At 37.6% G+C, this 260,058-nt stretch overlaps 1 protein-coding gene and 1 non-coding gene across 2 annotated transcripts; one reads left to right on the top strand and one right to left on the bottom strand.

Moving 5' to 3' along the window:
• Positions 1-94,451: 94,451 nt before the first annotated feature.
• LOC150088793 (uncharacterized) lies at positions 94,452-247,288 on the top strand. Its single transcript, XM_090370327.1, has 7 exons — positions 94,452-95,692; positions 111,624-112,171; positions 230,371-230,544; positions 232,082-235,590; positions 239,836-240,139; positions 241,650-241,772; positions 245,688-247,288. The coding sequence occupies exons 1-7, from the start codon at positions 94,452-94,454 to the stop codon at positions 245,855-245,857; spliced, it is 6,069 nt and encodes a 2,022-aa protein (XP_090226453.1). The 3' UTR covers positions 245,858-247,288.
• TRNAI-UAU (transfer RNA isoleucine (anticodon UAU)) lies at positions 181,643-181,714 on the bottom strand. The gene has a single exon. It is a non-coding gene; the product is annotated as a tRNA-Ile (tRNA).
• Positions 247,289-260,058: the final 12,770 nt, after the last annotated feature.

The following is a 260,058-nucleotide window of genomic DNA, read 5'->3' as shown; positions in this document are numbered from 1 at the left end:
TTGAATGTAACATTATTTTATCACATGAACAATGGGTGGGTTTTTTTTTTTTTTTTTTCTGCCTTCCTCTCCTGGATAATATTACTTTAAAATTTCTGTTGCAGATCATGGTTACCAATTATATAAACCATGCTATGCCATAAGGGATTTTAGGCAACTAACCAGTTATGTTTAATTCATTTTTATACGTGTACATATGTGGTTTGTATTCTGTGGCCAGTATAAGCAATGATACACAGTGGAACTGTCATATTTATGTTTTTATGATGATTATAAGAAAAGAAATGAATAAATATGACAAAGATTGTATCTTTGCTGGGTGATCTGTAAGAAGAAATCAGATGAAAAAGTTTAACTTCAGTAGTATTTTATTGAATAGGTAAGAACAGCATACTTTAAAATTGCCATTGTGGGAAAAGGCATTAAAAATGAGATTCAAAGAACTGTATTTGGGCCCATAATCAGAATCTCATTGGAATATAGCTATTACATTATCCCACCATTTAATAAAATAAAAGGAATAATTATATTAAAAATAAATAAGAAAGCTAACTGTGTTTTTTGTAACATAAATTTATAAATTATCGCATAATTACGAAAAAAAAATGCAATTTGTGATGCATTTATAAGATCGTTCATTTGTTTGATTTTGTTAACATGTTGGCATAAAATTAGAATTTCTGCATGATTTTATTAGATGAAATAATTTGGCTAAAACAGCTCATTAAGAGGCTGAGAAAAACCTGCAAAAGTTGATAAGGTGGTGTCATCACTAATAAATAGAAAATTATTTTTGATTACTAAAAACACTATTTAATGTAAGGCTTCATTTATCATAAATATAAATCTGTTCGACTACAACAAAGGCCTTGCCATACTTGAGATTTCCACAAGTTTTTCTGAATTATCCAGTTTTAATGTTCTGGCCAGCCAGTAGGCTGTTATGAACTGCATTCATATACAGTTGGTTTACTGGGTAACATGCTTGACTTGAATGTGGTGCTAACATGATGAATCCAAATTATGTATAAACATTTTACTTTTGATTGTAAGAGTGATAAAGCTCAATATGTCCTACTAAAGTTATTATTAAAAACTATAAGAGGAAACCTCATACCTTTTATGTAGGACTGGAATTCTCTCAACTCTCACAGTTGAAGGATTATATGATTATACAAATAAATGTTCTGTGTTTAATTAAAAACTACATTAAAATTATATAAACAGATACATATTAAAAGATTATCATGTGTTCAATTCTCATCCCCAACATAATGCATCAAGAAAAGCCAGGGTAAGCTGACAGCCACCAACACCCCCCAAAAAGTAGTATTTACTTCTTGTGAACACGGAATCTACCTGAATAAGTTTGGTCCCTTATAAGAAGTTTAGACAATTTTATGTTTTTAGATATTTTAATTCGGTGTACATTTATCTTATGTTTCTTAAGGATTAATTTGACAATTGTTTTCAGTTCTCATGTTAGCATGCGGCATTGGTTGGGTTTTTGGGGGTGTTGATGGCTGTCGGCTTCCCCTGGCTTTTCTTGATACTTTATGTTGGGGATGAGAATTGAATACATGACAATCTTTTAATATGTATCTATTTATATAATTTTAATGTAGTTTTTAATTAAACATGGGACATTTATTCCTATAATCTTAACTCCTCTGACCGTTTGGTCGTCCCAGAGTATAAATGGAAAATTTATTTAAATTTATTTTTATAATCACATAATCCTTCGACTGTAAGGGTTGAGAGAATTCCGGTCCTAGCTAAAGGTATGAGGTTTCCTCTTATAGTTTTTAATAAACATTTTAACATGCTGTATCACAAGTTTATTAAGTAAACATCAACCAAAAAAAGGTTTCAAATATGTTAGATACACAGAAATTGGATGCATTAGAGAAGTTATATCATATGTTCGGTATTGTCCATCACCAATGCACATAATGAATGGAATTGTTTCTTGACAGCCTGACATACAGTGGTGCACTGTCAGCTGTAACTTTGCTTCCTTCCTGTTATAAAACCATCAGCAAATCCTGCAATATTTGTGTTTTATGAGTGTACATTTTAACTTTCAGGTATCATCCCCATTCAAAAAATAGTGTACAGAGTAAGATCTGAAGAATGTGGGAGATATTCAATACCATTACCCCCTATGACTTATCCATCATTTTGTAAATTCTTTATTCAGATAGTTAATTTGAATATGCACAATTCTGTTGGAAGTACCTGCAATAAGAAACCTGATTCCTTGATGCAATTCCATGAATGATGCAAATCCTGCAAGGAATTTGTTCATTCATTAACATTTCAGTGCGATTTTTCTGAGTAACAGTATTGTTGAATCTCTAAGGTCCAACTATTTCACAAGAGGAGAGTCCCATGCACTGATCCTGGAAGGGTAATATTTTCTGTAGAGTGAGGCGAGGATTGTTGTTGGTCCAATAAACACAGTTTTGGCAATTCAAATTGCTATTTAATTTGAGTAACTTCCTGAAAATCACCAGCTTTACTGTTCTTCTGACCTACCACTCACAAAATAATATGAATTGCAGGATCATCTTCTTTTTATCTTTATCCTTATCAATAGCCAAGGTACAAAAGGTTTAAACCTTTTCCTTTAAAATTTTTGTAATACTCAGCTGACTCAAATACAGATCTCAGGAATGTATTCTTGTTAACTTCTTTGATGTGATATTCACATCAAAGAAGTTAACAAGAATCAAAAGTTTGGGTAGTTTTGTCACTTTTTGATTTTCTTTTCCTTCTGTAGCTTTCCTTGTTAATGTTGTGGTGCCTTTTTGTCCCTTATTGACGTTCCCATATACACTGAACCTTTTAAACATTTTCATACTTCTAGTGCCATTTCAGAATGCACCCCTCTTCAAAAGTTAGTCGATTATTCTCCATAATCAGTGGGTTAACTGTTAATCTGTTGTTTGGTTTTTAGGAGTTAACAACTAAGACCATATTGCTCCGGGGATATGCGGTGGTCATTCCCTGACCTTTCTGCATCCTCCGTATTTGGTGGTCACGGGCTCGAATCCAGTCTAATCAAGAAGTAGTGTGCTATGCATTGCTGCTCCTGCCCACCTGGCTACAGAGGCACCACCAGTTAATCTGCAATATATAAAGAAAACTTGTGAAAAATTCAATTGAAGTAGAATTAAAAGTTATTTTAGCTTTAAAATAAACAACTTTTAATTCTACAAAATATAGCTATTTAAAGTGTTTATACATAATTCTGAATTATCCTGTATAGTTTTATGAAAGAAAAATTATTCTGTACAATATTTTACAAGTTTATAAAATTTGATAATTCATAGAATTTTCAGTGCTAATTCAAATAAAGAATTTTTACAATATATGCATCTGTTTTTGAAACTTTTTAATAAAAAGATATTTCTTTGGAGATTATAAAATAAAAAAAAAACTGAAAAGGTTGGTGTTTAACTTGCTTTCGTTGCAGTAATTGAAGCAAGCATTTGAGCCCAAATTATTTGTATTTCATCGAAAAAGTTTACATTCATCATGCTTTCCAGGTGTAAACTCATGTTGAATGTGCATTTATGTGGCATGTGACATTTTAGAATATTGCAGTGTTCTTGCATTTGTTATGAAGAAAAGGTTTAATAGTTACCACTGATGGTTACCACCATCAGCATGTTTAAAATTATTTGAAATCTGTATATATATCTTAATGGGCAGCTGGTCAGTTTCCAAGAATTGTCTGTACCACCTTTATACCCTACATCAATTTTTTTTCCAGAAGACAGTTTTTTAGTGAACTTTTCATTTTGGTTTAGTGCATACAATGCAAAAGAAGTAAAAATGACTACTCAAGAAACTTTAGCATATGTTAATTTTTGTATTTTTTGTACTTATATATACAATCATTTTCCGACCATAGCACACTTTCATTTATGTAATCTAAAGTGAATTTAGATTTTTGTCTAGTCTTGTTTGTGTTGCTGCTTCTCTTATGCTGAAATATGTGAAGCAGGCAAAAATAACAAACATTCATATAAAATGCTCACTTGTCACCATTTAAGCTGATTAAGAAGTATGTATATAGAACCTATTAAAAAATGCATTTTTATTTCTTCAGTATAACTTTGGCATACAAGTTTTTATGCTCAGAATTGTTTTGTACTTTTGTATTGTCATCTTAATTGTTTTGTACCACAGTGACTAATAAAACAGGGTACCAGATCCTTGCATTTTGGCATTATTTTTGTGAATAGAAAAGGTTTTATTATATATTTTTTTAACTTATACATGCATATTCTCGTGAATGTATTTTCGGGATTGTATCACAGTGGACACATTTTTGAGAAATACCATATTTAACAAAGCTGCAGTTTACGAGACTAAATCCCATAAAAAATAAGGGGCTAGGGGAAAAACAAAATGTTAATAAAATATATGGACAAGAACATTAACTTACACTTTTGATTTATGCAACATAAAAATGAAGTCTGTCAAATACTTTCATTATCTGTTCTGGTTATAACTTTCTTGCTCTTTTCACACATTCATTTGCAACACTTAATTTAGAGGCCATGATAAAAGATAAAATAAATGTTAAATATAACAAACATGGTAACCTTCAAAATGTTGTGAAAACAGGTCAAAAACATGAAAATTTGCAGATGCAGCATTGACAACATGTCCATACGTGCAACACATTATACAGTCGAAGCTCTTCATAGCAACCTTCTTTTTAATGTCTCACACGTTGTGTCCTATGTGGTTGGTCCCAGCCAATTTCTCATTAACCTAATGCTATTTTATGAACAAATCACATAATGTCCTAATATAATGACCATTTTCTCATTCCTCTTGGGGGATAATTATAGAACTTTGACTGTATGTGATACTAGTGAGTGTGTTATTCAGATGGAGATTTCATAAATAAATTCTATCCAATTGCACTAGATTACTTACTAGATGCTCCCCTACAATCTGTGGGAGGCAGGAGCAATAATGTTTGTGTTATTTTATTTAAGGAGGTGAAACTAAACTGATTGTAAAATTTCAGCATACAAATACAATTTAAGATAAAACTTCTTAAATCAGTGGTTGGTGAAGGATATAAATATATAAATGAAGTAGACTGATGTACGAGTCACTTGAGTTCTGAATCAATTCCCATTGGAGTCTTGTAGAATTATTGAGGGCCTCTTCAGCTTTGGGATTTAGTTAGCTGGTCTCTGGTGAAGAGAGTAGACCATCACCAGTAACCATGGCTAAAACTCTTAGAAGTCTGAGTAAATGTTACACTTGTTCAGATATACAACAAACCATATAAACTAGTTTACCTTTATAAATGGCACACTGTGACCCAAGTAATGGGTGTTATAATTCCCAAAAAAAAAAGTGTAATGCTTTTACTATCAGCCTGTCTTTTTCACATTATATAAATATTAATGGTTGTCTAAACCGGTGCCGGTCCGTGAACTGCTTTTTTATCAGTCTGCAAAAAATTGGAAATTTGTTGCAGACATTGGTGGTCAGTGACAATTGTATTTTACAAAAGTACCAGTCTGTGGCAGATTGGAAATAAAAGGAACTGGTCATTCACCACAGATAGTTTGAGAAGCACTGGTCTAAACCATTTGAGGAGTAGTTATGTTCATATACATTTTTCATGTATGTTCTGGAGTATGTATATAGATATAAGTTAATTTCAGTGTTGAGTGTCTGTGGATGAATTATCTTGAAACTACAAATACATGCAGCCATGTGCTATCTGTGTTTTCAAGTAATAGTAAACAGTTAACAGATTGCACCACAAAAAAATAACTTTGGAAACTGGGAGTAGGAGTGCACAACTCATTGTTTCATTATCTGATGTGGCCTTATACAACTAAAATTGAAGAAATTGTCTGAAATTCAGATCTAGAATTTGATGAAATTGAATAAGTGATACACAAATAGATGGAGACACTATTCCTTGCATCAAAAAAAAAAAAAAAAAAAAAAAGATGATAGTGAACAATTAAAAAAAAGATAGTGTTATTTTCACTTTTTATAAAACTTCAAAAAATTCCATGAAAAAAACTTTCTCTTCAGGACACACAGCATCAGAAAAGAAATTCATTCCTTGAAGGGGCAATGTCAATATTGCATATATCTAATGAAAGTAACAACTGTGGCTGGCTATAAAAGTGTCTTTAAGCCACACTGGTAGCACTAAAAAAATAAAAGTGAACACCTTTTTGTATTATAGCAGATATATAATGTAATTATATTTTTACGTAAACAGATTAAAAATGTGCTGCTTTGAAACTGGCTCACATTGCTCATACAGTAGATAACTAGATAATTTGCATGTACATAGTGAAGCTTTGGAGCTCTTTTCTTACAGGCCAAAAGATAACTAAGTTTTGGCAGAGCAAAATTTGGTCCAGTTTCTAGCCTTACATGCTTTTGTTAGAATTTATTAATTTATTTTAAAAAACTTTTCAGTACTATAATACAAAGAACTTGAAATGAAAGAGACTGCTATTTCCTTTAGATAGTGTGAAAAGGCAATGTTCTAATGAAAAAATTATTTTCAGTTAATCACCAGTGGCTGCTCCTGGAAATGAGTAGTAACAGAATTAGAATTATTATTGAATTATAATTGGTTCACTGTCAGCTAATGTCTAAATGATTGAAGAATATTAGGCAATGGTTACATTATGTATTGAAAAATATGGAACTTTGCAGATGGTACAGACTGGCAATGGCAACCTGCACAGGAAATGCAGCCATTCATAAATAATTTTTCCTCAAAGTATTTTTTATTGTTTTTTTGTAGTCTGTCAGCCACATCTAGTGGTAAAAACCATGTCAAGCCTGGTGTAGTAGAGTGGTCAATGATAAAATACAGTAGTGTCAGCAATTATGTTTCAAGCTTGTGTGATAATGGTTTTGTGTTTATCATAGATGAAAGTATCTTTGCCAGGAGCTCCTCAGGGAGAATTGGTGTATGACTACTGATATGTCAAGACATCAGTCGTCAGTTGGATTTCAGTCACGGATTGGCTTATGTCAAATATTTTTTATATATTTGGAAAACATCTGGTAGGATGGGAAGTTTTAGGCAGGTTGGATTGTTCAGAATTTATGGCAGTTTGTCAGTTGAGGCCACAAGGTATTGGTGTACTATGCTTAAATTTTGTGATTGCTTTACTTGTTTACTGGTATGAAAACCTAGGAAAAAAATGCTATGCAATGCTTTTTTAAGACTGACCGAACAGCCATGGTGTATGGGGAAAAATTTGTTCGCTAAAGTTCCTTCAGTCAAGAAGGGGTTTAATTTGGGCCTCAGCCTTTTCCATTTCAACACAACATAGAAGGATAGTGATTATAACTTCTGTACTAACTGGAAGGACGTTAAAGTGATAAAACAAAATAAATATAGCTTTTGAAAATTAGTCTGTTTTCTAGCCTGATTAACATAGGTTATACACAACATATAAAAAAGGATCTAGTATAAATATGTCCAGGGGGTACATATCAGACTTCAACATGCGAATTTTGGTAAGTGTAGTACTTAGTACTCACAAGTAACTGGTTACAATCACTATCCTTCTCCCACAAGATGAAATAGGCACAAGTTTGAATCCAATTGGTGATGCAAGGAACTGTTATGGGTTTTTTTTCACTCTGTGACTGAGTTTAGCATTAGGATTAGCAGAGGCATACGATGCAAGAAAGCAAGCTTATGCAGCATCAGCCAAAAAAATAAAAAATAACCCTCCATTTGTTCCAAATGCCTATCCAGCTCAGCTTTAATTTATTTAGGCTAACCACTTCCACAGCAAAAGATGGCAGTCTGTTCCACCAATCAACTACCCGCTGATTGGTGCGAATTGGTGCTAAAGGCAAATTTACGCACATCTATTCTACAACTGTCTTTCCTCCAATTTGAAACTGTGGCCCCTCAGCTTCTTAATCTGAGCAAGAGGAAGAATCCCATAAGCATTCAGCTTGCTCAACCCATTCAAGGCCTTATACACCTCAATTAGATCACCTTGCAGGTGCCTGCTCTCCAAGCACTGCAATTTTCAGAACTTAAGACTTTCTTGGTAAGAGCACCCCTTTGTTCCCCTCACCAATCTTGTTTCCCTTCTTTGTACTCCTTCTAGCAACTCTACATCCTTCCTAAAATGAGGCCTCCAGACCTGTACACAGTACTCTAGGTGTGGCCTAACCATTGCCTTGTATAACAGGATAATCACCTCCATGTCCCTGCTAGCAAAATACCTATATATCATTGACAAGACCATGACCTGCCCTGGCAGCCCATCTGCACTGCTCAGCGAACTTCATATTTGACTGCACAATTACCCTCAGGTCTTTTCCACTTCCCTAAGTGTAGTACCACACAGATGGTACGTTTCTCTTCGGTTATTGCTACCCATATGCAGTACTTTACATTTAGGCGCCTCCGTAGCCAGTTGGGAAGGAGCAGCAGTGCGTAGAACAAGCTTCTTGATTAGACTGGGGTTGGAACCCGTCACCACCAAATACGGAGGATGCGGAAAGGTCAGGGAGTGACCACCGCATATTCCTGGAGCAATATGGCCTTAGTTGCTAATGCTCCTAAAAACCAAATAACAAATAACAATAACTTTACATTGTCGATGTTAAACTTCAGTTTCCACTTCTCAGCCCATTTGCCCAACTTATCTAGATCCAGTTGGAGCAGCATACTGTCTTTACTGTCGTTAACAACACTGCCAACCTTTGTATCATCTGCAAACTTGGACATTAAATCTGATATACCTTCATCAATATCATTGATAAATATAGAAAACAACAATGGGCCCAACACTGAACCCTGGGGAACTCCACTAATAACATTTGTCCAAGAAGAGCAGTGTCCATTGATTACCATTCTGTCCTCTCCCACTCATCATCCCTTTATCCATTGTAGCAACTTACCCTTAAAGCTATACCTCTCCAATTTGTACAGCAGTCTTCATGTGCAACAGTATCAAAAGCCCTCCTGAAATTCAAGTATATGATATCAAAATTATTTTTGGCATTCAGTTCCTTTGTGACCACTTCATAGTATCCAATCAAATTGGTCAGACAAGAGCTCCCTTTAACAAACCCATGCTGTGTCTTAACTATTACTGCAGTCTTGTGTAGATGATCCTGCAATGCTTCTTTAACCAGTAATTCCATTATTTTCCCTGGAACACAAGTTAAACTAACAGGTCTATAGTTACTTGTGTCACCTTTGAACCCCCTTTATGAATTGGTGATACATTTGCACACCTCCAATCCATGGGGACCTCCCCTGAGTCCAAGGAAACTCTCATAATTATGGCTAAGGGTTTGCTTACTCCCTTTGCTGTCTTCTTTAATATAACTGGATAGATCCCGTCCACCCCAGGTGCCTTCCTTATGTTTAAATTCAACAATTTCTTCTCCAATTTGCTCTCAGTTATTACAAAATCACTTAGCTCTGTTAGAGTTTGATAAACGTCTGGCATTCCCCTCATTGAATAACTCCTCGTGTGTGAATGTAGATGCAAAATACTCATTCAGTTTATCAGCTACTTGACCAGGATCATCAATAGTCAAACCATCTATGTTAAGTAGACCAATCTGATTCATTTCCTTCCTTCTAGAGTTTACATAAGTAAAGAACTCTTTGCTGTTTTTCTTTGCCAAAGATTTCTCGTAATGCCTAACCTCCTTTGTGACTTGGTTACAGACCAGCTTATATCTATCGTAGGCTTCCATTTCAACCATTAATTGATATGTATCCCATGCATTTTTCTTCTCTGCCACACGTCTCATTAGTTCATCTGACATCCATTTAGGCCTAAACCTTGAACAATATTTCTTAGTTGGTATGTAAAGCCTAGTAGCTCCCAAGATTAATTCTTTAATGAGTGCATTAAATGAGTGCAGTTCAATTTTACATAGTTAAATTTAGACGTGTGGGGCATACACTGGTGTATAGGTAGAGTAAGGGGGAACTGAAGACTGGGGGAATGACAAAAATATGGGGTTGATAGAGAAGACAACCCCAAGTGATCAGTGTGTACCTGTACCTGCCATCTCCCTTTCTTCGTCTGGTGGGACATGAGTGGTACAGGTTGTCCCCTCTCCCTGGTGGGCGAGGGGAAAAGATAGGACCACACAAGGGAGTGTGGTTTGGAGCCAATGGCCACCGCATAACTATGCACATCAAAGTTGTGATGTTTCTGCTGAAATGTCCATACTGGGGGGGAAGCACAAGGGGCAGGGTCCCATCTGGTAGATAACGCTGTTGTTAGAAGTCAGGTCTCTTTTCTGGTTGTCTGAGTTGGGTTGTCAGTTTAGGTTGTCCTGTCTGGTAGATGACTGTCATGGGAAATCATACAGTTCATACATGGGGCAATTGTCCTGTCAGGTCTCTTCTCTGGTTGTCTGGGATGGGTTGACAGTTTAGTTTTGTTTAGTCACTCGCGAGATCAGCGTCTCTTTTGGTGAGATGCTGTTACTCCTTCAGATTTCCAGTCGGGTCAGTGCAGTCATTTATATTTGTCCCGTCAGGTCTCTTTCTGGTTGTCTGAGTGGGCTGTCAGTTTAGGTTGATCTAGTCGCTCAAGAGTGCAAGGGCACATCCTTTCTTCAGAAGTGTGTTGTACTCCTTCGGATTTCCAGGTACTGGCTATTAAAGTCCTCGTCCTAGTTGCGGATGTCTATTTGTGAGTACTCGTATGGTGGTTGCGGATATGTTCTTCGGGTGAAGAGATCCTGTGCATATTGGGTCAGCTATGTAGCTGTCCTCATTCTCTAAAAGATGATGTTCTTGGTTTTTTGGCATGAAGCACAATCTAGTTATTAGAAGACATTGAAGATCTTCATAAAGTTGGCAGTGATGCATGAGGTGTTCCCATGATTCTGGTTGTCCACAGTGGCATAAGGGTGTGTTGCTCAGTCCGAGGACGGAGAGTTTTACTCTGATTGCTCCATGCCCCATTAGCAGGTATGAAGTTAGAAGACCAGGAGAGAACCAGTTTGAACTTTTGGGGAAACCCTGTGGATATCCAGGATGAAAAACCGGGTGACGGCTCCTTTGGTCGAGTTTGTCAAGTCCATTGAAAATAGGCGAGGAGTAGTTTCTTCTCCAGGTTGTGGTCGTTCACTGGATTAGTGGTGAAGTCTGGGCAGGTGGAAGTCCTGCCCTTGGAGAGCTGGTAAAAGTAGCCCACAGCAGATAATTTACAGGTCCTATCTACTGGATGTGTATATGTAAGGGCAGCACCTAGAACATTTGTTCAATTCCTCCTCGTATCTCTGTGAAGAACAGTATCACTACAAATGGGCCAGATATGTGTGTGATATAGGTTTGTGTGTATTATGTGTGTTCTGTTGTGTCTGGCTGCTTGGCTACCGAGTAGCATCAGTCACCTGGACAAATGATTCTGGGTACTCGTCCACACCACAGGAAAGTGGGCCAGTCCCAGTAAAATACGTACCATCTCGAAAGAGACTGATCCACCTGGTGTTGTCAACAGGTGGGCCAGGAACCTCTGGGGGCCCATTCCAGAGGGAAGAGAGGAGAGGAAAAAAAACTACTCATGGTGCAGGTTGTAAAAAAAATAAATAAAAATAATAATTAATATAAAAAATAATAATTAATAAATAAATATATAATAATAATAATTAATATAAAAATAATAATAAATAAATAAAAATAATAATTAATATAAAAATAATATTAAATAAATAAAAATAATAATTAATATAAAAATAATAATAAATATAAAAATAACAATAAATAAATAATAATAATTAATATAAAATAATAATAAATAATAAATAAATAAAAATAATAATAAATAAATAATAATAATAATTAATATAAAAATAATAATAAATAAATAATAATAATAATTAATATAAAAATAATAATAAATAAAAATAATAATTATTAAAAATAAAAAATAATAAATAAATAAAAATAATAATTTAAAAAATTAAATAAATAAAATAATAAAAAAGATAGTGGTGCAGGTAAAAATAAGGTAATATATTTATATATGAAAAATTAAAATAAAATAAAAATTGATAAGTATGGCAAATTTAGCAAAAAAACCGAACTAAAAAATAAATAAAAATATAAAAATAAAATTAAAATTAAAAAAATAATAATAATAAAAAAAATTGAATTTAGGCTTCCCCTTCACAAGTGTGAAATCTAGGCTGTAGAATTGTTTATCATTGGCAAATTTTGGTATTGGCATACAAGGTCATACTGGGTAAAAATGCCAGATGCAAAGGCCTGCAGGACAGAAAGATCGTCTGGAGTCTGGATTAGTTGATCCACATGGTTTGGGGAGAAGTTCTGAATGTTTCTCCGAAGTTGATCTCTGAGATCCTCGTACAAGTAACAGTCAAAAAGAAGGTGGTACCAGTTTTCCTAGGCTCCACAAAAGAATAGGTCGGTACCGAGAAGCCCCAGTTGGTACAGCTTTTCATTCAGGGAGCCGTGGCAGGTCACCAGGAAGGATATCTCAAGGCTGAGAGAGAACCAGGATCTTGCAGTTTTCGTCATTGCAAACTTTACCTAGGGGCGGAATCTTTTGGTTACTGTGTCTTGTGGCGACGTATTCCACATGGTTAACCAGATGTTGACCAGTTCATTGTAACATCGTGATTTTTCACGCTTATCATCTGCAGTAAGATTAAGCTCATTCAGGATACAGGTTGGTATTTTCTTTTTGATTCTGAAGCAGAGCCTACGGAAGATTGTAAACACATCAAGCGGGAGAGTTCCCGCAATTACCTGAATAGCTGCCGTGGAAACAGTCCTGCATATACGGTGGGTGGCCAGGATCATTCCTCTTTGAATGGAATTCAGTTTGTTTCTCATTTTTATAATAACTGCATGGTGGAACCACACACTGGCGGCATAAGTTCCAATGAGTAGGAATACTGCTTTGTAGTATAGCGATAATGTTCTCTTCGACAAACCTCAATCACTTCGAGAGACTCTGAGGATGGAGACGGAAAAACCTTTAACTTTGGTGTGAGGTGTTAGCATTAGCAGAAGCATATGATACAAGAAAGCCAGCTTATGCAGAATCAGCCTAAAAAAAAAAAAAAACTTCCATTTCAGCCCAACTCGGATGTTTTTGACAACAAAGGGTACAGAGAAGCATACCGCCAGAGCTCTGTGGCATCAGAAGAACATCAGAACAGTATAATCAACGTTCCGATTAGCGACAGGAAACAGATCCGTTACGATCCGCTACATTTTCAACGTTGTAACATCATCCCTATCAGTGCCTGTATCTGGAAGTACAATTTGCAGATGACAGCGAGAAGTAGGACTGCGCTGTCTCTGTCTGTTGCTTCGTATGCCTCTGACTCCATTACGTTGCCTCGTATGCCTCTGGCTCCATTACGTTGCCTCTTTTGCCTCTGATTCCATTACGAGCACGTAAGCTTTTGCAGTGGTGCAGAGAGAGGGTTTCTTAGGGACAAGACTAGTATCTTGTCCTTTTGTCAATTGATGAGTAAACACTGTACTGCTGAATTATATACACATATGGAGGAGCGAATTGAGAAATTTTCCCCTATCGGGCTTTGGTACAGCTGGCCCCATGCATTTGTGTAATTCTCCCGTATGTTACAAGAAAGCCAGCTTAACCTGTAAACCGACCCCAATATACACTGGCCCATCGGGCTTCACCAGGTGAACCTTATGGCCAATCCACCCCTGCACAAATATAATCATTTCCTGTCTATATTGATATATTTAACTCAACTTATTTTGAGCTTAAAGCATGCGCATCTTTTAGATGGGACAATTTCAATGATGTGCAGTGTATTTTATCTGTAAATTGCATATATTCTATCATCATTTTGGCTGTTTTTTTCGACCCTCCTTTTCAGTTTTATTTTATAAATCTAACTCGTTTTTCAATGTAGTCATTGATTTTGATATTAAAATCGGTTGCGCGTTTGAATTACACCATGTATACAACTCCTCCCAGAAATCTAACCACATTACACCTTATCTAAAAGGAAACAAGGCCACTAATACGAACATAAAAATGCTAAAAGGACAATAAACACCCCAATCGACTTATGTCTGCTACCCTGTAAGAGTAAGCAACATCAAATGTAATATTACGATAAAACGGCGTCACACTGACTGGATTTAGGACAACCTTTAAAAATTTCACAACTACCACTACATAAGAGATTTTGCACACTTGTTATCCGGATAATAAAATTTTAGGGCCTTCCAACACTAATAGGTGAGCTGTTATTTACTTTTATTTCTATGTGGGGACTAAATAAAGAGAATAAATGCCGAACAGAAACCACCCCTCATAAATAAAATCTCTTACGACTTTTATAGACCATGACCCATTACTTTATATCCAATTGTCGTTCATAATTAGTGTGTTAAATTTATGATTGCGACATCTCGTTTCAGTTTAAATAGAAAAGTGTGGATGACAGTTTCTCGAAATTGTTAGGAAGATCACTTTTTAATGGAAGGTTAGCCAATGAGAAAGTAGTCTGTCTCATGAAACTAGGCCATGTCAAAGACTGGAAGCAGAGGGTGAAAGAATCACTTTTAAGGAAGGAAGCGTTAGATGCAGCACAGTTTGGAATTTTTCCTAGGAAATATCCGTTTAATGGGCCGATGTTTAAGAATTCTGTACTAAAATTTTCGTTAACTACATTCACCTTCAAAAGTTCAGGAACAAAAGTCATAGGAGTCCTTCCTGAAAAACTTGGAACTTTTTCTACAAAGATATAAATAAATAAATAAACTTTTTATTAGATTGTGACAAAATGTTAGTGAGACATTCGTTTTTGTGTCTTAATAATGTACAAAGACTGGACAAATTTCATTCTGAAATTCGAATGCAAATGAGTTCATGACCGGACAAAAATGGTGCTTTGATAACGTCTGGAAATTGTTATTGTTGTACGGTTTTAAGAGCATTAGCAACTAAGACCATGATCCGTGTGTACTGTGTAAATTGCGTGTGTTCCTGAGGTCGACTTTCTGTTTGCTGGACGAAAAACCCGAGTTTTCGGGAGAAAAAACCATATTACCCTCGTCTGAGACCGACAACTCAGCCACGTTGTGAAAAAGGCCCATAAAAATTCCTTCCGTTATGGACTCGAACTCAGGTCTTTTCCACCCGGTGTTGGAAGGACGGCGATCCTACTGACTCTGCTACTCATGAGGGTATGTTAGAAATATCCTAGAAAGTCGTGGGATTTCTGTGGGTAATAGTAATACAAGATATAGACCTATATCTTGTATTACTATTCGCTGAACGCTGATAATAAAAGCGAAAAAGCTTAATGTTTTAACGAGCTGATAAATGTCTGGAAAACAAGGTGGGATAATTCAACTGTGCATACTGTAACTAGAAATTTCCTACCGAATATCTCCTTTGTGATGTCAAAGAAGGTTAGCTCATGGTTTACGATTAGTCTGGAAACACCATATCTTATTACTGCGCGTGGGTCACGCACTGTGCACGAATGGTTCAAGGAACACGGCGAAGATATCACCCATCATCTTGATTGGTATCCAAATTCGCCTGAACTCAATCTAATTGAATACCTGTGGGGTGCTTTGAAATGGGAAGTGAAAAATATGGACACGCAACCATCATCTATTTCGACACTGTGGTAAGCCTTGGAGGCAGCCCGGCTGGAGATCCCTTCGGACGTCTTTAGACATCTAGTGGAGTCAATGCCTAGGCGAATAGCGGCTGTTATTCGTGCGAACTGTGGCCCAAAACGATATTAGTTGTTGTTGTTGTACTAGGGTTTTAAGAGCATCAGCGACTAGGCCATCAGCGATTGGTCCGTATATATTGCCTGTAAATTGCGTATGTTCTGAGGTCGATTTTCTGTTTTCTGGAGGAAAAACCTGATTTTCCGTGAGTAACGATCCTACCGACTGCGCTACTCTCGATGACCACGGTATTAGGTAGGTGGTCATGATTCAGTGATCGCTCAGTTTATGTCCAAACAAAAAATGGCAGGCTAACAGTCCCTAATAAAACAGTCGAGGAAATACACTAAGCTATTAAAGAAATTGCTTCGACACAGGTTTAGGTATCTGCAGTGCCAATGGTGTCTCTGGATGCCTGGACAAACCGCAGAGAACCGTTGTAAAAGCCATGTGGCATACAGTAAGGCAATACAGTATTTGTTTTTTTATTTATTCAGTTTTAACCTCTTGTTCAGTGTTTGATCTAGTAGGACTAATATCCAACAAAGATAAAATCATTCAATGGATAGTTCCAAATGATAACGTGAGTAGAATGAATATTGCTAACATTTGTTTATCAAGATAAAAACTGACATCAGAGTTAATCCAAAGTACAACAGCTACCGTTGCCGAGTGGTCAACCGGAGGGTACAGTAGTATCCTCGGGCTTGACCACTCGTTTGAGTTAACCATTGTGCAAACCCAAATTCTGCTAAATACAGCGATGTTCTTGTATACGTTCTATCTAGTGATCTTCTCTGACCTTATGTAGTCGTACCAGAGTATAAAATTTCTCATATTAGATTTGCTTATTATTATTACATGAAAAACGATTTTCCCCAGTACGCTGGAGGACTCAAAGAGTTATTGAAACACCCCCCTATTGAATACGTGAATTGACGCTAACAATACTTGTTTCCAAATATAACTGTGATGATTACTTACTGTATTTGTTTCAGTTTTGTAATTTTTAAGGAAATCAATTCATATGTTAAAGTCAACCTAACAACATGTTACCCTTTTGAATTAAAATTGTAACCTTTGCATAGCTTCACTCCCCGATAAATCCCTGGCCTTGGCACTAATTGAGTGTTTTGCATTTGTTTTTCTAAATACCAACAAAGATTTAAAAGTTTCTTTTTTATACTCTGGTACAGTCACCGAATGGAAAGTGGAGTTTGCTACTTACTTCAGTGTATTATGGCAACTGACATAACGGGTTCAGTTAACAATGGGTCATGCATTATTGTATGCGAATCAGTGATTGCCTGCGTTCCTCCAAATACCACAGTCAGCTCTGCATGCCCTATTTTTAAAGAAGGATAGGTAGCTATCAGTAAAGTACATCTACCTTCCAGTATTTGAGAAAATTTGCCTTATTAGCAATTAACCAATTGTTTTTGAAAATAAACGTGTCTTGTACGTTAGCATTGATCTGCACCCTTGAAGCGTTATTTTAACGCTTCAAGGGTGCAGATCAATGCTGTTTTAAGATAAACGGACCTTAGAACTCCATAAACTGTTTCAAGCAATATAAGATTTTAAGATAGGGAAAAAGAAGTCAATTATCGCTAAATAAGGTTAAAATTCGAGGTTACTTTCAGAAATCATTCCAATGGAGAGACCAGTTACGAAATGGGTCAGTTCAGCGGTAAGACTTCCTTCTAATAAGAAATTTAATATTCTTTGTCAGAAATCAAATCCAACTCATTGACATTAATATCAGATATAAGGATATTAACAAATATAAGGATAAATCAACCCTCAGTGTGAAAACCAGCTCCAACGTAAACTAATGCTGTTCCCTGTTATCTCCTTTAGATGAGGTTTGCGACATAATTTCAATAAGATAGGTTGACCTACAATATTTATGATTCCTAAACTCCAAGTTCGTTGATCCTCTTCCATATCTACGCTGACCTACCTGCAAATTCAGCGCTGTAATAGCTGATGTGTAGCGGGCCAAGACCGGCTTTGCAATCAATGTTCGTTTTACGTCTAAAAGATGCCATGCTAACAAATAAGCTTGAAGAATAATGTTCGACGAAGCCGACTTAAGAGAATAACATTATTTTTTTTCTAAAAATGAGACTGAAATATTCCTCATAAAATGGAGGATGTATAACTACTTTTCTGTTTGCTGTTCAATAAGATTCCTCGAATGATTTTAAATCCACGCTAAAAGGAGGAGAAATTGTGGAAGCTAAAAGTAAATAAGGCAACTGGGACTGATGCGGTTTGTGCAATTATATTACAAGAAGCAGCAAAAGAGGTAAGCAAATCTTTAACCATGATTATGAGAGCATCCTTCGATTCAGAGAAGGCTACTACAGATATGCAAATGTCTCTCATATTCATAAAGGGGAATCAAAGGGCAAAGAGTAATTACAGATAAATAATGCGGTTAGCGATTAAAGAAGGCAGATCCATCTTGACAGAAATGCAGTTATATGGCAATCACAGCACGTATTTGTTAAGGGAGATCTTCTCTGACCAATCCGATTAGATACTGTGATGCAGTAACAAAGGAACTGGATGCAAAAAATAAGTTTTACATCATGACGTTAATATGTTAGGCGATGCCTGTTCTCAAGTGCGTCCTCGTGGGTAGCACAGTGATTATAATCACGTCGACCCCAAACCAGGTGGAAAAGGCCCGGTTCAAATCCTGCCAATGAGAACACATGCAATTTATGGACATAGGGACATTACGGGCACATGATTGGATGAAGTTGAGTAATCCTATTAGTGTATGACTGGTTTTTTTTTTTACCCTCAAGTGAACATATTCTAATTTTCTCACAGAATTCAAGGTATATATGTCAGAGGTATCTCTGTGTCTCTTTAGCTGTTCAAAACAGAGTTCATTGCGAATGAGGAACTGTAGCCATTCGCACAAGGTTTTCCCTGTTTCTTATCCTTAATGAATTTACTAGATATTCATCGCTGCTTGCACAGTGGAGAGAGCATCTGAGGGATAATTCGCAAATAAATGACAATTCAGTCTCATCAACTGGGCAATGATCATATATTACATAATGCCAACGGATGACAGTTATTTCAAAGATATAGAATTAATTGAATAGGTTACTCCAGTGACGTTGTTGCCGCGGTGACGTTTTCAGCAACCACTGTTTATAATGGAAAGAGAAAGAAAATCAGTTTACTTCCCATTTAGGGAATCAACAATGGGTCGTGCGTTATCAACCGATCAAGTCAGAGTTGTCAGTGTGTTAAGGATGTCTGAAAAAATCACGTGCTTGAAAGTTTCCACTGGAAAGCTATTGGATGATCTGGGCCTAGTCAGTGTCGAGCAGTTGTACCAGTTGGCTGTGTTAATTGGATAGTTATCCACGACTTCTGAGAAGGTATCAAGATCGAGGGACAATACCAGAAGGCATACTGAAGGAAAACCTAGGGGGAAACAGTCCTGGATCTTCTTACAAAATAATGTTTATTACGTTCGGGCCTCATCACTAGCCCAGTAATGTGTGTATCATATGAAGGAGATTACGTAAAAATACCCTATAAACAAGATGAGCCATAGTGTGTGTGTTTTCGAATTACTGGGCAGAGTGATTCGAGATCTAGCTTCATGTGGAAGGAGTCAGGACATGGTATTTCCTTGATGACAAAATTTAAAGTAAAGCTGGCTGAGTAGTGTTCTGATATGAACAGGCATCTCTTTGGTTAGATGAACCAACTTGTGTGTGCTAACAGGAGGCACACAATGACTGCACAGTGATGACACTTTGGACCTTATGTGAGACCTTATGAAAGTGCAATAAGTAACAATTTCGTTTTACAGGATGATAATGTTCAATCACATTGTTCTCTTGATAGAGGTTCTCTCGATGACAATACGGCATCATAGTGATATAGATTTCTTGGTGTATGTTTATACAATGCCCAATCATTAACAGCTTTCAATCATTAATATTTGTGCTGCAACCTTTTGCTTTTATGACGGCCTTCAATCTTCGCAGCATACTCTCAACCAGATTTTTATAAATGTCATGTGATATGTTCCTCCACTCGACCTTTAACACAGCCACCAGTTCAGACTTGTTCTCTGGACGATCTCGGCGTGTACGTACCCGACGATCCAGTACATCCCAAAGATGCTCGATGGGGTTCACATCAGCACTATGGGCTGGCCAATCCAACTTTTCTATACCTATGTCCTCCAACCACTCTGTTACGAACCGAGCAATATGACATGGCGGGTTGTCTTGCTGATATAGGTATGGGCCCTCTACGAAATATTGTCATAATAATGGAAGTGCATAATTGTCCAGGTTGTCCTGGTATTGCACAGCATTCATGGTTTTGTCGATAACGACTAATGGGCCCAAGCCAAAACATGAAAAACAGCCCCATACCATGCACTGCCTTCACCAAACATCATTGTTGGGAGGATACAATCAGGAAGGAACTATTCCCCTGGCATTCGCCACACCCAGGAACGGCACTTAGACAGGTAGAGTGCGAACCTGGACACTCGTCTGTCCATAGATCGCCCTGTGTTCCACTGCTCTACACACCATGTTAATCCGCGTCCAGCATTTGTTGAGGTGATCAATGGTTTGTGAGCAACTGCATGATCATTGTAATCCATATCGTGGAGTGTCCTTCGTATTGTACTAGTGCTGACATTAGTCCCAATACTCTCACAGAGGGTTTGTGTGACTTGAGACAATGGCAAATTACGATTTGGCACACAGTTCTTCGTAGAATTCTCTTGTCCCGCTCTGATAGTTTTCAGGGTTTACCAGGCCGTTTCTCGGCAGATTCAGTCCAATTCCTCTTGCATTTGTAGAACGTCACTAACCGTTGATCTAGGGATCCTCAGAGTGACTGCGCTGTCTCGTACAGAATGTTTGCTTATGTGGCATCCTGCTATTGTTCCATACTGGAAGTCTGTTAATTCTGTTGAACGTGTCATATTACAAGCTCACTTTTGCAATTGTCTCTTCGAAGCCCAGGGTGCATATTTATAGCAGGTTCTGTGACGTGTTGCATTTTTGGACCTGTTTACCCATCCATGGTGGGGTGTCCGGATATTAATGGTTGGGCAGTTTATAAGCGATGACAACTACACCTAACTAACACTGTCGTATTTCATAAATTCATTACATATATTTATTTATTTTTTATTATTTTAAGAATAATAAATAAGTAAATAATAAATAATTTCATAAATAATTAATAAATATAATAATATAAAAAGGTTAATGAATAATTTTATGTATTCAGAAAGATATTTCTTGGCTAAATGCCTAAGAATATGAAGGAGTTTACTTATGCATGCATAATGCACACACATTATTTCTACTACCAAGGTAGTTTTAATCCATCGTTTTAATTATATTTCATATTGTGAATACCTTCACAACGAGTTGCCACAGTATCGCACTACCTCGAATAAGTAACGCTTCACCTCTGGAGAAGACTATTGTTACTTATTCTCGGCGTATACCATCAGGCATCGCTCATATTGTGGAGTAGTTGCAATACAACTATTGCACTATTGCAATAGTTGTCACTATTAGAACACTATTGAAACGGTCACCAGGGGGAGCCTGATGCTGCCCGAAGTTTCCGAGAATGGGTAACAACAGTCTTCTCCTACTGGGGAAGTGTTGCCTATTCGAGGAGTACATGAGTTTATGAGTGGTGTGAGTTGAAGGAGTTACTGTCCCTTTCATTCCTCTACACCGTTTCTTTTCTTCTTCCTCTCCTACTATTACTTTCCTCGACTTTATGCTTTCCAAGTCTAATAGGGACAAGTGGATAACAGAGCTATTATCCCACACAAATATTTTAATTATATTGTGAAGGTATTCACAATATGGAAGGTATTCACAATATAATTAAAACGATGCATTAAAACTACCTTTGTAGCAGAAACAATGTGTGCGCATTACTCATGCATCAGTAAACTCCTTCAATTTTATATATTATTTTAAGAATTAATATTTTTATTTTTGAAATAGTGCTTGTTAGTTCTATGTTGTGTTCATAGAGGGCTTCAGAGAACTGTACAGATTGATACTCTCAGGAAGAATGGATGCTAAGCACTAAATATTCTTTAGTGACATTTTGTTTCTCAGCTAGCTGTTTATTCTATTTCAACAGTTTTATGTCTTTTTTTGTTTGTTTGTTTAAAATATTATCATATATTTATGTTGAGCTCTTTTAAAATAGCTGCACTTTTGACTGCAATTGTTTCCGCTTCGCTCTTGAGCTTACAAGTGTCATTATAAATATTTATTTCCAAGATGCGTAAATTTTGTACACCATTCACGCAACATATGAGCTCAGCGCACTCTAACGGATATTTAATGAAACATAAAAATATGTTACGCTTTGTTTTATCTAGGAAGCAGTTGATTCATTTGACAGAGTCTCTTTATGTCGTTTAATGTTAGCGGATTTTAAAACAATTACGTTTAGGAATGTAATTATTTTTGCTTTGAGATTCAACAGACTGTTTATAAAACATCAGAGGTCAATGGACTTCATGGCTTAGGACACGCTGAGATCGGAAGTGCCAACAACACAGATATGCTTTACACTTCAAGTAGTACGCACAGTTACGAAACAAATTTTTGCATTAATTCAGTCAATCGAAGATATGTTACGAATGGATTGCTAGAACTTCTTGATTTCAGTGTCTATTTTTTAAAATAAAATTCTGTTAAATAAAATCGTTAAAATTTCTACTTAAAAAGGTTTACATAAAAGTATATGAAGATACAAAGATTGCACATAAACAAATAAATAAATAGAAAAATAACACACAAGTACAATGATAGTTCTATTCAGACGAAAAAGTCCAATTGTAGGAAATCAAAGGAATTCATGTCACCATCATGTCCAGTATCCTGAAGTAGTCCTCTGTAAGTTTATAAAATGATTAATAATAATAATAAATAAAAGTAAAGTAGAAAATTATAAAAACATGATAAGAAAAGAAATTTTAAATTAATTAGAAAAATAAAAGGAATAAACTACTTGAAAGCAAAACAAAGAAAAATAAATAAATAATAAAAGAAAGTAAGAGAGAAAAAAAATAAAGAAATAAACAACTTGAAAACAAAAGATTGCACTAAAAATTAGAAAATTAAACAAAATTTAAAAAAAAATATATATATATAAATTATAGGGAAAAGGAGAGAGAAAAGAAGTGGCAACTGTAACCTATAATGATCATACTGGGACATTAAGCAATCAATTTGTTTAATGGTATATAAATTATAATTTATTTTAAAATCTAGAAGTTATAATTTATTTTGAAATTTAGAAATCATATAGAAATTATTTAAGTAAAATAAAGAAATAAATAAAAATTAAGAAGAAAGGTTAGAAAATAGATGAAAATTTATAATTCCAAATAAATCATGACCAGATGATGAAAATTATTGTAATCTGATTACTTTATTATAAATAAACATGATCTTGAAGGAGTTTACTTATGCATTGATTAATGCACACACATCAACCCATGCATAAGTAAACTTCTTCATACTCTAAGGCTTTAGCCCAAGAAATGTCTTTTAGTTTAAACACGATCTTGATTAATTATAATTTTTTTTTTTTTTTTTTACTAAATTTTGTAAAGTGTCAATTTGTAAACAAACATTTATCTTTGTCAGGTGAGCATTTATTATAATTTATAATACTATATATTGCAATAATCGAAAAATAATTGATTTATAACACGAAGTCCTGAAAGCCTGCTCAACAAATTTGGATGCCGCTAAGTTAAGGTATTTGATTTTCAACATTCTTTTTAAAAGGATAAAAAAATATATGTTTGATATTAGGATATCGATGTCCTCTACAAGGACACAGAGTTCTCTCCCAAGGTCGTAGACCCGGGTCAAGATCACGAATGTTGAACTAACAATATATCACCAGTCATTGACAGGTAAGCGAACCTTGAGTATGCTGCTACTTCGTTTCCTCGTGCCAACCCGATGAACAAAATGTGCCTTTTTTTCCCTCCATCCCCGCTTCCCCATTAGATCTTTCTCCATCCACACGAGAGCCGCCCCTAGCCACGGAACCTGTCTCCGAGGTCACTTGCCTAGCTGACATGACAGGAACTCAAGGCGAAAGTTACACACCAACCGTACTTTGTCCAGGTTGTCGTAACCTGCCGTAATCATCGCTACGGAGGTCGTTGTAACGCTTGAGGCCAAGAGTAGAGAACAGCCGCAGCAGTTTTTGCCGGATGAACGGTCACAATCAGAGTAAACCGTTTTCGGTGTGGTGTGATCAGCTGGACTGAGTTTTTGGACTACCGTGAAGGAACTAGTGGCTAGTGGGTTGTGTGTGCGTGCGTACGGGTCGTACGAAGTGGTTGCGATTGCATAATCAACCCCTCGATGTTGTGTTACAGCAATGACCCTGGTTCCGTTAGATAACAGTCCTGTGGAGCACGAGCGAAGGAGGGTGTTTTTTTATTGGCAATTTTTACCGGTGTTGGTCTACTAACATTAGTCATTTGGTGTTCATTTGTTGTGTGTGTTGTGAAACTCAACTTGTGGTAAAAACGGTGGAAATTTTCAAATTACTTCGAGGAAAAGAAGCTGACCTCAAACAAAAGATTCGCATTGTTGTTGTTATGCTAAGGAACTGAAAGGTAAAGATTTTATTGTGTTTTATGTTGAAGTAATTGACTGATAGGGTACCTTTTATCGTAGTTCGTTGAGTTAATTTACGGTTTCCTGGTCTTTATCATAAAATGTGATGAGTGAAGATTACTTTGGATGCAATATATTATGTTCAATAAGATGGATGGAACAGAAAAATTTTTCTAGGATTAGGCTAAGATAATTTGTAGAGTTTTAAAGCTAAGTTGTGAAAGACAGATCTGTCCACTCAACAGGAGGTAAAAAATGAACGAAATAATGTAAAAAAAAGATAGATAGAAAGAAAGCGAGTAAGAGGGTATATGCTATAGATTGAACTTGATTAAAAAATCAAAATAGACTGGCTGGATAGACAGATTGAAATAGAGGAAAGAGGAAATCCTTTTGATTAAAAACTAGAGAAGAGCAAGAGTCCTTTTTAAGAAATTGTATTCTTTTTTACTTTTTTAAACGTCTTCCTCTCTCTTCGTCCTTTGCAATGCAGATATGCGCATCAGAACATGTGCTCTTAGTAACAGTTTTGCCATTTTTGATTTCTTTTCTGAGCTCTTCAGTGATGGCTTAGCTGCTTCAGCAGAAATGATCATTTTCTACATCAGCAGTCCAAAGTAAAAGTGTAAGCAGATGCTATTGCTGTCTCTATGGTTTAATGTAAATCATTAAACACAAGTCTTATTGCGAATAATAATATGAGTAATAAGTAATAATTTATTTATTTCTCATCTACTCTGCGTGTAGGTGATGGAGAAGTAGTTAACTATCATAACCCAGTGTGGAAACTCCAGAAATAGAAGTTGAACTTCTGAGATGTTAATAAGCGAATGCTTTTTCGATGCATTTATCATCTGCAGTATTAGTGGCGTTTTGTAGGGAAAAGTTTGACTCGTTTTCCGCAATGTTAAATGCATAGTACATCCATCATGTCCACTGCTGGCTGTTCCAACGATTTTTGATTTTTATTGATGACGCTTTTTTTTTCTTTTTTGAAATGCTTAAAACTTTTAAGTATCACGTCTATAAATGCCATGGTAACTGCATTGTTTGGAAAGATATGGATTAAAATCCTGTCGAAATAATAGAGAAATTTTAACGACCAGTTCGTTCGGGGATGTAATTAGCTAGTCTGACGTTGGAGTGACAGTTCCACAACCTGCGGAATTCCATTTTGGACCTATATTGGAGCATACATTGCTTTATGTTTGTTTGTGCATTTAATAATAAATCTCTCCTCAAAATTATTCTTCAACCACTTCCATGATAGTGAGGTCACTAGTCAAAATATATTAGTAGTGGCCGGTATCAGTCATAATAAGGCGCTCAAAGAGATAGGATTGTCGGTTACCATAGCAATAATTTATTAGTGCGTGCAGCATTGGATCGTTTCAGCAACTCGAAGTCAACAATGACCGATGGATGTAAAAAGATGGAAGAACAAGTATGATACAACGCTCTCACAGACTGTTTCCGCCCAACATATCTTTTGAAGCAAGGCCGGAATTGGGTTGATTACGTGAGAGCGTGTGTTATCATGAGGCAAGATGGTTTCTTCTGTCACTTCTCCCCGTAGTTTGATGCTGAGACGTTGACGTTCAAAGTTTCAGTATAAAATTCCGAGTTAAGTTGGCATCAAGTTCTTTAAAGTATAACAACAAAAGACCATGGTAGTCGAATAAAATGGTCAAAATAACTTTTTCTGCTGAAATCCAGGATCAGTATTTTTCATGACGTGTCTATTGTCTCCTTTCTCAAAACTTTTGACTACGATGCATACCCAGCCATACATGAATGAAAATTATATCTCAAACCTCATTTCTCTTCGGTATGTTCCACGTTATAAGCGACGAACTTAAGCAGCTGTATGACCAACCAATCCATATCAGGTCACTTATTCCTATTCTTCTAAGATATCCGTAAACAGGGCTCGGCAAACCTAAGAAATCCTTCTTATGGATTTACGTGGAAATGGGAAATTTTTATGAAACTGCTTTTGGAAGCGATTAACCCTTGTTTGCTATTAAAAATCTGTTATTCGGAGTTCAAAGTAGTTGTATATAATGATTCTTGATTACCAGGAAATCTTGAACATAAAGTTATTCAGCGATGAGTTTATGCTAAGGCGGACTGTGAGAATTTTTTGACAAGGCGGGCAAAGAAGAGCGGTAATAAATTCTTTGCATTCCTGAATATTTGAGGAAAAAGGTTGAACCATATTAATACACAACAGGATAGGAGCGGTAATATTCATGAACCTAACCGGATTGCTGATAAGATGAATAACTATTTTGCATCCACATTCACATGAGAACAAGTTTTTAAACTGGAAGGTACTAGTAGCCTAGCAAATTCTAACTTAAAATTGAATGATTTTATGATATTGAAAAGGGACCGGAAGAGTTTAAAAACAACCGGAATCGGGTTTAAAAGTGAGTAAGGCATCAGTAGCTGACGGAATCTTTGAAGTAGTATTAAAGCAATAAGAGTGGTCACCATTACTGACTAAAATAATGAGAGCATCTTGGACGTAGGCGAAGTCTATATAGATTTGGATATGTTCTTTAACAGCAATGTAAAACCACCGGTCCTGGTCCCTTGCGATAATCGACTTGGAAGTATGGTACTTTCTCCACTGCTTACAAGCCACATTTTAATAAGGATATTGACCTTCTAAAAGAAGTGTCGAGAAACGCAAAAACTACGTATGGATACAAACGGTTATCCTTACATTAAGCGATTTCACTTTGTGTAGCAATGTTTGGAAACCGGGCGTTTGCTTGGTTATGTGATTGAAGTATTGAGGCATTAAAAGGGTTAAGTAAACTAAACTCTAAGATATATTTTATCTTTCAAAGACAAAATACACACGAAGATATAGACTAAAATCCAGAAAAGATAACTGCAAATTAGATTTCAGAAAATTGCTTTTAAGCCAAGAGAATAATTGAGTTTTGGAATAACGACCCATGTCTTATGCAACTGGAAAGCTAACGTAAATTTAAAGAGAGGATTGAGAGGAGAAAAAACAAAACAAAAACCAAGGCTGATGCTACATAAGTTCTGCCTCCTTCAGTCACTTTGCCAATACTAACGCCAATATAATGTGTTCTACTAGAATTTAGTTATTCAGATCGCATAGTGGGAGGAGTAATTCAAATTTCTTTATTTAAAATAAAGAAATTCGAAGTATTAGCTTTTTATTGCAGAACAAAATTACAATATTATAGAACAGATCGATAAAATCTGATTATTGACATTTCCGATGGTCTCTTTTGCCCACGATTGTCTACAGAATAAAAGAAAAATTTATTTATTTGGAAAAGAAAACATTCATGAAGATGCTGAATAATCGATGGTACTCTACTCGGATGATAATTCCCCGTTAATGGTCAGTCAAGCCGATATATTCCTTTCCATACTAAAATATAGTTCAACGTTAAAAGAAAAGAAAGAGAGAAATAGTTTAGGAGTTAAAATCCGAAACGTAATTTGCACTCTAAGGCTTTTTACTTTGTAGTAATTTTGAACTGAAGAAGGACTGTATCATCCGATCTGAAATCTATGCAAATAATCTTTATATATAGAATAAAGTATTTGTTTAAAACATGGAGTGTTTTTCTGCTTCGTTTAGTTCAATGGGCAAAGCCTTATAAAATTTATTTTCCTAGAAATAGGGTCAAATGTTCGCTAGAGCTATTAAAAAACTCCTGGTCGGGTCAAGGCTTTGAACCATTTAGCCTCAAGTCTTTCACACAACGCGTGAACATTTTATTTCTGCCCAACAACTCTTTCATGGATCTTTTATTTCATTCTCTAAGCATGTTCACTTTTCTATAAAAAGCTTACTAAATCTCTCCCACAGTGTTGTTTAACACGAAAGATAAGGATAAGACTAACACGATTCGATAGTAACACTTGAAGGACAGTGGCTAACTGTAATGTGGCAAAGGTCATTGCCCTAATAGCAACCAGCATAGTTGGCATTCCTGTATCGCGGTACTTACGAGTACATCCTTAGGCAGGTGAACCAGTAGAAGTGTCAGATCTCAGAAAAAAAAGCAACTTGTAATCAGTCTAAGCAAGCCAGTTGACATAATTTGTTCCACAGGGGTTAAAAATATTAAATTTACATGGAAATTTAATTTTTATATAATTTTCTCAATAAATAAATAATATATTTCATAACAAAATGTAATGTAATATTTAATATGAAAGCGCAAAGGAAATGCAAATACGTCAAACTTTATCACGAGAACTATTATAGATATTGAATCATTATCCCTAGGTCTTTCTATTTTTCATTTTATTTCTGGCCAACAACTCTCTAATGGATTTTTAATTTCTTTTATATGATAAAGTCCTAAACTGGAAATTAAAAATCTATACAAGATTTGCAATTTCTATCTATGTAGAACATTTAACAGTTGATTTTTGCTACAAAATAATCTTAGAAATGTAATTTTCAAATGAAAAAATTTCAGGAATGCCTTCACTGCCTCCTTGTCCTCCAAATCATATTCGAATTCAGATATTTTTTTTAAAAAATTGGCAACTATGATCTCCTAGTCTGTAAATTACTCTTGGGTTTCTGTTCTCCGGGGGACAGTACATTTAGAAGCATTAAATCTTAGTTACAATTTTTCAGATTTATAACTGGTTTAAATTATTTTGAAAGAATATACCTAGTTCTAGTGATTAATCACCCTTCCAACCTTCGAATCATCAGGAGACTCTATCATTCAGCCAGCCTCTGATCTTCCCTGTAACTCCAGTTCCCACAATACTTATTTGGGAATCATACCACCACAGAAGTCAAACTCACACCTCTTCAGGTCTTCTCTTATGAATTGGGGAAGCATTAGCACTTTTCGAGTCATTGGAACTCATCGTGGAGTCTAATGACGATCTCGTTAACATTACCAACGGTATGATACACTTATATGCTGCTTTTTAAGTATAATTGGACGTACTCCTGCCACCCCCAATTCCACAATCTATATTCTTTCTCCCTCGTAGAGGGTGATTATACCAACTGTGTCATAGTACAGTTGGTATAATCACCGTCCTTCTCCAAGCGGGGTGGAAAAGACCTGAGTTCGAATCCCATTAATGACGCGAGGGATTTTTGTGGCTCTTTTTCACGATGTGGCTGGGTTAGTCAGTCTCTGGCGAGGGTAGCATGGTTTTTACTCCCCGAAACTCCAGTTTTTTTTGTCCAGAAAAAAAGAAAATCGACCACAGAACAATTTTACATATATTATGTCTGCAATTTTACAGACATAATATATACAGAGCAATATGACCTAAGTTGCTGATGCGCCCATAACCCTACAACATCAACTATATTCGTTCCGATAGATACTTCCCTGATGATGTGATGTCCCTGATTTTATAACAGACTGAATTTTCATCACTGTACCGGTTCAAAGGTGCTTATATTCGTAAAAATTATGGGTAAGTATCTCTTCAACTCATTTCCCTCTTCGTCTGGTTGCTTATGCATTCCATCTTGTAAGTGGCCTGTCTCATTTACTTTATTTTTTCTTGTATTTATATGCAAATAGAACTCATTTTCATCATTCTTAGCTCTCCTTGCCAGTGATTTTTCGTATTCAGCTTTCTCTTATGTTACACTATCAGTGGTTTATTAAAAATATGCTTATACTTGTCAGTAATCGAGTTAATGTAAAATTCTCTCAACATATGAATTGTCCTGAAACATTTCGCAAAAGCAACCATTTCAGAAACAAAACTAGAACTGCTTGTGTAATTTGAAGTTGTTATTATTTATGCTGAAAAACGCCGAATAACTCACGGAAATCCCTACTCCCTCCACCTGAGATTGGTTGAGACTAGCCGAGACTAGCTCCGGTTGGAGAGAATTTAAGAACTTCTCGAAGAATGCCCAGCTGGAAGTGATGCAGTTTTTGAGCACATAGGGTGAACAGTAAGTTCGAATTTAGAGCCTCACGGTTGTTGGGTATAGAGCCAACTATTCCAAATATTACATGATCTTCTAATGGTATAAGAAGGCCATTAACGAAACAGCTATTGACCAAATGGATGAGATGGTTCAGATTGAAGCCACATACAACCCTTGTCATCCAGGTTTAGTGGAACAGGTGCTGCGATACTCTGCCTACATCTCTGAGCTGTTACCCTGCGACTATCGTTTAATCCATGAAAAATGCGCTTAAAGTGTTCAATTTCAGTCGGATGATGACGTGGAGAAGACAGACACAGAATGGTTTCGATAGCTACCAGTGGAGTTCTATGCTGATCCATCAGATAAAACCGGTTTCTCAACACTATGGATGCTTATTTTTTAACTAGATGTGTCCATGAACTCTTTATTCCAGTAGACTGTGTTGTATTGGAACGATCCTTATATAAATTTAATTTTTTGTTACAGTTTCGATTAGAATAGAGTTTATGGACTTTTTGAATAAAGAAACTGTAAAATTTTATTGTATCTGCTCGAAGTTATACGTTTCTTCTTTGTAGACAAAAAATGTAATGTTAAGTTGTGTTTTTTTTTAATTTTCCACATTTTAGCTCTTGATAGCTCATGCGTTTAATTTCACTTTGGTGTAGTTATCAGAAGCAGGCTATTAGCCACAATGAATCAAGGACTGTAACCCTTGCCTAATTTTAAAATTTTATCTTGCAACTGCTGTAATTGGAATCTCAATTTTAATTACACTCACACCAAGGTTGTAGAGTAATTTATGGAATTGTATATACTGTGATATTCCTACAATGTCGCAAGCCCAATTTGAAAGAGGTCACAGGAGGTTTACTATCGCTGAGGAAATATTTCATTGTAATACAACTATGTGTAAATTCCGGTCCGTTTGTCCTTCATGCTTTCTCTCTATTTTGGTTTTCTAATCTGTTAGTAACATTGATCATACAGTTCAAAGATAGCCATTCAGGCTGCAGGACTTTTCTGAATTGTTTACAATAGATGTACAGAAAGTAAGACCATCAATGCGTTGTTCCTGTAAATTCTTGCTTGAATTTACTGGTTATAATAGCACGAATGAGATATACGCTGCCCAGTTGATGAGTATGTGATTAAAATATTGTTTTTATCGTAGGTTGCCAATGGCAAGAAAAGGCTAGCGTAGGCGTTGGTAGTTCTTAGAAAGCAGAAGTATAAAAGAACAAACGGTCCACCTCATTTCGAAATCTTTGTCAAAAGATGTTACGCGCATGTGCAGTATCGACATTGTGGTTATTTCGACTAGCTTTAACAGATATGCATTTGCTATAGTCAGTGCAAAATAGTGACTTCGTGAAAACTGTGCTTCTGGCCCAAATATGAAGAAATTTTTAGAAGCTCTTTGGGGTGAATTGTGGTTATACTCTCCAGAGAATATCGAGTACAGCAAATGCTTCCCTGAGAGAAAATAGTGAAATGGGTTAGTAGTTCCACTGCGATAAGGAGAAATGAATACACACGGATAGATGGGTTCATATAGTCAGGAAAGGTTTCCTTCTGCGCTGTTGGAACATATAAATTCTAAACAACGTATTGAGACAGAAATGACACTGATGATATTTATTTATTTATTTCATTGTTACATTTCGTAGCTATACATTACTACTACCAAAAAGTATTCACACACCTCTCCCAATACCGTAAACAGGCTTAAAAGTTTACAGAAAATAGAATAAGTCCTGGTAAGACGCTTATGGTGTTTCAAAAGGTTTAATCGTCTGATGTTATATCAACAATTGGTCATCGTGTGCTACAGCCACACGTTTGAACCTCGCAAACGCACCTCAGGGAGGACTATGGGTGCGTTTGACGGTAGAGTGGTTTCGCCACTTGTCACCAGTGGTCTGGGTTCGATTCCCGTCTCTGAACCTTCATGGGTAGCATAGTTGGTAGGATCACCATTCTCCCCACACCGGATGGAAAAGACCTGAGTTCAAATCTCGTCGATAACGGGAGAAATTTTTATGGGTCTTTTTTACAAAGTGGCTAAGTTAGCTGGTCTCAAGCGAGGGTAGCATGGCTTTTTCTCCCGAAAACTCGGGTTTTTCGTACAGCAAAACAGAAAATCTACCTCAGAATACACACAATTTACAGACAGTATATACGGAGCAATATGGCCTTTGTTGCCGATGCTCCTAAAATCCAACAATAACAGCAGACTGGAGAAATATCTAAAGTCCGCTTCAATCAAAGATAGCTTCAGTTCACGGGCAAATCAGCTCGCGGATGCACACTTGTACAAACATAATCCGCAATGCATAATAGGCCTAAGTTGCTGATGCACCTAAAACCCAACAACAGAACAGTCAATCCAGCCAATATAATGAAAAGATTTCTTGGTTCGGAAAAATGAGGGCAAAGTACGTGCGCGAAATCGGTCAGATATGCCGGAAAAAAAATGACTAGCAGATGACTTCTTACAAGCTTCACATCACATCAACGGACGCTAGACGTCATTTTCAGTGACTACCCATTGTTCTCGGACCATGGATTGTTGTTGCTGTTGTTATTGGGTTTAAGGAGTATCGGCGACTAAGGCCATGTTGCTATATGTATATTGTCTGTAAATTGCGTGTGTTCTGAGGTCGATTTTCTGTTTGCCTGACGAAAAACCCGAGTTTCCTAGAGAAAAAACCATGCAACCCTCGCCTGAGACCGACTAACTCAGCCACGTTGTGAAAATACCCATAAAAATTACTCCCGTCATCGACAGGATTCGAACTCAAGTCTTTACCACCCGGTGTGGGGAGGACGGCTATCTTACCAACTGTTCTACCCACAAGGGCCGCACCATGGTACAAAAGAACAGGTCCTATGGAGAGACAAGTGGCCTCATACAGTCTTCAGCTTGATTGAGTGTGGGGATGGAGAATGTCATCTATCGCAGTGTACTGCTGCTCACAGAAAATTTCGGTGGATGAGGCGGGGTCATGGCGTTGAACCGTTTTTCATGGTTCGGAAGCGGACCTTTGGTTATAGTGCCGAAAACTGTCATTGTCGAGTCATTCGTTAACATCTTGGACAATTCCGTTGTCCTCACACTATGGCAGTTCTATGGAAATGGGCTCCATGTGCAGCATAATAATACTCCATTTCATAGAGCAAGCAGTGTAAAATTCTGGTTTAAGGCAAATAAAGTCTAATGGTTTGTCTGGCCGGCCTAAAGAGTAGACTTCAATCCTTTTGAACGAATTCATATGCACAGGACTCTGCCAATGCGCCCCTCTTATTCAAATAAACGGGTGACTACAATGAAGAAAGAATGGACACAAATTCCTGCTGCCTGCTACAAGAAATTGGTTCTAAAGTGTCCCACAACGGATCGATGCTGTCATTGGATTGAAAAGCGGGCCTAAATATTATTAATTTGTCCATCAGAGCTCGTGGTTTTCTAAATGCGATAGCTCCCATATATTTTTGTTTGGATTGCATATAGGCACAACTATAATCTTTTCACCAAATATTAGTTGTACACAGAATCGAAATGGACTTAGCTTCTCCTGAGCTAAGCTAAAAGCTTAAATTCTCTTACTAAGAATTCCAAAATTAGTTTCTATGAGATATCATTCCACTGTAGAAAATCCCTGTGTTAGAATCTCGTCTGGATAGAAGGAACCTTTTTGAATTTTTTCACATCATGGACTCACCTGGGAACGTTTGTTTGCAACCGTGTTTTTACTTGGGCACCGACTTTTCCTTTTTATATCTATGATTTCGTATTTAATTTAATATTTATTATCGTAAAAATTTATCCATTATTAATGCTGAACGTATTTAAATTCTGTAAGTGGCTTTCCAATTATTACTTTTGCATTTCCTATTTTAAAGGCTTTTGCGTCTAATACTCTGAGTTACTAGTGTACCTATGTATATTACAGGGCAATGTCTTCTCTCGAAGTTCCACAGACAGCTAAATTTAGTCCAGTGTCCGTGTTTCTGCATTTGGTGCTTTGTTCGATGAAACATTCCTGTACCCAACTCTACGATTCCAATTACGTGGGAACGGATTCATGGGATCATGAGAATTTCGCTGTACTTTGAGGCCTTGGTTGCTGAGCAACATCCCAGTTTCTTCTTCTTCTAACGCTTACAGCTAAGTTCCTAATCACTTGCGGTCACATGGGTGGAACGCGTTGCGCGTGACTGAGCAGAACGCTTGGGGTCTGTACACCTTTCTATCTTGGCTGTTTTCTGAGCCACTCCGTTAACTGAATGGATGAACTTCAACGGGATAGTCTGTCACGCAGAGTTCAATTTTCTACACCAAACAGGCAATCGGTCTCAGGAAGATGCTAAAAAAAAATGCCTAACATTTATCGAAGGATGCCAAATATGTAGTTTCCTGGATGATCTTTGTTTTGATGGAACGTGGGAGTGTATACTAAAGTTGGACATTAAAGTGACCATCGATGTTTCTTTAGAGTAATTATATTTATTAAGTGAATAAGTTGATGGATATCTTAGGAAAATTCGAGAAAGATGAGACCATGTGATAGATGGTAAGGCTCTTATCGGATTGGTAGTTATGTTTACTAGACTATTGTTATTACCTCAAGACCCAATGTTTAAAAACGATAGAAATCTAGTTATGTTAATTATAGTTACTCGGAGTTTTAAGTTTTAAAACAACTTTATCAAAGAGTAAAATAAAATTATATTTTTACAATTATCAAGTAAGGTTTAACTTCTTAGTTTATTAATAGTTAAAAGCGAAATATATTAAGTAAAATTATTCAAGATTAATATAATATTACAAAAGTGTTTTGCGCATAAGAATCAATAAAAGATTTTAGATCTGGAAAGGGATCAAGGTCTAAAACAATAAAATTAAAGTACTTAATCTTCCACATTTAGTTTTGAAATTTATGAAAAAAATAGATTTTATTTTGATTAATCTGTTGGATAGTCAGCCATTTTGCATACCCTCCAAGTATTGCGTGAATACAAGATCTACGTGAATACAAGTCCCTAAGCCTAAGCGCCATGTTATATCTAGTATAGTCAATGGCTTTTTCTCACATAAAAATAGAAATTGCTTATATTCTTTGGGTTATCTTATTTAGGTCGGTTTGCATCTTAGATTTATGATGATATATTTCCTCTTGCAATAACCCAATTTTTTTAATGCCTTAGTTACAGCTGCACAAAATTCCATAATATATTTTTCCCACATCAAAAGATGTAAACAGAATTTTAGAATAATTAGGTCACCACTTAGCATATTATGACTTTCAAAAGCGATTGACTTGTCTACTTATTTCCTCACAAAGTCGGGAGCTTTTACCTCACTTAGGTCATCCACTATCCTAACTGGTTTCAGCACTAGTGCCTCATCAGCATAGAGCGACCCTTTGATCATCAATATACAACTGATTACATGTATTCAGCAAGCAATTTCACTGTCCCTGCAGCTTATTTATTTTGTAATAAATGCCATAATTGAAATAGTTTTTTATAATTCAACTTAGAGGATGAATCTCATATTTCTACAGACAGTAGCGGAGTGATCCATAAGCACCCTGTTTTATTTTATTCATTGTAACTGTTGTTGTAGATAATGTTTACTTGAACTATTGATCATCAAACATTACCATCAAGGTGCCTTAGGATTATAATCTGTGGTGTAGTGTTAAAAAAAAAAACTACATCATAGAGTGAACATAAAATAATTTCCTATGAAACATTTCAATTTACGTTGATGTCAGCTGAAAATTATGCAAAAATTCATGATGTGTACATTTTACAAAGCGGACGATTACAAATAAAGAAATCTGGGTGATAGCGTGTATGAACGCTGTGTTTGCTATTTAATATTCGAAGAACTTGTATAAAATGGTTTTATGCTCTGGAATGCCTTCAAGCCCATAGAAGAGAGAGAATCCTAATCCATGCGCCACTAAAGCACCCTTCCTCCGCATGATGTCCCAGAAGCGGTATAGGCCAACACCCCTGATGAGATGAGCAGAGGAAACATCCCAAATTCTTCAAGAAACTGCCTTAATATGAAGTTTGTGTGTAGTTAGTATATTATGTCTATAATTAGTTGTATTCTTTGGCCGGTTTGCCTCTTTGCTGGATGAAAAATCCAAATTTCTTGAGATATTAGAAGTATAAACTCTCGTCTGATTGCGATTAACTCGATCACATTGAGAAAAAGAGCCATAATAGTTCCTACCGTCGAAACAAGATTTGAGCTCCTCGGTCCTTTACCACGCGGTTTGGACTGTTCGGTGTTGCGCTTTGCTGGACGAAAAACTCCAGCTTCGGGAGATAAAACTATTCCCCAACCCTCGCCTGAGACCGACTAACACAACCACGTTATGGGAAAACCCATAATAAACTCAGACGAAAATCCACAGTGATTGCAATCACTTTACTTTCGAACCACTTGGAAATGGCCCGGTTTCGAACCTCATCTCTGTATAGAGAACATTTTATGTGTATTATCCCAGCTCTTATACTAAAACAATCGAAACCGGTATTGTCAGAAACACACAGAAGTTTTCTTGACCCTTTCTTTACATCCATATGTGATATCACGAAGAGGGAATGGATAAGGAATAGCTTCCGTTTCCGCAGTGGGATATGCAGTAATTTTCCTTTCTTTTTACAATACAGTAGTTCCATCTGGTTGCACTTATTCACTTTACTTTTTATTTTTATTTGTTACTGCTATTTTAAGAACACACCACTTTGACTAAGTCGACAAGGAAATAAGTACAATTTAAGATTTGTTTGTTTTTTTTTTTTTTTTTTTTGGATAGAAAACCAAGCATAGGAAGAGCTTATCGGAAGAGGAGTGGTCAGGAGCCATTCAACACCAGACACTATTTTCCAGAATAATAAATTCGCAGAAGCTATTGTTTTACTGTCATGGTAGAAAACAAAAGTTTCCATATATGAGAGAAAAAAAAGACAAAAAGAAGACTTTTGTGTAGCGTTGATCTCCAAGATGGCAAGGATGACACTAATTGCCTCTGGGACACACAAGCCGAAAATAAGCAGTGTTTCTTTAAAAATAGAACTATAATGTTACTTCTTTGTAATTGCGCTCCCCCACCACACTGATGTGACCATAATGCGTTAATCTAGATCCTGACACACCCGAAAACAGATTCGACTGTCATACTTTCACACAAGTCTTGCTGATTTTCATACAGTTCTCTATTGTGCTTACGGGAATGGATTTCTGCTGGCCGATGTTAAAGGTGTTGTTGATTGTCCACAATGTTTCCCAAACTTTTTAAATTTGTATTTGAGTAGAGGACAAGGACCACGAAAATATTAAATTATGCATACAAGTATATTAATATCTATTTAATTGTATTTTCTAAATACAATGATATGTACTTATACTTAACATACACTGCCTTACCATTAATATCCAGACACCTGCCCCTTAGAAAAAAAAAGAGCTTTTATTGTGTCATTTAATATTTTGTGCTGAAACGTTTTGCTTTTATGACAGCCTTCAATCCTCGCGTCATACTCTTAACCAGTTTTTTATAAATGTCATGTGATATGTTCCTCCACTCGACCTTTAACGCAGCCACCAGTTCGGCCTTGTTCTTTGGGCGATCTCGACGTGCACGCACCTGACGATCCAATACATCCCAAAGATGCTCGATAGGGTTCAGATCAGCACTCTGGTCTGGCCAATCCTACTTTTCCACATCCATGTCCTCAGACCACTCTTTTACGACCCGAGAAGTATGGCATGGGCCTTCCCCGAAGTATTGCCATAACGTTAGAAATTCATAATTGTCCAGGTTGTCCTGGTATTGCACAGCATTCATAGTTTTGTCGATAACGACTAATGGACCAAAGCCAAACCATGAAAGGAGCCCCATACCATGACACTGTCTCCCCTCCCCCAAACTTCATTATTGGGAGGACACAATCAGGAAGGGACTGTTCCCCTGGCATTCGCCACATCTAGGAACGTCCATCAGACTCTACCAGTCTGATGGCCGTGCGAACCTCGACTCGTCTGTCCACAGGACTGTTTTCCACTACTCTACAGTCCAGGATTCGCTCTCCTTACACCATGTTAATCGGCGTCTAGCATTTGTCGAGGTGATGAATTCTATTGAATGTGTCATCTTGCATGCCCACTTTTGCAATTTTCTGTTCGAAGTCCAGTGTGCATATTTATAGTAGGTTCTGTGACGTGTTGCATGCATAGGACCTGTTTCCCCATTCATAGAGGGGTGTCCGCATATTAATGGTAGGGCAGTGTATGTAGTATACCTTAGATTGTTATAAGGCATACCTGTATTTTCCATCACTGTTAATGGGATTGCTGTCTACCACTAAAAAGCTCAGTGTAATTGTCAAGTCCAGGAAACCATTTTCATGAGTTACGCGGATCACAGGTTGAGAAACATTAGCTTATGATATTAGTTTGGAAATTTTATTTACATGGTAGTCCAGACCTCTACAGTTCCGATTAACACAATCTCCCTGTTGTTGGCTTTGATCTACAGTGGCGGCTATTTGAAGATCCATTGATGCCCGTAATAATGCTTCCACTGAACACAGGGCCTTCTTTATCTCTTCGCTGGGGTCCCGGCACTCGAAACCTTTAAGGGATCCCCCTTTTTTTAAATTAATTATTGTAACATCTAAAGAATCCTCTACGATATTAAAGTGTACATATTTTTAAAATTTCCAGCAGAGTATTATTATTCTAATTACTTTTATAAAAGATTTCAACGATCTCCAGAACCAAGTGGGATCCGGACAGGCATAATTTTTTTATAAACATAATTTCTTATCTTTAATTTTTGAAGCATTAAAATAAAATGTATATTTTCCGGCCAAGTGTCCCCTCAAAATACTTATCTTTACTATGATCGTTAGACTAGGTATCTCTCTGAACTGTAAACTACGATATCTACTTTGGGGCCTCCCCCTGTAACAGGAGGAGGGGTTTGAACAGGTGGTTTCATCAAGCCCGTGTAGGACTGCTCCAGCTGAACGAGAACTTTTGATCATGTCCCGCTGTTTTCTCTTAGACACAGTACCTTTATGGGCTACATCGAAACAGTGCAGCTCTTATATAGGTCTGTCGTACCACTTGATCCAGCACGTCACGGGCTATTTCATTTGTCTAAGACTAGAAACATGCGGATATTGGAACCGAAGCCTATCTATAATATATTTATAGAGCAGTGTATAAACTTCGATTTACAGTTTCCTTCATTCGTAATACGAATAATTCACCAATCAATTTGGCATTGTGCTGTCAGTAATTTGAAGCAATATTTAATTACATTGCACGCAGCAATAAAGTCATTACGGATAATAGTCGGGTTTAATTAAGGGTAATGTCTTCGTCCTGCTTTTCGGGAAATTATTTTCAATATGGTGATACTTTATAGGGATAGGAAGTTGGTTTGTTGAAATTTTCAGTGTTCTCTTCAAAACTTTGGTTCATAGACTAAACATGCTTGTTTACACTTGTATGACGTTTTACATTGTCCAAAGGATCAAATGGCCAGATTAAATATCTTGAATGTTCGGACTCTTTCTCTCCCTTATTGGAACTACTAATCAGCAAGACAGACAGTGACGACATCCACTGCCTATCGAACTGGCCAATTTGTTTCAGTTTTTTGCTTCTGGCAACCTCTTTCTGAGGAGACCAAAATTTAGATTGATCGTAACAAGACTTAATTTTCCTTTTCATTTGAGACTGTTTTGCGACACACTCATTGAGACCATCGGAACAGGTTAGGCTCAGTTGTACAAATAGTAGACTGCCTAGCCATCCTTGACTGGAATCCAACTTTTGAAAACCGACCGGTTATTTATGAGGTACTGCAAGCGCAAACTTGTAATTTGCTGAACTTCGTACTTCTTGGAACTATGAAATCATTGCTATTGTCCTCTATTCTTCATAGATATTAGCCATGGACAATACATAAGGGTGGACCAAAACCTAGTAAAGAGTTATTGTAAAAACGGCGTTCCTCTGTGACTAATTCTTCTGTTAACTAAGTGTTACCGTTTAGATTATACGATTTCTATAGTTAAACTTTGCCTAACCAATTGCCTTTTTCCTTAATGGGAAAATTGTTCCCCGTATTCGGTTTCACCAAAAACATCATCATGTACATCGTGAACATAAACCATTTTATTTGAATCAAAAATTAAAACAGCCACAACAGATGTGTGTAATGTTTGCTCTTTAGTACGCGTTTATCTGTGTAGAACTGTTATCTATACTCATACTACAATTCACGTTTTTGTTTTTTTTGATTCAATAAATTCGGTTTACTTTTGTAAATTGAGAGCGATGAGCAACTCGTCTAATTTTAACATCAACGCTGTACAGGGGTTAAAACTGAATAAATAAATAAAATTATAAAAGACACCCAAACGTACAAGTTAACCTAACCCAGCGTACAGTCCGATACGATTTAATACCTTGTGTACTCCTATCTTTAATTTGGTTAATAAAAGCTTACCATTGAGATACGGATTTTAAGCAATACAGGAATGATGATTTAATTTGGTAAAATTTAAAAAAAATCAACTGTTTTTCAAAGATACTTGAAAATACGTATAGTAAATGTTGAGTGTACTGTGAGTACATATTTAGTATATGAGTACTACAATATACACTGCCCTACCATTAATATCTGGACACCCATCCATGGATGGGGAAACGGGTCCTATGGAACACGTCACAGAACTTGCTATAAATATGCACACTGGGCTTAGAACAGACAATTGCAAATGTGGGCATGCAAGATGACACGTTCAACAGAATTAACATACTTCCAACGTGGAATGATAGTAGGATGCCACATAAGCAAGCGTTCTGTACCGGACATCACAGTCACTGTGGGGACCCCTAGGTCAACAGTTAGTGATGTCATATGAAAATGGAATAGAAATGAGACTGAATCTGCCAAAAAACGGCCTGATAAACCCCCAAAACTAACAGAACGGGACGGGAGAATTCTACGAACTGTCCGCCAAATCGTAATTTACCATTGTCTCAAGTCACACAAACCCTCTGTGAGAGTATTGGGACTAATGTCAGCACTAGTACAATACGAAGGACACTCCATGATATGGGTTACAATGGTTGTGCAGCTGCTCACAAGCCATTTATCACCTCAACAAATGCTAGACGCTAATTAACATGGTGTAACAAGCGTGAATTCTGGACTGTAGAGCAGTGGAAAACAGTCCTATGGACAGACGAGTCGAGGTTCGCAAGGCCATTAGACCGGTCGAGTCTGATGGTCGTTCCTGGGTGTGGCGAATGCTAGGGGAACAGTTCCTTCCTGATTGTATCCTCCCAACAATGAAGTTTGATGGAGGCAGTGTCATGGAATTTGGCTCCTTTCAAGGTTTGGCTTGGGCCCATTAATCGTTATCGACAAAACCGTGAATGTTGTGCAATACCAGGACAACCTGGACAATTATGCACTTCCAAAATTATAGCAATACTTCGGGGAAGGCTCATACCTGTATCAACTAGACAATGCGCCATGCCATACTGCTCGGGTCCTAATAGAGTGGTTTGAGGACATGGGTATGGAAAAGTTGGATTGGCCAGCCCAGAATACTGATCTGAACCCTATCGAGCATTTTTGGAATGTATTGGATCGTCGGGTATGTGCACGTCGAGATCGCTCAACGTACAAGGCCGAATTGGTGGCTTAGTTAAAGGCCGAGGAACGTATCACCTGACATTTATAAAAAGCTGGTTGAGAGTATGCTGCGAAGATTGAAGGCGTCATAAAGGCAAAAGGTTTCAGCACAAAACATTAAATGACACAATAAAAGCTTATTTTATTATTATTTTTTTTTATCTAAAGGCAGGTGTCCGTATAGTAATGGTATGGCAGTGTATATAGAATGTGGCTATTTTACCTTACCGGGAGATGTGCAGAATTCTGTGACCGACTTGTTTGTGATATTTTTGATCCAAATGAATTGCAGAATGCGTGGAAGTTGATTATAAAGTTCAAAAAAAATAAGCTTCCAATTTAATGTTTAGTAGTTCGATTATTTATCTGCAAATTCCATTTTCAGCGAATTTGTTTTATTTATTTTTAAAATGTATTCACTTCGTTTAAAATGTATTCACTTTGTCAAAAGAAACAAGCAATAGTTAAGAGAAAATATATTTGGATTAATCACGTATAACCATTGTAATGTTCCCTAAAATATGGGAACCCTTCTTTTTTACTAGATGAGAATTGTTTTTAAATTGAAAAATTGTGCTGTAGCCCAGTTGCACCTCTAATATTAGTTTTTAGATCACATTTCAAGGGTTGTTGTTGTGCTTATAATATCCTGATTTACCATATCAGTTAGTCATTTCCGCAAACATATCAATTAACTTTATTTAATATTCAAAAATCAATTCGTTAAATTCTGGTAATTATCATAAATTTTATTGTAGGTTGACACTTTCTCTTTTGTATAATTTATCTTTATAGATGCAAAACTTTAGGCCAATATCGTAAACAAACATACATTCAAGAACGGGTTGATAATGCATAATAGATTAGTGTATTATGTTGGTGTTAAACAGTGGCGTATGCATTGAACTGCAAAATTCCATGAGATGTTTTTACAAAGAGATCCCTAAAATATGGGAACCCTTCTTTTTTACTAGATATGAATTGTTTTTAAATTGAAATATTGTGCGGTGGCCCAGAAATTAAAATTATACCTCTAATATTAGTTATTAGATAAAATTTCCGATAGATATTTTACAAACTTTGAAAAACGGAGTTCATCACATTGAATGAGAGCATAAAGAATCTAATTACATCTGTTAATGCTTCACACACCAATTGCTAAAGCCTCATATCCTTAGTTTCTTTGGCGTTTAACACACACATAACCTAACCTTCAAAATAACATCCATGGAGTAGCAAATTAACACGTTGTATAAGATATCATGTTTATCGCTCCTGCCAGAGATCCCATTTACTAACGCTGAAAAGCTAACTTTAGAGAGCAGCATGGCTCTTAGTTGAGCGGCAGGAGGTTAACCTGTGGCCCGAACGTCTCTAAAATGCCGTCATCTTAAAAAAGTACCGGTTTTGCTGGTGATGGAATGAGGAACTTATCCATTGCACCAAGGCCAAGGTGCTGATGTGGCTGGTAGGCGACACACAGCTTACTCAACTTGGGGTTGTTGGCCATTTATCCCACCCGCTGTCTTCCCCTTCATTCACTGCACCATTTCACGTGTTGTTGTGATATGCAAATGTTAATTTTACTGATCGAGATTACGCTGCGAAAGTTCTGATAATTGTAGTACGTGAAGTGAGACTTATTGGCTTTACAAACCTAATCTGAGTTGACGGATAAACAGGGAAGTAATTCTACGTAGCTAACATCCATTGTTTTTCCTTTGTATATCTGTTTCACGCTTATGAATCAGGACACAAGGAAAGTAGAATAATCTGTCTGGAACATTGTCCGGTTTCTGATTTTTGCTGATGCTATCGTTCAACATAAATAACTTTTGATATTATCGTCAAATCGCTTTGTTTAATGGACAGTTCTCCGTTATGGAGAGTACGTTTTTGACGGAAGATACCATAAAAGAATTGTTTTTTGTCTTTTAAATTGAAACAGAAGAACCGGCCGGCTTTACGATTCTTTATAGAAAGCTACTTTGTTTTAAGAAGAAGGAAGTATAAGCAGTGGTTATTTATATCTTTCACTATAAGCGAGAAATGCCGACTGGAAGTCCAAAAGGAACACTAGAATGCTAGGATTTCGGTCAGCAACCTGGTTTAGGAGACATCGCAATTGGTTATTTGCATGTTAAATTAAACTTCTGTACCATTCGCTGTTCCTTCCTTAGTATCTTCTACGAGACTTTTTCTTAAGGTGAACGCTCTTTTCAAATTCGTGAAAGAAAAGAAAAGTGAATATTTTGCTGTTCATGAATAAGTAGAGTTTGTACTTTGTTAAATGTAAAGGCTTAAAAAGATAAGGCGTAGTAACTCCATCGGTGGTCATTGTCTATACAAGTGGTTAAATCCTATTATGAAGAAAGCAAAACACCCTTCTCTTTTGAAAAGTCCAAGATGGGTGGAGCTTTTAACAAACTTGTTTCAGAGTACAGACTTTCTCACATACCCAAACTATTAGAACTGTTTAGAAAGTAGTAGTATCAAGGTTGCAACAAAGAAAAAACTTTATGTACAAGTATTTGAAGGTACATTATCCTCAAAGTAATTAATCTGTGAACATCATGTGCAATTCAATCGCAAACGTTAAAGAGACCGTTGTTGTTGTTGTAGGGTCTTAGGAGCATCAGAAACTAAGGCCTTATTGCTCTGTATATACTGTCTGTAAATTGCGTGTATTTTCAGGTTGGTTTTCTGTTTGTTGGACGCAGTGGTGTAGCCAGGATTTTTTGTCAGCAGGTACATTCACAAAAAAGGCGTCAATCGCCTAATGCTAACCTACCTGTTATTGTTGGTTTTAAGGGGTAAAATATCCGCTGATTCTACTTTCGCTATGCCACTGGCTGGACGAAAAACCCGAGGTTCCGGGAGGAAAACCCATGCTACTCTCGCCTGAGACCACTAACTCAGCCACGTTGTGAAAAAGGCCCACAAATATTCCTCATGTCATCGACGGGACTCGAACTTAGGTCTTTTCCACCCGGTGTGGGAAGGACGGCGATTATACCAACTGTGCTACCCACGAGAACATTCAAGAGATATCTGATACTACCAGCAGCCTTGTTTTGTTAAAGAGTGGAGAGCAATCTAATGCTCAAGCCTGTCTTGTGTTGTCTGAAAGCTCTGACTTCTGAGTGGCTTCTTTACTTGTACGAAAAATCGATCATAAGGATTAATGTCGAAAGAATAGAGAAGGGGAGAAAATTTATAAATAGATAATAATATAAAAGGTCTTATTTTAAAACACTGACGAATTCTCAAAGTAAATCATGAACTGCTTCCGAATTCATAAATAGTAATCGTATGAAATGCATTTTAATTTATTAAAAACTTCTTGCATTAATTCCGAAAGCCGAATTCCAAAACCAATGATGATAGCAATTTCTTCTATTTTTTATTTCAAAGGAAATATTCTTTCTATTTTTAAACCTTATTTCGTATTCTACTCTTCTTTAATAAATTTTTATTACTTTTTGTATTCTTTAAATCAGTTTTTATGTCAGAATTTTTGCAATTTATTTGTAGGTGTCGCTGATTGGGTAATAGCCATGTTTGTTCTTGTAAATGCTTTGTCATTATCGTTTCGTTGTTTTTCTATGTAATCAGCTCTCATCCGAGACGAAAATATTTTTGTGTGTGTACGTGTGTTAAAGAACAAGGTAACGACAGTTATGGAGTACAACAGTATATGAAGTTTACTCTCTGGTGGGAGAAATTTCGATTTTAAAGAAGTTTATTTATTAGAAATGGCAAGCAGTCTTCCCTATTACTAAGCGTTCAAGAACATAAGCCATTTGGCAAGTATCCAATTTCGTTATAAATGTGAATTTATAAATTATTATAAAATTGAAAAATAATATATTTATAAATATTTAATTGTTTAGTAAAATGCAATGTAGTTTTAAATGGTAAAGTGAATTAAATTCAGTTAATTATTAAATAAAATTAGATTTTATTATTATTATTTTTTTACTTTTTTTTAACCGGAACTATTTAAAATAAACGTGCAGTTAACATTTAACTAAATGTATAATTGCAGAAAAATTAAATGATTTTTTCCCCTGGCTTCTAGTTATCCCCACCCCGAGTTATGATAACTTGAAACATTTAGCCTTAATTTTTCAGCTATACGTTTGCGCTGATTTGAATATTTCCTTCAAAGCAAGCTTTATCTTTTATAAACTTTTATAACAGGGGAATATCTCTTATAATGGCAGAAATGAAATTGTGATAATTGTTTTTCACTTGTGTAAATTTTATATTTATACCTATATCATTTATAATTTCATGATTAAAAATAACCGTTATATACTGCTAATTCTCATATCAGTCGAGTGTGGGCTATAGATTCTTACCCCCCCCCCCGAGTCAAATTACATGGAACAAATATTGTGTTTTATGATATTTATTTAATTACTGTCAATCATATATCATAATGATTGTATCGCTTCCCCCCTCCAATCCTGTAGCTGTTCAACATAAGCTTGAGCTTACAAAACAAGATGTAAGAGTCGAAATAGAAGACAAAGGAGTTAAAAGTAAAATGTTACAGAAATTTCAAACACTAATTATTTAAACTTGTCAAACGTTAATTATTTAAGCTTTCCAAACATTGATTGCTTAAACTTTAATTTACTTGCAATTTTTGAAATTATCACTAAATAAAAGGTCCAATTTCAATTATAATACAGTAAACATAATATTTTTACATTAAAAATTATTTTCTTGCCTAATTATTATTTAATTAGAAATTTAAGTAGAAATTTCACCTCCCAAATAATAGCCAATGGAATATCATACGTTGAAGGCGAACAGCATTTTTTTACATATTATTTAAATTGGAATTTGAATTAATTTTCAAAATGAAGTTGTTTAACATCAAAAGATGGCGCCACATGTTTAATTCAAGATGTCATCTGTTTTGAATGCATTTAGAACACTCGAAGTGCTGACAGGAAGTCTAGGGGAGGGGAGTTCAGTATGGGAAACACCCTGTCCTTTCAAATGCATATTATGTGTGTGAGGATGCTTTAACAAAGATGTGAGGGTATTTCTAGGGGAAAGGGGACCTATTTCCTCTCCGGATGACTGAAATAATGCAGAAATACCTTTTCAGCGGTGCTTAGAAGTGCAAAAATTATATTTATCAAAAACTAGCATAAAGAAAATGTATTAAACTATTTTTGTATAATGCACAACTGTCAAAAAAAATGTTGAGTTTATCTTAAAGAAACGCATCCTATTTATTTATTTTATTCAGTCATATGGCATGATAAGGCGGAAACTCCGTGTAAATCACTTTGCTTTGTGTATTTGCTGAGAATTCTTCGAAATTTCTTATAAATTTCATTCCAACCTTAATGTTACTTTCAATTATTTAATTATTTTCAAAAATAGTTTTAAAAATCTAAAAATGTCTTCAGGTATTTTAATACATTTCTTACATTTATTTATTGTTAATGAAATTAATATAAATTTTCTGATGAAGTTACAGTATATGTGTAAAGCACAGTTTGGCTAAACGCAATGGAGCAATTTCTTAATGCTGATTATGGATGGTTTGATCGATTTAAATGCTGGTTACAAAGAGAAAGAAAACAATCGTAAATAATTTTTTTTTTTAAGTAAAATGAGGTCTCAGTACGTTTTTTTGGTTATTTATAGCTTACATTACATGAAGTTTATACTTTGGAGAAAAACAGTTGGCGACTCGAGAATACGAGTTATGTAGAAGAGAGGGAGTTGAGTCGCCAATTGTTTTTCTATAATATTTTTATACGTTATTAAAAATGCTAAATGTGATCTTAAACAACATCTGTGCTTTTTTTCTTTTGAATACGGTTGTAGCCGAGTGGTCAAGCGCGAGGGTGCATAAGTACACATGCTTTGAATGCCCAGGGTTCAACCCGTGACTGCTAAATACGGTGCTGTTTCTCGTATTCTCTGTATATCTTGTGAGGCATATAGGGGAAACCCTGGAGACCACAATTAAAACAAGCACACCTTGACACCATTGTATATCTTGTGAACTCCTCTGACCATGTGGGCGTCCCGGAGTATAACAGAAAATTTATTTTTATTTAAAATATCTTTCATCCAATATAGAGGTTTATTGGCCCCGTTGATTCGTGGCAGTTTTAGAAACGCAACTAAGACAAACATCAAGGACTTCCTGTATAATAAAATCATAATCATTAATAAAAAAATCGTTTGATCAACAGTCGTAATTTGAAAAAAAACTAATCATCTACGATCCCCCATGAGCTCTATGACATCAGTAACTCTCTGAGGGGGGTGAAAGAGCTTTCTGGAAGACTGGATCTTGCTCCTCTCTTCCCGTATGATTGTGGTTTGATTAACGCCCCTTGTTTTGGCTCTCATTTGGTCCAAAACATCCAGAATTTTCCAAAGTGTTTTGAATCATCTGCAGTGATTCAAATCTGTAGCTAAGCTGGAAATGACTGGTTAACCACATGATTCTTCTAAAACCACTGTTGTACTTACCATTATTTGTGTGGAGTGTTGTCACTCTGATGCAAATACGATCCCTATCCGAAGAATTGCTCAGAATGTCACAGGCCGATGCATTTATAGTTTCATCGATGACAACCAGCCGACCTAGTCGAAACTAATACAGACCTACCATCGTACTATCACCTGATTCACCGTTGTACGTCACGTTCTACTATTGCTGCAATGCCCAGTGCTTCTGTTCTCTTTACCTGGCTAGGCTGTGTGCATTTCTGGGAGACAGCTTCGACTTACAAGCAGCTGTGTGACCAGAGTAATCCATTCTTCGAAGTGTTTCTGATGGTTAGTTCTACACTTATCCGAGTAATGTCTCTTAAGTCAGTTTATTAAAGGTGCCGTTGCGATTTTTTAAACTAACTGTTGACCTGTTCTGGAGGTCTGCCCATCTTGGAATGAATGGTAATATTGCCTCCTGTCTTCCAGTGGCGTGCGATGTTTTCAATAGTTGATTTTGGGTGTCCTACGGTTGGGTCTCTCGTCTCATTCTGTTTTGTCAACCAATCTCGGAGTGTGAATGTCTTTTTATTTTTAACTATTACTACCATCTGCTTGTCATACTACAGCCTATGGATGGTTACATTCAACACCATAACACAGTTATTCAGTTTCTTACATCAGATAGGCCTTCGTGGGTAGCACAGTTGGTAATATTATCGTCATCCCCACACCGGGTGGAAAAGACCTGAGTTCCAATTCAGTCAATAATACGAGGAATTTTTATGGCTCTTTTTCACAACTTAGCTGAGTTAGTCGGTCTCGGGCGAGGGTAGCATAGCAAGGTTTTTTTCTCTGGGTAAATGGGATTTTTCGCCCAGAAAACACAAATCGACCATAGAACATAAGCAATTTACGAATGTACTGTATTATATATTGCACAATATGACCTAAGTCATTGATGAGCCTAAAATCCTACAACAGCAAACCACAGCAGATAGTTGGCACATTATGATCTAAGCTGTCGGTGTACCATAAAAGATCAAATGAAGCCAAACAGAGGAGGGTGTTTCCTCATCTATGGAAAAGTGCACATCGATAACTGTATGTCACACCTATGAGTGTACAGTTGGATAAATTGTTACCGTGAAGGAAAAAATACTTTGCAGATAACTCTCTCGAAGGGACAGCCACCTACAATTGTGAGGTCTTATGTAGCCGAATAGCTAACGTGGGAGTGCAGTAGTACACGCTTTGGAGCTTACCGTTGTTCCAGCCCACGCGACTGCTAAATGCGGCAGTGATTGCATTCTTGTGAAAATTGTAAACTCCCCTCACTGTGAGGTCATGCCGGAATATAAACAGAAGAAAATGTTTTCTAGGCAAACAATGTCCTCAGGGCGGCTCTCTGCTGATTGTAATATGGTTTATTCCTCCGGAAACTCTGGTTTTTCATCCAATAAAGAGCAAAACGACCAGAACACGCAATTTACAGACATATTATACAGAGCGCAATAAGGCCTAAGTTGCTGATGCGCCTTAAAAACTCTACAACAACCGGTCAGACGATTTGAAGTTCTGCGGGCTGAAAAATGTAGAATAACTGACGTGGACAATCCTACTCCCTTTTAATTAATGTGATTTTAAAGATATACATGGTTTCTGTTATATTGGATTTTATTATACTTGTAACAATAGTTTGCAAAATTAATACAAAAACATTAACTAGAGTGTAGGTTTGTTACAGTTTATCTGAGTGCCGTGATTTTGCATTAGCTACGTGTCGGTTACCTTTGATGCCCTATTATTCAGTTTGTTTCCTACTTGTTATCTCACATTAAATTTACTGGTCTACAAGTTTTGGCGTTGGCCCACCACTACCTTGTTACAACATGTAATTAACTATACAGTATTGCCCTTTAATATCTTAACTGTAATGTCAGCGTCACGTGCTACGTGACTATGCATGCCCATGGAGTGGTTTTGGGTGTTCCGTGTCTATGACCTTTATGTGTTGTTACATGCGGGGCCGCCTCTTATACCCTTGAGATTCGTTTAGATTACAACACAGAACATTCAGTTGCTGGAAATACATACGTTCAGATATTTTCTCAATGGAGTCCTTATGATAACGAAACATAGTAAGGATTTATACAGAATAAGATCTAAGCCCCCTTTAACTAGGCTGGCATCTATAATTGTGTGTATTGGCCTGTACAGACAAGTTTTGGAATGTTTTAATCGGATTAGTCAACTTCTTAGCTACCGTGGAAGGTTTTTGTCTCTTTTGGATTTGTTTCATAAAAATGATGATCGTTTTATACAAAGAATTAATATAAGATTTTACAAGAAATAAGATTTTAAAAGAAAAGCTCTCACTGGACAGAAATTTATAAACCTTTATTCAGCATTTAGTAGGGCCACTTTTTCCTGCAATGCTTTTCCTGCGTGGTGTTAATTGTGAAACCTTAGTCATTGGAGTAGCACAAAATACTGGGCTCTTGGCGTATGCATTGTATTTATACTGCTGCTAGGGTGATGCAATCATGCATGGCACGTGACATCATCTAAGAGAGCTTACTAGAGATGGATGATGCAGTAGGGTAATGCTATTACGCAAAATACAGTGGCGGACAAAACAACTGCATCACTTGTGAATTTTGCAAATGTGTTTTGCGCTGCATTGTGAGTTGCAGAATTTTCGAAATGCACTTGTTAAATGGGATATATATATATCTCTTTGAATGAAATCCAATAAAAAGACTCCACCTGATATACCTAATTGCCATTAATATCTTCCCAAAGGGTAAAATGCGTAATTAATGGAATTTGAGAAATCATGCAAATGGCAATCATGAGAACCAAACACATTTTATTGCATTTACGTGTAAAAACCGAAATGACAAGTTAACACAATAGTACTGTTGCCGGGCCAGTCCAATACTGTAATGCCAGCATTTCTCAGATATGACTGCACCTTCAGGGGGAAAACATTGGTGTAAGTATGTTTTAAGCCTTGTGAGACAAGAAGACAAAACTCATCACTGAATCTAAATAGCACAAAACCTACCAATTTTGCTGTGTGGCAAGGTGCTGAGTCCTGTTGAAAAATGCAGTTTTGGACGTTTGTGTGGTGATTCCTAATAACTGGTTTCAGGCACTCCTCCAAGATAGCAGTGTATGTTTCGGCATTCACCATTCTGTTAATAAACTTAATTCCCCCACGTGGCCCTTTGCTTGTTATGCATCCCCAGACCATCTGACTGCCGGGGGACTTTACAGTCGGTGTTATGCTGTCAAGATGGTATGCCTCCGATTTTCGTCTTTTGATATATCGCTTCCCATTCGAGCCATGCAGGTTGAATTTCGATTCGTCAGAAAAGATGGCGGTGTCCCATTGCTCTTTTGTGCATGAAACATGCGTTTTAGATCAAGCAAGTCGCTTCTTCCTCATTTGTTGGGTGAACAAAGGCTTCTTCTTGGGCCGATAGGGATGCAGACCACATTCCGTAAGCCGTCTTTGGATAGTTCGTGCACTTGTTTCAACACCAGAGGCCATCTCAAAGTCCAGTTTTAGATCAGGAGTCCTAGCTTGGCGATTACGAAGGCATAGCCGTTTCAAATATCGACCTTCGAAAGACGTAGTCACTCTCTTACGGCCTGATCCTGGCCTTCTGTTCATATCACCGGTTTCACGCTTTAATTTCAGCACCCGGGATACTGTTGACTGGTGGCAGCCTATTTTATCAGCGATAACATGCTTTAGAAACCCCTTCCTGGGATAGAGCATCAGCTACACTTTTTTTCTTTGTTGTCAACTGAACATATGGAACCATGCTTAACCTCCGAAAAACAGGATACTAATGAGCGTGTATACCAATGTACGCTTCCAACGCCGTATTTATGGAAAGGGCTAATGCAATACCTTGCAATTACTGTCTGATACAATAGAAGCGTTATCTGACGCAATACAAAATGACTGTAATCAAACAATATCTTATACATTTCACTACAAACGTTACTTTTTTTTAAGGTGATGCAGTTTTTTTGTCCGCCACTGTACACTGCCTTACCAGTAATATTCGGACACCTGCCTTTACACACAAAAATAGAGCTTTTATTGTGTCATTTAATATTTGTGCTGAAACCTTTTGCTTTTATGGCGGCCTTCAGTCTTCGCAGCATACTCTCAACCAGCATTTTTATAAATATCATGTGATACGTTTCTCCACTCGGCCTTTAACGCAGCCACCAGTTCGGCCTTGTTCTTTCGGTGATCTCGACGTGCACGTACCCGACGATCCAGTACATCCCAAAGATGCTCGATAGGGTTCAGATCATCACTCTGGGCTAGCCAATCCAACTTTTCCACACCCATGTCCTCAAACCACTCTGTTACGACCCGAGCAGTATGGCATGGCACGTTTTCTTGCTGATACAGGTAGTATCAGCAAGGCCTTCTCCGAAGTATTGCTAGAATGTGGGAAGTGCATAATTGTCTAGATTGTCCTGGTATTGCACAGCATTCATGGTTTTGTCGATAACAATTAATGGGCCAAGCCAAACCTTGAAAGGAGCCCCATATCATGACATTGCCTCCACCAAACTTCGTTGTTGGGATGATACAATCAGGAAGCAACTGTTCTCCTGTTATTCACCACACCCAGGTACGGCCATCAGACTGGTAGAGTACGAACCTCGACTCGTCTGTCCATAGGACTGTTTTTCACTGCTCTACAGTCCAGGATTCGCGCTTCTTACATCATGTTAATCGGCGTCTAGCATTTGTTGAGGTGATCAGTGGCTTGTGAACAGGTGCACGACCATTGTAATCCATATCATGGAGTGTCCTTCGTATTGTACTAGTGCTGACATTAGTCCCAATGCTCTCACAAAGGGTTTGTGTCACTTGAGACAAGGGCAAATTACGATTTGTGCCCCCAGTTCTTCGCAGAAGTCTCTTGTCCCATTCTGTTAGTTTTCGGGGTTTACCCGGCCGGTTTTTTGGCAGCTTCAGTCCCATTTCTATTCCATTTTCATATGACGTCACTAACCGTTGACCCAGGGATCCCCAGAGTGACTGCGATGTCTCGTACAGAACGCTTGCTTATGAGGCATCCTACTGTCATTCCACGTTGGACTTCTGTTGATTGTGTCATCTTGCATGCCCACTTTTGCAAATGTCTGTTCGAAGCCCAGTGTGCATATTTATAGCAGGTTCTGTGACGTGTTGCATGCATAGGACCTGTTTCCCCATCCATGGAGGGGTGTCTGGGCAGTGTATATGATATATATATTGCAAATATCACAGAAATTCCGTGAATTTTGCAAGTGATGCGCACTCAAGGATTAAAAACTGGACTAGTGTTTATCATGTGATGTTTATGTATTAGGTAGTCGTGAGGTACGATATATGTAGCAGTATTTCGATAATGGTGAGACAAGTACATAGGAGAAATAGGCTAATCTGTCTACATGAAATGTGGTAGAAAGGGCTATAAGAATATTCTAAATATGTCCTGAAATTTTCTAGATGTGATATTGTCGAGAATTACTATTCAGGCTTAACCTTACTCTATTCTTGCGATGTGTAGAATATAACAATTAAGTCTTTTCAAAACGGAATTTATTCTTCGTTTACAAATTTTGAATTTAAAAATTGGGGGATGAGGTGCTAGGGAAAAGTTGTGAGGAAGCTGACTCTACTAAAAGGTTTAGAACTTTTGGTTTATGGGCCGCAAATTGCTGGTTTCCTAACATATAATCCGCTTTTTTTTTTTTTAAGCCTGCGAGACACTTTGTACCTTGATATAACAAGACATGCAGGTCGATGAGAGGGCCAATGTATGTTATCTTGCAGGCATTTTTCTGTAGAGTTTGGCTGTTAAGGCCAAATATCGGTCGTCTTTGTAAGCTATTATCCGCGGACAGCCTTCACATTTCAGTTACTCCTGTGTCCTAGAATTGTTTGGACAGCCTCATCACATGCGGCCAAGCCATATCCTTCCTTGAAACGGATCTATCACTAACAGTCATCCGGTGGTATCTTCTTGTCATATTGTGCAACTCTATATCCTCGAGGATGGCACAGTGGTTATATTCACCTTGTAGAAATGACTTAGGTTCGAATCTCGTCAAGGAACTCGTATGATCTTTTTCAACAACTTTGTGGAGTTAGTCGGTCTCGGACGAGAAGTGCTCGATTTTTTCCCCTACGGGAAAGTCTGATTTTTTTTTGTCCAGAAAAATAGGCAAACTGACCAGAGAACACACGCAACTTAAAGACATTATATTAGTATCTAACAAATGATTCGAGGAAGCAAGCTTATGTAACAGTAGCAAAAATAAAATAAAATTCAGTTTAAATTCAGTTAAAAAATGAAGCATCTAATATCACATGCCCTCATTTCATTTACTATTTCTTTCAGATGTAGTATTCATCCAGAACCTCCTTAAATTAAGATAAACTTCCAACCTCCACACAACCTCACTCTGTAAAATTTTCGAATATCTCTTCTACAATTATCTGCTGTCGATTTAAATTTGTTACATAAACTAAGCGTAAAATTTCCTTCAAAACTTTCAAGCCCCTAAACACCCGATTAGACCAAGATTCAAGCTAACCATATATAATGGAATGAACACCTTTATTTCTACTGGCAGAGTTCCTATATACGAGGATCATTGAAAAAAAACTCCATGAGCTGTCTTAGCAGCTTTTCTGTATTGTTCAGAAAACTTCATATTCCAAGTCCTTTTTCATTATCTACAATATTGAAATTGGTGGTACACAAGTGGCACCGTTATTCTGAGATTATTTCTACCTAGATGCAAGACCTTTTGCTATTTTCTATTAAAACTGAGCTGCCATTTCCTATATACATGGAGGTATGAGCTACTTGCTCGGGTAACCCGAAATTGAAAATGTTTTTAGTGCGGTCCTGTAAAAGAAAACTTAGATACGTTCCCTTGCCTTTCGGGAATAGAAATGAAAAATATCATTTATAAGGTGTGGTGGCTATTAAATAACGAGACTGCGCGTGCAGCGACTACAGACTAAGCGCCACATGTGAAACAAAGGCTCAGTCATTGACCTTGAACCTTTCCATAGTTGTATGCCAAGTCACATTCCGACACGCTTATTCGCTTTGCAGTAAGACAGGTTTTCATTACCTTGTGTTTTTGCAGTTTGCCGGAAAAATGAGACAAAAGAATCAAACAAGGAATCAACCTCAAATTTTTATCAAAACTAAAGAAAACACTCAACTGAAAGTTATGAGTTGTTACGTCCAGTTTATGGGGAAGATACTATCAAGAGCTCTCATGCTTTAATGGCATAAAAGATTTTTAGAAGGAACAGAGAATGTGTAGAAGACGGTAAACGACTAGGCCATCCGGTATCCATGAAAGCTGATAAAAATGTGGACCGGGTAAGGACATTGATTAGAAGTTGAACGTCGTTTAAGTATTAGAATGTTGCATCAGAACTCAATATGGACAAAGAAACAGTTAGATAAACTTTTACTGAACATTTAGGCATGACAAAAGTTGTCCCAAGATGGTACTAAGAATTTAAATGAAGGTCAAAGAATGAGAAGACTCAGAGTCTGTGAAGATTTTTGAAAAAAAATTAAGAGGATTCAGACGAGTAGTTTTTGAGTTTCTAGTACAACCCAGAAACTAAAAGACGGTCGGTGCAATGGAAGACAAAATAATCCTTCAGACCAAAAAAAAGACATGAAGGTCAAAATCAAAAATGAAAACCGCGCTCCTTGTTTTCTTTGATTTAAAGGAATTATTATGGCTGAATACGTCCCACCAAATCAGACTGTCAATTAACGTACTACATCGAAGTTCTGACAAGGCTGTGTAAAAATATTCGAAGAAAGAGACCTGAATTATGGAATAATGGTTGGATGCTCCATCAAGACAATGTTCCAGCACACAGTGTACTCTGTTCGTTAGTTTCTGGCAAAAAAAAATCCCTGTGTGTGAACATGATCCTAATCGCCAGACCTTAGTCTCTTGTGATTTTCTCTTACTTGAACTGAAAAGTATAACTGAAAAAAAAAAAAAAAAAAAAAACGCCCGAAGTGTTTTAAAAGGGCTTACAGAAGATGACTTCCACCAATGTTTCTGTGCTTGGAAGAAATATGTGTGCAAGCTCAAGGCAATATTTTGAGAAGGACAACTTGTAAGGTTCGAAATATATCATTACATATATTTTATTACAACAGTCTTGTTATTTTATAGCCTCACCTCTTAAGCTTATTTGTAGAATTAGGTATTCCAATTTGCAGCAAGCCTTTCATTAGAATTTTATGTAATATCTTGAAAAAACACTTGATATTTTATATATGGCATCCATTTACACAGTTTTACACATACGTTTTATCTGAAACAGTGGAAAATGTATAATTTAAATTTTGCGTATGTTGGGATGAACAGGGAAGAAAATTAGAAAATAGAATAGCAAAACCTTGAGAGGCGCGACCATAACTGAATGATTAGCGACCATAACTGAATGATTATTTTAAGACCAAGAAAACTAGAAAAACTCGGAAATAGGAGAAGACGCATATATTTAAAAATAAATAAATAAATACCGAAGCAATTTCAGAATCACAGACCATGGGAGCGAAATAACAAAAGGAAGAAGAAAGAAGCAGTCAACTTGAGGATAATAATAAAAACAGATTTGAAACTGGCCTGACCAATGAGAAACAAAATCACTAAAATGATGTTACTCTCATAAGTATTGTTATCCCTTATGAACATTTATAAAAACACGATATTAAGCTCTCTGGAGGAGAATAGAAATTTTATGATACACAATTAGCCCCTAGAACAGCCTGGATTGGTCACGGCATGGACTCATTATCCTGTTGGAAGAACCCATTCTCCGATGGGCGCACTTCAGCCATGAAGGAATGCGCCTGGTCGGAAGCACTTTTCCAGATAATCTGTAGCATTAAAATGTTGCTCCCACTATCAAGGGATACTGCACCACGAGGGGTCCCATAGGGCTTGCCTTCCAAAACCCTTAAGTGGCAGAATGTAGCATAGACCGTGTGAATGGTCCTCCTCCCGTGGCAGTGACAGGAACTAGCCAGCAGTTCTTCCGGTGGCACTGTTCTGAACTGATTTCTATAATCTCCTCCCCCCTGTCTCTTACAAACCAGTCAACATCCATTTACCGTCCTGCTTCAAACTCACGGAACCATCTTTTCTTCTTCCTAATTTATCCCTCCCACTTCCGTATTTCGGAACAACATCCCTTCATACGTATTTCCTGAATATTGCAATCTACAGAAATTCAAGTCTAATGTCAACAAATATCTTCTTTCATCTTCTCAACCTTTAACCCACAAACGGCACTAAGTACTATAGGTTCTAATACCTTTGATGTTTCGGGAGTTTCATTAAAATTCACTTAGATTTATCTTTCTAAGTGTATTTTTCAAGATACATTCTTAATGTGTACTCTAACTTTTGGTTCATCCTGTATATGAGGATGTATAACTTATGCATCCTCAGCAAAGCCGGCATCGGTTCAATATTCTTTAATTGACGCCGGAGATTTACTGTCAAAATTTATAATGACTTATCTCCAAAGAAAACTGCTACAATATTACCACACGCACTCCATCACCTAATGGATCACCAAACATGAGAAAACGAAAAGATCGATGCAAGGAGGCGTTGCATCGATGAGCTTGCTAGTAAAGGTTACTTTTATGTAGCAACGCAAATGAATTCTTTGACCGGATGGCTACTCCAGAACTGTGAGATTAAACCAAATAAACTCCAGCCTAGATGACGGATTAGTGGACTTTGATATTGATCGATAGTTTCATAAAACTGTCTACGCCATTGGTTGCCCCCTTCCTCTTGCAGGGGGCACTTTCTAATCGGCTAAAAGTTAATAATGCCTTGCGTCCTTCTAATTAGTTTCAGCTTAATGCCTCGTGCATGTTAATGTGCTATCATTAGGGTTAGCGTTCGCTTGCTCAGCCAGACCCACATAAATATCTGCCATAATCATCCATGAATCCTGCATTCTTTTCTTAATGGAAGCTACGAATTATATGCAGATTTGACGAGACTGTCCATGATGGCCGAAGGTTGTAAACCTTGACATCCTTCGATCTCTCACCCAGACCCACATCGATCGTTGAGAAAGTACAGGTAGAGGTGTCATAACGTTGGCGGGAACAGACTACGTGCAATCAGCGTTCTTATAGCGTGACATGCAGCTGTTATCTTAAAAAAAAAAAAGAAATTTTTTTTCATCTCCTGTAAACACAGGGTGTCAAAGAAAACTGTGACGAATTTATAGATGTAATTACCCAACACGTGTGGCAGCAGAGAATCTCTTCAGCGCACTGGTCATGATGCTCTCTTGAAACAGCAGATGAGTCACGTGATTGGAAAACAGGCCGACTCTTTGCATCCTGTTGAATTACTACGAAATAATTCTACCCATTAAAATTATGCTCCGTTTCGTTTTTGTATATATTCTTAAAACACATTTATTCCTCCACGTCTACCAGACATTCCAGCTTATTAAACACCAATATATCTTCCTTGTGTCGACCTTAATGTTTAGAACCCAATGACGCCAGTATGATTTTTTTTCCCCCTTTTTAATGAAGTAAACCAATAATGCAGCCCTATCTGTGTTGGAACCGATTAAGGGCATTAACCAGAACTGGATTTTTTTTATAAAATTCACTATTTTAACCTCTATCGCGGTCGATCACATGGATGCCACTCTGTCTGAAATGTTCAGTTCACCAGGAAATGTTTAAGTGCCCTGGCATGGCCTCTACCGAATTGGGGGGAAACAAAAAGTCTGGGGTCGCGATCTTTCTCTAGGATTGGATGCGATCCGAATTTTAAACGTTGCGTGTAATATACAAATCTGTAACGAGACTGAATTTATAACAAATGTGTAGCTCTTAATGGTATAAATTAATAAACTTAACCAATACTGTCTAGTTAGTGCTACTACTACTTTTTTTTCTGAAGTATCCTACGGAACATTGTTTCGTTCTCTTAAATATAATCGGTTCTTCTAAAAAAATGTTTTCCTTTGATTTATTTTCAACTTAGGGAAGAAAAAAGTCATTTTGAGCTGGGGCATGGTCGTGGTGGAGAATTCATTCAGTAAATTGTCCTTTAGGGTTTGAAAAAATCCACTGAATCCTTTGGAATTTCCAAATAATATTTTTGATTAGCTTTTTACCTATTAGAGAGGAATTCCAATTTAAACATTCTGTCGTTATCAAAGAAACAAATGAAGATTGTTTTCAGTTGACATTTATACTTTCATGATTTTCTGGGTCATATTGAAACGCCCTTACTTAATTTTCAATTATAGTTTAAAGCAGATGATTGTCTTTTTGAGCTCTCCTCAAACGATTAGAACAAATTTAAGTTCGCTATTTTGGACTCAAAATTTATTGAGTCCAGTCTTGGAGAAAACACGTTAAGATGCCCCGTCAAAATGATCTGGGCTGTTTCTTTAGCTAAATTTTAAGTCTTAAAGAATCAAGTGGTATATCTAAAATGTTAAATTACTTTCAGAGAGGTGAGATTGTCTTCGAACAGGAGATTTTTACTGATTGGTAGAGATGTCCAATAATGAGTAATGCCAATTAATAAACCCGATGTATTTTTTATTTTATGGTTGAATCACATATCAGTATGTGTATTGATATTTCCTAATAAACCCTTAAATTCCATGAGTGAATATAATCTAAAATAAAATTTTCCTTTTGTAAAATGTTATTTTAGAGTATCTGGATCAGGTTAATGACATCCATTTGTACAAGGCCATGGTCAGGCTACATCTTGAGTATTGCATAGAGGTCTGGATGTAGATCCAGACCTGTATACAATACACTTTAGGCAGGATGTAGATCTACTGGAACTAAGAAGGGTAACCAGATAGGTGAAGGTAACAAAAGGGTGCCCTTACCTAGAAAGGCTTCAATTCTGCAAATTGCAGCTTCCGGAGAGAGTGACTAGGCACCTGCAGAGTGATCTGATTGAGATTGTCGTTGTAATAGGGTTTTAGGAGCATTAGCGACCAAGGCCATATTGCTCCCTGTATACTGTCTGTAAATTGCATGTGTTTAGAGGTAGATTTTCTGTTTGCTGGACGAAAAAACCATGCTACCCTCGCCTGAGACCGACTAACTCAGCCACATTGTGAAAAAGGTCCCTAAAAATCCTCTCATATCGACTGGACTCGAACCCAAGTCTTTTCCACCCGATGTGGGGAGGACGGCTAGCCAACCACCTGTGCTACCCACGAGGGCCTGACAGGTGTTTAAGGCCTTGAATGGATTGGGTAAGCTGATTGTGAATGGCATTCTTCCTCTTGCTGAAACTACACACATGAGGGGGCATAAATTTAAGTTGAAGGATGGTTGCAGGATAGATGTGCGAAAGCTTTCCTACAGCCAGCTGATGGTTGCATGTTGGAGCAGACTTCCATCTGTCTTTGTGGAAGTAGATGGTTTGAACCATCAATTCAAGGAAGAACTAGACAATTCGTGGAGGATATGAATGGGAGAAGTGTGTAGTTTTTTTTTTTTTTTTTTTTTTTTGTTTTGGCTGATGCTATACACCGATGAGCTGAGCCAAAACATAACTACCTACCTAATATGATGTTGGTCCTCCACGTGCAGCCAAAACAGCTCGTACCCGGCGAGGAATGGACGCTACAAGATTTCTAAATGTGTCTTGTGGTATCTGGTACCAACATGTAACCAGCAGATCCTTTAACTCCTGTAAGGTCCGTGGTTGAGACGCCGCAGATGGGAGTTGCTGTTCCAACACAAACCACAGATGCTCGATTGGATTGATGTTTAAGGAATTTGGAGGCCAGGGCAATACCTTGTAGTCTTCCTCATGTTCCGCGAACCAGTCTCGAACGATCCGGGCGGTGTGGCATGGCGCATTAACCTGCTGAAAGACGACATCGCCAGAGGGGAAGACCGTTGCCATGAAAGGATGTACCCGGTCAGCATTGATGTTTAGGTAAAAAAAATTATGATATTAGGGTCCCCCGTAAATGATTACATCTACCCATATATTTATTTGTCTGTAAATTGTGTGTGTTCTCTGGTCGATTTGTCTGTTTGCTTGACTAAAAAAAAACCACAATTTCTGGGGGTAAAAACCTTGCTATCCATGCCTGAGACCGACTAACTCAGCCACGGAGTGAAAAAAGCCCACTGAAGTTCCTCCCGTCATCGACGGGATTCGAACCCGGGCCTTTTCCACCCGGTGTGGGGAGGACAGTGATGATACTACTGTGCTACCGCGCAGACAATGATGTTTAGGTAAGTGGTAGACGTCAGGTGCCTGGCACATGGATGACTGGATCCAGCAGAACATCGCCCAAAGCATGACACCGCCGGCACCGGCTTGTTTTCGTCCCACGGTGCATCCAGGCGCCACCACTTCCCCAGGTAAACGACGCACACGTACCCGACCGTCCACCTGGCGCAAAAGGAAACGTGATTCATCGGACCAGAGGACCTTCTTCCAATCACTCAAGGTCCAGTTTCGATGCTCGCGTGCCCATTATAGGCGCTGTCGCTGGTGAACCGTAGTTAGCATGGGCACTTGGAGCGGCATGCGGCAATGCAGCCCCATTTTCAGTAGGGTTCGATGTACTGTGTGTTGTGACACATTACTCCCGTCACCAGCATTCCAATTACCGGCGATTTGCGCCACAGTCGCCCTTCTGTTGCCACGTACCATCCGGGAGAGCCTTTGCTCACCTCGAGCATCGATGAGCCGTGGTCGTTCAACACCTTGCCGGCGGTTCGTGGGTTTCCCCCATCCTCGGACCACTTTCAGTAGGTACTAACCACGGCTGACCGTGAGCATCCCACCAGCCGTGCCGTTTCATATATGCTCTGACCCAGTCGTCTGACCATTACAATTTGGCCTTTGTCAAACTCGCTTAAGTCCGCTGCCTTTCCCATCTGAAGAACAAGAGTAATGCTGATTAACGGAGCTCAGTATCAGGTGTTTTTTTACCGTGTAGTGACCCGCGCACGCGCCGTAGTTCATCTGCAGTTACTTCGATTTGCATAACGACTCGCTGATCATAATGTTTTGGCTCATCGGTATATAAGCTTACTTTCTTTCAGATCCTGCTTACTATATTCTTTTAAAGACTAAAAACCTGAAGTGGTCATGGACTAGTTCGCATTGTAAGCAGGACCTGAAAACATATATATACTATGTCATATATATCAATAAATGAATAATTAATTAAAAATATAATTCGTTTTAAGGGACTGTCGCAATTACGAGTATTTAGATACACAATATTTTTACCCTTAAACAATATTTAAAAAAGAATATGCCGATATTTAGTTTGAATTGGCAGTTTCAATATTGGGTCGCAGTCCGGAGGAATTCTCTTGCCTTCCGTTTGGTGTGAATTAGCCAAACTCAACAGGAGGTGAAATTTTTTGTTTTTTGATATTTTTCCGGGTTTTCCATCTTCCAAACAGATGAATAAACTCCAGAAAACACGCAATTCGAATTACTCACTCAACGTAGGTTGGAGATTAGTATTAAAGAAAAACTAGCCGCTTTCCTGCTACTATTAGTAATTTAGGACTCTACTACCAATCAGATCACTTTGCCACCTGGCGTATTATAATTCTCGAAAACACCAATATTCTTGTCACTCTTGTTTGGTGTTTGCATTATTCAATAGGCATAGTGCCATCGCCTATTAATTATATATACGCGGAGAAATTATACGCATGTAATTATACACACGTGAGGACACAACGATTTATAGTTCCGATTTTTATTTTTTATTTTTAAAAACTATATGAAGTGAATGAGTGATAGATTTTTCTTTTGAATCTCATACCTGATGCAAAGTAGCGCTCTTTCCTGTTTTGCAAAGTATTAAATTATCAGATATGTCTAAAAATAGTTATAATATACTGTATAGGAGTTATTTAATTATTACATTAGGCTATTTCAGAAATTCACTAAAAGGATTTATTTTTAACATTAATAGAAAAGTAGAAGTAAGTTATTTTGACCATTTAAAAAAAAAAAACTTGCAAAATTCGTGTCGGCAGCAAAAAATAAAAGAAAGAAAAGAAAAGACGCCAAATGGGAAACTAGCCAAGCCTCTTACGCAAGCATTTAAAGAATGTGATATGACGTAGTGCACTTTTTTTCTAGACAAATCAAAAACTTGAATTCCGAGAATCACTGAAAATGAATTACATTTGAAAGAAGCATTTCTTAAACAATTAGAAGCGGCTCCTCTTGGCAGCTTATTAATTGCATTTTTATTAGAAATTATTTAATTAAAAGAGTATTTTACATTTCAATATTCTAATCACGAATAAAATTTTATAAATTGTAGAATTGAGATTGTATTGTTTGTACTGACTCAGTTTGTATTGTAAAAGGAACCGAAAATGACTTTTCGGTTCCCTTTACTGAGAATATATATTTTTTTGCCTCCTTCTTCTTCTATTTTTGGCGCCCTGGTAGGAGCTCTGCTAGCCCGTGCCTTAATCCGGCACTGGTATAATCATAATATTTAGAAATTATGTTTATTGTAGAACTGAGTTACAGTCTGAACTGTAACTCAGTTCTACAATAAACAAAGTAAAACAGTTATCAAAATATTTTGATAACTGTTTTGTTTCTTTAGTTACGTTTTCGTTTCCGTGTATGTATCAAAACTGCTATGATCAGGGGCATTCCTAGGGAATGTGGCGCCGGGTGCCACAATTTAGCGCCCCCTTCAAAAATATTTATATATTTTGTTGTATTTTTATTTATATAATGATAATTAATAATAAAAGTAATACAGTTATATTTATTGACAACGGAATTTACATAATTACAACTAATAAAAAGTATAAATTAAAAATTAATTAGGAAATAAACAATGAAATAAAGGTTTTACGTACAAAAGTATTATGTTTATACATATAAATTATATAACAAAGAAGAATACAATAATATAGTAAAAAACTAAATGTGTATTCTTCTTGATTAATCGTTGACATTTGGAAAAATTCATTTTCTCGATATTCACTATCGAATAACTTTAATTCAGCGAGCAAAAAACCACAATGGGTAGCAACTCAATGGTCATCGCCACAGGCCGTGCGAGTTCTACGCAGGTAGAAATCTCTCATAACTTAGCTTGTCTTATAAAGACCCAGGGCAAGAACGAGCTGCGCTGTCTTCCTAAGCGGATTAGCTCCTCCTCGAAATTCAATTCATAAATAGAATAAACGAATGAGTCCTACACAATTTACTAGAAAAGGTACTGTGAACAATGTTTCTGGAAATATTTTGAGCAAGAAAGTACAGCTATGTAAAAAAAAGCTGGTGTCCACATGGACCTCGCGCGAGTATTGTAGAGTTAATTTATACAGCATATTTTAGAGCAGACAAGCATTATGCACACATCAACGAAAGTTCAGTAACATGTTTATATTCCGAAAAATATAACATATTTAAAATTTTCTTCATATGTGTATGTAAGTTTCAGGTTTTCAATCGCGCCCCTTGAACGTTTGCGCCCGGGTGCAGTGCACCCCTGGTACTCTCGGAATGCCCCGTCCCTATTTATGTCACCTTGGCACAAAAGATGTTAATCAGCTTTGTTATTCTCAGTTAGTTTATTAATCGTTAAAATATGGAACTTTAGTTTCCATACTTTAACGATTTTTAGGAGAAAATGTAAAGGAAGCAGTGAATATAATTGTCATTTCATCAAATCAAAGTCCGTTCACCAAGCCTTGTTTGAGATTTGTAATTCGGAACTCTTACTTTCTTCAGTGCTGCCATCTTTTGAGCTGAATATAAACTATAATAGGGAAAGGAGAACATTTTCTAATGTCAAGTATCCAGTAAACGTTAATAATAATATTGTTACAAAACAAAGATGGAAACTTGTTGTAGTGATTTCATATCATTTCCTTGGCTTTTTTTTTCTAAATATAAATAAAATTGTAGTATATTTTGTGTGTGTGTGTGTGTGTGTGTGTGTGTGTGTGTGTGTGTGTGTGTGTGTGTGTGTGTGTGTGTGTGTGTGTGTGTTTTTGATGGAGCTGGTGTTAGGTGTGTGCAACCGATGCAACTCCCTAAGGCCTCTTGGGTAGCCCACAGTTGATCATACCAACTGTGCTACCCACACTGGGTGGAAAAGACCCGAGTTCGAGTGTCCTCAATGACGCGAGTAATTTTTAGATCTTTTTCACAACGTGGTTGAGTTAATTGTCATCTTTTTTCTTTAAAGATATTTCTATAGCAACAATGTTCAGAATACATCCTTCGTGTAAATGACACAAAATGCTCAGTGCACATCTGAAAAGTAATGAGACAAAAATTCACAAAATAAAGCGCTGATAATCAGAAAAAGAATTTATTATGAAAATCATTTAAAATAGTCCTAATTTATACATTTGCTTTACTTCTCTTTTAATCATTGAAAGTTAAAAGCATTCTTGAAATTAGTCCAAATTTTTGGAGTAATTTCAAGAAATTGCTCCAAAGTTATCCTTGAGATGCTCGATTACATTTTGGGTGTTTTGGATGACCTGAAATCGTTTTCATCTTCATTTTTTTAAATTTCGGAAATAGAAAGGAGTCTGGTAGTGCCAAATCGGGTGAAAGGAGAGGGGATTGATCTCAGTAACCTTTCTGCGAGAGAAAAAAAAAATCTTTGAACAATTAACGCGAAAGGCGCAGGTGCATTGTCATGCAACAAAAACCAATTTCTGTTTTTACGACTGTGGTCTGACCCACTCATTTCTTTTCAGCAAACTTATTTAGAAGCAATAGACCGATTGCTGCAAACAATAAATCAGATCACACTTTCAAGAAAACAAGAAAATTATTAACTGTTAAAATGTTCGAAGATTTTTTTTAACAAAAAGGGGTTACTAAGGTCTACCGCTCCCCATTACCAAATTCGGCTCCGGCTGACGTCTTTCTTTTTCCGAAGTTAAAGATGAAAGGAAAAACGATTTCGTGCCATCCAAAAGAATGTTACTGACCATCTCAATGGGATAACTTTGGAGAAATTTCAAGGATGCTTTCAGTGATTAAAAGAAAGAGGTGTAACAGGAGTATAGTGTATCACGGGGACTATTTTGAATGATTTTCGTAATAAATACATTTGCGCTTTTTTTTCTTTTTTTTTTTAGTGTAAGCCACAGAATTAGATTTTCTTAATCTGAAACTATAAATTGACAACCGTTGGTATTAATTATATATAATGCCTAATCACAGATTCTTGTTTATAACACACATACTTTACTATCATCCATTCACAAAGTTCCACTATTTGGTCTCCATTTCGTCTTCATTCTTGAAAGAGCAGATCGTACGTTTTCCAAGGAGCTTTGATCAGGGTACGGTGCAAGGCTGAATTACTCTTCTTTTCCTAGGCATACTAGAACGGCGGTATGTGGATTTCTTTGATGAAAAGAGCCCCCAAACAGTCTTTTCCAAATCGCGATTTGGGAAAGATTCTCTTAGTTGGATTCCCGTCTGAACAGGATGGATTTTTATGGGCTTTTCTATACTCCGTTTGGGTGTAGAATTCTTTTAGTACCTTTCCCGGCTATGTCCGTCCACAATCTTATCCTTGAGCTTGCATTTGACGAGGTATCATGAAGAGGAATGAAAATTATGATATTTTCATTCTTTGATCAGGGTACGGTGCAAGGCTGAATTACTCTTCTTTTCCTAGGCATACTAGAACGGCGGTATGTGGATTTCTTTGATGAAAAGAGCCCCCAAACAGTCTTTTCCAAATCGCGATTTGGGAAAGATTCTCTTAGTTGGATTCCCGTCTGAACAGGATGGATTTTTATGGGCTTTTCTATACTCCGTTTGGGTGTAGAATTCTTTTAGTACCTTTCCCGGCTATGTCCGTCCACAATCTTATCCTTGAGCTTGCATTTGACGAGGTATCATGAAGAGGAATGAAAATTATGATATTAACCAGGATTAAATAAATTAATTTAATTATGTAACTGAATTTGTTATCAAGTGCACAGTTTGGACTATTGTAACTTGTTGGTAGGTTTCAATAAGGGTATTATTGAATTTAGCGACTGATGGTGTAGTGTGGCACGATGGGTAAATGGGTTTATGTTTTGTTGGTCTGGCCGTACATCCGCCCGCATATGATAATTGGACTTCCAATGGAAGGAGTTCATAAAATTTTATATTTGGCTCTTTTAGAACGATTTTTTGTTTGGTTCTTTTAGAGCAATTTTGCTATCCATATACCGTATATTTTAGCCTGAAGTATATCCAATATACTGACGTATATCCAAGAATATCCAATATTAGGTTTGTTGCAGGGTGCTGATTGGAGGGATGAAAGGCAATACGGCAGATACAAAGTAGTGAACGTTCTTAGTTCGCTCATAAAAGTGGCTGCCTTATGCTCTTTTTTTGTTATCAGTTTACTAAATACATTAATCACAGCAGAAACATTAAATACGCGTTATATTTCAGTTGTTACGAAAACGTTAGCAGTATATTACGATTACTTCATTTATTAAATTAAGCCTGAAATACGTGTTCTATTTCACGCTCTGTTGATGACAAAGTATAAAAAAACGTGGAGTGAATATTGTGAGGTATGTGCACTTTTATATATTATTAGTTAATCAATCAGTAATTAATTGGCAACAAGATAATTATTTACCTTTCGCTTCTTTTCATCATAGAAAAAGAAAAAACAAATTACTTTAAGAAAATCCAATGCGTCTGAACTGTAACGTCGTACTGTGTACATTAACGAACATGTTAATATAAGTGATCAAATAAATTAAATAAATCCCAGCAGCGAACAGAATGTTAATATTATTAGCAACAGCCCATTAGCATCACCAGTAGTCTTCCAATAAGCATGTTGAAAAACACAAGGGAATTTGGAAGAGATTTTTACATAGTTAAAGTCGATAAGACCACTCCTTCGTTCATTAGTCTGTTTATATACACTCAGTGATCACTGAATTATGACCACCCAGTTATTAATGGACTATGCCGCATAGCTCGCAGTAAAAGTAAAAGTAACAGTAAAAAGGCAAATTTCCGCACATCCGTTTTATAACTCAACCCTTTCAAGGCCTTATACACCTCAATCAGATCACCTCACAGGTGCCTAGTCTCTAGACGCTGCAATTTGCATAACTTAAGCCTTTCTTGGTAAGACCACTCCTTCGTTCCCCTCACCAATCTTGTTGCCGTTCTCTGTACTCGCTCAAGCAACTCTACATCATTCCTAAAATGAGGCCTCCAGACCTGTATACAGTACTCAAGGCGTGGCCTGACCGTTGCCTTATACAAAAGGATAATTACCTCCTTTTCCCTACTAGCAGCAAAATTCCTGTATATCATTGACAAGATCCCATGACCTGTTCTGGCAGCCTGTCTGCACTGCTCAGAAAATTTCATGTCTGACTGCACAAATTACTCCCAGATCTTTTTTCATTTTCTACCACCCAAAGTGTAGTACGACACAGTTGGTACGGTTCCCGGGTTACTTCTACCCATATGCAGTACTTGGTATTTGTCAATGTTAAACTTCAGTTGCCATTTCTCAGCCCAACTTTTCTAGATCGTGTTGCAGTAGTACACTACCATTCCTGTCATTAACAACCCTGCCAACCTTCGTATCATCTACTTTGTGCACGAGTAATTCGAGGAACACAGTGAGGATATCACCCATCTTCATTGGCCTCCCATATTCGCCTGACTTCATTCCAATTGAACACCTGTAGGCGTCTTGAGACATCTAGTGTAGTCAATACCTAGGCGAACAGCGGCTGTTATCCGTGTGAATGGTAGCCCAACATGGTATTTGGTAGGTGGTCATAATTCAGTGATTACTTAGTGTATAGGTGGTAATCGAAAATAAAATCTACCTCGAGTTAATCAAGGTACCCATTTCGAACATTACTGATATAATCACTCATAGTTTGACAAAATGCAGACAAGTCCGTGTGAGATTTATAAAGAGTTTATTTTATTACTATTATTTTTAATTTTCAAGTTCTCTGAACCTTGTTATCACTTTCAAAATCCAACTGACAGTTGCTAGATTTTTAAGTTTTATTTCCTGCCATAGCTGTCGTGGATGCTTAACACGAACTAATTAATGGTTTCAGGAAGTACGCCAGTTTAACTCACGAGTATTTCCGTCCTTCGTGTCATTAATAATTATCGTTGTAGAGAAATAAATCCCTACAGTTTTTGTTAGATAATTGGTGCACGGAACTTAAATCCTATTATCACTGCGTTATTGAATCTTATTTTTAATCAGAATTTTATTTTGGAGGGATCATACAGACGCCATTCGACACAGATGCCGATAATGATTTAGTTTTGTAGATAAATTCCATAATCTAAAAACGAAAACAGGCATTAAGATGGACTACCACCACATATTTACTACTACTTGTTAATTGATCATTCTCATAACTTTTGGTAACATTATGTATATGCACTATATTGCTGAAAGTAACCGGACACCCCCTGTGATTTGGAGAAAATTAACCGTACTCGGCATCTATGTATCAGGAATAGGTATAAAAGTAACTTGGTTCATGCTGGAAGTTAGCAGACCAACGAAATACATTAGATATGTCGAAACGTTGAGCTTAGCTACTTCATCGGAGAGTCATTATGGAATGTCGTGTTAGTAATCGACCTCTTTGTGCCATTGCAGAAAAACTGCAACAGCCTAGATCAGAACTTTCCAAAGTGAATATCGCTATTTCAGGACACTTCTGACCATTGAATTTACCATCGTATGGATTATGGTAGCAAATCCTCGATTACAGTCCCCAATTCTGTGCTAGTTGTAGCTTTTTCGACTGCACGTAATTAGCAGTAGTATTATATAATTTTTATCCTTTACCAGGGATTATGACAATACAGGTGACGCCACTGCACCCATTTCTCTAATCCACTACTGTTTCCAATATTCTTAAGTTTTCTTGAAGGACTTTCCTAGTTCCAACACAGATGCGAGGGCACCTTGCTCGGTTTTAGTAGATGACAGCTTCTTCCATCATCAAAGCAGTGTACGCTTCTAAGTATTCGCGCCTAAAATGAACTTTCCACAATCTCACTGCCCCAGCTCCGGACCACAGCCATGGCAAACATTATCAATATTCCGAGGCTCCCATGGCTTAATGAAGAGAGGAAACTCCAAATAACAGTTGAACTTGCCGGTATCGTTTCCTCTTCCTCCTTCTGGGATAGCTTTGGCTGGAACATAGGCGATCCTGAGCAAATTTCGTCGGGTTGAAATTCAGATCCTGGATGCGCGAAAGCATCTGCTACGGAGGGAAATAGGTCAATCAGGTGAAGGCTTGTGTGAAGAGGAAAGATAAGAAGTGTACTAAACTGCACTAATAATACTACCCAAAGATGAAATCACAGACTAAATAACTATGTGAAACGACCACATTCCACTTTATTATAATCAATAGAATAAAGAATGTAACTGAAAGCAATGGCTGTCTTTATAACAGACGTACTTTTGTTTTTAACTGACTATGTTCGGATGCAGTCTGGGTTTCTCCTGTCGTCTCCTTTAGAACACGACGTTACCCCTTGGGTGTCGTGTCCTGCCTTTGGGACACGACACCCAAGGAGCAGCGTCGTATTCCATATACTGTATTCCTATATGCAGTGAAGGGAGGTGCCATTTCTGTTTCAGTTTGACAGCATCACATAGCACCACTGCACAGCTTGTAGTAACTTTGTTTGAAGATATGGGCGTGAGGAAGCTTCAGTGACCTGTCCAGAGCTCGACCTTAACCCCCTTGAACACCTTTGGAGTGAACTGAAACTTTAGTTTCGGGTAAGGCCAACATGTCCTTAAGCAGTAGCTGAATTAGAAACTGTGTTGAAGGAGGAATAAACCAGAATGCCACCTTTCTCTTATCAGGAATTGGTTCTGCATACAATGAATGTGTCGGCCGAAAACATTGTACATCCTTGCTAATTAAGGTGAAAGTTCGACCCACACGTTATTAAATATTGTATCAATAAACGGTTCTTTGAAAGCATTCATGTATCCGCATACTTTTGGCAATATAGTGCATATAAATATATATTTAAAAATTGCTAAATTTTAACGTTCCACTACAACATTAAATAAATAATAAAAAAGGAACATTGACATTTGGGCTTGAATTCGATGCCAAGAATGCAAGAAATACAGTTTGGCATGAAAGAAATTATGCTGAATTGGATATTTCTTTTTAGCGGTTTTCCCTTAAATTCATTATCACTGAGTTCCTATTAAAGGCATCACCAAGATTTAGCTTACCACATTAATATACAGATGATAGTTTTAATTTCTAAATACAGTATTTGATTTTTGAAGGGGGGGGTTGCTCAGAATGCGATGTATGCATTCATTCTGCGCATCGCCCATTATCTTCATCTAAAATCGGTATTGGTTCTTTTGTTTATCCAGTTATGCATTATAAAAATGCTTCCTTAGCTTGACTATTGACTCTTTTCCTTTGACTATTGGATAATTTAATCAAGCCAAACCCCGTTCATTGGCTTGAATCTAATTGCGTTGATTTATGAGAAATATTTCTAACCTGGCTATTTTAGTATTTAAAAAAAATTTCATTTCCTACCAGCCCACAGTTAGACCTGTCACCATGAAATTCGTCACATTCTCGAGATTGAACATACCTCTTGGTAGTCTTAATAGGATAAACCAGTCAACTGGATAAGAAAAACTTGGAACACAATTTTTTAAGCCTTTTTTATGTGATCTCTTGCTGTTTGAGCGAAAAGAAATTTGTCATTGGCTCTTGTACGGCTGCTGGAATGCTACCCATAATTCCATTGTTGTTTTCCTTCCTTATGCGCGTGGAATTGAAATTCGTCTAATCTTCAGGCGAGCTTTTATGCCTTTTTTGTTGTCATTCTCTCTATTTTTTGTTGTCTTCCCCCCCCCCCCTTTTTTTTTTCTTGTCTGCAGTCTCTCACTCACGTTTTCATCAATTAATCTTCCATTTCACACTTCGCAGAACTTACTTTTCTATTCTCAGCTTAAATCTCCATTTAATTTTGGTTCCACCGGCCATCCAATGACAGATACCTTAAGTAATATTCCGACGCACGTTTCAATTTAAAAAGTTAACCTTGAGTTGACAAGATTGTCCGAGGTGAGGAGTATTAGAAAGGTGCAACGATTAAAGAGAAGTTGGAAGAAGTTGGTAATTGATGTTGCTTGTCATTCACGGCTGAACTCTAGAAAATCAATTATAGCAGTTTTAAACATCAGAAAACAATTTCATTAGCGTCACTGCGTTAGCTTAAATGAACTCCTTATTACTCGTCATGCTTATACGTAATCGCTCGCCATCTGCTGACCCTATCACGTAATATTATTCATTTTGTTAAATAAAAAAAAAGAGAGAGAAAAAACTTAAAGGAAAACAATGCTATCAAATGTTACGATCTCTAAAGTTTTTCGCGTTTTTTTTTTCCTACTGCAATCTGCATGAAAAATGTGTTCATGCATGAAATTTACATACTTAATCTGAAGCGACCTCTACAGTTTTGAATTGCAAAATATATTGCATAAAATAAATATAAAATACGATAAATGGCTAGAACTGTATAAGTTTGTGATTCTTATAGCAGTTTGACCAATGGATTAAAAACATTTGCTAGAAGTAGCCGAAAATAAAATTTTACAGCCCGTCTTCTATCGGTATAGTAGTAACAGTATTCGCCATATAACGCAAGGAAGCCACAGGCTTTTTCTGCACTGGCAAAAAAAAAAAAAAAAAAAAAAAAATCAAGTAGATGAGAAAATCCAAATTATATGCTTCACTAGTCACACAGGTAACTATCCGTTTGATCTTTGAATTTATTCAAACTGTCAGCTTCGACTGCCTTGCGAGGGCAACTTGTTCAAGTAATCAACGATTCTTTGGCTAAAAAAAAAAAACTTCCTGTAATCTAATCTAAACCTCAAGCTCTGTAATTTGAATTTACGACCCCTAGTTCTGGAATTCTGTATAACAGTGAGAATTCCACCTTCATTCATTTTACTAATCCCTCTCAGAGCCTTGTAAACCTCAAACTACATATTCCTCTGAGGTTACTGGTTGCCAAGCTCTGATGCCCACATAAAGCGTCCATGGACCCTTTCAAGAAGCCCAATGCTTTTTTCCAAATGTGGTCTTACAATTGCCTTATACAGTGGGATTGTAAGCTCCCTATCTTTACAGGATGACGTTCGATAAATCATCGATAGGACACCATGGGCTTTCCTGGCTGCCTGTTTACACCGTTCAGAAAACTTAATATCTGCCCGTATTGGGACTTCTAGATTCCTATCCTCCTCCTCCACTGTTTTTAATTCAGCACCACCAAGTTTATAATTTATTTGTGGTTGCTATTTCCCAAGTGTTAAGACCTTGCATTCAGCAGCATTAAAATATAGTTGCCACTTCTCTGATCATCTGTGAAGTCTGCTCAAGTGGTCTGGAGCGCTGCTTGGCAAAGTGATGGTAATTTTGAGAAAAGATATTGATCAAGTATTTCAGTTTGGTAAACGATTGTATGTTGTGCCAAATAATATGCAAATTCTAAATACTTTTTATACTTTAAATCATTTCGTGCATAACTTTCAATGATAATCACTTCTAGTCAGTTCTTCATTGAAGCATAATTTGTTCTTAAGTCATATTTTTCTTCTTTCAGTACTTAATTTTTCGGGAGTGAAAAAAAACGTTTTATTTACATAAGTTAAAATTATACTTTCCCTGAAATTTTTAAATTTAAATTTATTCCTTACATCGTTTATCGCACATTGTACAAAAAAAAAAAAAAGCCTAGATAATTATATGCTTGCAACTTTTACGAAAAAAAAAATAGTTTAATAAAATTAAAATGATCCATAAAAATATAATTTATTCAACCAGTTATTAATAAAATCAAATATCAAATTATGCAATGACCAGTTAATAATAATTAATATTAATTAAATGATTGAATAAATTAATATGCTTAATCATTAGAAATTATGATTAATTTTAATCATAATTTCTAATTATGATTAAAATCTAATTTCATGATTAATTTTAATTAATGAAGTTCTGATAAATCAGGATATTTTAAAAATATTATTTGCATAAGTTGTTAATTCAGATGAGTTTAAAGTTAAACTATAGCTGTCTGAAACTGAACTGAAACAGGCTTGGGCGCCTAGTTTCACAACTAAGCATTACTCCAAACACTTCGTTCAAAGTTCTGTCTGAAACTGAACTGAAACAGGCTTGGGCGCCTAGTTTCACTACTAAGCATTACTCCAAACACTTCGTTCAAAGTTCCGACACCAGGTTTAGTCTTAGCTAACTTATATTTACGTAGGTAGCAACTGTGATTTAAATCGGTATTTCTTCATTACCATTTTCTCTTATCTTTTTCAACGGATATGCATTCCTCCACCCACTTCTGTAAAGAATGTCGGTTGGCCTTCTGTTGAGGGACCAACAAAATGACATCTGAAGTAGTTAAAATGGACCTAGCTTCTAATTTTCCTTTCTGCCTCCTTTGGTAACATGGTGGTACAGAGTCAAGGTTAGTCCATGTTTATGACAACTTGTCATATGATTATCCAGTCCTGTCAGGTCGTGTCTTTCCAGTGATTGATCACGATACTCGTCTTGCCCCTGTAGCCGTTAAACACAAATGGCGGCTCCAACTCCACCCCTTCATACACGAACGTCGAAATACAGCATTTCAGAAATGTAGGTCAAGGCACAAACTACAGTGCATCCCACCTTTTCCTGTAACAATTCCAGCCGTCTGTTTGCATATTATCTCTGTTAAATCCACAATAAATAGAGAACCTCAACTGTTTTTGCGATGCCAACTGATGAAAAATAAAGTAACGGATGAACCTTGGGTTAATTTAAGTAAACATGAGATATTACACATGACTTAATTGACCAGTTTCCCTGATAGAAATACTTTCCTTGTCCTTGAATTCATTCGGTTCTCACCCAACAAGCACGTAATGAGGTGGCATTTATAATTAGTGTGTTATACCTTCTATATGATGCGGTCCTTCCTCTTAATTGAAACCCAGTTTTGTAAATTAGATGATAACTACCATCCAGTTATTCGTCTGGATATGGCATTGATTTAAATATTATTAAAATAATAATGAATAATAATAATCAGATAAAAGATCAGTTTAATAAAAAAAATTAATAGGAAATTAATAAACTTGTTAATAAATTGTTTTATGATTACCTAGTATACAACTAGATTGTACTGTCTGTATATAATTTTTTTGTAGTTTATTTGAAATGAAACCGTTTGATTTATAAATATGATTATGATTTTCAAATATTATTTATATTTGTTAGATTAAATAATTATTAAATATTATTAAATAATTATTAAATATTATTATATAGTTTTTTTTTTTTTTAATTTTTAAAGGCCAATGGAAAGAACTGAGGGGAAATTTTACAACTTCAAATTACTAATTCTTAATTTATTGATATATATACACGAATAAAATTAATCTTAATATTGCGCATAACGTATAAAAAGTTATCGAATAAAAGGTACTTAAAATTATCGAATATTAAATAAATATATTTCAGTAATGTGTAATAATTTTTCCCGCTGATAGCAGCAATCGTATTACGTATATGACCCTTTTAATTCATGAATTTTATCGAGTACCTGGGCAAATGCTCAGGTCTTCATACAACCAACTATGTGTATGTTAAATTATATATATATTATATATAATTTAACGTGCTCTCTCTCTCTCTCTCTCCCCATATATATATATATATATATATATATATATATATATATATATATATATATATATATATATATAGAGAGAGAGAGAGAGAGAGAGGAATATTGAACGATTCTCCATGGAGGAACGTTTCAAACTCCTCGAGTGATGAAGGTGAGGAAATCTGCTTCTCACTCTCTCTCTCCAAATATGCCCACAGTGGCTCAATAACATTTAAGTCTGGTGAATGTGCAAGCCATGGGAGATGCTTTTATGCTCCTTAAACCAAGATTAGACGCATCTGGCTGTGTATTGGTGCATTGTCATCTCGAAACATGGCATCGTTTGTGGAAAACAATGGTTGTACCAAAGAATGAACTTGGTCACTCAGAATATCAAAGTAATCAATGGCAGTAATTCGCCCGTTCAGAATGATGAAAGGACCTAAAGAATACCAAGATTTTGCTGCCGAAACCATTGTTCCTCCTCCATGACTGACGGTTGTCACAAGGCAGTCATGATGATGCCCTTCCTTTGGCATTTGCCAAACGTAAACTCTCCCTAATTGTAAAATTGGAAAAGTGTGAATGATAATTCGTCTGAAAATATGAAATGTTTATAATCATCAAGTGTCAAGTTTTTATGCTCCTTGCATCCTCATTCTAGCATTACCACCAGTAACAAGTGGTTTAGCAACAGCGGCTCAGCCGTAAATTTCAGCTTTATGAAGTTCTTGCCGAATTTCAGCGTTATGAAGTTCTTGCTATAAACTGGATTGCTGAGATGCACATTAATTCTGCAGTTATTTTTGAAGCAGTAGTTTTCGGACTATAATCTTCAGTGTCTGGCGGTCTCTTTTGGTCATCTTCCATTTTCTGCCACAGTTCGTCCTATCAGATTTTGTTTTTCCTTGGTGAATGCAGACATCACTTTCGATACAGTTGCTCTGGGCTACATTAAACAAATCAACAGTTTTTAGTCATCGATGCCCCTACTAAACGTGTACCAACAATTTGACCTCTTTGGAATTCAACAGATCGAGGATTTTTTTCATGTACCTTTTATATCACCTCTAAATAAACATCAGTTTTTATCGTCTTTCCTTCACAGTACTACCGCAAGAAACAAAAAATATCATTCACTATATGTTCATAAATACCTCATACAGCCATTACAAAAACTACTACTTTCATATCAGGTGTTTTCATTATTTTGTCCATCTCCCATATTATGCCCTCGTGGGTAGCACAGTTGGTAGGAACGCCGTCCTCCCCAACTACGGGCGGAAAATGCCTGTTCGAGACCCGTCGATGACACGAGGAATTTTTATGGACCTTTTTCATAAAGTGGCCGAGTTAGTCGGTCTCAGTCGAGGATAGCATGGTTTTTTTTTCTCCTGGAAACTAGGATTTTTCGTCCAGCAAACAGAAAATGGACCTCAGAACGCACGCAATTTACAGACAATGTACACGGAGCAATATGGCCTTGTCGCTGATGCTTCTAAAACCCTACAACAACCCTGTATTATAAAATGTTTTGGTGAGCGTGTGTACATTTCAACATCTGGAATTTAAAGTGACAGTGGATTGTTTATTAACTTTACATTTAATACATTCTAAGATTTTTAATCTCTTTCGTTCGAGCGCTATTAAGAATGATGCCAGTATGTACCGTTCACTTATTAAAAAATATTAAAAGACTTAATAATTAAATATTAATAATAAATAATAATTAAGCTAAATGTCCTGGAACTGTGAAACAATGGAAATGTTATTCTGAAAACAGTTCAGGTTTTGTCTAAACAATTCAAACACAATACATGTATTGCATGTATTTGAAACTAACTGAAACACGGTGAATACCCATCTGCTATTCTAGGAACAAGAATAGCAGATAGACAGAATAATAACACTGGAACAGGGATAGCTAATAGACAGAATAATAATATTGGAACAGGAACAGCTGATAGATAGAATAATAATATTGGAATAAGAATGGCCTGACAGACAGAACAGCTTGGAACCAGAATAGCAAATAGACAGCTTGGTACAAGAATAGTACATCGTACCAGTTAGATGGGTACCAAAAGAAAATTTAATTAAAGTGAATTCTTAAAGACCGTGACCTAAGTATTACAGTTTAACGTCCATTGATTGTTTTTAAAACTAGGTCAACGTTGGCAGTTTAACTTGCGACATCCTTTGGTCTAACCCCTTGAACAAAAAATAGGTCAACTTCGCAGTGTTGTGCCCTTAACCTTCGACCTTTTACCTTCTCTAATGAAGTCAAACTTCCTACACCTGTCCAGTATCATACACAAAGAATAATGATCAAAAAACATTTGCAGGCTATCTTGAATTAGATCTGACAAACTCGTGTTTCTCGCTATTTTAAGATATTGAAATATGAAAGAATTGCTAGACAGTCGATAATTTATCTAGTAATTCCCAAGTTGTCATGATTCCGTGTGGAACTTTCAATTTCCATCCCTTAAAAGCAAACATAAATAAATAAAATAAAAATAACGTTCCGCATTAAAAGAACAAATCAGTTTATACAAGATGTCCACTTAAAGGAAATATGAAATACGTATAATCTATATGGCTAGAATAAAAATAACAGTGAAGAATAAAAGGAGACAGAACAGTGTTTTAAAATGGATTAAATAAGCAGCGTTGTTTGAATAATAATTTGTTGAAAGTACAAGGTGCGGCTAAAAAGAAACGACAAATATTTTTTAAGTCATTTATTATTTTAAATACAATTTCAATGGTCATCCTCTTCAAAGTACTCTCCAGCCGCGCCAATGCAGCGCTCCATTCGCGATTTTCCAAGACCTTAAACACCAACGGAAGTCCTTGGAAGATACCGCCTTTAATTGCTGCGTTGTGTTCTGAATGTCTGCTTATCTCTTCTCTCTGGATGAAGTAAATCAAAATTTACTTCATCCAGAGAGCTATGTGAGATGGGATATTGTCATATGCAAAATCCACTCGTTCAAACAAAAGTTCGATCTTTTTCTGCGAATGCACTGCCGTAAACGTTGCAAAACTTGAAAGATAGAATTCTTGGCTCACTATTCCTTTGCTTCGAAAATTATTATGGTTTTTAGAACAATGTGACGTCACTAAAAGGATCAGAAAGTGATTTTAAGCAATGCTTCCAAATAAGGCAGAAATGAGGGAATGTGTAAACCTAGAAGGAAAGTTTTTTTTTTTTCCTTCTAGGTTTATACCACACCTATTTTCTTCACAGAATTAGTCTGGTTACTTTGTCAGACATCGTGGATGTATTTTTGGATGTTTCTGGATATTTGTTAGTTTATTGAGAATGTTTTGTTCATTACTGAAACTGTACTGAATACTGTCCCTGTATTTTTCAGCTTGTTTCTATTGCACGATGAGATTCTTTTGATGGATGTATATGTTCTTAGCTTTTGTTTCGATCTCAGAGTTTCTGCCTTTTCAAAATCTCTGATCCGGAGATGATTGGAGATGGAGAGGAGTAGTGAAAGCAATCCTGAAAGGTTTCCTTGTAGAATATGCACACTTTTTTTAGATTATTTTCTAAATAAAAATTTTTCTTAAATGTTATTTATTAGAACATTATAAAAAATTGCTTAAAAGAGGGCTTTGTGATTTTCACCAGTGGTCACGATCGTTCCACGTTTACGTTTTTTTTTTTTTTTTTTTAAACATTGATTTTATTTCCGGGCTTCTTCCGGGTTGAAAAAGACGAATTCGACTCTCGTCACGCTAGAGGAACTTTTACAGTATTTTTTTTTTTTTTTTTTTCCTTCTCCCACAGCATGGCCGAGTTAGTAGTCGGTTTCTGGCGAGTGTTTTCATGGGTTTTTCATCCAGACTTTTTCCCGTCAAAACCGACCGAAGAAAGTTCGCCATTACAGCTACATCATTACTTGCGCCTCATAGCCTAACTTGCTTTGGCGGGTTAATAAATATTTTTCGTTAATGACTACACGTCTCATGCCATGGAGATTGGGGCTCGTAAATTAATAGCCAGTCATCTGGAACATCAAAAGAAATAAGTGATGGCTCCTCGACTCCCAAACATTTTTCTTCCTCTCCACGAAGCGTTGCAGAACTAGTAGATTAACACACACAACCATTACCACTTAAAAGACTTGCGATAACTATTTACTTATATAGATTTCTCATTTCCAGTTTAGAACTTGACCAATGCCATAGTTTAAAACAGGAGTCAAAAAATTGGCAATCATCTGCTTAAATCCTAAGGCTCTAGGGTCCTGAGCAGTGCAACTTTAATACTGACATCATAAAAGTTTTGTAGATAAAATTGAATCGATAAAACTGTATTTATTAAAAGGAAAAAAATTCAGAAAGGACTACTGATGTACTTCCATTTTATTACTTGTACAGGTCAAGAAACCTTAACTTTTTTTTTTTTTTTTTTTAATTTCTGTTTCAATTCCATCCTTGGAATCAACACCTTTAAAAGGTCATATCGATAAAAGCAATGATTGAATTGCATCGTATTCCATCTACGTCACAAGTTGTTTAGAGAAGTATTTGTCCCGCTCTAATGTTATATATATTAATGTGTTTTGTTTTTATTACTCTCAGATACAATTAGATTTAGAGTCGCATCTAGCCTCTTTAAATCACAACGCAAATCCAGTATCTCCTTATGGGATGACAGTTAAATATTGGAAGAATTTTTTTACCCATTCGTTTAATGTCACTCAATGAATTCCTGCTCATGATTCGATACCCATTTGTTATAGACGAAAGTTAAGCCACATAGCACTTATTTTGGAAAGACAGTCTTAATTAACTGGGGAAGTTTATAATTAATCAACCAAGCACAGTTTAGGGAGAGGAACCTGCCAGATCTGGGCTGCATGCACAAGCAAACTGGGGTTGCAGCTAGTTCGTTAACTGTGCTTGGCCAAGGACATTTTTCCCCTCGGGATGTAACGTCAGGATGGACAAAGAAAACGAGAGAGAGAATACGTAAGAGGTAGAACTAGATACCTATCTGAGGCCGATTGTTATCTCTCTACCTCACGAACCTCGCATCACTTTTGCTCCGTACGTTACTTGGTAGAGCTGAAAGGTTTTTTCTTTTGTGGCCCACAAATACGGGCTACACCGTCTCATGCCAAGGAGATTGGTGGCTTGTAAATTAACAACCAGTCATGTGGCACACCAAAAGAAATAAGTGATGGCTCCTCAACTACCAAACATTCTTCTTCCTGTCCATGAAGCGTTGCAGAACTAGTAGATTTGCAACACGAACTGCTACATGTAGCACATCTGAAAAATAGGTTCGTGCGCTTTTATACGCCGAACTATAAAGGAAGTTTATTTAAAAAACAAATATCTGAAATACTCCCTTAGCAAAGTGATGGGAATATTGAGTTTATGCTTCATTAATTAAGAAAAACATTAATCGATAATTGATTATGGTGGGGAAAAACGGATGCTGATCAAGGTGAATTTCTGAACACTACGCGAAAATTGATCGGCCAAAGAAAAATCTTAAAATTCATGGACATTTAAAGTGTATGGCACAAATAGAAAGGGTTTATATACATATATTTGCTCAATATGTGATAAAAATACACTTGTGACTTACATTTAAGATGTTTTTTGAATAGACTAAACAGTTTCAAATAATAATATCATAAGCACAGTTCCCTTAAACGGATTCTGCACAAATTCCAGCTGGTATTGAGAATGTTTTTTCTTTATGTGTAACCAGTACATTTGTAATTATAATAACATTATTGGTCTGTATATGAGATGAAAACGTGTATTTATTTCACTTAAAATTTTGTCAACCTGTTTTGTTTATTGTAATCCTGAGTTTCGGAAGATCGAAGTTCGGTTTATCGGGTCAACGTTAACTTTTATTAAATTAATTTATATCAGACACTTTTAGAATATTGTTATACAGGATCATTCAGAAATATTCTGCCAAATTTGGGGAGTCAGTAGTTATTATTATCGAGGGTCAGAAAAACGCCTTGCTAAGTTAAAGCGTCTAGAAATTTTGTTTGCGACCTTAACAGTACTCCGAATTTTCTATTTATTTCTCTATTTATATTTCTTAAATTCATTTTTTACAGAAAAATATCATGAATGGTAGCAAAATTTTTAGAGCTTCAACTCAGCAAGAGGAATTTTTATCCAGAAAACATGCAAACCGACCACACACGCAATTTATAGACATAATGGGCATGGGTGACACAGTGATTGCAAAATAAGGGGTTAGACTTATACGGTGAATATATTAAGCATGAATTAACAAGACAAAAAAAATTCAAATCGACTTAAACGCCGAAATATGTGTTAAGATAAATTATGTAATGACCATAAATTAAGGACCAAGATCTAGAAGAAACTTACCCAGCAGTAGCATCATATGACTTGCGAGTGAGGACAGGATTTTCTCAGATTACGGTCCATTGTACATCAGCCGCATTACCTCGTGGCTGTTGGGGGTTTACATGAGATAATTGACTTTTCTGAGACCTGGGAAGTCTTACAAAATCACTGAGAACTGGTTTCCGCTAACTAGAGTTTAATCTGGTACTCCTCGTACTATTCTTAAATATAATCTGCCAGATAGTAAACAACAAGACACCGTAAACAAGATTTAAATAGATCTTAAGTGATACATTACAGATTATCGATACGACGTATGCTGATGTAATAGATATTCTAATAAGTAGATCCTTGTTATGCTAATCACTACCGGATGGCCTGCTTATCTATGTAGAAATTACTTCTGTTATTTATTAAATTATGCAGTGTGGTATCACCAGATTATATAATACTCTGCCTAGCTACTTTATGAGACCCATGAAGGTAGACTATGTATAACAATCAGTGAAAAATATGTGGATTAAAGAGGTCAGTTGTATGTGTGATATGTTCAGAAAAACTATAAAACCGTGTGACCCACAGACATGCGGTTTGATATGCTGACGGACAGGATCTCACGTACTTCCAGTGATGTTTCGCAGATTCTGGCTAAACCAACCCTGGAATCTCATTTTAGGGATGAAATGGAAAGCTGTGTTCGTCTACACTCGACTTCCCACGTTAGTCCAAGAATTGAGGACAGCTTTGTTACCTGATTGATCCAATATTCTTCTTGTTACCTTTTAACACTTGGTTTGATTCCTTGTCATACCATGTCGGAGTTATCCCGTGGTTGCTTTTTATTCAGTTTCTTGTGGCTCTTTCTCAAAAGAACCTGAACAAATAAATAATAGTTTGTATTTAATGGGACAGTTAGGCTTGCCTGTCTTCAGAGATCGTCTGGAATACAGTATATTCAAAACGTGCAACGATGTCCTTGTTTATTTTTACTTTGTGTTTGTTTATTAGTGTTATGGTCAGCTTAGACTTAGAGGAATGTCACTTCAGTTGCTTGTTTGGAGAATACGTAATAGTGGCGGCTCTCAGCTTTTAGAAAAACGTTTGCGAGGACCACTTGAAATAATCCCGCAGGCGACTGGTTGGAGACTATGATTTACTGACCAAATGAGATTTTAATATGGAAAAATAAGAAAGTCTAGAAGAAGGGGAAAGCGAATTATCAAGAGTGAAATCAAATTGAAGGTTTGAAGAAAATTCTGCTGAAATATTATTCTTTTTTTTTTTTTTTTTATCCTTTCATTAATTCAAAGGTGGTCTTAAAGTGATATTTACACTTCTAGACCAGGAATTTTCGATAAACGTTGGATAATAATTAATATGCATAGCTACCTTGATGCAATTAATTAATACTTGATCTTGAACCGTGGGAAGCTGAAATTCGCACATATAATTTATGATTTAGTACACGGACTACAATTTCTTTATTTTTCGATGTCCACACGCTGCACCTGGGTGTGGTAAATGTGACCTACGACCCTACGAACTCATTCCTTTTGAGTAATCCCCACAACTCCTAATGATTTCTATAACTTTTCATTGTTGAATTTCATCAAGCAGAGAATGGTTTTAAAGTGGTAGCTAGCTACGAAATAAGAACAAACAGCCAATTATGTCGTGTTTCTGTAGGAAGTTTGTGCATTCATTCGCCTCTAGTCCAACTGGTTACTCCTTGTTGCAATGCGCTGGAAAAAAAATGTCAACGTGACTGGAAAAGAGTCATCAATCATGGTGTCATAAGCCGGAGTTTGTTGGGTGGGTATTAAGGTGGCGTCGACATTCATTTATGATACAGAGATCCGCAATTTTGTGGTCGAATTAATGCGTGTCCTCCATCGTCCCCTTTGCTTTGTGTTGTTACTTGGGTACTCGTAAGGTATTTCATTAAGCTTTCTTCTCTCTTCGTGTTTTTTAACAGAAGACGAAAAGGTCATTCTCGTGGGGCATTGCATGCTAATGATGGTATAGCACACTTCCTGCTATACCATCATTCCTATTGCTTGTTCTTCGCAGCAGATTCCTGTTTGATTATGTATTCATCGAGAGGGAGATGCAGTAGAGTTTTTAGCATTTGTTTACAATGGTAATCCTCACTTGCTAATGACAGTCTTGGCATGGCGGTAATGTCTGCAATATCACTTGCATGTTGTTAATGGTTATTTGATAACAGTTTGCTTATCTGCGTGGCCTTTCATTCTCTGTTTGTCAACGACGAAAATTTTACTTTGAGCAGAACAGGTCTATCAAATTGGTCTGCCGTCTGATACACACATGTATCAGACGGCTTGTACGAGTATACTGGTGGACAAAAAAATTCCCCCCACTTATAAAAAAGATTAACATTGTTCGGTGAGCATTCCAAGTCAAGTTAATCTCATAGTTTTGGACAGTTCCAAGAGGTTAGTGAATTATGATATTGCCCCGCTGAACCCTATATACACTGGCTGACCGAAATATTAGAAACCCTACCTAAAAATTGAGTTCATTGGTCAAACAGAATTGGTTCAATATGTTGATTAATTACTACGTGTATGTTATAAGTCCCTTCAGATATGTCAGGGTGGTTCAGTACCTTCATGAAACCGATGCCATACCGCAATTTCTGCAACATCGTATAGCTCGTGCTTTTGGTAGAATTCGCATATCTATGTTAAGTTATCCATAGTCGCTGAAGAAGCAGTTTAATCCCAGCCATTTTTAGCAATGGTTATCTGCCACATTCATTTCTTTTGAAAGTGAATGCTGGAATTCTTAGTCAGCTTCCTATAATCTTGATTACATCGGATAATCCACTGATGTTCATAGTTTTTATTATGAATATCTGAATCTGTCTAGCATTTGGGAGAAATTAATACTCTCGTAACGATTTGTAAACTTTGAATTTGACACGAACGTAACGCAGACATATTTTGACCAGGCAGTGATGGCGAATATCTGCAGTGTATCCAAGAAAGCAACTGAAGATATTATAAACCATAAAAAGCCCTTTGTGAGGAAATGTAACCTGAAAAAAATTTAACAAAATTTTAAGAAGATAAATAAAGGCTGTCTGATATAAAGTGAATGAAGTGATTAGGAAAAAAGAAAAACTACAAAATGTCAGCGAGACGGCAAGTCTCCTTTCAGACATAATTTTTTTTCTATAAAAATTATATAACGGACTTGAAGAGAATTTTCAGAAGTTAAAAAGAAAACTCCATGAAAGGATGGCAAAAATTTACCTGAGAATAATCTAGGAGAGATTCGGCCGCTGAAGTCTCATCTCTTCAGGGACAGCCACAAGGCACTCTATCGGGCGAAGGAAGAACGTAGTGTTTCAATAATTCCTCGACCCAGAAATGCCTGGGATGAACTGTTGTAGCCCCTACACTACGGCTATTGAGTAACACCAACAGAAGTGTAAAATTAACTAAGAACATGTAGATATGAATATAAATACCCACGTACTGCGCCCCAAGTGGGGATAGAGACCTAATAGTTTTATTTCAAACCTCAAATATAAGATTGTCTATATCAACTAAAATATAAATTAACGGAAACGATATTATAATTTTGAAAGAAACTGTTTCGCTGGTTTTTACCGGAGTTTTCACTTCTGAAAATTGTCGTCCAGTATGTTATATAATTTATTTAGGATAAATCTATGTCTGAAAGGCGATTTACTGATATTTTAAAGTTTTCCTTCTTTTCCTAATCACTTCACTAAAATATCGTTAATTTTTTTACATAGTATATGTAGAGAATATTACAGTAGGTTGTACTTTTCTAATAAACTCCAAGGCAGAGAAGACCATGCATCATTTTTCCATATTGTGTGTATTCTCTGATCGATTTCTCTGTTTGATGAACCCAACTTTCCTGAAGAAAAACCCTAACCTCCATCCTCCCCTTTTTTGGGTAAATTGACTACTCCCCCCGCCCTCCTTACTATTTTGTCTGTATCCTTCCCAGACGTTTTCTCTACTCGTTTCCTTATACTTTTCGACATTACGTGTGGAAGTGGGCTGATTTCAAATCTGTCCATAACGTTAGGAATTTTTGTGAACTTTTATCACAACGTTAACTAACGGGTCTCAGGTAAGTAGTGCATGATTTTTTTTTCTCCCGGAAACTCCAGTTTTTGTCCACAAACGGAAAAAAGAATACATGAAATTACAGACACAATATACCGACTCTGGCAACCCCATCGTCGGCCGCTGCAGCCGAGTGGTCAGCGAGAGGGTGTATAAGTATACGAGCCTTTGAATGACCGTAATTCAAGCTCGCGTGACTGCTAAATGCGATACTGTTTCTTGTACTGTCTAAACGGAAAATTTATTTATTGATATGGAAGGAAGTCCAAAATGGAGTTTTCTTACAGTAGATGGCTTGAATTCTTATGGCGGAGGTTGAAGGAGTGCTGCCATAATAAATCTGCCATAGGTGAGATGGGAGGAGGTTCTGTTATATGCTGTTTTCATTAGATGGAAAGTGGTAGTACGATGGAGACCTCGCCGGAAGCAGTTATGGGTCTGGGTTCTGTGAATTCGAGTCCCATCTAACGAAAGGAGCTTTCGACTTTTTTTTTTTTTTTTTTCTTCTCCACATCATGGCCGAGTTGAGCGCTGTGTGGAGAGGCCTGCAAGGTTTTTTGCCCTCCAGGAAAGCTGAATTTTCATGACGACAATACATTGTCGTCATGATCTCTGCGTAAAATCGACCAATTAATCAAACCCGCAGAACATATTCTGTAGTAAGGAAATTGCCAAAATCATGGTAATATGAGCGTCCTGAATTCGGAACCATCACCAAAAAAAATGAGATTTATCCAATGTATTCATTAGAAAGCTGAACATGTATTATGACATGGTGTTCGATCTTGCGTCTTCAGACGAAATAAGTACTAGCTCTTTAATTACGATGGCAGGAATAATCCTTTCGTGATTACTCTCTGTGCTGCTGAAGACAATTTTTTTTTTTTGCAGTCCTTAAACCTAACAGAAAGTAGTCTACTCGTACTTCAGAAAAGAGTGTTTTGCATTCTTTTCTTGTTTCTATGTTTTCCTGTAGTCGGCCTACAACGGCCTTTATGAAAATGACACCTTGAACTGTCCCACATAATGTTAGTTGTTTTGGAAGCACCATTTCATGGTATCTCGTGGATCTTGTAATATATGTCCTCTCTACACCCCACTGCAGATAAACAAAAACTAATAATTCTGCTAACGTCGCCGACTGTATAGTCCACACTCTGGTATGTTCTTTCTAGAAAACATTTCACTCTTTAAGAAAACAGAGCATTACACTGTGGTTCATTGAAATTCAAAGTTCAACGTTTGACCTACATTGAGGTGGACATTTTGAGATAAGTGAGGGAGGAAATGAGGTCTGTCACCAGAAACAGGATCTTCAGTCATGTCCCCGTGACATTTATTTGAAAATTAATGACCTCTGGCTGTAGAGAAATTTACAGTTTTAGCCACCCAGTAACTTACTCTTTCTCTAACAACTTTAAAATGCATTAAGGTTTTTAAAAATTGATATTCTATTGAGGGTTTTATTGTGTCCGTGGGAGGAGGCGAGGGGGTTTGAAACAGAAGCATGCTTATTATTAAAGTCATGCCTTCAAAAGTTATCAAAATTTTAATTTTTATTTCATGACATAAATATGTTTCCTGTTTTGGTATGTGACTTGCCTGTGCATCAGATTACACTTCAGTTTATTTATTTACATCAGAATAGTGCATTAATCTGCACTCGAAGTCTTCATATTGGTATGGCCCATACCGTATTTGTATGGGCCATACTAGTTCATAGAAGCCGGAGACTTTTGATGCACCAGCAAATAAATAAATGATTATATCATAATAAAATAATATGTTAATGTACGCAGTGCATTTCAGGCGCATTAATATATAGTAATAATACATGATTTATTAAAAAAAAACATCCATTCATTAGGAGTCGACTTATTACATGTGGACGGACATAGCAAAAACAATAGGCACTCTACACATATATGCGAACGGGCAATCAGGTGGCAATTTATTCCAATGATTTACAATTTGCTGGTTAAAGGAAAATTTTTTATAATCCTTCATTAGTTGGAATTTACTCCCCTCGGATACCAATCTCTAATCCACATATTCCGGGTCTCTCCTCATGTGAGGTCCCTTAACTTATTTCACTGCGCATTCCTCAGCTTTGAAGCTTTTAAAGAAGCCCAGTAATCTTATTTTGTATGTTTTAATTGTAGTCTCCGTATTTCAATACTGAATTCGAAGTGCAGCTTCACTGAATACCTTATACAGTGGAATTGTATGAGGACAAATCATTGGCTAGTAGTTCCTGTTTTTATAGAAAAGATGCCAGCCGAACGAACTACTTGTGTAAATATCGGTTATGTGTATCATCGCATAATATACTACCCTACCAAAATATTAGAGAAATTACCTATGGGCACGTCCTTAGCTCAGTAGTCAGTATACAAAGAGATTTACTCGCACTGCCAATTCGAATCGAGGTGACCTCTTTCTGTTTTGTAAACATCTCTACATCCAGATGTTTTGTAAACATCTGGAAATCAGCAAGTGTTTTGCATATGAGAGACTAGCTGATTGCCATATGATCGTAAGCTCCTTGCTTACTGTACTGTACTGCTGGAAATTGGGTTCTACCATCCAGTGCTGAAATTTCAGTGATTGTGTGTAATATTTTCTTCTCATTTCTTCGTAATCGCGAGCCAAATACTTCTTATTGTAGGGGGCTGTGTTTTGGGCATTCAGTCATCAATGACCATTATGTTTTTTTTCTTTCATTAGCCACTGATTAAGAACCATAAACGCTGTCTGCGTCGATACATGGATGTATTTTCTACTACGCGTTACATTACTCCCATGCACGAGCACTGTAGAACATGCCTCTGGTCGATGATGTCACCTGCCTTTCTCATAGTACACTTTTAATGACTCCATTACTTCACCGAAGCACTTAAACTCCGATAAGTTTGCGATATCATGTGACCCCATATGTCACGGTGGCGTGTCACGTGACTCCTCGATAAACTAGAGCAGTGGTCTCCAAAGTTGGGTGCGCGAGATGATCCATGGGGTGCATGAGATAATCTGAATTAAATCAATATTTATTAATTATGAAAACTTTTTAGTTTTTCGAAACATAATTGAAAATAAAAATTATAAATAAATGTTATTTTAATACAGTACTTCAATATGTGGCTTTGTTTGATCACGCGGCTTTATTCGATCCTGCGCGTTCAGTTACATGCATTGTGTACTTGAACTTCAATTAATTTTGTTTTGTATTTTTTAATTTGTGATCTTTTAAAATTATATGTGATTTAGATGTAATGCCTTCCATGTAAATGATTTATAAATTAAAAAAATATTAAACTTATATATTTATTTTTTTATTCCGGGGTGCGCGCTAGTTCTTTTAAGTAAAATAAGGGTTCGAGACCAAAAAAGTTGGAGACTACTGAACTAGAGAATACATTTTTACATAACCCGAATATGCTGATATGCCCCGATACATTATTTGGCACAAGAAAGTATTGAACCAGTAGCGGCCCCTGGCGATTTTAACCAGTGCTAAAATAAAATAAAATACTTTTTTTTTTTTCTTTTTTTTAATAAAAGCACCCGAGACTGGAATCTTATTCTGGCACATTAATTTCCTCTTCGGGCCAGGAGAAGAGATGTGACGTGTTGTTGTGCACATGCATGGTCGATTTGTTATATGTACGCAATGAGAGCCACTTTTAGAGGTGCCATGTCGCTTCATTCTGTTAACGTACAAATGCGACTATATTATATAACATTTAATATTTATAACATCAGCTATAAATCAAAAAATAAATACAAATTCATGATAAACTAAACTATAAATCAGCAATAAATACAGAAAGGTATTTACTTTTTATTTTTTAATTTTACTCTTTCAGTGCCATGGATCAATGGCGCTTTAGAGCTAGCCCCTAGGTTTACAGTGCAGCATAACTTCATAAACTGCTGTTTATGAAGGCATAAACACAGTGACAAAAACCTGAAAAGTTGAACATAACCATTCATTATGTACAGGATCATAAAATATAGATTTTCTAGTTGGAATTACCTATCACGTTAAGTACTTAAATAAATCCTAAAAAACTTTTAAGTACTTAAGTATATTTATTTAAGTACTTAAACTCTGTACTTAACTAACTGTACAGAAAGCGATGTTATTCTATAATAAACTATATTAAAATAATAATTATGAATTTAATAAAATAATACATGTTTTAACCACTCCTTCTGTATGTAAGTTAAATGTGATTGCTTGCAAGTGGAATGTATGCCTGGGCTACTTTTACTGTTTGATGGAAATTTTAGAGGTGCTTGTTTAATTTGGGAAAGATAATTTTCAAAGTTTTACACCAACACAGCTTAGATTAATGATTGCTCCTTCAGATATAAATCTTTCGGTTTCATTATTTTCCGTGTTTATCCATAACGTCTTATTCACCTTAGGGAAGTGATGTCTAAGAATATTTACTCGTTCTTAGACATATCCTAAAGAACAAGTACTTATTTGCTGATTAAAACAAGATTTATCACAAGAGACCATGTTAGGAAATGGTATTGAATCAAACTAATTTTTTTTTTTAACCTTTTCTGGTTTTGAACTTTTCTTCAAAAATATTCAAAAAATATTACTTTTCGGTAGTTTCAGTCACGTGCGATTATACCACCTACGTGCAATCACACTAACTCGTGATTCACGGTCTGTGCAATTGCTGCATGTCCTGAAATGGTTATTTCATTATCACATTTTCCTTCGTGTAGTCAAGTTTCCGTAAGTTGAAGTAGGTCATGTTGGTTAATACCGAAAGAATTTCTGAGATGACACAGCGCATTTTCCAGTTGAAGTACTAATGAGGAAAATTATGATATCAGTGGAAGAGTATTTAACGCACTACTGAATTTATAATGGGGATTTAGCTAGATCCGCAACAGCTGATTGCAGTTCAGGAGCATAGCACATGAGGAAAGGCGCTATGCTCTTGTCTAACGTTAGAGGCTATGCCTGATGTTCTTTCACACCATGTGGAAGAACTCTGGATTCGATTTCTGTAGGGGAGAGGAAGAATTTTTATGGCTTTTTTCACACCTTGATCGAATTAGTCGTCTTCGGCTATTTGCGTAGTTTCAGAAATTTAGGTTTTCATCCCGAAAAAATATAAATCATCCCTAAAATATAACGAAATTTATAGACACTATAATCCTCTAAGCCTTAGCTACCTTGGTAGTAATAAAGAATGTGTGTGGAGTTTCTCATGTTATTTTTTCTTTCTGTTATCTCTCTTTCTATCCATCTCGCATACGTGGTGTAAAGCAATGAATATAAATTCTATCCCTCACTGTCGAAGGCACAGAAATGAAATCCTGCTCACGGATACCTACGAGCAGAAAATAATAACAGTAATGTTAGAGACCTGCACAGAACGCACTGTAGGTTTTTTTGTGTTTATGACCATGTGATTAATGATTAGAGGAATGTGTAGAGTGCCGAAGCGTCCATCGATCACATTGGAATCCGAAACAGTATTAGTTCCTTGTATTTTACGAACAGGATGAGGTGCAGAGGGCAAAGTCGGTTGGAATGGAGAATCAGAGATTTGTGTAGCCCGAAATCATTTTCGGAGGTTGCCCAAAGATTGCTCACATCGTATAGTTTAACCGATTAGAGAGACACATTACATTTTTCTCCAGGTGAGCTGAAGGCTGTTAGTACATCGCACTGTACCTTCATCGCTCTTAAGATTGATGACTTCAGAAAAATAACAGAAAAGCAAAAGTGAATCATTTAACACAGCCAATGTCATGACCTGTAGTATAGTGGCTTTATGAAATGAAATATTGACCTTAGTTCCGATGTAAAAGAAATCTTCTCTGTGTACTATCTTGTAGAAAGTTATACCTACGAGTATGAACACATTTTCTTTTATAGATTTAAGATTTGGGTGATTATAAGTTCATGATGCACTCCCATGTCGATGTGATTATAGAGACATGGTCCGAGTTACTTTCAAAGGAAATGTAAAAATTATAATGCCTTGGGCTTTTCTTAATTGTGACAAGTAGAATTTTCTCATCTTCTCGTGTGTTTTTTGTAGCCGGCAGTATTTAAACTACCTTGTACAAGTAAATCCAATGGTTTTAATGCTCACAGCAGAACGAACTTTGCCTTTACCACGAGTTGTCATGATATTGCACTACTTTTAAAAAAGTCATCGCCAAATCCGCCATTTATTTTCAAGCTGCGACGTTGCTGTAACAACTTGTTTTGGACCTTGGTGCCTCATCAATTAGCAGGACATCTCTAGACATTTGTCGTATCAAGAAGTAGAATGCCAACTGTTTAATTTAGTTTTAATCGTATCAGTCATAAAAACATTAATGTAATAACTTCATGAATCAAACATATATATTAATATTTATATCAAAAATATGTAAATTAAGTTTTTCCCAATTAAATGTAGAGAAAAGGACTAAGTTTTTAAAACCCAAGCATCAAAAATCACATATGGCATTTTGAATATAACTGTCTCGTACTGGGTTGTCACATTTTTAGCTAACGATAACTGCTTACCCACCGATGAGGCATAAAATAGGCGCCGAATGGTCATGTGATTAATAGCGCGCATTTAAAATAAATAGGAGCATACTTCTCCGTCTGGGAGCAACTTATTTATAGCTACAAGTACAATACTGAGTTAACTCTTGATGGATTTCCTCCATAATATGGGGTTACTTCGCTACGAGTTACCTCGATTTCACTCGCGATTGACGCATTTCGTAGCAAAATAAGTTTGCTCATAACTCGTACTTACAAACTGAGGCAATTTGTCCTACCTGAATAATTTTTTTGTCATTAGAAGAAAAACTTTAAACATTTAACATTGAAAGATATTTTAAAGTATATTTTTAATCTTACAGTGTGTTATTTTAATAAAAAAAATACCCTTTTATCATTCCTTATAACCCTTAGTTGGTTGATTTGCCTATGATGTTGCAGAATTTAAATAAATCCGTATTTGTTCTGGTGGAGAATGTAAATTTAATATAAATTTTAATTAAAATTATCTAAATTAAATTTGTTTCATACAAAGTTTACTCTATTATATTACTGCAGAAGTCATATAGTTGGTACATAAACTAATTATTTTATGTTTTGTTTTAGAGGAACGTTCTGATCTTTGTCAGCATGCTTGAGTATCTAGGTGGCATAATTTAATTATAGAAACAATGGACTTCAATTCAATTCTGACTACTGTTTCAAAGTCTTGCGAAAGTCCTACTGAAACAGAAGTTGATAATCAGGAATCCTTGTTAATTAATTCTAATTTGGAGAAGTCTTCTGGGATTCCAGATGTCAGTGTTGCAAATGGCGATGAGCAATATATTGCAAACGAATACCTTCAGTCTTTTGTCTCACAGCAGTGCAGTACCTCACAGCCCATGACTGAACTTAGAACGAGTGAACTTCCAGATTCGCAAGACTTAATTCAGTGGAATGATGAAGACCATCCATCTCAGTTCCATCCTTCTAAAGACACCACGAAAACGATGTATAATTCTGTGATATCGTCGGATTTTAAAAGGCTCCATGATTTCTGTAGTCATCATCACCAAACCTTGGACGGAACCTTGGCTCTTTCCCAAAGACACTTGATTCACTCCACAGCTTCCCCTTTTCTACCATTGGTGATACAGCAAAAACTTCAAGAGACTCTTCCATCTGAACAATGCAGTATTCTTCCTTGGGAAACACAGTTTTCCAGTTCTTCCGTTACTGAGGATTACCTATGTATGGAGCCTTTTTTCCACATGGATGTGATCCCGGAAGAGGAGTCTACAGTGGAATCCGATACCGAGGATACAGCAGGGTCCGTTGCAGAAAATAACTTGAAATCATCCAGAACTGTGCCAGAAACAACGAAAATAAAAGAAATTGTAGCCGAAGTACGTAAAACACCAGCTATTAACTTCGACTTAAATAAAGTCCTTGGACCTTTTGAAGAACTAGAAAGAGAATTAGATAGCGAAAAGTGTAAGACGAAACCTGACTTATCTCTAAATGGCGAAATTAAATTCTCTACAGAGTTAATTAGTCTGCCGTGCCCAAAGCTATCAGTTGAAGAAGATGTATCGAATTCTTTTAATTCAAGACAAGTTCAAGATATTCCCATAGAGCCTCCAGTGTCATTTCAAGATTTCACTAAAGAGCAACAAGATGAGATAAATCGAACCATAATTTCTGACCTTACTTTGACTTACAACCCTCTGAAGGAGAACCCAAACACAGAATCGATTACACAGAATTCTGATCCTTCGACGTTATTGGCTAGAGATACTACGCCTCGCAGCAGTTACCAGGGGCACCCCAAAACATCTACATCTGAAAATCGAAAAAATTCTAAACCTTTGCATGCTCGAAGAACTAGAAGCGATCCTGGATGCGAGGTTAGTAAGCGTTCAAGAATTCCTCGACCAACCTTTCTTACAAGGTCAAATACCTTCACTGCAACTTCCAGAGAAACTTCAAAAGGTATAAATGCGAACAGGTCATGTCTAAGGTCAAATTCTCTCAGAATTTGTCCTTCCATAGATACTGTGAAAAGAGACACTAATGACAGCTCACTTGAACTAGGAACAGTTCCCCACGAAAGTGTGGATAAAAACGTCGACTCTGTTGTAAAGGAATCAGAAAGAACTATTTCAGAAATCACCGAAAGAGATACTCATGTATCTGACACTGGTTTCTCTAGTCACGGCAGTGAAAATAATACTGAGAAACTACCTGTGAGGTAAGAATTACCTTCATTTTTAAAAATTTTTGTCAGTGAATAAATAAAGTGTATTAGCATCTTAACTTTGGCATCTTATCACACGAAAGCAGAAGATTCAGCCGTGTATGCGTAGTTCATTAAAATTACATTAAAAAAATGAAAAGTAGAGATAAGATGCCAACGTTCGAGACGCTATCGTTGTTAGTATTTCTTGTGTCTAAAAGGTGTCACTGAAGGAAGAAGATGTTATGCAGTCTTCCTGCCTTCATGGTTAGCACAGTTGGTAGGATCGCCGTCCTCCCCAACATCGTGTAGAAAAAACCTGAGTTCTAGTCCGTCGATGACGATAAGAATTTTTATGGGTCTTTTCACAACGTGGTTGAGTTAGCCGGTCTCAGGCGAAGGTAGTATGGTTTTTTCTCCCGGAAACTCTGGTTTTTCGTCCAGCAAACAGAAAATTGACCTCTGAGCACAGCAATTTACAAACAGTATATGTGGAGCAATATGGTCTTAGTCGCTGATGCTCCTAAAACCCAACAGCAAACAAACAAAACAAGCAGTCTTCCTTTATATTTGACAAAATCTATTAAAACTACGGTAGAATAATAAGGACTTAGTTTTAGGAAACTAAGTAAGAAAAGGAGGGTCTAAGAAACCCAAAGCAGAGTTTCTTAGATCTCTATGGTGCCATCGAGATCTAAAAAACTCTGCTTTGGGTTTCTTAGATTAGCACCATGGTAACTTATTATTATTTATTTTATTTGATTTGTTTATTTTTTATTTTTTTGGCTGGTGCAACATAGTGAAGTGGGACATTACCGGCCTGTCGGTGAGTAGGGAAAATCATGGAGACAATAATCAGGGTGGAATTTAGGATCATTTAGATAGAAATGGAATTCTGAAGGATACTCAGCAGGGTTTTGTAAAGGGAAAATCATGTTTAACTAATATAGTTAGGTTTTTTGACAGGGTTACCCAAAAGCTGGATTTAGGGAATGATTTCGATATTGTTTATTTGGATTTCAGCAAAGCCTTTGGCTCAGTCTCACATGAGCTGTTACTTTATAAGCCGGAACAGGGTTGGAATCACAGGGAAAATCCTTAGATGGATGGCTTCAGGGCAGGAGGCAGAGGGTTATGATAAATGGTTATTCCTCAGATCGGGTTGATGCAAGAAGTGGGGTTCCCCAAGGATCAGTATTAGGACTACTGTTTTTTTTTTTTTTTTTTATAAATTACATCGATGAAGGGATAGAGGGCGTGACGTCTAAATTTGCAGATGATGTAAAGATTGGTAGAGTAGTTAATAATCACCGCCAAGCAGAGCTTCTTCAGAGCACCTAGATAGACTTCAGGAATGGTCAGAAAAATGGCAGCTATGCTTTAATCCAACAAAATGTAAGGTATTACACCTGGGGAAAAGTAACCTCAAAATAACTTATACACTTGGAGTTGAACTAAAGCAAGTAGTGGAGGAAAGGGACTTGGGTGGTACGATACGGTCTGACATGAAGTTCTCCGAGCATTGTAGACAGGTTTCAAGGAAGTCCCACGGTGTCCTATCGATGATTTATCAAACAATTGCTAGTAGAGATAAGGACGTCATAATCCCATTATATAAAGCTGTTGCTAGACCACACTTGGAATACTGTGTTCAAGTATGGAGACTTCACCTAAAGAAAGACATTGTGCTTCTTGAAAGGGTCCAAAGACGGGTAACTCTCCTGTGAGATCGGCAAAAGGGCGTCCGTATGAGGAAAGAATATGTGGGTTACAGAGCTTGGAGACTTGATTGAGGTGTTTAAGGCCCTGAGAGACATAAGTAAAATGAATGAGGACGAAATTTTCACGCTTATAAATGATTCTAGAACTAGGGGGCCATAATTTCAAGTTACGTGGGGGGGGGGAAGATGTTTAGTTTGGATTGCAGGAAGTTTTATTTTAGCCAGCGAGTTATAAATTACTGAAATTACCTACATTCGTAGTAAAGGCTGACAGTTTAGGGAAATTCAAAGGTCAGCTGGATAATTACCTACGGTAGGAGGGAGACGCATAGGTTGTCTATTTCCTTTTCTTCTTATTATTTTATTATTATTATTTTATTTTGTTTATTTATTATTTTTACTTATTTATTATTATTATTTTTGGCTGGTGCAGCATAAACCATAGGCTTCCTTGCACCGTGTGAATTGCTAATACTAATACTAACTGTGACCATGAAACGTTAGTGTGAAGTCTGTAAATAATGTGTCCTAAGGCCAGTTTGTCTTTTCCCAATATGAAAAAAATTAATGAGAATCCTGGATTCAAGAGATCAGATAACAGCCTCACTCGAAAAGATCTCAATTTGCTTTTCCCATCATCAATGAGTTTTGAATCCAAATTACCCTCATTACATAAAACCCCCAAACTCGAAATTTAATTGGAACCTATAGTACTCTATTACCGTAAATATGCAAGGCCTGGTTTCGAATCTCGTTAATAACGCGAGCAATTTTTAAGGGCTTTTTTCACATGACTGAGTTAGTCGGTCTGAAGTGAGGGCTGCATGGTTTTTCTTCCAGTAAATCGGCCACAGAACACACGCAATTTTCAGGCATTCTATGTATAATATAAATCTTTTCTTGCTGGAGATAAGGGAGGATTTTTAAAAACTATTCTCCATGTAACCGAAAGTGGAGATAAAAGTACGATCAATTGAAACATGATCTGATTCGAATCCAAAAAACTGTCTAGTTTTACAACGCCGTGATTTTCAGACAATACCTCATTCAAAACGACGCTGAGAATACACTTTGTGTGTGTTTTATACTGTGCTTAAAATGCTTAATAAAAAACGAGACTTTCAGGTGTTCTAAGTGGAACTTCGGGGTATTCTGAAGAGTAATAAATCAAGACGTTAAAGTAGTATTAGATATGTTAAACATGGAATTCAACCCACGATGAAGATAAGAAGTCCATTTAAATGCATCAAGAGGTATCAAAATGTGGTTTTTAGAAGAGTTGCCTAAGGTGGAAGCGATGTATTTAGGATTCAACGATCGTAATAAGTTAAGCCCACGCGACAAGATACAATTTTTGCTAAATATTTAGAATGCTTATCAAACACTCTATTAACGGACCATGTATGTGGGTTACCATGGTAACCCAAACACTAATGCAGATGTCTCCGGAATCTATACCCATCCATAGCAGAATGCTTGTCAAAGGGATAAGGTTGCTCCCACGTTTTTACTTGAAAAAGATTTATCTATAGATAGAAGAAAAAAAAAAAAAAAAAGAAAGAAAATGAAAGACGTTCCACAGATGTTCAAGTTGTCTAGACAGCGTCTTCTTCTTCCACCCGTTTTACGCATATATTACTTTCCAGTGATCGCTTCTAGTTTTTCCACTCTTTCCTGTGTGACACAGAAAATACTTTATGCAGGACAACGACATTCACATCCGAGCTAGGAGCGCTGCATTTTTATTTTGTTTTATTTATTATTTATTTATTACTTTTTTTTTTTTTTTCGTGATGTATAAATGTCCTAATCTAGCAACGTTTTTCCTTATCATTCTCTTGAACATGCATCGAAACCAGAATATCGAGTTTGCTGGTTCAGGTGCTTTATAAGAAGCATCCAATTCTGACGACTAGATGGCGCTGCAAGACATGTCAGACTGAAAATTGTTCACATGTTTTAAGACACAAATATGTCTTATTTTGTTGTTAATTTTCAGGGATCAGACTGGTAAATGAAACCAGTAGACAAATGAAATATGAGGTTCGTCGACCCAGACAGATTTCAAATTATTCATAAAAGCATAAAAATATGCAGTATCGTGTGTGTATATATATATTTATTATTATTATTTTTTTTTCATTAATTCTTTCCAAACGGTTTTCTGCCTCATAGAAATATGCACCGAACTTGGGAAAATCAAATTTGATTTTTCTGTCATATAACTAAAAAAAAAAAAAAAAATATATATATATATATATATGCACTTCATTTCTTTTATTTACATTGAATAGGGGTTGCCTATTTTTTTTACTTTTACGTAGTAAAGATTTTGAAATGTTATTAATTTTTAATAAATTTAAAATGAAAAGCAAAGCAAAGCGATACTTAGCACTCAATTTGCCCTCGTTCCATTAAAATTAACAGAATTTTATAAGCTTAATGAAATAAAATATTATAAAAATTGTAATTTAATTTGATCAAAAAACCTTGAAATAAAATAGCAGTGCATAAAATTATTCAAACTTTCAAAACTTTTATGAACAATCTGAAGGAATAGGAATGCGCAGAAGCATATATTTAGGACTGCTTTCTGGTATTACAGTGGCTGACAAAAAAACTGCATCACCCGTGAATTCTGCAAATAATGTATTTTGCGCTGCATTGTGGGTTGCAGAAATGTTCGAAATGCATTTGTTAGATGGGATATCTATCTATCTATCTATATATATATATATATATATATCTGTGAATGAAATCCAATAAAAAGACTCCACCTGATATACCTAACTGCCATAAATATCTTCCCAAAGGGTAAAATGCGTAATTAATGGAAATATGAGAAATCATGCAAATGGCAATCATGAGAACCGAACATACATTTTATTGCATTTAGGTGTAAAAACTGAAATAACAAGTTAACGTAATAGTATTATGTACTGTAAATCAGCAAAATAAGTCCTCAATATTTTGTTGTTCCTCCTCGAGCTACAATTATACCCTTGCAACGATCTGGCATAGAGTTAATCAACTTCTGGATATACGGTTGCCCAATTTCGTGGTACCACACTCTTACAATGCTCTGCTGCAGCTGAATCTTACTTGTTGGCTTCTTCTGAACAATTTTAGACGACATTATGTACCAACAATTTTCAATAGAGTTCAAATCTTGACTGTTGCCGGACCAGTCCAACACTAATGCCAGCATTTCTGAAGTATGACTGCACCTTAAGGGAGGCGCCTCTGTAGCCAGGTGGGAAGGAGCAGCAGTGCGTAGCACACGCTTCTTGATTAGACCGGGGTTCGAGCCTGTCACCACCAAATACGGAGGATGCGGAAAGGTCAGGGAATGACCATCGCATTTCCCGGAGCAATATGGCCTTAGTTGCTAATGCTCCTAAAAAAAAAAAAAAAAAAAAAACCAAACCAAAGCACCTTAAGGGGGAAAAACATGGTGCAAGTATGTTTTAAGCCTTGTGAGACAAGAAGACAAACGCATCATTAAATCTAAATATCATAAAACTTACCAATTTTGCTGTGTGACAAGGTGCTGAGTCCTGTTCAAAAATGCAGTTTTGGACGTCTGTGTGGTGATCCCTAATAACGGGTTTCAGGCACTCCACCAAGATAGCAAGTGTAGGTTTCTGCATTCATCGTTCTGTTAATAAACTTAATTCGCCCCACGTGGCCCTTTGCTTGTTATGCATCCCCAGACCATCTGACCGCTGGGAACTTTACAGTCGGTGTTATGCAGTCAAGATGGTATGCCTCCGATTTTCGTCTTCTGACATATCGCTTCCCATCCGAGCCATGCAGGTTGAATTTCGATTCGTCAGAAAAGATGGCGGTGTCCCATTGCTCTTTTGTCCATGAAACGTGCGTTTTAGCCCAAGCAAGTCGCTTCTTCCTCATTTATTGGGTCAACAAAGGCTTCTTCTTGGGCCGATAGGCATGCAGACCACATTCCGAAAGCTATCTTTGGGATAGTTCGTGCACTTGTTTCAACGATTACGAAGGCATAGCCGTTTCAAATATCGATCTTGGGAAGGCGTAGCCACTCTCCTGCGGCCTGATCCAGGTCTTCTCTTCACATTACCGGTTTCACGCTTTAATTTCAGCTCCCGGGATACTGGTGGCAGCCTATTTTATCAGCGATAGCACGCGTAGAAAGCCCTTCCTGGGACAGAGCAACAGTTACACTTTTTTTCTTGGTGTCAACTGAACATATGGAGCCATGCTTACATCTCTGTAAAACAGGATACCAATGAGCATTTATACCCATCCAACGCCGTATTTATAGAAACGGCTGATGCAATACCTTGCAATTAGTGTCTGATTCAATAGAAGCGTTATCTGACGCAATACCGTTGCTTTGCGACAAACAAAATGACTGTAATCAAACAATATCTTATACATTTCACTACAAATGTTAATTTTTTTAAGGTGATGTTGTTTTTTTTTCCGCCACTATATTGTAGCCCAGGCATAAAAAAATATATTTAAAGGAAAATTGACTTTTTGTGTGAAATTTTTTGCGGTAATGGATAGGCATTCAATTTTAATATATTAAATAAATTAACACTATAATTTATAATATAAGAATATTAAAAGAAACGAATCAAGTGTTTATTCACCGTAGTCACTTTTAAGGATTAGACTCTTTATGCAGTGCTCCCTTATTTTTTCTAGCGCCTTACATTGAATTCACTGCGTTGGTTCTTTAAAAACCCTGGGCAGCATTATTTGTCTCAATGTGTCGGCCTTACGGGTACTAAATAAAATAAAAATAAAAAAGTGCAAAATACGGGTATTGAGAACTAACTCATCTCCCCATGTATGATATAGCCATAAATTGGATGTGTTCTCTGGTCGATTCTCTGTTTTACTGGAAATAAAACCCAAGTTTCCCAAAGGATTCTAGCTGTCCACGCCTGAGACCGACTAATTGAGCCACTGAGTAAAAATGCCTACAGTTCCTCGCGTCATTGACGGATTCGATCACGGATCTTTTTCACTCGGTATATGGAGGATGGTAATTATAACCACTGTGCTATCCGCGCGGACAAATGATTACGGGTAGTAATCCGAAGGAGCAATATCTGTGGAATGGATTGGATGGGTGTGTTCATAACCTAAGTGATCAATTGTCTCCGTGGCTACCTGAGCATTTCGACTGGAAGCATTGTCATGCAGGAAGGGGGTTCTCTTTGGAGAGCTTCGCAATGTTTGACTTTTAGTTTGAATATTACCCTTTCTTTGTCCCAAAAAATTGATGCCCTCACATTAGTACCTGATGGCGCCCTTCACAATTTCTGTGGCGAAGTGGTTCTTCATGATGCCACTCTATGGCCTGTTGTACAGGCTCTGGATCATAGTAATGAGTTAAAATTTCGTCAACGGTCACTAGTTATCTGACATTTCTTTTAATCTGTTGGATTCAGCAATCTAATTCATGATGGTAGTGTATAATGGGGAATTATGACTTCCCAGATATTGACTGGAACTTGTGGGTTGGTCACTTGCACACTAGCAAGGCTTTTGTGGATTTATTGAATGATTGTTTTCTACAGCAGCATATTACAGAGGCAACCAGAGGGAGTAACACTCTTGATCTGATTATCAGCAGGGATTATTCATGCATTAAGAATTTACAGATAAAGGAACCACTAGGTGGCAGTGATCACAGTGTACTGATGTGGGATTTACTTACAGATGTAACTAAAATTTGGGGTAACGGGAAGGGTTTTAGCTTTCGTAAAGGTGACTGCAGTGGTCTCAAAGATTTTTTTTTTTTAATTATATACAATGGGACCAACTGATGATGTTAGCAGCAGCAAATTCTAAATGGGAAGCATTCAAGGAAGTAATCTTGGGAGCTACTAGGCTTTTTGTTCCTACTAAGAAATACTGTTTTAGGTTTAGGCCCAAATGGAAGTCAGGTGAACTAATGAGACTCGTGGCAGAGAAGAAAAATATATGGGATACATATAAATTATCAGGAGACACAGAAGCCGATGGTAGCTATAAGCTAATCTGTAATCAAGTCACGAAGGAGGTTAGTCAAGTGAAGGCAGATTATGAGAAATCTTTGGCAAAGGATGTAAAGAAAATCAGCAAAGACTTCTTTACTTATATAAAGATGTGCAAATGATGTCCAGTTCACAAAGGGGATCAAAGGGTGACACGAGTAATTACAGACCTGTTAGTTTGACTTCTTTTCCAGGGAAGATAATGGAGTCACTGGTTAAAGAGGTGATACAGGATCATCTAGACAAGACTGCAGTAATAATTTAGACACAGCATGGGTTTGTTAAGTGGAAGTCTTGTATGACAAATTTGATTGGATACTATGACGTGGTCATATAGGAACTGGATGCAAAAAATAATTTTGATATCATATACTTGGATTTCAGGAAAGTTTTTGATACTGTTGCACATGGAAGACTATTGTACAAATTGGAGCAGTATGGCATTAAGGGCAAGTTGCTACAATGGATAAAATGATCGTTGAGTGGGAAAAGACAGAGTGATAATCAATGGACACTGCTCTTCGTGGACTAATGTTATTAGTGGAGTCCCCCATGGTTCGGTGTTGGGCCCATTGTTGTTTTGTATATTTATATCAATGATATTGATGAAGATATATCAAGCTTAATGTCAAAGTTTGCAAATGATACAAATGTTGGAAGGGTTGTTAATAACAGTAATGGCAGTATGCTGCTGGAACAGGATCTGGAAAAGTTGGGCAGATGGGCTGAGAAGTGGCAACTGAAGTTTAACAAATGCAAAGTACTGCACTGCATATGATGAGAAGTAACCCCACAGAAATGTACCAACTGGGTCGTGTTACACTCAAGGTAGTGGAGAATGAAAGAGCCCTGGGGGTAATTGTGCAGTCAGATATGAAGTTTTCTAAGCAGTGCAGACAGACAGGAGTAGGTTATAGAGTCTTGTCAATGATATGCAGGAATTTTGCTAGTAGGGATAAGGATGTGATTATCCCCTTGTATAAGGTAATGGTCAGGCCACACCTTGAGTACTGCATAGTGGTCTGGAAGCATCATATTAGGAAGGATGTAGAGTTGCTAGAACGGGTACAGAGAAGGGCAACGAGATTGGTGAGTGGAAGAAAGGGTTGCTGTTACCAAGATAGGCTTAAATTCTGCAAATTGCAGCTTCTGGAGACTAGGCACCTGCGAGGTGATCTAATTGAGGTGTATAAGGCCTTGAACGGTTTGAGCAAGCTCAGTGCTCGTGGGATTCTTTCTCTTGCTCAGATTACTCACCTGAGGGGACATAAATTCAAATTAAGGAAAGACAATTGTAGAATAGATGTGCGGAATTTTTTTGATTTTAGGCAGTGGGTGGTTGATTGCTGGAACAAACTTCCATCTGTCGTTGTGGAAGTGGATAGCTTAAATACATTCAAGGAAGAAGTGAACAAACTTTTAGAGCAAATGGATGGGTGAAATGGAAAGGTGTTTTTTCCCCTGATGTTGTATAAGCTTACTTTCTTGCATCATATGCGTCTACTAATGGTAAATGCTAATAATAGTCAGCCCATCGTGTCATGTGTTCAAATATTTTCGTGGATATTTTGCACACAGTTCTCTCAAAAAAATGTTTTTCAGTGCAGGCAATATGGCGCTTTTCTTTTGTTAAATCAGTGCATAATTTCTATAGATATGACTTTTCTAGACCTAAAATAAAATAATATATACAACACTCCAAATGCTGATTCTACATGCATTATAGAGCCCTCAGAGGAGACGCGCAAAAAATCAGTACACGGATGGCTAAAACAACCAACCGAATGTGAAAAGTAGAAAAGGTAAATCTAGCACAAGATTTAAAAAGATCCCCAAGAATGCTGAATTTGAAAGAAGAAAATTGTTGTTTTTCAATTGTACAGACAAGGTCAAACGGACAATTACTACTGTCCCAGTATTTAATGAGTACCGTAAGGTCTATAAACTGAATATGATGATTGTTACTGCTTCACCTTTACTCTCTGGTATGTCTAGTATGTGGGAAATTACATAATGCAAATAGGTCATAAGCACAAGTGCTATTCAGATAAGAAGTTATATGGTGTCAATTAAATTTATTGCTCGTACCATATGGGTAAATTGATTTCTAGTAAGCATTAAAGACCTCTTTTGGAGTTTCAAAAGATCAATATAGATAACTTAAGGTTTTGCTGTAGCAGAATTATGGATATGGAAGAATAGAAAACATGCTTTCTCGGAATAGATTAAAGTCCTTAAAAGTATGCTTTATCACGACCAATTTTCGAAAATACTTCAGTTTTTGAAGAGGGACTGATCATTTTGTACTCTCGTAATCGATTCATGACATGAAAACAGTGGGGAAAAAAAAAAAAAAAAAAAAAGGTTTTTATAAACCAGTAGCAGTCGCTGGTAATTTCAACTGGTAGTGCCTAAATAAAAGAAATATATATCAGTGTTCTCTGGTCAATTTGCCTCTTATGCTGAATAATGAACCCCAATCTCTGGGGAAAAACCTTGCTATCTACGCCTGAGACCGACTAACTCGGCCACGGAGTGGGAAAAAAAAACCATAAGTTCCTCGCGTCATTGGCGGGTTTTGAACTCGGGCCTTTTCCACCCACTGCGGGTGGACGGTGACGTTACCATTGTGCTACACGCGGAAATGTCAAAAAAGGACAGGTATCTGTAGAGAGCCGAACATTGTTAATAAGGGAAACAACTGACATGTATCTGCACATTTTCACAGCTGCGATAGTGTCAATGTTCTGTGGAAAATGTCCCAGTTCGTTTACTATCACAGAATAAAGTCCAAAAGCGAACAAAAAATACTTCCCATGGGTCGGAGAACTTTTATGGGATTTTTTTTTTTTTTTTTTTTTTTAGCACCGTTGCAGTGCCAGTCGGTTTTGGGCAACAGTCACTAGTTTTTTCATCCCTAAAATAGGAAAATGTACGATAGAATGCAAGCAATTTACGTGCATATACTGACGCTCATGGTCTTAGTTACATCTGAGAAAATTATAAAAAAACCAACTCTGCCTTCTGTTGAAGTTGGTAGAGGGTCGCCTGGTTTTTCATCCCTCTAAGCAGGAAAGTCGATCATAGAACACGCACAACTTACACACGCGTATATTGACCGGGATTCGCTTGTTACATGCAGATGGAAAGACAGCGGATAATAGGCACTTTACTCATGTGTGAACGTGCCCAAAATTGTTCGTACCTTTTGGGCGCCTCCGTAGCCAGGTGGGCAGGAGCAGCAGTGCGTAGCACACACTTCTTGATTAGACCGGGGTTCGTTGTGACCACCAAAATACGGAGGATGCGGAAAGGTCAGGGAACGGCCACTGCATATCCCCGGAGCAATATGGCCTTAGTTGCTAATCCTCCTAAAAACCAAATAACAACAACATCGTACCTTTTGGCTTCACTATTGCAGCGCAGGACTTTGCACTTCAGATGGATTAGTAGGACAGTACTTGTTGATGAGGAAATTGGCGTCTCATTCACTCAACAGTGCTTTCGCCATTATCGAGGAAATGGTCTAGGTTTGAATCTCATCGTCTGCCGAAACTGAGAAAAATTTTCAATCGGGACAGGAGAACATTTATTTAATTTTTTTCACATCATAGCCGAGATATCTGGATAGGATTGTATTGTTTTGGTTTTTTCCCTCCCCAAAACTGTGCTTTTTTTCTGCAAAACAAGAAAACAGACATTAGAATACAAGCAGTTTACAGACAAAATATACTGATGCCTCATATTGCCTTAGTTTCTTCGGCCCAAATTTTATCCAGGGCCGTTCACAGCTCTGCGATATATGGCTTGTTAAGCCTTCGATAGTGTTAAAATCCATTGAACATTTTGTGCTCTAAGAAAACATATTTCCGCTTCTGTGATATGACGGACTTTTGGGAATATGAAACAAAGCACATCCACAGAAGGTTAAATAAATTGAAAAGTTAAAATTCGCGTAAAAGTATCTTTCACGATTATCAGATCATTTAAAAATGTTTCCAGAAAGCCATTGAACAAGTAATTTTAGTTTATCCACGATAAGGTAACCCACCTCTATCTCATATCAACACATCTATTACCGATGACTGTGTCGAAGTGTCTGTCCGAACTTTCCCAATTCTTAGTCTCTTCGCTTACTTCATCTGAAACTCCCTGGTTAATTTTTCGTTTGAGTTATTTAAGTTGTTCAAATCGATTTCCGCTCTTACTAGGCTAGAAAGTTGTGATAACGCAGTTAGACTGTACCTTATAGTACCAATATTTTAATCGTTTTAATTACAGTTACCTCTCATTAGAATAGGAGTGTCTTACTATATCCTAAGGATCCTGAGGTACACTATCACTGTTCGCTATTTGTTCATTCGTTAGCAGTCTGCGCTCAACCCAGTCTTATGGTCACAAGTGCCCTCTGCTCACTCATTGCCAACATGGTAAATGCTCCATCAGCTGTGGAAGTACTCTTTAAAGCCGGAAGCCATAGTGCCTGCGGGCTCATTGTTAAGGCGCTTGTATAAATCGGAAAATAATCATGACGTGAACACAAGGAAGCAGTAACGAATAGAATAGCGAAAAATCTCTGTTTGCAAAACTGAAATAAAGGACACGAGGCGTGAAAACTGTGGCAACTAAGTGTGAATCCTGTTAACTTATTTCCATCTATTCACACGCTTATCACATCAGTTAAATTTTCTAAAGCATGCATAGGAAAAGCGATCTCCAACACACATACAGAGTGTACTGGTTCACGCAGACTGATAAATAGCAGTTTTCGTTGGTATTGACTATACGGCCCACATTTTTCGCAGACCTTCTTTGGCGTGCTTTCATTCCATTCTTTCATTGCTTGAGGGTGTACACTAGCATGGACAATTGACAACCGGCTAGACCTGTTTTATAGACTCAGAAACGCTGATTAAATTTTATAATACTCAATATCTGACAGGAAACGCGATAATTTTGCAAAATTATAAATTTTCAAATCGATGATTTAAGAATCACTTCGGATTTTAGAACACCGGATTATCGAGACTATCCCCGTTTGGTTCATACATGTAAATTTGTGATACCGCTGTAGATTCGAAACTTTCCCAAACGTGGCAAACTCTGTGCATGTTGTTGAACCAATAAGGTAGGGAGTCCTTCACAAATTGCGGACCTATCCAATGTCTGTGTTCATAATATGTAAGGTTTTATCAAAAGTCAGCGGCGCTTACAATGTCTTTTGAGAATGCGCATACCAAGTTTTAACTTGGTATTGAACATTTGTGTTCTTATTTGTTTCTTTTTCCTGAAAATTACGAAATTTGTTGTTGTTAATCCTGCATTCTTAACAAAAATTTAAACAGGTAATGAGTCTTGGATATGACCCAGAGACGAAGGCTCAAAGCTCCTAGTAGAAAGCAATTTAACGCTAAGACCAAAAAAAGTTACAGACTCAAAATCACATAAGGCCATGCTGATTACAATTTTTTGACAATGAGGGAATGGTGTTATTAGTACAGTATTCGTTTCGCGAAGTGTTTCTGTTAACGTTGCCTATTACTAATAAGTTTTAAAACAGTTGAAAGATTCAATACGCCGTAAACCGCATAAAAATGGTCAATCCATCATACGACAACGTACCGTACGATGCATCACTCGCAGTCTGGCAATTTTTGACGGACGAAAACATTCATGTCGTGTTTCACCCACCTTATTATTCAGATTTGGCACCATGTGATCTTTGGCTATTCTCAAAATTTAAACAGGACTTGAAAGGGAAACAGTTTGAGTCGATTCAAGAAATCCAATCAAACACAAAAGACCGCCTAAAAGCATCTACTACAAATGACTTCCAAAATTTTTTTGATTAGTGGCAGGAAGGAACGGTGGAACATATTTGTGATTGCTGAAGATTATATTGAAGAATATTCGCATTTATCATGAATAAAATTCATTTTTTTTTTGCAACGTCCACCGAACTTTTTTTTAATCAAATCTTGTATATAGTAATCTTTTTTATTGTTCATGCGTTGATAAACTCTTATCTTTCGTAGACACCACTGAACACTGATGAGGCTACTTCCCCTCGATCTGTAATGTCCTATTTTCTGTCTCTCTCTCTCGACTATAAACAGCTCTTTCACAAACACGGCATGTTCCTGTGTGCCTCACATCCAGCATCTCCCATCTCTTGGAACAACTGACAGTCCAATCTGAGTATCGGTTACAGTTATCATACGGGCGGCCAACTTTGGCCTCACAATCGAAGCCTTTCCAACCTTAGATAATCTCTCGAATATTCAAGCCACCGAAATAACCAATTGACTAAGAACATCACGTTTATCTTGAGAACACGTGAGTTTTTGCCCACCTACCCGGAGTGTTATCCCGAATGTGGAATGTGGTTGAGAGTGCGATAAACTGAGGGCGTCTGTGGTGAAAGTATTAATGCCCTGCGCGTTAGTACGTGCTCTGGGATGGCCCCCCGATCTACTCCACTCTGCCATACTGATAACTCCTTGCTCTGGCAGGGTTGAGACAAGTTTGTTCCGATAGCGATGTGGAGATACCTGGCGAACGCTTTATGCACTGCTTGCGCCATAAAACGTGCCACAGTGACCTTTATTTGACCTACATGCCGTAGCCCTGTGACTGAACTTCTCGGGCGAAGGGAAGAGAGCGTTCTGGTTGTAGCCGTGCGGGTCTTGTGCACTTTCTGTCATCATTGGCTACGCTTTATACATGTTTTAAGCCGATCATTGCAATGCTGCAGGGAGGTCGGCATTTTAGACAGAGAAAGTCGATGACAGCATTAACAAAGAAGCAGCAAAAATACAAGCCCTAACCCCAGACATGGGAGTGTGCTACGTATCATTCAGCACTTTACATGTTAACCAGTATCTACAGGACTATCAAGTAACAAAGAGAACCAATAAATCCATTTAAGGTATTTGTTAAGTCCATGAAAGAGGTTCAGCTGGAGTGTAAGAGATCTGAACTAGAAAACCCTGTTTCTTCACAGCGTGAAATAAAATGAATGAAACTTGGCCATGACCGCGGGTGTTTTACAATGTTCCATTCAGCAATTTAGGTTTCTTCCTAACGTCACCACAAATATGATTTCAGTCACCTTCAAATCGAAACTATTATTAATTTAAAAGACCCACTGATATTCAATCAATAAACAGATAAAATATTCAATCAATAGACATACGATAAAATGAAAAGCCTTTTCATTCTTCATCCGCACTGTAAGCCGTAGTGGAAATCAAATTCACTAATTACGACCTTTTACAAAGTAGTAGTATATGAATTATCCTAATTATTAGTGCCTGCCCAGACACTGATGCAAGAAAGCAAAGTGTATTTAGAAGAAGTTGAAAACAATGCAGCCATGTGTCACTAGTTACTGGCTCACAGGCTCCAGTTTAAATCTATCCTTGACATTCTTAGGCCTACCATCCACAGCCACAAACTGTAAAGGAAATGATGGTAGGCCTAAGAATAAGTGGTCTGAAGAAATATTGAAGAATTTATCACCACTGTCTTGTGCTAGCGATAGAAAAAGCAGACCTAGAAAAAGAAAATCCTCCAAAAAAAGTGAAATCCTGGCTTTCGATCCTTGCAAAGAAATCATTATGGAAAAGTAATAACTCAATAGATCTTATTCTGACTCGAAGGAAACGGTACTGAACTTGAAAAAAATCTGCGGATCTCGAAAGTCACTTTACATCTAATCAAGCAGAAGAAATATTAGATTTAGAAAAGCAGGAGTAGGCTCATTCCCTTGCTCTGTATCCCCAACAGTTACAGCGAATGAGACAGAATGTATCATTTGTAGAGAAATATTTTCTGATAACTGGATCCTGTGGTGCACTTGAAAATTCTGGACATATGAAAAATGTGCTGATTTTGAATCAGCTGATCTTTATAACCATTGCGATTATTGTATTGCCAAAAGAAAGATTTAAAATAACAAAACCTAGATTGTCGGGGCTACCCTGCACGCTTTGCCAATCAATAAAATGTTGCTGTTAGTATTTTATCAGTCAATTTATTATGTTCTGTTTAACTTTTATAATCAAAATTAGAATAAAGTCTTGAAATCTTAATAAACCATTGCTTGCAAACGATACATCAACCTTTCTTTAATTTTGTATGCTGTGATTCTCGTCTTGAATTTGTTGTCTTTTTTTTTTTTTTTTTTAATTTCAGCCGCCATCCTGAGAGTTTAGATGAAGCATCCAGCCTTTGTCGAATGTCGAAATCCCATCCACCGTTGTTCAAGATGCCGAAAGAATTTGAGAAGTCTATCCTTGACATCAGCAGTTCCGATCCAAGGAATCAGGTATTTAATGGACATGAACAGACAGAAGGCACGAGCAGCAGGGAGTTCACAGGCTCCAGTTTAACTGATTTTTTAATAACCCACTTTGACAAAGAAACGAAAGTTTATGAAGAAAACCAAATAATAGAAGAAAATATTGGAAGTGGTTCGAATATGTCGACAGCAGGACTGATACCTGATAGAACTTTATGGAATAATGACTTGAAAATTGGTAATCAGTTAGAGCAGAGTACTGAATTTGAATCTGAAGTGCTTTCATCTAAGGAAATGTCGAACGAGGAAGAAAAAGTCGTTTGTACATTAGAAAGCTTATCAACGATGAAGGACATGTCACTAGTGACACAGAACGAACAGTCGATTTCTAAAGAGAAATCTTTTAGAGAAGACCCAGATAACCCTGCTGAGACCAACACAGGTAAGAAACATTTATTTTGTATTCGTGTTTTACTTTTGGAAAAGAACTTTGTGGTTATGATAAGAATTTCATGGAAAAATGAAGTCATACGTGGTGTAATCAACTGAAGATCATCAGTTGCAGCTAACACTTTCTATAGATAATTTAATTTTTAATTTAATTTCTGGATAAGTTCATATATCTTCGTTGCATATAAGCCTAACCTGTAACCTTTCTTAGCGTATGACAAATATTACTTTCTCTGAACTATTCTTTCCCCTTCGCTCTCACCATATCTTCTAAACAGCTCCTGGATTCTGTATGAATCACAGATATACCGTACTGCGAAACATTGTTTCCACATTTCGGGCAAGACCCCAAAACTTCTCTTGACCTCCTAGATTCTGTCCAAAAGAGATTAATCAGGTTAATTAATTATTTATCAATAACAACCTCACCCCACTTCCACTCGCACAGACGTTCATTTTCTGCTGCATTTCCTTTATCCATCCATGGGCTCCTTATTGGCATCTGCAGTTCGATCTTTATCTTCTGAATATATGCATCAAGTGATCAACATTTATTCACAGTTCAACTTCAAAGTCGCCGAACTGACTTTTTTTCGTCGTCCTCGTTTATCCATTTACTTCTATTCCATCAGAACAAACTCCATTCATGTGTATTTTCTGAGAATTGAAATCTAAAGAATTTAAGTCCAATGTCAATCAACGAATGTCTTCTGTGTTCCCATTTCTAGAGTAATATAATTTCCAATACGTTTTGTGTTTGGAGGTACCATAAAAATGTCTTAAAAGGCTTTAAAAATTAAGTTTTGTTTAGTTTGTTTTGAATTTTCGCAAAGGCCATGAAGTATGGTTTAACCACACTCAAAGTTACTACGATAAATTGTTCCTTTTGCGGCGTAAATGTATCACTGTCTCTTAAACAAAAAGAGTTGTTCAAGAATGTCTTTCTCTGATTTATTCACTCTGATCTTAATCTCACATTTGACGACATCTGAAATGAATGACTGTTTCTATCTTAAGGATTATCAAAAGTCATTGACGCCATGAAGATTTTGTAATCTTGAAAATGCAAAGCATGCAGTTAATAATACACTTGGAGAGGCGAAACGCTATTCAAAACACCAGTAATGAGAGTCAACCTTATTAAACAGGTCATGAGTTGGATGTGCTTCAATCTGATTTTTCATTTTAAAACATCCGAGAGAAATTGTGAATAATTGGATTTGATGATATGCGTGCGAAATTGCAGACAAGCCACACCATTATTCCATGTTGCATGTCCAGAGATAGGCTTCAATCTAAGGAAACGTAAGTGGCAAACATCACGGCTGCGTGCACCCTATAGAAACTTCATTAACGTGCCTGTTATCTTGGTGATTTGTGGCTGTTAGATGTTTTTGTGAAGAAATGTTTGGTCTAATAGAAAGGCATGTCAGTAATTGTACAGAGGTTTATGTAATACGCGATCTGGTCTAACTCGTCCAACTGCATACACACACGTGCCCTTTTCATCTTAAAGCGTTTTTAAAAAAGAAAAATCGACAACTATTTCTCCTTTTCGTGTATGCAGCAATTATTTATTTTTCCCTCTATGGTAATTAATTATGACTAAAGAGATTGGCCATTTTTTTTTTTTTTTTTTTTTCGTTTCAGAAACACACAAAGGCAACAATTAAGATTTGATTTATCTTTTTACATAAATAGATACTTTAATTTTGGTTCGAGGTTTTTTTTTTAATTTATTTATTTTTTATTTGTGTGTGTGTGTGTGTGTGTGTGTGTGTGTGTGTGTGTGTGTGTGTGTGTGTGTGTGTGTGTGTGTGCACGAGAAAAGAAATTTATTATTTAAATGGTACGAGATTAAGGCCGAAGAACTGAGGCTATTCGGTTTAGTGAATATGAGCCATAACTTAAACAAACCTTTTTGTTGTTTGGACTATTCAGACTTGGAATAGACATCCAATTTCATACATCATTAGCAATTTTTGTATTCAATATGTATGGCATATTTTGACATTGAGAAATGTTACTATCATTTCTCTTATTCCGTTCTAGCAACTGTTTCTATCAAACGTTGAATTGTTAATTAATTTAATTATGTCTTTCAGGAATAACTTGCCCTACCATTAATATCCGGACACTTGCTGTCAACAAATAACATTTATTTACAGGAAAACTAATAGCGTATGTTGAAACCTTTTAGCCTTTATTACAACCTCCGTGGAACACTCATCACCAGTTCTTTTGCGCATTGTCATTTGGGATATCGTTCTTGCATTCCCCATATTGCATTGCGATGTCAACTGTCGCACAGTGACCTGTTGTTGAGCCCGTACAACGCTCTGCACCCTTCGCTCACACGAACCTTGCGTACTCCTCTACAGTTCTGTCGGTGGAAGGTGGGTTGACCCGTTCGACACCATCCTTTTTTGCAACTTAACCACAGTGGGCCGTTAGCAACTGACAAGACGTGCCATTTCCGATATGGAAGCACCGGACGCACGAGCTCCCACAATCATGCCCTTTTGAAACTCCGTGGCATCTTTACTATGTCCCATAACCTATTTTATCACCTTGACTTGCGCTACCAGATGCAAATTACCACTGCTCCAACATACGATGCTGTTTGGCTTTCTGTACTGCAAGCAATATGGCATGTTCCATTATGGATGGGGTGGCCATATTTAAGTGATCACTGAGTGTATATATTAGATTGCTTTATTAATAAATTAAAACGCATAAACACAAATAGAAATGGTACTTCCTAAAAGAAATTTCACAGAGGTTTACAATTTATCATCCAAAATAAATAATAATAAGAGGAACTATAAATTTGCGACAACAGAGTCACCAGCACTGCAAATTTCATTTTAATGAGGATGCAATATGAAGAAAAAAAATTACGATATTAGGGTCCCCCGTAAATGATTACATCTACCCATATATTTATTTTGTCTGTAAATTGTGGGTGTTCTCTGGTCGATTTGCCTGTTTTTCTGACGAAAATAAAACCTTGCTATCTATGCCTGAGACCGACTAACTCAGCCACGGAGTGAAAAAAAACCCACTGAACTTCCTCGCGTCATCGACAGGATTCGAATCCGGGCCTTTTCCACCCAGTGCTACCCGCGCAGATACGCAATATGAAGAGTTAGAGTTCCATAAATCACCATTAAGATTTGATGATTTAAATACATAAGTGCATCATTGATAAAAAAAAATAATAAAAAATGGTCGCGCTTTCTTATTTTCAGTTGTATTCTCAAGTGAGTTTCATTTTTAGCAATTCAGATGAAAACGATAACGAATAATTTTATGACTGTTCTGTGTTGACACTAATCAAATAGACCAGTGGAACTGATCTTTCGTATGATTCCACCATTAATTTGGCCTTCACTGTTTTTAGAAAAAGCTTGAGTTTGAAGAGTTCTTAGGTTAGGGTTTTCATCAGGCAAGCCCACCGTAGAACATGCACAATTTAGAGACGCTGTACACCGACGCCTAATGGCCTCAATTGCCTCAGCAAAAATAAGTTACAATTCATATGATTTCAGTGTTTTACTCCATATTTATTGCTACTAACTAGCGTTTGCTGTTTGTCATTTAATTACATACAGTTTTCTGGGCATTCATAATTTTATAAGTAAAAATGTTCATAATTTTTTTTATGCGTCACTTGTGCAAAGTTGGTTGACACCATCTGATTATGCGTGGATGAAGAAGTTTAAAGAAATCGGAAATTTGGAGTACGAGAAAAAAGTCGGATGATGGCCCACTTCACCAGTGACAGTTGAACGTGCCGAAAATGCGCTTGGAAGTCGTCCCAAAAACCTCTTCAATGTGCTGCACGTGATCTCCACATCGGCCGCAAATGTCAAAGCTTGCTGTTGTCATGTTGGAGTACAAACAGCAACAACGAATAATTGACAAAAGGAGGAATCTGACGAAGCAAAATTTCTAAATAAGTTAAATGGACAGAAATAATGTTCACACTTAGGGTTCGTGAAAATTCCGAATTTATTATTAGTAGTGGCAAATATTGCAAGGAAGGAAGCGTACAGCATCGGCCAAGATAAAATAAACATCCACCCATTTTTGTCCATTCTCTCTAATAATTTGTGCAATCCTTCCTTAAATTTATTCAAACTACCCACTACTACCGCAATACCAGATAGAAGTTTGTTCCAACAATCAATTATTCTCTGACTGCAAGCAGATTTTTCCATATGTGTCCCGCAGCCATTCTTCCTCAGTTTAAATTTATGTCCCATCATATGTGTTGGCTGAGCAAGAGTAAGGATGCCATCAATTTAGTTTACTCAATCTATTTAAGCATTAAACACTTCAGTCAGGTCTCTTTACAGGTGCTTAGTTTCCAGACGCGGCAATTTTCCGAACAAGTATTTCTTGATAAGAGTATTCTCTTGTACCCCAGACTAATCTTGTTGCTCTTCTCTGCACCCTTTCTAAAAGATCTACATCCTTCTTGAAATGAGGCTTTCAGGCTGAATAATGTATACCGTATTAAAGTTGCTTGCCTTATACTCTTTGCCGTTGCTTGCAAAATTCCGTATATCATTGACAGAACCCCATGAGCTGTCCTAACAGCTCGTCTTCGCTGCTCAGGGAACTTTATGTCAGACTACAATTACACCTAGGTCTCTTTCGTTCTGAGATTACTCCTATACTCTCAAATCTGTAGCAACTAATATTGTAATGGGTACTTTATGGCCTTAGTAGCCCTTGCACCAATAAATCAAACAAACAAAACTCCTATATCATAGTTTTAGTATACAAGCAAGTACATGTGCTCCTGTTTTTGCTCTTAGTAACCCTAACACAGCTTATATATTTGCTTGTCCTATGAGAACCCTTTCTATTTAAGTGTATCCTATCCCTGTAAAAACAGTCTCTCCTGTTAAGAAGATAGATTATGCTGTAAAAAAAAATTTTACCCCGTGAACCTTGCACGGTCTCTCCTGGGCTGAATTGATTGACAAAACTCTGATCATATATTCCTTCTTATCATGTCTGGAAAAAAATGGAGGCACTTCTAAATTTAACCTTCACTTGTGGTTTTTCTCAACATTGTCCTAATTCCAAGAATATGACCACTGGTGTGTAGCTCGGTCTCATGCAAGACAATTGTATTAGACCGTTTTTCTATGAGGGGAAAAAGTGAGACTAGGAACATGTTCTTGGATCTTCAAAAAATTTAGTGTTTCTGCAGCCTTGGACCTTCAACCAAATATTGGTTTTCAGTAGAATGGTGCGCCACTACACTGGCTCTGTCCATTCTTACTCTGGTTAGATCAAACATTTCTAGATCTTTGTATCAGTTGCGATGGACCATCTTCATATTCCTACGAAGCTCGCAATCATCCCCATTGTATTTTTTTACGTGAGATTTTGTGAAGGAGATTGTTTATCAGAAACCCATCCGAGCCTTAAACTTCTCAAGACCAGAATAACAGATGCAATCATCTGTATTACACCCGAACATCCTAGTCAATACGCGGCATAGGATTAAATTTCAATCAGTACACCTCAAAGTACCATGCATCATTCGTGGCGCATACTAAAGTGTACTGATAAGTCTATAAAAATTTTCTCATGATGCTGATTAGTTTTATTTTGCTTTTATGCAATTTTGAAATAGCAAAGATACGTTTTAGATTCTTTATACCAGCACCACAGTTTTCCCACTGGAGTTTTCGTGTTCATAGCTCTCCGTTGCCATGGTAACGTCCAAAGTCATTCTTAGTCCTATCATCTGTTCATATTATCATAAAGTTTCAGGGAGTGCACTGAAAATCGCACCATTTATTAATTTGGAATGGTACGAGAGAAGGTCACACATCGTTCTGTGTTATGCAGAAAGCTTTCTATTAATTTCTTACAGAAATAAGTAGAAAATTGAATCTTTATATCGAGTTCACAACAGTTAAAACTTTCCATTATTTTAACAATTGTTAAACATATTCACTATCGCTTATCATGCTCTTTATGCAACATAGGTTTATAATTCACTTCCCCCCTCTTTTTCCTTACTATCCCCCCAACGTGAGTTTAGAGCACCGTACTTTACGATAGCTTACAGGTACTTAACCCCCATAAATAACGCGGATGAAGTTGATTGGACGTCGTGTGTGTGTTTCCGAATGAAACAATAAGGAAAAAAAAACAGAATGTGCTGGATTGCTTGCTTTGAAAGACTCTTAAAGGGAAACCCTGCTGTTAGGACTACGGGTAGATCTCTTGATGTTGTGTGTTTTATAGCTTCTATATAGATGCCATAATTTTTACTGAGGATGAAGATTTTTTCTTTTTTTAGCAGGGTTAACTCCGTGTCACTTTATATGGTGATTATTTATCCAAGAAAAAAATATGTATTATACCCTTGCTTTTCTTTTCTTTGGCTGGCTCTGCCTTGCTCAGAAGTAACCTTGACGAATTTCAGACTCACTCCACACAGTATTATCTACATACAAGGTGTATATCCATCCTTCTTAACAATCAAGCATTGAGGGGCAGATGTCAACCTTATTTCCTTTAGAAACCAGTTAGACTAGAGAATAGGGACCAGGACAAATGACGCGACGAGATACCACAGCGCATTAAAGTCGTGGCCTGTTGTCTTAGACAATGTAGGTGGATTCGGGCGTGAAATATTATAGAGAAAACATTTCCATCCTTCTGATTTCCTCATTTCTTGGAGAAAAAAGGGTCATTAACACATGCTGTAGGTCCTCCTTATGACGTATACTTTTACAAACTGTTGATCTGTTATTTTCTGGTCTTTTCATTAATTAACTGAAGAGATAAAGTTTTGAGGTCGCTATTTAAACCTGCTTTGGGTTTGCATTGGCGTAGAAAGTAACCAACGTTTTGGTATTGCTAATGCAAATGATACTTTTTTTAAAAGCAAAGATATGTGATAGAAATTTATGAGTGCCGCTTGGAAAAAAGTGTTCAGGAGATGCTGGAGGTTACCTTGCAAGATAGTGTACTGGATGCATTAAGTATGACATTGGCGTGGTGAAGGCATTTTTTTTTGTAATCCCTGGAAATACTTCTGAAGGAATATTGTTCGTTGTTCTAAAGAACAGAAGGAAAAGGGATAAATGAGGAAGAGGAAAAGTTTATTGAATTTGGGGTTTCAGAGGTGAATGGATGTTGATTACTTGAAGGACGTGTTCGGACTGGTTTGGAAGAGAACAGTGGAATTACAGATAACAATTCGGAAGAACAGTGCCCATGGAAATTTCTATAGAAAAGACATTATTACACTATTAGTTTATTAATCTAATAGGATTCACCCTTGAACAGCCATAGTCTGGGAGGGTGTAGGTGTGAGTAACCATACGCACATGAAGTTACATTGCAGTACTGTGGGTCCCACCTGCTGAAATATTTACATGAACAACATATATACGTCTTATTTACAAACCAATTCGGAGGTATTTTTCATAATTGGGTGAGATAAAAGCGTCCCCCAAAACTTGTCTTCGTTATGCAGCATCTTCGCAAAAGCTTTCGGCGTCAGTCTTCAGATTGACGCCGAAGACTATCAAACATGTTACGTGAGGAGGGGCGAGATACGAGTAGACCCGGACCAGTAGAGAGCCTCGCATTGTTCCGAGGACGTGAAATTATGTCGTCGATTTTTGGCGCGTCTACTCTAAGTTTGAGAAATTGGGCAAGCTTCAGAAAGTTTTTTGTGATAACTCGTAGCTTCCAAGGCTTGATGTTGAGGTTCGAATATAGCGTGGCTCGTGCAATTGTGAAGGTATTTTTAGTCAGCTTACTGTGAGTAATCTGAGAAACCAATATTCAAGCCCAAAAACAGCTTTAAGATGATAACTAGGGACGAAAGACCAAATATGTGAATCGTATAAGCATTTCATAACTATTTAGTATGGTGGTTAAGAATATTCCTACTTCTCATGCCTAGTGGCCAATAGGGCCAAATGTATGGCATGTGGGTGAAGTGCGGTAGAAAAGTTACTCATCCCACATTAGCCCTAGATCCAAAAGAGCGGTCACCTTCGAAACTGATGTCCCCTTACCGCAATTGGGACGTTAGTGTTTTTTTTTTAATTTCCTTGTTAGAGATCGTGAGCCGGGCTTGATTTACTTGGCTCAGGACATGCATCCGAAGTTGAACGTCTGTGTGATAGAAAATGGAAAGAATGAGTGAGACAGTCAGGTTAATTGATGACCATCTCTTTTGCAAGAGATGGTCATTTAATTAACCTGACTGTCCTCTTTTGAATAAGGTCTGAGTGTCTAAAAGAGGATTTAATTTCATATTAGGGGCATCCCCCCCCCTTCCGTCTTAAAACCTGATCTAGGAGAACACAAATCCGGTAGAGATATGGTAGTGAAAAAAAAAAAATAAATAATAATAAAAACCGAGCCATGCCTCGTTACCCGAGTTTCCTTGACGATAATTGAAACAACCTTGTCTTTAAAAGGGCACTTTCGTGTCTTCTTGGATTTTTACAGATAAAATCAGTAGTCCATCTTCTCTTTTGTTGCAAATTGGACAGTTACTTATTTGCTACCTTTTGTTTGGTGATAAACACCCACTTCTTGTACAAATAATGTATGTAAGACGATTATATTTTGCCTCCTCTTTGAAGAGGGGAAATATCCAATCTCTCGTTATATACTTCCCACGAAGATAAATGGCCAAAACTGCAACTGGAGATAGCTGGTACATTGTAATTTATTCACAAACTAAATTCCAAAAAAATGTTAAAGTATTAAGTGGTCCTTAATGAACACATAATAACAGTATAACAATACAGAAATTGTTCTTAGTTCACGCTTGCTGGGACTATTGAGAGAGCCACCGAAGCATGACCACCGTGCATAACAAAATAGAATTATATCTACTTTGTATCTTTTTCACATTTTTTTGCCTAAATCGTTTTTCTCTAGGTGGACTGTGCAATTATCATTTTGCCAAAACAGGTTCTTTATGATAAAATCATAGTTCATAGATAATGCTTATCATCTACCCGTTTTATCTCAGTTTCTGTACGTCACATCTAAAGAGAAATCAATAACAGCGAAACGTGACAAAATGCACTGGCGTATGGGAGGGGGCAGATTTGGTGACTTCATTATTTTTCTCGTGTAATAGGGATCTTGCAGAGCGTGCGAACTCTTCAAAATTAATGCCAGCTGCCAGTTACGTGTTTTCGACCGTTGCATTTTTAGTTAAAAGTATGCGTTCTTAACAAATACTGCTGATGATGAAGTTGATATCACTTCAGGTTTGCTTCCTCTTGCTACCGATGAACGCAGCTGTGGGATTAAATGTTGACCCTAATTCTGACTGGAGATAAGAAGGTGATATTTCAGTGTGCTATGATGGTCATTTGATTGGTTTAATCAAGAAAATCTGGTACGGATAATGGTTATCTTTCTCTGATTCCTACATTGTGCCATCCTGCGCAGCTGCTAATAATTCATCCAAGTTTCTTCCGATCCCATCACGCATGATAGTGCAGTAAAGGTAAACTGCAACCATTATCAATCCACTATGGAAACCTCCTCAACAATCCATTTTGAGGGAAATTGACCATAATCTGCCACACTGGTCCAGTGCGGATTTAGCAGTCAGAGGCTTGAACCTCGGTCTACTCAAAGAGCGCGTGCTACTGTACTCCCGCCCCTGACCCTCGGCTTCGAAAGTCTACTATAGTGCAGTAGTATTACTTAATTCTGGACACTCCTAGAAATATATATAAAATTCGCTTATAATCAATGTTTATTACCGTCTCGAATCCAAAGTTCATTTTATTCTGAATGAAAATTATCTTAGTTACAATTTTAACATTTTTTTTTAATAACTTAAACAAGACTTGAATACAAATACCTTTATTAAAAAGTAAATGTGAACTTATAAAATCTCTTAAGGTGAAATTAAGTGTAAAACTTTATTTATGTTAATGTTTTGTTGGGTTTTGCATTTAAACCAGTTCCAATTCACCTCGGCATAGAATCTACTAAATACCATAGTTCTTCAGGTGGAATGACCCTGAACTAATCCTGAATGGATTAGTTCAGGGTCATTCCAGCTGAAGGAAAAGGGCTACTAATCCTGAATGGTAGTCTCCATCAGTTCCCTTTTATTGCTGGAATTTCGGCGGGAAATAATACCCGTCAGTGTTGACAACAAATTTCCAGTCGAATTTAGGTCCGTAATATTGATACTGTTAGTACCAAAATAGTACTTTCCTTACTCCGACAGTTTTTTGGGGCCCATCGGTACAGATATACACTTCAAATTTGGTAAGCCCACCTCCAAGTTTCTTTGCTGTTCCTTCATACATACGTATGGCCTTCCACACGAAGTGAAACTGCTTAGAAAGCGACGAATCATTTCTGTTAGGGTTACATTAGTATTCTCTGTTCTTTCGACATAGCACAGTGGTAGAATTAGTACTTTCTGGTTCGAAAATGCTTTTTTTGTGTGTGTGTAAAAATTTTAGGAATTTTAATCTGACGTAATGTGTCAGTCCTCGCGGGGAGCACAGTGGTTATAATCACCATCCTTCCCACAACGTGTGACAAGGTTCTGCGTTCGAATCCCGTCAGTGACTTGAACTTTTATGGGTCTTTTACATCGTGGCTTAGTTAGCCGGTCTCATGCGAGAATAACAAGGTTTTTACTCCCAGAATCCTGAGCTCTTTTCGTCCAGCAAAACAGGCTAGTTCTTGTACCGTTTTAGGCCATATTGCGCTATGTATAATATGGCTGTAAATTGGGAGTATTCTGTGGTCCAGTTGCTGTTTGCCGGACGAAAAACCGGAGTTTCCAGGAAAAAAATATACAGGGTGTTTCAGTTAAACGTTTCAGAACTTCTAAGAGGGGTAGGGTACATCCTGACAACTCGAAATCATATAGCAATGTGGGGTCGGAAATGCTTTCCTGAAGCGGTGTTGTACACAGAAGCACCATAAAGAAAAGAGACCGTAAGTGAGAAATCGTTTTAATAATACATGAAAAGAAGCAAAAGGTACATGGATTAAAGTAAGTGTTCGAAGTTTCTTCCACGGGCTACAATGCACGCCTCACATCTCCGACGCATGGACATCCAAACATTCTGGAATACTCCAGGCGAATTTCTTCGGCAGCTACTGCGATTCTTGCAACCAGCTCCTCAGCATTGTCAACAGGGGTGTCATAAACTAGCGATTTCATATGACCCCAGAAATAAAAATCAAGACATGATAGGTTGGGTGACCGAGCAGGCCAACGCACGGGACCACCACGTCCGATCCACTGTTGACCAAATGTGACATCCAGGTAGTTACGAACATCTCCGCTATAATGGGCAGGTGCTCCATCGTGTTGGAACCACATTGTCTGTTGCGTCGATGCAGAAATCTGTTCATCTCTCAAAAGTTGTGGCAATACTTGCTGCAGAAAGATCAAGTAGATAGGTCCGGTTAGACGACACGGTAACAGGTAAGGTCCGATGAGGTGATCTCGCAGGCCAACGCACGGGACGTGGTGGTCCCGTGCGTTGGCCTGCTAGGTCACCCGACCTATCATGTCTTGATTTTTATTTCTGGGGTCATATGAAATCGCTAGTTTATGACACCCCTGTTGACAATGCTGAGGAGCTGGTTGCAAGAATCGCAGTAGCTGCCGAAGAAATTCGCCTGGAGTATTCCAGAATGTTCGGATGTCCATGCGTCGGAGATGTGAGGCGTGCATTGTAGCCCGTGGAAGAAACTTCGAACACTTACTTTAATCCATGTACCTTTTGCTTCTTTTCATGTATTATTAAAACGATTTCTCACTTAAGGTCTCTTTTCTTTATGGTGCTTCTGTGTACAACACCGCTTCAGGAAAACATTTCCGACCCCACATTGCTATATGATTTCGAGTTGTCAGGATGTACCCTACCCCTCTTAGAAGTTCTGAAACGTTTAACTGAAACACCCTGTATACTATCCTCGCCAGAGAGGATAGTACATCCTCCCTCATTTTGAAAATTTCCTCGCGTCATTGAGGGGGGTCTTCAAACTCAGATCTTTTCCACCCGGTGGTGGGGGAAGGTATTTATACAGATTGTACTACCCACAAGGGCTACTAAAACGGGCAAACCGACTAGAGACCATACGAGATAGATTTGCGGACATAATGAAGATGGTTGGATGGGTTTGTTCTCTTAGGTAAGCCTAATGTGAAATATTTCTTTTATTTTTCTATTTATTTATTTTGATATAATATGCCAATGTTTGCAGTGATAGGGAAAAGTTCCGCTCTAACCAAGGATCATTATTTCTGAATTTCATTATTTTTATTATTATTTATTATTTATTTACTTTTTATGTACACAAACGGATATTTTGCAAAAATTCATGTACAAGGGTGGCTGAAATAAACTGCCGAAGTTTTCAGGCCTTATTTTCTTCTCAAAGTACTTCTTGGATAGACTTAATTCTGTTTAGGCATGTGCTTGAGATATCCGATGTTAAGTTTGTATACTTCAAGTCTCTGCTACAGAAAGAAGGTTGACTATTACTAGGTCAAATAAACAGACTGACACAAATAAATGACAACAGGATTGGCTGTGAAGTCTGTGTCAATCTGTAGTGTGAAGGATAATTGAAAACGTTGTAAAGAATGCTTGTTAGAATAGTTGCTTAACTCAAGTGCACTAAAACATACAGAAAGTCACCAACGTTTACAGTAATGAATGACTAACCACCGATAAAACAGGTGACAAGTTTGTTATCTCTTTAATTAAAGCCGCTTTCACTTCCGATACTCTTGGGGGACCTTTGTATAAATTCTGGACTTTGGGTATTACCATACTCAGCCACAGAAATCTGTTTATGTTAAGCCCGGCCAACATGGAAGAAGCCGTGTGCACGGAAAGTTGCGGAAAATTATCCTGCTTGGAAAATGTTAATGATCTCGGCTTGTTGACCAGCGTGTTGTTCGCACTGGTCATCGTACTGCGTCTTATTGGTTGATAAGATGGTTAAACCGTCTATTTCAGAACCGTAATAACCATTTTTAAATGGTCCTTTTACTGCTTTCGACCATGGAAAATCCTAACCATAAGAAAGACTGATGCAGACGTAACGGACGTCGAATCAGTCTTTTCTTCCTGGTGGAAGAACCATAATGCTTTCATGAGCGAGATTTTCAACTCAAATACATTAAATATGCGGTATCTTCCCTAATAATATTATCAAAATGTGTAACAAATTTGAAATCGACCCTCGCAAATTCTGCTTGGATGCTAAATATACATCTCTTACTCTTGAGCAAACTTTTACTTACATATAATTGTAAACCCTTGCAACTACTTAAATTGATCGTTTCTGTGCACCATACATAACTTATTTATTTTATTTTATTTTATTTTATTTTATTTATTTATTTATTTTATTTTTTTTTTTTGAGAAGGAATATGTAATCGAGTGTTGTTAACGCAAAGGGTCATTAGCAAGTTGTACAAATTTCACTCCGTATATGCCTGGGAGTAGCACAGTTGGTATAATTACAGTCCTCCTCTCCCCCCTTAAAGGGTGGAAAAGATCTGAGTTCGAATCCTGTCAATGATGCGAGGAACTTTTATGGGAATTTTTCATAACCTGGCTGAGTTAGTCGGTCTCAGGCGAGGTAGCATGGTTTTTTCTCACGGAAACCCTGGTTTTTTTGTCCAGCATTAGCAAATCGACCGCAGAACACCAATTTACAGACATATATATGGCCTAAGTTGCTGATGCGCCTACAATAACAATAACCTCGTATACATCTAATGTCAGCTCCACATTCATTTATACTTGGAGAGGTAGTCAACAGAGGAGTAATCATAGGACAGTTTCAATTTTGAACACAGGATGCGGGTTTCATGCTCTTGATTCATTAAACCAGTATTCGATGCGTATACCTCCTCCATGAGGCTGTGCATGTGTGATTTTTTAATAGGACATTGCATTTTATTTTTCCTCTTATTTTTCCCCTTTTATATAATTCTTTACAGCGGTAGTTTTCAATCGGTGTGCTCGGCACATTGGTGTGCAGTGAATATGAGTCTTTTAACTTCAAGTGTGACTTCAGTAACAAAAGATTGAAAACTGCCGCTTTATAGTGTAGCAATTAAGAATAATTATAATAAAAAAGATAAAGTGCAGCCATTATCAACCCACTGCAGGATGGAAGCCTCCTCAACAATTCATGCTGAGGGAAATGGACAATAATCTGCCACGCTGGTCCAGTGCGGATTGGCAGATCGACCGTATTCAGCAGTGAGGGACTTGAACCCCGGTCTACTCAAAGAGCGTGTGCTACTGCACTCCCGCTCCTGACCACTCGGCTACGGAGAGTACAAGAGCTGATCAATAAGTAACGCACTATAAGGTTTAACAACTTTATTATCTAAGAGATATTGTAACCGTACTTTACATACATAAGATACAGTCTTTCAAGTTTGTGAAAATATCGCTCAATGTAAAAACCACCACAGTCGCTGCATTTTTCCAGCGTTCTTTCCAGGCAGTGAATGCACTTCGGTAAAAATCAGGAGGCTGACGTTTACACCAATGTTTAATGCCAGAAATGAGTTCCATGACACTCTTAAATATCTTACCACGCAGGTATGCCTTCAGTCTACCAAACAAAAAAAAAAAAAAAAAAATCTGATGAGGCCTGGTCAGGACTATAGGGTAGGTGAGGCATTATGCTTCACCCCAGCTGAGCGATCTTTGACAGTGTATTTTGTGCTGTGTGCGGCCTTACATTATTCTGATGAAACTTTTTGATGTCCTGCCGTTTCAGTTCGGGTCTTTTGGTTTTCAGAGCTGGATAACGTTTTCCAGGGGCAAGCAATATCTTTACTAATGGTTGTTCCACTTTCCAAGAAATCGATAAAAATTATGCCATTTTGATTCCAGAAAAAGGTGGCCATAAGTTTAGTTGATGATTTGGCGAGGCTTTGCTTTTGTTTACAGATGATGTCGGGTGTGCCCAGTTCATGGATTGTCGTTTGGTTTTTGGATCATAATAGAAGAGCCATGTTTCATCACATGTGACTACCCTTTTAAATCACTCAGGACCGCCAGCACCAAACATTTCCAGATCTTCAGAGATCTCTTTTCTCGCAGCCGTCATCTCTCGTGGAGCAGCTTAGGCACCCAAGAACAGATTTTTCTGTACCCCAGTCTCTTAATGATGGTCAAAACATTTCCCTTTGATATTTTCGCAGCCTCCATCACTTGTCTGGTGGTTATACACCTGTCATTTCGAATCAGCTGGTCAATAAGTTCTTTGTTTTCACTGTTTGTAATAGATGTTGGTCTTCCGGCTCTTGATTTGTCCTTTATATCGAAATCACCTTCTCGAAACCATTGGAGCCACCTCTGAATATTACTTCGATCAATTGGCTAATCTACCATAGATTGCCTGGAGTTTTCGATGGATAGATGTGGTTGACTGATCACTCGATTTGAACAGGAACCCCATCACACATACCGTTGCTGTAAATGGCTCTCACTTTCTCCGTCGATATCTTCAAATCTAAAAACGCCAGAAAACAGATATTATTCATTACTTATTGACTGCCCTTGTATGTTTACCACGTGCTAAATCAATAAAATATGATCCGACGTACACTGAAAGGACAGAATTCATGGGATACCTGGTTCCTGGGCAACGCGACGCTGTCATCCCTCTCGCTAGTGTACGAACCCACCGCTTGGCAGTTATATGGGTATAATGCATTCCGTAGACGGTAATTCGTTGCCAGTATGGATAAACGTCGTGAGTTAATCGACTTTGAAAGAGGGATGAGAGTGGGCGCCCGACGCGTGGGTAACTCTCACGGAGGTAGTACAGAAATTGCACAGGCCCCGTTCGCAGTATCAAAAGTGTATCGGGAGTACTCCATTTCCGGAATAACATGTCATCGTAGACAGCGCTGTGGGCAGAGAACGGTGGTGGATGGCCGTGGACGTCTGCCTCGCATTGCTTCAGCCAACTGGAGAGAGACAGTGGCACAAATCACCGCCGACTTTAACGAGGGAAGTGTCAGAAACGTCTCCTCCAAGACCATCAGTCGATCATTAGCCGCAATAGGTTATGGGAGCCGCCTACCACCAGAGTCCCAATTGTTAACACCACGACACAGGATTCTACGTCTCAACTATCAACTAGGCAAAAGAACATTGGCCCTCGACCTTGGATGATTGGAGATGGTTCTCCTGATCCGATGAGTCCCGTTTCCAGTTATTTCGAGAGGACGGGAGGGTGCGTAACTGGCGTAAACCGCACAAAGCTATGCACCCCGTCATGTCAACAAGGAACTGTTCAGACGGTCGGTAATGGTCTGGGGTGTGTTCAGCTGGCACACGTTGGGACCTCTGGTACGGCTAGACGCATCTCTAAACGGTCCAGGTTATGTGTCCATCCTTGCAGACCATCTGACATCCCTTCATGGTCATCGTGCACCCAGAGGGCAATGGATTCTTCCAGCAGGACAATGCACCTCCTCACAGAGCCATGATGACTAGAACATGGTTCGAAGAGCATTCCGCAGATTTCACCACTATGGAATAGCCTCCCCGTTCACCGGACATGAACCCTATGGAGCATCTTTGGGATGCTGTGGAAAGGTTCGTTCGAGCTTTGGATCCTCCACCCAGGAATGCGACTGAATTATGGACAGCGGTGCAGCAAGCATGAATGGAAATACCCGTGGAACGCTTTCGTGAACTAGTGGACTCAATGCCTCGCCATTTGATTGCTTGTATCCGGGCGAAAGGTGGGGTCTACCCATTACTAAGTAGGTATCCCATGATTTTTGTCCACTCAGTATATATCCTCTAGTGCTGTACGGTGATTAATTGCAATGAATGAATAAATAAGTAACATTTCTCGTCTATTAGGTTATGTATCATTTTTAGAAATGATAATAACTAGTCGTATACTAAACTGTGGTACCCGTTGTCAACAGTGGTACATGTTTGTAGTCCTTGTACCTTTAATTCTTCAAAATACGAATCAAAGATAAAACTTTGAATAGTGAACCCACCCCAAGCTCTGACTTTCACATCATGAAAGTGAGAGGGATTTGATTCCGACCATGTGACAATTTCTCGTTCACACCACCTGACATATAAAGTGTGCTTTATTCGTTCAGAGGATTGTTAGGCACTTCATTCTGTTTCAACTTGACCAGAACTTGTACTGCGAAGTAGAGATGAAATTTGTGTCTAAGATATCGTATACGAAATTCTTCCGTGTTTTACAAAGAGGTGGCATATTGCTGATATAGACACGTCCAGTTGGCGAGAAATGGCATATTGACTAGTGATACTCTTTGAATTTCTGCTTTTTTTCTTTTGATTTTCTACTGTTGCAAAGACCACAAACAGTTTCATTACAGGGTCGTCCTTTATGCAGTCTATTGCACGTGCAATATTCAGTTGCAAACTAGCTACGACAGAGATTATGCACGCTTCGATATTTCGTTAATGACGGGATTCGAACTCAGGTCTTTTCCACCCCGGTGTAGAGAGGGACGGTGATTACAACAACCGTACTGCCCACAAGGGCTATAATATGAGAAGTGATATTTATTTTTAATAGATAACTTGGTAAACGAAAGTTTTATATATATTTCGTTAGGTTATATGTGTTAAGCACCAAAGCAAATAAGACTATAATGCGTTTATATATTGTCTGTAATTGCGTGTATTCTGCAGTCAGTTTGCTGAAAAAACTATACAATTCAGAAGGAAAAAACCACACACACCTTCTTTGAGACTGACTTACTCTGCCACGCTGTGAAAAAGACCATAAAAATTCCTCGCGCCATTGGTGAGATTCAAACTCAGTCCTTTCTATCCCTTCTATGAGAAGAGTACTATTCACTATGTTGAAAGAGTGAAAAGTAGGCGCCGTTAGTTTATCCTTAGCACCGTGTGTGTGTGTGTTTATCTTTTCCATTGAAAAGTGTGTTTGCTATGTAAATCAGCAGTAGGCCTAGATTATTATCTTGAATGGGCTCCAAACAAGTTTCTTGTAGAAGAGTACATTAACTTGAAATAAAATTAATTCAGGGTCATATCGCCGGGGTAGTTTTACGAAACTAATCAGGAATTTCGATTACTGTGTTTGCAGTTTAAGTAAATGTTTGTAATCTTAATATTTGTACTGAAGCTTACACTGAGTGTCCACTTTATTGGTTACCCGTACCCTTTTCGTGAAATGGAGTGCTCCTTCAGTAACCGTATCACATGTTTATACCATACAATATAAAGCTGGTGGGCAGATAAGTAGGGATGATGATGAATGTGCCCATTTCAGTGCGAGAATGGAAAAATAAAAGATTTGGGTGAGTTTGAACGTACGTGCTCATTTCAGTGCGAGAATTGAACAAATAAACGATTTAGGTGAGTTTGAACGTGGTATTGGTAGTCGGCACCAGTATAAGTATCTCAAAAACTGCAACCTTGCTGGGGTTTTCACATACGACCTTGTCTGTCTAGGGTGTACTGATATTGGTCCAGTAACCAAATAGCATCCAGCCAGAGGCGATCTTGTGGTCGCAAAGAGCTTCGTTGAATTCTGCGTTGATGCAAAAGGCCAACGGAGGCTGACAGGACTTGTGCATGTTAACAGAAAGTCTACAGTCAGTCAAATGATAAACTACTAAAACGGTAGTAAGAAAAGACGCATATCAGAACTTGTCTTTTGTTACCACAGTCCATCATACCTTGTCATCAATACATTATTGCAGCTGACGACCGAACCGGATTCCACTCTTCTCAGCAAGAAACAAGAAGGTACGATTACTCTTGGCTCACTAACACCCGCTCTGAAGGACTGGAAAATGATTGCCTGATCTGCAGGAGCGGATTAAGGTCATTTGAGGCCCCGGGCGCAGAAGAAAATATTGGGCCCCTTAAAAAAAAGACAGGGAAAATAAAAATACATGTTAACCATTTTTTAAAATAAATAAAAAATATTATGTACTGTTAATGTTTTATTTCCGATAAAATTTGAATATAATATATGTATAATATAATTAATAATAGCATAATAATAATCACAAAGTTTTGAACTAATATGTTCAACTAATTTGTTGGGGTTTTGCGTGGCCCCTTCAGAAGTCAGGGCCCGCTCCCGGTGCGCCCGCCGTTAAATCCGCCTCTGCTGATCTGACGAATTTTGCAGTTTCACGCTGTTGCGAAGACTAGAATATGAGGAGAAAAGAGCATGAGTTCATGGACCCAACCTGCCAGGTGTCAAGACAGACAGATGGCCGTGTAATAGTGCGTGGAGTAATAGACTGTAGAGGTGCACATTGGACTTCCCTTCCCCTTGATACCACTGGAGCAACATTTATCCACAGATTATCTGGAAATTCCGACCAGAAAGCAATGTATGAATGGGTTCTTCCAAAATGATAGCACGCCATATCACAAGGCCAGAATTGTAAAAGAGTAGTTCCAGGAACATGAGAATGAATTCCGCCTACTGCAGTGACCTCTCCCCAGTCACAAGATCTGTCTCAGTTGAACACCTGTGGATGAAGCGGAACAAGCTCTCCAGAGTAGCGATCCGCAACCATCCCAACAACTGTGGAAAGCAGTTGAGTCAGTATAGACCAGCATTCCTGTGACATGCTTACAATACTTTGTTGAGTCCATGCCACGACGAATCCAGATCGTTCTGCCGACTAAAGGGGACGTGTCTCACTGTCAGAGTGTAGTTTCCATGGCAATGAAAGATGCAAAAAAAAAAGGACCATAAGATGTTTATCACCTTAACACGCCGATGTCATTGTCTTCTGCGACAGTATAGCGGGTTTTCCATTTGTTCTCACTCTTTTAGGAATTATTTGGGTTGAAATCCCGTCATATTTTAGGCTGGCCACTTTTTCATATAGGCTCAACCAGCTCATTCTGAAGCCCCTTAATGGTAATCCCTTAAAAGTCAGTTTATTTGTTTGACTTGCACATACTTTATAAAAGGGTCCTCAAGAATTCTCGGTACCGAGGAACTGTTGTCGCATAAAGACTAGAAGAATTCTGAAATGTCTCTTGAATTGACGGTGTATATTAACCGATGGCGGAAAGAAAGTGTACTAATAGAAAGTAACTTTCTATTAGTTATTCTGGGTGTTTCAGCCCGCACAACATGCAAATCGGCCCGTGACTATTTACACTTGTACAAACATAATATCTGCGCGGCTACCACAGTGATATCGTCACCGTTCTCCCCACACCGGGTGGAAAAGGCCCGAATTCGAATCCCGTCGATGACGCGAAGAACTTTAGTGGGCTTTTTTTTTCACTCCTTGGCTTAGTTAGTTGGTCTCAGGCGTAGATAGCAAGGTTTTTTCCCTAACAAAACAGGCAGATCGACCAGAGAACACACGCAATTACAGACACAAATACGGGTTTATGTATTCAATTACGAGTAACCTTAATATAATAATAATAATAATGTACAAACATAATGAACGATAAAACCGTATGAATCGGTGCACTGTCTATGTGCTAAATCTCCACAAAAGAAACCAGTGACGACATTGCCATAACGAAATTGCCAAAATATTTATTTTAGTCCTGAAGGCATACTTAAAATTCGTAATTAAAAAATAGAAAGCTCTGCAGTCCCCTACAGTTTCTATCTATTGGCTAGGCTGCTCATCCTTGATTCACTTGAAATTAGTTAACTGGTTTAATACATGTTGAAACTGTGTTGTTCATCTTGTAAAATGTGCGAAAAACAGGAGTAACAGTTGAAACAAATAAAATAATAAAATTTACCATTGTTTGTGGTACTTAAGACGAAAGAAAAGATTAAGGCAAAGAGCGTTTCCAGTGACCGCATTATTTCTCAAAACTGCCCGAGGTGATGTTGATTATATATATATATATATATATATATATATATATATATATATATATATTTTTTTTTTTTTTTTTTTCCTTTAACAGTACCAACCTGTTTTTATGGTGCATAGCAACTTCAGGAAGGATTATGTTCTCACTTTTCTTTCGGTAGAAAAGACAAGTGCTTTTTTTTTTTTTTCAGGGATAGAGAGTGAGTGTAAGAAACGGAGAGAGTTGAATTCCTTTTTATTTCTAGGCCACTGTTCATTTGTCTGTTGCAAAAGACAGGAATTTGTTCTGCACATCCGTCAAAAATACTTTTATATTCACAGTGACATCTGGTGGCCGTCTGTTTCTCGGAATCATACATCACTCAGGGCTGACACTATTATTACAAGACATTCGGACGTGCCTCATGTCAGACGCTATTTAAAAAAAAAGTTCCATTTCTATTCAACGTCCAACTGTCGGACCTCGTGCTTGCACTGGCTCAGGTGACATGTGCCCTTTTTATTCCTTTTATCATGCCTGGGCGTTCCACGTGCCACGCTTGCCCCTAGGGTCTCTTACAGCCAGGTGAGTGCACTTCATTCGTTGCTGCCTTGCATGCTTTGCCCCGGCAGTGGAACGTCCGAGTCGGCCGATCGTGTTCATCGTCAGCGCTCTATCATTGGTTACCCACCATGGCCAACCAGATCTGGTTTCAAAGGAAGATCTTGGCCGTCGCTGGTGTGTCGACATAATCCACCTTAGCCCACTTCCCGCGCGCGCACGTGCGTATAGGTGTGTGTGTGTGTGTGTGTGCGCGTGCGTGCATGCATGTTCGGCCGCACCACACAGTCAAGCAAAATATCCTCCGTCCGTTTTCTCAGCTGTTATCCTCCACATCGTTTGAGATCGCTCAAGAAAAGGCACGTACATAACTGAGGTAGGTATATTATTTTTAAATTCGCCACCTTCCGTTAACGTTCTGAAAGTTTTACTTGGTTACGATCCTCCAGAGATAGGGAGGGAATAACTTTATTGAAACTCGGCCAAACCAAATTCTTCAAAATATACCTTTGATGCTCGAGTGAACTTGTCAAGGTCACTAAAGCTTCCAGTGACCTTATAAAGAAAAAGCGATCAGCAGAAACTTCCTTTTCCCATCATTCCTTGCTGATATCTGTGTGAGTGGTATTTCATGGGCAGCCATCCGTGTGTAAAACCAAATTAGTCTACCCCATGCAATTTAGGTATTTAATTGGTCTGGAAGATATCATTATTGTGAAGGTTAAAAGCTGACCTTACCTCTGTTTATTTATCATTAAGAAATTTGAAAAAAATAATGATACTGGGGTCTGCGCGTTCAAAGCTTCTGTTTAGTGTGAAGAATGAGATTTTTAATATGTAAAGGAGAAATGGGAAGGAATTGAAAATTATGCATATAATCCATTCCGCACTACCTTCCATCAGTTGGTTTTAAATTATCTGCCAATTTCCAATAATTAATTCTCTAAGGAGTTGCTCTATTCCTGTGAACATGACGCCCCGAAAAGTTCTAGTCCGACTTAAGGAATGTAGAGAATAATCTCCCCCCCCCCCATATCCATTAAACTTTTTTGACCCCTAAATTTAACTGTAATGTCAAGCTTCTGGACCGAAGAAAATAATTGGTCCATATTTATTAAGCGGTTTAGACCTTCAAAATTTAATTTTATGTCAATCCACGTAATGGTTTCCTTGCTGCCCGAGGTATGGTGTTTGAAGACAGAAGTCTTGAGCGCTCAAGGTTGAGACCGAGGGGTCTGAACACTCGGTTCTGATAGTGGGGAAGATGTCCCACATGTTTTGTAAAATTGATATCGCCTTCCCAAAGAATTATTAGCGCGTTGGACCAGGAGAGTTGGTTGGAAAAGAAGCTTCCTATATCTAAAATGAAGGTAATCCCTGTTGTTTCATAATATAATAGAATATAGGAATTATCGAGCACTTAATAGCTCTCTATTATCAAATCTATTAAATAATTAATTCGTAGAACCATTAGGAAAAATTCGTTGATATATTCTGACCAAAAGGAGAGTTTAAATTATTACGTTGGCTAGAATTCCATTCTTAAAAATTATTTCACCTATTCCATTCTTGAAAGCATATACTGTATTAAATATAAAGTCTCAGTGCACCGAGAATCAGAGTGAACTATGAAGAAAAATCTCGGATCCATAGATCCAAACAAAAATCATTTTTTCCATCTCTGCGGAGGGGATCTGTTCTCTCCAGCCGGCCCTTAATCATGTGCGTATTTACCGAAACGTTTCATAATAATTTAAGAGTTTTGATTTAAAAATGTCCTAAACATAAATATAATATTAAAACTATGTAGTTAATTTTATATGCTTAATTCTTTCGCATGACAAGAATTTTTAAAACTTAAAAATTCTTTGTTCTTGTAAAGCGTTCTTGATCTTTAAGGCGGATTGGCATTTCCTCTTTTAATAATATTCAAAAATTAATGTCTAATGTTGTCAGTAAAAGGTTACTGTTATACACAGGCAGACAAATAAAAATGCAAGTGTATTCGCTTTATAGAGACAGAACATTTAATTCTTGTACAATATTTGAATAATTCTGATCATCATTTTGGATAATGGAGAGTCTTATTATTATTATATCCTTTATTATTCATTGATTTTGCATTACTTGCTGAAATTGAACTGTTTTTTTTTTTTTTTTTTTCTTCTTCTAATTCGTAGGTATTAGAATTAGAATGGAATTTGATATTAGTAATATACGTTTTCCTATCTTTCATCTTCTGTTTTGGATGAAAAGCTAAGCTGTAACAGCACTGACAATGTTTTGCTTTTAGCGCCCCCTAGGATGTTCGTTCTAAAATTGACAGTTATGCTGAAAATTACTTAGGTTCGTTATTATAACTGATCATAATTAATTATTTATAACATAACTTTTAACAAATAAAATGTATTGTTGAGGCAGTATTATTAATGTGAAATTAATATTAATTTGAATTATTTTTTTCATAAATTAATTTAAAAAATTTTCATTTAGTATTCAAACATTGCCATTTGTGTATAAAAATGAAAAAAAAAAGGCTTAGCGCGTATTAAAATGCATAAGTATTCAGAATGTTTATTATTATTATTACAGTATTAAAATATTATGCGTATTATTATTGTTTATTCATGTGTACACAATGTAGATACAGAAGCTTCTTTTTTAGTATTTGCTGTTGCCGTATATGGCTTTAAAAAGTTTTTTTAAAAAATGCCAAAACTTTGATTACGATACGTTTCTTCCTAGGGGACTTATTAAGATACATTTTATATCCCCCCCCCCCCCTCCGGTTTACTTAAAAAATGTTAGAAAGGCCATCGATTAAGTTCCCCATTTTTATAAATCTGTAAATTATTATAATTCGAGAGAATTGTTTAAATTACATTTCAAAGTAAATTTTATAACCATTTCTTTTTTTGGAGTGGAGGGGAGGAAATGAAAAAATAGCGACAGTTTTAGGCTAATTAGACTATAATGATCCAGGCTTTCTATAATGATCCAGTGTGATAACATTGGATCATCACCGAAAAGAATATTTGTAACCATTTTAACAAAAAGAAAATCTCTTAAGAAGTTGACACACTGCTTCATTGTCTTGTGGAAGAATTCAGTATCATCAAACATTTCTCTTTCTCTCACTTTCCCCTTCGTTCACTGATACTTTGAGCACTGTAACCGGTCGGCGCCACTGTCAGCCGCTAGCTGGTTCCGCTCAGGAATGTTTAATGGACAGTAAATAAACTTGTGGTTGTTTGAAACTAGCAACATCACCGTCGGCAAACAGGTCTGGTGGCAAGGTAGCCAGCCCGCGGTGTAGGGAACTGGATCTGCGTGTCTCGGCCAGGTCTCTCACCTAGGGGACGTCAGGAACTTGGCCACTGAGACGTGGCACGCTACGTTACTGGTGAATGGCCGACTGGAGGCCGGTTCACCTTGCCTATTGAGAAGTGGACTGCATAAGGATAAGAGACCGCCTTGTCAGGCTCGTGCCACCTACTCTGAAAGTGAAAGTAATATCATTTTATTGTGTCTGGAACCGCTAAAATATCGGTGTACTCAGCCAAGAAAGATTTCTGGACAATTAATTTGATCCTGGAAAGGAAGGTAGGGAGAAAAATGTTCGTCGCTTATTGCATCAAAGCTAGAAGTTGCTAAATATTGAAGGTCCGAACTTTCACTTTAGCCGATTTTATCAGAAATACTTTCTGGTGTTTGAAAAGGTGGTGAAGTCTGAAATGAACTGTTTCTTCTTTTATTATTATTACATTTATTATTATTTATTTATTATTATTTTTTTTAATTTCAGGTACTAATTAGACTCCGGGGTAAAAGGAGATAGTTGAATTTTGTTTTGCAAGCTATGTGCATATAAAATCTAGTGGCTGTCCATAAATTACAGGTTCTACATCTGCTTGGATGTTAGTAAACCGGAGTACCCATAGCAGAGTCTGTTTGCATGTTCTGGGGTTCACTAACTCAGTAGTAGACGGGAAAAATCTTGAGAATTTTCAAAGCCTTTGGCTGAATTCAAAATTTGGTCGGGAAGTTTGGAAAGAAGAAACGGACAATTCAAATTATTTAGCCTTCACTATTTACGTTGCTTGTTATTTTTGTTGGATTTTCTGCATATCAACATCTTATCAACAACAACCATATTGTGCCAGTATGTATGTATATATATATATAGGAGTGTGTTTACAGGCTACTGCATATTGCGGACAGAAAACTCACGATTTAAAAAACAAAACAAGAAAAGCAAGCTGAAAAAGCATGAAGTGGCCGTTGAAAAAATCTTCCACTGTCTAACGACATTCGAACCCACACTTTGCGAAGCGAATGACGTGACGAAACAACAACAAGTAGACTATCACCGAGGATCTGTTAATTAGAACTAAGTACTTGATTAACCACAATTTTGAGTGTTAATTTTATAAAACAAAACGGGAGGGATCTACCTTTTCGGTTCACATCTGTAATATTTTCATGAATTGTGTGTGTGTTTTAAGGATCAGCTTGCCTATTCCCAGGATGAACAATGGAATTCCCAGTGGCAAACCTTATCTAATACCGGGTCTGCCCTCTCGGATACTAATAGGGCCAACTTCTCTATCGTAGGGCCTCCTGTTAAGCCCGAAGCACAATGTCAGAAATTATGAATGCCTATAGAACGGAGCAGGGACCTACAAATGGTTGCTCGGGGGGAGGGGGAAAGGACATCAAATAATGCTTGTCCGACCCTGAATATAGATAACTTTTTTGTTTACACAGTTTTTTCCTTGATAATTGCCTGTTTTTTTTTTTTTTTTTTTTTTTTGTTATCTGCGAAAGTCATCAGTATGCAGATGATTTGCATTCTTATGCATTTGTTTTCAAAATATCAGTCCCCAACAATTTCGCTATAGTTACAGACGCATGAGGGAACATTTGGGTGTAACCATTTGCTGTAAAGTCCATAACTATGAAGATAAATAGAATTATTTCCCACTTTCCAGCTCAGCTCTAAGCAATGCAATGCGGGTTTCTTGAACCAATTTTTCTCCATTTCCGTATTATGTAGCTTTCTGTTTTCAGCGATACATGTCCAATCATGATATTTTCCAAGCTTGAACGAGTTTGTCTTGTTAGGAACTTTCCTTATAAAAAAAATTCTTTTTAGCCTACTTTACGAAAGAAGAGGAAACTTATAACATCATGCATCATCTAACATATCTGTTTAGAGTTCAAACCAAAACAGTTTTGTAATGGATGTGAGAGGGATAAAAAAAGTTGGAGTGGTGCGAAATAAGGCCCTAAAATATGGGTCGTGAACAAGAAAAGGTTTGCCCACTGCCTTAGAGTATCTTCACAGGGCTGTTTATTTCGATCCACTATCTTTTTTCAATATGGTGGCCATTCAGATTATAAGGACTACCTTTTTAGAACTTGCATGTTTGTACCCCTTTACCAACCAAATTTTTGTACTATGCATGAGAAGGTGATAATGCACCGAACATTTTTACATGCGTTTCACATAGGATACTGACACTCGAATGTAGTTTAGGTGATGGGTCTTTGGCAACTGTTGATGGTCGTAAAAATAAAATTATATCACTACTGATAAAAGTTTGTCTCGTTTATAGTTTATAAATATTATTGTTCCATTTTCTTACCTATGCACAAAACAAATTGAGAGATATTTTAACATTTTGTTTTCTAATCTTTTTCTATTTATATAGTGTTTTCAGAGTTATAAACAAATCAAAATAATATGCGAAAGTCTTTTAAGCAATGATATTTTAGATCAAGATTTTTCAAATCTTTTTTTTTTTTTTTTTTTTTTTTTTTGGTGCGGTAAATCTGCACCTTCCGTGGAACTCTGTTTCAAATGTGAACCTTCTGCGAAACCCAAATATCTTTAAAAACAGTAATATCTCTGACTTTTTTTCTACGTTTCTTGCTCCCCTTTCTTTAAAGAAACAAGAACAAAAACCTATGTTTTAGATAATCTTAAGATAAAAAAGGTTCTTGTTTTTATTTCAATCCGCCATCTTAAAACGAGATTGAAATAGACTCCATTATTCACTTAGTTGAAATAGAGATTACATTAGTTCCTAGAATTGTGCATAATAGGCTTTGTGCGCAAAATCGGTGAGATAATGCTGAATTTTAGGTAGCCTGGTTCCTTTCGCACATATATTTGGAGGTTCTGGGACTTCGTGACCTTATATAGTTCCATGACCTCAGAACTTTCGCGATGTTATTGGAGCTCATTAAAAGTTATGGCTACGAAGTGAAGTTTTCACACTGCTTTGGTGTGACCGGGAAATAAATTTGCTGATTCTTCTATGTTTTGCCTGATTCGCTTATTTTCCTAAACATAATGGAGCCCTCGTGGGTAGCATAGTTGGTAGGATCGCCATTCCTCCCCACACCGGGTGAAAAAGACCTGGCTCGAATTCCGTCGATGACAGGAGGAATTTTTATGGGTCTTTTTCCCAACGTCGCTAAGTTAGTCGGTCTCAGGCGAGGGTAGCATGGTTTTTTCTCCCGGAAACTCGGGGATTTCGTCAGGCAAACAAAAAATCCACCTCAGAACACACACACACACACACACACACACACACACACACAATTTACATACAATATACACGGAGCAATATGGCCTTAATCGCCGATGCTCCTAAAACCCAATAACAACATAACTGGAAAATGGGTGGTTGCCAGCTTTTGGGAAGGGTAGGCTGTACTGGACAAAATACATGCGTGAGGAATTAGAGAATATTAAATAACTTAGTGTCATTAAGCGTGAAATACTGATCTGTTAATGTCTTATTAGAAATCTAAAATTGGTTAAAAGTGAATTCCAGAGTTAACTGACAGTATGGCGATCAGATAATAACGTACCACCAGACTCTATAATTCGCCAACAGTTCTTGATCAATCGTCAAGTCAAGGTTAAAACGGTTGACAGCATCAGAGGATTCTGTTTACGAAGCTCTTTCTGAACAAGTTGGAGGGTAGTTGTTGGAATATAAAAATCAGTCTTATGGCAGCAACAGAGATATAAAGAAAGAGTTGTCGATGTCGTTGGTTTTAGCTATATGTGACATGAGTTGATATTCGTATTAGGCAGGAGCTTTAGGTAATAATAAAAGTACACCTATGGAGTATATTGACCGGGATTCCAATAATGGCATTCGGCTCCCCCGCAATTTACACATGTGTGCCATATGTGCAGATCTTCCCAGGCCGATTTGCATGTTATTTGAAAAACTTGGAATAACTCACGGGAGGAGCCTTTCTCTTTCTTGCTTAGAATGGCTACTCACAGGACTGAAAAACCAATAGCTTTTAACTTTCCGCAACAACAATAGTTTTTGTATATTTCCTTAGATCAAGTTTTTGTGTTCACAGATATCCACCGATTGCCAACCTGCAACCTGTCGATTGTGTAGGACAATGTAATTTTCTGTTGATAATGTGGCACGCTCACGTACATACCGAACTTTTGTATAAACCAAATTGACATAGACCCGGATATGCATGCATGAGAGAGAAAGAAATCTTTTTTTGTTGTTGTTGTTGTTGTTGGCGTATCGGCTTCTGTGCCATATGCACTTCCCAAGGCTTTTGCATTACTCTGATCCAAGCCCAAGGCGGGATTCGAAACCGCGACCTTTGGGTTGCCAGGCAGGCACTTTACCCATCCAGCTAGCCTAGTCGGTAAGAAATCCTTAATCAAATCTATAAACATTAGAGATGCCCGATGTAGCAGGGTGTTTGATGCAAAATTGCAGTAATGCATACGCATTTGAGTGAATCCTGGTTTGAATTCGAGTGGCTGCTATATACGGTTAACCGTATATAGCAGCCGTATATAATTGACCGCTACGGAAAGGTGCAGAGGCATAGCGATGCGAAGGGCAGTTGTTCCGGGCGCCGAGCTTCAGGGGCGCAAACTGTAGGAATTATCTATCACATTCACATTACATTATCGCACTCAGGAGCGCCAGGAAGATATGTTGCCCTCGGGCGTCGATGATCCTAGCTACGCTACTACTTTTTAGTACAGGATTCAGATATGGGAACGAGATTCCTGAACCCTATATCAGAATTTTTAGACGAGCATTAGGTCTCGAGTTAGTACTAACTGATGATTATTTCGTTCCTCACAGAAGACAACAGTGGAAAAGTTTCTTTAAAGGAAGGATATTTCTTGAATGGAGTGGTTCCCAAGGTATTCAAGCTATCTTTCCCAACTATTTTCCAAAACACTGTTCTGGTTTGTTCCAATCTGGTTGACATAGCCCTTGGGTGACCTTGGCTAGCTCTTCTTGTAATGGTTCATGTCTCGGCACTACTGCTTCCGTAGTGCCGAGACGACACTGTGTGACACATTAAGCCAACGTGCCACATGCGACTGTCCGGCTTCAAGTCGTACAACGGCCCGTCATCTCAAAGAATCATCTAAACGACGATGACTTGCCATCCTGAGTATTGGAGATGTGGCTACCCCACTGAGCAAGCCAAAAAACGGGAATGAAGTGATGTGGTCGCAATCCGTGTTTTTATAGGCATGAGTAATTTGCATAATGTACAGCTCTGTAAGGTGGTACATTGGAATCCGCATTCCAGGATGCCTATTATATCAAATATTCGCCTTCGGCGACACCGTCCACTGTAAAATATTCATGAAAAGCATTTTGTTCTCTTAATTTTATCGAGTAGTGTGTGTGTGTGTGTGTATATATATATATATATATATATATATTTTTTTTTTTTTTTTTTTTATAGTGATCAATTAATTGTAACCACCCCAACCGTAATAGATTATGCCGCTTCTTACACTAGAGCAGTTTCGGTCTATAGAGCACTGGTAATTTTTATCTGGTCGTACAAGTCAAAGTTATAAAATAGCAGTTTTGGGACGTAGTAAAGATATCACGGAGCTTCAAAAAGTGCATGATTGTAGGAGTCGTGCGTCGGGTGCTTTTTTATCGTAAACAGCACGTCTTTTCTGTTGATCACGGCCCATTGTGGTTAAGGTGTACGAAGAATGGTGTCGAATGGGTCAAACCACCTCCCGCCGACAGAATTGTAAAGGGTTACTCAAAGTGTATGTTCGTGGTGACGGAAGAGTGCAGCGCGTTGTAGGCAAAAGAACATTGCCACTGGACCTTGGATGATTGGAGATGAGCCTTCTGGTCCGATGAGTCCCGTTTCCAGTTATTTCGAGCGGACGGGAGGGTGCGTATCTGGCGGAAACCGCACGAAGCTATGCATCCCGTCATGTCAACAAGGAACTGTTCAGGCGGGTGAACGGTCGGTAATGGTCTGGGGCGCGTTCAGCTGTCACACGTTGGGATTTCTGGTACGTCTAGACGCATTTCTGAACGGTCCAGGTTACATGTCCATCCTTGCAGACGATCTGCATCCCTTCATGGTCATCGTGCACCCACAGGGCATCTTCCAGCAGGACATTGCACCTCCCCACAGAGCCGTGGTGACCAGAACATGGTTCGAAAAGCATTCCGCAATTGCCACCATGGAATGGACTCCCCGTTCACTGGACATAGACCCTGTGGAGCATCTTTGGGATGCTGTGGAAATGTCCTTTCGAGCTTTGAATCCTCCACCCAGGAATGCGACGGAATTATGGACAGCGTTGCTACAAGCATGGATGGAAATACCGGTGGAACGCTTTCGTAAACTAGTGGACTCAGTGCCTCGCCGTGTGACTGCCCTTATATCGGCGAAAGATGGTGTACATGTGCCTGAGAAAGGATTCAATGTGATCGATGAAACAATTCGTTTGCATTTGCATCGAATGACTACTCTAATTATTGAAGCCTATTAACTTTATGGATATAAACTACGCAGAAATGTTTAATGGCAGCGCGAAACAGTTTACTTTCGCGACACAATAATGATCCATATTGAGACTGGTTGTTGACATCCGACAAAAATTATTTACAGGAACAACAAAGGATTATCCTGTGAACCTATGCCGTACACTTCGTAACCCCACCCCGCGCTATAGCCATAGAAGCTGATGCGCCAGTAAAATATCCAAATTCGTAATCCCCATTTCATCAATAGAATACAAATAATCTATTTGTATTCTGCCAAAATCACCCATTATGGGCTTCTGTCCGACCAGACGATCAAAGGAAACAAGTATTTTTGTTCATCTTTTTATCCATGTTTTAATTTTATCCTGAAAATGTGGACGAACCTAGTCACTTGATAAAACAAACGCCGTAAAACAATGCACTTTCAGGGTTCAGAGTTTACCTGATGGACTCAATTGTGCCCAAATTTTCGTGTTGTTTTTATTAAATTTTAAAACTTCGCGTTACGAAAATACCAAGTGTTCATGGAGCGTTGTCCCCAAAACTGTAGCTTTATTATGGCTTTTGTCATAATCACGTGAACTGAGATGAATTGGTGGATTCCCAGTTCCAACTTCGGAAAAGTGACTTGACTCAGCTCTGTGACTTATGATATTGTTCGGACGAATGATGGTATTATCCAGTATTTCTAGTAGCTTTTCGAGAACAGCACTCCATAGCGAAGGTCATCGTTAGCTTAGTTGTTGAATTTTTTCTAGACATATATTCATGGGGACAAATCATGGTTCTTAGCCCAGTAGTTCGAATGCAAGTCTGATTCATAGTTATGTAATTATATGGTTCAGCATCAATTCCTTTCCATGTAATATCGGTGCAAGTTTAATCTCATAACGCTTTGGTTTCTGTTACTCACTAAGTGACATGACATGCACCCCTCAGCGCCCTCGCATATACTGCCACGAATATTTCATTGTGTCCAGGACAACCATTGCGATTCAAATCTGGACTCGATGTTCTGCCTTTCTTGACGAACTTATTGAACTATTGTTTTGCCATCTGAAGTTCTAGTTTCATCGCTAGCGCTTTTACCACAAAAACTCTAGCGATTTTCATTATGTAACGTGGTTTAGTGATAGGCTGACGTTTCAGTATACTGCCGCAGACGTCTTGTAGGCATGCAACCTTTGTCATCACCATTTGGAAACATGTGGTATTACGAATACTCACTCAATCATATATTACGAATTGTCCGATATTTGCGGGTTTCTTGAATAAATATGGTGTTGCCACAATTTAAAACATAATATTCTATACCAAATGACAGTTTTTCCTAATACTGTATTAGGGCCTTTTATTCAGGCATTTCTGTGAAGGATTTTGTAGTACTCGTTGACATAGAAATGTTTGTGTTAACAGAGAACAAAAAAGGGAGAGAACGGAAGGCATATTTGCTTTTGTTTCAAAAAAAACCTTAGAATTTTATCGTGGTTTAACATCACTTGAAACGTAGGGCTCATCACTTTAGCAGAACTACGAAGTAAGAAATGGAAACACTAGTATCATCTCTGATTCCACAGAGATTTCCTGTTTGTACTGTCTCTGCAGGAAACCATGCCAACAGTTCTGAGGGAGCCCCCCCCCCCCCTCGGAATTCAAGTCGATTGGGAAGATTCGAATCAAGAATGAAGAGCAAAACTCCCTCACCATCCCACAAACTATTGTCATTACTTCGTCTGCAGATCCAGTAACACGAAATTTTGTTTGTACCCGGAGATGCGTGTTTTCCACCCTTGCTTTGTCATTTGTTGTTTTTGCATTAAAGTAAACTCGTGTTTCGTACGTTGATAAACCGCCACAAAAAGTTTTTTTTAATAACTCCAAAAATGCTCCAGTTAACATTATCCACAAATGCATTAGTTTAATAACTTGGCCGAACTAATACTATGGTACTTTATATTGTACTTTAAAGAAGTTTCATTTTTCTTATTACTTTAAAACTTTACCCGTATTTTCCAAAAATTCATTTAGAGTGATAGACCCGTATTCATAAATTGTAAAATATAATTCTTCGTAGAACTGAAAATGTTATTTTAATTGTTCAACAGAATTTAATCTAGTTAAAAGGCTATTTGGCCCAGAATTGCTTAGTTAAGGTTCATCTCCAGCTGTTCCGATCGTTCCTCCTGTTTTGGTAAATGTGTGTCAACACGTCTTTGTACTTTTTTCCGCACTCATATTCACCTTTCAAAAGTCCATTGTTCTTTAGCGAGTGATGTGCATAGCTAAAAAGCTGTTTGTGACCGACACGACATTTGCTGTTCAAGGGCACATATCTGTCTGTCGTGTGTAGGTGTCTATTCTTATTTACAAAGGGGAACTAGAGGTTTTGTGCCACGCTGTGATTTGTCACAAACCGGTTAACTAGTTAGATGCGAGGGAGTAAAATTAGATGTGGTATTGGATAAAATGTACCAAAATTTGACTTAGCAAGTCTGAATGCATATCAAGCAGCAACCTCCGGACTTCAGAAATGAATTAAAGGTAAGCAGCCTTTGGTAATAGTATTTGGACACTATTTTTTAACAGAATAACGCAAGCAGTAAAGTACCGCTATGAGAATCCATTCCATTTCTTAGTTGAATTATGAGGGAAAAAAACTTACATTTATTTATTCTTACCTAACAGGTGTGATGCTCAATTACTGCGTAACTGATGCATACACTATACAATTAATACATCAAAGAGATATTTACATGAATTGCACGAAAAATTATAATGAATCAATTTACAAAATAAGTAAATCTTATTATAAATAAATCAGATTTAATAATTTAACTCCAAGAAACGCCGTCCTCCCCACACCTACTGGAAAAGGTCTGAGTTCGAGTCTCGTCGATGACCTGAGGAAATTTTATTGGCCTTTTTCACAACGTGGCTGAGTTAGTTGGTCTCAGGCGAGACTGGAATTGTTTTTTCTCCCGGAGACTCGAGTTATTCGTTCAGCAAACAGAAAACGTAGATCACACACGAAATTTACAGACTGTATATACAGAGCAATATGGCCTTAGTCTCTGATGCTCCTAAAACCCTACTACAACAACATAACAGTGCTCAACAGATAATGGCTTCGAATTATAAAAAAAATTCTGAATGTTATTGAAAAAAATATTTTTTTTAGAACTCAAATTAAAGCACTAGTTTAGAAATAAGAATAAACTGCCTTCAGTTGTTCATTCCTGTATTGTATGGGATATACTTCCTTATAATATTACTTTTTAATAGCCCTATTAAATATTTAATATTAATTTTTTAATAATTTAATATTATTTATGATTAATTTGATATACTGTTAAAATTAACCGAATTTCTAGTATTTTTGTTTAATTTATAATTAAGTAATTTTAATATTTTATTTAGCGATATTTATAATTAACTTATTTTTTAATTTTTCAAGGAAAAGTAATGATAAATAATTAATTGCGATTTTAATAAATGTTTTTTAATTAGTTGCAATAACGTACTTAACACAAATTCCATTATCTTTTGATTAATACGTTTTAATGTGTTATTAATTTTTAATGCATTCCAGACGGCGCTAGTAACCTTGTAAATAAATTTATCCTTCATATTAATATATTGTTTATACGAAATTTTAAACGCTAATATTCAGTTTTTACTGTTATTTTCTGCAATTATTTTTAACAACATTTGCATTTTCCGGTCATTAATTTTTATATTTTTGTTCGCTGGCTTAAATGGACCATATTAACCACGACTTGAAAAGCAAATCTTATTGAATCATATTGGCATTTTCTCTACCATTCTTTTAATATACAGTACTGTAATTATTTTTGTGACTATAATAGAATACTATTCGCATATTGTTTAGTGTGTTTTTCTTTCTTTTTTCTACTCGGGAAACCCCAAACATTATCTAATAATTAATACTTATTTATTGTCTTAGGTATTTATACTTTTAGTTTTCTTCTCCTTTACCATAATCTGAATTAAATTTTTTCCCCTTGAATTGCACGTTGTAGAGGGCCATTAACGCATGTCATTTATCACTAGTTGGAAATTATGTAAACAGGTTCGCCCAATCACGACGTTAGCAAGAGTTTTAAACCGAACCCGAGACCTTGGTCGGGTTGGTACGTTGTCTGACAAGTCTGCGATCATCCCAGTAAAGGAGGTGGTTCCTAATGTAAAAGATTGAACGATTATTTTGCTTCTATCGTATTTTCTTACCCCTTTTCACTTCGAGGGTCTCACATTGATGATAGATTTTCCTCTTCTTTCTCTTTACTATGACCGGTTATGATGATGATGTGAAAAATGACTTCCAAATTAGGAGTTAACTACATATTTCAAACGTTCCGGTATATCTTGCCAGGAGCATCCATGCAAGTAATTTACTTTATTGTTTCGTTCAATGTCACTTTAGTGATTATTTCTCATTGAAAGGTACAACACATAATGGTTAATAAGCCTGAAACTTTTAAACCAAGAGCTGTTGAAGGAAGGAATTAGTATTCGTGTTTGTTCTAATCCTCCTTTCATAGATAATGAACGTTAATTTGCTTCAGATATCAAATTCTGTTTTAGCTTTGTCTTCTTTTTGAGATCGATTAAATGGAATATCCATTTCATCGATATTCTATCTGCCCTCTGAGTATGGTGGATCTTATACTGAAGATGTTATTATCATTCTTGGATAATTAGATCCTGACTAAAAAAAAAAAAAAAAAAGTAAAGTGCAGCCATTATCAACCCACTGCAGGATGGAAGCCTCCTCAACAATTCATGCCGACCGGGCGAGCCGAGTGGGTTAAGTACCTGCCCGGCAACCCAAAGGTCGCGGGTTCGATTCCCGCCTCGGGCTCGGATCAAAGTACTGCAAAAACCTTGGGAGGTGCAATATGGCCACAGAAGCCGATGCGCCAACAACTACCAAATCAAAAAAAAAAAAAAAAAAAAAAATATCAACAATTCATGCTGAGGAAAATGGACCATAATCTGCCACGCTGGTCCAGTGTTGGCAGATCGACCGTATTCAGCAGTCAGGGGCTTGAACCCCGGTCTACTCAAAGAGCGTGTGCTACTCACTCCCGCTCCCAGTGGACAAATTCTCCACATAGCTCCTACGCCCTCTTTTGCTACAAACTTGAAACTCTGTTCAGTACTTTCCCAGGAGTCGACTCTTTACATCCGTCTCGCAGCTAACCAAGTGGATAAAATTTCGTTTTTTAATTCCCTATTGTGTGAAAGGTGTAGGCAAAAAAAAAAAAAAAAAAAAAAAACCTTCTGTAAACTCGATTTTTTTCCTGAGAGGGAAACCGACCATTTAATACACGGAATTCATAGATGTTGTTGTTGTAGTAGGGTTTTAGGAGTGTATCAAGGACTAAGGCCATGTGCTCTGAGGTCGATTTTCTGTTTTCTGGACGAAAAATCCAAGTGTCCGGGAGGAAAAACCATGCTACCCTACCCTGAGACCGACTAACTCAGCCACGTTGTGAAAAAGGCCCATAACAATACCTCTCGTCATCTACGGAACTCGAACTCAGGTCTTTTCCACTGGGTGTGGGGAGGACGGTGATTCTACCAACTGTGCTACCCACGAAGGATTCATAGATACTCATATACTGATACTTCGTGGCCTTAGTTATCTTTCACTTAATATAAGTAAATGTAACTTCTTCTCTTCAGTTCTGACACTATAAGTAAAATTCTTTGGATAGATGTTGCAAATACGAAGACAGGTTTCAAAGGACATTTTTGTTTTTTGAAGTGTTTAAAATTAGATATGTTTAATTCATTTGGGCAGTAGGACCCTTCCACCCTCTTCTGAGCAGAGTTTTGTGGTATGATAACTACACCACTGCCAAACACCTAAAAACAAGCAAAAAAAAAAAAAGTGTTCATCTTCTGTCAGTGGTCCGATACTTAATACTTTTCTTCCTCTTTCTTGTAATGAGAGAACGTTATTATTGATCAGTTTGCTCTATTCGCAATTTAGTGAATCGCTTTGGAAAAACAGTGCAAATCCTTCTAAGTGTTTTCTTCGCCATGCACTACCCTGGTCTCTGTACCTGATTGTACAGAGAACAGTTTCTTTAAATACGGATTAATAAGCACTTATTTTCATCCCGAAGGCGTGCAGTTAATTTCTTGTAAATGGAGGCCATTCAAAAGGAGATAGGTTTAAAAAATAGAGCTGTTACAAACACATTGTGTTGGGCTACTAACAAACCATACGACCATACTTACTACCTACGCTCTTATTTGTGAGTGCGTAGGAATTCGGATCATCCATCATGCACGTCATGAATAAGCTGCATGCCTCACATTTTTTTTTATTGCTTACCTCAAACGCCATGAAGAAACGTTTTCAAAGCGCTCAGGTTTCTGTTCTTACACATCTTTCTGCAATTTTGTCGTTCTATGCTGTCTGATAACGTCAAGCATTATTTTAACCTTGGAAAAATTATAAAAAATGGAGCACGCGATATGTTTTATGGAGCAATTATATATTATCTGTACGTTTACTTCCATTGTACTTTCTTTGGTCGAAAATTTTCCAGTTCATTAATTATTCACCAACAGCAGGAAATATAATCCACTTATCTAGATGAGAAAATTTTCTTAACTGTTTCAATCCAATCTGTCGAATCGTACTTTAATGAAAAAAACGTACATTTTTTTAAATGAAACTTAATAAAATATTTTAAGAAAATTATTATTATCGGCTAAAGAAAATAACTGGTTTAAAATGCTAGGAAAATCTCGGAAAAATTTCATTTTATTATTTATATTTCCATATTCTCCCCCTCTTCTTCCCTCCCTCAAACAAATGACTCTCAGAAGTCGTATTTAAATCAAGTGCATTTAGAATCTCTGCAGCTGTATAAGGTCAAGATACTCCACACTGTTTGAAAGGCTAACAGTTTACCACAATGGGATTGACTGTGGTTAAAGAAAGAGATACAGGAAACAAATTATCTTGTGCACATGGCGCAAAACTGAGCATCGTTTGTAAAGGTTCTAAGAGCCCGAACCACTGGCCTCTCTCAGGGTTAGTTCAACGCTTCATGCCTGCTTGGTTGTGGTTGTGAAAATATACTCAAAGACCGAGACGACTCCATCAGCTGTTTACGGTATATTACCCCACATTAGCACGTGATAAGGAACAATTACTTTTTACACGTGGTTATGCTGTACTAGATGTCACTGTATGCTTAAGGAAGATACGTTTCTTTTGATGTATATAATAAAGAGTGCTATCTGTAAAAAGTATATGAATGCCTTCCCCAATCGAATTACCCTCATAAAATGATTTCTCATTAAGAATCTGGATATTTATATACTGTAATTTAAAACTTTACACTGCATAACCAAATTACACTTCAGTACTTTAATTGGCTATTCTCTGGCGTTGTTCCATTGTACTATTCTTTACATAAAAAAGTTACTTCAGAAAATCTCATTTCTATTTTAACTGAACTGCTTCTCCATTTTTTGAGTGTCCATGAATCTGTTACGTAGAATATTATTTATTTATTCAAGGAAAGGTTACATCCACCCCTCGACAGCAAAAAATTTTTAGGAGGGTAAACATAACTATAACAGATTAACAATATATACATTAATATAACGGACACAGATCAAATAAATTACAGCAGCTAAGACAATATTCGAGATAAATGTTCTAAATAAATTCCGCATCCCTCAAAGCACTGTGCGGGAGAGCCGGAAAGTGGTAGAAAGCTGTCCGGAGCTGGAGGGAGGGAGCGCAGTTTGTCCTCACAGAAGCCTACAGAGAGCAAAGGAGTCCTGAAACATCTAAAATTCCAACATTGCATAGGTGTCCGCAAGGACTTTGGATCTGTAGATCTTGTCCACGCAAATCGCCTCGAGGTTAATATTTAGATCGTTCAGGAGACCAATCGTGTTTTCTGGAAACATATGACTGAGCGAGCTGATTTGGTTGAGGGCTGGTCGGATCTTAGACGTTTGATGATTTGTTCTGTTATCTTTGGGTAGAATGATGAGCCTATCGATGATGGGAGCATCTAGTCTACCCGAAATAAGCTTGGAGAGGGTAATTACATTGCGAGTAGTGATTATTTGTTTCCATGCAGCGAATGCAGTATAGCCCTAGAGTTAGTAAGGGGATGTCCTGAAGACCTATTGAGGGATCGCAGCAGCCAATACTCAATCCCCAAAAACTGCTGCAGGTAGGTTGGAGGAGCGAAGGACCAGATTTCCGACGCGTAGAGAGCCACGAGAATAACACAAGTTTGATTAATTTAGATATTAGCTTCTTATTGCCTTAACCAACTAGTTCCTGACGAGCAGGCTGCGTAGAATTTGTTTCTTGCTTCCTTGAAGTGCTCCAGAAAAGACAGGTTCGAATTCCACACCAAACCGAGGTCCCTGTGGGAGGTGACTTTATTTGATGTCCATTTATAGAAACGTGCATTGGGATTATCCTTTTCCTCTTTGTGAAGATCACCGGGCAGATTTTTCGGCATTTAGCTCGAGTCCAATGTAATGCATAAAGGTGTTTATCTCATTTATTTGTTTTATTGCAGCTCTTTGGAGTGAGACCGCTTGTTCTGGCTGATCCGATGAATGAAGAGTTTCAAATCATCGGCATAAGAGATCATGTTTTTGAAATTTGCCAGAAGAGGTTCCAAAGCAGCTGCAAACAGTGCTGCTGACAAAACGCCACCTTGTGGAATCCCTCTGCAGACAGTAAAGGAACGGGAGAGACCATTGTGCTCTACAAGGAGCCATCCTTCCTGCAAAATTTTATTAAGTACAGGGTAAGGAGGTTATCTGAGATCCTGAAGTAGTTCTTCAGGATGTTAAGTAAGGATGCGATGGAAATCCTGTCATATGCAGATTTAACGTCCAGAAAAATTATGTAGAGCTGAGTTCGAGAATTCAAAGTATGTGAAAGAGAGTTTGAAGGAGATTGGTTGTGGTAGATCTTCCAGGAACCACAGTGTGAAGGTGGCGAGATCTGTTGTGGAAACAGTGCTCCATAAGTTGAGTAAGGATTGCCTTTTCAAAAACTTTAGGCAGCGAAGAGCCCACTGAGATGGGACGAAAATCCTTCGCAGTTTTTGGCCTCGAATTCTTCGGAATGGGTTTGACGCAGTAGTGTATCCAAATCTGGGGCACTGTCGAGGTTCGTAAAATTTCATTAAAGATATGTAAAAGAGCATCCACAATGAAAACACAGGATATTTTAACGATAAACAAGGGAAATCCATCAGGCCCGACAGTAGCTTTGTTCGGTAACTCGTTTATTATTTTCATCAGATTCTCCTTCGTGATGTTAAGTGTAGACAGGGAAGTCAAATCACCTAATGGGATGGAGATGGGAGGATTCGATTCTTTCTTTACATGACTCTCACAAAACGTATTATCGGCCCACTCAAAGAAAAGACTTTCATCCATCTTAATATCTTTGCAATGCTTTGCAAATGGCAGCTTTGAGCAAACTAACCTTATTAGCTATGTATCTATTGTTGGCGTGTTGCTTTTGCTTCAGGAAAAATGCTCGTTTCCTTTTAAAGCTAATGAAATCGCTTGTGGATCCATTACTCTTCCATTTCCTTTATTGCAAATATCATTATTATTTTTCATACTAGTATTTTATTTCTGTCTGCCAGTGGAGTGTTTTTATTTCCGGCAATGAGAATAGTAGCCCCAATCTGAGGTAAGATAAGCAGCAAAAATTTAGAACACTGTCTACAATCCAATACAAACCGAACTTGCAGCACATGGTGGTGTGGGAACCAATAATACCCCTTTGGGATGGAGGGGAGTGTGATTTTATTTCGATCTACAGTCTTTAAACCAGAGGTTGAAAATAGGCTCCTTGATTTAACGTGTCGGTTCGTTATTCAAGAATCAGATGTTAATTTAGATTCCATTAAGTCCGTCGCAGATGCACAAAACTAAACCCGAATACTCTTTCAGTTGTTGAATGAACAGCGATACGTAAGGAGTTTTTACAAATATACTAATAGCGAACTCTTGACACATGTCATATGAAAGTCTACGAAAAACAAGTTTAGAGATATTGTCTTGTAATATACAGCTCATAAAATACCTAGAGTAGGTGGTAATTTAGTAACCAATTTTTACAAGCAGACGGACGTCTCGGTAACTTCCTACATTCAAGTCTCTATGGAACTAAAGAATGCTCAGTGACATAAAGCAGGGTTCCATCATTTATATCTTTATAACACACCCAATAATCAGTACTGTCCGTCAGCGTATCACGCTAACTGTAATCTCTCGAGAACCCCTTATGTTGGCAGTTGGTTATTAATGATCAGTGAACCACTTCCACGATTCTCTTATCTCTTTTCTTGAAAAAAAAAAAAAAAAAAAAGTGCATTGTAATTTTTAAAATTAAGTTCACTGATATTGGATCTTCCCTACTCCTTGTCGTTATCTGGCTGGTGACCTCCCAGTTCCTGTTGAAAATGCCGCCAGGGTGTTCACATATCCCATTAGCAACACCTGAACTAACTACTTATCTTTTACGACTGTTTGTCAAATACGAAAGGGTTGAAAATTTTACTTTTCATTGTTTATATGAAATTCTTTCTTCCACTTTCCGGGTTTCTCAGTAATTCTACTCAACAGACAATATTAATATCTACCTTGTTCAAGCAAAATGTACCTTAAACAAAACAACTGTTTTCTGAGAAGATGACGTAATGGACAACTCAGTGTATGCTTTTTTTTTTTTTTTTTTTTCTTATTTTTAGGAGGGAGGGGAGTTAAAAGACAGCAAAGCAGTCAAAATTCACAGGAAATAAAGGTGGATGTTGTTTGAGCCGCCATATAAATATAGCGTTTATGTGGTGTTTACAATCACCTCATAAAGACAAACAAAGGGTGATATTTTTTCCAGTCATATTTACCAACACACCCCTCGAATTTCATGAATCGAATTTCAGTTGTACTCTGAATATATATTTAAACGCTGTCGCGTAATTTATGTATATATTAGCATTAATACGGTCGGAAAGGCGCTATAATAAGCAATTATCTTGATTATAAACAGCAGTTATTCTAAAATGGAAAAACGAAATATTATTTATGTGCATAAATTTATATGTAATGGCACAACCCCTTGCATTTATCACTTTGTTTTTTAAACTTAATTCCATTCTATACATTACTGTTAAAGTAGCACTGATAAAATTCTTGACCTCTTTCTTGATGGATTTTTTTTCCCCTTTTCCATAATCGAATCGTTCAGCTTAACCATTATATTATAAAGAATATTCTTACAATTTTAATGTGTGTAAATATATTTAATATAGATTTAGAATAGTCATTGCAAATTAGCTTAGATTAGCTAATCCACAAAAATGGAATATGAATTCCATACATGGTAGACATCAGCGCCATCTAAGACGGTAGACTTCTGCAGCAGATAGAGATAAAATAAAACATCAAATTTCAGTGGAATCAGAGATACCTAATTTTGTCCAGTGATAATAATCGAATCGTTTGACTCGAGTATCATATTTATAATATAAAGACTTCTTTTCATAATTTTAATATATTATAAAAGTATTTAACATAGATTTAAATATGTTGTTAATTGGAAATCAGCGTAGGTAGGCTAGTCTACACAAAAATACAGCCCTCTTGGGTAGCACAGTTGGTAAAATTGCCTTTCTTCCCACACCATGTGGAAAAGACCTGGATCGAGTCCAGTCGATGATAAGAAGAATTTTTATGGGCCTTTTTCACAAAGTGGCTGAGTTAGTCAATCTCAGACGAGGGTACCATTGTTTTTTTCTTCCGAAAACTCGGGTTTTTCGTCCAGTAAACCGAAAATCGACCACAGAACACACAATCTACAAACAGTATATACGCAGCATTATAGCCTTAGTTGCTAATGCTCCTAAAGCCCAACAACAAAAATAAACGCAAATGCAATATACGATACATCAGCAAAAAGCCTCTGCACGAGATAAAAATAAAATGTTAAATTTCAAAGTAGAATCAAATTAAGTATAAAAATTAATAATATAAATTAATTAAATTGATAATAAAAATTAATAACACTGATTAATTATTGTAGATTCATTTAATAAAATGAATGGAATCCACGATTAGTTATAACTGAAAATTTCATTAAATCGCTTTATTAACTACGTTAATAATTGTACAACTCTGCATTTCCGTATAAATATCCTTAATAGTGCAATTCGTTTGTATTTTTTATATTTAATATAATGCTAAAAGAAGATAATCAAAGCTCCGTTTGCAAATGCAAGATAGAATAGGGTTCCTTGGCTTCCTGAAGTCAGAATTCGTTCAAGTGACAAGACAACAGAATTGTATAATGAAGGTGGGTAGGAGGGTGTAACAAACTAGTGACTATAACAAGTTAACGACCACCGAGTCATCAGCCAGACATTCTCACAACATGCATCGTTGCTACAGTTTGTCTCCGTATCGGAGGGTCACGCCCTCCAATCAGTGTCAGTTTTTGGCTGGATCGAATGTAACGCTGCTGTCAGCTAGGACAGAACTAACGCTCCGGAGGTAGAGATGGGGGGGGCTCAGATTCAAGCGGGTTTCTTCGGTGATATTCGCATGGTTACCCATGCATTTCGGTAACATCCGAATTCCTCATTGGAAACGAAACTAATTTCCAAGGTTAATCTTTATTTTGGTCTCCGTTAACAAACTCACTTTAAAGAGCAAATTTGGAGTGCAAAGGACTCTATTAATAAAGTAGAGGGCATTTCTTTGTCCTGCATAACAGACATAGCAGAAGTTGGTAGCTCATATCAGAAATTCTTTCACAACAGAACTACATTCTTTTTTTTTTTTTTTTTTTTTTTGAAAAGTAATTCAGATTTCATCATCCATCAATCCTCCAAAAATATCTTCCGCTCCACTGTTCAAAGATTTTGTTGCATTATTATAAAATCTGTTAACAAAGATTTACATATAAGGTTTAAATGATATTACATAGGAGATAACTAATCGGATTTAAGTTACACCATTCGCTGTGTTTAGGGAACTTACAGAACAGAATGTTTTTCATGAATATTTTATTGTTAACAGTGTTGCCGAAGGTGAATGTTTGATATAATCGGCATCCTGGCATGCAAATTCCGAGTATCCAATAGAAATCAATCTACCCCTTTGCAGAGGCGCACATTATGCAAATTATTCAAGTCTATAAAAACACGGGTTGCCACCAGTCACTTCATTCCTATTATTTTTGGCTAGCTCAGTGGGACAGCCACATCTCTAGTACTCATGGTGGAAAGTCATCGTCGTGTAGATGATTCTTTGAGATTGGGAGGGTCGTTCGACGACTTGAAGCCGAGAATTCGCAGAAGGAGGTTGCACGTGACTTAATGTGTCGTCTTGGCACTATGGAAGCAGTTTCAGGAGACAGGAACCATTACAAGAAGAGCTGGCCAAGGTCGCACGAGGGCTACGTCAACTAGAATAGACCGTTCTCTGGCTCTAACAGCAAGACGGAACCCAACAATGGCCTGTTATAAACGGTCTCTTGATGTTGCTGCAGCCACAGGTGAAAACATTTCCAACCGGACTGTGTTAAGAAGGCTCAATTCAAGTGGACTCTACGCAAGGAAGCTAGTGGTTTGTATCCCATTAAATTCTATTTCCTTTCCTTGAATACCTTGGGGCTCCCAGGCTTGCCTGATAGCCCCAGTAAGAGTTTACTTTTTGGTGGTTGATCCTGGCTGCCTCCACGTGGCTTGGGATGGGAGTCAGGGTGCGGGGGACCAGGTGTCCTTTGTCCCATGGCTGCGAAATGCCAGGTGCCGGCACTCAACATTCAACACAACCCACACATACACACACACTTGCCGGCATTGGCGCTATGTCTTGTCTTGTCAGATGCATCAGCAGCTTATAGGGGGAACCCTGGAGACCGCCGTGCAATACACAAATACTTTAAATCCCATTAACCCCCGATTATAGGGGGAATATTGGAGACCGCCATACAAACACAAAAGCCGACCGGGCTAGCCGAGTGGGTAAAGTACCTGCCTGGCAACCCAAAGGTCGCGGGTTCGATTCCCGCCTCGGGCTTGGATCAAAGTACTGCAAAAACCTTGGGAGGTGCAATATGGCCACAGAAGCCGATGCGCCAACAACTACCAAATCAAAAAAAAAAAAAAAAAAAAAAACACAAAAACCTAAAAATCCCATTAACCCCAAGTCCCCGCAGAGCTAGTCAAAACTGGTGCCATGAACATGTGACTTGGAGCCCTGACAAATGGGGTACAGTTCTGTTCTCTGAGTCCCGTTTTAGCCTACAAACAGATTCTAGACGTTATTTCATCTGGAGACAATGAGGAATGTGGTACCGTCCCTCCAACATCAGAGAAAGCGACCCTTACAGTGGAGGCGGTGTTCTCGTGTGGGGCGGAATAATAATCAGCGGCCGCACCTCACTTCATGTTTTTGATAGGGGTATCAAAAATGCGCAGAGGCACCGAAAACAGATCCTCAAACCCTGTATGCGACTTTTTAAGGGTTGCCTGGGTGCGGGACTTCTGGCACCTACCGGTATGCACTATCTCTGGCGGGTGCAGGATTCTTCGTGAAAATTGCAGACAGAGCAGTAGACCGAGGCCCGGCTTCATGTCCTAGGGATGGGCGCCAGGTATCAGGAACTCAGATAGTGCCTGCTCCCTGGTGGCAAAGGGGCCGATTTTTTTTTTTTTTTTTTTTTTTTACATCACACATACGCACACAACACGACTTCTGTAATGTGATCCTGCCCTCGTCGGTAGCACAGTTGGTAGGATCGTCGTCCCTCCCACTCCGGGTAGAAAAGACCTGAGTTCGAGTCCCGTTGATGACAGGAGGAATTTTTATGGATCTTTTTCATAACATGGCTGATTTAGTCGGTCTCAAGCGAGAGTAGCATGTTTTTTCCTCCCAGAAACTCGGGTATTTCGTCCAGCAAACAGAAAATCGACCATACATGCAATTTGTAGACAATATACGCGAAGCAACATGTCCTTAGTCGCCGATGCGCCTAAAACTTTGTTACTACAACAACGTGACGTTTTTGGTAATTTTTATACAACCGATATAAATGTCCCTTATACCCGTCCGAAGTTTCTCGCTGTCTCCTCATTTCATCGTTATTCTATGTTACAGGTACACCACCATATCAAAATTTGTCCCGCTTTATTGCAAGCTGCACGAGTTACGCAACGTTTTCGATGTGTTCGGTTAATTTTGTCGAACAGTGTAGCAGAAGATTTATTTCCAATCCGATTACGAGACCTCAATATGTTTATAATGAGTTTGTTATAAAATAAAAATATGAAATTTTAAATTATAAAATGTTATAATTTAGGGTTGGTTTGTTTTAAGATTTACGTCGTGGACTCTAAGACAATGAGGCTTTAGTATAACGTCTATAAATTGCTGTCGATTGTGCATTTTACAGTTTTTCATCCTGAAAAGCAGAATAGGATGAAAAACATCAAAAACCATACAACTCTCGCCAGAGACTTAACTCTGTCAACATGTAACCAAAACTCATACAAGTAACAACGGGAAGTTTCCTCAGCTTAGGGTGGTGGTAGAAATGGAGCTCAAGCCTTTTCCATATGGTGGAGTGCAGCGACGTTATCCACAGCACTGCTACAACTAAAAGTTCTAAAAGATTGTAATGTTAAGAAACCTACTTCTGTCCTGTCGGGTTGCTATCCGATAAGATACAGTTACAAGTACAGTAATTGCTATTCATCAAGAGTATACCAGATTTTAGTAAAAAAGTGTAGTGTGTTTAGGGTCTAACGGCACCAGGGGGTTCCCCCATCTCCGCGTAGTATACAGTACCTAGTCATGTGTTACAGTACACTGTAAAAGCCAGAGATTTAAAAGTGTATGAATATTGTATAGTGTAGTGTCATGTACCGCTGTTCATCTGGCCATTTACCGTTGGATGCCTATTGGGGGCCCACCGTTGCCCACACTTAGCCCCGTGAAGGCAGACCGCGTACCCAGTAATTTTATTTTATCACTCTGGCAGGCCCTGCCACCTAGTTTCCTGAGATTTCAGTGGCTAGGGCCTATGGTTGGAAAAAAAAAAAAAAAAAGCAAGGCGCGATTTTCGAGGGAGAGTTAAATTTTTGATTGTGTAGTTTAGGCAGAGTGGGAGAGAGACTGAAGACTGGGGGAAAAGACAGAAATATGGGATCAATAAGGAAGGCGACCCCAGGAATTGTCAATGGGGCATGCCTATGCCCCACCAGGAGGAAAAGTGTGGGGGGAGACAGGGGACCGTCGCCTCCCCCCGCCAGGGGAAAGGAAAGAAAGGTGGGCCAAGTAAGAGCGCCTGCCCAGATCTCCAGAGGCGTACGTGCAGTGTATCAGCAGTTTCATCAGTTCAGTAGGAGGCGTCTCCCTAGCCAGGTGGGAAGGAGCAGCAGTGCGTAGCACACGCTTCTTAATTAGGCCGGGGTTCGAGCCCGTCACCACCAAATACGGAGGATGCGGAAAGGTCAGGGAATGACCACCGCATATCCCCGGAGCAATATGGCCTTAGTTGCTAATGCTCCTAAAAACCAAATAACAAACAAAGAAACAGTTCAGTAGGTCATTCCCAAGACTGTGTCCCGTCCACGGTTTCTAAGTGTCTGGTGGTCGTTCGTGGGACAGGGTCCCATCCGAGGTTGGTCAGTCCGGTTAAACAGGTGTCCAACCGTGGCTTTTCGATTTAGTCTGTTTCATTGTTTGATCATGGGACAGCGTCCCGGCGTGGTTGGTTTGACTCCAGTAAGTTTTCTGTTTGGAGCAGGTTATTTGATCCAGGTCTTAGGTGACCAGTCGTAGTCAGTGGTAGGTCCAGTTTAGGAGTCTTTGTCATTCTTGGAAGCAGACCTCACCAAGGAGATTTCTTACCACATTTTAGTATACGATTTCATTTTTAATAGCCCAAACTGCAGCATTCCACGTTACTACGAAGTATTATTCTTCAAAGATGTCATAACTGAAGCCTCTCCCCTATGTTTCCTGTACTGATGAGGATATTATGGTATTCCACTTCAAGAGTATATTCGTAACTTACCCTCTCTCTCTGTCTGAGCACCTATTTCCCTTACCTATCTGCTTCCTTTGTATTGTAACCACACTGAGAAAGAATATGTGCAATCAACTTGAAATGTCTCTTATTACTTGTGTTTACCGGCGCAGAATAAATTTGTAGATAATACAAAGTTAAAAATAAAACAATATACGACATAACTACAGTGGTGGACTGAAATACAAATATAAGTGAGGCATCGGCATGTCCTGTCGATAAATTTCTTGTACTCCGTTATTAATGCCTGTTTTGTGGGATGGGAAGAGGGAAAATGTAACTTTCGCTCAGGTTGATTAACTTGGTAAATATCTGGAGAGTAAGGCATTTTACATTTTGAAATAGATGACTTTAAAATAATCTGGTATAGTATGCCAAGATTATGTAATTCTGTATATGGAAATTGGAACTATGTGTTAAAACAGTTATATGAGGAAATTGTCAGTAGGGAACTAGATTTACTGTTCGTAATTTAAATGACAGGCCAACGAACTGCTACCGATACTTTCGTTCAATGATTTTCTGTAACTTTCCTACTGTTAAAGTGAAACCACAACAACTCCATTTCACCAAACGTAACCCTTGACTCGCTATTGTAGTAAATCGTGAGAATGTGTCTTTACTTTTGTTTTTCCCCCATTCAACCCCCCTCACTTTTCGTTTCTGTTCGGTGAGACGTCTTCCCTGTATTGAGGCAATTATCTGTGGGCGACCGGGTTTCGCATAAAAGGCGATCGTGAGTTCCACTTTTAGTTTTTCAATTGTTTTCATTTACAGCAGGAAGGCATGCGTAGGGCCGAATTGCAACATTCTCTTTTCGATTTAGTCTGTAGCCAATTTTTCTAGTAGCATCTACTGGATCACTAACTCACAGTCACACCCGTGCGTTAACACTGGAGATGTTTAATCTCGCCCGAGTGAAACGTATTGGAAAAGGGGTGAATTCGTTTCCCACAGTCCGCACCTAATTTGTAGTCTTTTAGTCGTAAACACTTTCTATTGTTCTTAGATATTTTTAGTGTGCTGATTAATGATGCTCTAATGACGAGGAAGTGACTTGTGTGGGAATAAATCTCGAGGCCTATAGTTGTCAAGCTGTCTGTAACGAATCAAATATAGAAGAGAAATTTTTACTCACCATATCGAATGTTCGTTTGCATACTAAATGGAATTCAGTCCATTCAGTTGCTGAAAAAATAGCATTTTAATGATAGATTATAGTCTCGAGTGTGCTTTGTATTACAGTGACTGCAGTGTTTGTTCAGGATGCGAACTGCAGCTTCAAATTCAAACTACTGTACACAAAGTTGCCTGAAGCGAATATCATTCATTAGGGATTCAGAAACTTTTCAAAACAATGCAAAACAGTTAGTTTCTTATGCAAGAATGTTGTTCGAATGAGTTCATCGGAAATTCAGTTACTTACGTATTGAGAAACAGTTCAGAAACCGGTTAATAACAAAAGAACGAATACAAAGTTCATTTGTGGTTGTTGGCTGATTTGAGACTTTATGTTGGGATATATTTTATCCATGTTATAACAATAAGTATGAAAAATAAAAGCATTGCTCACTGTCCTGATTTCCATAAGTAATAATTAACCAGTTACATTTGACAGTTATTTATTTATTATCACGAAAAGTTCCCAATTACATTACATGCAATTTATGCAAATATACCTCGATGTACAGCAGGAAATACCAGAATAATTGTTAAAATAATAACGATCAAATATATAATCAAACAAAAATTAACTGATTATGTCAAGTCAGTATTTATATAGCACAATCAATAGATTCAGCTATGATTAATGCAATGTAAATTTATAAAACAAAAATAAATTGGCAGTAACAAAGAAAGTTATTAAAAAAGTAGGTGTCGCTTTTCGCTCAGAAATACGCATTTTTGAATTCTAATAAATTGAAGTGGTCGGTTTCATCGCAGCGACATCTATCATTTGTTTTATCGTTTATGTTACTGTCCCCCCCCCCCTTTTTCTGTTTTAATTTTCACCCTGAAGTACTTTTTAACATGTGGACAACTGCTCAGTAAATTTTTATGAATTTTCATTTCTTGTGTAATAACACATTTCATTCTAGAGTCAATTGACTTCAATAGAACACGTGACACTAATCCCATAATGATAATTGCCATGGTGACTACTGTAGCATTTCATTTTGACGCCGTTAACAAACCGCAGACGAAAATAAAATTCTAATCACACCATTACCGATATTTTATTCAATTATTATTGCGACGGATCGCAAACGTAATAAGCATCTAATTCAAAAGAATAAATGAACACAAGAAGAGTTAATGATCCCAGACTGCCATGGTGGCTTTACTCGTGAGTTTAAGGTGGAATTTCCAATCATTAGACTTGATGGGGAAAAGGTCAGGTGCGAAGTACGCTTTCAAGACGATGGTCAAATCACTCCTAATGAACCTAAGTGGAAGGCGTTTAATGGTGATTTTTGACTCGTCTGATACTACATTAAACTTCTGGATGGCTTATTTAATGTGACAGATTACAGTAATAGCCGATAATGAGTGGTGTTGCACGCTGAATTTCAGAGAAACTCTCTCAAACTCCTTCACGGTAAGCGAAGGACATAAAACATGAGATGGAGAATTAAAACAGTTTTCTCATTCTGTTGGGAAATGCTATCAGGAAACCGGACTATTCCATTTTTTACTGGTTTAATGTGGCATCAAACTATTTCAAAGGTTTTGTATGCACAAAAAAAGAAAAAAAAAATTACGGCACTTAGAAAGATTGTGTTTAGGCAATTAAATGAGGTCTTTGACGCCGAGAGATGTAGTGAATTTAAGTTGCTTGGTTTTCTTAAGAATTGCTTTTCTTCTCACGAGAAAAAAATAGTTTAGATCAAATAATCATCAGATTTCTACCGTAATTGACCATACAAAGACGTTATTACGATTCTAGTTTAAGAGGTCTTTACTACTACTGCAGTTTTTTATCTTTCTTTGAAATGAGCGGAGCATCAAAAGAAAATACGAGTATAAGCCTGTTTACATTGTCTCCTGAAATAAATAGACTGCAGATTTCTTTATAATTACGGCGAAAGATCCTGGTATTCTGATAATTTTTATAATTACTTATTCATCAAGCCAGTGGATCTTCTAACTACTGGAGACTCATCACCTTATTGGCAACAAAGAGTTTTTGTCGGGGTTCAAGATTGAATTCGGCTGTTGTAGAATAAAGGATGAGACAGCTAGGGTCATGCAGAATCCATATAGTAGTGCCTGCAAATTGGGTGTATTTTATCGTTAGGTGGTCGTCTGTTTTGTTGATGAAAGACCATACGATGAAAGAACATTTTACAGAAAGAACAAAGATGAAAGAACATTTTACACACCATGTAAAAAAAAAAAAAAAAAAGGCCTGTTTCGATTTCTGTCTTTGGAAAGAACTGTGGGACAGGAAGAATTTTTGTAAGCTTATGGCAGAGTTTTCAGTAGCGGATTTCTTATTTTCTCTCTCAGTCGTGCCCCCTCTTGGGTAGCACAATTGGTGGGATCGTTGTCCTCCCCACAGTGGTTGGAAAAGACCTGAGTTCGAGTCCCGTGGATGACAGGGGGAATTTTGAATAGCCCAACCTATCAGGAAATATACATAAATCTAAAGTAAAAAAGTGAAGTGGCTGAGTTAGTCGGTCTCAGACGAAGGTGGCATGGTTTTTTGTCCAGTAAACAAAAAATCGGCCTCAGAACACACACAGTTTACAGACAGTATAATGTACACGGAGCAATATGGTCTTAGTCGCTGATGGTCGTAAAACCTACTACAATAGCAACTGTCTGTCGTAACTCGGGTTTTTCATTCAACAAGACAGTTATTTTAGACATGATATACGGACTCCTCGTGGCCTTAGTTGCCTACGTACAATTTCTGAGCAACTAAACCCACTTCAATTCGGATGGGAATCGAATTTTTTTTTTTTTTTTTTCTCCACACTGAATTTGTTCAATACTGTTAGGAGGAGGAGATTTATGTATATACATACATATTTCTCACCTAGAGGACACAGGTTTAAAAACTGGTGTGAGAAAGTTGAAATGTATTTTACAGGCTTAACGAAACAGAGTGAAGTTTAATTTTTTATTCATATACAATAGATGGATTAAGTGTATGGTCAATTTGATGCTTATTTATTACTTGAAGGAAACGTAATGGAAGAGGAGACTAGCAGCTAAATGATTACAAAGGGCTCCGCAATAGTAAAGTAGTAAAATTTTACATGTAAAAAAGTCAAATTTAAGGGCTTTTGAAAACTACTAGTCGGAAGCGTTGTGTAAAATGAAATACTACAAAGTTTCCGGCAGATAAACAAGAGTTAAAAATATTTTGAGGAAAAAAAGTTTAATTGGATTTATATGAGCGCCTATTTGGAATGTCTCCCGGATAGGTTACCAGCCTTTCACAGGGTGTCTAGTGGTGGCTCTAGACAGGCTTCAGGTACAGCGTTTCCTCTGTATGTGATGGGACAATTATACCGCTGTGCCTCAGTATCACTGCCTATTGTTTATTTAACCAAATAATTCCCTTACCAAATAAATGCATGAAAATGGCTTACCTCTAGACAGATAGATTAAAATTAATTTTTTTTTTTTTTTTATAACACCAACTTTAGTGTTATAAACAACGACTTGTAAGCCTATAACTTCGTGCATTTTAAACTTCTTAAAGATATCAAGCACTGATTGAAAGACGTAGTCTTGCAAGTTTTTTTTGGTGACTAGAAATCATGAAGTTCACCAGTAGATGACACGCAAATGAACTGCAAAATAGCGACTTTCGCAACCGCATAATAAGCCAATTGTATTCTTTTATTTGAACAGTCTGCATCGAGAAAGTTCAACGTTTACGCATTTGATTTGGGAAACAGCTTCCAGTAGATGCTCTATTTATGACTGGCATAAGAACTTGGTTCATACAGGTTCTTGATTGCGTGCCTGTAAACCTGAAAGACGTGAGGACAGCTTTTATTCTTTGTTCTAGAAAATCAGCATATCACAATGATCTCCAATGTGCAATATCTGGTTGCAGTGTGTACAAATTTACCATAAAACGATTTTTAAGCTTCAAAATCGTTTTAATGTCAAAGTCATATTCATACGCATCGTCCGAAGCTCTCTTTACACTTAAAAGATAAGCATTAAAATGGCTTACCAAATCTATCATGCCAGAAAAAGTTGTGTATATTAAATCTTCTGTCACTGGAAGTTTACGAGCAATGATCTTTTAATCTGTAAACTACATTTTGCGCTACATTTCATTTTTTTGACATTGTCAGTGTAAGTTACAAGGTCAATTAGAGGTCGTTCTTGACATATTCATGCTTCTCAAGTCGCATACCAACCTTTTGATCAGATCTTTCTGGTACTGGGCTGGCGAGTTGTGGAATGCGCAACCTGTTAGGGGCTACAAAAAACTAATTTATTAAAGCTAAACCATTCAAAACACCATAAATATTGTCACAGTTATTTTTCTAACTTATTTTGTTATTCCATCAACTTTAATCCTGTTTAGCTTGAATACTGTAAATTTTATCAATTTTTTCAACCACATCTCTTTAAAAAAATAATATTTCAGTTGATTATCACTATCTAACAAAAATATTTTAGTTAAAGTACGATATCTTTTTTAAAATTTCTCTTAAGCGGTTCAAAATTGATTAATTTCGATCATTATTTCCACAGAATTTTTCATGAATAGTACTTCAGTCTTTACTTCAGAATAGTACTTTATTGTCATGGAGACTCAGTTTGCAATGAAACTTGCAATATAATAATATTGCTTATAGATCGATTAGTTAAATCCGTTGAAAGCTATAGGCGGTTAAAATTATCATACTTTCGGGTTTCTTAACAGCAGATTATAAAAAGAATAATTTGCATAATTCTCAGTAAGTCTCCACGAGGGCTTGACTAAATGATAACCAGGTTATCATTTAGTCAAGTATATTATTATATGCTAATAGGTGCTTTTTCGAAGCTTTCATGCCAGTTAAATCCGGGTACAAAAAGAACTGTATTTTCAATAATACTAAAGAAAAGGACATTTCAAATTACAATTTGAATTATTTCCTGCACCTGTAAATAACCATTCATTCCCGATAGAATTGAATGCGAAGACCCCCAAATATTAATCACTAGATGGAACTTGAAATTCAAAACTCATCTTGGAATCCAATGACAATCTCATTAACATTACCAACATTGTGATGCACATACATTTTTTAAGTATAACTAGTATGCCTCTAACCCCCTGTGCTTTACTCTTCCAAAATCTATATTCTTTCATCCTCGCCTTCGTTGGTAGCACAGTTGGTAGGATCGCCGTCCTTCCCACATTGGGTGGAAAAGACCTGAGTTCGAATCCCACAATGACGCGAGGAGTTTTTAATAGTCTTTTTCACAACTCGGCTGAGTTATTCGGTCTCAAGCGAGGATAACATGGTTTGGGTTTGTTGCCGACTGCGTTTATGTGGAGCCCATTTGCTCGGTTTGTACACCTCTCCTAGTCGATGCAAATACAGTACAAACTGGTGGTTTCATTGCTCGCATTGAATCTGTCTCAAGCACATGACATGTTTGGCTTAAATCTGATTCTGTGGCGTCCTTCAGTTCGTCATTAGCCGTCGGTTGTCCCTTACTAGGTGCGTCATCAAGTAACTCATCATCAGATTTAAGCTTTTTGAACCATTTTTGGGCTGTGAATTCGCTCACTGTATCTTCTCCGAATGCCGTGAACACGGTACGGATTGGTTTTGTAGCATTTGTGCCCAGTTTATACTCGTAAACATGCTGGAATAATGTAATTGGAGCAGCCATCTTTTCGTTACTTTTTACTAATTTAACCAACTGCATTTCACGCTAGAACACTCATCAGAAATTCAAACACCTAGTCCAGGGAAGATTCAATCTGTGTTTCAGTGGGAAACGACCTAGGAAAACTGTTCAGTTTGCAGATAACCAGAAATAGTATATTCAAAAACATGCTTTTTGGAATCATACACACACTGGCTAAAAAAAAAAAAAAAAAAAAATACGAACCTTTACTCGGTATCGAATCGGGCCGCCTTTGTTTCTAATAGCACCAAATGTTGGGGCGCGGCATGGATTCAATGAGGTGTTTTAATGCTGGTCTAATTTTATTTTATTTTTTTATTTATTTATTTTATTTTATTTTATTTATTTTTTCTTTATTTATTTATTTTATTTTTTATTTTTATTTATTTATTTTTTTTTGGCTGATGCTGCATAAGCTTGCTTTCTTGCATTAAATGCCTCTGCTAATGCTAATTGTAACCATTATTCCAGAAAAATGTCAATTAGCTGTAACAAAGTTGAAAGAAGAGGACTTTGTCGAATAGCTCTCTCTCCACCATATCCCATACACATTCTCAGCAGGACTGAGATCACGGGCGCCTCCGTAGCCAGGTGGGCAGGAGCACACGCGTCTTGATTAGACTGGGGTTCGAGCCCATGACCACCAAATACGGAGGATGCGGAAAGGTCAGGGAATGACTACCGCATATCCCCGAAGCAATATGGCCTTAGTTGCTAATGCTCCTAAAAACCAAATAACAACAACAACAACTGAGATCACGTTAATGTGGGTGCCAGGGAAGATGGTGGAAATCCATGTCATATTCTCCGAACCAATCTTTCTCGATTCGCTGTTGCATTGTCATCCATAAAGTGGCCATCACGTTCGGGATAAAAGTGTAACACTTCAAGATGCAGTAGATCTGATACAAAATTCAGGTACTCCCTGGATGACAGTACCTTCCACCAGTATCAACGATTTCACTCCGTGCCAACAAAACATTCCCTATGTCATGATACCACCTCCAGATGCTTGGGTTGTCTTAACAAAGCAAACAGGCTCCATCACCTAGTTCTCGCCACATTCTCTGCCTACCATCAGTGTAAAACAAAGTGTATCGTGATTTGTCTGGCCACATGAGTTTCATTCGTTGTTCCACTGGCCAATCATGACGTTCTCGGCACGACTGCAAGCGGATTTTTCCGTTTGTCTCTGAAACGAGTGGCTTCCGAATAGACAAGCGACTGTCAATATCCAATTTCTTCAGTTCCCTGCGCATGGTGCGGGTTGAAATAAGGCAGTTCTGGGCTTGGTTGAATTCAGATATTATTTGCTGCACACTGTATATTCTATTTTTCTGTACAGTCCTCTTAAGATTACGACGGCTTCGCTCTTGAAGTATTGTTTTTCTGCCATGTTTACGCCTTTGAGATGGGGAAAAACCGACTTTCCAGTCATTAAAATACCTTTGAGATGGATGCTTTTGAGAAGCTAGTGACTCATACTAAATGTGCAACAATGATAAGACCTTTTTCGAAGTTTGATAGATCACGGATTTACCCCATTGTGTCCTCAGATTACTGCAGTCAAACAGCATGTGTAGTTTTTATATTCAAAGAGGGAACACGTCATCACCCACTTCACAGTTTTCTGTACGTTTGCATTTCTTTTGTCTGTGACCCTTACTACAAAGGTTCGTATTTTTTTGGCCAGTGTGTGTTTTTACGGATTACCACTATTATTCCTTCTGGATCCACTCTGCCCTTTATGTAATCTTGAAAAAAAATTCATTAATCACATAATTATGATAGCATTGTAGTGAATTTCTTTTGATATTCCCACTAGTCCTATTAATTAAACCGAATCACTTTATCAGTTTTTAATGACGAACATTTTAGGAAGGATGTCGATTTGCTTTAGCGTGTACAGAGAAGGGCAACAAGATTGATGAGGGGATTGAAGGGATCCTCTTACCAAGAGAGGCTTAAGTTCTGCAAATTGCAGTGGCTGGAGACTAGGCACCTGCACGGTGATCTGATTGAGGTGTATAAGGCCTTGAATGGGTTGAGCACGCTGAATTCTGATGGGATCCTTCCACTTGTTCAGATTACGAACCTAAGGGGACATAAATTCAAATTAAGAAAAGATAGATGTAGAATAGATGTGCGGAAATTTGCCTTTAGCCAGCGGGTGGTTAATTGCTGGAACAAACTTCCATCTGTCGTTGTGGAAGTTGGTAGATTGAATAAATTTAAGGAGGAACTGGACAGGCATTTGAAGGGAATGGTGTGATATTTTTTTTTTTTTTTTTTTATTTGGCTGATGCTGCATAAGCTCACATACACTTGCTTTCTTGCATCACATGCTACTACTACTACATCGAGGTTACAAAGGTTATACTATTGCGATGTTAAAACAAGGATTTTGGCATATCTAGAATTTTTTCGTTCCACTAGGTATTCATGACTTTTTGGCTTAAAGATGAAACGATATTCACCCTTCAGTGAAGTATCTTCCTTACCTATCTAATATTCTATGGACCATCGAGTTTGCTTATACAAATCGCACATCGACACACAATGTTGCTAGGTCATTGTGGCCACGTTTGGTCATGTATGAATAGTCTACTACATGGGTATTTGGCCTAATTCCTGTTTCTCGTGTGAAGGACAGGAAGCCACAACTGGATGAAGACGAACCAGATACACATCAAAACGCTTGTGTAAGAGACCAAGGACATTCGTTGTTCTAGTTTACTGCTGCGATAGGGTCAAGCTTCTTCGTTACCTCATGTCGCGAACTTTCTCTCTATACTTCGTTTTCTTCACCCGCACACAAAAACTTGCACTTGTGCACACAAGGAAAAACGCCTTTTGTCATCAGCCAATTGGTCATGGCATTTCCTGGTTTCCCCCTAGGAGATTCGCCAAATCAAAGAAATTGAAATTCTCTTTCAGAGGCTCACTTAAAGAAACTAAAGAGCAGAATAGCAAGAGTTAGGTCGTCTCCCTTATAATTCTCGAAATGCTTTACCAAACATCGTTAAAATCCCTAAGGTTTTCTTTAAAAAAAAAAAAAAAAAAAAAATCGATAAACTCAACCGAACACACAACATTTAAGAATAATGTCAATAAACACCTTAATTACACAGACTATTGCTAGATGGCGCCACTCTATCCTAACTACTCTAAAACCGCCTTTGGGTTAGTCAAGATAAACGATTAGGAAAATAATAAAAAAAAAGACGAGTTTGGTCCTGCAATTAAAATAATGACGCCGATCGTAGATCAGAACGCTAAGACAGAAAGTAGATTTTTATCATGGGATGATTATTTTAGCAGTGCAAGTCATTCATATTAACTAATGAGGGATACCAAAGGCAACATGTAGTAGCTTGGTTCAAATATGTCTGACACCTAAAGGAAGTAGTAAGAGCCAAAATAAACAGACGGTGACATGAGCTGGTACGTGCCAAAGGTATATCATCTACTGACTTCGTTAAAGACATCATCAGAATAGATGAGTTCTAATGTATGTGTTTCTGTTTTGAATGGTGTTTAGATTTGCGATGGCCATCCTTCCATCAGTAGAAATCCTTTTGATCCATCTTATTTTATTGATGTTTATATTTAAATAGAACACTCATTGAAGCACATTAACGAATGATAGTTGATAGAGTATTTATTTTCCACTGATTTTTAACTGTAGTTTATTCCATTTACTTTCATTCAGTAATGGAACACTGTGTTCAAGTATGGAGACCTCATCTGAAAAAAGACATTTAACTTCTTGAAAGGGTCCAAAAACGAGCAACTCGAATGGTGAGTTGCTCGTTTTAGTATCAGTATTAGTAAAGCTAACTGATATGAGTCCCAGAAGGTAATAATCAAATACAGCTTTAAATTTAGCTAGACTCACTGACTTATCACGTTGGGAGGCAATTTATTACAGCGTTCGACAGCCCTCTGCCCATAGGCGAAAATGCATAAGATCCATTCTTCTGTTAGTCCTTGAATTTTATATTTATACCCTCTGGTCCTTGTCTCACTACGAGGGAGAACAGTCGTTCCTCGTTATTTTTACTCAACCCCTTCAGCACTTGATAACTTCAATGAGATCTTCTTCTTAGATGTTTAGTTGTCGAACTTTACAGTCCACAGTTTCAGTTGCTCTTTATATGTGCACTGTTTTGCCCTCGTCGATGATCTGGTCGGTCTTCTTTTAACTCTCTAGACGTTCTGTGCCTCTTTATAGGTCTCTAGACCTCAATAAATTAGTCTATCATCGTCTTGTAAAAAGGGACAATGGCCTCCTTCTTCCTACTAGCGAAGGCCCTTTAAATCATAGACAGGCCACTATTTTGTAGGTGCCTTTCTAGCCACCTGTTTACACGGCATGGAATAATTTCGTGTCAGATTGAACAGTAACACATAAGCCTTTTTTCTCTTGAGCTACATTTAGCCCTTCTCCTAGCTATATTATACGTGACTCCAGTATTTCTGCTCTTCGGATGGATAATCTTACATTTATATATTAATCTTTAGAAACATTAAACTTGCCACTTTTAGGACCATAAATGCAACCAGAACAAGTGTAGTTGTTGATGTGGGGGTTTGATGGCGCATAAGCTACTTTGACTATAATGCGCCTGCAGAACAAGTCTTTTTGGATCAACGTGGCCTGGCTCGAGTTGTTAACCACCCTTCTCACCTTCAAATCATCACCAAACGTTGACAGCCTCCTTTTGATACCTTCGTCACCATCATTTAGGAAAATTAAATTATAATGAGGAAAGGATTCAATCGATCCCTGAGGTATCCTCACTTGTTACACAGGTTCTCTCTATCGATTCATTGCTGAGTCAGTTGGGCTCAGACGAGTTCCCCCTACCTGAAATTTGGTTTTTGTTCCACAAATAGAAGGTTAACTCTAGAAATATATATATACAGGGTGTTTCAGTTAAACGTTTCAGAACTTCTAAGAGGGGTAGGGTACATCCTGACAACTCGAAATCATATAGCAATGTGGGGTCGGAAATGCTTTCCTGAAGCGGTGTTGTACACAGAAGCACCATAAAGACGTAAGTGAGAAATCGTTTTAATAATACATGAAAAGAAGCAAAAGGTACATGGATTAAAGTAAGTGTTCGAAGTTTCTTCCACGGGCTACAATGCACGCCTCACATCTCCGACGCATGGACATCCGAACATTCTGGAATACTCCAGGCGAATTTCGAATTTCTTCGGCAGCTACTACGATTCTTGCAACCAGCTCCTCAGCATTGTCAACAGGGGTGTCATAAACTAGCGATTTCATATGACCCCAGAAATAAAAATCAAGACATGATAGGTCGGGTGACCGAGCAGGCCAACGCACGGGACCACCACGTCCGATCCACTGTTGACCAAATGTGACATCCAGGTAGTTACGAACATCTCCGCTATAATGGGCAGGGGCTCCATCGTGTTGGAACCACATTGTCTGTTGCGTCGATGCAGAAATCTGTTCATCTCTCAAAAGTTGTGGCAATACTTGCTGCAGAAAGATCAAGTAGATAGGTCCGGTTAGACGACACGGTAACAGGTAAGGTCCGATGAGGTGATCTCCCATAATACCGGCCCATACATTGACCGAAAATCGAATCTGTGCTGCACGACGTCGTATTGCATGCGGGTTCTCGACCGCCCAGATATGGTCGTTATGCGTGTTGAAAATTCCTTCCCTTGTGAAGGATGCCTCATCGGAAAACAACACTTCAGCAGGAAAAAGGGGATTTGTAGCACATTTTCCAAGGTACCACTGTGCGAAAGCAATACGAGGTTGAAGAAACTTCGAACACTTACTTTAATCCATGTACCTTTTGCTTCTTTTCATGTATTATTAAAACGATTTCTCACTTACGTCTTTATGGTGCTTCTGTGTACAACACCGCTTCAGGAAAGCATTTCCGACCCCACATTGCTATATGATTTCGAGTTGTCAGGATGTACCCTACCCCTCTTAGAAGTTCTGAAACGTTTAACTGAAACGCCCTGTATATATATATATATATATATATATATATATATATATATATATACCGTTTCCAGGCATAATATATTGACGCATCAACTACTTTGATACTTATTCCAAGAATTTTATTTCAATATGGTCTGTTTGGCCGTTTTTAGGTAATTGTTCTACCTAATATAATTGTGTAATAAACAATAAAGATTATTGTTTATTATACAATTAACATTATGTTGTATATACAATTGTAGACTAAATGTAAGAAAATAAACCTATGCCTTTATCAAAATGGAATAAAAACACTGCCCACACCAGAAATCCTCACCGGAGGCTTGTAAAACGAACCTATGTATCCTGGTTCCACCACCACTATTTTTTTTTTTTTTTTTTTTTGCCTTCCCTCACACCCGTATAAGTCTGTTGGTAGTTAAGTTAGAAACATAACCATATTGCCCATTTCCACTGATTCCCATTGCCGTTCACGCGACCAAAAACTAGGTCTGTTCCACTTATACACAAGACGCTTACGTATGTAAGCCTCTCGTGTCTGAGTTTTTTCTCCAGCAAGCAGAAAGCTGACCGAAGAACACGCAGTTATAGACATAAGATACTGATACCTCATGGCCGCTTTGGCGCTTAACACACCTAACCTGACGACAAAAAGAGACTCTAACCATATTTAAATCTGATCTGTAAACCGTTATTAACTATTTTTTCTTAAGTGTTCCGATCCTTTTTAGTAACAGTATGTACATGAGTAGTCCTTTGGAAGATCCTAATGAAACTCAAGCTTTTATCCTTCGAAAGAGACAAGCTGATTTTAGCGCAAAGTTTATAGACATCACACCTCTTGGCTTCAGTCGCCTATATACTGATCCAAAAGTCCACATTCCAATTATTAACATAATAAACAAGTTTTCTACCTATTGTCTTTTAGAGAAAAACTTCGTGATCCACGTTGTCTTGGTGATCCACGTTGTCTTAGTGCTAATAAGAATGAATGAATAAACAAACGAATAGGTTCAGTCTGTCCTCGTAGCATTTCGATTGCGTTGTAAGTTCTCTTTATAATTAGGTCTGTTAGGGAAACACTTCTTTCTATCTGGTTTTTTTTTTTTTTTTTTCAAGTTAATATTATTAGCTAACTTCTAAACGACATTTCAAGATATGCAGAGTTTTCTACTTCTTGAAAATAAAAACGTGAATGCTTAATGCGCACTCTAACTTGATTTTTTACTGATTAACTTAAGGAATTTAGCTAAGACCTTGACCAGGAGGAATGACTTCCAGAAGTGCCAGACAAAGAAAGCCCACGCCTAATGATAGGTGTCATGTAATTCGATATTATATAATGGGCGAGGTGTTTTGAAGTCAGAACCACCACCTTATAAATCCTCACGAAACTATGCCCACGTTATCGACAAGAAATGTTTTCGATCGTCTGCTATTTCTTAATCTTTTTTTTTCTTCTTCTGTTTCCCCACCCCCATCAGTCGTCGGCCTACCCGAATCTTTCCGTCCATTAAGTTCCGAGTCCAGTGTTTGTCGTTGCATACCATCGTCGACACCTTGGTCGACTCCACCTATTCAGATCGGTCGACATCCTCTTAACGTCCGTGCATTACTACGTTTCCTACTCTTGCTGCTATGATATGCGAAGAGGTAATGGACTGAACGCTGCGGGGGTGTTAGGCGGAGTCTACAATGAATACAAAGCAAAGAAAAGCCGAGATACTCCTACTGTAAATTGGATTTTCAGGGAAGTTCTTGAAGAAATACCTTCCGTGTCTTTGACTCCATCATGTCAATGTTATTTATATGGAGCTTTCACAATGAACAATGAGAAATGGCGTTAAGGAAGAGAAAAAAGCCTGCACGAATTTATATACAGTCCACTTTCTATCGGTAAGACAGTTTTTTTCATTCGTAGGTTTGATCCAGTCGGTTTGTCAATGACATTAGTTTTATATAGGAAGTTAGGGGTCTTCATTTCGCAATCCCTGCTGGGTTAATAATTTCACTTTATTTGATTATTATTTCGATAGCATTGGAATGATTTGTTCATAATGGAGGCAGGGGAGAGGATATGAAACCAATAAAATTGATAAAACTCCTAAAATTTTCTTTTTGTATGCCTTGAAATACCTTGTGTATGCCTGTCTTTTGTTTCTTTCACGTAGTTCGTAAATGTTCTGATACGAGTACTGTAATTAAATAGTTTCGTCTTTTATAAATATGTTTGCAGAATTTCAAGAGGAAAGTATTATTTTATTTTTTGGTAAAGGAAGGTCTTTGAAAAACGCAAATGTTTCTGTTTCAGCAGGACAAAAATCATACAATGCAATGGCTACGAATTTACGAGCCCTCTGTAGCACAGTTGGTAGGATCGCCGTCCTCCCCACACCGGGTGGGAAAGATCTGAATTCGAATCCCGTCGGTGACAGGAGGAATTTTTATGGGCCTTTTTCACAAAGCGGCTGAGTTAGTCGGTCTCAAGCGAGGGTAGCATGTTTTTTCTCCCCGAAACTCGGGTTTTTCTTCCAGCAAAACAGAAAATCGACCTCAGAACACATGCAATTCACAGACAATATGCACGGAGTAATATGGCCTGAGTCGCTGGTGCTCCAAAACCCAACAACAACAGATTTTCGATTTAAATCACGAATACCACACACCCGATCAGCAGGTATTCTATCTTTTATTAACGTACACAGGAAGTCTCATCAACTGTTATAAGCAGTTTTCTCGGAAAGTAATAAGAGCTAAGGTTTGCTGGATGTTCTTAGGCGACTTATAAAAGTTTCAAACAATATGTTTAAAATAGTTTCTGTGGCAATTCTATTGCTTTTCCTCCCGGAAACTGGATGTTCATCCGCAAAAAAAGAACCAACCATAGCAACACACAATTTACTGGGGTTGTTTTTATCAGGCTTTAGGAGCATCAGCGACTAAGGCCATATTTTGTGTATACTGTTTGTAAATTTCGTGTGTTCTGTGGTCGATTTTCTGTTTACTGGAGGAAAAACCATGCTACTCTCGCCTGAGACCGACTAACTCAGCCAGTGCAAAAGGCCCATTAAAATTCCTCACGTCACGTCGTGTGGGAAAGACGGCGATCCTACCAACTGTGCTACCCACGAGGGCATTTTCTGGGGCTTCATGCCTTTACTTTAGGGCAGCCAGATACTGAAGGCCACAGTCGGTTCAAAATGTGTTTTAAAACGTGAAATCTGAGACAATTAAAAAAAAATCTGAATAATGAGAACTTCGCCATGTTTCAATTTGTAGTTTAATGTATCGTAAAATAATGACTGTAATATAACTGACTAATAATTAAGAAATATTAATATAAAATAAAACAGGAGCCAATGGCTTTACTCAGTCATATTGTATTGAACTTCTTTCTGTTCTGATGGGGAAGTCTATCTGACCAAGAAAATATAAATATTTTTAGTGTGATTGACAATGGATTATAAATTTAAAAAAATCTTTTAAATGAATTATAGATTTTTTTTATTTATTATTATTTTTTTATTTGAGAACTCACTCAGTATTGGTATGGCAAAGCTAAGGTGTGGTCAGTTATAATAATTTTGAATAATATCTTGAAAATTAAAATTTTGCAAGCGAACTTAAGGGAACAATTTTTTTTCTGTACGTAATTTAAGCATTCGGATCGTCTGGTGCACGTAACTCATGGTCCCTACTTCATATTTGTGGGCCAATCGATTTTTAGTAATTGCTTATTGAATATGCCAAGCACACTACGGAAGCCTCTTCATTTAATGGTAATTCAAAACATTTTATAATAAATCCTGTCAGCACTTCTGCAAAATAAATAAACCTTAACAAGCGATTTTTGAAATGTATTTCTTGGTATCGTTATCTTGTTTCATGTTTCACCTTCTAAAGAACAAAATTATAAAAATTACGAAGTTCGACGAACTAGTAATGAAAATAGCATCGCATCCTTGAGCAAGATTAATGGAGGTTACAATGCAGATTGTCTGTCCGATGTCTACGTGGAATTCCGTTTTTTATCCCACGAAAGGGTGCTCTGCTGGATGGCACAGCAGGTGCACTCAAAATCTACATCACTAAGGCCGCTTGTAGACAGAAGAGAAGGAATGGAAATATGTTCCAGGATGACATCCTTATTTTCTTAGAATCAGCTCTTGATGAACTTATGCGCATGAGTGGTTTTTTAGCACTAGAAATTCCAATGCCTTTTATAAAGTCGTATTTGATAGATCTAATTTTAAATTGAAATTCCTTTAAAAATGGAGATGATAAAAACTGCTGGATAAACCATTATGTTTAAAATTTCAGAAAAGCAGGATATTTGTGTCCTGAAAATAACCATTCCGAACACCGGGGGGGGTGTTAGGTCACCTTACTTTAGTTTCTTAGGTGTAAATCCAAAACAAACCATCTGCCAATTATTATATGATTGTATCCTATATATACCTTCATCTTATCTTTTGTTATGCGTGTCCTGTGTGGTGTGGATCTGCTAGTACCCACCGTAATTTAACTGGTCACCAGAGTATTGGCTACTTAGATGGCAGATATAAAATCTGGATTCCCACTGATCACGTTTAAATCAAAAATCATCAGCGACCTTGGCAGTATTTCGCTAAAAAAAAGAGAATTACCATATGTTCCAACACATAAAGTCGACCTTTGAAGCACTGAAATGGGTAAAAATTTTAAGGTTGACTTTTACGCCTAGTATGAAATTTTGAACTTGAATTAAGGGAGGGTATAAATGGATAAAAAGTGCTTATGGGTAGAAAGATATGAACTAATACCAATATATTTATAATTTATTACATATGTTTTTATTCAAATATAAGTAATGCTTCTTGCCGTTTAAAAACCAAGAATTTGTCCAACCCCAGATAACAATAATTCATGGAATTCATTAGAAGTTTTGTTTTCGAGTTTGTAATAGCAAATGCGCTTCCAATATTATACAAAAAAAAAAAAAAAGAAAAAAAAAGAAAATACTTCACCTGTGTGTATTACGTCTGTAAATTGCATGTGTTCTCTGTTCAGTTTGTTTTTGCTGAAAGAAAAATCAGAGTTTCTGGTGGAAGAACCTCTCTCCTGAAACCGACTAATTCAGCCATGGAGTTGGGGGGAGGGGGTAACCCATAAAAGTTCCTCGCTTCATTGATGGGATTCAAACCGGACATTTTCCTCTCATTGTGGGAGAGTGCGGTGATTATAACTACTGCACTATCACGAAGACGCTTCTATATTAAACAGCCAAATCCTCGCCAGTCTCGGTCGTATATCAGTCATGGCTTGTGTGCTGCTCTGTCATTAACAAATAAGTTTTTGGCAAAATGATGAAGCTATACATGTTGTTGTTGGGTTTTTAGGAGCATTAGCGACAAAGGCTATATTGCTCCGTATATACTGCCTGTAAATTGTATGTGTTCTGTTGTCGATGTTTTGCTGGACGAAAAACCCGAGTTTCCGGGAGAAAAAAACCATGCTACCCTCGCCTGAGACCGACTAACTCAGCCACGTTGTAAAAAAGGTCCATAAAAATTCCTCTCGTCATTGACATCACCAACCCAGGTCTTTTCCACCCGGTGTGGGGAGTACAATGATTCTACCAACTGTGCTACCCACAAGGGCATACGTGATGTAATCAACCAAAGATTATCAATTACAGTTAACACTTTCTTCCACATGGGAATTTTTCTGCAAACTGCAACGTGTTATGCTTGTGAGGCGCTGCTGCCTCCTGCAATCATGCTGTAATTATGCACCTTGAACAACCATATATGGGGCGTCTGTGGTCGGTTTGCTTTGTTATAAAAAGGCCATGACTGAAATACAACCATCTAAAATCCACAGTACTTGATTTCGTTCTGACATAGTGGTTACTGTAATTTCCTTTTTGAACTGAGGGTCGACATTTGCTTTTAGTTTTGCACGTGTGGGGTGTCTGTCTTATTCCGGTTGCCGTTACATCATCTAGTTCAAGGTTCTACGCTGTTGCTCTTCCCAAGAGTATCAGCTGTCTCTGATTACTTCAATTCATTTTGCGAACTTTAATTATTTTACCTTTTTAGTAATTTTCTTTTGTTTTGTTCAGGCTGTTTAATTACAGCATGATTGCAGGTAGCAGTCATAAGCATAACCCTGTTGCAGCTTGCAGCAAAATTACCACTCGGTATAGAGTGGTAAACTTTAACTGATAATCTTTAGTTGATTACGTCAAGTATGGCTTCCTTTTGTTTCCCAAAAGACTTAATAGTAATGAAAGTTATACTGTTGTTGTAGAGTTTTGGGCGCATCAGCTACTTAGCTATATTGCGCCCTATATATGTCTGTAAACTGCATGTATTCTGTGGTCGATTTGCTGTTTGCTTTATTACAAAATGGCCGAAAAACCCGAGTTTCCGAGAGAAAGAAAAACCATGTACTACCTCGCCTGAGACCAACTAATTCACTAACCCAGCCACTTTGTGAAAAAGGCCGATAAAAATTCCTGGCGTCATTGATGATATTCTAACGCAGGTCTTTTCCACCCCGTTGAGAAAGGACGATGATTCTACCAGCCGTGCGATCCACCAGGGCTGAAAATCTTATGATTGCTGTTTCTTTTCTTTCCTTTCCTTCTAAGAAAGTTAACTGTTAATATATCTTTTGAATATTAATTTAAATATAACGATATATTTTTCCTTCCAACCCGAATTGGAGATCTGCAGGAGACAGTTAATTATTATAATAAAGTTAACTGATGTACAAGGTAGTGCAAGAGCATCATGTTAGTATGCAGCAAACTGCAAAATAGCCGAAAGGGCATCATTTTAAGTGTATCTCATATTGTGAATACCTTCACAACGAGTTGCCATGATATTGCACTACCTCGAAGATGTAAGGCTTCACCAATGGAGAAGACTATTGTTACTTATTCTCAGCGGATACCACCATACCCAGATGGCACCGTTTCAAGGCTATTTGGTCTTTCCTCGGTTTGGGTAGATACCCTGGTGATGCAGTGATGACAATTCAGTTATGAAGTATAACTCCACAATATGAGATGCCTGATGGTGTATGAAATGAATCAGACTAAACGCATTTTAGGGCTTATGCCTCAGGCTGCTTGAAAGTTTAGTGCGTTTAGTATAACAAAGTTAGATAATACATTTAGGGCAATAGTCTCAGGTTACGTAGAAGTTTACTAACGTATAAGTTAGTGCTAGAGCATCATATCTATACGTAGCCAACTACTAGGTATTTGAGAAATGGCATCATTTAAGTATATCTCATATTGTGAATACTTTCACAACGAGCTACCATGATATTGCACTACCTCGTGTAGGTAACTTTTCACCAATGGAGAAGACTACTGCAACACCAGAGTACCCACCGATGAGGAGCCAACAAGTTCCGAAACGGTGCCTTCTGGTGGGGGATGTCTTGATGGGACCCTCGTTACCGCGAATAGGTACAACAGTCTTTTCTAATGGGGGAAGCGTTGCTTATTCGGGGGATTTATGAGTGGTTTTTTGTTCGGTGAGTGTGTGAGGAGTAACTGTCCTTTCCTCTTTCGATGGTATTTCTTCTTTTTCCTCTCCTACTGTCACTTTGCTACACTGCTTTATTAGACTTAGGAAAGCCTAATAGGGATAGTATGTGAATAACACAGTGTTTTATCCCATACCAGTTTTCAAACAGTGCCCTCTGGTTGGTGGTATCCACCGAGAATAAGTAACAGTAGTCTTATCCATTGGTGAAGCGTTACTTATTCGAAGTATTGCAATATTATGGTAACTCGTTGTGGAGGTATTCACAATATGAGATATACTTAAATGATGCTATTTGTCAACTACTTAGTAGTTGGCTACGTATAGAATGATGCTCTAGCACTAACTTATGCTTTAGTGTAATAAAGTTATAATTAGTTACTTAGTTTGTACATTAATTTTAATTTATAAGTTTATAATAAGAAATTTCAATATATGACATTTTTCCAAAGAGTAATCAGAAACGTGGCCTGAAGTTAATTAGTTAAAGTATTTGCACTTATTTGGGTTGGCTTTTAAATTTATCGTCCAATAAACTAATTTTTATCATAAAGTTGATACATTTCTCAGGTAATTTAGTGTCTCTCAAGTTATTCGTGTGACTTGGCAAGACATATTTTCTGTTAAAAAATAAATAAAATATTATTAGCAGAGCGTGGTTTCGATCCACGGACCTCTGGGTTATAGGCCCAGCACGCTTCCACTGCGCCACTCTGCTACATTTTGAAGAGGCTGCTTGTAATGCTTTATACAAGTGCAGCTGAAAAAAGAAGAATTTTTAAAATCATTATACTATGTCTGTGTTTCTGTTTCTTGTATTCTGTTGTTGGTTTACTGTTATCTGGGATGAAATATCCATCACTCTGCGGACGACTAGTTCCGCCATTCTAGGAAGAAAAGTCTGGATTCAATACCAAGGGGTATCGTACCTAAACCTTTCCATAAGGGGGAGCAGTCACTGTACGACCAATAGGCTTTTGTCCTAATGATTGTTCCGCTGATAAAAATGGCATTTCAAGAGCCATGTCGTTAGCATCGGCAAGATAATAAGAATTGCTAAATGGAGCATAATTATATTCTGCTTGTATGCTCAGAGATAGTATTCAAGCTCATTTAGTCATAAAAAATCTGCTACTTAGTGGATTACAATTGCATGATGTCATAGTCTAATGGGCAGGTGTTCGTGCTATTGATTTTAATTCTATCGAAAATGCGTGTGATTTAAGGAACCTTCGTTGGTTGCTATGTTTGGAGTTGATGCATGGAATACAGATCGTGGCAGTTGATCAGGGAGCTTCAAACTTAACTCCCTCTTATCTGGGTTTGTCAGCTGTCAGTAAACAAGTTTGGGTTATAACACATGTGCATAACCTGTCCCTTATTTAGATAGGAGCTCACATCCAGACATTGGGTCGCAGATTCAACTTGTGAAAGCGCATGAAAAAATAGCGAAGGTTATCTAGGAGGGTCTTGACTTCAATCACTTTTAGTGGTGTGACAAGCAAATTTTATTCCTCATGCGTAAGTCCATTATAATTGCTATATATCGTGCTCTCGTATTGACTTCTTTCTTTTGCTTCCCCACCCCCCATCTGCTCTTTTAACGAACAAGAAGATCAGTAAATGGATGCTAGACCTTTCCAACACTTCTTTCCGGCTAAAGTGGTATGGCCTCGAGCAGAGTTTGGCTGGAATGCGTTTGAAGAACTTGTCGAGTCCCTCAAACGCAGGATTGATTTTTATCCGAACGATTGTAGGTGTCTGTTGGATTTGACCAGGCCTTTTGATTCAGTAAAAAAGTAAATCAGTCAATTACTGACAGAAACATTTTAAGATGCTTCAAATCCAATGTTTTCTTCTTGTTGAACTTGGTTTTCGAAGGTCAAAGAACCGACACTTTTCTGCCTATGTAAACTTCTTTATCTTTATTCCCTTTGTTCGTTGGAAACCTGTAACTAATCTTATGTCAGCACTATAATTAACTAATTGCACATCTGGCGAATGCGTCTTGGTATGCAGAGTATGTACGTTGGTGGAATTGTGTCGTTTGTTTATTGCTTTCACCACCCAAGCTGCTGAAATTATGCTAATACAGAAGCTCGTAAATAATTCAGTGTTCTCAAAGACGATTAAAATTACGCTGTTTAAAAATACATTATTACAATAAAATATCACCAGTTATTAACGAAACGCCTTAATAAGTGTTAAATAATTTCAGTAGAAGCAACATTTTAGCAGGCTTTTCGATGAGTATTTATTTATTTTTTTAAATACTTTACATGTCATGAAATATAGCAGACGATATTCATTAATTTATTAAAATAATGTGTTAACTTTCCATTTGATCTCACCAGATGGCGCCAAACATTCACAATTCGCAGACGATTGCAAGATCTAGTAAGTACTGTACTGTACTTCAGTGTAATTATGTACAGTAAGTACAGTATATTTAAAGCCTAGTACGTATAGGTTCATAGTCTTCGTGTCCAATTTTAAAACAATATTGTCATTAGATAGACGAATATTGCTATGAAACAGAGAACATTGACCTTATTACTCTAGCAAAAAAATTAGAAACAATACAGAACTTACAAACTTTTTATTATTATTATTATTATTATTTTTGGAATAAATAAGATTAACCTATAAAAAAGTTTGCAATTTAATAGGGAGAAATTAATGCATACTTTTGTATTCAGGTGTGTGTGCGTGAGAGAGAGAGAGAGATTCCAATAGCAGTGAATCACTATTAGCAGCTGCTATAGTAACTGTGAAATTTTTGGTTACCCGATATCCAAGTGTAGTCAAGCAATGACGTCACAAGAACAGCCTTTAGAAATTGGATTTACTGCTTTATTAGCATTGACGTGCCCTAACAAAAATTCCAACGTGTTTGGTGAGATGACTTATCACACTTTATATGCGCATTCTAAACGAGTTTGGTCATTCGATTAAATCAAGTTAAATTTCTCACCATTTTAAAGTATCACTTTATATGAACCGTGATTATACATTTTATTAGCGAAATGAAGTTGGCCAAAATTATTTTAAAAACCGAAATTAAATGTTAACTTAATTTATAAACCTGTCTTAAAATATAAATCATCGACAAATTTCATAGTTACGTGACCTTTCAAAATCCAAGTGTTATTATTCCAAATTTTTAGATTTAAGGAGATGCTAAACCAGGTTTAGCATCTCCAATCCAAATGGTTTTGTATTTTGTTAGAATATCATACGACTAAGAATCCCTAAATAAAAGTTTATCATTTAAATATAAGTCAATAATTAAAATAAGTAAACGTTCGGATATGAATGCCGTTCGGGAATTCCAAAGATGGAGGTCAAGGATGCGCATGCTGCAATGTTGATTCGGACCTCACATAGCAGTCGATAGAGTAGATAATCAGGTCAAATCTATGAGCTAGCTATGTGCAGAATTTCAGTAAAGCTTAGCCAATACGTGTTAGGACTACTCTAAATGTCTGGTATGTAGGAGGAGAACACCCACCCATGAACCAGCTTATGTACGGATAGAGGTGTGGCGCCCACACTTGACGGAGGAAAGACCAAGCCTCTGTGGTACTGGGCAGTTCCAGATTGTAATCGATTTTCATCACCCAGAGTGACTGGTACCACTGTCTTGTTTACTGGAGGTCAGATAGGGCCAAAACCATGTTTGGACGGAGAGCCAAGTGGTGGATTAACGGTACGTTGATCCATCCATCGTTATTCTATCACTTCAATCATGTAACAACAATGATCTCTTCGAAAGATACCACGTACACTATTTCGTTATCTACAATCCCTTCCATTTCATGGCTACGGCTTTCAAACAGATACGCAGACTACACACTAGATAACAAACCGAGATGAGCTCATTGGTAAACTCTAGGTAGCTTTCAGTTCAGTTAGTGATTCATTTTGTTACCGGTCCTCTATCAGTTCTAATGAAGGGAATTCGAATAATGGTAAATGGAAGGTACTGCGGAAGCCATGTTTGCTCAATATTCTGGGAATAATTTAATCCACATTATCATCGCTTCATATTTAATTCCCTTTAAACTTCGAATTTAAAAAATCGAGAAAAGATAAACTGATGGAAGAAATTTACCCATGGAAAAAATCCTTACATTAGTTTGCCTGTACTGATACTAATTCTAATCGCAATTTCCATCTACAATCTCTCCAATCACACTTCCGTTAACTAAATATCTGCTATCGATTGGATAACCATCGCTCATGTCGCTTGACCTGATTACTCACTTTACGATCCCTTTCATTAAAAAAATGGCGGTTGTTTTCTGTGGAAGGCATCGCACTCCTATATTGGAATATGCCTAAACAACAATCTGCACTTGTTTAATCCACTTGTCTACATACTCTGTAGCTTCTACTGAGTATGTAGACTAAAATTAAGGTTACTAAAGTAGAATAAAATTAAAATGGGTTTTTTATTTGGGACAGAGCATTTCAACACGCGATTCATCAGATTTATAAAAAATATGCATATCAAAAATTATATGCACATGCACCTATTGTCTTCACCATGTCCGTCCGTCCGCATGTATCAGAGGGACTCCCAGTGGGCAGATTTTCATGAAACTTTATATTTGAGCCTTATAAAAGTATTTGTAGAGCCATTCCAAATTTCATTAAAATCGAACCATGGAAGTGTAGAAATTAATTATTTTCCTTACAAATTGGATGGGAAAAAGAAATTCAGAAATTATATATAGTTTTAATGCAGTATTGTTAGCTTTAGACAGTTTGCGCATGGTTCGCGTATATTGTTATGTAAGACTCGTGGACGTAGTGTCACTTATAAAGAGATACATGGAGGTATGGCAATAAAGTTCCTGGATTGGTGCAATAAAAAGAACACAAAGTGAAGGAGCTGGAAAATAGTTTTATATTATTCAAAGTAATCACTACCTGATTGAATGCGCTTATTACACTTTTCTAAAAATTTCTGAAAAGAATCAAAGAAGTGTCCAAATAGATGATGTACAGTTTGGCGGTTACGTTTTCTTTGTCCTCAACATCCTGAAATCCTCTGAGGGCAATTTCACCTTGGGAAAGAGGAAGAAGTCGCTGATGCTAGATCAGAAAAGTAGGGTGGATAGTTGATTTGTACAGTGCCATGTTTCTTCACACCAAGTGCGTAATGGGCATGGGTTATTATTGTGCAACAAGAACCAGCTGCTTTTCTCTCGAAATTGTTGCATCACCTGTGAAATGCGCTTCAATAGTCTTTGAAGCACCTGTGCTTAGAAATCGCGACTCTCTCCCCTCCAGTCACAAATTCCTTGTGAATCACACCCTGTTTGTCGAAAAACATGATCAACACCGTCTTGATATTGGACTTCTGTAAACGAAACTTTTTAGGCCTTGTTGATAATTTTGAAGTCCACTGCATCTGACGCTTCATCTATGTTGTATTGAAACACCCAATACTCAATTCTTGTGACGATACAGTCGAGAAAATTAGAATTGTCTTGACAAGTCTAGATGAAATATTTGCATAATGACACTCTTCGTTGCTTCTGCCCATCCATGAGGGTGCAGCACAAATCTTGCACAGATCTTCCTTTTCCCTAAAACCAGGGTGGAACAAAGAGTGCCGGGAAGCTAAAAAAAAAAGAGAGAAATAGAGCCTGGAACCTTTTTCGCAAAAATCCAACAACAGACAATCTGATACAATTCAATAGAGCCAGAGCTAAGGTCAGGAAAGTGCAAAAAAAGCTGCTTGGATGAAATTTGCATCCACTATAACTATTTCCACACCAGCTACACTTATCTGGAAAAAGATCAGAATGATGACAAACAATTCTCAATTAAACCCCTCTCCATTTCTGAATTGGAAGGGACAGTTGGTTACAAATACCTTAGATATAGTCAATGTGCTTGGTGAAAATTTTTCGAATACATCTGCTAATTGTGCATACCCCACTGCTTTCAAAACGTACAAGAAAGAGGCCGATAAAATAAAACTAAACTTTTCTAGTAATCAGTGTGAACAATACAACTTGCCACTCATAGTAACAGAACTAAAACAAACTCTGCTACAGGCGAAACACAGCGCAGTCGGTCCTGATGAAATCCATTACGGAATGATACAACAATTAGATGAACAGTCTCAATTAGCCCTGTTAGATCTATACAACAAAGTATACCTTGAAAATTCTTTCCCAAACAAATGGCACCACGCAATAATACTAGCTCTCCCAAAACAGGGAAAAGATCTATCAGACCCACAGGACTATCGTCCCATAGCTTTGACTAGCTGCTTAGGCAAGATCTTAGAGAAAATGGTCAACAATAGACTAACATGGTATCTAGAAAATAATGATCTTCTCAACTCAGAACAATTTGGCTTTAGAAAAAATCGCTGTACCTTGGATGTACTTATACAACTGGAAAATCAAGTAAGAAATGCTTTTCTCAGGAAACAACACCAAGTCATGGTTAATTTTGATATCCAAAAGGCATATGATACCATGTGGCGATATGGTATACTTAAAAGGTTACATCAACTTGGCCTTAGAGGACATCTACCCCTCTACATATACAATTTCCTTAAGAATCGGACCTTCCAAGTTCGAATGAACAATACACGTTCCAATATATTTTATCAAGAAGAAGGGGTCCCTCAAGGATCTGTACTTAGTGCCACACTTTTTGCAGTCCACTTCAGCACAATAATAGAACAAATCCCAAACAATATCTTTACAACTGTTTATGCTGATGATTTCAGCATTTCTTATCAAGCGCAGCATATGATGACAATAGAACAGCAATTGCAAGTAGCCATTGATAGAGTCATAAAATGGACAGAAAGAAATGGATATAGAATATTGGTACAAAAGACTGCATGTATACATTTCTGCAGAAAAAGGAATCTCCATCCTGACCCAGAACTCAGGCTGAAAGAACAGATCATTCCAGTTAAAAATAGTGTCCGTTTCTTAGGATTCGTTTTTGACAAAAAACTGACTTTCCTAGAGCATATCAGTCACATAAGAGTCCACTGTTTGAAGAAAATGAACATCTTGAAGGTCCTATCCGCTATATCCTGAGGAGAAGACAGGACAATCCTACTACGTTTATATCGCCTTCTCATTCGGTCTAAGCTAGACTATGGTGCCCCAGTCTATGACTCGGCAAGACCTAGTGCCCTGAGATGGCTCGACCCGGTACATCACTGCGCACTCCGTTTAGCCCTTGGAGCTTTCCGCACCTCACCCGTGCAGAGCCTGTACGCCGAAGCTCAAGAACCTCCTCTGCAAATCAGAAGACAAAATCAATTACTCTCTTATGCAGCTAAAATAAAATCCTTACCAGACAACCCTCTACAGAAAACTCTTTTTGCTTCTGAATGGGAACAACATTATCAGCAACAACAAAGAATCAATAAACCTGCGAATGTGAGATTAAAAAACCTTCTCAGTAGAGAGCTTAACCTAGATAACATAATTCTGCTGACGAAGCAGTCTACTCCACCGTGGATAATCAGACAACCTTTGTGACTTCTCCTTTCACATTTCGAGCAAACAAACCCTTTCTCATATAAACCATCAACAGCTGCATGCTGCTTATAAGGCACAATTTCAGATCATTGCTTTCTATATACAGATGGATCTAAAACTGATTCTCATGTGGGAGCGGCGCTTTACTTTTCTGAAATCACATTGGCCCAAAAACTCCCAAAAGACTGTAGCATTTATACTGCAGAACTGCAAGCCATTTATGTTAGCACTAAACGAAATCGACCATTCAAGTTTTCAAAACAGCATAATTTTTACTGACTCCCGTAGTTCCATGATGGCAATACAAAATATCAGTTCTAACAAACATCCACTACAACAGCAGATTCAATACAAAATATCAAAACTCCTTGAACAACATCGTAACATTAGATTTTGCTGGATCCCAAGTCATGTCGGAATACATGGTAACGAGCAAGCAGACAGCTGCCAAAGAAGCCAACAACAATATTTCTGCATCAGAATATATCCCTTTCTTAGACTACAAACACGTTATTGATCACAGTGGGTTACATCACTGGCAGCAGCAATGGCAAGTACTTACCACTAACAAATTGCATCCGATTAAAAGATTACTCCAACCATGGAAATCCAGCATTCAGAAAAATAGACGCGATGAAGTGATACTTGCTAGGTTAAGGATAGGACACACGTATTTCAGTCACTCTTATCTTTTGCGAGGAGAGGATCCCCCCCCCCCATGCCCTATCTGTCACACGCAACACAGTAGAACATGTACTGATTACTTGTCCAGCTTTTGCAGATGAGCACCGAAACTCCTTCAAAGAGCTAAACAAACAGGACCCCCTCACTCTCAAAACCATATTGGAAGATAGAAAAAATATAGCAGATGTTTTTCAGTTCCTCAAGAAAATAAATTACTATAATCAAATATAAAACTAAATATTATTATTATACGTTTAGTATAAAACATAAAAAGTCATTATTTTTAAATTTATTAATCAGAGGAGATTCCTAAAATACGCTTTCGTTTCAGTTTTTATAAGTTGTTGCAAATTACAAAAAGTTGAGTGAATATTATGTACATTGTGAGGTAGGTCTAGTGAAGTGAAAATACTTTAATATATCATTAATTATTAAATAGCAGTGGCTCAATAAGAAAGATTTTGTCCAATGACAAATGGAAGTGAGCATCGATGGAATGACATTTTCTTTTCGAAATATAATGACAAATAAATATTTGCATAAGTGAATCTATTACAGTGATTAAATTGTCAAATTTTTAATAGTACTTTTTTTTTTTAAGACGATAATTGAAATCACTTAAAATTCATACGCTCAACCTATATACTCAACTACGATATATTTTAGATATTTTTGTAGTTGAGTGTGTAAAATAAATGAAATATCTTTGAAATATTAAAATATTTTATTCCAACTGTGTTCTTTGTTATAAAAAACTTTATAACGTTTATAAGGACTGCATAGCATAGTGTGCATAGTATTAGGGTCGGGCGCCACCTGCGGTTTCCCACATCTGCGCCATGTGTACTCGGTGAAGAAATACAGAACACTGTAAATGCCAGAAAAGTGTTGTGTGTGTGTTGAAGACTTCGTATTACGTTAGGTTCTGTTGTGTGTCCTGGCATTTGGCCCCTGGTGGAACTCCAAGTTTCCTGCACACACCACTAGGAGGTAGTCTGGTTGCCCATTATTCTCCGGCTTGTTTCCGCCAGGGTCTTCCTGGACGGTGACAAAAAAAAAAAAAAAAAAAAAAGGGAGAGTCGGGGAAGTATAGAGTGTACGCAAGAAAGGAGGTTATAGCCAAAAATATGGAGAATGTAGGCGAAGGCATCCTCCAGGTTATCAATGGAGCAATAGAATTTTCGGAAGCGAGACAAACGGAATTCCTACACGGGCCATATTTGGATTGTCTGTTTCCAACCGCTGTTATAGAGAAGCCTCCCAAAGCAGTATCCTCAATCTTGAAAGGATTTTTTTTTTTTTTTTCTTTTGGATCTTTCCATTGCCTACGCAGAAATGCGGTCACTTTGGTGGCTAAAGTTCATCCTTAAAATCATTACCCAAACACTTACTAATAATATGGCCAGCTGGCTGATATCGAAGAGCTGTTCCCTTCAACTTTATGCAATAACAATAACTTACAAATTATCTAGGTAATTGGAAAAATCTGGACCCGCTTTCGTTGCACAACCTCTGCTGAAAAAATCAAAATGTGAAGCGTTCTGTTTTTCCTAGGTACTGTAATAGGAAAATGTGAGCGTGGCCTGCACCTCTGACGGGGCCAGAATGAGACGTTGCTATCTTTCATTAACAATTGGCGATTTAGATTATGATTCATCTATGGACAAATTCAATAGATCTGTATAAAGGCCTTTAAGTAAGTTCTTATCTTATGGTCTGTCTGGCTTTTGCATAAGATCTGCCCGGGTGGCACAGTGGTTATAACCACCATCTTCCCTACACCGGGTGGAAAAGGCTTGTGTTCGAATCCCGTCAATGACGAGAGGCGCCTTCCTCCCAGAAACTTGGGTTTTTTGTCCAGAAAAACAGACAAATCGAACAGAAAACACGCGGAATTTATGGACATAATACACATTGGCATATAAGAGAGCTCTTGAGTGGCCCTAATATGCCAGTTCTTTTGTTGTCTTTTGCATATGAATGGTTTCTCTGCTATATCAACCAACTGTGTATTGGTAGATGTTTCTTTCTTGTTAGATTTTCCAACTTCATTCCTTATGATTTACAGAGTTTGTTATCTGTGATAAATTTCAACTTTATCCAGCCTTTTCTAATGCACGTTTAAAACTTCTAGATGACTAATTCATGACCTGACGAATATCTCATATAACCTTTGAAGGTTAATGCTCTAAGTGAGGTAAGAGTAACGTATTTCAAATGAAGATGTTTCTCCTTATCACTCCTGCATGTCATAAGATAATAACGTGATAATGCACTATTCAAGAAGGAACAAGACATGCGCAGTTGGTTGTTAACTAAGGACATTTTCTCTATAGACTTAAGCACTTAAAAAATATTGACCATTCTGGCTACTTTTGGGCTATATAACAGACCATTATGTATACTATTTAATATAAGTTAATATTCTGACTGCTTCTCATTAATTAGGAGGTGTAATAATGGCTCTCCATATACCAGCTTAACTAGATACTTTGAGATATCTCATAGAGACGAAACGACAACTACCCACGCGTTAAATTGTTGCCAAAGCATAAAACTGGTTTCTTTTCAAGCCCTTCCGAATAACGGAGTTATTAATATTAAACTGTACAAAGCCACGCCTCTCAGCGAATGTGATTAAAGACTTAATGGAGCCTACTTTCCATTTCTTTCAACATAGTGAATAATGGAGCCTATTTAAATCTTGTATCTGATAGCGGATCGAAATAAAAAAAACGCCCCTTTCAGGTTAGTATAGGATCCCCTCCCATGTACCGAAACCATACATTTGGTTTGGATTGAGCCATAAACAATAGTTCTGAATGGGTGGGGTCTATAACTTTAGTGCCGGCCATCTTATATCAAGATGGATGATGGAAATAAAAATACATTCCCATCAGAATCCACTCATTTTATTGTTAATTCGCTGCGTATTGGACCATAAACACAAACACTCTAGAGTAGGATTTTAGTGGAGACCTCCTTGCTTAAAGAATGCAAAATTGAAATAATAAAGCTCTCATCAGGACATAAATTTGGTCAACATTATTCTATATATGCAAGAGTTCTAAATGGGTGGCGGCAGCCATCTTGTTTCAAGGTATCAAAATAAAAACGCGTTTACATAGGACAGTAAACAAAGGTTAAGAACACACGCACGCATCCACTTCGTGATTTCATAAGCCCTTTTCCATCTTTAAAATAAGATAAAAACACTACCAGAAAAAACGGTAACCTTCAAGAAGACAAAAATTGATATTATTTAATAAGTTAATTTTTTTTTTTATCAAAATGCAAACGGAAAACAGAAAACGAAAAATTTACTTTCAAATGACTGACTGGTGTAGTTTTTTTTTTTTTTCTTTTCTCTCTTTTTCTTCTGTCAATATTATGTTCAAAGATAATATCTCATTATAATTTTGGGGTGGGTCATGAACACAGCCCTTCCGGAATTATAAAATCCTATTGTTTTTTCGCCGCCAATTCTTCAATGGTCTACTGCCCTAAATCAGTTCTCTTTCATCTAGTTCACGCACAGGTGTCGGGTCTCTGCTTCGTAACCTTCACTGTCACCATTCCTTTGGGCGGCCATTATAATGGTAGTAATAAACAGTGTCAATGGAGCACGAGATTCAAAAATTCGTTTTTAAAGAGGACACCTTACGTCTGATTAGAAGAGACGAATCACTTTCTTTACTCTCTTCCCCAACCCCAACGCTGTCCCGCGTCGATACCTGATGCATGAACGTGTTGCAGGCCCTGCTTTTGATTGTTTTCTTTCTGTGTGGTCTCACCGCATGTGCACATGAGCAATCTTCTGGTTAGAACAACATTCCATGCATTGTTGATGTTCACTGGTGCAAACATTTCCCATACATCGAGGTTTTATATCAACACAATACGCGAGACAAGTCTCTTGTTGTCCCTTTTTTTTTCTTTCTTTTTTTTTCCCCCTCTCCCTCATAGTTGTCGCCGAAGGATACCAAGTATGCGTATATTCGTGATTCGGCATTAATATGTTTATCCCTTCTTAGGTGGTACATGTCAAGGGTATCGTTGAGATATGTGTTGACACAGTTCGTTCTTTAGTACTGCTTTAATAAGAGCCGTGTTTGATCAAACATCTGCGCTATTTGATCAATAACATGTTTTAAACTTCTTATTCAAAAAAAGAAAAAAAATCTTTGCTTGTTGGTAGGTTCATTTAATTAATATATGGTTTCGTGGTTTTGATTAACATTTCATTCGCAAAAATTTAATTAAAATGAAACGAATATTATATACTTAAATTAATGTAATTTTAAATAGATCAATTCTGATTTGAATAACTTCCATATTAATAATTAGTAGGAATGATTTAATATTTGTTAATTAAAGTTTACTCATTTTTTATTCACTTCAGTTTCGTCGTAAATCTTGGATGTGTAAACAACAGTAGGGATAGTTAGGGCAGGCACAAGCCTGAATTGAAATATTGTATTATGCAAGGTGTGGCAGGAATTGAAGTAGATATTTTAGCTGATCTATAGAGCTCACTATAAATACTGGTAAGTTTTTAGGTTAACAAAGAAAGAAAGAAAGCCTTCTCATTTTTATCGCCACACCTTGAGATTTGATACCGCGAGTCCGGCGATTTTGTCATTATTGGAAGCATTTCTGGAGCCCCTGTTTGTAATCTACTTCAGTATGTTGTGGGATTTTTATTGGGTCTTCGAAACGTCATAATATCTTGGTCCTTTCAGCGTAAATTTCCAGAACAAGAAGAATCGGGGGACTAGATTCGAATAATACGGAGGATGAAGGACCACACCCATATTGCTCTTGATCAGAAAGTGTTGCATTCGAGCTGGCGGGAGCAGGTCTCCTCGAATGTTAAAAGCAAGTTGATCGTGTGTATTTTTTTGGCATCGATGGAATCGATCAAGAATTTGTTCCACTGAGTCAATGAGAATTTCTACAAAGAAGTTCTGGTGCCTCCGTAGCCAGGTGGGTAGGAGCAGCAGTGCGTAGCACACGCTTCTTGATTAAACCGGGGTTCGAGCCCGTGACCACCAAATACGGAGGATGCGGAAAGGTCAGGGAATGACCACCGCATATCCCCGGAGCAATATGGCCTTAGTTGCTAATGCTCCTAAAAACCAAAACAACTACAACAAAGAAGTTCTACAGCGGGTACTGGAAGTGGAAGGCATGTTGCAAATATTGAAGATTTCTGGCTAAGTGAGTGACGCTGCTGTGGTCCCTCGTCTTCTATATATATACACTGTGCTGCCACTTTATTAGGTACACCTACCTAGTAGCGTGTTGAGCCTCCTTTAGCCTTCAAAACAGCCTGAATTCGTCTAGGCATGGATTGAACAAGATACTGAAAACGTTGTGCAGGAATGGAGTACTATGCAGACATGAGTGTGTCACGCAGTTCCTTGAGATTCGACGGAGGTGTAGGCCTGCAGCGAACAGCCCTTTCCAGCTCATCCCAAAGATGTTCAGTAGGATTGAGATCCGCGGACTGAGCGGGCCACTGCAGCAAAGAAAAGTCATTGTCATGTTCCTGGGACCATTCCATAGTGATTCGGGCTTTATGCACCGGCGCATTATCCTGCTGGAAGTAACCATCTGACTGAGGATAAACTGTCAACATGAACGGATGCACTTGGTCAGCAACGGTGTTTAGGTACGATGTGGTATTCAGACGTGAATCTATGGGTATCAATGGACCCAATGTGTGCCAAGAAAACATTCCTCCTCACACCATAACACTGCCCCCACCACCTTGCACAGTAGTCGTCAGACATGACGGGTCCATGGATTCATGTTGTTTTCGCCAAATTCTGAGCCTTCCATCAACATGATGCACCGTGAACTTCGACTCGTCAGACCAAGCAACTGTTTTCCAATCCTCGATAGTCCAGTGCTGGTGTTGCATGCCCACAAGAAGCGTGCTCTCTTGTTCTTCGTTGATAACAAAGGTACGCGATGTGGCCGTCAGCTGTTGTAGCCCATTCGAGACCAAGTGCGACTAGTGGTCCGTTGCGATATTTTGTTCTGCGCACCAAGGTTGTATTCTGACGTGATGTGCGACATTGTGGCCCGTCTGTTTGCTTGCACAATTCTAGTCATCCTCCTCCCTCATCAAGTGATTTTCTTCCACAGGAGGGCCGTTCAGAGGATGTTTTCTGTTCGTTGCACCAGTCTCGATACACCCTTGAAACTGTAGTGCGTGAAATGTTCAGGAGAACTGCCGTTTCAGAGATGCTTTGTCCAGCACGTCTTGCACCTACTACCATGCCACGTTCGAAGTCCGTTAGATCACTCCTTTTCTCCATTCTTGCTCCGGTTTGTACGCTTAACTGATACTAGGAAGGTTGTTCTGCTGCATTTATATCCACAACTGTGGTAATGTGACTTGCAACGTTGTGGGACAAGCCATTTGTGTGCACAGCAGGGGTGTACCTAATAAAGTGGCAGCACAGTGTATATTGCTTTTTCTGAAGAAGAACATCAAGTATTGTATATAAACAGAAATTAACTTGAATTGTATTTAGCAGTGTTGGGAAATTTCTTGCTGCAACATGTTCACTGCGTTCTTCACGTTTAACAATAATGTATTGCAGCTGGAGTGTGAAGTTGTGAAGAATATGCTCCAATGTTTCTTCTGACACAGAAAAAATTTCATCTTCAGTCGCTTTCTTGGAATGGTTCGTAGATTCTTCTGAAACACTGTCTTTAAGATAGTTCCAGAGATGAAAATTACATGGGTTTAAATCAGTGAAAATGGACCCCACACCAGTCTTCTGCCATACACCTCAGGGTAGCAGTTAGAAACTACTCTGCTGTCAAAAATTTCATCCAGGAACTACAGGACAACTGCTGTATTCAGTGTTGCCAAACAAAATCTCTAAAACTTTCCCTGCAGAATGACGATGTTGTTGGTACGAAAAATTTGAAGTTTGCGAAACTGCAATGAAGAGAAATAGTATGATGAACACCGCTGTGTTAATCATACTATTTCGTTTCTATCAACACCAACATGAATACTGCTGTTATACAACATGAATCATACCAGTTGCTTACTAAGTGGTCAGTGTGGTAGAGTAAAAGTCGCAATGTCAACATGTTTGTTACTTGGGTTTCAGATTCCACTATGACCGCCTCGTTGTATACAGTACAGCATTTGTTAAATTATTATTATGAGAGACATTACAAATCTGTTAGTTTTTGCCAAGTTAACTGATGTGATTTTAATTTATGGTATGTTTCATAAGTATTTCGTGAATGCTTAAATCTTATTGGTCCTTATTTTTTATCGGTAAAGCTTTCAGGAATGAGAACCTACATTTTCTGCGGAAATTTGTGGTTTCTATTGGAAGACAGACCCCCTTGAAAATCGGCAGAGGATATGGTTTATGCATAAAAAAATGCATCAGCCCTCTTGTCTCTGATGTTTCTGACTTTTAAATGCGGAGTACAATAACTAATGGATTGGTGGCAGCAGCCCTGTACAAATGCCATCGCGATCGTCCGATCTCATACTCTTTGTGTGAGGTCTCATGAAATTCAACTTAAGTTTACGCATATTGCCACCTAAAACGAATATGAGAAAACACATTTTAGAAGATAGTGAAACCATTAAGAATAGTCCTGAAGCGATGACATTCCAGAGCATTGTGGATTCTTCTTGCTGAATGATCCATTGAACAAAATGGAAATCTCGTTGAACACCTACTTTGGATGTTTCCCTTTTAGAGGTTTATTTCAATTTCTTTTTTTCCTTTTTTTATGTGTTGTGTAATTTTTTGATTAATGTTTAATATCCCGTAAACAAAAACTTGAAAATTTTGTTTGTAGGATTTATTTTCTTATTTTTAGCTGTGGAATATAGCTTTTAAGCCCTGCATTTGTTCTGTACAGTTTTTCAAACGCCCTTTATATACGAGTAAACAGAAACATACCTCTTATGAATAAACATTTTACTAGGTCCCTGTCTGCTTATTCTAATTATTTTTCAATCGTTTTTTGTTTTTTGCCATTCGGAATTCTATAGCCATTTTTTGAAATTCCAACAGCCTAGCTCCGTAAACGTCCAAAATCGGATTCATGTTTATGATTCTCCCCCGTTCTTTTTGACCCTAGAAATGCATTCTAGAATTTTTTTTTAATTTAATTTTGAAACATCTAGTATAATTCTAATTAAAATAATGTTGCATTGTATAAATTGGTTGTTGTTGTTGTTCTTGGGTTTGAGGAGTCTGTAAACTGCGTGTGTTTTGAGGTTGATTTTCTGTTTACTGGATGAAAAGCGCGAGGAAAATCCTTGCTGTCCTCGCCTGTGACCGACTAACTCAGCTGCGTTGTGAAAAAGGCCTATAAAAGTTCCTCCCGTCATAGACGGGATTCGAACTCACATCTTTTCCACCCTGTGCGGGGATGACTCACGTCCTACCAACTGTGCTACCCACGAGGGCGTATAAATTTGTCAACTGAACTTTAAACATAATGGTCCGAAACAGAATTACCTTTGCTTGTTAATACACTTTAAAGAAATAATTAGATTAACAATAAGTATATAATTAAACTTCCAGTATCAGTTTTAGATAATTAAAAGTAAATCAAACCTTAACTGGCAGGCTGAGTGATATAATCGTTATTAATATTATATATACACACACACACAGTAGGCCCTCGATTTAACGGACCCCGATTTAATGGACAAAAAATTTCCTGTTCTAAAAGAAAAATTTAGAACCTATTTATATCTGACAGCGTCACACATCATACAGCACATTTGTCTGATGTGTGACGCTATCAGACAGATGTTCTGAAAATTCCTTCTCATGAAATAAAGGCTGTTTTACTGCTTGATAATGCACCTGCTCACCCTAATGCTGAAAGGTTAGTTAGCGGGGATAGGAGAATTAAATATGTTTTTCTGCCTCCTAACCCTACTTCACTGATACAGCCGATGTATCAGGGTGTAATCGTTGCATGTGTAAGAGGTTGTATAAGAAGAAGTTTTTGGAAGAGATGATGGTTGTTTTGGAAGAAACAGAAGATGCAGAAGAAGATACAAGAGGCACCAGGACACTGCAAAATTTACATGCATACAACATCAGATCTGCTATCTTCAACTTAGCAGCTGCGTGGAAAGATATGAAGATTACTACCTTGGCCAATGCTTGGAAGAAGTTGTTGTGCGACGTAGAACCTGAAATGGACTTTGAGGGAGTTGAGGCTTCTAATTTTCGGGACCTCTTCTGAGGGCCGGCAAAAAAAATGCAACTGAGAATGATGTGGAACAGTGGCTCGAAAATGATGAAGATGATGCGGGCTATCAAATATTTTCTGAGGTAGAGATTGCAGAAAATGTTCTTCATGGAAAACAAGAGGACGATGATGATGACAAAGACGAAGAATCAGTTGCACCTCTTCCTAAATGTCTGTTATAAGACAATATATGGATGACATCATACATTATATTGAATCATCATCAAACCCTGATGTGCTTCCTTATTATGAACATTTTAGAGAATTTCGATCTACAGTAATAAGGAAGCAGCACCAAGGTGTAAGGCAACTTGAAGCTTGATGATTTCTTCAAGACCACTTCATCAACCGGACCTGTTTCACCAGAATTAACACCTCTCTCTCCATATGACGGTTGTTTCTGACTCTGAAAATTGTGATTCTTTCAATTAAGTTAATATTAATTGAATATTATGTATATTTTTTAAATGTTTTTTTTGTATGTTTTTTATTCAATGGAGTTTAAGAATTTTAAAGTATTTGTGTTTAATTAAAATAAAGTTTGGTTCTTGTCGTAAATTTATTTTTATATTTTTAATGTATGTTTTAGTGGCGTGTATAAATTACTTAGTGTACATTATAATAATATTTTATTCATACTTAGATTATAATAACATTTTAATACATCCTGTACATTGTAAGTTAAAACACATTCCATTTAACGGACTTTCGGCAATAGCGGACACCCCTTCTCCCAATTAGTCCGTTAAATCGAGGGCCTACTGTAAATATATTTTAAATTTTGCTGGAGCTTAGCTTATCTTAGGATATCACCCCAAAGATCGTAGTAATTAACATACTCTACTTTCGCTTTTGTCAATCATTTTAATCAGTGTCTACTTCCGTTATCTACTTTCTTATTAATATATCGACAAATACAAATACTCTTTTTACCTTATCTTACATGAGTTTGACTTAACTTTATCTCCATATAGACGAAGACGTTTAGCTATATAAATCATTCAGGTTAACATTTATCTTATCTTTATTTGATGAGTTCCACAATAAAATATTCACCCTTGCTTACGAAAAAATCCATTCTTGCTCGACAAACACCCCGCTTTTACGCTCTCTCTCCCAAACGCGTTGTATGGGGTGCGCAAGCGCATTACGTCACATTTGGTCAAGGCTTTCACTATTCTGTTTCCTGAAAATGAGTCGGCACGAAGTTGAACGACTGCATAACCAGATGGTCGCTCACAAGGATGCAGGGAGTCTTTGGTTAGTAGTGAATGGCGCTAGTGATTTTAACACACCTGCTGCTTCCGAAGGCGAGCCGTGTGCATGCCTCAGCTGATGCCATTCCTCATATTGTATGAATCTGGAAGTTCATGTCTGCCGTGATTGTGTGGAGGAGCCAGTAAGCATGAATTCTGATAATGGTCTAATTGGTGAGTATTGAAAATCCGGTTTGTAGAATAATTACTTTAACAAGTAGTCATTATTTTTTGCTCTGGAAGAATTCTAAGAAATATTTGTGACTGACAATTTTTTAGGTGCGACTTTACGTAACACACTAAGAAGTTATTTTGCAATTAACCGGTCCGAAATATCTGCTGTCAACAGAATTCAAAGCTAAATGTTCTCAGTTTCTTTTGTGTATATATATATATATATAATAGATTCTCCAGCATATTAACTAGTTTATATCTAAAAAAAATTTATTTTTAAATTAACAAATTTAAAATGTCTGCTGCCAGCCGAAGAAGTTATTTTGAAATTAACAGATCTAAAAATGTCTGCTGCCAACTGAATTCGAAACTAAATGCGATAAGTTTTTTCTTTTGTACAATACATTCTCAAGCATATTAATTAGTTTAAATCTAAAGAAGTTATTTTAAATAAGAAATTTGAAATATCTTTTTGCCCGCTGAACTAGCAATTAAATATGATCAGTTTATTTTTTATAAAGTAGATTCGCAAACGTATTATTAACTAGTTTATATCCGTCATTAACACTATTGTTTTGATATTGATTGCTTAGTGACCAGTGGTAGAACTTATTTTTTTTTGAGGGGCACAGGCCTAAAATTGTAGTTACGCTTCTGATGTTAACTACGATTAATTTATGACAGCCTTGGCTTCTGTGACATTTTTTTTTCATTCGTAATCTCTCTCTCCCTTTTTGTTTATATCCTTCGCAGAACGTGGAAGCTGTTATTATCTCGTAGAGAATGACAGCGGGACAGTATACCGACCTCAGTACTTAGTACGTTGTACATAACTTACCAAGTTATCCATTTAGCATTCATTATAAGCTGGGTTGCTAGTTAAGTAGCATTTTTCTTTTTTTATAGATGTTTTTTTTTCACTGAGTCGGCTTTTCTTTTTTTTTTTTTCCTCAGTGGATGTAAGTGGATTGATCTAAATGGAGTAATGTGTCTAATAAATTGTAATAAAGGAAAACTACGCGTAGTTTATAATTCCCATACCCTTCTTGACAAGCAACTTTAGTTGGGTAGTGAAGATGATTAACTTGAATTATGAAGTCCAAGGGATAATTCCGATTTAGTATTAGTGTTAAAATGGTAGAATGATGATGCAAGGAAGCAAAGGTTATGCATCATCCTCTTAAAAAGAAAAAGAAAAAAGCAGCCTGCTAATTTTCTTTTGTTTATTTAAAATTTTACCGGACCGGATAAGATTTTTGATGTACTGTACTGTATTTATGCTTTAACTTCATATTCTGTACTCATCAGGAACGTATGCAGATATAAATGAAGGTGATAAGTCTTCTCAAATTTTTTTTTTTTTTTTTTTGGTTGGGGGGGGGGCTGCAAAATTTATCTCTCCTGAACTTTATTACTTTATTTTTATCAATTGTATCGACAAATGCAAGGTGTTCATAGAAAAAATATAATAATAATTAGAACGCCGTGGAAGATTTAGTATAAAAACTAGCAAACAGAAGGAAAACTGGTTCAAATATTTCTAAAGTCACTGGTCAGGTGGTACTTTAAAACGAGACCCTGTTGGCTAGTGATCAGAAAATGGAATCAGTTGATTAGGTGCACGTGATATGAATAAATTAAACAAAATCAATGGAATTTCATACGGTATAGCTTGTGGCTAAATCCATAAATTAACGCTACCTACTCTTTTTCTAAAGTGTTTTTTTCTCTAATTTTTGTTTCGTGAAACACATTAACTCCTTTTAGCCTTTCTAACAGGTTTCTGATGGCCGATTTCATCACAATTAGGGAAGTTCACACAAATATGTCTCGGGATTTGAAGAGTGGAATGCGGGTACCCATGTGGAAAATTGCACCAGCTTTTAGATACCCGTCTGTCGCTCAGCAAACCTCATTCTAATGGCAGGCGTTGACACAGTTTATAGTTTGTGGTTAGTGGAACTTTCACCTACTTGTACTTAGAAGGAATGTGGTAGTTTCAAGTGTCTTTTTTGTTTTCAACGTGAGCAAATTGGACATAACCACATAGATCGTGTCTTAAGTGTCTGAAGTAATTCTGATCTACTTAGAGTTTAAATGGGAAAATCCAGTAAATAAGGAAGCTTAATCTCTCACATACGTAATGATGTCAAAAACTACCCGCATTATTTGATCCATGAGATTTCGAAAGCTGTTACATGTGTAATTAAAGAATGTGCTAAATCACAGAATCAAAGCTTCGGTCCAAGCTTTTAATGTCCAAAAATTTTAGATGAGAACATATTTAGCCAAAATAATTCCAATATAAAAGGGAACAAATCCTGACATTTCTCCTACAGTAAATAAGGGGGGGGGGTAACCCTACAATATTCTGGACTGAATTTATTACTCAAAAATGTTGACCAACCCATTGATCAAGAAGTAACCATTGTCTCCGTTCACATTTGAAATCGCTATCGATTTCACAAATCTATTAAAGGAATTGGGGGTAGGACTTATACGCTGTGTTCCAGGTAACCTTGAGCATATACGACCACTCCCTATTTAGATAGAGGTAAGTCACAAGTTATCCGGTGACCAGCCCTAATTTGTTCCTACATTACCCACTGACCTCAGTGTTATTTATTCCTTATAGACCATAATCACAGGGGCTTAATACATCCATTGTTTGAATTAGGAAGTTGCATTTCATGTAGATTTAAGGGACAACCCTCCATAAAGAGGTCACGGAAGTAATAAGAGAACTTCACCACACCCAACGTGTCGATGCTATTTTAATACCTCCTCCCTTTCGAAAATTATTTATAGTCTTTGGTTTTTCCATGTTTGTGAGTTCTTTCTTTTTAGAGAGTGGATCAAAAAAAGTTATCAGTTTCTTATGTTTTCACCACTCTCATATTTTCGCTGCATTTTTTACAGAATAAATGGATTGGTCCTCAGCCAGAAGATGTATCATTCCCCATTTCTTGAGAATCTACGTACGGCTGTGTACTATACAAGGGGAGAGCAACACAAATTTACCTTAATAAAGCCTAAAATATGTTACTTTTTTAAGTGGGAGCGCCAAGGTTAGCGTTATTCAAAGTCTAGAGGGACAAGTTTGCGGAGGTGGAATTGGAACGACCCTATCTGAAGCAAGACCTTGGAGTTTTAAGGTCAGCATCAACGGTTTCGCAACAACTGTGCAGTGGATGACTACCAACAAGGTTATGGCCAAAGGCAAAAAAAAAAAAGCAGGTTGCTAAAGTGGAAAAATCCTTGGTTTTATTGAAATGAACAGTATTTGGCTTTTCCCAGTTTACACTGATTTCTCCAGTGCTCATTAAGTACAGTGTACTTATGAATATTCCTTTGGACGTTACCGAAATTTGGCTTGTGTCTAGATACAAATGAGTTCTTTGGATTACTGCCAACTCACCGCACACTGAGATATGGGCGTATCGCGTTCGTAAATTGAGTATATTAAGTCTGTATTTAATACCGGTTCGAAATCAACTTTTTCAGATGGGTATAATGTCCTTAGATTTTAGTTCTGAGAACTTTGTACTTGTATTGGATTTTGGAGGGCAAACAACTACTTCAGTTCTGTATTTTTTTATATTTTTAATAGTGACTTTAAAATCTCAGTACACTGAGCGCCCACTTTATTATGTACCCCTACCTAATGGCGAATAAGTTCCCCCTTTAGCCTTCAGAACAGTTTTGTTTCGTTATGGCATGGACCCAACGAGGTGTCTAAACCGTGTCACAGGTATGCTGATCTTTGTTGACTCAATTTTGCGAATCAGATGAATTGCGGATCTCTACACCGACGAGCTCGTACTGTTGTACACGTTCAAATCACTTAAATGTTTCGTCTTGTCCCTCCTTGCACTGAATTGCATACATACAGCATCCCTACGTGTCTGTTCCCCTAACATATATTGCTTGGTACTTTATAATGCTATTACTGTAGGCGCACTCCATTTTATGAAAAGGGTAGGTATACCTAATAAGGTGACCACTCAGTGTAACTATCACTAGCCATGCAGCATACGTGCCAACAACGAAAGTAAATGTGTTGCCGCTCTCGCTGTAACATGTCAGGAGTTATTTTATCAATAACAACAAATTCTGTTCTTTAATTCAAATAATGGTGACTGATAAACTTGATTCTTAACGGAGCACCAGAGGAAAAATACAATGGTGTTAAATAGGATCGCGTAGGACACATAATTGAATAACCTTGTCCCATAGAAAATTCGTATCGAGAAATTCGTGGGCATAGTGAAAGAAATCAGGGAGCGCACCATCTTGTGGCACATTGAATGATATACGTAGAAGTCATACTTGGTGAAAATTATGTATATTACCTCTTCTAACGTGTTAAATGCAAATTCAGTATATTAAATATTCCTTCTTGAAAAAGAGGTAACACTGTCCTATTGCTGCCATGGATCACAGAAAATTTTGTAGTTATATTTTGCATCGACTGGATATGGAAATCGGACCTGTATAGCAATAAATCTTACTATGTTCTCCTTCAGTCTGATAGACTTGTTTGGGTGTGAAAATGCATGGAGAACGTTTACTATCTGAGTGTGTTGTCCCAACTGTGAAGTTAGAAGAGGAGGTACTATTGTTGGAGGAGTGTCTCGTGGAATTGACTAAATTCTCTGGCCAAGTGAATTTAACCACCGATACTTTGTGTTACATTTGACGTTCTGGAAAATTCGTTGTGCCCTACGCTGCGGCGATCCTTACACCTTTCAACACGACCACGCTCCATGTCACCAAGTAAGGATTGAGAACACTAGGTTTGAAGTGAATAACTCAAATCTAGGAGTGGAGCACAATACCATCGGCTTTCTACCAGAAATTGGTATAAAGTCTTTTACGACATATTGGCTTGGACCATTATGGCCAAAAGTGGACCAACATTATATTAATTTTCTTTGAATAAATTCGTCCATAACTGCAACAGTTCCATGATTTTTCTAAGATAGCACACTCAGCGGTGGATGAAAATTTTCAACGTATTTCATTACTAATTTAATTGATTATAATTTCAAATGAATTTTAATTATGTTAAATTCTATTCCCATATACGAACATAGTGTTGCATCGCGTAATCTGATATTACACTCGGCAATTACTGAATTATGACCTCCTGCCTAATACAGTGTTGGGCCACCGTTGCATGAATAATAGCCCCTATTCTCCTAGGCATCGACTCCACTAGATGTCTGAAGACGTTCTTAGGGATCTGCAACCATGCTGTCTACACGGCTTGGCATAGTGTCGGAATAGATGACTGTTGTATGTCCACATTCGACACTTTCCGTTCCAAAACATCCCATTGGTGTTCAGTTGAATTGAGGTCAGGCAATTTGGAGGCCAATCAAGACGGGTAATATCTTCACTGTGTTCTTCGAACCACTCGTGCACAGTGCGGGCCTGATGACACTAGCATTATCGTCTTGGAAGATCCCGTTTCTGTCCGGAAAAAAAAATGCAGCATGGAACGGTGCATATGGTCACCTAAGAGCTGCCGGTAGACCTCGCCAGGGAAACCTTAGTCCATACGCACCAGGGGTTCTTGTTCTTGCCAGCAAAATATGTTCCATATTAAGCAACCACGCCACCTGCCTGGATAATGGGCACCATGCACGATGGGATGGGTTCATGGATTTGTGTTGCTTGCCAGGTATTTGAACTCATCCGACCAGCACACTCGTTTCCAGTCCTCCAGTGTCCAACCAGCGTGTTGTTTATACCCCGTCATTCGCTGTTTGATCAGCGGTGAAGAGAGGGTGTTTCTTGGGTCGTCTGCTGCGGAACTCCATACCTCTGAGTGTGTGGCGCATCGTAATTTGGGACATTGTTCTTGCCTTCCCCATATTGTATTGTGTTGTCAACTGTAGTACAGTGACCTGCCGTTGAGTCCGTACAACGCATTTGCACCCTTCGCTCTCCACGAATATCCGCCTTGCTTAATCCTTTAAGCAAGGCGGATATTCGTGGAGGATTAGTCCTCCTTGCTTAATCCTTTAAGCAAGGAGGTCAAACCACTTCTCACCGACAGTTCTGTCGGTGACCGTTTGACACCGTGCTTTGTACACCTTAGCCGCAGTGGGCCATGAGTAACCGACAAGATATGCCGTTTCCAATATGGAAGCACCTAACGCACGAGCTCCCACAATCATGCCCTTTTGAAACTCCGAATATCTTTACTACATCCATAACTGTTACTTTGTAACTTTAAGTTTAGTATTCCGTTTGAAGAAAAATATTCATATGCAAAGGAGTATTTTAATTACTACAAATTTTTGATTTCCTCTTGGTATAGACCAAGATTGCTATTGGTACTGCCCTCGTGGTAGCACAGTTCATAGGATCGCCGTCCTCACCACACCGGTTGGAAAAGACCGAGTCCCGTCGATGACGTGGGGAATTTTTATGGCCCTTTTTCACAACGTGGTTGAATTAGTCGGTCTCAGGCGAGGACAGCATGGTTTTTTTTTCTCCTGGAAACTCGATCGACCACAGAATACACGCAATTTACAGACAGTATATACGGTGCAATATGGGTTTAGTCACTGATGCTCCTAAAACCCCATTACAACGGTTGGCAATTTTTCAGTATTACTAGTTGAATTCCTCTAACGTAGTATAATTCATATTTTATAGAATTTATATTATGCAGGTTTTGCTTCTTAGGTTAGAATTGTGGTTTTTAATGTTTTGTTGTGTTTAGAATTGTTTTTCATTTTTACCTTTTTACTATGGCTGTGATTTCACACATTTTGTAGACGTCTCTGGTTTTGCATCATTGAATCTTCCTCCTAATTGTCCCGTCTCCAACGTGAAAGTCTTCTAATATTATGAGTTTTCACATTATGCAATGCTTTAAGTGGTCCAGTATTGGAAAACTCGTCAAAGTTAAAAATACTGACTAATGAATTAAGTTGTTTAGAACTCCATGGATCATGAGAAAGATCCAGTTTTAAATTCTTTTATTGGTGGAAAAACAGATATTTCCATGTCACGACTATTTCTAATGGAATGCTGTTTGCTTTATGAATACAGCGAAACAGAAGGTCATAAAGGCAAACAGCTAACAGCTTAATCGGTAGCATGGTATTGCTCCACGACAACGCGAAACTTCATTTGATATTGAGATTCACCTGCAGCGGTATAAAACGAGGAACACTGCAACAGTGCTATAGCTCTGATCTGTCGGCCTGTGACTACCACATCTCAGAACCTTGAGAAAAGCGCTCAGACGTTCTTTCACTCGGACATTTAGTGAGGACATTATCATACATTCTTTCCACTTGTAGCAAATGGAACTCTATATGGAGGCTGTGTCACGTCTGTTAACAGGATGTTTATTCCAAAATTTTGTTTCGTTTAAACGACCCTATAGTAATCCTGCTTATTCCAATTTTGATACTCCATTCCAATATTTGTACATTCATCACCATGAACTATTCTTTTCCAGCACTAGCAGTATATTACGGAGTATTATTCTGTTGAAAGAAACGTGGGTCCATAGCAAAACGGCAACATCGTACGGAGTTTGTAATTTTAGTTGCACCATAGAAGGAAAAATTAAGAATATACAAAAGTCTCATTAGACCAGTTGTAACTTACGGTTGTGAAGCTTGGACATTAACGAGTTGGACATTAATGAGCAGTTGTTGAGTGTTCGAGCGTAGAATTTTGCGAAAAGTCTTTGGGCCCATACAAGACGTTGATGGATCTTGGAAGATCAGAATGAACCATGAACTGTACAAATCTTATTTAGGGTGTGGACTTCGTCAGATTTGTGAAGAGCCAGAGACTTGCCTGGTTAGGAAATGTTATGAGAATGGATGACAGCAGAACAACTAAGAAGATAATGAAATGGAAACCTACCGGTAGGAGGGAAAGAGGAAAACCGCGGAAAAGATGGACGAATGACGTAAAGAGGACTTAATCATGAGAATAAGAAGTTGGAGAAGTTTGACTTCTGGAAGGGCTTGCTGGTGGAACATCGTTGAGAAAGCTAAGACCCACCCTGCGTTATAACGCAAGAAGAAGATAGAAGGAAAAATTGCTGATTGCGGATGGTGATGTTTGGCTTATGCGCCGCTGCTCTCCATTGAAAAACCAAAGCCGTAGAGCTCCGTATGTAGTGTGTTCACACAGATCTCACCCTCTTTTGACATCTTAAACTCCTGGTTAACGTTTATCAGAGATCTTTGACAAGACTGTCTTACTACATTTCCTAGTACCCTCTGGTCACGTGGAATGGGCTTCTGTGGTCTTCCTGTGATGGATGTGTAGGCTGACAGCAATTGCAAGAATCGACAATCCAGAAATGTGATATCCTTTCTCGAAATCAGTCATCTCGGTTCATATGCTTTCATTATATACAGGTCTGAGGCACTTGTTTATCCGGGAAAACAGGGAGTGTCCAGATACTTCTTGGAGGGTAATGCATTGATAAACTGATTTTAATGATATGAGCAGCCGCCTTAATTCAATTATTTGAGATTAAGAAAGATAAAAGCTGTACCTTATGGATGTACAATCTTGACAATTTTTGTACCATAAATATTTTAAAAATGTGATGCAGAATAATTTATTTTGCGGATTTTTTTATTATTATTAAAAGGTTTTTTGTTGCAAAAAACTGATATGGAATTTGAGGTGAATTTATTTTTGCATTGCATGACACAAACTATGCAGATGATGATTTTTGAGTATGGGAAGGACCTATCCCTTTATAAAATATAAATTTTAATTATTTGAGCGTGGAAAAAGTCAGATTAATCATGGTCGAAAGTGGTGGAGGAGTCTAAAGTTGGTGAGGCATGCTTCTGTGAGTGACTGAGAAACATTTTTTGCTTTGTGACTCATTACGCACCTTCATTTTAACCGCCAATTAAACTTGAACTACGCCACCTCCAGTCATCAACGAGACGAAAGTATTAGACCCGGAAGAGGGAAGATTGTAACAGTACAATACAGTTTTATTTGGGCCAAAGAGGAGAGGAAGTGCAACTCCCTTTCCATCGATGACGAGTAGTGAGCATGAAGGTTGGTATAATCCTTACACTGATGACTACTTTCATACCCAGAGGGAGCAGTTCACACGCGAATACCACAGTACCGGCTACCTAATTACTACTTCTTACGGATGCCATCCCTGTACCCCTAAAGGCTGTTTCAGTTGCATTGAGCCTTTACCCTGTTTGAGAGGTTAAAGGCCTTATTTTGATCACCTTCTTGTGTCGCGTTCGCCACAGAGCTAGTTACTGCACATGCACTGTCAAGAGTACCTGTCTGTGGAAAATCTGCTATCGATGATCTCTCCTAACAGATAAGAAATTACAAATATCTGTCACTTAAACGACTACGGGTGATTATATGGAGCCTCGCCTTGACATTATAATGGCTCTCTCAACTAGTGAAGATGGTGGAATTCTCCTGGTAAGTTTTGTCAAAGCGCTTTGATTTGATCGATGATTCAGAAGTAATTTAAATTCCTTCTATTACCTTTTTCTTTCTGTTCGCTCACGTTTCTTAATCTCTTGTTATTGAAGTTACCTTTTATTCTGTTCATCTCTAATAATTAGTATTTGGAATTCCTACCTTGAAATATGCACTGATGTATTTCGTTGAATATTATTGAAACCTGTTTTCCCTCACAATGGATCTTTGATTTTTGGAAAAAGCTAGAAGTTACTTGAGGTAAGGTTAGAAAAAATATGCTGGAACTCTGATCCATTTGCCATAGAAATCTTTATTAATGACTCTAACAATGGTCCTCCGCAGAAGACATAGGACAGTTATTCATGTATATCTAATTTGTCAAATGCGTAGGATGTTTTGTAACAGCTGACAGAGAATGGTTTTGCAACAGTCAGGAAAATAGCGTTGAAAATTTAATTCAGTAAACTGACGTACGTATGACAGGGTTACCAGTACAGTAAATATTTCGATTATCCGGGTTGCGGATTAGCCGGGATCTCTACAGCCGAGGAATGCAAGTCAGATGACAAAGAAATACGTGGAATCCGTTATAGGTGTTGTTTATTTACCTTTTTGTAATTTTTCTATAGACAGGACCCTTTAACTTCTCAGAAACTTCAATCAATCCCACCTTGTTTTCTGCTTGCTGGCTCACTTAGTCATATTTTAGTAATGCTTCAATTTTACTACTGTTCAGTTAATTTTAATATTCTTCGATATATATATATATATATATATATATATATATATATATATATATTTTTTTTTTTTTTTTAATTTGAGTCCATGTGCGTCCATCGTATTAAAACTTCCGCCCATCAATAAACATTAAAAAGATGCTAAAATGTTCCAACTTTAATGGATCTCTATTCGACTGTATCTTCTCGCTGATAAGGTGATTCCTCGAAATTCACGTAGCACCTTTCATTGTAGCTAAACCAAGGAAGAAGGCGAACTATTTTGCCTTGAGTACTGGATCCCTGATGGATAAACCGGAAATTAGGATTTACATTCACAATATCCAGACGGCAAATGAATCAGAGCCTCAAGCTCAACCCGCTTCCATCTACTCATAAAACATGCCAATATGTCTCTGCTGTAAAAACTACTCTCGGAATTGGCAGTTTCTCCCAACATCACAACCACAGTTACTAAAGCGCCATCTTGTCAGAACACACGGAACAATTGATTGTACATCTTTAAACTGAACAGACTTCAACAAATGGTCAGGATATACCCCAACTCTGCACTTCTATTAATCTACTCAGAATCGATTGTCATAAGTTTTTCTTGCAAATCCTGCAGAAAAGAGATGGCTAACCTGATCAAAAACTGCTGAAAGCTCACCACTTCATAAATGCCAGAAAAATATCTCCTTAATAGTATTTCCAAATACAGCTGAGGACTGCGTGCCAGAGTTTTTTAATTTGTTGTTATAGCTTTTGTAAATTTTGTTAATTCCTGCCCCTATCCATAAAGCCGTGATGGGCTTGTCAGTATTTTTGGCAACAAATGATTATTTATTTATTTTATTGGTAATGCAAATCTTCGTTTTTTTCTTCACTGAAATCAAGATCTGAAATTGAATATAAACATACTGGTACTTCTGATTTTGTTCTACCTAGTCTCGGATTAAAGGTGGAAGTTGGTACCTTGTACTGTTGGTTGACAAGTTAAAGTGGCCAGCCTGAAGATGTTTTACTACCAGCACTGAGAATGCGCAGTGACAAAGAAAAGTACCAGTCTAAAAAGCTATTTCTGCTGCTACTACTAATGCCTACAGTTTTGCTAACCATGTGTTTGGTCAACTATTGCCTATCAGATCGGGAGGATGGATTGGATGATAACTTGGGTATAGATTAAAAAAAGATCAGTATTCATGGTAAACGAATCGTGCAGTGAAACTGCTTTGAATAACAAGAAAATGATTCCAAGAACGCCAGCTTCCATTGCCATAATAAAGAATACTTAAAGATGACCTCGATGTCTACCATAATAGAGCGATAGCTGTCGAGTAAACTGGTTGCAGACGGAAGTATGGCAAATAGAAGACAAAGATAGTGCTTTCGTTTTGACGTGTTGGATGACAAATTCTTGTTTCAAAGGCTCCCTGCATAAGAAGTGTCATCAAAAATAAATAGAAGCTCTTGCCCTTCATAGCAGCTTCTTGAGCATTTTGACGCTTACAAAATCTTAAGATTTTGAAGTTTCCTGTTCAATTGTCAAGGTTAAGTTACATTCTATACATTTTTATCTGACAAGAAACAGGTTTAAATTACTGTATTTTTGTTTATTCCGAACTACATGTAGGTCATCAATGTAACAACCAGAATGCAATTTTTAATTCGTTCTTCGCCAGGACTTTGCATAGAGCATAACGGAATGGAGAGTATAGTAGAATGGTTTTAATGTCTTGAAATGTTCAGTATTTTCATACACCTTACGCATACGAAATGTAAAATAAATTTGCTATTCTGTTGAAGAAATAGCCAAAATTTGTTTTAGAAGAAAAGTCCACTTTAATTAAAAATTTCATGATCTGTTCCCACCATGGCCGACTTAGGTGAGCTAGATGCAAAAGATACGTTTATTATTATTATTATTATTATCGAAAACCAGGATGATAAACCGCAAAATGGTGGAGCCGACCATATGTATAATTTAAAAACAGGATATACTGTTCTCATCATGGCCTTAGCTACCTAGGCTTTTACAAACAACCGAGCTTCATCCAAACTTTTTAGTATAGAGAAGTGTTTTTTTTTTTTTTTTTTTTTTGGTTAAATTCATTTCATTTTATATTCTGAAGAAACCATGCGCCTGAAAGATATCGCAGGGACCCTAACTGATTCGAATACGTGGAGAGGATAGTAATGATTATTATTATTTATTATTATTATTATTTTTTTTTTTTTTTGAAATTTCGGAAGAAGGTAGGGATTTTATTAGGAGAAATGCTGCCTTTTGCATTCTTGGTCTGCAAACTGAAGAATATGGAAATAAGTTGTTTTTTAGTCATCGGTGAGATTTGAAACTAGACTCTCCCATACTATTCAGGGCTGTGTATGATGCCTATTGGTTAGAACTGTTATTAAGTGATAATTTGAGCTCTGACAAAAATTGTCATTAAGCATAATGGTGCTTACAGTTAGTAAGCACCATTGTAAAAAGCATCAAAAGTTGTATCCGTTTTCACTTGAGGCAAACTTGGAATTCCCTTACTATTTTCTTCGGTTATCTAATTAGTGTTCCGGTTGCCCTAGAAACCACACTTACACTTATTCTGTCCTTCCTACCTACCTACCCGCCCACCTACAACAAACTAGTGTGTTTAGTCACATGCTCAGACCACTCCCTATTTAGATAATGTAGGCAAGAGTATTTGTAAATAATGTTAGTATTACAACGAGCTAAATGATGCTAAGCCTTTGACAACATTCCCGGTTTCTGTAGATATAAGGTTTCTATAAGTTTAAAAAAAAAAAAAAACCTAACAAAGCAACGAAAAAAGAACTTCACGTAGAGATTAGTCTGAAGCCTTATCTCAAACCTGGAATGTTTTGTAGTCCCAGCGTCTACGCCCTATAACAGCAATTTCAATTGTCCAGATAATAGCAAGATGATTAAGAAAAAAACTGCCTGAAGGTAATTTGAAATATCTGATGCATCAAATCGGTATTTAGATCAAAAATAGCCCCACCTGGTAGTTAGCGATGTATTCTATAAAAAACAGCAATGACAAAAAAAAAGAAAAAGGGAATGGACAGGTGATGTGGAAAGGGTTTTTTTTTTTTTTTTTTTTGCGCTGATGCTTTATAAAGCTTGCTTTCTTGCATCATTTGCCACTACTAATACTTAAGAAAAAAAAGTTTTGAAACTTAGGTGGTAGAACAAAGTTCGCAAAAGCTACCTACTTATGTTCGAACTACCGCTACAAGTATAATAAGAAAAATAAAGTAAAACGCAGTCTTCGTATATTTGTTTTGTGTAATGCATCTAAAGACTTGGGGCAATTTAAGAAACATTGTGACTCAATTGCTATATCCGGTAATTTAGGGATAATTGTTTTCCTTCCTTTGTAGAGGTAACTTGTAGGTCACAATATACGTGTATATAACAATATAAATATCTTTCCTCTTTACAGAAATAATGTGAAGTTTAGGAGTAGTCATCTTCAGTAATTATTAAACTTATGTTGGTTTTTTTTCTAATTTTAATGCAATTATTTGGCTCAGCGATTTTTCAAATATAAGTAAAAATGATTAAACCAACCAGCACAGCGTAAAATAACATCGCAGCCATTTAATTTCTAATTATGATACAATTTGACCATTAATAGTGATGACAAATTTGGAAAAAATTTAGAAAATGTACTATGAAATTCGCAACCAGAATTGAGATTAGAAAACAATGGGCAAAGAAAAGCCCCTTGTTCATGATCTGCACATAAATTTCATCGTTCATTTAAAGTTCATTAGAGTACCATGACCCAATTATCTGAAAAGAATTGCTATGTTGTGCGCTGGCATCATCTGCGTCCTTGTACAGGGCACATGTCGTGCTTTTGTGCTTTAGTTCCGGCCTAATCAAACAACTTCCACACATTTCTTCCTCTTCCACTGCTGGTTTTTCGAAAATTAACTTCAGATTTATTACTTCGTGTGTTATCACACCATACTTTCTGTAGCATGTTTTATTATTATTTTTTTTTTTTAAATAAAATAATTACGAACATTTTATTTTTTTTATCGCCAATGTTTTGGGTAAAATTAACTTTTTCGTTCTATTTTCTTCTGCAAGGTAATATTACTCGTTTGAGAAATAATTAATAGATGGCGGTAAGTGCATTATCAAACAGTATGTTGTAAGCTCATTTTTATAATAATTTATTAATTTTATTTATATAATAGTAGTTAATTATTATTATTTAAATAATTTTGTAAATTTTATTATGAATAAAAATATACTTCTGGTTGTGTATTGCTTCTCTTCAAGATAAATATTTATGTTCATAATAATCGTTTGAGAAGTAATTAATAGATGGCGGTAAGTGTATCATCATTACTATGTTGTAAACTGTTTTTTATTAAATGCTTTTTTTTATTGTAAGCATTCATTTACATCAATTCTGCATCTACATTTTTGATCTATAGTACCAGACAAAAATATAACAGGTACGTGTTCGACAGCATGAATTGCATCTTTTCGATATAATGTTCTGAACATTATGTAAATATTTGGTTTTTGTATGTTCATATTTTGCGTAACTGTCATAGGTGGTGATAACGAGTACTGCTGTTTTTTTTTTTTTGGCGTCTCCGTAGCCAGGTGGGAAGGAGCAGCAGTGCGTAGCACACGCTTCTTGATTAGACCGGGGTTCGAGCCCGTCACCACCAAATACGGAGGATGCGGAAAGGTCAAGGGAATGACCACCGCATATTCCCGGAGCAATATGGCCTTAGTTGCTAATGCTCCTAAAAACCAAACAAACAAACAAAGCTGTTTTTTTTTTCTTTTTTTTTTATGTACATGCTGACGCAAAAGTTGGGAGGCAGATATTTTAATCATAACTCAGCCAACGACTATCACAATTCAAATAAGACTTTGCATAAACTGTTATTACCATATAATTAACATAAAAATCAGAATTCAGTATAGTAACTGTCTTTTCATTTTTATATCTGTTTTCAATGTCCAAAAATTTGCCAGTTATTTTCCAGAACTTTTCATTGTCCATAGCTGAGAAATTGAGTATGTGTATTCATCCGCAATGACTTACACTTTCTGATTATGGTCTCCTATTGGGGAAGAAAATAGAATCAGGGAATGATTGAGCTGTCTCACAATGGATGAAGTATGGGCTTAAAAATGTTTTCTCGTATGGTCAAATACAAACGAGGTCCAGATGTGTTTAAGACCTTGAACCAATGGTGGATTGAAGCAGATTACTTGGAAAATTATTTTAAATTAATTAATTTCTTGCATCTTATATCTGTTAATCAGAATATCTCTTATTTTATCATGAGAACTTTACTCTACTGATTGAAAAATTTGTCACTGCTAAAAATATTTTGATAATTAAAATGAATTTGTTCGTATAGTTTCCAGTTTTTTTTTTTTTATAGAACAACGGTTCCGTTTCATATTTTAATTTTATTCATCCAGTATCACCTTGGATAATAAGCAAATAGACATTTATTATTTGGAACCAATTCTGCGAAGGAAAAATTCCAATTATCATAAGCTAGGCCCACTGACAATGATTTCTAACATTTTGCTGTCTACGCGCAGAGATTTTGAGCACATATACTTGTTCAATATAGCTCTACCTCATGCCACTACCACCTTACCCCCCTTGTGGTGGTTTCAGAGAAAAAGTTGGTAGGGTGCCTCCACTGAGGAGGTTGTTGCCCTACTTGTGTTTATCAAGTAAACATCACAGTGGAATACATCAGCCGAAGTTTATCTGAAGAGAAATACTTCTTGTTCTCAGACTGTGAGAGGGTCACCCCACCCATCCACCCACATACTTTCTGTCTAACGTAATACCAATAAGGTCACAGCACATCAGGGTGGTGGCAGTGGGCATCCCAAGTAATGCGCAATCTTCCTTTTTTAGAAATTTAGTTCATTCAATTCTGGAAGTAGCAAACACATCCGTGATGTAATCTTTTCGCTTGAGGTGGCGTATTGGTTCCAGATTACCAAAATATTTTTGATTCTCTGGGAAGATTTGAGAAGTGGTTTTGCTCATGCAATTATATAATTAGAATTACATTATATATCCCAGCTTGAAACCTACTCGAGTTAGTTCTGAGTATTTTAAATATTGCACTAGAAGACTGGGGTTATATAAAGTGAAATTAGAGTTTTACCACTTGTAACCCCAGTGCTTATAAACGCTAGTTAGAAAAAGTACAAGTTCGAATTCTGCCAATGACGAGAGGAATTCTTATGTCCTTTTTCTCACAAGTAGCTGGGTTAGATATTCTCAGGTGAGTTTATTCCAAGCATCAAGAAACTTTCCCACACAATAAATTATAATGCAGCAGAAACTGTCATATCATGAATACAGTCGTTAACCGTATTTAGCAATCATGCGTGCTTGAACCACTCTGGTTAAGTTCACACTTTTGTTGTCGTGTGAACTTAACTTACGATAATGCATTTAGTAAGCTTTTATTGAGCCGTTGCAGCTCTCATCTATTAATTCAGTAGGCTGAATAAGAAAAATTGTTTATATTCCATTCAGTTATTTTTTATGTCTTTAAAAATATTTTTCATCCAGTATAACCTCCAAAGACAGTGTCGGTTTATATTGACTATTTACAAAAGATAGTTATAAATTAAAAGGTGAAATGGTAATCCCGAGTTATAAGAGGCTTTTACTCTTTAATCGACCCAATAAACCGTATAAAGAATGAGGTGGAAAAGAGAATTAACTCATTTCCTTGATCTCCCGGAACTAGCTCCATATGAAGAAAAGGACAGTCCCCCTTACTTATCAGAAATTCATAAATATTAAACACCCCCTTCGGTTCAGACGCCACGGAATCACTTGGTTAACTGCATTTGTAACGAAACTCACTGTAGGTGGCATTTCGGCAATCCACAAGCCGTTAATTGACATCGTCATGCCGTTTGACCCCCGGAGTTAACGAGGTCTCGTAATTTTCATGTAATGTACAGTGAATGAATAAATGCAGTGAGAATGTTGAAAAGGTTATTCGATAAACAAGTAAGCTGCTATATTACTTCCATGATAAACATCACCTGACGTACTTAGTTTCGTGTGCTATCTTCAGGTGTGGTAACATGAGTCATACATGTCAGGGAATAGCAACTTCACAACCTAAAATTTACCAGTAATCGTGTGGGAAGAATTTCCCGTTTTGGAAGCTTAAAAGTTTTGCTACTTTGACATATATTTTTGTCTAAGAATTTACCCCGAATGGTTATATCTGTAACGTTTTACAATTACTGCAGTTGTTGCTTTGAAAACTAAAAGTAATCAAGATAGAAAGATTAGTTAATTTGATAAGCAGGAATTAGACTTACGTTTTTCGAATGCAGTGTTTCCTACACGGAGCATGGAAGGTCATTTGGGAGCAGGATAATAATGGCATTTACTGACTCATGAGGGGCACTCAGAAACTTATCTACCTCTGTAATTAAGAAACAACATAGCCTATTTTTTATTTTATTATTATTATTTTTTTTGCAGTGTATATTTCCTTGAGTTCAGTATATGTCCTCCATCTTGAGGACGAAGTCTTTGTCATCATTGTATATCGTGTCCACGCAGGTATTTCTTCAGATTTCTTAAGAGGAAATGGTCACTGGGGTCCCAACTCCTGGAATCCGCAATCTCTCAGAGCAGTAATTGCTTTATGACAGTTTTGTACAGGAGTATTGTCATGAAGACACAGGACACCTCTTATAAATTTCCCTCTTCTCTGTTCCTTTATACTCCCTCTTCAATTTGAGTACAGCAGCATTGGCATCTTGGGATTATTTTCTTATGTGGCATGTATTTTATGAAAAGAAGTCCACCCATATCCCAAAATTTATGGCCATTATCTTCCCGATGGCAGGTTGAGTCCTAAATTTATTTGGATGATGGTGACCCATGTTATGTCCATTGCATGGACTCCTGTGTTTTTTTTTTTTGTTTTTTTTTTTGTCCGGATCTCACTGATGAATAAACATTTTATCTCTACCAGCTTGGTCAATAATGCTGAAATAAAAATACCTGTCGCCAAATATCTAACACGAGTAATAGTTTTGTGTGTTAGATACGTATATAGTATTTTGCATATAAATAACCTTCGTGGGGTCGCACAGTTGGTATAATCGCCATGCTCCTGACACCGAGTGGAAAAGACCGGAGTTCGAATCCCATCAGTGATGGGAGGGATTTTTATGGGCCTTTTTTTACAACGTAGCTAAGTTAGTCTTAGGCGAAGATAGCACGGTTTTTCTCCCGGAAACTCGGGTTTTCGTCTAGCAAACAGCATATCGAACATATAATTTATAGACCATTGAAGACACACACACTTTATAGACTTTAATATACATGGCGTAAGTATTGTCTGGGTCGCTGATGGACCTAAAAACCTATTCTATATAATTCATGGGCACAAACTGTCCCTTACCCAACAGAATATCACAATATCCTAATCATCTATCTAACACCTTCGATGTTTTCCTCAGCAACAGCTTTCAAAGTGCAGATGGTAGTGTATTAGCTATCCTGTAAGTATCGATTATAATTAGGTACCAGTGTGTTTTCTCACAGTACTCCTTTTCTAGAATTGTTCACACTTTCGTATATACAGTACTGTATTTGGCATTACAGCAGTAGCGTCGCTACCCTTTTTCGGGCCCGGTGGCAAAGAACATGTTCGCGTTCCTACTTAACTAATGAAAATTGCAAAAACAGGAGACAGCCAAAGACGCCGGGCCCCTAAAGGGCCCGGGCCCGGAGGCAATTGCCTTGCCTGCCTACATGGTAGCTACGCCACTGCATTACAGTATGTCCTTTAACTTCTGTTGCCATTAAGATTCACTGTTTAGTTGATGATAATCAGGAATCAGTTCACATTCTATCAAGCAGAGCTCTGTTTGAGATAAGAAATTAACTTTGAAGATCTGATTTAAAATCACGATTTCAGTGGTAGTACAGTATTCTAAGTACATTTTTTTGTAGTGTCACCAACGGAATTCCATATTTAAGTACCTCTAGAGGAAACTTGAAAATATGCCAATTATTATTCGAAACTAGTAACCTGGTTTTAGAAGAAAAAATGCTAGAAAAAATACAACCAATTTTCGTGCTTCTTAAATAAACGTTAGTGCCGCGCATATTTACGAGCACGCTCAACTTGGAGCATAATTCTACTCTCCATATTTGTCCGTGGCGGTAGGGTCAAAGGTAACATGAAATAGTTCGTTAATGGGGCGTCGGTTTCTTTCAAATGGACCTTTTCTACTGGAGCAGCATACGTCAATGTTGAAAGTAGTCGACCTTCAGGCTCTTAACGTGGTGACAAAGTTGGCTTTGCGTGCTGTTTGCATGGCATGTACACATTGTAATGCAGGAAAACAAGAGAAAATGAGATGCATATTTTCATCAGCGTCCTCATTATTAATGTATACAGTTTCTTTTGTTTTTAAAGGACCCTCAAGGACAGTACCAGTCCAATACCTCAAACACAGGATGTCAGTTAACCCATTTCCTTCTGTGACAAGCTAAACTTTATTCCTTGACTTCTATAGTCGTTTAGAAGTTATTGCAAATTGTAGCGTTACAGCTGCAGTCAATTATGGCACGCCATACCCAAAGATAATTGTTGAATGCCCTAATTATTTAATTTCATTTGGTTTTCTATTAAAGTTAGGGACACTTATTAAGCAGTTCGGTCCCGTTGTTTAATTGTGAATGAGTGGGTGCCACTTGGAGATGTGGGCTTTGACCCAACCTTTTTTAATATTCATGTAACAAATGCATTTTTAAGGGGAAATAAATTTCTTGTTTGTAGACAAAATTGATCACATTGTATTCTGACAATCTGATGTTTTTAGAGCACGTAACTCTTCGCGATACGGACATTGTTCTGACTTTTGTTGGAACTCAAGTCATTATTACCTGAAATTGATAAATGGTCTTAATGTACTTAGTTCGTGACAAAGGACACGCCCTAAACAAATGTAGGCTAATTAGTTGCGTCTATCCTATCAGAAGATGTATAAAGAACGTCTTTGAATAGTTGCAGCAGGTCATAACCATAAATGTTGTCTTTTGTGTTTTAACGCCCGCATTTCAAGTCTTTATATTAATGTTTGTTTTACTGTCGTGTGAAAGGTTAGCACATTTGTTACACCTTATAAAAAAAGGACCTGGATTCAGGCCCTTTTCTACAAGGTGTAACAAATTCAGGCATAGTCGAACTTTGTAGGCTCGAGTTAGAATCCTTTGTATGGTTTTCCCTTCCTGAAACTCTGGTTTTTCATCTCCCAAAAAGGCTAACTGACTAGAATGTATGCAACTCGTCTATGCTAGTTTTAAACGATGAAATGTCTAGCGTAACTGTTATTTGGTGAATACATAAGCCTTCGTCTAATTTTACTTACACCAAGGATGTGCTTATTCCTTGAAACTGTTTTTATTATTTTTTTTAAATAACATAAACCCGTTTGATATCACAGGCGAGGGAATCTTAAGTGTTTTTATCTAAGGGGAAAGTACCATATCCTATTCTTAATAGGTGGGGTCATTCAATGCCGTTTTTGTAATGGAAATTTGGGGTACCTCCCTAGCCTCAAGTATTTCTTCAGGCCTAGATTTTTACACCTTGTTCTTGTTTAACCAAGGAAGACTAAATCGTGCCTAATGTGCTACCAGACTGGATACTCCATATCAGAATCGGAATCGCAAACCACCTCTCCACCTTGTCTAGCCTTGAGAAGACAAGTCTGGGGACCTTGAGAAATAACGGTTACAGGTTATAAACAAGGTAGTAAAGTTCCTTGGTTCGGACTTTCGGCCTTGTCTCCTATTTAGAACGGCTACTGTTAGGTAGCTGTGCATGAATTATTCTGATCTCCACGACTCTAACCCCGTTTCCACGGTAGCCATTTAGTGGCACATCTGCGGTCACCAACCGAAGGATTGGAGGATGAGAACCCCTCGAAGCAGTGAAAGTTGAGAAGCTCTAGGTAATGTACAATACAACTAGGTTACATCCGGGAATCTCTCACATACCATCACATTCAACTGTAATTGCTCTGGTAGTGCATCGTAAACTTATTTTCGAAATACCAGCTACCACACACACCTCAAAAACTATTTAAGAAAGTCTAAAGAAACCATAAACTCTTTTCTAACTTAAATCATTTTATCGAGATTTCGTTTTCAATAAACCTCCACGGGCGACCCATTTGTCACACTGACTGCGGTATTAGATAATTGTATTTTCCGATTCGGAAACAGTGATCTACTTTTACTAATGGGGAAACTTTTGTACGCGTTATCATTCAAGTGGAATAATCGTTCAATTCTAAGGGTAATGTCTTTATAATGGAATCGATGAAAATCATTGCAATTACCGTTCACTTCAGCAGTTTTATTCCAGAGCCGAACCATCAAAGACTTTTTTTGACTGCTGTTTTATATCTCGCTCTGTTTTCTTTATATATATATATATATATATATCTCATCTGTCACCACATTCCTACCGGAACGATAACATCAAAGGTACCGCTTCATTGTTATCATAATCATGAGCCAAAGATGGCGCTGGAGTGCATGGAATGGCTTAAAAGTGCAGCAATGTTAAGGTCTCCACTAAGGGCGATGTTGTTACCATATGTTAGCAGGCTCCTCACCATAATCATTAGCGTACAGCGCACCTGTTATATCGTGGAATGTTGTAAGGCCGGACTAGTTGATTTGGGAGGGTGTGGAACTGGTTTACCCAGCTCTACATGCGACAAGTCGAGCGACTGCGCCCTCTAGGAGTGCTAGACTAAGGTTTTTCCCTTTTTATAAATGTCATGGCACAGTTTAACATACCTCAGTACTTTTCATGACAAATAAAACTGCATCAAGAAGGTGTGTGTAGACGTGGCTATCCTTTCACACGGCAGGTTAACATCTTGTTGTTTCTAAGAGATTAAATATTTTTATTTATATTTTTTTGCTTATTCTGGCACACCTTGTAATACAGTTTCTGCTGTCTTTCTTCCTTATCCTTTGTGAAGCCTATATGCTATATACAAATCTCCAGAGATCCATTTATATTTAATGCATGATGACATTTCTGTTAACCTTTTTGAAAATTTTTATTGACTTTCTCCATTCTTCTGCTACAGGAAAGATGTCGACAATGATAACAACGGTGAAAAGAATTGGGATTGTTGAGAGATCCAGTAGATACACTAGATCTTAAATTATCCATGTCCGTTATTTTAGAATTTTAATGTAGGTTAGTCAAGTACTGGGAATCAGATGACACAGACACATATGTTCATCAGATGACGTGATGATCTCGAATGTCAAAATAATCCAATCCAGCAACATGGCCTCCCTAGGGGTTGTGATCCGCGTTTTGTGAATCCCTATCTAAATTAATTTTTTTGCTCTTTGTTCTCGTTACCCACACTTTCATTATCACTCAAAATCACTTTAAATTTATCCACTATCCAGAATATGTTAAAACTAGTGTAAAGAGACCCGAGTTCGAGTCCTATCAATGATAGGAAGAATTTCTATGGGCGTTTTTCACAATATGGCTGAGTTAGTCGGTGTCAGGCGAGGGTAGCAAGGTTTTTTTTTTTCTTCTACCGGAAACTCGGTTTTTCATCCAGCAAACAGAAAATCGACCGCAGAACACACGCAATTTACAGACAACTATCATTGTATACGGAGCAATTATGACCTTAGTTTCTGTGTCTCCTAAAATCCTACTAGAGCAACAACCTATTTCCAATTTAGTTCATTTAAATATTAAAAAAACTCATTATTTAAAAAACGAAATAAATGGAAGTACTTCTCCCTGCTTATGAATAAGTCTATTTCTAAAAGAAATAATTTAGACAGATTATCATTAACAGATGTTTCGCGTTACGATTCTTTACCGCTTCTTCACTGTTCAAAAAACAGCAGAATATGAAGTTAGACGATCTAATCAAAATTTTGAATTTGGATGATTGCAAATGAAAACTATAAAAATTTGTAATTATCTAATTTTTTATTCTGTTGTATTTGCAGACACAATGAATAGTAGGGAATCGTACCAATGAACGTCTGGTAATTATAATCAGTATGAATTTCGCTGCTTTTTTTGTAACAGTCTAAATATTAATTGGACTATTTTACTTTAAAATACGAAGATAAGCATTGAAAAATGGCGATTTCTCTTCAAAGTAATTGTCAATTTAGAGACCGTAACCAGTTCATTATCATCTTCAATTTTATTGACCTAGGCAAAAGTTAAAAAACTTATTTGCAGAGTACTAAGACTTCCCCTCCCCCTGTAGACTTGCTTCTTAGGTTTCATCGCGTCATGCAGAAACATACCATTCTGATGAGTCATGGTGCAGTGAGTCTGAACTAGCCTAAAGCAGCATCAGTAGTTAATTTTCGAGTTGAAAAAAAAAAAAGTGTACTTTTTCGAAGAAAATTATCCGTTCAGGGTTGAATAAAGTTGTCTTTCCTTAATGGTGTTTTCCAACTATTTGTTTATATAAATGTATACACAGTGTTTCCTCTTATCTTTGGAGTCCAACAATACGTAATTTCATTTCCTATTTGGAGTCGTAATTAACCTTTAATCTCCTTTTTTGGACTTGTTAATTTTATGATCGTATTTATAATTTGGATAAACGCTTCAGTGATAGAGAACATTTTTTGGATTAATTTCGGATGGATATTGCCAGCAACTCTGGTTAACGCGACACGTGGACAGGTTTTAGATATTCTTGAAAAAATTACCAAATATGAAACAATTTTGTTTAAATGAATACAAAGGCCCATGTGCAGGTCTCGAGGAAGGTAGTATAGACAGTAAACCAGAGATCGGGTGAAAATGCCGAAGTTTATCTTGCTTATTATGTTCATATAATTCAACGCGTCTTTATATGATTAACTTTTATGTATATGTTACCTTTGCTATAAATGATGTATTAACGATTACCAGTGTACCGAAGGAACACAAATCGAAAAAAGCACAAGATTTGGTAAATTACCAGATCACACCCTACTTACGACCATCGGGCATGCGAACTCCAAAAGATAGTGTCATGTTTTTTCATGAACGACGAGTCTTCGATATTTAATTTTTTTCTTTGATTACACACACAAAAAAAAAATAAAAGTTACTCTACTGATGCTCAATAATAAACTAATTACGAAATATTTAGCGAAATAACCACAGCGATCTTAAAAAAAAAAAAAAAAGCTTAGCGATTCAGTCTCAAAACCACAAGACTGATCTATAAGATGCCAGTGATATCCATGGTCAGTTTTCCTGTTGCTGGATGAAAAATGCGACTTTCAAGAGCAAAGAAACGATGCAGACCTAACCGGGACCGACTAATTCAGCCAGAATACTAATACTTCATGGCCTTAGTCGCCGCCTCGGTACATTAACCAACCCTTTCTGTTTCATTTTGTTAGAAAAATTCTCAGGAAATTGCACACTCTAGTATAGCTCAGGAGTGGCCAACTTAATATGTGATGCGATCTACTTTTTTCCTTCAAAATGCGCCGCGATCTACCCTCTCAAAAATTTCATTGCACAAGGTGCACAAGTCGAGGGATGACTGTATATTTAAATTCGTCGTGATCGACTGAAATTAAATCCGCGATCGACTCGTTGGCCACCCCTGGTATAGCGTATCCAACTTGATGTCACTTTGTAGCCAAGGTCAGGTTTGCTGAGCCAATGGCGCAGTTGGTCCAGGGTTCCCCACGACTTATTTTTAGGGGATAAAAATATGTGCACCAGGACCTCAGACTACCTAAGTCTGGCATCATTAATAACTCATGTTTATGTATAAAAAAATCTGAGTATTCATAAAAAAAAAAAACTGTTGTAGTTGACTGAATATCTTCGGCTAAACTTTTGTAGACATGAATTTGACTCACTTTGAAGACAGCCTCATAATACCTGAGGAATTTCCTGAGGTATTTATAACACATTCCTCAGACCCCCCCCCCCCCCTGTATTTAATTATAATACAGATTAATTTGATTATCAAAATATTTTTAAACGTAAAGCTGTTAGAAAATAATTTTATTTTAAGTATCATTGGCAAAATTTGAGGACACTTGCATGATTCAAAGAATCCTTTATGGATACGATATTTACTAGCGTGTTAGCCATAATTATATACCGTATCCTTGTAGATATACTGCTAATCATGATAAAATGAAAAACAAATTTGTTGTGTAGTAGTAGGGTTTTAGGAGCATCAGCGACTGAGGTCATATATGCTCCGTGTATAGTGTCTGTAAACTCTGTTCTGTGGTTGATTTTCTGTTTGCTGGACGAAAAACCATAGTTTCCGAGAGAAAAAAAACCATACTACCTCGCCTAAAACCGACTAACTTAGCCACGCTGGGAAAAAGGCCCATAATTCCTCGCATCATTGACGGAATTCGAACACAGGGCTTTTCCAACCGGTGTGGAAAGGATGGCGATTCTACCAACTACGCTACCCATGAGGGTGTTTATTGTGGAATAGACTATTGGCCTATAAAAGTTCTTTTTAATAAAAAGAAATGAAAGTTAAGAAATTTAATTAATTATAGCTCATATTTTTCCATTATTTCATAACATATTATTTTCTTGTCTTCTCGTCATCAAAATTAGGCTTATCAGAAATTTTTGATTTTGACCATGTTAGTTTCTCTGTAAAATATTTAATTCATAGTCGCAGCTGCTCATATTAATCATGTAAGTACTCAAAGGATCGCTGTAATTTCCTAGTCATTACACGCATAATTACTGTATCGATCATGGTAATTTATAAAGAACACGAGAATCGCGAGATTTTTACTTTACAATAGATTGCTGTTCATTAATTAATCCTTTAATTCATTAGACCCGCATTAAGGACATTAATCCTGTTGTAATTGGTACCAAGGAAAATAGGAGAGCACTTTATTTTTTAAAGATGCTTTCATAGGCATCAGAAGAAACAAAGCAAGTTAGTGATGATTAAGATGTTATCTCGTGGCCTTGTGTTCTTTCTCAAGTAAAACTACTCGAGAGCTTTCAGTATCCTTTTTTATAAGAATTCTTTATATTTTTATTAACTAATGTTCATTATATTTCTCCTTTCGGTAACCTTTCTCAATCGATCAATGCTGGAGCAGGTTCTTAATTACCACTACAATTTCTCTGAAAGCGTGTCGGAAAGAAAATTATTAAAATAAATCATCTTTCTTTGATTCTCTGCTTGTCCACCTTGCTCTACTAAACACTCCGGAAATTATTTAAATAAACGATTTGTCTTTCTAAAAATCAAGGCCAAAAAAGCGAGTTTGGCGTTGTAATAAACATCAATAGATCCATTATGCTACTGACTAACTTCAGGTGGCGCTGCTAATGTTCTTTATTAAACGTCCCATACAAGGATACGATATGCTTCCACAAATAGTTTTAATTGTAAGTTATGTTGCTACTCCCAATTTTTTCGTAGTCGACGTAAAGTTAATTAAGGATTTGTTAAACTTAGCAGGACAATTATGCGTATGATATGCAGGGGCCTATAGCGACTGCAGTGCACATTGTATCATTACAGGGCTGATACAGGTTTTATTGCCCGAGGATTTGACACGTGTATCACTTTTATCCTTCTTTGAGACTAAGACAGGCTGCAGGAGATGAAAAAGTGCAGCGGTGCCGCCCCTTTATGCCGTTTTCGTAGAGGATAGGATAGGATAGGTCATCTTGAGTTCATAAGAATTCTTACTTTATAGAACTGGTTCAGACTACTCTGCCTGAAGTAAAAATAAATAAAAGAAACATCGTATATACATTCTAATTACGTGCAGACATTCTAGTTTTGGAGGAACACGCAATCTCCAGTTTGAATTCCATAAAGCACAAGTGGAAACGAAGAGAAATGCAGGACACACGCAGGTAGTTATTTTAGAACAATGTCAGATACCTAGTCTCTCTCTCTCTCTCTCTCTCTCTCTCTCTCTCTCTCCCCCCCCTCCCTTTTTATTTTCATTCTTTCCTTTTTATCTCTTTCTCTCTCTGCATGTCTATCCACCAAGCTCCTCTCCTTTTGTTTTCTTTCTTTGTTCTTCCTTTCTTTTCATCCTGCTTTTCTCATCTTATTTGTCTTCCTCCCTCTATCTAGCTAGCTCTCCTTTTTTATCTCTTTCCTTCTTTCTCTGTTCTTTTTCTTTATCCACCCTCCTATTTTCTTTCTCCGTTATTATCTTTCTCTCTCTCGCATTACCTTTTCTTTCTCTAATTTCTTTTTCTCCCTTGCTTCTGCTTCTTTCATTCTTTCTTTTTTACATCTGTTTCTTTCATTTGTTTTCCTTCGTATCTTCTGTTTCTTTCTCTTTTCTTTTTTTTTCCTTTCTTTGCCCTTCCCTCTCTTTTATTTCCTGGTTTTTCTTTTTATTGCTTTCTTTCTCTGTAATATTTCTTTCCTTTTCTCTTTTCTTTCTTTCTTTGCAATCCTCTCCCTTTCCCTCTCTCTCATTTTTAAAAATAAAGTATGATATGAGTACAGCGTATATTTATACTATTTGAGCGAACTAGTTTATTTGTTGTTAGTAATGTTGAATTTTTTGACCGAAAAATCTTATAAACCGTGTGTGTTAAGCATCAAGCAACTGAGGCTATGAAGCGTCAGTATATTGGTTAGATGCGTGCATTCTTCCGTCGGTTTTCAGTTTTACTCGATGAAAAACTTCACTTTCCTGGAGAAAAAACCATGCCACTCTCGACTGAAGCCAACTAACTCAGCCACGTTGTGAAAAAAAAACCCATAGAATTTCCTTGTGTCATTGACGGGGTTTTCATCATATAAACATCCTACTCATTGTTTATTATTATTATTAGCCATATGGTGCAAGCAAGTCTGAGGCTTATGCTGCACCAGCCAAAAAAAATTTATGAATTACCCAGAGAGAGTCAGAAGTAGAAGGAAATCACCAAGGAAGAGAAGAATGATGATATCTAGTCAGGACCCTGGGTGTGCCAAGCCCATACTCACCAGATGTAAGCCTCTGGGGTTATACCAGGTTCTGTTAGAATTATTGTTATGTAGAAATTATATAGGCAAGTCTGTATAAAAATTATTGGAGGTTGGAACAGTTAAGTAATTTGTGCTAGTTTTATACACAGTGTTACTCAAACAGCATTCATAAGATAAAACTGACTGTAAACCCATAATTTGTGACAATGTTATGTAATAACTTGCTTTAATTTGCTTATTTATATTTGAAACTGGTAATAAAAGAAGCCTTTATACTGTTATTTATTTGCAGGATCTGTTTTTACGATCAGCGCCTATAGAATTATTACAGACTTGTTCAAGTGCAAACTAAAAACAAAAAAAAATTCTTGTAATCCTCTCTCTGCTACATAAGTCAGATGAAATATTTGGTCATAATTCATGAATGATTATTCATACTTTGAGCGTGATTTGTTTGTTTTCCCGTAAGCGTGACACATCAGTATATATCATCATGTCTGTATACTTATATTCTATGATCGGCTTAATTAGCTTGTTTTTGGGATGGAAATCCGTACACTTCTGTCTGAGTAAGGGATTCGAACCCACATCTTTCCGCATGACCCTGCTTTAAAATAGTCTGATATTTTGTGCTGTGAACCCAAGAGTAGAGAAACTCAGTTTGATGAAAGTACTTGATCATGCTTTTTTTTTTTTTAGACAGAAAAACGTTAAATTGAAAAATAAGATTGTTGTACACTGCGTGGACAGAAATCATGGGACACCTACCTGGTAACTGGTGGGACACCTTTCGCCCGGATAAGGGCAGTCACACGTCGAGGCATTGAGTCTACTAGTTCACGAAAGTATTCCACAGGTATTTCCATCCATGTTTGCCGTACCGCTGTCCATAATTCCATCGCATTCCTAGGTGGAGGATCCAAAGCTCGAACGGACATTTCCACAGCATCCCAAAGATGCTCCACAGGGTTCATGTTTGGTGAACGGGGAAGGCCATTTTATGGTGGTAAAATCTGAGGAATGCTCTTCGAACCGTATTCTAGTCACCACGGCTCTGTGGTGAGGCGCATTGGCCTGCTGGAAGAGTTTATTGCCCAGTGGTGAACGAGGGCCATGAAGGGATGCAGATGTCTGCAAAGATGGACACGTAACCTTGACAATTCAGAGATGCATCTAGACGTACCATAGGTTCCAACGCGTGCCAGTTGACATGACGAGCGCATAGCTTCGTGCGGTTTTCGCCAGATACGCACCATTCTGTCCGCTCGAAATAACTGAAAATAGGATTCATCGGACCAGGAGACCAGTCTCCAATAATCCAAGGTCCAGTGCCGATGTTCTTTCGCTCAGTTGAGGCGTAGAATCCTGTGTCGTGGTGTTAGCAATGGGACTCTGGTGGGTCGGCGGCTGCCATAATCTATTGTGGCTAATGATCTCCTGGTGGTCTTGGAGGAGACGTTCCTGGCACCTCCTTCGTTGAAGTCTGCGATGATTTGTGTCACTGTCGCTCCCTGGTTAGCTGAAACAATGCGAGACAGACGTCTACGGCCACTTTCATCCACCACCTTTCTCCGCCCACAGCGCTTTCCACGATGAGATGTTACGGCGTATTCCCGATACACTCTTGATACTGTCGAACGGGGATGGTGCAATTTCTGTACCACCTCAACGATAGTGACCCATTCGCTGGGCATCCACTATCATCCCTCTTTCAAAACCTGTTAACTCATGACGTTTATCCATATTGACATCGAATTACCGTCTACGTGAATGCAGTGATGCAATGTACCTGTGAAGCGGTTTGTTTGTTATTTGGTTTTTTTAGGAGCATTAGCAACTAAGGCCACATTGCTCCGGTAATATGCGGTGGTCATTCCCTGACCTTTCCGCATCCTCCGTGTTTGGTGGTGACGGGATCAAACCCCGGTCTAATCAAGAAGCGTGTGTTACGCACTGCTGCTTCTTCCCACCTGGCTACGGAGGCACCCTGTGAAGCGGTGGGTCGCCCACTAGCGAGAGAGGTGACAGCGTCGCGTTGCCCAGGAACCAGGTATCCTGAATTCTGTCCTTTGTGTATTCAACCACAGGGATTCTGGGGCGAATTCCATATTTAAGTTTTCGAAATGGTTAAAATTCTTGTTATAAATTTTTACTTATATATTTACTTTTTTTTTTTTTTTTTTTGGAAATTCCATGGATATAATGTGTACTTAAAAGCTTTTTATTTTGTTCAACAGAGGAAATCAAATCAGACCTCCAGAACGGATCATTGTCCATTACCACCTTAGATCCGCTGTCCGCCTGCAATTTTGGAAACTCTTCATCGTGCCAGGAAAGCGAATTCATTTCAAGTGCTGTCGAAACCGTCCACACCAAAATTCAAATAAACTCTTGCAATGAAAAGGATCATGGTAAGTCCAGCATTCTTGCTAAACCAGAAAATAATTCTGATAAAAAAAAACTTTAGCATAAATTTGTATTAGATTAGTCAACTTATTACTAGAAGAATGACACGACTTGCCACTGAGAGGCGATTTTAAACACAAGTGAAATAGGCTGTGATTGTGTTTTCGCGTCCTTGTACTAAAACTTCTTGAAATTAAAAATAAATAAATAAAGTAACCGTGCGAATTACCTAGTCTACGACCTTGCGAAAACTAAAACCATCACTGCTACCACGCGTCAGTAGTTGGTCCTTGCTAATTGCAGATTGATCACCTTTTCTAAAGTTTCTATTTGCCTAGCACTTTGGTAGTGAATTTATTTTTGTTCAAGTTTGCGATCATTACTCTTGTGTACAGGAATGTGACCCCATTCATAATTATTAACGCATAGCCAGAAAAGCTAAGAAATATCACTGAAGGCCTTAATTTGTCCAAGACAGGTTTTGTTCACTATTGAATTAATTAGTCCCGAAGCCTTCCTTCTGGTATCCTGGCTAGTTCCTCACAACACAATAAAATTGTTTTGTTTTTTTTTTCTCAATCCTGTACTGATAGCCGAATACAAGTTCATATTGTTTGTTTACGTGTGGCTTGGATCAGAACCACATTAGTTTTCTTTTACTAAACTATATTCATTATATATTTTTAAATTTTAATTATTTTTAAATACAGTAATATAAATATTTAATTACAGAAGTCTAATGTGTGGAGAAAAATCGGGTAACGCCAAATTATCTCGCGAAATTGGTGTTACTATTAGCATGCTTGTATATAATAGAATATCCTAAGGTGAATTTTTAGGTGCGTTAACATATGTGCGTAAAGCACCTTTTTGTCTTTACCACGCCCGTCCGTCTGCATGTAATAACTCGACTTCAGTGAATGGATTTTCATAAAATTTTATATTTGGTTCTTTGAGAAGATTTGTCGGGCCATCCCAAATTTCATTAAAATTGGACAAATAGAAATCTGACAATTTTTATTTTTTCATGCATCTCATAATGGCTATCCATATATTACAGCTAAAGCACTGGGTATTATGATTGTTGGTCTACGCTGATTGATGGAATGAATGGACAACATGGCGGATATGCAAAAACGAAATGCTCTTGATTGAGCTTAAAACACGTTTCTTTTTGCTTGTTTTTCTTTTGGCCACTACCAAATAGATAAACTGATAATTTGGCTCACTAAATATTTATATTGAAATAGGTTAGAAAGGAACTTTGTCCATCTACTTCTTTTGCACCTGGATGCACCACTCGTTAAATAACGTAATCGCTAGCATTTAAAGTTTTTGTAGGCACAGAAACTTTTTATGAGCCTGCTTTGTTAACAGTGTCATACAAGTAAAAATTTAAAAAGTTCGTGTTCTGTTTCACTGAAACAAACGGGACACTTTTTTTAAAAAAAAAAAAATTTAAATTTCAATCATGTTTCATCACTCCAGAATACACCCATCTTATCGTGTGGTTATTTATTTTGTTTTAATTCTATCTTTCAGCTCCGACATCTCAAAAAGATGAAGATCCGGAGATAATGTTCCAACTAAAAAAAGATATTCCTGCTACGAATGTCCTTTCTCCACCACCGCTCTTCAAAAGACAGCCTCCAGACGGAGATGAATTCCCTCCAAATTATGCTGACCCAATCTCAGCCATTGTTGAGTCTCAAATTCAGGACGTTAATGAAATATACGATGTCATAAGTGATAAACATTCAGCTTGCGAAGATTCTGGAGTATTCCTCGAAGATATTCAAGATCCAGTTGCTACGCTCCTGCATACAGAATTTCCCGGTGAAGCTGTAGATTGTCAGGACAATACGATGAGACAGTTTAATATTAAGTCTCAAGGAGGTCTTGAATCAGACGGAGAAAGTAGGAGCGACACGGGGGTTACCTCTACTTCTACGGATTCCGCAGATGAACTTGATGTTATTCCGTCACTTTCAGGAATAATGTCTACTCCACCTTGTACTTCCTCTTCCTCATCTGCCCCCTCTTATAGCGTGCCAATAAATTCAGGAAAATATTCAAACCACAGTTCGGACAGAGAACTTAGTAAGATGCATTCAGATTTTCCATACGTAAATAATGCAGGGGAACAAGTGAATTACATACTTACTAGTGAAAATGCAAAACTTCTCTCCTCTAACAATCCAGTAATACGAGATCAAAGAGCTTCAGTGCAAAGTGATGTTCATTTACGATGGAAGAGTGAGGAGTCGCTACTATCAGAGGAAAGAAAGTGGGCTACTTTGCCCAGTAGGTATAAAGAAAAGCCCATAAGTGTTAAAGACCGAATTGCAATGTTTTCTGAAATAGAATCTGTTACCCAGTCTACTGTTCAGCCTCAGAAATCTTCAGTTTCAAAAGAGGAACGATGTATAAAGCATGCCACTTCCATAGATTCGCTCTCTGATAGAAACAATTTGGCTTCTTTTCACCCAAAAGAAAACTTTTCATTGAATAACGATGGACGATCATATAGTATGTGCAATGTCTCAGCCATGCCTACAAATACAGGAGCTCTCATGTCACATATGAATGGTTTAACCAGCAACGAACAGAATGAAAAACAACATGAAATGTCTAATAATTCAAATGTCGCCACCTCCAAAAAATATAGCTTTGGAACTCTTACAGCAAGTAGCATGCGCTCAGAGGAATTGGATAAAAAATTGCTAAATGCTATAGATGCGAAAAAAAATTTATCTAAACTCAAAGGACTCATAATTCCTGACAAACCACCCCAGTTTTCGTCTTTAACAAAAGCTCTTCCAACTATTGTAAGTTCAGATTCTGTTTTACCTACAAAAACTGATGCGAACTTAAATAATGCCAGAGGAAAATGTGACTCTTCCACAAGCGTACTTGGAGCATCAACAAATGGAGTCCAAGAAGAAATGGATAATAGAATGAATAAGGAAATTGAACTACCTAAACACAGCCTTTTGCCTGAACCTCCGTGGAAAAATGGCAGCTCTACCTTACCAAAGTATTCTCCTGCTTTCAAACGTCGCACTTTAGAACTTCCTCGAGGGATGTCCTCTTCTCTGTCTCCCACACCACCGTCCTCGATTACGTCACCAGTATCTCCACCTCCTTCATCACCATCGAGTGTGTGTAGTTCCAATGCCTCTTCGTCCTCGACAAAACAAAACATATTCCAGTTTTCTTTGTCTCATAGCAAACCGGTGAACCCCGTCCTGCCAGAAAAGCCTATCATGTCACCCCCATCACTTTCGTCAGATGCTGAATACGAAGGAGAGAATATTGATGAATCTCAGTCACCCTCTGCCTTGCCTAATCAACAGTATTCAGGTAAAGGTGAGAATATTTACCAAGAAAAGCACATTGAACCAGCCAGTACACCAACAGACAGTGTCGATATTCAGATATCCAATAATTCTAACAAAATGCACACACGTTTACTGAAAAGTTGTAGCAATAACATGGAAAAGGATAACTTTAATTACGACACTGTTCGTAGTCCAAAGTCCAGTGATGGTTGTCCTAAAATTATTGAGGAAAATAACGTTAATGCTTTACAAAGGTTAGACTGTTTAATCGGCACCCCGGGTTCCTATGGTAACCAAGATCCCAACGATAAGAATTCCAGTGATGGAAAAGGAAGTGGAAGTATAGTGCAAGCAAGACAATCAGATAAAGCACCGGAAGTTGTCGGTAGGTTCCGGGCACAGCCTATAAGTGTTGGAGCTGATGCCAGAAGGTCAAATGGTATCCACAACGAAAACGTGACAAACAACGTTCAGATGCAAGAAAGAAAATCTTCAAATATTTGTACAAATGGAACCCAGAGGTTTTCAGTTCAGAACGATGCAGGAATGGTTATTAATGGATTTGGTGAATCCCGAGAGGATATGTCCTGGCGTGAGAAGGAGACCCATAATAACCAGAGACCTCTTTCATCAAATGTAAGAGAGAAAGTATGCCGTTCACCTTCCAGGCATAATGGTGATCGTTCTAGGTATCGACCTGATGATTCGCAGGATCCCTCTGAAACATGCGAAAAGCCTGTCGATCCAGATTTGAAACCTAGACGCCTCAGCCAACAAAGAACAGTATTACGTAATGGCATGGACAGTACGGATAGTGTTCGCAATTTCAGAGCTTTGGCAGAACAATGGCAACAGAGAGCTGCTGAGTCACGTGAAATTAAGTCGCCCATACCTGTTTCTGCCACATGTACAAAGAAGGAAAGATCAAATCCTCAGAATGGAAACGTGAAACTTCCACCGTCTCTTCTGCCTAGGAATTCTGAACCTGTGATCCAAGAACGGAAAAAAAGTGCTCCTTCTGGATCTTTCCATGCAAATGGAGTGAAGATGAGAGAAGGGAGAGCATCTATGACACGCCCTCTATCGTTGATCGAGGATAAGAACAAATTAGACACACTCTGGATTAGTGGAGGATATTTTAAGAGGAATGGGCACACAGACTTTGGTAAAAGCCTTCATAAAACTGCATACAGTAGAGACTCTCTGGATTTATTAGGATCTCGAGGGAGATCGCTGTCGTCCAATAAATCTATTAGTGTTAGTGACATCCGGAAGACCTTTGAAACGCAATGTCAGAACGTTGCGAATTCGTCTAAGCTATTTCTTCGGCGTTCCACCGAAGATCCCGGAACTTTGCCATTACGGAACAGCCGGAGTCAAAGCACCTTAATAGAGCACAGAAGGATATCATCAGTTGACTCGACGGCTAGCGAATCAGATATAAGCACCCCTCTCCGTTATGGGTCAGTGGGGTCGTTGAACTCTGTGACCCAAGATCAGTATGGCTCCGTGACCTCACTGGCTTCCACGACCAGCCTTATTTCTCCTCAAGAACTACAACAGCTTATCGATGAAGCTAATCAGTCACTGGAGGAGGCCGGAACTCCCGCACACGAAATCAATGTGGTCGTGCTGCACAGGGAGATGCCCGGAGGCAGCATTGGCATCACCTTGGCTGGAGGATCGGACTACGAAGTAAAAGAAATAACGGTAAGTTAAATTTCGAAATATTTACATGAAACCCTTTTCGTGTTTTGTGTTCCTTCCCACCCATATTGTTGAATTTAATTAACCAGCTTTTATTTTTGTAAAATTTCTGCATTGTGAGTCATGAGGATTCGATGAAATCCACGTTAAAGGAAACCAGGTCTGTATAAATGGACCTGTACGCCCTATATAACGAAGATTTCATGAAAATATTTCATGCAAAGAACGTGTGTGGGTCTTAATGTTTTATTGATTTATTCTATGTACAGGATAATTCAAAATTCACCCGACATACTTGAAGAGCGTGTTGGAAGTAATACCTAAAATTCTTCTTAATGAACTTGGGTCAAAAATACCTTCTTGAAATTTTACAAATTTATCAAGTGAATCTCTCAGGTGGTTTGTCTTTTCTGAACCATGATAGAAAAACGACTACCACAAACTTAGACTTTCCTTGTTCCTAAACAGGCAAACCAACCATAAACTACACGCAATATATAGATGCCTCGTGGCTTTAGTTTCCTAGGTGCACTTTTCTAAAACAGCCAAGTAAATAAGTCAAAATAAAATAGGTGGCTATCAGGACGAAATATAGCCCGTAAATTGGGGAGAAAAAACAAAACTTTTTAAATCAGGTAAATACAAGTATTTAGTGTAAATATTTATATAATCATTCATATTATAATTTTACGCTATAATTATTTCGTACGTATGAACTTTATTTGCTTTTAATTAATAAAATAGTTAATGACGTTATTAAAGTTATTAGTAACTAGAAATTAAATTTGCAGATAATTATTTATCCACGCTGAATCGATTCACAGTGAATCGATTCCAACCACAGTTCCGAATACAAAACTCATCACCATTGTAAATGAAAAACTTCTGATTCTAATCCTATCATTTGGTACGGTGCTACTTCCGTATTTCGATATGTATTATGCGGGCCGTACTAAGGAAATTAACTGTCCGTCCCATGAATGTGAGAGCGTGCTACGGTAGTTGGAATTTAGCTTTGTCACGTGAACTGCCTCTCACGGTGAATGCACGTTTGGCCTTCTGGACTGCTTCGCAATTTCCGGATATAAAATCGAGTCTCAGCTACCAATTTGCTGTGTGGATTACTATTGCGATAAGATAAATTCGTCGTAACGCTCTGTTTGATTGCTTGCGATGTTTACGGATCCCGTTTTGGCATTAGTATGTGTTTGTTTTGCTACCCTGGCCTGGACATACGATATTGGGGCCCGCAGGCACTGAATTCATAAACGCCTGCAGATCGCCAGTGAAACATGTAATAAATTACGTATCTTTTATTGATATACTCAGTACAATGATTTTTCATTAAATAATAGAGATTCTGCGCAATCTAGAAATTAACGAAATAAGTATTGGCACTGTAATGCGTTTTATCTCTGCTTGTCTAGACGAGATTGTGGAAAACGCAGAATTTTTTAGTTCCTTATAAATTCAGTTTTGGGTATTTGAAGATAATAAAACACTCAGGCCTAAGACTCAAACGTTTCGTGGAATTTTCTTACCACTTCTTCAGTGGCTTTGACTGAAGTTCTCAGCCCACAGGCAGGTTCAGGGCTCCACTGAAGCCATGCTTCTCTATCTTGTGCTTTCCTTTTAAGTCCTGCATGATTACATCTTCCCATCCAATCCATCATTCCAATTCTCCTTCTCCCAACAGCTTTCTTCCCTCAATCACTTTCCTCAACATGCTTTCTCTTCACCTACTTTCCTCAAAACTTCCTCATTACTCATCCATTTCACCCTTTCCATTCTTCTCCACACCCATATCTCGAATGCTTGTAGCCGTCTAATCTCCTCTCTTCCTAGTATCCATGTCTCTGAGCCATATAGTCCAACAGTCCATATTAATGTTTTCACCATTTGCTTTCTTAATTCATTCTTGAAATTTCTTCTCAATAGTTCTTTTCTATTACTAAATGCCTCTTTGCCCATTGTAATTCTTGGTTTTATTTCCTCCAGGCTTTTTCCATTTTCTATCATCATGCTTCACAAGTATCTGTACTGTCCACCTGTTCCAATATTATTCCATCTAATGTTACATTGATTCTTCTTCCTGGCCCCTTTGAAATTAGTCTTATCTTGGTTTTCTTGCTGTTAATCTTCATATTGTACTCCTTTACTTTGCTGTTCAAGATATCCAATGAGCGCTAGACGTAAAACAGTTGTTAGACCTGTAACATAATACCGTATGTTTCAGCGTATAAGTCGTTTAAAAACTCGACTAAAATCGTAAGATCAACTTATAAAGTGGAGCCTGAAGTCTTAAAATTGAATTAAAAGCACGTGTTTTTGGTTAAAAAGTCATGAAGTAGTTATAGTATATTTATAACTTATTATACGTTGGGAGTTACTTTTTGAGTGCTCGAAAGTAAATTTTCGAAATTGTCAGTTTCTTATAGCAAACGCAATTTCATATTGAATCATTATTTATAAAAAAAAAAAAAAAAAAAAAAGCAATTTGCTGAACAGTATTAGACAGGCAGCAACGAATGGTTCTATTACGTATTGATTATATACGCATAGAATCGATAAACCTCCCATGTACACATGTAAAATTGATAAGAAAGATGAAACATAGGCACATCATTACCCGTACCTTATATTTTTGTTTCGTGACCATTCTCTATATAATGGGATACAATTATACTTTTGCTGCTTTGTTTACAGTTTACTATGTATTGCTCTTAATCCACATTTTATTGTAATACATCACTATGCGAAAGATGACTCTGAAAAGGGAGGGGTGCGTCGACTCCAATTCCGCCCCCACAATTCCTCCACCATATCCTCTCGACGCTCCTGACACCTGTACTGAATATCGATTGGTGATATGGGTCTGTTTGCGAAGGAGTTGACTTGAACGTTTACTGTTACCAACGGTGGGAATTAAGTTGCATCGCTCTCCAAATAATAGTTATTGCACTACTTCGGTTGTATTCTGAGGCCAGTGTCTGTAAAGTCACTGGCTTGTACACTACTAGACAAAATTAACAGAACACTTAGAAAACGTAGTGTAACTCGTGCAGCTTGTGGATGAAGCGAGACAAATTTTGGTATGGTTGTGTACCATAGAATAACTATGAAATTTTGAGACAGCAAGAAACTTCGGATAGGTATAAGGGACATTTATAGGAGTTTTATAAGAATTGACAGATAGGTCACATTACAGTTCTCGTGTGGAGCGGAATAATGATCAACGGCTGCTTCATGTTTTTGATGGGGGTACCGTAGATTTTCATTTCATGCATGACAACGCCACTGCACATAGCTCAAGTGGTAGAGGAATATCTTGAACCCTCACCCCGTACAACCACTTTTCGTGTTCTACCGCATTTCTTATGATGGCTGGCCGTTTTGCCCTCGGTTTACCAGTCCATAACTTTGCAAAAACTCTTGAGAAATATATTAGACTACTTTTTTGGTGAGCGAGCTAATGGAAGATTCAAACATCTTGGAATCAGTTAATCGTCGCTCTCTCCAACTCCGCGAAATCGTGGCATTTTCGTATGCTTGTTTTTTTTTTGGGGGGGGGGGAGAAGATTTCTTTTGGTGTCCAGTTGAAGAGGCCTTTAAGAATTCCTCCATTTCCGATGAGGCCTATTCTTGGTACAATTATTATTTCACAAATCCTGCACACTTTAATATTTAGTTCTGGATATAGTTCGGTTCATTCAACATGTAATAAGCAGACTACATTAAGCCACGTGAAGTAACATACTTTGAATAATTTTGCTTTCAAATGTTTAATAATCTTTGAAAATGAAAATAATCGCAGAGAGAGAGAGAGAGATCACACTACAGCATTAACACCATTATCTATTTGACCAATTATGTTTCACTATATTGCGAAATGTTTCTTTGTGTTCGTGTGTCGCTTAACTTTTGGACACTAGTGTATTCGTGTGCCAGTTTGAAGTAAATTTAATTGTACTGCTAGCGTCACGTAGAGTATTTGTTTAACGCAAACATTAACGCCTTACCAGACAAAAATATTCCTTATTATATTAATTATATTTCATTTTACTTGCATTTGTGTGTCAATTTGCATACTTTTATGTTACAAACCGGCTTTATAACAGGTTTGTAAATACTACTTTCTTGCAGTGCTGTTTCTTCAAATGATATTACCGGTTTTGTATTCTGATTGTAATTAAATTTCTTTTTGAATAGCAAATTTCTAATTGATGCTTTGTATGGCATGCTGTTTAGGTACATAAGGTGATTTCTGGTAGCCTTGCGGACAGGGACGGCCGAATAAAAAAAGGTGACCGCGTAATTTCTATAAATGGCCGCCATTTGAAAGGTATAACTCACAGAGAAGCTCTAGAAATATTGAAAGCTCCAAGACCCGAGGTAGTTCTTGTTCTCTCCCGACAACGACAAGATAATGTAGCGAATGGAAATACAGGAAGATGCAAAATTGCAACACAGGAACCAGGAAATGATGTATCTGTAAACCGCCATGACGGAAATGCAAAATTTGCCACCGAAGAATGTAACGTGACAAGGCAGGGTAAGTAGAATTTTTGTTCAAGTGTCAGTTCTAGGAAAGTACATCTGTCGTCTGCTCTATCAGTAAACATTGCAATAGAAAACGACATCTATGAAATTTGTTATGAAAATGATTTAATATATAATAATCTTCGCGAATTACAATAAACTGGAGCAGAAATTATTTTTCCATTTCAGCTTCTCAAAATTAAAATTTACTTTAAAATAAATTAATAAAAATCTGAACTGTAAAGTGCAGTATATCGAAAGAGCCTTTTTTATATTTGTCTGTTGATTTTTTGTCTTAAACTGTTTTCATTTTAAACCTTCCCGAAGATAAATGAGGTTCGTGGTTTCTTCTTTAGAATCCAAAAAAAAAAAAAAAAAAGAAAAAAGACCTTAAGTAATAATAACTCTATGGCGCTGCAAGTAAAGTACAGTGATGGCGCATACCCTTTTACTTTCAAATTCCTCCTCGAATTTATTTAAGCTATCAACTTCAACAACGACAGATGGAAGTCTGTTCCAGCAATCAGCTACCCGCTAACTAAAGGTACATTTTCGCACATATATTCTACAACTGCCTTTCCTCAACTTGAATTTATGCCCCCTCAAGTTCGTAATCTGAGCAAGAGGAAGAATCCCATCATTATTGAGCCTGCTCAATCCATTCAAGGCCTTATACACCTCAATCAGACCACCTCGCAGGTGCCTAGTCTCTTGCCGCTGCAATTTGCAGAACCTTAAGCCTTTCTTGGTGAGAGGACCCCTTCGTTCCCCCGACCAATCTTGTTGCCCTTCTCTGTACTCGCTCAAGCAACTCTACATCCTAAAATGAGGCCTCCAGACCTGTACGCAGTACTCAAAGCATGGTCTGACCATTGCCTTATACAAAGGGATAATCACCTCCTTTTCTCTACTAGCGAAATTCCTGTATATGAATGTATGAATTTCAGAGATAACTAAGGAAATGAAACTGAATTCTTTACGAAACTAAACAGCTAAATTGGAAAGCTTTGTAGCGTAAATTTGCCCTCGTGCGTAGTACAGTTGATACAATCGGAGTCCTTCTAACACCAGCTGGAGAAGACCAGAGTTCGAATCGCGTCGACGACAGGAGGAATTTTTATAGGTCTTTTTCACAATGTGGCTGAGTTAGTCGCTCTCAGGCGAGCGTAGCGTGGTTTTTCCTCCCGGAAACTCGCTTTTTTTTTGTCCTACAAACAAAGTCGACCACAGAACACGCAATTTACAGACAGTATACACAGAGCAACATGGCCTTAGTTGCCGATGCTCCTAGAACCCAACAGCAACAACAAGTGTAAATTTCTCGTTTAAGTCAAATCCACTATTAAACTGCTTGAAAGCATTTGTAATTTGTTTTACAATTATTAGTCTTTTAAAATTGTCAGTATTTAGCATTAGCTTTTTCTTTTGTATGTGAACTTTCGTCTTTTTCATAAATTATTTTGGACAGTGGGTTGTTTTTCATTAATTCAGTTTTTTTTTTTTTTTTTTTTTTTTTTTTTCAGGCACCGAACACATCATGAGGGTGCTGCTACAAAAGGACAGCAACGGTCTGGGTTTTTACATTGAAGGTGGAAAAGAATCTCCCCTTGGGGACAGACCTCTGTGCATCAAACGAATATTTAAAAGTAAGTGAGATGAAGTTTTTTTTCTAATCAGGAAAATGAACTGTGGAGTAGGAATGGAAAACGCTAAAAGCAACAAATGTTTGATGAATATTGGCACATTCATTTTACAAGAAAAAAAAAAGCGTAACAAAATTAGCCACTTTCAAGTGTTTCTCATTTTTAACTCCACGATTATTGATTCTGAATCTCTAATGCATTTCATGCGACATACTTTATGTTTTTTTGAAAATTCAAGTTTTTCATCCCGGAAAACAAAAACCGACCTAGAATAGGAGCAATTTACAGCCTATTTATTCTAAGTAATTCTACTCATACATATTCAGGACAGCTACTGGCTTTCATAACGCAGATAGTAATTAGCATTTTAAATTTGTTACCCCCCTCACATCCCCTTTCCAGAAAGATTTTTGCCTACGCCCATGTTCAGTTCATTGCTGGTATTGTTAAACAACAAAATATGCATTGACGTATAGTTAATAGACTGGTCTATTGACCACATTTCATTGCATATAAACAGTCCAAGGACGTTCTTCGTCCTTGCGACTAATTACTGACTTTCCAGCGATGCTGAGTTAGCTAGCGTTCGATGGAGGTGATGGATTTTTTTTCATTCGAAGATACACAAGGGGTCTTAGTCGTTAAACTTCAATGTACATTGATGCCCACAACCATGTTTTTCTTCTTATATAAACACCATTATACCCGTCGCGAATATTTCTCCAAAACTGTTTCAGAGAAGAAACAAAGAAGAATCCAAGTAATTTCAAAAATCTCTCCAATAACCATCCAACGCTCCAAACATCTGCGTTGTATTCTACAGAAAGTAAATTAAAAAAAAAAACTTGGATAAGTTCTGTTACACTTTTGGTGAAATATTGCGACTTTTTTTTTTTTTTTGAAAATTCAAGTTTTTCATCCCGGAAAACAAAACCAGACCTAGAATACGCTTAATTTACAGCCTATTTATTCTAAGTTAGTTCGTGTTCTCTTGAATAAAAAAAAATAAATAAACAAATTTTTATTTTTTTTCCCGCTCTCAATTTTACTGCTAAATAAAACCTATTTTTTATTCTTTGTTTTTCAAGTACCTGTGGCGAGTATTTCGCGAAAAGTGTAACAGAACTTATCCAAGTTATTTTTATTTTTTTTTAATTTACTTTCTGTAGAATACAACGCAGAGGTTTGGAGCGTTGGATGGTTATTGGTAAGATATTCGCAAGCTGAGGTGGCTTGAAACTTAAACTTGTCAAGAAATAATAACTGTAAGTTAATGGTAATATGATAGAAAAATAAGAGCGGTAACTTGAGGGCCGCTTTAAAGATTGGCAAAGAGTTACAACATCCTAAGATGACTACTATCCGGAGAGATACTGAAACGATTGTTTTAAATCAAACTGTATACAGAAGCTCAAAAAAGAATGTTATGCCAGCTTGCCGATTGTTTGGATATATTCTTATCCGAAGAAAACTGTAGTTCTACACACTTCCATTCCTCTAACATCAAGTGAAAGGGGCACTATCACTGCAGTGTCTGATGTTCTATGGGGGGGCACCTTGACTACTAGATAAATAGCATAGAACGAGATACCTTATCCGATATGAGGTATCCCGGAACTCTAGGCCCAGAATTCGTTTCCATGGTTGACGAATTCTCCAAAGTGAAGATATTCTTCAGGAGTGGCCAGCCAGATGTGTGTATGTAAATATCTTGTTGGGCGACACTGAAATGTAAGTTCCACTCTTCTGTTCAAGTCGGCTCTCTGCTAGGCCAGTCAGCAAATGAGGATGCGGTTTGCGTAGGGTAAGTACTGGTGATATTGTGTAAAGATAACACTGGCCATTTTGTAATCAGGGAGCAGAAACAAATATATAATGCGTCCTTTTTCCGGGGAGGTGATATAACGAGGTTCATGGATCGTTCATCAACAGGAAGTGGAAACCAGCAGATTCTTGTCGATTAAACAAAAAAATCCTGCATCTGTGGTAGAAACAAAGTTTCATCCCCACATTAATGCCGCCAAAAATGCTGTAGGCCATCGTAGTGGGCAGCCAGATATGCGGACTTGAATCCGATTGAGCGTGTTTGCAATGCTGTAGGGCAGAGAGTCATCAGTTGGTAGAGTGCGGTCTGCATCTGGACCGCCAACGTTTTTTCAGCTACCGCGAGTGAAATGAACCCCCCATAATTTGTGCATAAAGTATATTTTTAATTTTAGTTTTGCATTTTTATTAGAGAATATATCCAATATTTTTTTTCAAATGGTATTTTTTCCTAAATATATAACAAGTTATTTGATTTTGGTAATAATGTATAAAAGGAAACAAAATGTTATTATAACATTTATTTGTTGTTTTATTTATTTTATGCCAATAAGATCTGGATGCGATGAGTTATTTTTCTCACACAGAAAGCGAAAAAAATTCATCGGGAATACCTGCTTTTAAGGAGACAAATAGGAGCATGTTAACATCCCGAAAATTTTTGTCCTACACTTTTGGAGGACAAAAAATGTAGGATCTGGTTTCAGACCAACAGTGGAAATCGCATTATGATTCTTGAAAATAGCAAGACTGGATTTACTGATAGGAAGTCGGTCTCTGGCGAAGGTAGCTTGGTATTTTCTCCCGGAAACTTGGGATTTTGTCCAGCAAACAGCAAATCGACCGCAGAACACCAATTTACAGAAATGTTACATACAGCGCAGTTTGGCCTAAGTTGCTGATGCGCCTAAAAGCCTACTTATAACAACATGAACAAATTAGTAGAATTTACCATCCGAGATAGATAAAGACATTCAGTGTTATAAGAACCCATTCGATTACGGATGCACTGCAGTAATGCATGGATGCGCCTGGTTCTAAACAATTTACAGATAACCTGTAGCGTTCACATGTTTCTCCATTGGTATCAATTGACTCAATGTGCATCACGAAAAATCTCCTTACATGGTTGCACCAGCCTACATGGTTGATATCCGTTTGGATGGGTCCATAAGCTTACTCTGTTTTTGCCATATTCTGGTCCTCCCATCAGCGTGAAAGAGCAGAAACTAATTCAACAGACCAGGAAACGTCGTTCAGTCCTCTGCACTGTCCAGTATTGGTGTTCTGAACCCACTGTAACTGTACCTTTTTTCTTGTTTTTGCTGACAGGAATAGAACCCAGTTCGGGCTTCGGCTGTAATACCCATCTGCGACAAGGTATGAGTTCTGAAATGCCTCTTTGGTTATCACTCTTGTACTGGATTGTTATTTGACAGTGTTTCTGTTACACTTCATAAGTTTTGTCAGCCTCTTGCATCAACGAGTTGTTTTCAACCAAGTGGTTCGCAATTGATTAGATGTTATTTAGTTATTGGACCATTCTTAGCCAAGATACAGTCATACTTGAAAGCTTCCAGCAGGGTTTCAGTGATACTCAGTCGGACACGTATGGTTCCGACTACCATGCCAGTTTCGAAGTAACCGAAATCTCTCGTCTTGCCCATTCTAGTACTAAGTACAACATCAGTCACACAAACTAGTCAATAAATATTGATAACAGTTGCAGTGGAGGGCTGTTCTTTTTTCTCTTGCGTATAACCCAGACCTTGTAATATGATGGCGTTGTTCCCATATGGGCACAAATGTGTGGAAATATTCTCAGGGAAAAGTTGGAAGAATTACTATTGGAGTGACCCTTCCAGTAATCTTTCTTATAGATTCCTAATCGATGACGAGTTTATATTAAACTCCTTTTAGAATCTGGTTCAGTCTTTTTAGTCACGCCTGAAAAAAAATTATCCTCGAAAAAAATGTTATTAAAGGAACTTTGGCATAAAGAAAATTATGCGCTAAAAAGGAATGCGAAATCCAGCTCTTTTAAAACATTTCACGTATCAATTACATCATATTAAATTTTGATTTTCTTTCCAGGTGGCGCTGCAGATAGAGATGGCCAATTAGAAGTTGGAGACGAAATTCTGTCTGTGAACGGGCAGTCGGTCACATCTATGACAAGAACCGAAGCTTGGAGTTACCTAAAGAAAATTCCCGAAGGCGTTGTGGTTCTTCTAATTCGTAAAGCTGTAGTTAATCAATCCTAATCCTCAGAAACCGGTTTGAATTTGTGTGACTCCGTGTTTGACGAACTGTGCCAAAAGACACCGAAATACAACGTGGAGGAAGGACGTGATTCTTGTGTTGTTTCTGGAGAACAAACTGTCTTCCAAATCATGTACTATTCATGGGATGCATTTTTTTTTATAAATTTTGTTTTGATAGCTTGAACTGACCACTACTTTTAAGTGCATTTTCAAGATATTTTTATCACGTGAAAGTAGCGATTAGCTACGATATAATTCCTCAGTTGAATGTCATCCATCCAGAACTGTTGGCGCTCTAAAAATATCTCCGAAATGTTAGTGTGGGCAATGCTTTTTTGCCACCAAAATGCCTCGTGCCATTAAAGATGCTATCACAGAAAGTGCGGACATGAAACCGTCCAGAATGCCTCTATTATGAAAACGATATCGAACTGTCCCTCGATATTTGTTCAATGGATTTTTCTCAGTTGGTAAAAGTTCTTTGATAAACCATAATGGTATTCAGTAGTGACTTCTCAATGCATTATATAGCAGTATCTCACTGCAGTATTATCAGCCATGCGTATAAAGCAGTGATGCCTTAATTTCGGTGGTGGAATTATTCATAAAACAGTTTAAATAAGAACTGGTCAAATCGTAAAACTAAACATCACAGTTTTGTATGATTTTAAAGCCTCATTTGAAATGCTATGCATGATGTACCCTCTAGAACTGCCTATTTTGGCGAAATAGAGTGACAGTTTTATTATAACTCTTCTGTAACGTGTGCCAAGCTTGGTTAATCTTGCGTTAGAATCAAAGTGGTTAAAAGCTAAAATATTTTCTTTGGCTTCTTATTTCTCTTTTGAAGTGACTCTTTCCCCCCTCCCCCTTTTTTTGTCAGAACTGAAAACAGCACCACCCAGACCTTGACGAATTTACATGTTTAGGTTTTAGTTTTTACCATTTATGTTAATGAAAATACTTAATTTCATATCTATGAATTTAACATCGACTCTCCAAAAGGATTTTTTCTTTTTTTTTGTTTCCTCTTCTGCGATTTTTAAGATTACATTGAAGAATAATTTAAATAAACATTCAACATTGACGATCTCGATACAAGATATTCGGACAGTAAAGAAATATTCCAGTTTGACTTGATTCCATTATGGGTATACTTCAGACCTATGTTGAAATGAAAATAAAGAACGCAGGACCAAAAACTAGGTCCTCCCACGACTGTGCTTGCCACCCACACACAGTCACGAAGAATAGGTTCTCGGTATTCCAAGACTGGTGTACATACTAACACCCAACTCGCTATCTTTATCAAAAAAGTGACTAAAAGTTGCGAATTGTAGTCGTTTATAACCATTGGGTGTGCAAAGGAATTCGTTACGCTGTCCAATATTGCTCAATGAAGGACGTGAGATGATCTTTAACTGTCTTTGACCGTTATTTTAATCAACAGCTATTTAGCAAGCTTCTAATTTTTATTTTAATATATTTTGTTTAAAATATATTTAATATTTTTTCTCTATTTGGAGTATTTTTTCCTTGATCAAATGTGGAGTATCGATTTTTTTCAAACTCCGCTTTCGTTTTATTGGCCAATTATATTTCAGTTCGGGCTTGTTTTCTGACCGCTTGTTCTTGCATACCCAATACTGAAAAGAATGTCTTTTAGTTTAAATAAAACTGCATAAATAAAATGTTACCATTAAGGACCCAGTGAGTGGCAGTTTTATATCGTTTATGCCATGCATTTATAAAGAAAGAAAAGTTTCGTATCTACAAATGCATTCGTTTATTCCGTGATTATCAGTATTTTTGTTTTGTTTTCATAACTTCAAATTTTATTAGCGTTTTTGTTTTGTGCTGTTTTTATATTTTCGAAATATCTTTTAAAGAAACTATGTAAAATGGCCTTAAGAAGTCTTGGGGTGCAAAGTTCTGATTAGAGGCTGTGGTAAGATGCCGTGACAAGTTGGAAATAACTGTGATATATAAATATCAATCTCTTTTTGCTAATATTTACTAATATAGCCTTTGTTTGTTTTTTAAAAGACTATTTTTGTATATTTGTCTGTGCTGGGTTTCGCAGACTCCTTTAGTTGACTTCTCCAAAGAATGGGATAATTGGGTTTATGCTAGCTGCATCGGGATTGGCTTTTCTACACTGTATTAAAATCTCAATTTATGGTACAGCCAACTAAACGGAAATAAGTCGACCCCCGGAACGCTATGCTAAAGCAAAAAATGACTGTTAATATATACATATATATATAATGTTGAATATTATGGTTAGGTTTAACTTGGGTGAGCCTGTCTGTATGTGTGTGAGTTTGTGCGCGAGATAGAGAGAGAAAAAGAGAGGTGTTTTAATGTAATAAATTTGAACAAATAAAAGAGATTAACAAGCGATAGTTGTCCTTTATTTATTGACCTGCATAACGAAACTCTTTTTGCCCATTAATATTGTTCAGCAAGTTGATAGCCCAGGTTTGAATCCCGTCAAACGAGGTGAGAAACGTTTAGGGGCTTTTTTCATTCTCTGGCTGAGTTAGTTGGTCTCAGGTGTGGAGAGCAAGGTTCAGAGAAACTAGTGTTTTTTGACCAGAGAACACACAATTTATGGAAATAATACGCATGAGCAGATAAGATAGCCCTTAGTGGCCCTGATATAAGGTTTGTTTTTGTTTTTGTACCAATCTTCAACAAAAATACACAATGTTAATGTCAATAGGCTTTAACGTTCAGGTGAAGTGCCCTCGTAAGTAGCACAATAGATATAATCAACGTCCTTCTACACCAGGTGGAAAACGCCTGAATTCAAATACTGTCAATGTATGACGCGAGGAATTTTTATGGGCTTTTATTTTTATTTATTTTTTATTTTTTTTCTCTCCTGGAAATTCAGGTTTTTCGTCCAGCAAACCGACCGACGGATACACGCACGCAATTACACACAATATACCCACGCCTCATAACCTTAGTTGCTGTGACACGTAAAGCGCGCGCACACACATCTAACCTAAAGAGTTGAAGCGAGGCCGGTTTTCTATATTTGATTGATAACAGATGTAATCCCTGAAAAAATACATTGATCAAAACAAACAAGGATATAGCAATTTTGTAATTGAAATGGCACACTCATAATACGTAGACGAGTGGTCAGGAGCGAGAGTGCAGTAGCAAGCGCTCTCTGAGTGGACTGGGGTTCAAGCACGTGACTATTAAATACGGTTAATGTTTGTATTGATTTTAAACTCCACTGACCTGATGGTCGTGCCGAAGTTTAAACAAGAACATTTTAGGCCTGACATAGCCGAATGGACAGGAACGATGAGTGCAGTAGCATGCGAGTGGACCCGGGTTCAAGCCCGTGACTGCTAAATACAATTAAAGTTGCATTGACGATTTATTGTAAACGCCACTGACCTGGTGCCGGAGTATAAACAAGATTTATAAGTAAAAAAAATTGAATAATATGCAATTAATACCACAAACAAGGAGTATCCCCTCAATATGATTTACCAGAAACACAGTTTGAAGAGTATTTGGTAGACTGGGGACTCATCGAACATAGCCTGGTGTCTTTGTAGTATCACGAAGGTTGATGGGTAGTCAATAGAATAATTATTGGAATTAATTTTATTGACAAAAGTGCTGTAGCAACCAAATTTAGACTTTTTATTAGAGAAGCAAGAAAAAACTGTATAAAAACTTAAATAATGGGATTAAGGAATTTATTTAAAATCGAGAAATGTGCCACTTCTAAGTAGACAAATCAAGTTTGAATAATTTCTCAGGGTTTGATTTAATTCTAAACACCCTGTACTCGTAGGTACGTTTGGAAACATGCAGATCTAGCCGGAAATAGTGAACAGTCAAGGATATGTTTCATAGCATGGACTAAAATATATTCAACGAATAAGAATATTTCCAATTTGGGCTGTGATATGAATGCCTTCATATCTGATTGGTTGATAACTGTAGTTCCATTACTGTGTTCAGTATTTGATCAAGGGCCCGTAGCCGATTGGTCAGAACGGGAGTGCAGTAGACAGGGGTTCAATCCCCTGACTGCTAAATACGGTCGATTTGCCAACCCCACTGGGCCAACGTGGCAAATTATGGTCCATTTCCCTCAATATGAATAGTTGAGGAGGTTTCCATCCTGCAGTGGGTTGATAATGGCTACAGTTCACTTTTTTTTTTTCCCTCACTTTCTTACTTGTGTATACACTATTGCCAAAAAGAAATCTGTACATTCAGTAACCTGCATGTTTCAAAGAAAATTTTATTGATATAATATTTAATAATGTAGCGACTTACGGTCTTAACTGCCTGCTGTTCTCGCTGATAGACTCCGAAACAATTTTTCATAACAGAAAGCGGTGTTTTCATCCAGTTGTCCTTCAACACAGCAGTCAATTCAGCTACTAATTCGCAGATAACACTCGTTACTGAAACGTAAATATTTCGTAGATAACACTCGTTACTGAAACGTAAATATTCCGTAGATAACACTCGTTACTGAAACATAAATATAGCGTTATAACTGTGTTTGGATACAAGTTTAGGATTTAATTTTGTACAGAAATTGAAATTTTATTGAAAGTAAATCTAAATCATGACTCAAACCAGAGCAGCAAAGCAAAGGGCTCAAGCTAATGGGAATGCTGTGGCCCAGGGGAGAACTGAGGGGGGCAGTTGTCCTCTGAATCACAGCCTTGTAAGATGCACTATTTGCTTGATGTTTGCGGAGCAGTCAAGTATGGGACATGATACTGCCATGGGGGATGTCTTTGTGTGTGTGCGATGCAAGGAGTGTAAGGAGATAAGGCGACAACTCAGCGTTGTTATGGGCCTATATGAGAGCTTGAAGGATAGGGTGGATGCCCTCGAAGGATTACAAGTGAGGGGCCCATCAAGCTCTCAGCTGCCCACACCAATGCCAGAGCTTGCACTTGGTCATCGCGGAACACAGCGGCAACCCCCAAGGCAGAATGCGCTGGTCCCAAAGGAACTAGTAGTTGTTGGTGACTCTATTGTCAGGGAAACGGGAAACATGCTTTGTAAAAAGGATAGGTGGAATAGGACCAGGGTATGTCTGCCAGGGGCAAAAGTTGATGACGTTGTAGAGCGGATATCATCTTTTAAGGGCACAAAAGGTGATATAGTTGTACACGTTGGCACTAATGACATTAAGAGTAGGAGACCGGCGGAATTACTTGACAAGTACAGGTCACTGATGAAAAAAAGCCGTGAATTAGGGTTGAAATTGAAAGTGTCTGCAATTCTGCCCAGACACGATAGGAGGGAGTATATGATGAGAGCCCTGTCAATCAATTCGGCCCTGGAAAGATTGTGCAGGGCTCAAGGGGTAGAATTTTTTTCAGCCTGGTCTGTACTTGTTAACAGGAGAGACTGCTTCTACAGGGATGGGATACACTTAAATAGAAAGGGTGCAAGAATGTTTGCTGATGCTATCGAGGCAATGTTAGGTGGGTCGGAAAACTGCTAGATTGGGGGGATACAAGGACTAATAGATTAACAGTAGCCACTGGCAGAGGTGAAAGTGATTCTTGCACTGCTTCTATTGGAATGAGCCGCAGCCTGGAAAATAAGATGCAGGATATTTCAGAGACTGCTGGGAATCATTGGGGTACAAGTAAACACATGGGTTGTGTTAGGGTAGCTAAGAAAAAGAACAGGTGCATGTATACTTGTGTGTACACCAATGCTAGGAGTTTAGTAAATAAATTTGATGAATTTGAGGTATTGCTCAAAACATCAAAGGCAGATATTGTGGGGATTTCAGAGACGTGGTGTCACACAGATATAAGAAATGCAGAACTGGAATTTGGGGAGTACAATGTGTACAGAAAGGATAGACAGGATAGGAAGGGAGGAGGGTTATGCTATTAATTAAGAAACACATAAAATCCAAGGAAGTGAAGCCAGTCGACATCGCTGGACAGTGCAGTGTCGAGTCAGTTTGGTGTGACATAAGCATTGGGAGATCAAAATTGAGAGTAGGAGTGTGCTATAGGCCTAATGACTCTGATGAGTATAATAAGAAACTGTTCGGAGAAATAGAGTGGGCCAGTAAATCAGAGAGTCTTATAATGGGGGATTTTAATTTCCCAGATATTGACTGGAATTTGGGGGCTGGTCACTCACACAGTAGCAAGGCTTTTGTGGATTTATTGGATGATTGTTTTCTACATCAGCATGTTCGGGAGGCAACTAGAGGGAGTAATACTCTTGATTTGATTATCAGTAGTGATTCTTCATGCATTCAGAATCTGCAGATAAATGAACCACTTGGTGGCAGTGATCACAGTGTGCTGAAGTGGGAGTTACTCAAAGAGGTAACTACCATTAGGGGTAAAGGGAAGGGGTATTGCTTTCGTAAAGGCGACTACAATGGACTGAGACAGTATTTAAATTCTATACAGTGGGATCAACTGATGATATTGCCAACAGCAAATTCAAAATGGGAAGCATTCAAAGAACTTATCGTGGAAGCTACTAGGCTTTACATACCAACTAAGAAATATTGTTCAAGGTTTAGGCCTAAATGGTTGTCAGATGAACTAATGAGGCATATGGCAGAGAAGAAAAATGCATGGGATACATACAAATTAACACGTGACACGGATGCCTATGATAGATACAAGTTGATCTGTAACCAAGTTACAAAGGAGGTTAGGCAGGCGAAGGCAGATTACGAGAGATCCTTGGCAAGGGATGCGAAGAAAAACAGCAAAGAGTTCTTTACTTATGTAAACTCTAGAAGGAAGGGGATGAATCAGATTGGTCCACTTGAGATCGATGGGTCAACTGTTGATGACCCTGCTCGGGTAGCTAACAAACTAAATGAATATTTTGCATCGACATTCACACATGAGGAGTTATTCAGCGAGGGGAATGCCAGAGGTGTATTCAACTCTAGCAGTAAGCTAGAGAATCTTGTAATAACTGAGAGCAAAGTGGAGGAGGAATTGTTGAAGATAAACACAAGAAAGGCACCTGGGGTGGATGGGATCTATCCAGTTATATTAAAGGAGGCAGCAAAGGAGGTAAGCAAACCCTTAGCCATAATTATGAGAGCTTCCTTGGACTCAGGGGAGGTACCCATTGACTGGAGATGTGCAAATGTGACCCCAATTCACAAAGGGGGATCAAAGGCTGACACAAGTAATTATAGACCTGTGAGTTTAACTTCTGTTCCCGGAAAATTAATGGAGGCACTGGTGAAAGAAGCACTGCAGGATCATCTAGACAAGACTTCAGTTATAGCTAGGACACAGCATGGTTTTGTTAAGGGGAAGTCTTGCCTGACCAATTTGATTGGATACTATGATGCAGTCACAAAAGAACTGGATGCAGGGAATAACTTTGATATTATATACTTGGATCTTAGAAAGGCTTTTGATACTGTTGCACATGGAAGACTGCTGCACAAATTGGAGCAGTGTGGCATTGGAGGCAAGTTGCTGCTATGGATAAAGGGGTGGTTGAGGGGGAGAAGACAGAGAGTGGTAATCAATGGACACTGCTCATCGTGGACTAATGTTATTAGTGGAGTCCCTCAGGGTTCAGTATTGGGGCCTTTATTGTTTTCTGTATTTATAAATGATATTGATGATGGTATATCAGGCTTAATGTCCAAGTTTGCAGACGATACAAAGGTTGGCAGGGTTGTCAAGGACACTACTGACACTATGCTGCTGCAACAGGATTTGGAAAGGTTGAGCAGATGGGCTTCGAGGTGGCAAATGAAGTTTAATATTGACAAATGTAAAGTACTACATATGGGAAACAGCAACCCCAGAGCAACGTATCAACTCTGTGGTACTACACTGACAGTGGTAGAGAATGAAAGGGACCTGGGGGTGGTGGTGCAGGCAGATATGAAGTTCTCTGAGCAGTGCAGACGAGCTGCAAGAGTAGCTCATGGTGTATTGTCAATGATATATAGAAATTTTTCTAGCAGGGATAAGGAGGTGATTATTCCCTTGTATAAGGCAATGGTCAGGCCACACCTAGAGTACTGTATACAGGCCTGGAGGCCTCATTTCAGGAAGGATGTAGAGCTGCTGGAACGAGTACAGAGAAGGGCAACTAGATTGGTGAATGGGACAAAGGGGTTCTCTTACGAAGAAAGGCTTAAGTTTTGCAAATTACAGTGTCTGGAAACTAGGCACCAGCGGGGTGATCTGATAGAGGTGTACAAAGCCTTGAATGGTTTTAGCATGCTCAATGCTGATGGGATTCTTCCTCTAGCTCAGAAAAATCACCTGAGAGGGCATAAATTCAAATTGAGGAAAGACAGATGTAGGATAGATGTGCGGAAATTTGCCTTTAGCCAGCGGGTGGTTGGTGGGTGGAACAGACTTCCATCCCTTGTCGTGGAAGTTGATAGCCTAAATAAGTTTAAGGCTCAGCTGGACAGGTATTTCGAACGAACAGAGGGGTGAAGTGGAAGTGGTTATTTTTATTTATTTATGTTACTTTTTTTTTTTTTTTGGCTGATGCTGCATAAGCTTGCTTTCTTGCATCAAATGCCTCTACTAATGCTAATGCTAATGCTAATTGCAATCATTGGCCAGGCCCAAAGCTGACATTCCATTCATCCTAAAGATATTCAATGGAGTTAAGGTCGAAACGCTAGACAGGCTAATAAAGCTATTGCATGCTCGTGTATTTAAATCACTTCAGGCTGTGCAGTACGCCTCACATAGTCCAGTAGTCAAACGCTGGGATCAGTAATAAACGCGTTTTAAGTGAATATCGTTCAATCCCACATAACTGCTGAATACGGTAATGTTCTTGAATTTTCTATCTTGTAAGCCCTTCCGACCATGTACAATCATGGGAGAATAAACAAAAAAAATTATCATGCTGAAACAGAAAATGACCCCTTACTATTGCCAGAATGCAGGAAGAGTGAAAATGTCACTGAACTGCATGATAACTAGGCAGCTCTAACGTATAATTATATAGCGTAATACGAATCAATGCATTTAGGATTCTATTAGATAGCGTAGTATTGACAATTAATTAATTAAATTTATTGATCTTATTAATTTAAAATATCATGCCCCACACTAGAGCAGCAAAGCAAAGTGACAGGAGTGCTGTGACTCGGGGGAGAACTGAGGGGGGGAAATTCTCCAACGCATCGCAGCCTAAAAAAATGTGCAATTTGTGAAATGTTCGCCGAACTCTCTGGAACAGAACATGATCTAGCCAAGGAGGATGTCTGTGTGTGCCAGGTGCAGAGAGTCTAGAAATTAGGCATCAACTCAGCATTCTACTGGGCGTCTATGAGAGCTTGAGGTGTAGGGTAGATGCCCTAGAATCAATTAATGAGGGGCCCGTCAAGCTCTCACCTGCCCAACTCAACATCAGAGCTCATTCCTGGGCATCAGGCAACACAGCGGCAATCTCCAAGGCAGAATGCGCTGGTCCCAAAGGAACTAGTTATTGTTGGTGACTCTATTGTCAGAGAGACGGGGAATATATTGTGTAAAAAGATAGATGGAACAGGACCAGGGTATGTCTGCCAGGGGAAAAAGTTGATGACGTTGTAAAGCATATGTCGTCTTTTAAGGGCACAAAAGGTGATATTTTTGTACACGTTGGCACTAATAACATTAAGAGTAGGAGATCTGCAGATTTACTTAACAAGTACAGGTCAATGTTGCAAAAAAGTCGTGAATTAGGGTTAAATTTGAAAGTGTCTGCAATTCTGCCCAGACACGATAGGAGGGAGTACATGATGAGAGCTTTGTCAATCAATTCGGCCTGGAGGAAATGTTCAAGGCTCAAGGGGTAAAATTTTTTTCAGCCTGGTCTGTGCTTGTTAACAGGAGAGACTGCTTCTACAGGGATGGGATACACTTAAATAGAAAGGGTGCAAAAATATTTTCTGATACTATCAAGGCAGTGTTAGGTGGGTCGGAAAACTGCTAGCTTGGGGGGGGGGGTTCATAGACTAAAAGGTTAAAAGTAGCCGCAGGCAGAGGTGAAGGTGATTCTTGCACAACATCTATTAGAATAAGTAGCGACCTGGAGCGAGGGGTGCTGGGGGTTTCAGGGACTGACGGCAATCATCGTGAAACAGGTCGGTATATGAGATGTGTTAGGGTAACTAATAATAAGAATAGAAACACGTATACCAATGCTAGAAGTATAGTAAATAAATTTGATGAATTTGAAGTGTTGGTCAAGACATCAAAGGAGGATATTGCTGGGAGAGCAGAGACGTGGTGTCACAGATATAAGGAATGCAGAACTGGAATTTGGGGAGTACAATGTGTATAGGAAGGGAGGTGTTATGCTGTTAATTAAGCAAAACATAAAATCAAAAGAAGTGCATCCAGTTGATATAGATGAACAGTGCACTGTTGAGTCAGTTTGGTGTGACATAAGCACTGTGAAAGCAAAAATAAGAGTAGGAGTGTGTTATAGGCCTAATGACTCGAATGAGTACAATGAACAATTGTACAGAGAAATAGAGTGGGCTAGTAAATCGGAATGTCTTATAATGGGGGATTTTAACTTCCCAGATATTGACTGGAACTTGTGGGTTGGTCACTCACAAACTAGTCAGACTTTTGTGGATTTATTGGATGATTATTTTCTGCAGCAGCATGTTCGAGAGGCAACCAGAGAGAGTAATACTCTTGATCTGGTTATCAGCAGTGATCATTCGTGCATTAAGAATTTGCAGATAAAGGAACCACTAGGTGGCAGTGATCACAGTGTACTGATGTGGGATTTACTTAAAGATATAATTACCATCAGGGGTAAAGGAAAGGGGTTTTGCTTCGGTAAAGGTGAGTACAGTGGTCTCAGACAAGTTTTTAAATTCAGTACAGTGGGATCAACTGATGATGTTACCAACAGTAAATTCTAAGTGGGAAGCATACAAGGAATTAATCGTGGATGCTACTAAAAGTTTCAAACCTATTAAAAAATATTGTTCAAGGTTTAGGCCTTAATGGTTATCAAATGAACTAATGAGACTCGTGACAGAGAAGAAAAATGCATGGGATGCATATAAATTATCAAGCGACTCAGAAGCCTATGGCAGATATAAGCTAGTCTGTAATCAGGTCACAAAGGAGGTTAGGCAGGCGAAGGCAGATTACGAGATATCTTTGGCAAAAGATACTAAGAAAAACAGCAAGGATTTCTTTACTTATGTAAACTCTAAACGGAAGGGGATGAATCTGATTGGTCCACTGGATATCGATGGTTCGGCTGTTGATGATCCTGCTCAGATAGCAAACAAACTGAATGAGTATTTTGCATCTACATTCACACGTGAGGAATTATTAAGGTTTGAAAATGGCAGAAGGTTATCAAATTGTAGCAGGGTGCTTAATGATTTTGTAATACTGAGAGCAAAGTGGAAGAGAAATTGTTGAAGTTAAACGTAAGAAAGCACCTGGGGTGAATGGGATCTATCCAGTTATATTAAAGGAGGCGGCAAAGCAACTAAGCAAACCCTTAGCCAGGAGCGGATTAAGGTCGGTTGAGGCCCCGGGCGCCGAAGAAAATATTGGGCCCCTTAAAAAAAAGAGAGAGACAGGAAAAATAAAAATACATGTTAACCATTTTTTAAAATAAATAAAAAATATTATGTACTATTAATGTTTTATTTCCAATAAAATTTGAATATAATATATGTATAATATAATTAATAATAACATAATAATAATCACAAAGTTTTGAACTAATAGTTGAACATATTAGTTTAACTATTAGTTGAACTAATATGTTAACTAATTTGTTGGGGTTTTGCGTGGGCCCTTCAGAAGTCGGGGCCCAGGGCGCGCGCCCGGTGCGCCCGCCGTTAAATCCGCCTCTGCCCTTAGCCATAATTATGAGAGCATCCTTGGACTCAGGGGAGGTTCCCACGGACTGGAGATGTGCAAATGTAGCCCCAATTCACAAAGAGGGATCGAAGGGTGACACGAGTAATTACAGACCAGTTAGTTTAACTTCTGTTCCGGGTAAAATAATGGAGTCACTGGTTAACGATGCATTGCAGGATCATCTAGACAAGACTGCAGCAATAATTCAGACACAGCATGGGTTTTTTAAGGAAACGTTGTCTGACAAATTTGATTGGATATTATAATGTGGATACAAAGGAACTGGATGCAAAAAATAATTTTGATATCATATATTTGGATTTCAGGAAAGCTTTTGACACTGTTGGGCATGGAAGACTTGTACAAATTGGAGCAGAATGGTATTAAGTGTAAGTTGCTACAATGGATAAAAGGATGGTTAAGTGGGAGAAAACAGAGGGTGGTAATTAATAGGTGCTGCCCTTCGTGGACTAATGTTATTAGTGCAATCCCACAGAGTTCGGTTTTGGGTCCACTGTTGATTTGTATATTTATCAATGATATTGATGACGGTATATTAGGCTTAGTGTCGAAATTTGCAGATGATACAAAGGTTGGTAGGGTTGTTAATGACAGTAATAGCAGTGTGCTACTGCAACAGAATCTAGATGATTTTGGCAGATGGGCTAAGAAGTGGCAACTGAAGTTTAACCTTGACAAATGCAAAGTACTGCATATGGGTAGAAGTAACCCCAGAGAAACGTACCAACTGTGTGGTACTACACTTAAGGTGGTAGAAAATGAAAAAGACCTGGGAGTAATTGTGCAGTCAGATGTGAAGTTTTCTAAGCAATGCAGACAGGCTGCCAGGGAGGTCATGGGGTTTTGTCAATGATATATAGGAATTTTGCTAGCAGGGAAAAGGAGGTGATTATCCCTCTGTATAAGGCAATTGTCAGGCCACGCCTTGAGTACTGCGTACAGGTCTGGAGGCCTCATTTTAGGAAGGATGTAGATTTACTTGAGCGTGTACAGAGAAGGGCAACAAGATTGGTGAGGGGAATGAAGGGATCCTCTTACCAAGAGAGGCTTAAGTTCTGAAAATTGGAGTGCTGGAGACTAGGCACCTGCGCGGTGATCTGATTGAGGTGTATAAGGCCTTGAATCGGTTGAGCACCCTGAATTCTGATGGGATCCTCCCACTTGTTCAGATTACGAACCTAAGGGGGCATAAATTCAAATTAAGAAAGGACAAATGTAGAATAGATGTGCGGAAATTTGCCTTTAGCCAGCAGGTGGTTAATTGCTGGAACAAACGTCCATCTGTCGTTGTGGAAGTTGATAGATTGAATAAATTTAAGGAGGAACTGGACAGGCATTTGGAGGGAATGGTGTGATTTTTTTTTGGCTGATGCTGCATAAACTCGTACACTTGCTTTCTTGCATCACATGCCGCTACTACTACTATATTCATTTTTCCAGGAACGATGACCAATTGCCCAAATCTAGATCAAGAGAAACAGTCCCAAGAGTGACAGTATCAGACCACAGTTGAGATGACACACTTTGGCAAATAACGTTCCTCAGGCATCTGTGGTCGATTTGCCTATTTGGTGAATATAAAACCCGAGTTTCGGGGAGAAAAAACTATCTTCGCCTTAGCACAATCGTTATAATCACTGCTCTCCTAACACTAAGTGAAAAATGTCCAGGTTTCAATCCCGTCAACTACGCGACGAACTTTTATGATTTTTTTATACTCCGTGACTGTTCATCGATTTCAAACAAGGACAATGTGTCCCATAGCTGTCGCGGGTCGTACAGATGTTTGAATCACCGTTACCCCCCCCCCCCCCACACACACTCTATGTGAAAACCTCCTTAGTTCGAATTCTGTCGTTGACCGAAGGAATTTTTATGGACCTCTTTCACAATGTGGCTGAATTACGTAGTTGGTCTCAGGCGATGGTCGTATGATTTTTTTCTCCGAAATATCGAGATTTTCATCCAAGCCGGAAAATCAGCCACAAAATGTACGGAATTTGCTGATTACTATGAACGGCGCATTATGGCCTAAGTCGCTGATGCACCTAAAATCCTGCAACGACACCCCACCCCAATTGAAACTCCGGTTTTTCATCTAATAAAAGAGGCAGATCGATTTGAGAACAGGCACAATTTCATTTACAGACATAATACACATGAACAGATGAGGTAATTTCGGGTTGCCCTAAAAATCACCGTCCTCATCACACCAGGTGGAACAGGCTTGATTCGTGTCCAGTTAATGATGCGAGAAACGTTAATAGACATTTTCACACAGCAGCTGAGGCAAGGTTTTTT

This window comes from Mastigoproctus giganteus, chromosome 3 (genome assembly GCF_048544385.1).
Source record: "Mastigoproctus giganteus isolate SK-2022 chromosome 3, ASM4854438v1, whole genome shotgun sequence".
Taxonomy (NCBI): domain Eukaryota; kingdom Metazoa; phylum Arthropoda; class Arachnida; order Uropygi; family Thelyphonidae; genus Mastigoproctus; species Mastigoproctus giganteus.
This window is presented reverse-complemented; position numbering and strand designations above follow the sequence as displayed.

Bases quoted from the DNA above. Each gene is read 5' to 3' on its own strand.
- LOC150088793 (XM_090370327.1), top strand. From the start codon at position 94,452: ATGTATAATTCTGTGATATCGTCGGATTTTAAAAGGCTCCATGATTTC. The intron at 112,172-230,370 runs GTAAGAAACATT...TTTGTTCAACAG, and splicing joins CCCTGCTGAGACCAACACAG to AGGAAATCAAATCAGACCTC. The intron at 241,773-245,687 runs GTAAGTGAGATG...TTTTCTTTCCAG, and splicing joins CATCAAACGAATATTTAAAA to GTGGCGCTGCAGATAGAGAT.